The sequence below is a fragment of the Gopherus evgoodei genome, chromosome 4, assembly GCF_007399415.2.
Source record: "Gopherus evgoodei ecotype Sinaloan lineage chromosome 4, rGopEvg1_v1.p, whole genome shotgun sequence".
Classification (NCBI taxonomy): Eukaryota; Metazoa; Chordata; order Testudines; family Testudinidae; genus Gopherus; species Gopherus evgoodei.
Window position 1 is genome coordinate 69,634,575 of NC_044325.1, and position 288,358 is coordinate 69,922,932.

At 42.4% G+C, this 288,358-nt stretch overlaps 2 protein-coding genes across 5 annotated transcripts; one reads left to right on the forward strand and one right to left on the reverse strand.

Annotated features, from left to right (window-relative positions):
- Window positions 1–7,063: 7,063 nt before the first annotated feature.
- PCNX1 (pecanex 1) lies at window positions 7,064–140,456 on the reverse strand. Of its 4 annotated transcripts, XM_030559666.1 has the most exons (37): window positions 140,247–140,456; window positions 129,275–129,483; window positions 125,464–125,569; window positions 120,899–120,944; window positions 119,364–119,453; window positions 112,796–114,487; window positions 91,194–91,373; window positions 87,209–87,341; window positions 80,472–80,656; window positions 69,910–70,000; window positions 66,772–66,829; window positions 64,721–64,938; window positions 62,966–63,119; window positions 61,276–61,308; window positions 60,190–60,361; window positions 58,233–58,343; window positions 55,743–55,834; window positions 53,879–53,988; window positions 52,729–52,834; window positions 50,703–50,795; window positions 48,433–48,583; window positions 44,663–44,804; window positions 43,034–43,211; window positions 42,240–42,348; window positions 41,450–41,579; window positions 40,136–40,194; window positions 38,310–38,525; window positions 37,610–37,863; window positions 35,116–35,346; window positions 33,570–33,670; window positions 31,877–32,027; window positions 28,777–29,007; window positions 23,031–23,305; window positions 21,368–21,573; window positions 19,686–20,125; window positions 17,723–17,863; window positions 7,064–12,120 (listed from the first exon to the last, which is right to left on the reverse strand). In XM_030559666.1, the coding sequence occupies exons 1-37, from the start codon at window positions 140,397–140,399 to the stop codon at window positions 11,980–11,982; spliced, it is 7,188 nt and encodes a 2,395-aa protein (XP_030415526.1). In that variant the 5' UTR covers window positions 140,400–140,456; the 3' UTR covers window positions 7,064–11,979. The 4 variants fall into 4 exon arrangements, with proteins under 4 accessions (XP_030415526.1, XP_030415528.1, XP_030415527.1 ...); XM_030559668.1 differs by lacking the exon at window positions 91,194–91,373 and having other exon boundaries at window positions 87,209–87,338; XM_030559667.1 differs by lacking the exon at window positions 91,194–91,373.
- Window positions 140,457–200,526: 60,070 nt separating this feature from the next.
- Window positions 200,527–262,031, forward strand: MAP3K9 (mitogen-activated protein kinase kinase kinase 9). Its single transcript, XM_030559670.1, has 11 exons — window positions 200,527–200,875; window positions 207,278–207,691; window positions 221,436–221,616; window positions 233,020–233,168; window positions 238,077–238,252; window positions 243,851–244,091; window positions 245,399–245,521; window positions 246,535–246,688; window positions 254,985–255,097; window positions 255,899–256,711; window positions 259,480–262,031. The coding sequence occupies exons 1-11, from the start codon at window positions 200,527–200,529 to the stop codon at window positions 259,959–259,961; spliced, it is 3,195 nt and encodes a 1,064-aa protein (XP_030415530.1). The 3' UTR covers window positions 259,962–262,031.
- Window positions 262,032–288,358: the final 26,327 nt, after the last annotated feature.

Here is a 288,358-nt window from a genome sequence, read left to right on the forward strand (position 1 = left end):
AGAATTTAATTTCAGACTCTTTTTCCTTCATCCCCTTAAAATAGCTTGTAAAATGTGCCAGATTGACAAGGCTGCAAATTGTCCTTTTAAAAAAAGTGTTTCTCTTTTTATTGACGACAGTCTTTTCCCTGTGATTTTAAGGACATGTGTGTTTGCACATGTGAGGGAGAGAATTCTGAATATCAGCTATATGAAGAAATATTTTGTTTGCAAGGAGGGGATTGGAAGTGGCTAATGCGGCTGTGAAACAGTAATGCCTTTTTCTGTGTATTGTACCTTCACATTTCTAAGAACTCTGCTTGTGTGCAAAGACAGCAGCCATTTTATTCTCAGTGTTACTAAGTGTGTCTTACGGAGGAGAGAGATCCAGTGCTCTCATGGAGATTTTACTTAATAGACTTTCTTGTTTTCCTTAATGAGAAGTAAGAAGCCATTTAGAATGAAAATACATCGCAGTATACGGGAAACATTACATGGAAGAAGCTGCTTGGATTTTTTTTTTTAAAACATAACTCTAGTTCCCAGCAAGGTGGATTGATTTAAATCAAAATGATTGAACTCACCAATCTTAATCTTGATTTAAATCAGCAAGCAGGAAAACTTGATTTAAATAATTTATTTTAATCGTTTTGCCTTTGTATTTTTTAGTTAGTTTCCTAAAGAAAGGTTGATTCCTATTGGCTGGTAACCACTAAAACACATTAGTTTGTAACTAAATATAGCTTTTACAGTAACTTTGGTGCGTCTTTTTGCTAACCTGGAGGATACGCTATATCTATATACATTTATTTAAGCAATTTACATATTACATGTAATTACATATCTTACATTTTTACTTGTGATTTGTTGTCAAGCTCTGTTTGGATGGAAATTCCAATTCAAGTAAAAATGCACAAAAACAGCATTTTATTTGTGTTTATTAAATAAAACTATGTTGATTCTGCTGGTTACATATGAAAAAAGTTTTAAATGCAAAACATGTTTTGATAAACTATCTGACTCATTAAACAAAGGAAAAGATTATCTGTAGTTACTGAATTGAACTGATTGTTCTGGTCACCATGCCCTTACAGAGTCTAGAAATAGTAGATCTCATCCCCTCACACCTAGTTTTTTTTCCATAGATCCAAAGAAGAAAACAAGCTTTCCTGCTTTTTCAACTCCCAAATGGCTCCTTACCTTTGAAGGAACTAGTCATTCAACTGAACTCGTTGAATAAACTGAAGAGCAAATATTCTTTCTGCACTGGCAGAAAAAGCTACTGTTGTCAAAAGCTATTTTAGCACTTCAGCAAACTCTGGTCCTGGTCCTTAGCCAGTGACTTCCACTAGGTCAGTGGTTTCAGTTTGGCAGCAAAGTGTAGTGCTTAATATTATTTCTTGTATTTCATTTGAATTATTTTAATAGCTGATAATAAATGTAAGCCTGAATTTAGACTATCAATTTCAAATTTAATTTTAAATAGGTTTATTTAAAAAATAATCCATCAACAAAAAACAAGGGAAATTAATGCAAATAAACTGAGTTAACAGGAAATAGAGGGGAATGATTCCCTACCAAGGTGTGAGAGAACCTGGCACCCCCTTCCATTAGGGAGCACCACTGGGCAACAGCTGCCTGGGAAGCTCCTACTTCAGTCAGCTCTTTCCTCGAGAGCTGAGGGCCAAAAATCCCTAGTCTACCAATAAGTGAGCTGCTCTGCTTCTCTTTTAGAGTCCTCCTCTAGTCTGTGCATGCATTATGTGTGGTGGGGAAGAGCTGCCTGATCCCAGACAGCTCCTTAAACCCTTGTTGTCCAGTGTATCCTTTGTATACCCCACCACAGTCATATTTACAGGATGGGGACTCTATCCTGGGAAGGAGTGGATTTGCAAATGCCTTAGGGGTAGTGGTGGATAATTGGCTGAAGATGAGTTCCCCATGTGGTGGTGTGTCAGAAAGAGCTGACACGACCATTTGATGCATAAATAAAATAATCTTGAGTAGGAGTAGAGAGGTTATTTTATTTCTGTATTTAGCACAGGAAGACCGTATCCAGTTCCAATGCTGACAATTCAAGGAGGATGTTGATGATGTAGAGAGGATTCAGAGAAGAGCCATGAGAATCATTAAAGGATTAGATAACCTGTCTTATAGTGACAAACTCAAAGGGCTCTAGTGCTGTAGCTTAACAAAGAGAAGGTTACGGGGTGACTTGATTATAGTCTATACGTACCTACATGGGGAACAAATACGTGATTATGGGCTCTTCAGTCTAGCAGAGAAAGGTATAACATGATCCAGTGGCTGGAAATTGAAATTAGAAAAATTTAGAGTGGAAATAACATGTACATTTTTAACACTAAAGATAATTAACCATTGGAACTATTTACCAAGGCTCATGGTAGATTCTCCATCACTGGCCATTTTAAAAATCAAGACTGGAAGCCTTTCTAAAAGCTCTGCTCTAGGGATTATTGTGGGGAAGTTCTATGGCCTTTGTTATACAGGAGATCAGACTAGATGATCACAATGCTCTTCTGGCCTTGGAATCTATGAATCTCGAGCTGTGCACTAACTGGGACTTTGCAAGTGTCTGCATACCATGACGCTGCAAGATTGTGGCAGGAGGAGAGTAAGGAAAGTATTGCTCAGAAAACATCAAGGAACATGTAGACATAGTGGGAGATGATAAATACATGGCTACTCAGCTATACTTTGAGGCACTCATGGCACAGAGTAAGTATAGCACAGGCAGCGGAGGTTCCTTCTAAACTAACAGTCACCTTTTCTTGTTTTGGAGAGACCCAAAAAGAGATTAGAGTTGTCCATTCTCAATCCTTGGCTTCTCTGCTGAGACTACCAACACAATGTTTGCTTGTTTGTTGAAGACAAAGCAAATTCCTACACAAACCATTAGATGGAACAACATTTAGTTACTGCCAGCTCATACCTCTTTATCATCACCAAGTCATCCAGTCCTGTCCTTTCTTCCTCCACTCTTAAATGTTCATGGCTTAAACTAGTTCTCTAGAAGTACCTTGCTTTTTGCTGCTCTAACACAAGACTATATATAATTATTTTTTGGCACCTCTTTGACATGGATTGTGTTGCATTATGGATTTTTTTTTTAAATTTAAGAGCATAGCTAGTTTATGCAAAACAAATTGATCTGTCTTGCTATGAGAAGTTTTACAGCCCCTCAACTCATCCCACATAATATCGAGGACACCAGATTGACTATTATTGGCTTTTACAAATAGATAAAAAGGGAAAGGAAGAAGCAGGGGTGGGGAGAGTGTGTGTTAGATGTGTCTACCCAGAACATCACCAATGATCACGAGGGTAACTTCAGTTAAGAAGTGTTTGGATGAGTCTGTATGTGAACATACCAAGTCAGGGATGGCTTGAGCTGGTTTCCAGATGTATGGGGATTTCTTCAGTGGCCCTTTGTGATCCTAATGCAGCACTGAGAAAGAGCAGACAGCCTGAAGCCAAAGCTCTGATGGATGTAAATAGCCAAACTCATCTCAAATAGGTGATTAATCCTGAAGCCTAATGATGGCAAATTAAATGTGAACACTTAACTTTACTGCTTATTTTAGCAGTCTGGATAGTCTGATTGGGGATGGAAATTAAAGTGGCACCTTCTAATTCCTGGATACAACATATAAACAAGCAGAAAAGCAACTTTACAAAATATATGTAAAGATTGCATTTTTAATATTCCCTTCATGCCTGGGCTTTGCAGTCACTGGGCCTGGCACACACCAAAAAAGTTACTTGGACTCTTCTACTTCTTCATACCAAGAGTATTATTTTATGCCAATTAAAAAGAATAGTGTTTATCCTGAAGCCTCCTTTCAGACAAGTTGGATCAAGCAGAGTGCATTAATCGCATGGTTATTGGCCATTATTCCACAGAGCCCTCACATCTCACCTCCTTCTCTGCTCCAGCATAAAGAGTAAGGTTTTCACAACTAGCTCCCCTAGTATATACTGTGCAGTGAAGGTTGGAAAAAAGAAAGCAAAGCAGGTGAATCTGTTGAGGTAAGATAGGTGCATTGGCTATAAAAGTAGACATTGCATATAATTTAAATAGGCATCCTCAGCAGATACCCAGATGCAAGAGAAATCCCTCTCCTATATGGGATGTATAGATGCTGCCATCTGCTGGCAGGTTTCTAATTTTTAAACCTTTACCTGTGCAAGGGAAGGTGAATAGGATTAGACAAGTTCCATGATCAGCAAGGACTAGTCAGGTTTCATTTGCAGTTAAAAGGTTCCTGGAAAATGTGATTTTGGCAAAATGCTAATGCCTCAGCATTGGAGGAAGGGGGTGATTGGACAGACAATGGATTCTTCTTCGAGTAGTGTCCCTAAAGTCTGTTCCTATAAGGCATGTTTTCCAACCTTTCAATCAATCATTCTCATGGCAGATGAAATTCAGTGTTGATAAATGCTAAGTAATGCATATTGGAAAACATAATCCCAACTATACATATAAAATGATGGACTCTAAATTAACTGTTACCACCCAAGAAAGATCTTGGAGTCATTGTGGATAGTTCTCTGAAAACATCCCCTCAATGTGAAGTGGCAGTCAAAAAAGCAAACAGAATGTTTGGAATCATTAAGAAAGGGATAGATAATAAGACAGAAAGTATCAGATTGCCTCTATATAAATCCACAGTGCACCCACATCTTGAATACTGCATGCAGATGTGGTCTCCCCATCTCAAAAAAAGACATATTGGCATTGGAAAAGCTTTAGAAAAGGGCAACAAAAATTATTAAGGGTGTGGAACAGCTTCCATATGAGGAGCAATTAATAAGATTGGAACTTTTCAGCTTGGAAAAGCAACAATGACTGAGGGGGGGATATGATAGAGGTCTATAAAATCATGACTGGTGTGGGGAAAGTAAATAAGTGTTATTTACTTTTATTAACACAAGAACTTGGGGGAGGTGTTCAGCAATGAAATTAATAGGCAGCAGTTTTAAAACAAACAAAAGGAAGTAGTTCTTCGCACAGTCAACTGTGGAGCTCTTTGCCAGAGGATGTTGTGAAGGCCAAGACTATAAAGGGATTAAAAGGTCCATGGATAGCAATTAGCCAGGATGGGCTGGGATGGTGTCATTAGCCTTTGTTTGCCAGAAGCTGGGAATGGGCAACAGGGGATGGATCACTTGATGACAATCTGTTCTGTTCATTCCCTCTGGGGCATTGGCCACTGCCAGAAGATAGGGTATGGGGCTAGATGGACCTTTGATCTGACCTAGTATGGCCGTTCCTATGTTCTGTTCTCATGGCTTTTCTCTGAACTCTCTCCAGCATTTCAGCATCCCTTTTGAAGTTCAGGCAGCAGTTTCCCAGCTTCCCAGAATAGAGGCTCCCATCCTGTAAGTGTAGCCTACATTCTTTGTTCCTACAGGTATGACTTTATATTTAGCTGTTTTAAAACATATTGATTGCCTGCACCCAGTTTACTAGTGATCTAGTATCAGTGACCTGTCCTCTTACTCCTCTCCCTCCCTGCCCCCGGCCTCTTTGTGCCAATTTTAAACTCATGTAATGTGTGCCAGGTTGATTTTTGTATTTTTCTAGTTTCTGTAATAAGGTATCAAGTCAAATGCCTTACAGAAGTGTAAGTATATTACATCAACATTATCATCTTTGTCAACCAATCTTGTAATCTCATCAAAAAAGATAGTTTGATAAAATCTATTGTACATAAACCCATGGTTTTGATTATATTAATCAAGTCCCATGTAAGCCATTCCATCATTTTGTCTGAGATCGATGGCAGGCTAAAGGTCAATTGCTGTAGTCATCACATTTACTCTTTTTAAAAATTGTCCTCTAGAACTTCCCAGTGTTCAAAGACTTTTTGAAAAGTCAAGTCGAGATAGTTCTTTTACAACTCTTGGATCCAGGTTGTAAAATGTCTGACTTTAATAGCTGCTGTCAACATCCTCCTGAGTTACCATCATCTTCACCTACTGAAATCAGCTATAGGTACACAAACTTAATAGTTATTGAAAGGGCCTTCCCTCTTGGTGAGACACATTTTTAGCTTTAGGGGACTGTATAAATCTGTTAGTAAAGAAGCCTAGATATAGCACTAGTGTCTTGTGGCAAAGGAGAGTGGAATTATTCTTAAGGGGTAAAGCCTACATTTGGTTAATATTTGTTAATAGATTTGACGTCCATAATATACAGAGATGCTCAGAAACAATGCTGATGGGCAGGTTTGTAAGTGACATACTGTAAATATAACTATGAAGCAGAAGTGGTTGGGGCAACGGTTGTATTAATGAATAGGTAACATCTAAATGTCACAATGCCTAGTACAGAGTAAGGGAACTCAGTTTAATATACCAGGGGTTCCTTCAGAATGAAGGCTACATTTTAGTCATGGGTATTTTTTGTAAAAAAGTCATGGACAGGTGATGGCCTATGACCTAACCATGACTTTTACTATATACCCTGACTAAAACTTGGGGGAGGGCAGGGGCAGGGCAAGTTCCCTACCCAACTCCTGGGAAGCAGTGACCTCAGCTGCTAGCTCCACATGCAGTATCTGCTCTGCTCCAAACCGCAGTTCTGTAGCTCCCATCGGCTGGGAACCATGGCCAATGGGAGCTATGGGGGCAGTGCCTGCAGGCAGAGGCAGCATGTGGAACTAGGAGCTGAGAAAGGGGAGTTCCTGTCACCCTTTTGGGAGCCCCCACCCCAGGTAAGCACCACCCTGCACCCTAATCCCCAGCCCTCCCCACCCAAACTCCTGCTGCTGGCGGGTAGGGGGCCCCAAACTGCCCCAGCAGCAGCTGGTGCGACTGGCCCAAGGGCTGCTCGAGCTGCTCAGGTGGCTCCCAGGTCAGCCGCACAGGCCACTGCAGAAGTCATGGGAAGTCACAATCTGTGAGCTCCATGACAAACATGGAGCCTTATTTATTATAAATGGGGAACTGAGTGATATACTGAGGTATAATTTTTAAAAAATGGTTCTTTAAAGTCATTTGCAAAGTTGGCATCCCATGGAAGATGAAGTGAAAATGCAATAAATGAGAACAGCACAAATGAAAAAAGAAAATTTTATTTCTCAGTGTTTCTTCACTGTCAATACTGTCCTTTTTGATACAACACATTGCAAAAAAAATCTCTGCTTTTTCCATTTTAAACAACTACAATATTTACAGGCGGTTTTCAATAACACACACGCAGACACATACACGCTTACAGACACACGCAAGTACATGTATCCCTATCCCTGGCAAGATATCCATATGCTGGTAGAGGCAATGTGTATTTTTCATAGCCCATTCAAACTCAACCCATTCTCCCCATCTATGTTTTATTCCCCTCCTCTGTCAATTTTCTAATCAGCAGCTCATTGTCAGGCCTACTTACGGTCTTATGGAACGAGTTAACATTCAGCTCTACGATGTCTGTCTATCAAAGTCACGGGATGATTGAATTTACCAGAGGTTATATATTCAAACTGTACACCAGAAGTTATTCAATGCCTGTATTCAAATGTTTGTGACTGAGTGATGTACATATACTCCTGACGTCTTTTGGAGCAGCCATCTTACATAATTTTTCTTGGAAATATACGTATACAACACTGAGGTGAAACAAGTAATGTACTGTAGTTCCCACCAAGGTGTCATGTAACCATTGTTTTATTAAGGCACATAAATACAACTAATTTCTTACACTGTCTAGCTTCACTGAGTGAACAACATCAGGCTATCCTGTACTGAGTAATGCCAGACAACAAGAAGCGTTGAAGCCTATATAATAGGTATAAAATCCCCTTAATAAAATTAGCTACATAAAACTTATGGTGGTTTAACCAGATGTCCAATATGAGTTACTTATATATTTTGAATGATTATTATAAGAAATCCAGGTTGTTCTACTCCAGTTTGTGGAGGGAGAGTCCATTCTCTATTAATAAAGGCCTTCAAAAAGCATAAGTTATGTATCTACACCACTGGGTCATTTAGTCTCTTGGATGTGGTATCAGTGAAGTAATTCACAGTTGGATATTATTCCCCAAGGCAAAACTTGTAGGGCATCTGCCACAAACTGCCAAGGGCACTAATACCACAGCATATCTATTCTGAATTTTCAGTTCATTATTCACCTAGGGTCTGCCCTAAAAGATCACCATCTCACAGAAAGCAGGCTGGGGTAGAGGAAGGACTGGAGATGAACTGCAAAGAGCTAATATGAAAATTGAGTCAAGTTCAGAAATGTGCCAAGTGCCCCACTAAACAGGATATAGGGCCATTCAACTATTTACCTTTTTTAAAATCCTTCCTTCCCCAACCCCATTGTGAAATCCTCTGGCACTTCCTGGTTGCAAGAGAGATCCCAGAATTAATCCATCATTCCATGACATCACAGATACCATGAGTTGCATAAAAATTCAGGTATCAGTGGTGGTCATATCCATTCTGGGATGTCATTAGCAAAACCAGGAAGTATCAAAATATTTCACAGGTAGCTAGTGTGGGAGAGGAGAAATTCAAGAATTTAAGTTAACTTTAATTGTGTTTTGCTGCTGAAAGCCCCTGCAATCTGCTTAGTACAGACATTCAGTGTATTTCTGTACTTAAATATTCATTTTAGCTCAGCAGTAAGCCCTTAATGTATATATCTATAGATACCACCTTTAGAGAAATCTACTTACAGAAACAAAGTAGATGTGGATCCATATCCCTGGAGGCTACAAAGCTAGTCTTAACTGGAATGTTAATACAGCAAAATACCAGCAACACACAATGCTGCCAGAGAATAGGAGTGAAACCCTGCCACCATCTTTTTACAAGGCTGAAGTTTCCATGTTGGACTGAGAAAGTTTAAGAACTCTATTCTACAGCCATGACACTCCAGTCTGGTAGGACAACAATGTGAGAAAATTCAGTGCTTCCACTGCCTCCCCAAAATAAAAAATTCTTATGCCTCAGTATTAACTCCTAACGATTACACCACCACAAAAATGAAAGCATAGCGATCAATTTAAAATAAATCTTGCTGGAGCACGGGCTGACCTAACATATCTGGAGTTAGAAGAATTTGGGTAGGTTTTGTCCGTCATGAAATCAAGAGCCCGCTAATTTTATACAAATTAATAGACAATCCAATATAAAATAATTGAGATAATTTAAGGTTATAACCAAGTAACTGGAATATTGGAAGGTGAAAAAGCTAATTTTTAAAAGCTGTATGGAAGGGTAAAATTGCAATTAGCTGATTTTTAGTGAGCATCTCTGAAAACAGTTAATAGTAAATTATTAGGATTTACAAGCAGTTTTGGTGTTGGTGAAATACAACTATCTGAATGACTTCACACAGACTTACTAATAAAGCTTTCAGCAGAAGCTATTAACCTGTTAACTAACCACATTACAATTGGTCTTCAAATGTCAACACATTGGAAACCTTAAGATTTAAAAGAGATCCACAAGTCATATTTACTGTTTAAGACATGCCTTGATTTTTCTAAACTTTACCTTTAAATTTAACTTGGAATAATCAAGTATTACTGCAGTGTTTTCATATATCCTCAAAGCATATTATTAGGAATGGACTTGTTGCTGGGAGAAATTCATTATCTTGCCCAAAAGAGAGTAACAGAGATTGCACATAAAAACCATATTTGAAGAGGTGCTTCATCCAAGTTATGATTTTTTTATAATGGGATATATATATAAGCATCTTAGTCTCTCAAGGCATTAGAACAGTAAAGAACTCTTGTATGAATACCAAAATTAGGGTCTATCCCCAGAGAGGATGCTCATTCATTAATCTTTGTGAAACAATATTCCAACTGATAAAGGAAATGGAGCTTGTAATTGTCAGCAGAGAAAGGGCATAAAAGTACCAACCTTCATTCAAAATGGCTTCAACGCTAACAGAAATTTTCTTCACTCGTGACAGCAAAGCTACAAAACTGCCAATGAAGTCAGCTACTTCACTATGTTTTCAGATAACTAGGAGATAAATGTAACCACACTATCATGTGCACATTAGGTAAGGTGTTTGGAACAGAAAAATGATTTCTAAGGTGGTAGATTCAGAACTGTGCATTTATGCAAAGATTAAATACTGCATACGTATAAACTGTACAGTAATATGCAATTGTAAAATGCACAGTACATAAAGTGTACAACCTTTGCATAGTATACAACATAAGCAAAGCCCTACAGCAGTGCACTAGGAATAGGGTTATTAACTGACCAGACACTAGGCATAGAAAAGGCTACTTTTTCATAGCTAAAAGCATATAGTAACTTGAGTCAGAGTATCAACAATGCTTTGCAGTAGGCATTTGCTTCCTACATTTTCCTTGCCCCTTGTATATTTACTCTTACATAAGTATATAAAGGACTAGATTTCAGTGCTGACAGAGAAATAATTGCAACACATCCCCTGCAATCTGCTAAAATTCTCCCCCAGTTATATACTACCTAGGAAGAAGAGGTAATGATGGGGGAGAGAAGATGGCTGCTCTCAAAAGCTAGGACTGTGTGAAGTTCTCTGCAGAACTGAGCATAATTCCAGATCAGAGACAGGAAACAATCACAACATGTACATTTTTCTCATGGATTAAGAGAAGCAAGTCAGAGGAGCTGCAACTTAATTCTAAACTGAAGTTTTCTCCTCACACCCCCATGGTAAATTTGAGTTACTTGTTTCCCTGAATAACATATTTAAAAAAAAACACGATAAAACCTAGGATATGTAACACATAACTGAACTTCACAGTTATAAATACTCAAATTATAGTTACATAGAATATATAATAATTGAAAATAAAATTCAAGTCATAGAAAAGAATGAAGACTAGAGGGAAAGGAAAAGTGAGATGGTAAAATTGATACAACAGTTTAGGGCTGTGCCTCCTCTATAATTCCTTAAAAAACAAAAACAAACCCTCAGTTGTTTAACTGGATTGAATCTGAAAACCTTCAAGGTCTCAGAAAATAGACATGGATCATGGACTAAGATTCACCTTTACCTCCCTCAAAAATCAAGTGCCTTTTCCAGAGAGGACCTGTCAGTATAACTGAGTTAGCTCCACATGTAAAGTAGCAGAGAAGTCAGGACTATCTAAGGGAGACAAAGGATGCAAATTAGTGCATTGGGATCCACTTTAAAGCTGAATATGTTGTACAGATGATTGATGCACCACAACCAAAATAGCCTTTGATATAGTTATGGGGATTTTCAGGTACATTACTAGATATTTGGTATTCTGCCATTTATTCTGAAAAGGATGCAATGCACTGATAGGAAATACAGACTATTGAACCAAACAGAATCCCTGGCACAGCTTTTACCGTCAACATGTATATGGAGAGGGAGGGGGTTAATCCCAAAGGCAATTTAAATAATGATATTTTATTTATATATAAATAAATGTTCTGAGCAATCTCAGATATTTTAGTGCATTGCTGTAAAAAATTAGTGCAGTTCTCTCATTAAAGATTTTAGCTCACAAGGAAGAAGATAATCTATATGTCTGTTCAGTCTCTTGCCATACATCAAACCTCTATACGGCTTTACGCTGAACCAAAGGTTTATATGCTGGTCACTTTCTTTGAATAAGGTGAATGGATGCCACATGCTCTGTGACAAAACATGGCAATTTTTGGCAAAGCAATAGAAAAATATGAGGCGCTCCTATTTTAGAACTGAAGTTTGTTGATTTAAAGCAATACACAATGCATAAAACAAAGTTTCAAAACAAAAACGATGTCTCAAGAAATCTTTACCCTTCATGCAAATGTTTCCTCAGCAGCTAACAACTTAAAAAACCCAGCTCTTACACTTCTTTATTTTGGGGAAGGGCCTTCTGTAAGCCCCGTTTTTAAGTCCTGTCCTATAACTGGACTAAAGTTTCATGCCCCGGGAGCATCCTCTCCTGACCCCTCCTCTCTTCTGAATCCTTGGAAGAGGGGAAGTTTAACTATCAGTGTGGCTCACACTTCAGCCCCAAGTTCTAGGACTCCAGTTTCAAACACAGCAACATATTTGTCTTCAATCTGGACCAGCAGGATGGTTTTATCTATGTGGGACCTACTCCCTGGATCTCTGCTGCAAGGCACCCAGCGGTGAATCACCTGGAGAAGGCAATCATAACAATATGAATGGTTAGTTCCATGCAGATTACTGCCATTTCATGGATGGTATTGATTTATAATTCTGTAACATAACAGGGCAGACGCAAAAGTACTGAAAATATCACACAATCTAACCACACATTTTTCAATGCTAATATATCCATGGATATATTATTCTTGTAATACTTCCTCAAAATCTGTTATTATCTCTTTATGCCGGTAAGGAAAGCTTGGAAATACACTAAATAACTAGAGAAATGCTGTTTGGCACACAAAATCCAATCTGAGGACAACATATTTTGAGGGAAGAGGCCTATAAAGGAGGTAAGACTTTACTTTTCTGTGCTCTGCAGAATTGTAGCTTTTCTTTTTGGTTTTCCTACAACCATAGAGTTTTCTAGTCCTCTAGATACAAAGATGAAGACAGTCTTCCTACTGAGTATTACTACGTCCCTCTGTTTTTGTGTCTATAGCAGTAAAGGATGAAAAAACGTAGAGGTTTACTTTCTGTCATTCATCTCGGGGGTCGTAAAAGAATACTTAAGTCTGTTTAAAAACACACTCATCAAGATTAAACTGTGACATATAAATTGTAAAAGAACAGCTGGGGTTGGATTTCAGCAAGAGGAATCAAGTTAATCCAAACCAGACCCCATGTAACCATTGCAGACTCTGTGAAGAGCTGGGGGCGGGGGAAGACAAGGAGGAACTTGGATATAATGAGGCTCCATTTACAGTGAAAATAAAGAGTCCCAAATTATTTTGGTGCACTACAGTGAATAAACTGCAGTTTACGTTATAGTGATTCTCTAATGCTTTAGACCAATGAGATGTGAAATATTACACTCCTCTCCCAAAGAGACTTTCAGAAACACAGGTTTGTTCTCTACCTCTACAAATTATTCACAAAAGATACCACAGAAAGGAACAGGATTTCAGAAGCATTATTTGCTGTCTGGGCAGGAGCTCTGATAAACTGCATTTCTTCAACCAAGAAAATTTGTGCTATTTTGGTATACATTTAACACACTTTCACAAGGCAGAGTACTGTATTGTATTTAACAGGAAAGCAGAAGCACACTTAGGAAAGAAGCAGGATGCACATAATGTTGAGAAATTTGAGACCAATTCAGTTAAGTCACCTTTAAAAGCATAATTTGAAAGCCAGTGTACAGAACATCTCAAACAAAAACCCAAGTAATTTCTACAATTTTTTGGAAACACAGCTTACAAACCAGGTACAGAAGACACACACAGATCTTAAAGCAGAGGTTCTGAACCCTTCATTGTGGGAGCTCTGGTCCTGCCCATCTCATGTCCCATCATGCAATGTCCAAAAACAGATTCTGTCCATTCATTCTTCACTCTCCCCTCCCAACCTTTTCCCCTTTCTTTTTGTTCGTTTTTGCTCTGGTTCACTGCTTCTCTCCCTAGTTACTCCCTCTAAAAGCTATTCTCTTCCCCCTGGTTACTCAACAGAAAGCTACTTGGTGTGGGGGTGTGCTTATTAGTGGTCCAAGACACACGCTCCTGCAGCTGAGCTAGATATTTTGAGAGCAGATAGTGCCTTTGGCTAGTAAGCTGCTTCTTGTGTCCCAGTGTACACGAGCATCTCCCTTGTTCAGTGGACTGCAAAAGAAGCAGGAAGGGAAGTGAGTTTCAAGTGAACTTTACCAACAGCAGCAAGTTTGTTATAGAGAGTTGGAGTAGATCTAATGTCATGAAGGTTTTACTACACAACTCCTTCTATGCATACTCCTGGAGGGAGTGCCCTCCCTCTTTCCCCAGGTTAAAAGACACCATCCTAGAGAAAAACGGCTAGCACTATGTTCCAGAAAGGAAGTAATGCTCCAGAATTACTAAATAGAACTAGTCACACAAATATTAATAGAAATAAACATTTAGATCAGCAGCTTATTCTAACCTTCAAACCTTCTCTTTTTAACCTTCTTCTTTTTCCTTCTTATCAAGGAGTGTAGATGATGGCATCCTGTGACAAGCAAGGCCAGTTAACAAATTCCTTGAAAGCAATTGCCAAGTGACACTGGCCAGCTGCCAAGGAGTACTCAGAATATGCATTATCACTAGGATATTCCTTATCTGTAATGGCTAACACAGTAAGTTCCAAAACTAGAAGGCACAGTATTAACAACCTAGACCCTTAGTTTGCTTATTGTGTCTTATATACAATACCACTAGCAGTTGCTGTATTAAGTCAAGTTTACAGCTTAGATTTAAATGTACATGAACCGTAACAGTGGACTGCCAATGGCAATACAAATTCAGTCATGCACAAGGGGAATTTATTTCTGTGTTCTTCATTCACACACTTAAAAATCAAGTTAGACTCTAGCTGTTCACAGAAGCCAATACCTCTAAGCATAAGACAATGTAATAGTGGTTAGAACGGAGCTCTGGGTATCAAGTTCATTTCCCTGCTGCCACTATCTGCCCTTGAACAAGCTGGAACTACTCTGCACTTTTCTCTCTTCCCCATAGGTACAATAGGCATAAGTTTTTACCATCTTCATAAAACACTTTGAGAGTCTTTGTTGAAAGGTGCTACAAGGAAAAAGTTTGTTGCATTTTTGGCTGCCAATTCAAAGTGTGCTTTTTTCCTTCAGGACAAAATTTCCCATATGACAAGCCCTACAAGAAAGTTTAGGATGTTTTAAAAAGTCTCCTTAGGCTTCTCAGGGCTGATTGCAAAGAACTGGGGTAGGCTGGGAGGGTGGATCAACGATTTTATAAAGCTGTATATTTCTAAGGGAATCTCAATACCCAGCCTCTCTGAAATAGCTTCCTGGATGCTTGGGGGGGGAGTGGAAGCTGCAACCTCCACCAGTTTATTTTCTAATGTGTACCACTGAATGCCTATGTGGGAAGTCTGAACTGCTAAGCATTAGGAAGTACTTGTTCCCAGTGCAAATCAATACATGCACACATCATTTCATAGTAGTGTGTCTTCCCTGGTAGTTCTTATGCCTTTTATATGTAAGAGCATTCTGACTTATTTGCTGGTATCATTCAGCTCTGAATATTATAGTGATCTTGAAGAACACCCCTGCTGGGACCAAACACTGATCCAGGAATGACTAACTGTGTATAAGTAAAATGATGAGATTTCTGAAAGGTAGAGTTGCAGTTTTCTAGAAAGGAAACTATTTGAGTACATAATAATCCTCTCTACTAGATGCAGTGAAAGCTGAAGTTGCAGCTATAACAGCGGAGGAGAAGGGGAATTACAATTAATACATCACTGGAAAAAACTTAGACTATATCTTTGTTTTCAGTTGAATCTCAGAACTTCCTTTTTATATTCAGAAATGAACTGGAGTCCTAATTATGTTATCAAACAAAATGACATTTAAATATAATTGACTCAACCCTATTTCCATTACAGTGATTTGATTTAAAGCCAAATACCATTAACCAAGCAATTCCTGTAATATTAAGGCTGGCTGGCAAATTCATCTTTAGCATACTCTCAGGAGTGGATAATTTTAGGAAAGGAAAACTGAAGGCTGGGTGAATAGCACAGTAAGTTAAATGCAAAGCACATAAAGGGTTTTGTTTTAGGTTTGTTTGTTGTTGTCTTTTGTATAGGGCTGTCAATCACAGTTAACTCATGCGATTAACTCAAAAATTAATTGCGATTAAAAAATTCATCGTGATTAATTGCAGTTTTAATTGCACTATTAAGCAGTAGAGTACCAATTGAAATTTATTAAATATTTTGGATGTTTTTCTATATTTTCATAAATATTGTATTGTGTTGTAACTGAAATCAAAGTGTATATTATTTTTTATTAGAAATAGATTATAGATTATTAGGGTTGGAAGGGACCTCAGGAGATCATCTAGTCCAACCCCCTGCTCAAAGCAGGACCAATCCCCAAATGGCCCCCTCAAGGACTGAACTCATAACCCTGGGTTTAGGAGGCTAATGCTCAAACCACTGAGCTATCCATTTGCACTGTAAAAATGATAAACAAAAGAAATGGTATTTTTCAGTTCCCCTCATACAAGTATTGAAGAGCAATCTCTTTGTTGTGAGACTGCAATGTACAAATGTAGATTTTTTTTCCCTTACATAATTACACTAAAAAACAAAACAATGTAAAACTTCAGAGCCTACAAAGTCCACTCAGTCCTGCTTCTTGTTCAGCTAATTGCTAAGAAAAACAAGCTTGTTTACATTTACAGGAGATAATGCTGCCCTTTTCTTATTGACGTCACCAGAAAGTGAGAACAGGCATTTGCATGGCACTTTTGTAGCCGGCATTGCAAGGTATTTACATGGCAGATATGCTAAACATTCGTATGCCCCTTCATGCTTCAGCCACCATTCCAGAGAACATGCTTCCATCCTGATGATGCTCGTTTAAAAAAAAAAAAAATTAATTAAATTTGTGACTGAACTCCTTGTGGGGGAACTGTATGTCCCCTACTCTCTTTTACCAGCATTCTGCCATATATTTCATGTTTCAGCAGTCTTGGATGATGACCCAGCATATATTGTTCATTTTAATAACACTTTTGCTGCAGATTTGACAAAATGCAAAGGTACCAATGTGAGATTTCTAAAGATAGCTACAGCATTCAATGTTTAAGACTCTGAAGTGCCTTTCAAAGTCTGAGGGAACGAGGTGTGGAGGGGGATTTCAAAAGTCTTAAAAGAGCAACACACCAGTGCGGAAACCACAGAACCCGAACCACCGAAAAAGAAAATCAACCTTCTTCTGGTGGAATCTGACTCAGATGATGAAAAGAAACATGCGTCAGTCCTCACTGCTTTGGACTGTTATCAAGCTGAACCCATCATTAGCATGTCCCCTGGAATGTTGATGCATGAAGGGACATATGAATCATTAGCACATCTGGCACATAAATTTCTTGCTATGCCAGCTACAACAGTGCCACGAGAATGCCTGTTCTCACTTTCAGGTGACACTGTAAACAAGAAGAGGGCAGCATTGTTTCCTGCAAATGTAAACTAACTTGTTTGTCTGAACAAGTAGTAGGACTGAGTGGACTTTCAGGCTCTAAAAATTTTAGATGGTTTATTTTTTAAAGCTTTTTTTGTATATAATTCTACATTTGTAAGTTCAACTTTCATGACAAAGATTGCATTACAGTATTTGTATGAGGTGAATTTAAAAATATTTATTTTTTACAGTGCAAATATTTGTAATAAAAATAGTTTAAAAATGAGCACTGTACACATAGTATTCTGTGTCGTAATTGAAATCAGTATGTTTGAAAATGTAGAAAACAAAAATATTTAAATAAATGGTATTCTATTATTGGTTAACAGCATAATTAATCGTGTGATTAATTTTTTTAAATTGCATGACAACCCTACTTTTGCAGTAAAAACTATCTTGCACCGTTTGGACTGGTTTCAGAAATTTCACCCAGTTCAAGTGAGGATCTAGGCATCTTCTTGCATACACATGGTAACTCAAAAGAACATCTGTTCCATCAGTGTATGATCAAATATACCTTTTGAATGGAGTCTGCAAAGTGATTCAGACTGACTTAACAAAAGTTGACTTTTTTCCCCCCCAATTCACAAAATCAGCTTCCAAATGAAACTTACATGGCCTTCCATGCCTTCCTGAGGACTCCAGTCTTTCCAGCTATTTCTTCCAGCTTTTAGTCGTATCACCTCATCTGGCCACTGCAGCTCCTTCCTTTTAGACATGTTGATCCCTTCCAGTACTTGGCTGGGATCCATTATCTAAAATGAAAAGTAGAAATTGATTTTAAACTATTATGGAGCCAATTAATGGTTAATAGTGAACCCATAACTGTTCCCTTAGATGCTACTCATAAAAATGTTGCTCTTTAAAGGAATGATCTTGCACCCACTAAAGTCAATGGCAAAGCTTCAGTGGATTTCAGTAGTGCAGATTCAAGCCCTAAGTTAGCTAGGAGCTACACTTCAAAAACCTTGAGTGGAACAGGCCTCCAGATTTGGGAATGTAGAGCACAAGGCTCAGAGAATTTATCACTAGGTAGAAGAACTAAGTTCCATTTAGGATGCTCAGCAGAGACCAGAGGTGAAAGTAAGCCGGTACGGTGTACTGGCAAGAGCCAGTACGCCGTGCCGGACCACACTAGTTTCCGCTTGCAGCTCAGCGGCCTGGCTGGAGCTGGGATTTAAAGGTCTCAGAGCTCCCTCCTGCAGCAGGGAGCCCAGAGCCCTTTAAATCCCACCTGCGGCTCGGTGGCTGGGCTGGGGCCGGGATTTAAAGGGCCCAGAGCTCCACGGCGGCCGAGCCCCGGGCCCTTTAATTTGCCCGAGCCCCAGGGGCTCCCAACCACCTCTGCAGCTGGGAGTCCCCAGTTGATTTAAAGGCCCTGGAGCTCCCAGCCACAGCAATGCCCCAGGGACTTTAAATCTTGAGAGGCCCTGCCTCTTCCGGTTGAGGCCACACCTCCCTCAGGACTCTGGCAGTACCGGTAAGTCCTGTAACTTACTTTCACCCCTGGCAGAGACCAGCCAGTGTTTTGAAATTAACAGGCTTTCTGCACTGGGAAGAGGTCAGCAGGAAAGCATTGTGGAAAACCTCCCTCAACTTGTGAACAAGCAGGAGCTGCTTAGATACCCACCATCACACTAGGAGTTTACAGAAGGGACACAGAAGAAATATTTTTGGGAAAAAACAGTTTTAAAAGAGCATCCCTGAACGTTAGCAGATCTTACCTGTATTTTACTTAGTCCACCCCTGCCTGCATACAAAAGCTACAAAACTGAGGCCTGCCAAATTTATTTGCAATTGTCTGTCATTACTGAATGACTATGACCAAGACAGGCTTCACTATGGCATTAAGTTCTGTCACTATGTGACACAAGCTGGATACAACCTTTGTCCTATTGGTGATTTCTTCTAAATTTATCCCAGCAACACTCTATTGTAAACATATGCAAGGGTTTATTAAAAGCCACATGAGCTAGAGTGTGTGTTTAACTTCCAGATTTCAACAAAACTACCAAAATTTCCCCTGGCAACTTAAATCAATGGTGAACTGGCACATGCTCAAAGACTTTGTATGTGGCAGTAACCAAGAAGTGAACAATGAAAAGGAAACGGACAATATTTTTACAGTGACTTCTACAGAAAATTTTCTTAGTTTGCAAATCAAAAGATACAAACTGCCAGCACTGCAAAGGAAGCTGTTCTGTCTTTCATGTTACAACCAGTAAATAAAGATTCCGCAAGCAAAACTAAGCTTATAATTTTGTTGTTAAGGTATGAAGCAGAACAGAATCTAGCTGACTCTCTCACTGCTGTGTGCTAAAATAAAACATGTTTGTAATGTGAGTAGATATTGGTCAGTATTCCAGTAGGCCACCTGTTCAGCAAAATATAGATGAACCTTTCTAGTCATAACTGCACTTCTGTTCTGCACTGAGAAACTCCAGGACATGTGTGTGGATAGAAGGCAGAGATAGTGTTATTTAGTTACCACAAGGTGGAAGATGATAATACTGTAACGAGGGGAAAAAATAAAGGCTAAAAAGAGTGTAGATTAACGTGTTCTTCTGGCTGATTCACCTGGATTCTGTAAATAACTTCATCCCTTTTGGCTTGCATATGGTTTGCAGGGCTTGCATTACCACCTGACTGTGCATCAGTTACGTTATTCCCTCCTTCTGTTCCTAGAAAGCCCACAAGGGCATGTTGTTTACAGGCTGGGATGCTTTGGCTGGAGCTGCTGGAAGAGGGTAGGCCATGCTGCATGATGACAATGCCAGTCTGGCTAATGGGTTCTATTTGGTTCACCATGGATAGGCGGGACTGGATAGAGGATGGGAGGTTACGAAGGGATATCTGACTGGTGGAAGAGCGTCGGCAAGGCACAAAGCCTGTAGTGGACGTGCGAAGTGATGAATGACGACTGCTGTAGCAATAAGATGAATGGCTGGCTACCGAGGCACGGGCAGGGGAATGTCTGACAAGGCTTGACTGCACAGAGTGGGAGCTGTGACTGGTGCCTAAAAGAAAACAAAAAACAAAAACAGAATCAGGAGAGTTGATAGTTTTAATTCATGGCTGCCACACATTTTAGATTTTAGACACTTACACAAGTGTTTTGTCACCTCAATACAAAATTGATGGGCATATCAGAAATGCCTAGAATACTTCAGGGACAAGATGTACTGGTCCTCTCAACAATGAAATATTTGAATATGTTCAATTAATCTTAACTAGTTTAAGAAACTGATATTACATTGCTAGGAGCATAGATGCAAAAGTGGAAGTGTCCTTTGTAGGTATGAGCCCAACTCTTATTGCATTAATGAAGTATTTCTTTAATACTGAAGAGTTTGGTTTCTCATTCTACGTTGTCTAATTCTGTCATTTGCAGTGTTTCAGAACACCAAAAATTCTTAGTCAAACATGTGGTTTGACTGCACTCCTAAGTGTGCATCAGAAAGTTTAGTTACTATTGCTGCTATTTTAACTAGTTCTGAAATGTTTAATTAGATTTGAAGTTGGCAAAGAAAAACCATGAGAATTTTAGCTCTTATTAGTATTATTTAATGCATATTTATTAATGCTCCTCTCTGGTGCCAGACAGTTGTAGATACCTATCACAATTATGGACCTTATAATGCTATATGGTATGATAAGATTCAGAAGCTGGCAATGTACTAATATGTAAAATAGCTTTATTTTTCTTGACAGGCAAATAAAAGCAACTATACCTCAGGAAACACACATGCTCAATTACCTCCAGTTCCTCACTAGATCACTAATGGCATTTTCTTGGCTACTGTTTAACTGAAACCATGCAGCAACAGACTATTTACTCCGCAGTAGCAGTAAGGTTTTAGTAGCATAAAAGACAGATATTCACATGTATAAAACTCTTGCTATGATTTTGGTATTTGTGAACACAAGGGAACAGTAAGAACTGGTGTAGGTTAGCCATCCTGTAGGGAGGTGCTATGAAAGGTTATCCCACTCAACTCTGGTCAGCATATCAATCCTGATCTGCAATCCTCAAACCATTCCAGTAGCGGTCCAGAGACTCATCATTGTGCTAAACAGCATTGTGATTTTTGGATATGAATACATTTCCATTGGGAATTAAGTTTACAGAACCAAATTAATTTTGTGCTTGTAGCCCAGCCCTGATCCATGGTGGTGAAAAATACCATTCCCTCTGGGACAGATAGCCAATGTACAGTTCCAGCATTTTATATAATATACACACTTTAGGTTAGTTTTACCTAATGTTGAGGGGTGAGATGTGACAGGAGGGTGGAGTCCCACTCCAGGGCCCTGCCCTGTAATTAAATTCCCTCCTGCTTGTGACATGCTGCTTTGCGACTCATTGGCAGCTGCACTGTTACTTGTGCAGGAAGCCCCACCTCCAGCATCTGAATCTTCAATGTTTCCACCACTGTTGCAACCAGCACCACAACCTTTCTTTAATCTGAGAACACAATGAGAATCAACTGTATTAGCGAACAGAAAAAAGTGACCAGACATCAGTTTCAACTATATTGCTTTTTCTTCAGTACTATGCTTTCCCCAACTTGTAGGTTGCTATCTGAGACAGCACTCAAAATATTTTCCCGACAAACATTTAAGTGATATTTACTTATATATATGTAGTACCAACTATTTAAAATGTGACTTTGTTATGAAAAGTATTACCACTGAATTCTCAAATACTAGAACTTATTGCTCTTCTATTTTATGGTCATATTAGCACCAGAGTTTATGCTGGTCTGTCTATAATGGCAGTCATTTATCTGATCTCTAATTTCAGGCTTTTCCTCATACTTTTTCTCTCTTTATGTTTAAAATGAGCAGGACAAAACTGTTAGCTCTTTTCAACTTTCTTTTCTTATTGCTTTAGCAATGGATTTCAGTTATGACACTTTAGTGACTATGATGTGCTAGGGTTCTTTGAGATTTTTATACTACCCATGCCAGCATTTGAACATTTAGGTGGGCCAATCAATTTGTCAGTTAGAGCCTGTAAGCTTTTATTTTTATTATGTTGCTTGGAAAGCTACGCTTCATTTAGACTCACTAAACATAGCACATTTACTCATCCTCCAATCCCGAGTACTACCCTTGTTCTTCAGTGCTCAAATATATTGCTAAATCCTTTCTCAGTCTCTTTGCTTCTTGATCTAGGATTTTGAAGTATAATTAGCTTAGGTCTAATGCTTTTTTATGTACTGTGACAGGTTATTCTAGCAATATGCTGGAGAAGTGATTTGGGGTGGAGAAGAGATACATCACAGTTTGTAGTAAATACACCACACCTACATTTAGTCAAATACTCGTGTAGTACTGACTAATGTTTAGAATGGTATGTTGCTTACATATTCAAAGTGCTGTACAAAGTCATCAATCTTGAAAGCATTAATGCTTTGCATAATTTTACTCATGAGAGAGTCCCAATTAAAAATGTGAGTAGTCCCACTGAAGTAAGCATGTTAAAGTCCCAGACCTGCATGAATCGTCCCCACACCTTTGTGAGGTAGATAATTATATTCCTCTTATGGACAGAATAAACTGAGGCATTGAAAAGTGACACACTCAAACTCCACAGCACCTCACTGGCACAGTTGAGATTACAACTCAAGGTATAATGTTTCCACCTAGAATTTTTTTATGAGTTGTTAAAATTGGATACGATATTCTAATTGACAAAATTCTTGGGATGTTGTTCACGTGGCCTGCTGAATAACAGTCTTACCATAGCAGTGGCCATGTGTTGCAATTGTGATTAAAGGGGAAAATACTGAGAGGCATCCACACTTCTGTGATTGAATGCCATAAATTATGCTCTGCTAAAATGTACTAACATCTTAGCATTGACAGTGATGTTGCTGAATAGCTGAATGCTCTTGAGAACTCATTCCCACAGCTCACCTGTGCCATGTGGACACTATGAAGTTTTTGATATTTCCCAGACTGATAGCTCCCCCAAGAAACTCCTTGAGCTGATCATGGCTATCCGAATAGGAAGTAGTCAAAGGTGAGACGTAGATTGGGTATCCAATGGGCTGGTCACAGGAAGAATTGATCATATTCCTCAAAGCCTGCTTTGCATTTTGGATGCTCCCTCTTTCTGGGTTACGGTTACGCAGGAAGACAAGTTCCTGCTGCTGCCCAGCCCAGAGGCCACGCACACACTCCTTATTTACCTGCAAAACAGCAGCAAAAAAAAATATCAAGGAATAAAAAGGACATATTGGAAAACTAGTCAAGGACAGGAAGAAAAAAAAGCTAACATTCTCTAACTCTTCTTCTTTGAGATGTTACTCATGTCCACTCCAGTGTATGGAGTGTGTGCTTGCCCCGAGCACTGCCGCCGGAAAGTTTTTCCCTCTGTGGTATCCATCAGGTCGGGTGTGGTGCCCTCTGGAGTTGCACTCTCATAGTGCTGGTATAAAGGAACCTGCCGACCTACCGACCCCTCAGTTCCTTCTTGCCAGCTAACTCCGATAGTGATGTAGGAGTGGGAGACTTTGGAATGGACATAAGCAACACATCTTAGAGAACAGCAGCTACAGAAGGTTAATAACCGTTTTTTCTTCTTTGAGTGCTTGCTCATGTCCATTCTAATGTAGGTTACTCCCAAGCAGGTGTAAGGGGTGGGGGTTGCAGTTCATTGACAAACAGATTGTAGCACTGCTCTGCCAAACCTAGCATCATCTTTAGCCTGCTGAATCATGGCATAGTGAGATGCAAAAGTGTGAACTGAACACCACACTGCTGCTCTACAGATGTCCTAGATAGGGACCTGTGCCACAAATGCAACTGAAGAAGTTTGTGCCCTTGTGGAGTGTGCTGTCAGGGACAGAGCAGGGACTTTCATCAGATCACAGCATGTGTGGCTACAGGACATGATCCATGATGAAATTCTCTGGACTGAGATTGAAAGACCCTTCCATCCTGTCTATAACAGCCACAAAAAATTGAGTCTCTTTTTCAAAGTGGATTTGATTCTTTCAGTGTAAAAGGCTAGCGTGCATCTGACATCTAGTTAGTGAAGCCTCTGCTCCTGTTTGTTGGCATGCAGTTTTAGACAGATGACCAGAAGGAGTATGCCCTGATTACTATGAAATTGTGAAACCATCTTTGGGATAAAGACTGGGTGAGGACATAACTCAACCTTGTCCTTGAAGAATACTGTGTATGGAGGTTCTGAAGTAAGGGCCCTAATCTCTGATACCCTTCTGGCCTAAGTAATGGCCACCACGAAAGCCACCTTCCAGGACAAACAGAGCAGAGAATACATTGCCAATGGTTCGAATGGGGAACCCATGATCCTTGAGAACACCAGGTTGAGATTCCATGGGGTACAGCCTGTCAAGTCCCTTGAGAAACCAACTGCAGATTGAGTTTGCAAAGATGGACCAGCCATTCACCCACAGACGAAAAGCTGAAATAGCAGTCAGGTGGACACTAAATCGATTAAACCAGTAGCCCCTGCTGTTTCAGGTGTAGCAAGCAGTCCAGAATGAATGGTACTGATGATTGCACTCACCAGGTCAAGAACCTTTTCCAATTTGCCAGGTACACAGTTCTAGCAGATGGCTTTCTACTCCCTAAAAGAACTTCTTGAAGTAGTCCGGAGCATGAGCTTCCAGACCGTGAGATGAAAAGCCTTGAAGTTTGGGTGACGCAGGTGACTGTGGTCCTGAGATATTAGGTCTGGAATCTGAGGTAGTTGGACTGGTGTTTCTATTGATAGGTTCAAGAGCACCGTGAACCAGTGCTGGCGTGGCTAGGCTGGGGCTATCAGGATGACTCCTGCTCTGTCCCATCTAATCCTCAGTAAGACCTTGTGTATGAGAGGAATGGATGAGAATGCATAGAACAGATACCCCGTCCAGGGCAAGAGGAAGACATTGGTCACAGATCTTGGACTGTGGCCCAGGAAAGAGCAGAATTGGAGACACTTCCTGTTGCACCTCATTGCAAATAGATCTATTTGGGGAGTTCCCCACTTCTGGAAGATCATAGAATCATAGAATATCAGGGTTGGAAGGGATCTCAGGAGGTCATCTAGTCCAACCCCCTGCTCAAAGCAGGACCAATTCCCAACTAAATCATCCCAGCCAGGGCTTTGTCAAGCCTGACCTTAAAAAAAAAAGATGATTTATAAGATCTCTAGGCAGATGGACCACTCGTGGTGGTTGGAGAAAACCCAGCTGAGGTGATCAGCAAGTACGTTCTGAGAACCTGGCAGATGATTCACCTCAAGGAAATCTTGAGTGGGCTATGTATAATTCCCATAAGTGAAGTGCCTCCTGGCACAAGTGAGAAGAGTGTGCTCCACCCTGTCTGTTGATAGAGAACATGGCTGTTGTGTTGCCTGTAAGGACTGACATGCACCTGCCTGCTACATGGATTTGGAATGCTTAGCAGGCCAGGCGAATTGCCCTGAGCTCTCTGACATTGATGTGCAACAAGAGCTCTTCTGGAAAACTGAGGCCCTGAGCCCTGAGGGAGCCCAAGCAAGGTCACCATCCCATTGCCAAAGCATTTGATGAGAGAGACTAACAGTTGGGGTCTTGAGAAAGGGACTCCTGTGCACACTGTTAGCAGGTCTAGCCACCAATTGTGGGAACTGTAGTGACAGTCTACATGATGTAGGCTTGGCAAGTACACTGATGCCAGCCATGCTTGGAGAGCTATGAACCAAACTCTTATGTGATGAACCACATAGGTGCAAGATGCCATGTGGCCCAGGAGCTGTAAGCAATTTCTTGCCATGACGACAGGGTGATTCTTGAGGCTTCTATAAGCTTTCTATGCTTGGAAGCATGCTTCTGCGAGAGAAGCTCTGGCCTTTACCAAGTCCAGAACTGCCCTGATGAATTCATCCTCTGGACCAGGAAGAAGGTGGAAGTCTGTGCATCTATGAGCAGACCTAAGTTCTGGAAGGTCGACTGTATTAGTCTCACATTTGTCTTTACCTGGAGTCTGGATCGACTTTTCATCAGCCAATCAAAGTATGTATAAACCTGAACTCCTTATCACCTCAAGAAAGCTGCAAAAACTGACATACACTTCATGAATACCCAAGGGACTGCCAAGAGACAGAATGGGAGCATCAAATTGGTAGCGCACATGGTTCATGACAAATTTGAGGAACCTTCCGTATCCCTGAAAGATGGCAATGTGGAAATATGCATCCTTTGAGTAAAGGGCAGCGTACTAGTCCCCTGGATCCAAGGAGAGAATGATGGAGGCCAAGGAGACCACATGGAATTTCAGCTTCTTCATGAATTTGTTGAGGTTTCACAGGTCCAGAATCGGTCTGAGACTGCCATTGACTTTTGGGATTACGAAATATCCAAAGTGGAATTCTCAACCCCTTAGTTCTGGGGGAACCTCCTCCACTGATCCCACTTAAGAGTGATTGCACATCTTGAGTTAGAAGTTGTTTGTGAGAAGGGTCTCCAAAGAGTAACGGGGAGGGAAGGAGGCAAGGAGGGGAACAAAAAAATTGAAGGGTATATCCCACTGCGACCATGCATAGCACTCAATCAAAGTGGGATAACTAGTCCACAAGATCTGGGGAATTTCAATCCATAAACCGTCCTGGTACATCATCCTCGAGCATCCCATCCAAAAGCCTGCTTTGACCCCATCAAGTGTTTGGGGTGCAGCTACAGATCAAGACTGTGGGGGAGGTTTCCTCCTGTAGCCCCTGCTCTTCCTGTTGTTATAGTCCTCTCAAGCAGGCAAGAGGAAGAAGCGAGTCGTTTGCTGTGGCCCTTGACTCTTCTAAAAACTGAAGTTTGGAGTCTGTCCGCTCTGAAAAGATTGATGCATCTTCAAATGGCAGGTCCTGCAAAGTTTGCTGGACCTTGTGCGGCAAGCCCGAGGACAGCCTGATGTGGGTTGCACCCTGGCAGCATCTCTCTGTCCCACTGACCTCGATGTAGGTGATTAGCCTCTGTCCATCTTCCTTTGCTTCTTCCTAGGCACCAGTGACAGTGAATGGTGCCTGGGCTCTCTCGCATTCCCATCCTTATTTGGCACTGGGGATGACTGATGGTGCCGAGGTTCCCTAGGCATGGTTGGAGCATCTCACTTTGGTGCTGGAGCTGGGGAATGGCGCCGGACATCCCAAAGTGAAGCCAGGGTGCTTCTTACTGAGGCCAACGTACTCGGTGCCGAATCCAAGTGGCCCTGCTCCAATGGAGGTCAGAGTGCTGACTCCATGAGGATAGAGTGGAGTCTAGCATGACTATCCTTTTTGGTGCGGCCTTAACATCCCTACACAGCTGAGCTTCTCTTAGACACTTGAGGCTGCTGGAATGGGGGGCACTCACAGGCTTAGGCTTGTGACAAGATCCACAAGGCTTGACACTTGGAGACTGAGGCATGTCCTGGTGCTGGGTGTGGGTCGGTTAATCCCACTTAGCAGGGTTCCTAACTAACTTAATAACTGAAACTAGTAAATACAATCAACTATATACAATAAGAGTAGAGAAAAGTTCATTACAAAATACTTGCAACAGCAAGAATGAGCCATAGTTCCAGCGACCATTGCGGGTCATAAGAAGGAACTGGGGGATTGGCGGAGTCCTTTATACCAAAGCTGTGAGAGCGCAACTCCAGGGAGCAGCCCCGACAGATACCACTGAGGTAAAATCTTTCTGGTGGCAACGCTCATGGCAAGCACACACCTACATTGGAATGGACATAAGCAAGCACACAAAGAAGAATTACATTATTATGGACAGAGCGTATAAAAGTGTACACAGCACTGTATAACCATCAAGCATTCATGATCCCTGCTTCAAAGGACTCAACATATCGGCACAAGCTGCAAACAGTACAGAATAAAGTGCACAAATATGGAATAGGAGCTGGATTGTAGTTTTTGAAGAGTGAGTGGCAGTTTGGCATACGTTAATTGAGGATTCTCTCACATATCTTGGCTGGGGTAGGGGGCATACATAGAAGATGACATGAAGCAGATAAAAGGTCCATTTAAGAATTACACTTGAGTAGACAAAGGGGAGCAGCAGAAAATAAAGCTGAAATCCAAAGTTATGGAGAGACCTGGAAGGAAAGCTTAAGCGTTGTTCAGAAGAGGGGGCATCTGTGTAAGTACTGAAGGGGCAGAAGTAAAGCTATGGTCAGACTAAGGCTACATTTATCACGGCTGTCTAACTGTAGATAAATTCAAAATTGTCACCAACAGTATAAGTCACAATATAGACATGCTTTCATGGGGCCATGTTTATACAGTAGGAGTATTATGCTGACTTTACAAGGTATTAAGACACTTTCCAGACCTCATACACATAATGGACAAAAGGGCAATAAGAAGATAAACAATTAGGTCCAATGAAACTAACATAAAAGGACTGCTGAAACTGTGTTTTGCTGATATTGTCACTAGGCATTTTCAGAGATGACATTACACTTTTTTTTCTGTCAATATTTAATATTCACGGACAGCACTATCTTGATAACCAATTAAGTACTCTCTCTCCATGAGGACAGCCCAAGCAGTGACTGCTTACTGAGAAAAGTAATGGATTGGCCTGAAGTAGTAGTTTTCTGTAATGATTACACTAAATTCTAAAACATCATGAAGCAGCACATCATATGTCCATTCCACGTGCATATACAAGAAAACACACACCTTGATTACTCTGAAACTGAGATACCGCTTGTTCAGCATGATGATTTTATATTCATTAGTGCCATCATCCATCACGTGGCGGAGGGCAAGCAGGGAGGGAGAGTTGGAAAGGACAGCGCTCCTCCAGGCAGGGTCCCCTTCATGTGCTATAACCAGGTTTTGCTCATGGGACACAATGGCTTCGTAGAGGACAGTAGGATCATCGTATTCATCTGGGGAAGTGAAGTGGTCCTGAATGAAAGCATTATTTGAGAACAACTTAGTGTTACAGATGCTAATTGCGTAAAAAAAGTAGAGATTTCAGACCTCAAACGATAGATAATGCACTACACAGAATTACAGTAATCAAAAACAGATTCCCACCATTGTTCAGATGAGTTCAATATCCACCACAGCAAATGTTTTTTTAAGTTTGGGGGTGGGGAGGATTTATCTATTATTGGGAACGGTTAGTTATTATAATTTTTATACTGATTTTATTGTGTATCTAGTCACATTGCCAATGGAGAGGTTTTAGTAAACTACTTCAGAGGCTCAGAAGCCTTGAAGTTTAAAGCCAAAGTAGTAAAGTTCTGAGTATTCAGTGAGAGGCTTCTTTTCAACGGTTGGTTTCATATACAGTCAAAAAAATACATGAATGTGTGTTCAACACTAACCCGCACAGTCACACACTAAAAAGAAATCGGGTTTCAGACAAAACATCCTGTGTACTTCAGCATGCATTCACAACATCATACTATTGCTTGCCACATATTTACAGGATCCATTCAGTATTAAGTTACTGATACGAAAGTACAGATTTAAATGCCAAAGGGTGAAGAACATTTCTCACTTATCGCACCATATTCAGGTGCACACTTTGTAGTGGCCTAAGTAATATCTTGACAATGTTTCAGGATTTGTAAATTGTAATCCTGCCACTTTCACCATGACTTTATATTACTCTACTGATGTTTTCTGCATTTACTCCTACTGTTTGTCATTTTATATACACTGCTAAATTAAGAGAATTCCATGATCTAATGGAACAAGCTAACTCAATTATTGCTATGTCATTGCATGATAATTTTTGGAGACTTTCAGACATTGCAGTGAGCAAGCACCGTAGAGCTATTTAATTAGAGCAAGCTTTTTTATTTAATTCGCTCACAATTTGGATCTTTATGATTTTCATATTTCAACAGAACAGATTTTTGGATTGCCAATCCCTTTTCCCTACAAGCTGCATCTCAGTTGATGTTTGCTACATTTGCTGAACTTTGCCAATATATTACAGTGGACACAGGGAAGCTTGCTGCTTCCCCTGTGCTCCCATTGCACTGGAGTGGCGGATACCAAATTTAAGCTGTTTTGAAAGGCAAATTTTTTTATTTTCAAGTAACAGTGAAAGCTCTGTTTCAGGACACAGTGATAATTAGACCTACAAATAATTTCTGGAAACACTTGCACCAGCATTTTGTATTACATTACAATAAATTCTGGCTCACGAGAGAGAGAGAGAGAGAGAGAGAGCGCGAGAGAGAGAGAGAGAGTTCCTTCAGGTGAACCCTGTTTCGAAGGCATAATTCCCCAAGAAAGTAAAAGCAGCCAAGCTCACACAGGAACAGTAAGAGGACATGGAAGGTGTTCACTGTGATTCTGAGATTTGCAGCTGATGCCTTGGTGATGGGGGTAGAGGAGTAACATTAGATGTTGGTGGTTGTTTTCACACTTCTGCAGCTTTCAATATAGGAGACTATTTTTTAGCCAGAGGCTCAGTCAAAAAAGAAAGGCAGGCCCAGGAATTGCACTCTGCAAGGACCAACAGGACCCTCCCCATTCAACCAAGTGTGTATGGAGGAGCGGGTAGACTTCTCACTGGGGAGTTATGCATGGATCTTGCTAGGTTGCCCTTTTTGTTTCATACTGGCCCCCGACTAGTCAGTGTCTGGTGAATTTTTCAAGCCTTGTATCAGGCTCATAGATTTTAAGGCAGAAGAGATCATTGTGATCATGTAATCTGACCTCCTGTACACCACAGGCCACAGAACCTCACCCATCCATAGACCCAGAACCTCTGGCTGAGTTAGTGGAGTCCTCACATCATGATTTAAAGACTTCAAGTTACAGAGAATCCACTTTGTAGTTTAGTTTAGACCAGCACCCCATGCTGCAGAGGAAGACAAAAAAAACCCAAGGTCTCTCCCAATCTGACCCAGGGGGAAATTCCTTCTCAACCCCAAATATGGACATCAGTTGAATCCTGAGCATATTGACAAGACACCTGGGAAAGAATTCTCTGTAGTAACTCAGAACCCTCTCAATCTAATGTCCCATTTCTGGCCCCTTGGGATTTTTGCTACTAGCAGTTGCAGATGGGCCATATGCCATTGCAGTCAATCTCATCATACCATCTCCTCCATTTACTTATGAAGCTCAGTCTTGAATTCAGTTGGGTTTTTTTTGCCCCCCTTGCTTCTCTTAGAAGGCTGATCTTTAAGAGAGATGAGCTGCAGAGAGTACAGCATATGGAGGTGATGTGACCCCAGAGTCTATGCTTAGTTCCCTATGTATGAGTTATCCACCCCCACTACAAGCCCTTCTTTCCCTCCTTTGAGTCCCTTATCTCTTTTTTCCCTCTCCTTACTTTCTGCTTCTTCACCAAACTGGCTAAATTAGATGTCCCAGTGTAACGTCCCAACTCAAGAAATACCTGACGTGAGGCACTTAACAGTGAGGATTTCATGTCCTTAGAGCTACTCAAAATACAGAGAGGGGAAGGAAGAATGATTGAATGAATTCCCAAAAAGGGAACAGGACCAGTCAGGCAAGCCAATGAGTTTGACCAGGCAGAGATTATACTGTATTAACTGAACATGGTTTCACCTCAGTTTGATTCGCCAGAATGAAAGAGGCCCTATAAACATTTAAAACACTGTCTTCAAAGACATATTATAGACTTAGCTAGCTCGAGTCAACACACTGTTACCTTAAACAAGATTTAAAGCTTGCTATGCTGGCCAGGCAAGCTGTGTGGAAAACTGCTCCATATATCAAAATTTAATCAATTAGCATGGACAGAGCCAAACAACCATACACCCTTCCCCGTTAACCTCATTACCTGATGTAGTTTGAGTGACATGCGTATTCCAGGAACCACCACTTTCCTCAGCAATTCCATGTCAGCAAAGATCCATTCATCTCGGACTGAAGAGATACGGAAGTCGCCCTTAAACAGGGCATGCAGCCCATACAGGAAAGATTCCAAATTACTGTTTGGGATGGAAAGTAACCCAAAAAATTAACACATTTAAAAACCTCCATATGCAGCATCCCTTCATTACATCAGTAGAAATACTGATTTACACAATGTAACACTGAACTGTAGAGACAGGTACGGTTGTCATATTCCTCTGTACACATATGAACATAAGAATGGACACAATGGATCAGACCAATGGTCCATCAGGTCCAGCATGTGGTCTTCCGACAGTGGCCAATGCCAGATGCTTCAGAGGGAATGAACGGAACAGGGCAATTCTTGAGTGAGCCATCCTCTGTTATCCAGTCTCAGCATCTGGCAGTCAAAGGCTTAGGGACACCCAGAGCACGGGGTTGCATCCTTGATCATCTTGGCTAATAGTCATTGATGGACCTATCCTCCATGAACTTATCTAGTTATTTTTTGAACCCAGTTATAGTTTTGGCCTTCACAGTATTCCCAGCAATGAGTTCCATAGGTTGACTGTGCACTGCGTGAAGTAACTTCCTTATGTGTTAAACCTGCTGCCTATTAATTTCATTGGACAACCCCTGGTTCTTGTATTATGTGAAGGGTTAAACAACACTTCCTTATTCACTTCTCCACTCCATTCATAATTTTATAGACCTCGATCACATCTCCCATTAGTCATCTCTTTTCCAAGCTGAATAGTGCCAGTCTTATTAATCTCTTTTGATAAGGAAGCTGTTCCATACCCCATATCACTTCTTATACCCTTCACTGCACTTTTTAAATTTCTAATATATCATATCAGTCTGTGGGGGAAGAGGGCAATAGTGAAAGTTATGGACCTTGTGATCTGCCCCAATGAAGTTACTGTATTTCAGGAAGATCATATACAGTGACAATCCTTCAGAAGGCCAACTAGGCAATTTCACTGTAATATGGTGAACTCAGAGGAGGAGTTAGTCAACAGTTGTCCTTTCACATATGATAAAGAGTAAGTGTGCTGTGCTTGGTGTCCAGGAGGAGGACAACGTTTTAGTATGTGTTTTTGAGTCACCAATTTCCGGCTTGCCAACACACAACTAAATTTGACACTAATCTGTAATACAACATCTACCAACCACAGGTGATATGAACTGGGCAGGCCAAAGAACCTGTAACACTGGTCTAACCTGCATCTCAATGAAGATTATTCTGTGTCATGTCTTACAACACTTCTCCCTGAGTCCCTTTTTATATATAGGCCTCATACTTGGAGCAAGGAATGAAGTTCAATTTCAAAACTTGATTAATCCTGCTCATTTTTCAGCAGGTATCATGGACAAGGAAGGTGTGAAAGCCCTCCACTCCACCACTCTCAACTTCAGTTAGTCAGCTTCTACATCCTTCATTTGCTGAACCTTGACATATCTTCACTGGATCATCCACAATATTTATGAAGGAGGGTGGCTTAGAGTATCCGTTCCTTTGGGGGGGGGTCCAAGAAGAACATTGTTTTTGTATAAAGAGTTAGCCATTACCCCAAACCTAGATGCTCGCAGGCTCCCCTCCTCCAAAATCCCTAAGAACAAGAGCATAGTATTACCTAGACATATGATGGGAAGCAGTCCCCAAAGCTCTCCGCCCCAGAACACAGAGTCCATAACAAAGAGTCACCAAGGAGGAGTCTTTATCTGCATCCAGCGGCTGGTAGTAATAAATACATTAAAAAATAAAGAGTCATGTGGAAAAGGTAGGGAGAGATTCATACTATAGCAAAATGTATTCTGATAGGAGGAGTGACAAAAAGGCAAATACAGAAAGCTACCAGAAATCAACTTCAAATGGCACTTATGCTAAATAAAAATGGGTTGGCACTCAGAAGCACCCGAATTCAAATTAGGGGGTTCTTTTCAAACAGTGCTTTGTAAACGCTGCCTTACTAATGAGATTTGTACAAAAAAGCACTAAATTTGCCATTTGAATTGATTGCAAGCTGAATATAGTACATACTATCCTGCATGCATACGCTGTTCTTGAATTCTAGGTTTGATTAATAAAAAGACTAGTCTTGATTAATAGAGATGTAACAGGCATTTTAATGGACCAGACATACACCTCTCACTTGAAAGTTATAAACAATATATATTTGTGAGTTTACTTCAGAAGTATATAGACTGCTTCCACTCATCAAAATATCCAGAGCAAAAAGCCATTTGTGTGGTGCTTTGTAAAGCAGCACTACTGATGTAACACTTCATTATAAAGATAATTCTCTAGGCAGTAAAATGTTATGTATCCAAGTTATTGAACCTGCTTTCTGCCACCCCCACAAAATAATTGCCAAGTGATGGTCATGTAATAGAGGCAGCCAGTTTTCTTTGATTGCCATTCTCCACGTCTAAAAAAAGGTTTTAAATATTATACTTTCTAGAAGGGGCCTCCTTTTAGTCACTTACTTCCAATGAGTTCCCCACTCTAAAGACCTAGGTACTTCAATAAATCTAAAGGATCAGGAGATCCTTTTACCCATTCCCTGAAGACCACGTCTATTCATGGTCAAACCACACATTTGAGAATTTAAATAAGCAGACAGATGCCAGTATAATTCTCTAGACACACTTTTGTACAAACTTCCTTAAAAGGGTGCAGGAGGTTTGGAGAGAGGACAAAGAGGCTAGGAGATGAAGTGCTCATCCAGATGAAGTGGTCCAGAGAAGAACTTCAAATTTGACCATGAGGTACCTACCAATGCTTTTGGCAGTTGATTTTAGATACTATAGAGAAATTATTTTGAAGTTAGGGTTGTTTTGATGAACATGAGTGACACCACAGCTATTCTAAGACCACTCTTCTCTGCCTAAGCAGAGGCCCAATCAAGCCAAATTATGTTGTGTGATTTGATCACCTCCTCCTTTCCCTAGTGCACTTCCAACTACATAATACACTATTTGCAATTTAAGATTAATTTGAATTTTGGTCTCAAGACATCAAGGTCAAAGCATTAACTCATCAACCCAAACCCAGTGTAACACTTTCCTACAAATCAATTTGAAATCTAAATTTCAATAGACAGTTAAATCCAACCCTACCAAAGAAAACATATTTAAGAGACTTTCCTAGACAAGTTTAACAGTTCTGGTCACACCTACCTTTTCTCTTCGGGAGCAGCAGTACTCTATCCAGTTGAGGTAAGTTGCACAGAAACTTTCTCTGGAGACCCCTGCTAGATGATGGTCATAATCCTCATCAATATTTGGATTAAATGTAGGGTCCACATCAACATAGTTGCAGTCTGCACATGGCTGTAATCCTTCCTGCATTGTCTCATTAGCTAACCATTCCTCCAGCTTGGGGGAGGTTGTGACATAATAGATAATGCCCTGAAATGGTACAAGTTGAAAATATTACAACCTATACCACATATTAAGGAAATAGTTTAAATCTAATTTGTTGCATTAAATTGTGTATTTCTCTGTTAACACACGAGGATGAAAATAGCACACCGCACTGTTTGAAAGTGCACCAGGTTTGATTAGTGGGGGATTTGTGACAGGCTTGTTTGTTCGGTATGTTTTTAAAAGAGGACTGAATTTAATGTTTTTAGTTAAGAAAAAACAAACTTCAAGCCCTTGTGGCTGCAAAAAGAGTCTTCTAAATGTGAACCATAAGTCTGACAAGTATTTCAAGGCCAGATTTATTTACCCCTCAGAAGTGTGAAAGGTTATGATCATATTTGAGACATCTATCTTTTGAAGAGATCAAGGCCTGTTGGCTCAGGGTGACCATTGAAGATCTGGCAACTGGCATCTTTTTGCAGAAGTGGTCATTTTCCAGAGAGTCTTTGGCCAATATTTTCCCTCTAACACTGTTATGCAGTGATGTGCATGACAGTGGCCTTCTGCCCCTACTCCCCCATCCCAGAGGTGGCTGCATTTCAGAGATGGTGCCTGTACATACGTAAGAGAGTTTTGGGATTCTTGGGAATGAAGAGATCACAAGTATAATTTCCTAACATTAACACAAAATAGTATTTATGTGCAACCTCTGCAAGCAATGAGAGTATGGCAGGCTCCCTACATTCCCCCAGGTTCAACAAGGCCTATCTTAGTTTTGGATTTGCAATAATTAATTAATTGCAGGAAAACTTTGTTAAAAATATTTTTGTAAATAACCTTAAAGGTGCACTTACCCAAATCTAAAACAAAGACAATGATTGTTCAAAGGTATCAATCGAACAGCAAGGAGGAGTTTTGGGATTTGGATATTTTGTAGTAGTGGTGGGGGAGGGGATGGATTTTTCCTTCTTCAGCTCTGTCCTGGCCAGGTTCATATTTGGGTAATTACCTTCTGTCCCCTAAGCTTCCACTGATGTTTCAGTTGGATACAGTAGTCACTCTCTGTCCTAGATTGTGTTACATGGCTGTCCAAATGTGAAAGTAGCTGTTACACTTCACAACAGGGCACGTCTACACTTGATTCTCAGCTCCAGGAGACATACTCACATTAGCTCCTTGCACTATAAATAGGGCCCTACCAAATTCACAGTCCATTTTGGTCAATTTCATGGCCATAGGATTTTAAAAATCATAAATAACTGAAATCGTAATATTTATCTAAAATGTTACAGTGTTGTCAACTGTAGGCGTCCTGACCCAAAAAGGGGGGGGGGGAAGAGAAGGGTTTTTCACAAAGTTATTGTGAAAGTTTAGTTGATGTTGGTCCTGCTTTGAGCAGGGGGTTGGAGTAGATGACCTCCTGAGGTCTCTTCCAACCCTAATCTTCCATGATTCTATGATTGTAGGGGGCTTGTAGTACTGCTACCCTTATTTCTGTGCTGCTGCTGGCGGCAGCGCTGCCTTTAGAGCTGGGCAGCTGGAGAATGGTGGCTGCTGGCCAGGAGCCCAGCTCTGAAGGCAGAGCCGTCGCCAGCAGCAGCACAGAAGTAAGGATGGCATGGTATGGTATGGTATTGCCACCCTTACTTCTGTGCGGCTGTCTGCAGAGCTGGGCCCTCAGTTATCAGCTTCCACTCTCTGGCTGCCCAGCTCTGAAGGCAGCAGCACAGACGTAAGGGTGGCATAGTATGGTATTGCTACCCGTACTTCTGCACTGCTGCTGGCGGGGCGCTGCCTTCAGAGCTGGGTGCCCCGCCAACAGCTGCCACTCTCCAGCTGCCCAGCTCTGAAGGCAGTGCAGAAGTAAGGGTGGTAATACCAGGACCCCCCTGAAATAACCCTGTAACCCCCAGAGATGACCTTTTGGGTTGGGACCCTCAGTTTGAGAAAAGCTCGTCTTCCCTGTGAAATCTGTATAGTATAGGGTAAAAGCACACAAGACCAGATTTCACAGGGAAGACTGGATTTCATGGTCCATGACACATTTTTCATGGCCGTGAATTTGGTAGGGCCCTAGCTATAAATCACACCTCCAGCTCAATGTGTAGACATACCCTCAAATAAGCTATTCTCCTATGGTGAATGAGAGATTCATGTATTCATAACTCGTATCGCATTGCGTAATCCTCCTGATGAAAGACCACCATACACACACAAAGTACTCATGCTTCCAATTGCCCAAAATAACATTATGTTGAAGGACAGCTGAATTCCCCCACAGCCGCATTTGCTAGGCGCGGAGCCATACCTTGACATAATAAGTGGTGAGAATTTTCCGAAGATCGAAGACTTGAAGCATGGAAGCGGCACTGTTGTCTGTGATGCTGTAGCCTTCCAGAACATACTTTGTCACAAGCACTTCCCATGCCAGCCAGCGTTGGCCAAAGGTAGCATTAAATGAAAGCATATGTGGGATGTGGCCAGGTTCACAGCAACAAAACCCTTCATCTTCCTCTACCCCCTCGGTGATGGCCTCTACTTCTCGTTGCTGACAATAAGTGCCTTAGGGGATGTTAAGGAAAGTAAGAATTTAGATGACTAATTTGAAGATAATTGATATTTTAAAAAGTTTGAGACAGCAGAATACATCATAAATTATGTTTCTGTGAACAGCAGGTAAATTAAACTACTGTCTCTAGCTTAACTATTTAATGAAAAAAATTACAATTGCTTAGTTTTAATTTACCACTCTATATTCAAACATGCAACTCAGGTATAGTTGTCCATCACTGTATGTGTAACACATTAAAATGTAATGAGAAACCTATATTAGCTCTGTTAGAGAGCTCTGGTTTTCTCTCACTTACATAACAGTGGACACAGAGACCCTGAAGCCCAAGTACAAAGCCAATGGTTTAGAGAACCAAACTGTAAATAAGTTAAACTTCTCAAAAGAGAGTCAACTTTGTAAGTCAACCAAATGAGTAATCAAAGCATAGAACTCTTACCTCTGAATTCAAGCCCCCTCAGCTGGAAGGTGACCAGACCATTTCCTATCTCTATAAGGTGTACTAGTGCATTGAGGTAGTCAGAAGCTAGGATGAAGCAGTCCCCAGTACTGTAGTTCCCCCACCGCCCCAGCAACAGGTCTCCACACAGGCTGTGCTGAAGGGAACGGGTTAAATGCTCATAGAAAATTGAATTCAGGTTGTTATCATCTGAACCTGCAGGAAAAACCCAAGCTTCTATCAATTAAAACTTGTACTTTGCCATCAAGAAAATGTAGCAGTGAATGTAATGTTATTTCAAAGATCTCAATCACTTTTTATAGAGCAACTATTCAAACTAACTGGAATTTATTCTGAACGCACTGACAGGTTAATTACTTTTGTTTGTTTAAACCTAACCATTAATTTCTGTGATCTCCAAGCCACTCCTTCAGTTTCACTCATACTACGCCCATGTACCTAACTCCATGCACTGCTATGCTTAAGGACATAGGCCCAAAGGAATCAAGCAACAATCAGCAGTACTCCTTTAGGATCCCATCGCCCTGGCACCTAGATACCCTTTAAGCAGTGCTCAGTTCCCAAATTGCCCTTGTTCATAGCACTCAAACCCTACAGAAAACAAAAAAGCTGTGTCGATACTGCAACAGGAAGGGAAGAAGTAGGTAAGCATTGAAAGAAGAAAAACAAGGTAGAGTAGACCTCTACCCCGATAGAATGCGACCTGATGTAACACAAATTCAGCTATAACGTAGTAAAGCAGTGGGGAGCCCCAGGCCCTTTAAATCACCGCCTGAGCCCCGCTGCCAGAGCTCCTGCGGTGATTTAAAGGGCCTAGGGCTCCCCACAGTGGCTGGAGCACCAGGCCATTTAAATCACTGCTGGGGAAGCCAGTACAGTCCGGCACGGTGTACCGGCACTGTACCAGACCAAACCAGATATAACGCGGTCTCACCTATAAGGCAATGAGATTTTTTGGCTCCCGAGGACCGCATTATATCGGGGTAGAGGTCTATATGGTAGTTTGGGGAAGAGTTGGAGAAAAGGGGATGTGAGGGCAGACAATGGAATGGCAGAAAGGAAAAAAAAGAGGAGGAAGAAAAGGTATCAGAAAATACAGCTGTGACGAGTAAGGAAGAGTTAACCACTGATCTAAAAAATTGCTTCCACCTTTGTAGTTGTGGGGGTTAGCAAGAAGGGTAATGGTGGAGCTTGATCAGTTTATTTCAAACAGAAAGAGGTCCTCATTCCATCATTGGATCAATCGGTTTGTTTCATGCACACAATAAAATGCAAACGTTATGCCTCTTCCTAGGTGACTGAAACTATTCCCTAATTGGTTCAGACATAGCAATTAAAAAACCCCCTAATGGTTAGGGTACAGATATTGTCCGTAGTTAAAGCTATTCACAGTTAAGCTAGTAGGAACTTTAGTGTCAAAGTACATTGAGTTTACTTCTGTAATAATTCCCTTCTCCAGCTAAAGCAAAACTCCCTGAAGATAAACTACATTTATAAAAAAGAGGTAGGTATTTCCCCTCACATAAATTAGATTACAGAGGGTGCTATGTATATAAATATACACAAGTCAAACACTTTAAAAGAAACCCAATTATAAGCTGGGCTATGTGTACCGCAGTCATATAACATTCAGTGTAGGAGGTGAACCTCAACTTGATATGCAAACACAATTTTTAATTCTGTCATAAGGAGTTCCCAGACACAAATGGAAGTTGATGTGTGTCCCTTTCATGTTATTAATATCTGTACATGACAGACTCACATCTCCACTCTGTACCATTTCAACCAAAAAGTAGGAATATTACCTGGATTTCTATCAAGCTGGGAAGCGAGTCTTGTGTTTGAATGGTCCACACGCTTTGTGCTGAAGACAACAAAATAAAAACAAAACATATTTAAGAGTTTTTCGTACTATAGGAGAATATAGGGAAAGGAGTTGTAAATGATGCTGTACCAAAGAAAAGATTTTTTTTTATGATAGCTTTGAAAGCTTTCCCTGCAATTCTTCTTCACATTCAACTTAGAATCCTGCCCGTACATAACAATGCCTTTTAGCTGTATTAGTGTTAAAATCTAAATACACCAAAGCCCTCTCCTTTGCCCACAAAAAGCCAGTTAAGGTAGATGGTTTCTAATTTCTGCACGAAGTTTTAGCTATGTTACTTGCATTGAAGTCAATAGAAGTAGCAAAGCTAACACTCAGCTGTGCTCAAAGTTCACTTTTCAGTGTGGCACTAGTAGTTAAGCATAAGTGCTGCTCCATTTTAGTTCTCCTCACCCCAAAAACTGCCATTATGTTTGCTGAAGGAGAAACCCAAATTTGTACACCAGGTTTTAAAAGCAAGGTCTTTAAATAATTCTACTCTGACAAGTGACTATAAATGACACCTAGGTTTCAGTCACATTTATTGCCCGTGACTCAACATGACACATGCTCATTCTACATGTGAAATGATTTTCCGCTTAAATGCTAGTACCACAAGCTCATCCTGCCATCTGAATGTCAAGCTGGGTTTTTTCCTGGTTCAGGCATCAACAGTAAAAGATTCTGCAGGCCACATCTTATAACAATAATACCTGCATAACCCCACTGTTTCAGTCTAAGGGAAGGTTTAACTGAAGGTACCATCTGACCTGAAGAATCTTTTATTGGTGGTGGTGCATAAGCCAAGAACTGATATTGACTAAGATATTGGGGTGAGTTTTTGGTTCTGGAAGTTAGGAAAAAAATGTTTTACTTTAAAATGAGCAAATGTGAAATGGAGTTACCTGTACAAATAAGGAACCCGCAAATGCCCTTTGTATACAGTCACTTTTCAGACTCAATTTTCCCTTAAAATTTCTGTCATTTTGGAGTTTAAATTATCCAGTTTATATGCTAGTGTAAATAAAAGCTACATCAGGAATGAAATGTAAGCACTGTCACTGTAGAAACAGCTGCTATGATGTTTCAGAAAAATAACATACTTGTATGAAAGTATTAAAAGCCATGAACAAGTTCTCTCTAAAAAAAAATCATAGCATCTAGAAACAAAACAAAACAAAAAGACTACATTCAGTCACAGCCTTCTCTACTAAACACAGCTGACAAGGCTTCTTAATGGCTTAACTTCACCCACTTGTAGTCTCTTTCCCAGAATTTGACAGGTCTGACATATGAAGTGATGAATATTGCACTTCCCAGGAAGGGGTTCAGTGGGGTGGAGAACAAGGCTGACACAGCCGCTTGGACAAACAACATTGCAGAATCTGTGGGGTAACAGGGTTAAGGAAGCCAAGACTACCGCGTGGTTCTTTTGCAATATCACCAAGCTCTTTTACAGCACTTTTAATCATCAGATCTCAAAACATCAGATCTTTACAAAAAGGAAGGTAAGTATCATTATCCTCATTTTTAGAGATGGGGAAAGTGAGGCACTGATGTCACCAAGTAAGAACAAAGCAAGATCTCCCACATCCCTCATGTATTATATAAAGGAAAAAATTATTCAGTAGTACCAGGCACCACATTTTTTGGGGGGCAAACAGGAAAAACAAGACTAGAACTGCGAACTTCTGTATTAAATGAGAATCAACACCTGACCCAGGACAGTAAACAAAGTGCAAGTCTCTATTTGTGGATAAGAAGCTTCAAACCATGAATTAAAGACTGGAAATAATTGTTGAAAAATGGGAAATCTTGGTCAGCCCTACAATTTTTCAAATGGAATAACCTGGTCTAGGTCTTTTTTATGATGGAACTGTTCTAGTTTTACTAGTATATCCAGACAGCAAGTGCATATAGTTGTCATTCACATTGATTAGGCAGGATAAGGTATTCTCTAGATGTAATTAATTAATTAATTATACTACAGTATGAGTCAAATTATAAATACATGCAATTAACAAGTTGGAATCTTCAAAGGATACGTGGCACAGCAAAGGGCTGGGCAAAAGCATGGAAAGCAGAGCCCCACGTGATCTGCCAAGGAGCAATGTAAGTATACACAAATCTCAATTTATAAAAGAGTTCCCAAAGCTAGAGAGAAAAGGGGAGAAGATAAAATATATAAATCATTTTGTGACTTAACTAAAACCAGTGTGTTTTACATATGAACTTCTCAACGGAAAATACATATAATTTTGAGTTGCAATAAGATATACACTTACCATTATAATTTTGTATGATTTGTTAAAAACACCCCTTTATATAGATATTGAACAATCACAACAGTAAAACAGATAAACATTAAATGAGTCTTAAAATACAGTAGAACATAAGTTTGGGGGAAAAATAAAGTTTTAGTCATAAAAAGAGAACCAAATATTGGGCTAAAACAGAGTTTCCCCCTTCAGTCTCATTGGTTCACTATCGGTGGTTTGGAAAACTACTGGTCTTGTAAGCACTTGAACTGGTCTTCCAAAGTGCTTCTAGCCATACTTTGTGTCAGGAAACTGAAAACTAAATCACATAATTCACATCTTCTCTGCTCCAAGGAAGTGCTGGGACTTAAAAGAACAGATATCTTAACACATGCCAAGGCCAAAAAATTGATCCTGGGAACCAGAGATTCCCATCTATCCAGTAGTATATGATAATTTATTCATAGCACAGATGACCTGGGAGATTACATAACACCAGTAGGATTTTCATTCCTTGGATTCTCAAACATGGACATCTGAAATACTCAGTTTCAGGAGTGTGTTATTTTGTGTAAAGTTACCTTGCTGAAGAGTATGGACATGAAGAAGAGGTCTAGCAGCATGGTCTCAGAAAAACTTTTGTAGTCAAATGTAAAGAAGAGCACTGTGAAAATAACAGTGACATACTGGCAAGTTGGGTTGCTGAAAGAGGAACGCAACAACTTCAAACCAGCGATGGTGATCATCAAAGCGCCAATCCTACAAAAGGAGTGCAGAAAGAAAAGTTACTCATCTGCAGTTTACTGCTTACCTGCTGTTAAGCAATTCCAATTTCTTCACATTCAATGCTTAATAGACATGTTAAGGTTTTTTTAGGTTACGACTACAGTCTTTCCTTCATTATTCCCAATTCAAACAACATTCTACAAAAACAATATTAGCACAATCTGTGGGATAGTCTTACTAAGAGATATAGCAAAAAACCCATGTGTGACAAATGTGGAGCTGATATATAATAATGTCATGAATACTGAGAGGCAATAATTTTATTAATACTGTGACAGGGTCAAGGAAGGGACTTTATTGTGCATTGGTTATTAGAATTTGCTGTATGAGGATATTGGACTAACCTATATTAGGGGTGGTGGAATATTACACACATATAATGCTCAAAATCAATGAGGTTTGTGTATGAAGATTACACAATGGCTTCCCAGACAAGAGCTCCCCAGAAAACACTTGAAAGACAATGAGAAAAGCTGTTAGCTTCAGGGATCCAGTCTCCAGTGAGTTGCAAACCATTATCTGCGAGAACTGGGAGTTACTAGATGAAAGAGCTACAAACATTTCAAGTGTTATTTGATTACTACAAAACTAAGGAGGCAACTGGCTGACATGGAGAGATTCTGCAGAGGGAATTTAAAGAAGTCAAGTCTTCCTAGATCCACAGAATGCTAAAGCCTTATGGAAAGACTAGATATGCACACGATCAGTTTTTTTGTTTTAAGATCTGTTTTCTCTAAAATGCTGTTCTAAATAAATATCATCTTGCTTTAAGGAGGCCATTCGGTCACTGTATTAACCTTTGATATTCTTCTCTGAGGGACCAGAGCCATAGTCACATCTGCTGGAATAACCACAATGCCAAGGGAGTACAGTCAAGGCCCAGTCTGACAGCAGAAGAATTGTATGGTTCCAAATGGCATCACATGACAGCTAAAGGAGGACTAAAAGGTACATTTAGCCCAGTAACTGACACATCATGGCTTGGGATTTTTTAAGATTTAAATGGACAAAATACCAGAGAGAGTATTGTAGGGAATAGTCCTGCACTGGCATGGATAGGCTGGATGGTAATAGAACTATTCTATCTCTGATGTCTGCAATTTGATACATTACTAGAAAACTCTGTGGCTTGACATCTGCATAGTATTTGATATGATCTGAAGGGTTCTTAACAAACCTGAAGACTCAATTTTATGATTTCTGCATTTAAAAAGTTCACATATTTCATTCAGTATAAGCCATACGGTGATCCAGACATAAGAGGTTTGCCAGGTACTGACATTAGAAACTAGTTGTTACTACTTTGCTTTAATTGCAACTCGTATTAACTATACTTCCACTGTGGCTGTCAGTTATGACGCCCTTTGCCATTTTGTTCCACCACACCGGGTATACTCAAGTTATTGACAATCTTTTCTACTTACTCTGTGTCCAGTTTCTTTGGACTAGCAATGTTCTTGGCACTGCTGCTGAGCTCATTGAGGACTATTAATGGATAGATAACGTTCTTCTCCACAAAGAGGAGCCATACATGAAGTTTCTCAAACCACATTACATGGGCAGCATCTAAACAGCAAAAGAGGAGATCACGGATTATACTAGGAGCCTAAATAGCCCAGGAGATTTCTAATAAGGTGTAGTTCATCTTGGCTCTAGATCAGTAGTTCTAAACCAGCCTAGATCATCTGAGACCAAAAGTTCTGGCCCTCTGGTAATTGTCAGGTGGCACACAAAAAGATCTGGTAATATTTAGTAGTGAGGCAATATGTGCATAACTGCTCTCTCCCTGCCAGTTTCAGCAGAGAAGCCAAAGATGAATAAGAATTCTCCGACTGAACTACCTTATCATCCATAAAAACAATCCTTCCAAGTCTTGGCTGAATGTCATTGGAGAGAAGCTTGCACTACCGTATCTGTATAAAGTTTCCTATAGTTTTGGATTTTGGTAAATGTTACAGTTTCTGCATATCAGCAAACATGATTACTTTTTTGAAGAGATGCAAGCTATTACCATAGCTACTGATAAAATTACATTTCATTTTGATTGTTTTAAAATAATGTTTTTCCACCCATATTTGAATTAAAAATGCTTCAGATATATGTCCCTACAATCTAGAAGAATTTACCATATATACTCTATCATAAGCCGGTTCATTTATAAGCCGATCCCCCCAAATGGATAAGTAAAAATGGAAAATTTTTCTGACCCGTTCATAAGCTGAAACTATAATTCAGGGATCAGCAAACTTTGGCTCCCAGGCCATTAGAATAAGCAGCTGGTGGTCCGAGATTGTTGTTTACCAGGCACGGAGGTAAACCTAAGTAAACAGTGTCCCAGCGGAACAGCAACTGGTGGGAAAAAATTTTGGCGGGAGAAGCTGGAGGTCAGAGGAGTAACCCCTCTGACCACACCCCACATGACCTCACCTCTAGCCCAGGACCCCCACACTCTTCCCATCCCATCCCTTCCCACCTTATTTGGGGAGAGCCAGGGGAGGATGTCTCTGGCAGGCTGGGCAGTGTGTCCGTAGCCTGTTCCGGTGGGCCAGACTGGGTGGTACGGCCGCAGCATGTTCTAGCGGGCTGGACCAGGTGGCACGGCCGCAGTGTGCTCTGGCGGGCTGGGCAGCGCGGCCATAGCGCACTTTGGTGGGCAGGGTGGCATGGCTGCAGCGTGCCAGCCCCGGAGCTGCAGCTGCTTCAGAGGCTGGGGGGAGAGCAGTGTGGCCAGAAGTGGAGAGACTCTGGCCCTGCCTCTTCCCTTCTGGCTCTGCTGGCTGTGCTGCCTCTGCTTGCTCCCTCTGTTGGGGGGAGGGGCTGTGTCCCACCTCTCCTTTCTATACCCGTTCATAAGCTGATCCCTGTCTCTGATGATTCCCTTTTTTACTTAAAAAATTCAGCTTATGAATGAGTATATACGGTAATTATCCTGCTATTATAAACTGACAACTAATAGCCTCTTTTCATCATTTGTATTAATTGCAAAAAATATATATAATACAACATTGTTATTGTTGAGAGCAACACACACACACAAAGCTAAGGAAAAAAAAATCAAGATTACAGGACAGCACTCACAGAGGCCTGGAATCAGCTCTGGATTATGTCAGTTTTCAATTATGCCCCTCCCTCAGTGATATCAAATCTGCTGGGAAGAGGCTGCCAGGGTACACGGTGGCCACAACCTCCCCATCACCAGGGAAGTCCACAGGGGTCCACAACAGAAAAGTGGGAGGCAATAGCCAGGAAATGAGTTAGGATAGCTGAGACATACTGATTCAGACATCTCCATTGCAGCCTTCGGTAGCAAGGCTTCTTTGGAGCCCCCAGCAGAAATTAAAGTTGCTCCTCTCTCATAGCAGAACCCTCAAGGAGGGCAGACTACTGCCTGCCCTACCTCAGTTGAATTCTCTCTGCTGTGCAAGGGGCCAAGCCATGGTACATTATGGCCTCTAAAATTTCATAATGATGTATATGGCTTTAATTTTGCATATACATATTAGTGTGTGAGACAATATTACAAACATGTGAGCACTGCAGCCTAATTACAACAAAATTTGTGTGCATGTTAATTCTCAGCCATAAAGTTGTATTTAGTTAGATACTTTTCATTTATATTTTTCATCAAAAAAATCTGATATCAAATCAGACTGACTGTATTTATTTGAACATGTAATCACTGAAATAATGGAATTTAAAACTGCAGCTATAGGTATTGATGCTGACACAGCAATTTACCTGACTAAACTGCAGGTTAATTAGAAGAAGGCCACAAATACTTGTATGAGATGAAGTTTTAGATACAAATCTGACAGTCCCTCTAAAACTAAGTAAAGAAATAAGATGCTTGCTTGCTTGCTATAAATTTAATTTTCTCTTCTTTACTACTCAGCTATCTACTAATTTCTATTTACAGGGCTATTAGAATGTTACTGACCTGGCAGTTCTTATTTGCTTCTTGTATGCAATGCTAGATTTGGCTCAGGTTAACACTGGGATGTGTGAACTTTTAAACTTCAGTAAAAATTTTTTTTACCTCTAAACCTGGCTGCCTGTGAACTCAAGATCTGAATGCAGAATTGGATGGTTCTCTGGTATTTTCACTAGCCCAATTCAGCAACTGGATCAGGAACTAGAAGTCAGGAAACCTAGGTTCTATATAGATTTTTTTCACTGGCTTGCCATGTAATCTTGTTGGAAATATTTAGGCACTGATCAGCATGGACAAATGCTTATGCATACGCACTCCACACCATGTGAAGTAAGGCTCCACTAAAGGCAATGGGGCTGCATGCAAGCTATAGATGGTCCAACCACACAGATTGGCTTGCAAGACTGGGGCGTTAGTTTTTGTCTGTTTTCTCACTTATAAATGGGTGTAATAATTTTCACCTTTATAAAGGCTTTTAAGATCCTCACATGAAGGATACTATTGTATGTAAATATAAACTCATTTTAACACTTTTTGTGAGGATTTTTTTTTGGTTAACTGGGTTATATTTGCTACCTTTTTCAAATGAAAGTTCCTTAGAAAACAAGTTTCATAAAGAGTTTCATTAATGAAAGAAATAAAATGGAAGTGCATTTGTTAGATTTATAGTGCAGATAAATGTATGTTTAAGAATGTATATACGTGTAGTTTCACACTTAGTACCCTTTAAAACCAATATAACGCACTGTATTATATTCTATTTTCAGATGTTTGGCTGTTATTTCCAAACTAAATATCTACAAACATGCTAAAAGCATTAGTTTTTAATAAGGACCAATATAGCAAGCTGAAAGTATACAAGTGGGTCTGAAATATCCAAAATAAAAAACAATTTAAACCCTCCAAAATATTGAAAAAAAAGAGTGAAAAAATATATGTTTGCCAAAATGTTGCAAGAGAAGTTTCAGCACAGAGAGTAAGTTTTCAACACTTGTAAGATCCTGAAAACAAGGATTCAATGCAACTGCGGTCATCATTACAATAGCATTGCTAATGTGACGCCATCATTATTACTTACTAAAGATACATAAAATGCCACAGGATCAAGCAAGGCATGCTGAGGTAGGAAAGAATTAACACTGTCCATCAGAGACCCTGAAACATTTAAGCAATGAGAAATTGTAAAGCAAAAAGTTAAAGTAATAGTTAATATAAACTGCTCAGCCATTACTGCAAATTTTAAAAAAAATTACTGATACTTACTTCGGACTTCAAATTGATAATATTCCTTGGTTTTCAGCAATGAGTGAGAGAAACAGTGCCAAGGAAGCTGCTTTCGGAGTTGAGGCAGCACATAATGGGTTAAAAATCCTACGGAGCCCACCAACGCATACAAAATGTAGCTAAGGACGGGCTAAAGAAAAAGCAGAGTTGAACAAAGGATAGGTTCTCAGTCTTATAAACAAGCAGCAAATCAGTTAACAACTTGATGTTTTCTATAACCTTTATATATATCAGCCCGTAAAAGCACGTCTGGACTTCAATTCCCCTTTTAACATGAGAAAGTATGTCAGCCATAAGAATGTAAAATAAGGAGTGTTGCCTCAGAGGATAAGACAGACAGATTTTTCTACTTTTGATCTTCCCTGAAGACTGGCTTGCTACCTTTTCTTCTATGGTATTGCTGATCTTCTTTAATAGACAGTTGGTTCTGATTCTTTTGCGTTTCATCTCTAAAATGGCAAAACTATTATCCTTGAAGGAAGATTTCTGCTAGATAAAAAGGAGGTGCAAGTGCAGAAGAGATTGAGCCTCATTCTGGATTATATTTTTAAGATTTTTCTTGAAGATGAGTTGAATAGCACTCTCTTACTAAAGTATACCCTTTACATACAACAACATCATCTCCATGTATGTGAGCACACTTCTGTTTAAGAATTTTACAGCAACACTAACTATATGTGAACACAGAATCTTTAGAGACATGAAAACAACGAGAAGTCTGGTGGCACCTTAAAGACTAACCGATTTATTTGGGCATAAGCTTTCATAAGCCCACGAAAGCTTATGCCCAAATAAATCTGTTAGACTTTAAGGTGCCACCAGACTCCTTGTTGTTTTTGTGGATATAGACTAACCCGGCTACCCCTCTGACATTTAGAGACATGGGTATGCATTTTATATTACAGCAGTGCCTACTGCCAGAGCTAAATTGGGGTTATGAATCATATTTTCATGGGTAGGAAGGTGGTTGTGAATTCACAAAGTTAAAATTTTTCATATGGGTCCGTCTAGAAGCTCATTTTTAAATTTCTGATGTCTTTGGCCATTTAAAATAAACCTGAGTGTAATAAACTATTTAGTTAACTCAACAGCAGATAACCAGCTGGGGATGAAGGCCACATTCATCAGGAATAGGTGAAGTTTGGGCTTTCCCTGGAAAAGACATCTGCCTTAGCAAAAACTAGTGTGGATGTGGTCATCTCTGCTCAACTAGAAGGACCCTCCATCTGAAAACATTTAGATTTAAAAATAAACCGACACACATGCTTAACAAGAGCTTCTCCATTTTTTGTAATGATAGAGAGCAATAGAGTACTGGAATCCTTCCAGAATTTATGCCATTTCTTTTCTTTGAACTACTTGGAACACTGATGCTGGACAAACAAATTAGACATTCTAGTTCTTCCAGGTAGCCAAAATCTGTGTCATCTGTGCAGCAACCTGGCCCATCATATTTGCCCTAGCAATTTGATCTTTTGCTCAGAGTGAAAGTTACATTTGCTTTCAATACTGTAGTCAAACTAGACAGTTTTGGAAGGTTTCTTGAGCTACTTAGGCAGCTAGCTTGATGTGTAAATAGCAAATTCCGCCACTGAATCTGCTTAGACAGACTCTTTCACCCACACAAATCCTGTTGCACGGTGTGGCCTTAAGACACATGTCAAGTTGAAAACATTTAACGGTATTCTGAAGCATACACTAATGATAGCTAGGCTGATACATGGAAGCTTAGAAAGCAACTGTAAGGAAAGGTCTCCTGCTCCCTTGATATCCTGCAAGGAATCATCCCTCTACCCCCCACTTCCATCCCATGGGAGATGAACACTGTCTAGGAGTGACAATTCGACACAACAGATGAAACCACTTGGAACCTTTTTGTCAGTTTGCTTTCTCCCTCCTCTAAAATGAGCCTGTAGGTATTTCTGTGGGTGGGTAGAGTGAAAGAAAGGCATTTTATCAAAAAAAGTGGAAAACCTAGATAGAGAAGTAAGAGTGGGGAGGACGGGAAGAAAAGGGAGAGGAATATTGGGGACACAAAAAAATTGAGATTTAAAAAGGTCTTCATGGCAGGTATTAGTCACACTGTATGTCTGAATAGCACCTAGCGTAAGTCATGCCCCAAGCCCAAATGGGGCCATTGGGTACAACCATAAAAGAGTATTAAACAGTAGCATTAGCAAAAAGGCATCTACAAGAAAAGATAAAATACAAGTATTTTATAAATTGTGAGGCATAATGCAGTAACTTACCTGCAAAACTGTGAATACTGTACTGACATGAATAGCAAAATAGAGTACACCAATGACAAGGCACACTATCAGGTCAGATTGTAACCGTTCATTCTATGAAATAAAAGAAAATAGCTTGAGAGAACATAAATGTTAATACTCTTCTTCCAGTCCTAGGGTCACCTCCACTTAGCTCTTTGGTTAGTTAAAGGAATATGGGGAACTATTGTCAAAAGAGTTCAGCACTGACCTAAATCTACTTCCACTGAAGTCAACTGAAACTTTCCTCTCTAACTTTGACAGCAGCAACAGTTAGATAAGCGCTTTCAAAAATCCCACCATTTTTATTTTCCAGCTCCCAAGAGAGGACTGCAACAAGCACCAGTGCATGGAAGATAACCCTTACTTACCTGGTTTTGATCAAGAGCATTTGCCCAAATGATTTAATTTAAAACATCTGATCACTGCCATACATGAAAAGTTAATGGACAAAACACTTTCATTCCAGATATTCTTCCTTTCCAAAGTTTGAGCCTATTACCTCAATGTATGTAACTGAATTAAGAGCTTTTAAAGCCAGAAAGAAACACTGTGATCTAGTCTGTCCTGCATAACACAGGCCAAAGATTTTCACCAGTAATTCCTGCATCCAGCCCATAACTTCTTGCTGTGCAAGAGCATCTCTTAGAAAGACAAGATCATGTTTTAAAGACTTTAAATGAAAGAATCCATCACATTCTTAGGTAAATTTTCCCAATGGTTCATTACCTTTGCTATTAAAAAAAAAGCAACCCGCATACATTATTTCTTTTCTGAATTTGTCTAACTTCAGTTTGCAACCACTGGATCTCGTTATGTCTTTGCCTGCTAGATTAAAAGAGCCCCATACTATCTATCAGTAAATCTTCTCCCAATGCAGGTACACCTCTACCCTGACATAATGTGACCCGATATAACACGAATTCGGATATAACGTGGTAAAGCAGAGCTACAGGGAGGTGGGGCTGCGCAATCCGGCAGATCAAAGCAAATTCAATATAACGCGGTTTCACCTATAATGCGATAAGATTTTTTGGCTCCCGAGGACAGCGTTATATTGGGGCAGAAGTGTACTTTTAGAACACAATTAATCTTGGATAAATTAAATAGACTACGTTTCTTAGGTTTCTCACTTACTGCTTGTTTATGTGAAACAGGATAACAACTAGATACTGTTATTTTCACAAGCATTTACAGTGGATTTACTTTAGGTATCCAAAGAATGTGATAATAAAATTAAGTCAACAGAGCAAGTCTCCAGTGTTACTAGAAGCAACTCATTCTTCATTAAAAAAAACGCATCAGCTTTCCTTAGTTTTTAGTGTCTGTTTATGGACTGGATTGCCCAAAGCTCTTGTTTATTCAAAAATATTGAGTTAATATCTTTTGGCAACTATCACTCTTTTCCACTTGAGCCTTCACGCACACACCAAGTATTACGATGTTTATTTGGGTACATATTAAATTACGAACATGAGTTACAGAACATCATCAATTATTCTTCACTGCTCTATCATTTGGGAGTTCTGGTCTTCCTAATTGTATCTCTTTTTTGATAGCTTATATTGTCAAGGCAAAAGGTAATACTTTTTCTCAAGGTTGTGCATTTTTAATTGGGTGTATAGATAAAGATACAGTGTCGTTTCAATACTGGTAGTCAATGAAGCAACAGACAGCATTTTATACTCAAAGTGGAAATGCATTCTAAAGGTAGATGGTCTTCTGAATGTAAAATTTTGACTCAAATACCCATTAGCATTAACTCAGTCCTTAAGGAGTTATTTTTCACCATGTTAAATGTAAGTACCTAAAATTCTTGAAGTCAAATGAAAGTCAATGGGACTCGAATGCCTTACGCCCTGAGGCTCTCTAAAAGTCCCAGCCCTGGACTGCAGAATATATAGTGCTAACAAATTCCAAATAACTCAACACTAAACTAGAACATACTCTATTGGCCAGGATTCAGTATATGTCTGGGCTGAGTTTTACAAAAAGCCAGCCTACTTACCACTGAATTTCTGAGTTTTTCAGGTAAAGGATCTTTGACTTCAGACAGAGGATCCTCTGGGTTTTTGTCTTCGGAATTAGGAAAAAATTTTGATTGTACTAAAGAGCTAAAAAGATGCAAAGCAAGAATTCACTGTGATAAATACATTGATTTGGGTGGGTTTAGAAGAGGTAACAAAATCAGAGGCCTATTATAAATTAATAGAACATAAGCAGTCCCGATCTATCTTTTGTGGCTCAACTTACTTAAAGGAGTTTAGAAATCTCACCAGGTATATAAAGGTAAGCCTGTTTGCTTCATCTCTCTTTTACTGAAAGGAAAAGCTTAATAAAATCTGTTCACATTTTCCACTCCCCACCTCCCAAGTAGTCTCTGTTGGTCCCAGGGCCGGCTTCAGGCACCAGCACTCCAAGAAGGTGCTTGGGGCGGCCAACGGAAAGGGGCGTCACGTCCAGCTCTTCAGCGGCAGGTCCCTCTCGGAGGGGAGGACCCGCCGCCGAATCGCCAAAAAATAAAGTGGCAGCGGTAGAGCTGCTGCCTAAGTACCGATTGAGTCTTTTTCCCCCCCTACTCCTCCCCACTTGGGGTGGCAAAAACGCTGGAGCCGACCCTGGTTGGTCCAAATGCAAAACAGGCAACCAAGGACTCTAGAACTAAAACTCTAAGAAACCAACCCACACTCCTTTAATTTGTAGGGCCATGTTGACCAATTGGCCAAACTCTTAGTAGATGCCACTAGTAAAAAAGCTTGGTAGGGCCACATTTAGAAGCTTTTCAAAGTATTTTTATGGACTCTTTACCAATAGTATCTACGTGGCTCACAACCTTTCGTGTATTTATTCTTGCAACATCTCTATGAGGTAGGTAAATACAATTATCCTTACTGCATAGACAGGGAACTCAGAGAGAGATTAAGTGACTTGCCCAATGTCACAAAGGGAGTTGTGGCAGCATAGGGAACTATACCTGGGTTTTGAGAGTTCTCAGTCAGAATCCTAAGTACCAGACCATCACTTGCCCCCCCCCCCTTTTGTTTTCCACAAGGTTGGACCAACATCAGTTTCAGTGGCACTACTCGGTTTCTACTAATGATCACACTGGGTCTCCCTTGAGAATTGCCTTGAGGACAGATATACAGTCAGACACTTACAAAAGTACAGAAGGGTCACTACTTTGCCTGCTGAGATGATAGGATATCGCTACTAACAAGCCACAGAATATTGAGAAGAGGACTGGAATATGCTGGCCATCCCAAGAATCCTGGGGACAGAAGAATTAAATTTTAACAGAAAGACAAGGATATATAAAATCAATATCACAAATCAGAAAACTTGTAAAGTAATAAGAAAAAGGGAAGATGAAAAAAGTCATATGCTTTTCAAAATAAAGGTATTTTGTTAAAATGTTCACCTATACTTTCTGTAAATTAAAGCCTTTAATCAGTTTTTATTCCCGTTAAATAAAGACTTGAACTGTCTCCTGTTCAAGTCAATGGAAAACTCCTGTTAACCTTAATGATCATGTCTTAAGAGTGCTACAGTCTGATCAAGCATAAGATTAGAATGCCCATGTTCGTACACTTGATTTATATAATTAGTGCTTATTTCATAAATATCAACATATTCGCTTCTAGTTTGCCTATAACCATGTTATATAAGTGGTGAATACTATATGAACACTATAAATAAATTGTTTTCAACTTTCTCTTGTGGTACTTGTTGACACGCTAGGACTGAGTCTTCTTGGAGTTGGATTGCTTGGGAATGCAGCCCAAAGCTGGTGGCAAACTCCATCTAAGGCTATAATAAATTAGTGTGCCTGTTTACTATGCTGCATCACTTGGGTTCAAAAGTAGTTCACAAGGAATCCTCATTTTGGTTTTAGAAGACTGCGATAGTTTTATTATTTGACGTTTATTTTACAAGTACCACACAGTCATGTAATTTACCCATGTAATTAAATGTTCAATAGTTTTAATGTACTGTACATACTATTTACCACATACCACATTATCATAATCCCTTAAAAATTATTTAAATTGAAGTTCCATTCTGAAAATTAACTATGTAAAGAAGTGTCACCTTCTTACTCAATAGAACTAATCCTTTTGTAACGTTTGCTGACTTTAGATGAAAACAAATATTTATTCTTTTACTCCTACTATGCTGGATCTGCAGGGATCAGATAGAACAAACTTTGTTAAATCAATCTTGTACATCAACTGATTTGTTTACTATGATCTAACCAGTTACATCCCTGCAAAGATACTGAAAACGACTGCGGATCTATAGGTTCACCAAGGACACAATTAGGCTAGTAAATCTTTCCATCATCACAAGTAATAAAAGAAGCTAGGTTGACTCTCAAAGCCCAGGCTGAGCATGCAGGACCGACAGTTAGAAAAAGTCAAATTACTTGTAAACTGAGCACATTTGACCTAGAAATCAATGACACGTTACACACAAACATGGAAGTCAGAGTGTCATTTTTATATAGTTGTTTTTCAGAGTAAAACTGTACTTTGAGCAAGTATACATTTTTATTTGTTCCCTTGCGCTTGTCAGCTGCCTCTCAACCCCCTCCCATAAACAGATATTCACCAATTCGGCAGAGCCAACTATACCCTGCTTTTTTTTCAAAACTAGCATGTAAAAATATTTTATTTCTAATTTGCATCATCGGGAGTGAGTTTTTAAATTCAACCTTTTGGATGAATTAGGAAAAACACCAATGCATGAAGACAGTGCAATTAGTTGATCAGCTGTTATGTGCCCCACACAAGAATCAGTGCAGAAAATAAATTGAAGGGAGATGGGGAGAGCTTCACTGAACACAAGTGCGTATTAGATTGTTACATGATCTTATGAAATTAAACATATGGCAAAGTAAGTGTAAAACCTTACCAAATCAAAATGGTAACACTTTACACCCATTTTTCAAAACGTAAATAAGTAGACAAAAGTGAAAGGCAGAATCCTAAATATTTATTTATATACTATCAATGTACTGCTCACCTTCAGGGCGCCATAACACAATCCATACAATAATGCTACTGCCACAATACTACAGATAAAACTGTAAAGGGCTGCAAGCAGGCTGGTAGTGGCTGGAAGTAAAAGGGGGGCAAAAAAAAGGATCAGCTGCACAAACTTGAAGACATAAGCCTTTTTAAAGTTGACTGAACAAAAAACTACAAAAATTGCAACACTTCGTTGTTTCAGTACCTGCTCAGATGTTAGAAAAATGCTACCAATTACTACTTCACAAATACAGTCTCTCTCCCACCCACAAGTTATTTTTTTTAACCGAGCATGATTTACATGTTTTGTTTACCATTTATTCAACAGCATTGCCTTGGGAATAGTCAACTATTGCTGCAGCAAACGCAGCAGCTGAAAGCTAACACTATGTTGGATCTATGTGATTAATCATCTTAATTCTCAGCAACAGACCAGGGAATATATTCTCTTTTATAAAAAAAAATATAAATTTAGAAGCTGGAGGCAATTTGACACTTGATACTATTATGGAAGGTTAAATTTGGAGCCCTGCATAGTTGATAGTACCACTAACTTATCAAATCTGTTTTCATTTTGGTTTTTGTTGATGAATATTTCTTGTATTTCAAAAACATTTTTTTGGCATCACTGAAAAAGTTAAGGTGGGCACCTAGTAATGAACGCATATGTTTTGGGATAAGCAGATTAGCTAACACAATAGGCGAGCTTGGTGATGAAGTGATGAGTGAGATATTTTCAAATCCTAGTCAAAGTGCAAGTCAACATGGGATCAGGAGCACTGCATGACTGAAAGTGTCTGCTCAGAAATCTGAGAACACAAGGATGCTGCAGGAAAGGTATTAATTTAAATGTATATCTAATACAGTAACTCCTCACTTACAGTTGTGCCTGTTAACGTTGTTTCGTTGTTACATTGCTGATCAATTAAAGAACATGCTCATTTAGGGGTGCTAATGTTAGGGTCTCCCCCTCCGCCCTGCTCTTAACCCCCACTTACCCCATCTCCATAGAGCAAGGGGGGGGCACAACAGGGCTCAGGATGGAGGGAGCTTGCTGATCTACTTAAAAAGGCAATGTACTTAAAATGGCAATGTGCATTTCCCCCACCACACAGAGTGTGTGTGTGTCTGTCTGCCATGCTGTCTCCCTGCCCTCCATTTGTGCTGCCCTGTAGAATGTGAGGCTACATTAACAACGTGTTAATCCTTGAGGGCTCAGCCAAGTGCTAGTTCATTTAGCAGCAAGGCATTCCCTGGGAAATAGCCCACCCTCTGACTTCCACCTGAATGAACCAAGCTTCACAATCATCATGGCTGTGTACGGTATTAAATTGTTTAAAACGTGTGTGTGTGCGTGCACGCACTAGAGAGATAAAAAAGTCATTTGTCCGGTGAAGAAAATTTCCCTGGAACCTAACTTCCCCTATTTACATTAATTCTTATGAGGAAATTGGATTTTCTTAACATCGTTTTACTTAAAGTTGCATTTTTCAAGAACATAACTTTAACGTTAAGCAAGGAGTTACTGTATTTAAACTGTGCCCATGAACCCTCATGATACAGGTACACTGAAGATGTTTACATCCTCACCACAACTAAAATGAGTCAAAAAAATGTACTGGGCATAGGGCTGCTCTTTTGCATTCCCTGCCCCTGAGGAGCGTACAGTATGCATAACTTACCTGAGATGAAAAGAAAGTAACTCTTAGCAGTAATCAACACTAACATCACAAGCTAATTAAGTAGCTATGTTGATGGATTTAAAACCATATCAGGCCCTGATCAGATGTGGATAAGAATAGGGAAAATTTAGGATGGATAAGTGAGGGAGAAGCAGTAAGCAAACTTTAAGTCATGTAGAGGACAACAAGGAGATGGGGAGGGAATAATGAGTTCTCAATACAGGTATACTTTCACCTGCCTTGAAATGGGAACTGCAAGCACTCTGATAAATGGGTTATAAAGATGTCACAGTTCTACATATCTTAGGCATTCATGATCTGCTTTTTACCATCATATCTAGATACCAAGTACAACAATTAAAGAAATATTCTTCTGTGAATGGACCATTTTTCTGCCCCCCATCCAAGCACAAGTCTCTTACTGGATGTACATTTGGTAGGTTTTTAAAGAGAAGCGAACAGTTTTCCTTTTCTCCCCTGCCCCAGAATTGAATTTTCTACCAGTATGTTATTTTGCAACTTTTAAAAACAGTAAGCTCTGACAGATGTCTCTTACTGTAAAAGCACAAGTATTTTACTTATACTTACACTGTGAAAGGAATTGCTCTTTGTTACAGAACTGTGCTACATGAATGAGTATGGGTTCTTTTCACTGACTTCAGTAGGTTCTGTATTTTGAGCCCAGACCTAGAAATCATGTTACTAAATAGACTTTTAAATTACATTATTAATTTGATTTGGAAAATGGTAGCAGTTGCCTGATCTAATACTTCCTCTATCTTTGATATAAAAGCTGAACTCACCATTGCCACCAAAGACATGAATATCCAGCTGTTCACAGAGGTACATCACAAATGTATTCACCTGAGGCAGTAGACCAATGAAGAATACTATAGGGAAACACAGCGTAAATACTACGGAAAAGAAAAGTAAAAAAAGTGAGTATGGAAAATTTGATATACTGCAATACTCCTCATAGTTTCTTTAAGCTCTGTGATATAGTCCAAAAAGACACAATCCAACATTGCTATGGCTATACTATATGAACTTTCAAACAGTTTCCAATTATATCAGACTTCACTTTAACTTCCACCTCCAACTTAGATTAGTCACGACATTCCAACATTCAGAGGGATAAGTACAGCTTTGCTGACTCCCAATTTAATCACCAGTGAAATCTGTGAGAGCCAGTCTAATGTGACTGGACTTTTGTATCACAAGCTTTTCATTTTCACATAGTAAAGACCATGGAAGAGGGCCTTCAGGTATAAGGTCTTGTAAATTTTTCACTCACTAAAATGAAGGCTCTCATGCCTCTTATCAGATCAAATGCAGAACTCCAGGGGGGAAATTCTGGCCTCTCTTAACTCAGCAGGGCCAAAACTTCACCCTGGCTTTTACTGTGCCACCACAGGTTTGTTGAAAAGTCAGAAGAACCTCACTGCAACCGATAAATAAGTTTACAAATTGAAGAAGAGAAGATGTTTCTTTAATTCTAGTTTCTGTCCATCCCTGTCTCCTCCCTCCCCATCCAAGGCAACCATTTGATTGGACATTACACATTGGTTATATATGCTTTTCCACCACAACAGAGACATCTTAAGCTCCTTCTCTCCCATCTTAGTTCAGACTACCAGTATTGAACTGTTGTAGCACTGTTCTCTGACAGACATTTGGAGTGGATTTAGACTATGAACCAGGTCCACAAGTCCCACTTGGTGGCCAAATGATAAAAGATGCCCTAGTTGAGCTCTCATTAGTGTGATGCCAGCACGTCAATGAAACCAACCAACTCTGAGGTTTGTCTTACCCTGCGTCTGTGTTCTTTGGCAGAAAAGTCTTAGTTCTTCAGGTGTGAATGAATTCTGGTGGTCTTGTGGTTCAGATCTGTGCTCTTTGCTTCTCCTTAGCAGTTTAAGTTTGCCACCAATGTACAGTTCTTTGTGGAGTGCAAAACAGTTTGTGAAACAGTGCCCTCAGTGTTGTCACTAGCTGCTTTGAAGGCACTTTCTCTATCTGAAATAAATTAGTGTTAATTGTTCAGAAAGAAGAGAAGAATTTAGGGGCAATGAACTGTTCACCGGGTTTTATGAGCACAATTATAAATTGCATGGGTTGAGACAAGCCTACCTGAGCAGAATATTGGAAGGAAAGGATTAAGAAGTGGATTTTTAGACAGTACAGAGAGAGTTAAAATACATTGAAAGCTATCTCAAAGATGGACAGAGCCTGGAGAAGATACCATTGCCAATCATGCTGACCAATACTGTCTCATTGTTTACTTGTACTCCCCAGTCTGTCTGTAGTCATCTGCTGCTTCTTCTCTTATATAGAGTGTAAGCTCCTTCGGGTAGGGACCATATTTTGTTCCACATTTGCATAGTGCCAAGCATAATGGGGTCCTGGTACATGACTAGGACTCCTACACCCTACAGCAATACAAATACAAATAATAAACACACCACCACCAACACTGACACACTTATTTTAAATTCCTAGCGGTTTGAGAGAGGAAAATTTTCACACTCCAAAGCTCTGTTATGGACACCAGAAAGTCTAAAGCTGCTCTCTCAAATGAAAGGAGAGTGAACTGGGGTGAGAATGTAATGCTGCAACAGTCTGACACAGAGATCTGGACCTGAGATTTATTTAATAAAAGCCTAAAATGCCTCCATTGTGGTGGAATAGCCAACTCTAACCCATGGTTAATATAATATCCTGGTTATTGGATGCTCATGTAAAAGAAAGTAAGTAACTCACCTATAACTAAGTCTCTGGCAGACAGCAGCAGCAACGGGTTGGTGAAAACCACTCCATACAACCTGAACCTTGTTGTAGATGTATTTCTGCTGCCATAATCCAACAACCATATAAGACCGCAACACAAACAAAAATAAACAGGCCTACTGTAGGCTATGATACGATTATGACCCTGAAAATGATAGAATATTTGTTTCATTACTGGACAGAAATGTGCTCTTCACATTTATAATGATAAATTCACATAACCACAAATTTTAATTTTTGCCCATCCTTTTCTCCAAAAGTCCTCTCCTGTAGTTTGTCAACATCTCTTAAAGAATATTTTATGACCATACATTGAGGAGTTTTTATAATCTGTCTTATATTGCTGTAATGACGGACACTTATGGTTCCAATGTTCAATGCCTTTCTAGATGAACAGATTTACCTTTACTCTCCCTCAGGTTTTTAAACAACGTTTCTTACGGAGATATTAAAACAGACTATGCGCCAAGTGTTCTTGTAAATAAAACTGAAAAAATGTGTTTTTATTAGATGTATACCTCAAACTAAAACATTTTGTATTTATTGGTCAGATTTTGCTGCTGCTAAAAAGCTAGACTGTTAGATATGTAATAAAAATACAGTCACTACCACCTACAATACTGTACATAGCTTCCTTAAGAGGCCTGATATAGTTTCTCACCTCTGGCTTAGGTCACAAGTAAAATAAACTTCTGTCAGACCGATCTAATACATGCTTAATAAAATTTTCTGCTCTCAGCCTTCAACAGTAACAATCTGAACTCTTTCCATTTTCAGAAGTGCTTTATAACTAGTCCTCATAATACACCTGAGAGTTAAATAGTCACAATTTTAGAGATTGAAAAACTACAACAAAGAGGTTGTGACTTGCCCAACCCACGGAAAGCCATAATTGGATTAAATACTCAGATTTCCCAATTCTGTACAATAATAGAGGTCTCTTATCCCAAAGATGGCACTTCTCCCCAGATGCTAAAGACTCAGGCAAAGAGAGTTAATCCTCAGTGGTGGAAGTGCTGGACCCACTAGGGCACTGAAATGGCATACGCAGTGACTTACATGTCGAGGGGAAGAAGAATCTGGTTGAACACTCTGAAAGTAAAATGGAAAGAGAGGAACATTATTTTGGGGACTGCTATCTTTAGAGCATTATTCCAGTTGGTAACCCTGATTCAAGGATTATTATACAGATAAGATTCCAAGAGTGTCAGTCCATCTGTGTATCACTGTGAAACCTAGAATGTCTGTTGAACCAGAATAAAGCAATGGAAACAGCTTCAAGCATGGTTGAGAGCTCTTTTGGTTCAGAATATCACCAGTTGCAATCATACTGGGTTTCACAGTCTTTTACTACCCAGTTTTTAAGTTGTCGGTCATTTTGACTTTATGAACAACATCTGAGAGACGGTAAAACACATGTCTATGCCATGCCAAGAGTCCTCGACCACTGTGATAGAGGAAACTCAACCAACCGTCACCCTGATTCTACAGCGAATCTGAATGCAACAATTTCATTGGTTGTATGAGGGAGACTACACAGATGGTGGGTTACTTGGCCCAGGTGCGACATCTGAGACACAGCATGGGGCTTTTCAGCCACTAGAAATCTGTAACTTTTGTAAATATTTACTAGATACCTTGTGAAATTTAAAACGCCTGCTGGGGACCTGATAGAACTTCCAACACTAACTAATCTGATACTGAGAAACTTTTTACTTTGGAAATTAAACTTTCACAAGCTTCTTCTCTGCACACGCTTTCACTAAGGACTAGTGGGCAAAAGCAGTTAACTTCTTACAGCAAGCAGTTTTTGAATCATGAGTAGACAGTTAAACAGAGACTGGGATGCTGGAAGATCAATTTTTACAAGTCTCATAACACAACACAGATTATCTAAGTTTTATAGAAGAAATTCTCATGCTAGAGGAGATCCAAATTACTTCTGACTCATTCTTCTTTTCTCAAACTCCCTTTGCTTCTTAGAATGTAAGCCATCTTTTAACCAAACTCTATTTTGGAATGACCTTCCTGGCAATTTGACATCTGGTGAAATGCTATGATATAGAGTAGAAAAAGGAATATCTGTGTATTTTTGGAGTGAAATCCTCATTTATTTAAATAATGAATTACAATAAAAGTGTCCTTCAATGTTCTGACCTTTCTTGCCAATCTTTTAAAAATACACTGACAGATCAAATCAACAAATAAAACAACTGACATCTCCACATAATCCCCACACCACCAATACCTAACTCTACAAAAACTCATATTGCCAACAGGCCAGGGAGAAAGGATGGGCCCATGCCATGTCTCTGAATGGCTAACACACTCAGGCCATACCAGACCAGAAGGAAGCGAGTTCCAAAGGTCCAGGGCCCTAACAGAACACATTACCAATCATTCCCTTTTGTTATACCAATGGGGTTTCAATTCAGTTGTTTCCCCTGGCCACACTTGTGGTGGTATGTCATGGGCAGAGAGGTTTAGATTTTTATGGCTCCTGTTTAACAAATATACCCAAGACTACTCCAGTGAAATGACCTTGTGTGGCCTTATTCCAAACTTTAGCAGAAGCCAAAATTTTTGTTTTGCAAACTTCTATACAGCTCTCTTTCCAAAGTTCTTGGTAGCTTAAGCACTCAGCCTTCCCAGACACCTTTGAAAAAGAAAGTCTGTCACACAAGTCCTCAACAGTTTATTTCTATTGTTTAAAATTGTAAGTAAAAATGAAGATAAAAAACTAAGGTACCTTGAGTAGTGAGTACTGACAACTGGCTATTACCAGACAAAACTGGAAGACCCAGATATCCTTGAAAAAGCCCTCTATAAGGAGTACAGAACCCAGGAAAGCAACTAAAATAGCTAGGATGACAGCTAACACATTTTCAAGGATCTCACGATTCCTGTAGGGGGGGGAAAAAAAAGTAATATAAAAAAGCTGGATAGGTTTAGAAGAGATTGGCAGAGAACAGCTAGCACAGAAGCCTAGCAAATAAGCTATGCTGCTGGTAGCAAAACAGGCCTGAACTCTTGCATAGTACATATTAGCAAACTGTAATACATATCTGTTAGCAAAGCTTAGGCAAAAGCTACCGTGAGTTCAGTGATTGAGATAAATGGGAATGGAAGTGGCAGTAGGGGGAGGGTGGGGTGACAACTGCCATCCCAACAGCCTTTTGATATACACATGGTGTCTTCTGAAGCATATTTACAGTTGACAAAAGGTGGTGTACAACACAAATTTTCATAAGGGGCTGGAGGCAGTGCCTGGTCTCACCCAGCAGCAGCAGCTCCTGTCCCATAGGACTGGACACTTTGCTTTGCCAAGTGCACCATGCTGCAATGCCACTCACTCATATTTGGCCCAGCTAAACCTAAATGGCACTCCGACCCCGTGTAGAAGGTTGCAACGCCCAGGATGGAGAACGAGGCCCAGCCCTCTGGCCCAGGACCGCCACTGCTGGGTAACTGCAGGGCTGGCTTGCTCTCCAGCCCACCACTAAATGACCCATTGCCCCTTCCCTTCCATTTGCCATCCACTGCATGAGTTCAGTGAAGGTTGAAGACATTCAGCATCTTGAAAAATTGGGCCTTTAAGAAGCAGCTTTGATGACCTCAAAGTAGTTAAATGCTCAGCTAGATGGAGAATGGTGGCCTGTAACATGGGCCTGTCTCAGAGTTCCGTAAAGGGTGCTCAGGAGCCTAACATCACATTAGGGAAGGCAAGAAAAAAAAATACTTTAGCCATCTCATTTGTATGCAACATGGTTATTTATTTAATAGGACTGTATAGTGCAAGAATTGAAATTACACTCTCACTCAGTGGAACTAAGCCACTCAAGTCAGACTAAGCAAACTACAGGGTAATGCTGGCTAAAGAAATAATAGGTGTTTACATAGTTATTATTGCAGAGACAATCACACTGAGGAAAATTTAAAATTACTGTTTAAACTTCAATACACTGAACATGTCCAAAAGGGATTCAAGCTCACTTTATTTCAACAGGTGACACCAAGTAACATGATTCAGCTATTTCTGCCTATAAGATGGCACTCTGGGATTGCTGTCACCTCTTGAATCATATTTGCATTATTTCAGTTTGCAACCATCATTTGGAGTGGTTTTGAAGCTAATGTTATCTTGTACCAAGCCAATTATCTGGTTTTACAGCCAAGTGTGCAACAGCAATCCTTCTCATTCTATTTCTAAACAGTTCCTAAAGGAGTCACCATCAGGTTTCCATATAAGGTATCTTATATTTGAATCAATAATTTGGAATTTTCCAAGTTAATACTAATGGGGGTGGGATGAAAAAATAGAAATTAGCTTTCACAATATTAGTACAATTATATTTTGTTCGGTTTCCTTTTTCAGTGTTCAATAAATTTATATGGCTTGGCAAGGATACATCCATTTGTACTATATGGTATATTATTCAAAATTTAGTTACAAATCTTAATCTGCTCCTTTGAGCTGCAATATGGTAGTACATGAGGATCTCACCTATCAAACAAAGCCAAGAGAGTTAGCCTATCAAAATTAATGCCAATCCACAGCTTGGGTAGGATCCAAAAGCGATAGTATTGTTTAACTTTCTGGGCTGCTTCCTCTTGTGATTGCATACGGTCCTGAAGGTCAGGGCTTAGGTCAACGTCTTGGTGCTCCAGTAGATCTGTATCTATAGTTAACAGCCTGTTCAACCTGATCTGAGGAAGAGAAAGCTAAAAGAAAATAAGTATTAAGAGTACAAGTTATAATTATATTTCATATTAACTACATCTTTGAAGATTAAGTAGTTTTGGTTTTGAAATACTATTTGCTAGTTACCACTTATTTTCTCTGCCTGTCGACAGACGTATGAGTGGCACCAGCAGAGGTGCATGCAAAGATAATCTGGCATTCTTACTTTTGCAGCATGCAAGTGTCTGCTAAACTAATTATTTTATTTATGGTAGAAACTCCAAACCTGAAGAAAGGTGAACTAATGAGGCAAGCAAAAGTAATACTTGCCACAGATAGAGACTAATTCTGATTTTAGATAAGTGACTATACATTGACATCTCATGTAGTCAGCTATGCTGCATGCAAACCCATGGTCAACTTGGTTGTTGATTTTGTGAGGCAAAGCAACATACTCATGTTTCAATTATCAGACTTATGCCTAGAGTATTTAATATATACTTAAGTTTTAAACAATAGGGTTTGCTCTCACTAGCAAAGTATTATTCATGATTGGCCATGCTTTCCTATCTCTTCCTTCCCCTGCCATTTAATGTCAGAGTTCTTCCCTGAAATCTCAGTACCACCACAGAACACACAAAACTACGATACCTCAGGATACATGTGACTTAAGAGCGAGAAGCAGTGTTACAAAAGTATGTAGTACAAACCCTACTGCCTAACCAAGTGTGTAAATACTGTGAAAAGGTCAAGTGACATTTTAAAGAGGTCTCATTTATTCTTTACATATAATTCTGTAGAGACTGTAAAAAATATTTTAATATGAAGTTGTAGCTGGCATTTAAGCTCTTTTTTAAAATTAAAAAGCAACATTGTTCAATTTGAACAAAAAAACAAAAACAAAAAACACCTGCCTAAAAATTGTGTACCTATGTCGTTACATCTAAGATTATTGTAAACAAAATAAAAGAATCTATTTTTCAGTTTGGTTACTTTGTACGTTCAACAGCTGTGTGTGTATACTCAGTTTCAGAGTTCTCCTATATTATCCTATTACTTTTTTTAAGAGGAAATTTCAAAATTCAGAACATACAATTTAAAATGGAGTCCTAGCAGAAACTTGATTTTTTTTCACATCAGTTTTTTAAAAGTTGACAGAATCTTTTTAAAGCAATGTCACTACAAAAGTATCAGAGGGGTAGCTGTGTTAGTCTGGATCTGTAAAAGCAGCAAAGAATCCTGTGGCACCTTATAGACTAACAGACGTTTTGGAGCATGAGCTTTCGTGGGTGAATACCCACTTTGTCAGATGCATGTAGTGGAAATTTCCAGGGGCAGGTATATATATGCAGGTAAGCTAGAGATAATGAGGTTAGTTCAATCAGGGAGGATGAGGCCCTGTTCTAGCAGTTGAGGTGTGAAAACCAAGGGAGGAGAAACTGGTTTTGTAGTTGGCAAGTCATTCACAGTCTTTGTTTAATCCTGAGCTGATGGTGTCAAATTTGCAGATGAACTGAGGCTCAGCAGTTTCTCTTTGAAGTCTGGTCCTGAAGTTTTTTTGCTGCAGGATGGCCACCTTAAGGTCTTCTATAGTGTGGCCAGGGAGGCTGAAGTGTTCTCCTAAAGGTTTTTATATATTGCCATTCCTAATACCTGATTTGTGTCCATTTATCCTCTTCCGTAGAGACTGTCCAGTTTGGCCGATGCACATAGCAGAGGGCCATTGCTGGCATATATTACACTGGTGGACGTGCAGGTGAATGAACCGGTGATGGTATGGCTGACACCATATGATACTGCAGATCAGTGCTCTAAAAATGTGCATGCAAATAGGCAAAAGGTTGCTTTATCACAAACAATTAAAAAAAACTTACTAGATCATGTGGATAAAAGCGAACTGAGGTAGAACTTGATATGTGAGAGTCCGTGTCACTATAGGAACAGAAAAATACTTTAAATTAACGTTACATTTGATTTCAACAAGCCACTTCAGTGTATTTAAATGCCTGAAGTTTTATCTTCCCCCAAAGCAAGACCAAACTTTTAGCACAAGTACCTTCATTCATTTTTGTAATTTCTTAGACTTCACACTAATGTATTTCAAACAAATTAGTTGCATTTTAAGATGCTTCTTACATGTAAACCAAGAAGAGTGACAACACCACTTACCCACGTACTGAATGGCAAAGAGCTTATATGTGACAGTATCTGCTACAACCACAATAATAAAGATGCTCTCTTCTTCCTCACCTCTACCATATAAACTATACTTTGCCACAGATCTCCAGATTGGCTACCAGTTGTTGTCACAGAAGGAATTATCTCATTTCCTGTTGCCTGAGTGAACTCTTTTTTAAACTTGTTAGCCCTCAGAAGATGAGCACTAGTCATCCCTTAATAAAAATCTGAGTATTTTTCCTTTGGGCTCACAAGGAGAGAGAATCTGGTGGACTTTTGCTCCTACCTCCATCTCTCTCTCCCATTTCTACTGCACCGCAACATTGTTGCTGATAGTTTTACCCTAACTATATAACAAAGCAATGTAGGAGTCTAACCTTCATTGAAAGTCACTTCTATAAAAACTAAAATACGTTTGAAAATGTAATGTAGGCATTTTAAAAAATATTACCCTCAATCTCTAGTCAGAAATTCAAACAAAGTTATCCCGCCATTTTCACTCATTTTAGGCCAGATTGCTTTTAATGGATTCCAGTATCAAACCCTTGCTTCTCACAGCAACGTTAAATTTATAGCAAGAACTTGGACAATTTCATGTCAATGTAGTATGCAATGAAATGTCAGAATTACACCAAGTTTAAACACATTTCCTTTATTCCCTCTCCCTCAGACTTTTTAGAAGAGCAGGATGTGCCCTCAGGAATGTGTCTAACAGGGTCTCAAAGCTGCAAACTCTGGAACTACCCAGATTTTTTTCTAGTTTGTGCCGGCCCCTATCATATGCTATTTCTGAACATCAGACCATGCTCCTCATTGTAAGAGTAAGCGATGTGAAATAAAATTGTAATCTTTAGTCTAAAATGAAGACTGTCATTCTGCAGGACTTTTTCAGTTAATTTTAAAGCCCACACCCAAAAGCCATAGCCAAGTTATACTTTAGATCAGAAAACATGGCAAAACACTCACGCAAAAAAGCCTGCTGAAAAAGCTGTACTGGCAGTTAGAAGAATTTATCAAAGTCCAATTTAGTTAAGGCACTCTGAATGTGGATTTTTGGGTTTGCAGTTGACTGCAAGTTCAGGCCAATGAGATTCTACTGCTGTGGCAAGCGATGGCCAAGACAGCTAGTTGTGTACTCCCTGCACACGAAGGGTACGAAGGAAAAAACATAACACCTCCTGCACCCTCCCTTTGGATTTAATAGCATTCTGAACAGGACTGAGTCATTTATAATTGGGCCATAGTGGTGGTGTTCCTCCAAGTGCCCAACTTCTCATTACTCAACAAGCCTCACCTATCTGCACTTGTTCATCAGCCTCCACAACTTCATCTCAGTGAGGCTGTTCTACATTTGTAGGATGTAGAAAATTTTCATTTTGCTTTTTATAAAACTTCTAAATTCAGTAACTACCATAAGTACAGAATGAAGCTTCTAGTGTATGTGTTCCTGCACAGAGCAGCTGCCCAAAAAAAGAAGTGAAAGCAACTCTGGACAATTCATCCCAAAACTCCAGTCAAAAGATTTATTCTACACCAGGTGTAGGCAACCTACAGCATGTGTGTCAAAGGTGGCATGTGAGCTGACTTTCAGTGGCACTCACGCTGCCTGGGTCCTGGCCACTGGTCCGGGGGCCTCTGCATTTTGATTTAATTTTAAATGAAACTTCTAAAACATTTTAAAAACCTTATTTACTTTACATACAACAATAGTTTAGTTATATATTATAGACTTATAGAAGGAGACCTTCTAAAAACGTTAAAATGTATTACTGGCATGCAAAACCTTAAATTAGAGTGAATAAATGCAGACTCGGCACACCACTTTTGAAAGGTTGCCGACCCATTCTACACTATGACAATGCATTCAGTGTATGGAGATTTTGGTGCAGGTAGGAGGTAAGTGTTTAAAATCTCCCAAAAGCTAGACTAATTTTACCTCTCAAAATTACAACTACTCACAGAAATGAGAAGGTTGAAAGTTAATATCTCAATTAGATTGGGTCAGTTCATACTGCTCTTGAGTGCGAAACCCAATGCTTTCTCTACAGCTGTGCAGGGCGCTCTTAGCAAGACCACCGCTATTAAAATGTACACTACATAAGGGCAGATCTGGCAGGCCCATGCAAGGAATACACAAGTGTGTCCAAGGTCAGCTCCACAGGAGGTCCCTGTGTACTGCTGCACAGCAGGGATTTGGAGTGGTATCTCTTGATCCATTGCTACATGGATCCAACAGTTGTTTGCCCATGGGCACAAATGATGGAGGTTACTTTAATCCTGAGGATGGAGTAGTAGGCCCAGAGCAATTCTGCTGCACTTAAGTGGCAGACATAGCACTCTTTCTAGCACCAGGAAAACTTCCCAGTGCCCAGCTTGCTTTTCAGGCCATGTTTGCAGGCAGGCATGTTACACTTCTCTACACTGTTTCAAACTATCTGCACACTCAATAACATAGTACTATCAATTTACATTTGCTTCACAAATGGAAGTTCATTTTGTAGCCTAATTGCTAAATTTTATTTATCATATGCTCTGAAGAAACTGATAGTAAGTTCCCCAAGGGGGAAAAAAACAAACAGTCTTCTACAGACTATATGGAAATACATTTGTCAATCCTTGAGTGAACACACTTACTGTTATCAGGAACAGCAATAATTTTCCAAGGTATGTGTCACTTTAATGCTGTTTTCTGCTAAACTTGTTCATTTCACAATAGTAAAGAGAGACACAGGATTACGTTTTTTATACTTCAAGGTCTTCTATAACTGAAATTAAATGCTTGTAACTATACTGCAGATAAGATAAGAAGCCTTCTGACTGGCCTTCACACACACCAGATGTTGGATGATCTTCTTGCAGCTGGCTCAAAGTTCACAAGTGACATGTCACAGCCTCCCATCTCGAAGAGTGTAGAACTAAACTTACCTATTAAAGAAAAGGTCAAGAAAGATCAAATATTCAATAGTGCTTCATCCCAGCAGTGCTGATTTCCAAAGAGTAACATTTAAATGGATTGCTATAAATGGAGGTCTCAAAACAAATAAGTCATCACGTAAAATGTGACTAGCATAATGGATTAACAAAATATCAGGAAGGGGTAGCAAAAGCTTGGATTGCTTAGCATTCTCCTCTAATACCAAAGTGATGTGTCTCATGTCAATTTACATGATATACATTTTAGACACAACTGCAATTCATTATAAATTACGCTTGTCAGGATAATAATATTGGAGATACAGGGAAACAACAGTGAATTAACCCAACAGAAATACAGCGGTAGCCTTTCAATGAATATGCAGACAAGCTACTTGAAATGGCAAATTGCATTAGTGGGGTTTCATAGAAAATACACTACTGTGCGCTTTGAGCCATGTGGCTGTTACAACAGTCTGCTCAATCATCCACCATTAGCAATTGGAACCATGACATTTAACTAAGGCAGAAATCCCACAGGTGGCAAAATTAAGAGGCTTTTAAAGCCAGGTTTCTGCTTGAAAAGAAAAAGAAAATTCTATAGAGAGCATAAGTGTTTTGTCAGTTATACTTCTGTCCATGCTTGTCTTTGGAGAGGAGAAAAGAACTGCAAGCAGAGAGACCTAGGATCAAGCACTTAACAGGGTTTGGAGAATGAAGGCATTATTGGGAGCTAAAGAAACACCATTAATTTGATGTTTTTACATTGGCTAAACCAGCATCTATTTCAACAACGATGAGAGAGCAAGCCTGTTCCTAAATCTAAGAACTATAGAAGAAAACAGTTAGAAATGAAAATTAAGCCCAAACAGTAAACTGCCTGACCCACAAGATACTTGTCCTTACTGTGCCCTTCTCTCCCAAAAACCTTGAAGATTGCCCCAAAGTCCAGATTCAGGATATTTCAGCCTAAAGATTAGAAAATGAAATCTAAAGTCTTTTAATGGAAAATGTTCTGCTATCAACTCCATCTCCTGCAGAATAAATATCTCTGGCAATCTCTCATGTAGATAGTTTTAGAGCTATTAAATCAAAATCAACACTGTAAACTTTAGCTTGTGTGTCCGGCATTTTTTAATTTTATAAGAAAAATATATTTTTCTGCTCCCTGATATTTAAAAGCTTGTGTGCAGTCCCAAGAGCAACATCTAACATGATCAGACCCTCTCCTTCCTCCTTTCTGTACATACACCTGACTGCTCAGAAGCTTCTATACCCCAAATTCTTGTAGAGTCCTGGAGGCAGGTAAATCTGAGCTCCACATAGAGAAGTATATGAAGGCGAGGAATAGGAAACGCAACTGACAGCCAACAAAAACAGTGTAACTGATGCAAAGTGCTTTTAATTGCACAAAATAAGCAGAAAATATCTGCATAAAAATAAAAAACTTCCCACTGAGTTAGACACTTTAAGTGCTACTTGTAACAGTAGTAGTTATAAAAGAATAATCGAAAAGGAACCGTGGAGCAACCTGGTCACTTGTAAATTAGACTTAAGAGGAGAAGGCTGTTTTGACAAGACATTTATACATGTTATAAGTTGCATACACTGTGCACTAAACTTGGCTACAGAAAGTTTGTCCACTATATCTAATTATATTTGCTATGGGTTATAGTAGTTAGCGGACACTATAGATATTTGAATTAATGTTTCAAATGTCAGTGTCTTTTTGTAAGTTTAAGACCTCAGTTAGGCTCTCCAGTTAAGTGTCCATGGTTTACTGAAGTTTAATTTTAACTAATGCCCCATACATCTGCTCTTTCACCACTGATTTATCCCATTTATATAATTAAGTTTCACAATTACATCAGTAGAAAGATTTTAGTAGTTGAAGTGAACTTCAGCATCAGATCAGACGGTTCATATTCTGGCCAGGACATAATTATTTATGACTGATCAAAAAAATCACATTACAACACATGCACACATTATCTTTAAAAGAAACAGGCAAATCAGCAAGGGTTTTCCCAATTCTTGAAGCTCACGAACAATTGAGCTAACAGCCTGTTATGTGAGTCAACACAGGCAATCCAATTATTACAATCAGAACAGAGTATTCACCAAAAATATCCTCTCAATCTGTTGGATTTAGATAATTTAGTTCAATAAAATTTGTGTGCCATTAAGGACTAGTCTCCTTTGGACATCAAAGTAAGTTTGTTGTCTTAAAAGATTATACTATTACATCAACATTGTCTCAGAAGAGTTTGCAGCTGTGGAAGTTCTAACATACACTTTCTTCACCCCAACACCTCTTTGAATCTATCAAAATCCAGATCTGCAAATGGAGAATATTTCAAGCACTTAAAGTCTACCGTGGGATAAAATATTCCCTGGAAGTAGAAATATGACAAATAATTGCAGCAAATGACAAAACACTCAAAATGTAAGATTTCTTATTTCCATTTGAATGGATGCACCTTTACCAAGATATCTTCCATGCCTCACACTTTTGCGAAAAATTGATACCCTTCCTAGTGAAAGTTAGCTTGCTTGTGTGAAAAAATATGGCTCTAAGATTCAAATTTTGGCATCTTCTTGATAAAACATAGTTGTCCTTTTTTAAAAGGAAAGAAAGTGATGTTCTATTAACATATTAAGTCACCCAAAGCAGGAAAGACTAATAAAAAGATTGTTTTGGGTTTTTTGGGGGGGTGCGATGGAGTTAAGTTTTGGGTGTCCTTGGAGATTCTATTATTAAGCTCCAGAGTTTCAGTCTGAGTTAAATGATTTTTTCAACTGCAGTCTTCATGAATTGCTATAATGTCTTTTGGCTAGATATCATATGCTCAGAAAACCAAGGACTAGGGCATCATGGAAGCTTATAAACAGACTTTCAGCATCTGTGAGATCCTTACAATACAGTGTAGAAACGACCAGATGAAGTAGTCACAAAGTTCCTCTCCCAAGTTCTAGTCAAAATATGCCAATGGACACATATCTAACTCTGTACTTTTAACTATGGAAGACTATAAATAGATATTGAATGTTTACCACGTAAGAATCTATCCCCCTCCATCCTCTTACCACAGCAGTCTTTGAAAATAAAAATTAAGATTTTTTAAAATCTCATGCTACTTTTAACTAGTTTGAGTATAAAACGTCTGTACAATTTCAGAACAGTCTTTTATCATGTTGCAATTTTCTGAGGCAAAGCAGAAGTGATATTGCTTACTCCTGGGAATAAAGAGATAGTAAATAATAAAACTGCTTCAGTTTTAAGTATTCAGATTCTCAATATATCTTTTTATTAAGTTATAATTGTTTTAACAATTGTGATTTGAGAAAGGAGACTATTTAAACAAATTTCAGCTGTGCAGCAGATGACCCAAGCTTATCCTGCAGGCACAGAAATACAGGCAGTAATATGGTTGGCCACTAGATGGCATCTGCCCACACTACTCCTTAGTTACTGTTTGATAGACATATTAGTAACTTTTTATACAAAGGAAGAGCTGTGAATTCTAAGAAAACTCTGCTTATGGATGTGTTCAGATTAAAAATACTTCCAGAGTATTAACAGTTATGTCAACCTACTTAGAGAAGCTCTGGGATATTTGCATATAACCAATACAGTGATACTCAAGCACCAAAGTACAGATTACATTCTTGAACTGAGATGGCAAGAAGAAAAGATGAATGTGGGCATTTGTGAAAAGGATCAGAGAATACTATGTGCCCAAGGACAGAGGAGTGGTGGCTCTAGAATGAGAAGTGTAGAGATCCATGGGACCCTGTCTGAGCTGGACTTCAGCAGCTACGAGGTGCAAGAAAGGCAGAATCAGCACCTCAGATGGCTGAAGCCAGAAATACTTACCTTGTATAAAACATGCTTAGAAACTAAATGTTCTGAAATATTCTCCTGACAAATTACTTCCAGAACTCACTTCACGTTTCCTATTGGTTAAAGATCAGTTTGCCTTTGACTAGCCTCTTAGGGTCTAGTTCTGCAAGATGCTGAAAGCCTTGATGAAGCAATTTGGTCAGATTAGCATGAGTTGAAGTCTATATTAACATTAGAATGAATTAGAACATGTTACAAAGTATTAGGTAACACCATATCTTTAAATCCTAGTTAAGACAAACCCACTCAAATCGACAGAAGTTAAGGACATTCCCCACTGTGCAAAATTGCATCTTAAAAGGAGAGGAAATTTAACTGACCTCAGACTTTGGGGTAAAGTCCGTATAATTTTTTTGGAACTCTAAAGTGTTTTTTTTTTTAAATATAAGGTAAAAGTTTATGAAAATAATAGCCCAACAATCGAAAGCAACCTGACAAACTACCAAACTGGAGATTTCCCAAAGGTACAAATGAAAACTAAGCATCTGCTACTTGTGCCTTTAAAAATTCCCCTACCCACACCCATTTGTTTTATTATTTTGCATATATGTTTGAGAACTGATTCAGATTCAAGCATTTATACTGGCAAGTGATTGAAGTAATGCTGAGAGGCAGTACTGTAAATTGTGATCTTCTACTGGGCTTTTCCAAGGATCTGAAAATTCTGTAAAACATCAATAAATTAAAACCTTGCAATACACCTGAGAGGTAATCATCATCCCCACTTCAGAGATAAGGAAAAAGGGGTGAAGCAATTTGCCCAAGGTCATAGAAGTCTGTGACACAGCTTAGAATAAAACCTAGGGTTTCGAATCCCTAGATCTGTGCTATAACCACAAGATCAACCATATTACACCTTTTAAAATGAAGGATACAACTGTCTCTGAAGTACACAAGAATGGTTTACAGCAGAGGTGGGCAAACTTTTTGGCCCAAGGGCCACATTAGGGTTGCAAAACTGTATGAAGGGCCAGGCAGGGAAGGCTGTGCCTCCTCAAACAGCCTGGCCCCTGTGCCCTATCCACCCCCTCCGACTTCCTGCCCCCTGACTGCCCCCCTCAGAACTCCCAGCCCATCCAACCCACCCTGCTCCTTGTTCTGTAACCGCCCCCTCCCAGGGCCCCCAGCCCCTAACTGGGATCCCACTCCCTATCCAACCTCCCCTGCTCCTTGTCCCCTAACCACACCCTCTCGGGACCCCACCCCGATCGAACCCCCCTGCTCCCAGTCCCCTGACTGCCCCAACCCTTATCCACACCCCGGCCCCCTGAGTCCCCCACTCCTGCCCAACCCACCCTGTTCCCCATCTCCTGACCCTTTCCACACCCCCGCCCCGACAAGCCCCCCGGGACTCTCACGTTTATCCAACCCCCCCCCATTCCCCTCCCCTGACTGCCCCACCAAACCTCCACCCCATCCAACCGCTCCCTGTGCCCCGTCCCCTGACTGCCCCCCAGTACCTCCCGCCCCTTATCCAACCCCCTGGTCCCCTTACCATGCCACTCAGAGCAGCATGTCTGGCAGCTGGCCTGCCCAGCCGGAGCAAGGACACGCTCCCACTCTGCTCGACAGGAGCGCACTGCTCTGCTGCCCGCGCAGTGGCATAACTGTGGGGAAGGGGGGACAGCAGGGGAGGGGCCGGGGGCAAGCCTCCCTGTCCAGGAGCTCAAGAGCCAGGCAGGACGGTCCCACGGGCCGTAGCTTGCCCACCTCTGGTTTACAGGCATCTCATCCTAGGTCTAGAAATCAAACACTTGTTCAAGTAAGTTAGCACTCATTTTTAAACTGCCCCCCGAACATTAACATCCACACCCCTTTGTGACAAAGGGCTTCACAAAATTTACCTGACACGTACTTGCCCTCAGACTTAACTTACTAACCACAGTGAAAAGCATCTGTGCTGCCAGGCCATGCTCCCAAAACCAACATGCTGAAGTGTATTTTTTCCCTTTTGTGGGCTCACACCAAATTAAAAGCTGTGTATAGTACATCAGGACAGTCTATTTGTTTTCAGAACATTTTGCTTTTCCTTCCGCACACTGTCTTCTACTGTCTACGCTATATTTTGCTCTCCCTTCCCTTCTCCCTCCCCCTCAAGATCTTTGACACTTTCTTCCTGAAGTAACAGTATAATCTATACAAGCCCCCAAACTCCCATAGCATCAGACACGGAGGTTTTACTAGACATCTGATAACGTGAAGGCTACATCTACAACTAGTACTAAAGCTAACTGGCCACATGGAAGTACTGAAGATACTGCTCACCACAATCCAGCCAGCAAGTGCAATCCCCAGTTGAGGAGTCACACTTGTGCCTCCAGCTACCAGGAAAGGAAAAATGCTGGGATTCTCACCAGGGTGCTATGCCTGGACCTTGCTCAAACATCATCTAGTGTGTTGCACTCAGCTTGGAAATGTCTTGTACATTTGAAGTGCTTCACTCACCATCACCATTGGCAGCTGCATCAGTCAACAGTGTTGCAACACTGTTGCAAAAAAGCAATCATCATTTTGGGATGTATTAGTTGGAGCGTTGTGAGCAAGACATGAGAAGTTAATTCTTCCACTCTATTCTGCACTGATTAAGCCTCAACTGGAGTATTGTGTCCAATTCTGGGTGCCACATTTCAGGAAAGCAGTGGACAAATTAGAGAAAGTCCAGAGAAGAGCAACAAAAAATAATTAAAAATCTAGAAAACATGACCTATGAGGGAAGACTGAAAAAAATGGGTTGTTTAGACTGGAGAAGAGAAGACAGAGGAGGGGACATGATAACAGTTGTCAATACATAAAAGGCAGTTATAAGACGGAGGAAGAAAAAATGTTCCCCTTAACTTCTGAGGATAGGACAAGAAGCAATGGTCTTAAATTGCAGCAAGGGAAGCTTAGGTTGGATATAAGGAAAAAACTTCCTGTCAGCATGGTTAAACACTAAAATAAATTGCCTAGGGAAGTTGTGGAGTCTCCATCATTAGAGATTTTTAAGAGCAGGTTAGACAAACACCTGTCAGGGCTGGTCTAGATAATACTTAGTCCTGCCATGACTGCAGGGAACTGAACTAGATGAACTCTGCAGGTCCCTTCCAGTCCTATGACTAAGGCTAAGATTGTATCACGGAGGTCACAGAATCCAAGACTTCTGTAACGTCTGTGACATTTTCGTGTCAGTCCCAGGACAGCGAGGCTGGAGCTGTCAGCTAGCGGGAGACCCCTGCAGCTCCAAGCCACCGTTCCCGGGCATATCCCTGTGCTCTAGCTACCATGCCGGCGGGCGCTGGACCCTCTTCCCCCCATTTCTTTACCCTCTCACAGCAGGGCTCAGGCTTAGCCACATTTTGTCAGTTATTTTTTAGTAAAAGTCAGGGACAGGTCATGGGCTTCCGTGAATTTTTGTTTATTGCCTGTGACCTGTCCCTGCTACAACAGAGGTGTCCTTTACTACTACTCCTCTCTCTCAACTTTCTGGTTGCTGTCAAGCGGGAAGTATCTGCTACTGTACCTCTTTTCCCCATCCTCTATTTTTGAGTGCTTTTCTTGTGAGAATAGCTTCAGTGACTTCCCAAGCACTAACAGGTGAAATTGATTTTATTACCTGGGAGTTCTGCTTAGCAGCAGTGAAAGCCGTAAGAACCAGATTAGTTTTCACATCAGAGTTGGGAATTTTAATTGAAGAGTTTCTGGTTCTAGTCTCATAACCCTCAATTTCAACATCCCAGGGCTTTAACAAGGTATTTACTTAGATTGCTACAAAGGATGGTGTGATTAAGATTTGATCAAAATTAAGTCTATTACAATGTACTTGGATGTGGCTACCAACATATAACTCAGAGGAGAGAATACAGAACTAAGAACATAGGACTTATTTAACTGAAGAAATTCTACCAAAAGACTGTCCTCAAACTAAGTTGCCAGTTGGAAACACATTAATATTAATTAGCTCCTTATATTTTATATATAAAAGCCTCCCAGGTTGCAAGAACAGATTTTCTGAATAGCAAGGCACTCAGTCTGGGGAGCTCTTTTAGACAGGGGAGTTAAGGAGGAAGTGCGGTTCCTTCCATTTAGGTATGGCTACACCAGGTTGTGGATACAGGCGATGAGGAAACAATTGCTAAGCCCTGCCCTGGATGTGCTATGATTTTATTTCTGCTAAAGGAAATGAGGTGCCTGGTTTCATGACGTGCAAGTTCGTGGATATACCAGAGGAGAAGATACCTGGTCTGGAAGTGCATATGTCAACTCTACACAGCATTCGAGAAAAATGAAGACGTCTAGTCAACCAAATTAAGACATCATTGGCACAGATACTACAAGAAGGACATGTGATAAGGGATCTGGAAAGATTAGTAACTGAAGAAGCAGACCAGAGATTTGTGACCAAAAGAAGAATGAATGAGGAGACATTCAACCCAGCTAGAAGTATCAAATCATTCAGATACTCAATAAGTCAACAACCAAGAAACCTGTCTCTGCAGGAATGGTACAGCTACTAGTGGCAGAACAAAACAGAACAAAAAAAAAAGTCAGTGATCTGAAAGGGTATGATTCACATTTCTGCAGTTAACGTTATAAAGCACAGTATCATGAAAAGCAAAGTTATGCTTTCAAATTTGCAGACAATGGAACCAGAAGATATTTTTGAGTGGTAAGTTCTATGCTAAAATTGCACTTAAAATGCGCACTACACAAAGCAACTCTTCAATTGTTTCATCTGCACTGTGAAGAATAAGATGTTGCAGAACTGCATTCAAACTATGTGACTGGTAGATCCTTAAAAAAAGTAGCAGTCATTGATAAAGGTTATTGTTACAGGTGTCCTATTTTAAATATCTTTGCTGTGTTTTTTGCTCAAGAATCTAGAAGTCCCATGTTGACCCCCATATCATTAGCAGTTGTTTACATGCTGAAGTTAGGAACCATGGTTTGTTGTTTAAAGAAAGGACCCCTTGAGATCACCTTAGGCCAGCGGTTTTCAGACTATAAGGCAGGCCTCCCAAAGGAGGTGCGGGAATGTGTCAAGGAAGGGGTGAGCTGTGCAGAAGGGCTGTGTACACCCGGGAGGCAGGGATAAAGAGGACAGCTAGAGCCTGCCACTGGGCATAGGCTCTTCTTTCCCCCTCCCTCAGTTCCTCACTGGGAAGCAGGCCAGGCTTGGGCTCCCTTCCCCCACCCTCCCAATCTTTCACCTGGTGGTGGTGAGGCTCCAGCTGTCAGCCTAGGGTAGCAGCAGCCACAGCACAGTAGTAAGGATGGCAATGGGGCGCTAAGTCAGCTGTGAAAAGTGATATTGACGAAGTGGGTATTCACCCACGAAAGCTCATGCTCCAATACATCTGTTAGTCTATAAGGTGCCACAGGACACTCTGTTGCTTTTTTTACTTTTAACACTGCCACCCTTACTTCTCTCCTGCTGCTGGTGTGGTGCTGCCTTCAGACTGGGTGCCCAGCCAGCAGCTACTGCTGTTGCTCTCTGCTCTGCCTTCAGATCTGGGTGACACTATATGTACTTGTGGGGGGTTGTAAATGACTACAAACACAAAGAAGGGGGGCCCAATGAAATACGTTTGAGAACCGCTGCCTTAGTCCAATTCCATCTCTAATGAGATTATTGTATCACGTTGGGCAAGTCACTTAACATTACCGTATCTCAGCTTCCCCATCTGGAATGATTTTACTGACCTTACGGAAGTGGCTGAGAGGTTTAATTAGCACTTGCAAAGTGCTTTAAGTCCTCTTGATTTAGAAGTACACTCTATATACTAAGAGGCACTAAAATGGTCTAATGAAATAGAGAAGACTGACTTAACGGGGGAAAGTCTGGAAACTTTTTCAAACTGACCAGTAAAGTTACATACAGAAGATATCTTCCTGATCGTGGTAACTAAATGCTTATAACGGCAGCAGCATAACATTCACGTAACTTAAATTTTTATTAGGAGACAATCTCAGAAATACAAACAATAAGGTGCTTTAATTTGAATTAAGCTGCTGACTTCTTACAAATGTAACTTGCAATAACTGACACTGTATGTATTCAACTTCCTATGAATTCTCACCCTCCTCACCCTAACCCCTCCACACACATTTGAAAGTCCAATATATCATGGCCTACTAGGAGCAGGAATTCTTTGGAGACCATAAAAAGATGCTTTCAGGGCCAGTACATTTTTAAACACTCATCCTGAACTAGAGAAATATAGACTTCAATCCCTGCTAAACTCTGTGACCAAAATTAAACAGAGTCAATAGAGACCAAGAAAACTAATTCAGCAGCTTCTAATGAGTGTAAATACTGGAACTATTGTGCTGTTCAAGTCATGAAAGCACATACAGCAACCCTTAAATCTATGCCCCCTTTAAGGGTATTTATACAGTACATTTACTAAAGGAAATGGGGGGTGGGGAGGAATAATTATGTAGGAGTGGGGAACTGACCAGAAGTAATATTTCCCTCTAAGAAATGCACCCACACATTTCTGAAATGAAGATCTCAGTTTAAATTAATTTCAGTGCATTATTACCCATAAATCTGTGGCATTATAACTTCCATGTCACCAAGGTTACATAAGGCCTGCATACCAAGTTCATCGTGCAAACTGCTACCGCCTACAGCAGATGCATTGTCATGTGATGCTTCTAAGTGGACACTCCCATTTCTCACCAGCAAGGAGGCGCTAGCGCTGAGCACAGCTGCCTGGGAAGGGGGGCGGGACTGGACTTTGACCTGTGTTGTGGATTGCTGGTCTTGCTGACCATCTTGAAGGCTACAAAAAAACATGGATTGGGGAAACATTACAGGGAAGAATAAAAAATAGCTAGAAGTGATGAAACAAAAGTATTAAAAAAAGACAAAGTTAAAATAAAGCATACCATGGGAAAGCCATTAGGCCTACTAAATGGGCCATCACAACTCAGGAGTACTGTAGAGCAGAGTATTTAGAAATTAGCTAAGTAAATATATTCCAAATCCTCTACTACACCATTTTAAAACTGCTTATTCTTACTGCTTTTTAATTTGTCCTTAAGCTCTACATAATGCTATTCTAGGGACATGTGCATTTGCATGTGAAATAACAAAGTTGTGTAAGATACTACTTTAACTTTAAAAAAAACCCTTAACTATCAGAGACACCATCTGTTTAATAGTTACGTGCCTCTGGTGCTTCTCAAAGCAAGAGATGCTGAACTGTTGAATATTTGCTTTTGTCAGGGACCCACAGGAGCATTTGCTTGCCTGCTGGCTGTCCAACTATACTCTCTTCTCTACACGTTCAGGCCAAGTTACTAGTCAAACTCTAAAGTAGATCTTACAAGTAACTAGACTATAGTTACATAAACTCTGGATATATTGCTTTATCTGGCTTACCTGTTCAAGCTGAATAGAGTACAAAACCTTTGTAAAATAAAACTATAAAACTAGATTTCTAATGTTGTTAGTTTGGATTTTTTTTAAAACTGATTATTGTGGCAACATTCCATTAGAACTATTAACACTCAATTTTGGTATAAAGAACAGAGATTCTTTTAAATCCAAAGATATACATGTACCAAGAAATAACTTTTCAAATACTTCCGCCTAGGGTCAAGAGGCATTTACAGCCTATTTCCCTGCCAGTTTTCAAAGTTCTAAAAATATTATTTTCCTCTTACAACCTATTTCCACTTCAAAATCTACCTTTTTGATATAAAGTCTTATTATTGAACAGAAACAGACCTGAAAAGACAAAAAATGGGTAGAGTAACACACTGTAGGAGCTTATACCAAGCCATGACTAAAATCTTCTAAAATGAGGTAGCAAAAAAATATGCTTTTTAAAAATGTGTCTAACAGATCGCATACTAGGCTACTGTTTTTAAATCTTCTTTCATTTGGTAAGGTAAGAAACTGCACAACTGTAATATACACAAATGTGTGTATTTCTTTCTTTGATCAAATAAGAAATTATCTTATTTGAGAACGATGGTATGTTGTATATTTTATGGTTTAGTTGGGCAAAACAAGTTTCCCCTGTGATGCACAGAACATCATTGCCCAGTCCCTTTAGCAGTTCAGAGTGTAGGTGGTTTCTGGCGCCTTTAAGGAATATGCTGTTCTACATCTGACTCAAGGCAACAACTAAGTATATATAAAGTATTGTGTGGACTATACCTGATTACAGCAACAGAATATATTCTAGAACTTCTGCTTTTCGGTTCCCTTCTTAAAAAATGATTGGAAAAACCACAAGATTATGTATTGAGAATGGGTGTTAAAAAAGCACATGCAAAATAAAGCAGACATGCACACAGCACATGGAGAAAAGCAAGCTTGCAAGTCACTATACCATATTTTAACATATTTGGGTTGGAATGCTTTTCAACCTTATTTAATTCAGTGTTTTGCTGCTGTGGACAAGGCTCTCGGTGAACTACATGGTAACAGAAACCCTTAGGGAAATAAGATTCAAAGATGCATCATCCCTCAAGAATGCTTCATTGTCTCAATTGAGCTTTACCCAGAAGTGCAATAAGGCTAATCTAAATAGCCTATAATTACCTGAATAGATTTTCCTTCAAACACAGCTATAAGTTAAAAATTGTACTTATTAACTTTTTAGCTATCAAATCCTATGACAATAAGAAAGCAAAACACTGAGTAACAGTTTTATAGAATATCCAACAAGCAGCATTATTCTGTCTAGTCCACAAGATAATTCTGAACACAAAAAGCTTCTGGAGCCATTCCATTTCAAACACAAGTAAATTTAGACGTCAAATCTAAAGTCGGACACTAGTACAGACTGTCACGTACACTGAAGTACTTGTGGCTGCTACTCTGAAACCGTACACTGAAGTGTTAGCAGACAGCATTATGTCTGAAGTGCCCAGCACACTGCTGGTACTTATCAGCGATATTGGAAGTACACCTCTACCTCGATATAACGCTGTCCTTGGGAGCCCAAAAATCTTACTGCGTTACAGGTGAAACCGCGTTATATTGAACTTGCTTGGATCCACCGGAGTGTGCAGCCCCGCCCTGGAGCACTGCTCTACTGCGTTATATCTGAATTTGTGTTATATCTGGTCGCATTATAGTGGGGTAGAGGTGCAGTTTGTTTTTAAATGGTGCAACGAATGTCCATGTACCTATTTTACCACCATGCCTTTAGAGTTTACTGGAGATTTTAATTTAAAATCTTTTCCTTGTCCAAATATCTAGTTACGCAATGCGATTAGTCTATTTTAATAAAATGTTTCACTACCAAGATACCCTTGTAAAAATGTATGTTGGAAACTTCAAATGGGATTGCACAAGTCTTCTAACGACCATCTCTATGACATCTAATATTATGCCACAGTCAAGAGATTAGGAAAGAAAAGTTTCATTGGCAAGAGTATTAGAGAAAACAGTATCAGGGCAATTAAAGGTTAATATGCCTAACTGTTATTAAAGTTTAAAACTTGCAGCAGTAGAGTTTATTAGCAATATAGGAACTAGATAGAGAATTACTTCCTATTAGCAGAGATAGAAAATGCCTACCTATTTGCAGTGATCAATACTTCTCAAATAAATTACTAAAATCAGTTCATAATGGATTATATTCATATTACTCTGGATTTCTTTTTTACACATTAAGTTTTTATTTCCTACTTCACAGGTCTCTTCAGTGCACATACAACTCCCATTAACACCAAGTTACACAAACAAAAAGATACTCTTTTTATTTCTATTAGTTATATAGAAGTCTGAAGAATATTTAACATTAATAATTTCCAAATAAATTTCAGTTTGTATCTCAAACAAATTTGTGACAAATAACCAGTGACCCTCCTGCTCTAAGAATGAGGTCATTTGTAACACTGGTTGACTGGCAGTTAGATATAAAATAGTCTAAGACATTTTAAACTATAATATATTGGGCTCCCAGCCAGCATCACAAATAATACTTTTAGCAAGGTCTCTGCTACCAGTATTTGGCTCTGCATGTATATTTCAAATACTTAATTTCAGTTTATTTCTGGTGATCTGCTTCTTTGTACAGTAATTCCTCATTTAACGTTGTAGTTACGTTCCTGAAAAATGCAACTTTAAGTGAAACAATGTTAAACGAATCCAATTTTCCCCTAAGATTTAATGTAAATGCGGGGGGTTAGGTTCCAAGGAAATTTTTTTTGGGGGGGGCAGACAAAAGACATTATATACTGTACTGTACTGCAGTTGGGAAGTGCCCCTGGCTTACCCCACACAGGCACAGCCCGCTGCAGGGAAGGACACTAGGAAGCACCTCTGCAGCAGCAGCTTCCCTGGAGAAGAATGCTCCAGGCCTGCCTCTTCCTGTCCCCACTCCACTCTAGGCCCACCTCTTCCCACCCCTACTCCACCTCCTCTCAGGAGCATGCCACATCCCTCCCACCCACCAAAAAAAAAAAGTCCTAAGCCCCGCCAAACAGCTTAGGACTTTCTGGGAGCGAGGGGGAGAAGTAGAGAAGCTCTGAATCTCCACTCCTCCCCCTCTCTGCCAGAAAATCCAAAGTACCGCTAAACAGCTGTTTGTTGGCTTAGGACTTTCTTGGAGGGCGGGGGAAGAGCAGAAACACTGCGCTTCCCCAATCTTGCCCCTCCCTCCCCAAAAGTCCTACACACAAAGTGCTGGGAGGAAGGAAAGGAGCGGAGAAGCCCTGAGTCTCCACTCCTCCCCCTCCCTCCCAGAAAATCCTAAGCACTGCTAAACAGCTGTTTGGTGGCGCTTAGGACTTTCTGGGAGGGAGGGGGAGGAGTGGAGATGTGGCACTTCCCTGTTCCTCCCCCACCCTCCCAGAAAGTCCTAAGTGCTGCCGAACAGCTGTTTGGCGGTGGGGAAAACGCTGGGAGGGAGGGGGAGGAGGCGGAGAAGTGGAACTTGTGCAATGCTCCTTGTAAAATCGCTGCTCTTCCACAGAATCTTACAAGCAGGCAGCCAAACAACATTATAAGGGAGCACTGCACAACTTTAAACGAGCATGTTCCCTAACTGAGCAGGGACGTAGCATTGAAACAACGTTAAGCGGGACGACGTTAAATGAGGAGTTACTGTAGATGTTCAGAGATCTGAGAGAATGGGTTCTGGTTTTCATTTACACAGGAACAAACTGGAGCATGGGCAACACATATAAAGAAAGTAATTTACTTGGCCAGAATTTCTCTCTGTTCTCTCGTTCTTGAATATTTCTTTTTTGAATAAGAAGTTATGTCCTTAAAGTTCAGCTCTTTCATTGTCCTCACAACAAAATCCACCTGTATGTCAGAGGCCATCATATCATGGAAATCTTGGTGCCTACACTAGCGGGGAGAAGGAGGCAGCTGCCAACTCCAGCTTTAAGCAGAAGGGACACCTGAGATAGTTCCTCATTTGCTTCCTATTCTGCTCTCTCTGATCCACGTAAATCACAGACATTATCATTCTTGGGCTGATGTCAATGATCAGTGCTCACATTTATCTGCATGATCTCCTACAGACAAAACAATTGCTCTACTCTCCCTCAGAAGAGCAGAGAACACAATGCAAGTGAATATGATTTAGAGCACACAGAGGTGACTCATGAAAGTAAGGAGAGTTGCTACAGCCCACACTATGTTCAATAAGAATAAAGATCAACATCTACTTTTCCCTTTAGTAAAATTTATTTAAAAAAAATCAACTCAATTAAGCATTGCTATGTACCGTAATAGCCAATAAAAATGCACCTCATTAACTTGTATCTTGAATAATGGAAGTTGGCTAGATGAGTATCAGAAGCCAAGCTATCAATTACTCCTTAACAATACTCTGGTCTAACCTCATTTGAGCTTCTTGAGCTCCTGTCTCTTGGGCAGTTTCTCCCTTTCATTGGCACTGTCTTTCCAGCTGATTATGAGCACCTAGGATCAGACCTATGCATCTTCATTAAAAAGTGGCTTCCAAAATTCAGGAGGCACATGCCTATATGCCTGCAATAAACCAATGCAACTCTGATGTGAAGGGGAGAGAAAAAATAACTGATCTTTGATGTGGGAACAATGGAGAAATGTCCACATTTGGGAGAAAATGGAAGAGACATTTGAGTAAGGTTCAGACACAGAAAGCAGATTTTAAACTTCCTTTCACCCCAACCCCCTTAAACTAGGATTAGCCATTGCATGAAAACAAGTAGGGTGCCAAATTCTGCATCTTATTTTTAGAATCAAATAGGAGATGATCAAACTGGGAAGGAATGTGGGAAAGTGTAAACTGTTTTACACTAGGTTTACATTTTCTTCAAAATAAAATGTCATCTTCAAAGTGGGAAAGATGTGCACATTTTTACTTAAGTGTCTCTCCTTTTGCCCCAAAAGAAGAGAAAAATCGATGCCAAGTGTCTCAAAGCAGGACCTTGGAAGCATCAATCCCGATATCCAAGGATATTTTAGAAACGGTCTAGTAGTTGCTTCAGTAGTGCCATGCTGAAGCCATGATTCCCTGCCTCCTGCTTAAGAACTGTTTGGTTTAGATAGTATTAAAGATTTAAGGCATTAGTTTGCTCAGTTTCTGTACTCCTTCAGTAAAAGAAATTACAGGAGTACTACTGAAATTTAAAGCTGGACAGCTCATAATATTGAGAGCAATTAACTTAATTTAGAAGGTTGAGGACAGGCCTTAAAAATACAGAGATATATACTACTACTTTAACATACATTTGGTATTTGATATAAGTAGAGTTAGCATCAGGCAATAATATGGGATTTATTGCATTTAAAAACAAGAGTAAGCTAGTTTATGAATTATTTCAAAGACTTCTATTTTTGACAGGGTTGATAGCTGGTCTTTATGTAGTGGTTTGCTGCATTCTAAGATCTAGAACTTTTGCAGGACAGTTTAGCTGTTTACATTATCCTGCTAATTTTATGGTGCAGATATCTTCCTCTCTACAGTTCCTGAGAAGTGTGAGTACTCCTATTCTCCTCTTCCCCCTTGGAAGAAAAAAAGAGATACTGATTTAACATTTTCTTATTTATGTTTAAATTTTAAAGTATCTAAAGATTTGACATGAAATTAAAGTGAAAGAACTGAGTATAAGTCAGTTTGTTACCATTAATTCGTTTTGTGGTTGATCTAAACCCACATGTGCCATGTTAAGAGATTGGCTAACCCTGTCATTGTGGGGGGAAAAAAGTGCCACGTACACATGCACAAATTCAGCTAGTCCAAAGACATGCAGAGACAGCCCAAAAAAGGTTAAAGGTGAGGAGAGAAGGGAAGTGCTTTTTGGAAATGCTAGTGGGTGTGGGAAATAGTCTGCTGCATGCATGCTAAAGATGGTGGAACATTTAGATACCATACCTGAGGGGTGATCCGATGAGCAATGTGGGAGGGGTGGGGTTACTCCCTGCATTGTGCCGGCGCCGTACAGCCTGACGCCTAAATGTGCTGCGTTCACGGTGAAACATGACAGTCTCCTCGCTGGCTTGTGCTGCTGCATCAAGACAGACTTTAGGTCAAACGGGAACCCAGCCCCAATTATATACACAGCAACTGAAGTGTGTCCCTTCCCCCACCCACACCTCAGTTAATGAATTTTGCAGCAAGAGAAATTAGTTCTTTTCACTTACTGTACTCAAGTCATTTACTACTGTCATCTTTTACCTTAAATAGGATCACAAAAGCACATTATAGCTAGATTTATATTTTCTTTAAATGTACACCCTACTTGTCCTTCTCCATATCCAAATAGCCAGGATTCCAAAAAGTTTTGTCTACAAGGCTTTAGATTTTGCTGGGAAGGGAACTGGATTAACTTCTCCAGCTCCCTAATGTAAGGAATAAATTATAGGTGGAGCTGGTACCACTGCCTATTAAGGTTGCTTGATACTTCCTTATAGGACCCTACATAAATTTCACCAAACTCGAATCATTTGGTCTGAAGGTTTCTATGCTGGGTGTTTGCCTTAGGCTGAATTTTTGAGAAAATTTCAGCCAGAATTCTTCAACTGTTTCCAAAAACAAGGCTAGGGAAAAATACATTTTCCCACATTAAAAGATTATGTACTTTTCCTTGAAAAGCTCTAATCTCCATCCTTAGAAGCAGAGAGTGGCAGCAAGGTGTCAGAGATGTGCCTTTTTCCATCTCTGTGAAAAATTGGCCCATATTTGGTCAAGGTATAAACCTCAGAAATAAAAGTTAGTTCACACATGCTCAGTGGCATCATCTTACATTTGAGCAGCTAAACTTCCAGAAAATTGCATCTGTACTGGGCCTTTTTCTGCCCAGGTCAGAGGATGACTTTTCCTGTTTTTTCAGCTCTGGACTGCTGCAGGCCATTCTGGGTCCAGGTCTGGACCCCTTAAATGAGAGCAGGGCACTTGTCTCTTCTGTGCTCTCAATGACTCTCCTGCTGGGTCCAGACATTCTAAAGAATAGCACTACAACGAGGAGCCAGGGATAGACTAGAGATAGGACTGGAACAGTCACAGGTTGGAGGAGACAGGACAGAAGGGGTCATGTTTGGGGGTAGATGGGAAGTGAGCCCCCTAAAAAACACTCCTCTCTAAAGTCTGGAATGGAACCCATTATTCTAGAGTCCCACCATTCATCTGTTGTCAACAAATATTTGAAAGCCACTCTCATGCTGGTCCACATAGAGGATGACAACCTACCATTACTATCATTTACTGCCATTAGGTCAGCAGAGGTCTGTGCTGTGTATCTAAAGGCTCCAACGCTGCTGATGACCCTTATGAATATCAATATGGCACATGCCATTTTTGCTTTTTCAGCTTGCTTTTTTAAAAGCTAGGAAGACACACACACACACACACACACACACACACAATCTACATTAAAAGAACATCAATGTTGAAAAGTCAAGAACTCAAAGTTTGGAAACTGCAGAGTTAAGTCTACATAAAACCTTAATTCAGCCCCCTTGTGCATATGCATTCATATAGTCTTTAGTTACATGATCATACACTAGAAACCCCCTTTCCCATTCAATGTATAGGATGGACCTGCCCTGGGGATGATTCAGAGGTGTATACTAAAAGGAGACTGTTGGCTATAGAACCCTTGCTTCCCTTTTTGAAGAAACAGGAAGGCATATAGTGAATGGGGCAGGGGATTGCTGGAAAAGAATTTAATTCTCTGAAGAACTACCCTGGAGAACTGAACTGAATTCTATTCCTGCCTATGTCACACAGTTCCTATGCGATTCTATTCAAGTCACTTATATCAATCTTTTCACAGATGGTCACTAATTGTGTGGTATTCCTCATGTTTTGGTTGTCTGACTTCCGACCCTGGGGTCTGATTTACAAAAAGGGCTGAGCACTCACCACTGCAACAGAAGTCAATGGGAGCTCTGTCTTAAACATATTAAGTGCTATACAATGCTAAAATCACTCTCAAAAATCAGGTTGTAGGCCTGTAAAACAGGGATGACACCGCCCCAGTCAGACCACAATGGAGTTTTGAAAATAAATTAAATTAGTCTTTGAGTGCTCCACAAGTATTATAGTGATGAATGCCACAGAGAAATCTAAAAAAAAAGTTAATAATTTTGTCTGTAGAGTAGGATTTGAATAGGAAGGACAAAACAGGTGCCTGGGACCACACTATGAACAATGTGGAGAAAACAAAACAGTGAAATAGTTGCTCATTAACTGTACACTGAATGAAGCAGGGGTCCTATGGAAAAATATTGATCAGGTAATTAAGGACTATATCAGAGTACATATGCACAGGCGGAACTAATCCAGTTGCCCAAGCAACTGTAATTCTGACATTTACTAGCTTACACATGCTTGACTTTGCAACCTTAATTATGTTCTTTTAATGTAATTTTTGTGTGAACAAAGTTCTAGATAATCTGACAGTGACTCCTATTGGGATTTTTCATGATCTTGAGACTTTCCCTAAGGGTGGCAAGGGCAGCCCTCAGATGCATTTCAGCCTCTGGAACCAAGAGACAACATTTTGGGATTTAGTTGTCATTAGGCCACCCAATTGGCTTGTATGAAAGCCATTATGTATTATTTCTTTTAACTGCAGGACAAAAAAAAGCTTTCGACTGCAAGGACCTCTCCTGCTGTCAAATTCAGACTACTGAATAGTTATGAGTTAGCGAATGTCAATCAAGTCTGTCCTCTCAAGAAGCTACATGTAAAAGCTGCAACCAAGAAACTCAGTCTAATGTAAACAAGTAAACTAGTGGTGCAGAAAGAATGGTATTCCAGTTTAAAACAACTTAAGCAAGACCATTAAGACATCAGGCTGAAGAAGTTTAATTTGTTGTTTTTTAAAAAAGCAAAGCATCATTCTGAAAGTGCACAAGATTTAAAGCACTGCATCATTATGAACATGTAAGACTAAGCACAGTTAAAATAAAGCTAGTAATTCTGTATCTGACCCTATGCTTGAAGAAAGGGGATGGAAGCTGATAAATCTCAAGCAAAATGTCTGCTATAGGAGGACAGTTTATCCAGACTGAATAGTAGTAACTCACATTTGTACAGTGCTACCATCTGGGGATTGTGAACTTGTCCATACAAACACTTGCGCTCTTAAGACCTTTGAGAGAAGTCCAGCATCTGTGTTCACATGTAAATTTCAACAGCCAATATAATTTAGATTTGAGAGGTAGATAACCTTGGTTGTGTCTTGGCCAACACTTGCTCTCAGTAAAACTGATTCTACTCTACAATGCAGGAATTTTTTGTTTACTGAAGAGTGCAGGAATAGTTCCACTGTCTACAGCATCACTCACAAGACTCACCTCATGGAATTATTTTGGGAAGATTTCTAGACTAAGAAAGGAACTACCATAAAAATCAACCTAAACTCATGTATGTTATAAGAAAGGTGGAGTTTACATGTAATCTTAATATTACAGGAACAGTTCTATATTATTAGCAGAGTATAACAACAGGACTATTGTAATTGTCTGAAAACTAGTGCGTTAATTAGTTGCATCTTCACTTCATAAAAAGCCCAGTTTCAGTGGGTCAAAGTCAATCTTTGAAGTAAATCAGTTTACATAAGCAAGGCTGCCCAAGATCATAAATGTCTGTCTGGGAAAATTCTGTTTACAATACAACCTTTGGCTCTCAAGTGTTGAAATTCTACAATATTAAGGTGTGTTTGAAAATATTAAACTGTCTTCTGTTTAGCGATTTATTTTAATGAGCCATCTGAGACTTACTATTTCCAAGATATGAAAATCAGGACGAAGTTTACAAGACACATACAACTAGGTATGTATGCTACTGCTCAGAGATCAATACAAGAGCTATTGTCGAGGCCCAACAGAAACTTCAGCCCACCAACCCATACTTCCAGCTGTTGGGAGGAAGATTGAGTAGAACTTATCCCAGAGCACCCCAGAGCCTGCTGGGGGGAGTGGGAGGGGAAAGAGTTGTCTTTCATGGAAGCCTTTGGATGTTGGATGTACAGCATCCCTCCCTGATTTCTGGATGAGACAATCTCTGCCTGCCTGCCTCCTCTGTCCAGATCCTGCAAAAAACAGATGAGAGCGAGGGGTTGTAGGAGTAGGATTTTATATTTGTATTAGAGGTTATAATGATTGACAGTTAGAATAATGTAATATGTATTAATGTATGATTTGATCATCCTGCCAGCCACCCTTTTTGAATAGCAGAAAGGAATGACTCTCTGGGATATTGGCAGAAACGCATCTGACAGACTGTCAGTGTCTGTACTGATGTTAAGGCAGGGACAAATCAGAGCAATCTTTGTGGCTGATTATGGTCACCCTCTGTTTTAGGATAAGTTACAATGTTGACAATGGGGTCTTGTTTCCTATTTGCATTCCAAATTAGGCCCTTTAGTTAAGTACACATTTTTTTGTTTTAAGGTTTAGTAAGTAAGAGACAGGATTTTGTATTGTGTCTATGTTAATGAGATTAGAGGCATGAAGAAGGTCCGGGCCTCAATGTGAACTGTTTTGGGTCACAAGATTTAGTAAGGTTTAACTTACAATGTCTTTTTTGCTCAATATAAAACACTGCTCTTTTACACCAGGGGTTCTCAAACTTTTGTACTGGTGACCCCTTTCACATACCAAGCCTCTGAGTGTGACCCCCCCCTTATACATTAAGAACACTTTTTTATATATTTAACACCATTATAAATGCTGGAGGCAAAGTAGGGTTTGGGGTGGAGGCTGACAGCTTGCAACCTCCCATGTAATAATCTCCCGACTCCCTGAGGGGTCCCGACCCCCAGTTTGAGAACCCCTGTTGTATACCTTCGAAGGTCTCTGTAAAAGACTGTAAATAAGGAATGAAGGCATCAGGAAAAGATAAGGTGTGAAGGCCATTGTTAAAGTCAGATAGTCAATGAAGGAGTGAAGACACTTAACGACACCAGCGCATCCATGATTAAGGAAGGGCAAATTGACGATTCTGAGGTGGAGGCTGGCACCCCTAAAGCCAAGGTAACTGATTAAATCTGAAACCAGGAAAGGATGACCCTCTCGAAGGTACTTTGGCGTGTTAACATCAAAAGATAACATCAATTTTGGAGTAACTGTCGTAAATTCCACAGCAAAATCCACAGACTTCAGTGGAGAAAAAAGAACTATAAGAACAGGGTGCTTTGCCATGGAACTTTGGGTTCGTCTTGCCACAACTCCAGGAGCATCAGATGGCGACCAACAGAGCCCAGCTCCCTTCTGCGACCAATCTGGTTGGCCACTAGATTGATCCAGACTCTGGACTGGTAACTATAAACATTGACTGGCAGGACTGTGTGAATGGTGTCTGAGAGAGTGAGAGAGACTGAAATGCATATGCTAACTGCTGTATTCTCAATAAATGCAACATATTGCCTTTTTCCCTGAAAAAAATCCCGCATGCTTCTTATAAGCATAACAGGGTGCTCTAATTAGTTTATCCCACCCTTAGCCTCTGTTTTGTTTTAGTCCTCCCTCCACTGCCAAGTGCTGGTTGCCTGACTGTTGCTATTTATGGCTTTTTCCCCCAAGTACCAGCAAAGTGAAGCCAAAAATTCTGATCTACATTAGTGTTTTACCCACTGATGTAACTGCTCAGGGGTTTTATTACTATGGCCTGGCCTGCATACAAACTAGCACCAGATTGGCTAGATTCCAGTGAACAGTGCAAGCCTTGAACGGACATATTTCAGTTTAGTTTAAACCTGATCCTAATATATGAATTTCTTGGTCAAAGTATTGGCAAGGTCCAGATTCCAGAGGAAAAAAAAATTAAAAATAATGGTAAGTACATAAAAAGATTTCAGGGTCCGTTCAAAAGTGTCTGGAGGTCCGGATTTGGCCTGTGGTGCACTTATGACAACCCCTGGTACTAATGGCTTTAAGCTAAATTGTAAAAGCCTAGTTTAACGATCAGTTTAAAAAAATAATCACAATTTAAGTTAAACTAGTGCAACTCTGAGTAAAAAGATTCTTTTAAATTTCACTAGATTGCTGGTTAGGGTGAAAAAAGACACTATGAGCAACAGCACAAGCACTGGATCCTTCTTTTAGAGAGAGTAACGAAGGCATTATTGTACAGGGCCACCCAGAGGATTCCGGGGGCCTGGGGCCATCGGCGGCAGGCGGCTCCAGTGGACCTCCCACAGGCGTGCCTGCGAAGGGTCCGCTGGTCCCGCGGCTCCAGTGGAGCATCCGCAGGCACGCCTGCGGGAGGTCCACCGGAGCTGCGGGACCAGCGGACCCTTCGCAGCCATGCCTGCGGGAGGTCTGCCGGAGCAGTGGGAGCGGCAAGGGGCTCCCCGCGCGGCAAAATGTCTAGAGCTGGCCCTGTTTGGCGGCGGGGGGCCCTTCCATTCTCGGACCTGCCACTGAAGTGCCCCAAAGACCCGCGGCGGGGGCCCCCCGCCGGCGAATTACTGCCGAAGCGGGACCCGCTGCCGAAGTGCAGCCCACTCTTCGGCGGTAATTCGGTGGTGGGGAGCCCCCGCCGCGGGTCTTCGGGGCACTTCGGCGGCGGGTCCCTGAACGGAAGGGCCCCCCGCCGCCGAATTACCGCCGAAGACTGGGTTGCACTTCGGCAGCAGGTCCTGCTTCGGTGGTAATGCGATGGTGGGTGGTCCTTCCGCCCTGGAGCGGAAGGACTCCCCTGCCAGCGAAGACCGGGAGTGGAAGAAGCTCCAGGGCCCGCCCCCGCAAGAGTTTTCCGGGGCCCCCGAGCGAGTGAAGGACCCCGCTCCAGGGGCCCCGAAAAACTCTCGTGGGGGCCCCTGCGGAGCCCGGGGCAAATTGCCCCTCTTGCCGCCCCCCCCCCCCGGGCGGCCCTGTTACTGTATCACCACACACCTGGAAGTAGGGCTGTCGATTACTGCTATTAACACAAACGATTAACTCAAAAAAATTAATCACGATGAATTGCACTGTTAAACAGAATACCAATTGAAATTAAATATTTTTGCATATTTTTCTACATTTTCCAATATAGTGATTTCTGTTACAACACAGAATACTAAGTGTACAGTGCTCACTTTATATTGGAAATGCCTTCCAAAATCTGAGAGGGATGTGGTGTGGAGCATGCTGTCAGAAGTCTTAAAAGAGCAACACTCCAACGTGGAAACTACAGAACCCAAACCACCAAAAAAGAAAATATTTGCACTGTAAAAATGATAAGAAATTGTATTTTTCAATTCACCTCACACAAGTACTGTAGTGCAATCTCTTTATCTTGAAAGTGTAACTTATAAAATGTAATTTTTTTTATTACATAACTGCACTCAAAAATAAAACAATGGAAAACTTTAGAGCCTACAAGTCCACTCAGTCCTATCGCTTGTTCAGCCAATCGCTAAGACAAACAAGTTTGTTTGCATTTATGGGAGATAATGCTGCCTGCTTCTCATTTACACTGTCACCTGAAAGTGAGCAAAAGCTTTTGCATGGCACTTCTGTAACTAGCATTGCAAGGTTATTTATGTGCCAGATAGACTAAACATTTGTATGCTCCTTCATGCTTCAGCTACCATTCTAGAGGATGTTTTCATGCTGATGATGCTTTTTTTTTTTTTTTATTATTAAACAAAAAAAAAAATCAATTAAATTTGTGACTGAACTCCTTGGGGGAGAATTTCATGTCTCCTGTTCTACCCGCATTCTGCCATATATTTTGAGTTATAGCAGTCTTGGATGATGACCCAGCACAGAACACTTTCACAGCAGATTTGACAAAACGCAAAGAAGGTACCAATGTGAGATTACTGAAAATAGCTACAGTACTCGACGTATGGTTTAAGAATCTGAAGTGCCTTCCAAAATCTGAGAGGGATGTGGTGTGGAGCATGCTGTCAGAAGTCTTAAAAGAGCAACACTCCAACGTGGAAACTACAGAACCCAAACCACCAAAAAAAAAAATCATCCTTCTGCTGGTGGCATCTGACTCAGATGATGAAAAGGAACATGCATCGGTCCACTTTGCTTTGCATCATTATTGAGCAGAACCCTCCATCAGCATGGAGGCATGTTCTCTGGAATGGTGGTTGAAGCATGAATGGACATATGAATCTTTAGCACATCTGGCATGTAAATATCTTGTGACACCAGCTAAAACAGTGACATGTGAACACCTATTCTCACTTTCAGGTGACATTGTAAACAAGAAGCACGCAGCATTACCTCCTGCAAATTGTAACCAAATTTGTTTGTCTGAGTGAGTGGCTGAACAAGAAGTGGGACTGAGTGGACTTGTAGGCTCTAAAGTTTTACTTTGTTTTATTTTTGAATGCAGGTTTTTTTGTACATAATTCTACACTTGTAAGTTCAATATTAATGATAAAGCAATTGCATTACAGTACTTGTATTAAGTGAATTGAAAAATACTATTTGTTTTTTACAGGGCAAATATTTGTAATATATACAGTGAGCACTGTATTGGGTTGTAATTGAACTCAATATATTTGAAAATGTAGAAAACATCAAAATGTAGAAAACATTAAAAATATTAAAATAAATGGTATTCTCTTATTGTTTAAAAGCACGATTAATCACAATTAATTTTTTAATTGTTTTGACAACCCTAATTGGAAGTCTACCTTCCCAATGTACCGTCTAGAACTTTATTTTAAAGAAAAATTCTGCAGAAGTCGATAGGTTGCATTCCCACCAATAGTATGGTGGTCAAGTGATTATTTCAAAAACTCAGTATAAAACTACGCGATCCATTAAGCAGCAGACTGTACAGTTGGAATATTTGAACACTAGCTGAACCATGCTGTCTGTTATACATGCATTTCTAAAGTCTACTTGCTTTCCTTTTGTACACATAGGTGAAGGCACATACATAATTCTGCATAAAGCACTTGATGTGTAACAAAGCTTGAAACAGTTGTGAGAGCTCAAGAAGCTAGACTGTATATATTGTTATATAGTATATTACTAATTTTAAAGAGAACATATGTTGCCAAAAAATAAACTAATCTTTGATTCTCTTTCATAGCAGATTATGTGTTTGAATACTTGAGGTAAACATAGGTGTGGAGAAACCCTGACTCCTTGGTACAATGAAGTATGCTGCACCTCTCATGCACAAATCATTGTTCTCAATCCAAACTGAACTTAAAAATTCAAAGAGAAAATGTAAGTGGTGAAAATGCAATGTTTCCTCCTATTACTGAAATTAAGGAGGCTCCATTCAATTTTATACTAACGAAGAGTACCCACCACAGAATCCCAAATTAATCCTCAAATCAGTGTGGTTTGGTGAACTCCTAAGTGAAAAAAAGGCAGCTAAGAAAAGAAGGACAAGCTGCAGAGGCGGAGTAAAATTTTTCAACACACACAACTAAGGAGCCTAAGTGTCATTGAAAATGAGTGGTACCAAAGTTCAAGTGTTTTTGAAAATTTTGCTTTCAGACTAAGCACAATTAAACTCTTAAAACACCCGAGTGATCTTCTGAAATTCCATTTATGTGGCTAGTTGAGTACCTTTGAACTGGATTTTAAAAAACCCATCTGTAACTAACAAGTGCTGCAAACTCACCATGACATCTGAAAGTCAAGACTGATTATTAATGAGTGAGGAAGAGCCTAATGTCTATTCATGTCCACATTTTCAATCTGGGTGCCTGAAATTTGGCACAGATTAGATCTGTAACATTAAGCATCTGCATCCCATCCACGATCTGCAAACAGGGTCCATGGATATCTGTAGGTCTGCAGGGCTCTAGGAAGCAGGAGACACAGACAGAAGTTTGAGCAGGAGGAAGAAAGGGGACAGACTGGACAAGGTCAGAGGAAGCCAGCTGACCAAGGGGGAGAGGCCCTATGTTTTAGAAGAGAAGAGAACTCAGAAAGCTGCTGGAGGAGGATCCTGCATCCCAGAGGACCCTGAATCCAGCCCTTGCAATCCCTTCCCCACAAAAAAACCCACAAAATTCTGGAGTGGAGAAGAGCTGGTTGGGAATTTTCTGATGAAGCTTAGTTTCATTAGCAAATGCCAGCTCAGTAGAGTGAAGCAGTCTGCTGAATCTATTACAAATTCAAAAAAACTTCTGAAGCACAGCAGAGTGCCAACCCCTTCTCCCACCCACAGTGGCACAGAACCACAATGCCCTGCTTCTCTCCCTCCTCCTTCAAACTCCTCCTAGGGACAGAAAGGCATAGCACCTCTCCAGCTCCAGTTGGGGATGTTGGTAAGGAGTGGCTGAGCGCTCTTGCTTCCTGGCAACCAGGCTGGAAGGCTCTAGTCCAGTGGTTCCCAAACTTGTTCAGCCAGGCCCATTAGCTTGAAGCAGTGAACCGCGGCCACTGGGAGACACGATCGGATGAACCTGCAGACACGGCAGGTAAACAAACTGGTCTGGCCCGCCAGGGGCTTTCCCTGCACAAGCGGCAGAACAAGTTTGGGAACCACTGCTCTAGTCCATTTCACAAATATGAGGTTTCCTCCCCTGAAATCCCTTTCTATGGATATTTTGTTTTTGAGGTTTCATCCTGCTTCAGAAGCAAGTTCTGAAAAAATATAAACATTTTTGCAGAAAGGGATTCCTTTTTTCAGCCATGTCTAGCGGAGAGGAAACTGTGGCAGAGAAATGCCTGGAGGGTTTAGTATTTTCTTTTAAAAGGTTTGAGACTGTGTATGTTAGAATTGTGTTATGTGTTACACCTATCCTGAGGCCTCTTGAAGAAGTAAACCTGAAGTCTCATACCTTTGGGTGGAGTTCTGGAAGGTGTGTCTAAGCTACTGGAGTACCTTGGTAAAGGAGCAGGAAGTCAATAGCAATCCTGGCGGCCTAGGCAGTTAGTTGTGGGACTCCACTTCCATGAAGGGAGTAACTCTGCTTGAACTAGGGCACTAAAATTAGCAGCATAGCTGTGGCTATACACGAGGCAACTAAGGCTAGCTGCCGAAGTACGATCCCACTCAGCCTGCTGGACATACTCACGCAGTTAGCTCAAGCTGCTGTCATGGCTACACTATTATTAGACACTAGCTCAGGCAAAGAATCACACCTCCCAGCTGCTATGTAGACATCTCCTGGGCACCTACTCTCAGGCTGTGTGTCAGGTGCACATACCAAAGAAAAGAACAGTGCTGCAGCCTACTGAGACTCAGACAAGCTTAAATCACACAGGGGTTTCAGCCACTCACAGTAACCTGGAGAAATGCCAGCAGGAAGAGCCTGACCAGTTTGTAACAGCGGGTTAACCAGGTTTCAGGAAAAAGAGGAATTGGAAGGGTCAGATGTTTTGTTATAGTTCAGAATCTTACAAACAGAAGAAGAGACCTGGCACCAAATAACTGTTAAACAGAGAGGGCATTTTAGTTTCTAATATGTAAAAAGTGTGTTTCAGAGAATGAAACACAAAACGGCATAGAGATCTCTTGTCCAGCATAGAGGTGCAAAGACAGCTCAAGAAAATGAGATCATAAGACATTCCAGGATAGTGGTACTGAAAGGTAGTGAAGTGGAAAGCTTACACATCTAGGAGATCCAGTACCTGTGGGCAGATCCTCGGCTGGTGTAGATTGTTGCCATACTTTCACAATGGAGCTATGGCAATTTATACCAGAATCTGCACCCTTGATTTCTTTGCAGAGATTACTTTCTGCCAAAGGAAGGGAAGAAATTACACAATTTTTGGTGGATGTAATATATCTATCAAGCATCCACAGAAAATTATGCCCAAGATTGGCCATAACTCAAATGTGAAATTGCAGGACTATTAACTGTCATCTATAACCCATCATTTAAATAAGCTTCTGTACCAAATGACTGGAGGATAGCTAATCTGATGCCAATTTTTAAAAAGGGTTCCAGAAGTGACCCTGGCAACTACAGGCCAGTAAGCCTCACTTCAGCACCCGCCAAATTGGTTGAAACTATCGTAAAGAACAAAATTGTCAGACATATAGATGAACATAATTTGTTAGGAAATAGTCAACATGGGTTTTGTAAAGGGAAATCATGCCTCATCAATCTACTAGAACTCTTTGAGGGGGTCAACAACCATGCGGACAAAGGAGATCCAGTGGATATAGTGTATTTAGATTTTCAGAAAGCCTTTGTCAAGATGCCTCACCAAAGGCTCTTAAGCAAAACAGGCAGTCATGGGATAAGAGGGAAAGTTCTGTCATGGATTGGTAACTGGTTAAAAGATAGGAAACAAAAGGGTAAGAATAAATGGCCAGTTTTCAAAATGGAGAGAAGAAAATAGTGGTGTCCCCCAGGGATCTGTACTGGGCCCAGTCCTATTCAATGTATTCATAAATGATCTGGAAAAAGGGTTATACAGTAAGGTGGCTAAATTTGCAGGTATAAAACTACTCAAGATAGTTAAGTCCCAGGCAGACTGCAAAGAGCTACAAACGGATCTCACAAAACTGGGTGACAGGGCAACAAAATGGCAGGTGAAATTCAATGTTGATAAATGCAAAAGTAGTGCACACTGGAAAACAATCTCAACTATACACACAAAATGAAGGAGTTTGAATTAGCTGTTACCACTCAAAGAGATCTTGGAGTCACAGTGAATAGTTCTCTGAAAACATCCACTCAAGGTGCAGAGGCAGTCAAAAACGTGAACAGAATGTTGGGAATCAAGAAAGGGAGAGATAATAAGACAGAAAATATATTGCCTCTATATAAATCCATGGTATGCCCACACCTTGAATACTGCGTGCAGATGTGGTTGCCCATCCTCAAAAAAAGATATACTGCAATTGGAAAAGGTTCAGAAAAGGACAACAAAAAGGATTAGGGCTATAGAACGGCTTCCATATGAGGAAAGATTAATAGGACTGACTTTTAGGCTTGGAAAAGAAGCGACTAAGGGGAGATATGATAGAGGTCTATAAAATCATGAGTGATATAGAGAATGTAAATAAGGAAGTGTTATTTACTCCTTCTCATAATACAAGAACAAGAAGTCACCAAATGAAATTAATAGGTAGCAGGTGTTTGTAAAACAAACAAGTATTTTTTCAGGCAATACACTGTCAACCTCTGGAACTCCTTTCCAGAGGGTGCTGTGAAGGCCAGTACTATAGCAGGGTTCAAAAGGAAGCTAGACAGATTCATGGAAGACAGCCATTGATGGAGCTATTAGCCAGGATAGGCAGGAATGGAGTCCCTAGCCTCTGTTTGCCAGAAGCTGGGATTGGGTTACAGGGCATGGATCACTTGATGATAACCTGTCTGTTCATTCCCTTTGGGGCACCTGCCATTGGCCACTGTCAGAGGACAGGATACTGGGCTTGACGGACCTTTGGTCTGACCCAGTATGGCCGTTCTTATTGATTTCTGCAAGGAAGTTGCCAAGAGATGGTGGAGAGGGACAGAGAAAGAGAAGGGTCATCCCCATTCCCTTCTCCACAAGGTAGCAAACTCTGGTAGGGAAATGGGGCAGATGATAACACCATAACGTAAGAATCCAGCAATCAACTCTTTTGCTAGCCAAAAAAGAACAGCAGCTATAAAAAAAGTAAGTATTATAGAATACCAGGGTTGGAAGGTAGCTCAGGAGGTCATCTAGTCCCAACCCCCTGCACAAAGCAGGACCAATCCTGAGAGAGATTTTTGCCCCATATCCCTAAATGGCCCCCTCAACGACTGAACTCACAGCTCTGGGTTTAGTAGACCAATGCTCACCACTGAGCTATCCCTCCCCCAAGGTCTAATATTCCAGCGTTTTGGCTGATTGCATCAAGAGCAGCATTGAGAGGCAGACAAATGAATACTTCGCACCATGGCAACTTGTAATTACTGAGTTTGTGAGACAGAATACTATCTACTGATCAACAATTATGGGCATGAAACCATCTGCTTTAAATATTGAACAAACATTTTTCTAGGCCAGGGGTCGACAACCTTTCAGAAGTGGTGTGCCGAGTCTTCATTTATTCACTCTAATTTAAGGTTTCGCGTGCCAGTAATACATTTTAACATTTTTAGAAGGTCTTCCTATGTCTATAATATATAACTAAACTATTGTTGTATATAAAGTAAATAAGGTTTTAAAAATGTTTAAGAAGCTTCATTTAAAATTACATTAAAATGCAGAGCCCCCTGGATTGGTGGCCAGGACCTGGGCAGTGTGAGTGCCACTGAAAATCAGCTTGCGTGCCACCTTTGGCATGAGTGCCATAGGTTGCCTACCCCTGTTCTAGGCCATCTTGAAGTCAGATGGGTATGTTTTTGCATTAATGCCTACAGACTTCACTCTGAACCTTCTCAGTTGTTTTACTGTATTTTATTTCTCAGAGCTATGACATTATCTGGGAGAACATTAAAAAGATGAAGTTTCTCCATTTCTACATGGTCCACTTAATTGTAATATACCTAGTTTTTTTAAGGCTAGATACCATTATCTTAATCTAGTCTGATTTCCTGCATAAACACAGGCCAAAGAACTTCAAGTGGTAATTTGGGCATCAAACCCAGAAGTCTGAAGTATTTATGCTGAAGATCTAACTTTCATACCTTGGATGGCTTTGATGAAGCTTTTTGCACACTTGACTTTCTAGGTGGGATAAATCATATGGAAAGATATTGAAAATTTGCAGAACACACTGCTATTTTCTTGGTGGTATTGAAAGTGTTTTGTATTAAGCTCATATGCACCATTACTCATGCTCGTTCCAAGTCAGATTTAACACAAAACCATGTTTTAGGTATCCAAGTTTTAGTTAAATTCTGGGCAGCCGAGAGTTACGTCCTATAGGTCCCTCTAGCAGTAGTATATGAAGTTTCCACTGTGGTGCACAGAGAATAGTGAATATTACTTTCTTTGAAGGTCAGAAGTTGCTCATGGCTACCCGTGTAACAATAAATTCAAGCATGTCTACGAAGTGAATTCAAGAAAGGAATTGCTACTTTAACTGGAAATCAGATTTGATCACGTAGGATCCAAATGGCATATATCAAATGCTAAATATATGTAAATATTGAAGTCAGCAATTAATCCAGCAAATGGCTCTGAAATGTGAGAAGTGTCCTACTGATTATGATGGTTCTCTTTCAGAGAAGTATACTTGGACCCTATCTACGTTAGGCAAAAAGGTATTCAAACAGTTGCATGAGCGCTGCCAATACAAGACATTCAAATACTTCGCTTCCATTATCCACCATTTTAAAAGATATTTAAAAATAATTGTCTGTCGATTTTTTCATGACACTTGAGACTATCTTTATTTCAGGCCCAGCCAAGATGATTCAGTCCTAGAAAATTTTTTCTCCAGTGCAGGTGGAAAATAAAACATTTGGCTGCATTTTCTTTTAAACCATTCGTATGTATCCCACAATATGTTTGTCTGGTTTTTTGGGGTCAAGCACTCTGCACCTTCCATCAGTCAGCCTTGCGGAAAACTAGGTAAAATACCTAGCAGTCTGTAATTGGCATTCTAAGGGGAAGCTTTCCCTGAGGTAACTGTAAAACTCTTAGCTGTAAATAATACCTAACACCTGTGGAAAGCAACTAAGGTGTACTCCTTACTGTCAACAGCCACTACTTCGAGTCAGACAAGTTTGTCCTAGTTACACATGCCTCAAATCCTTCTATGACTGCTTCTATGACTGCTCCAGCAAAAGCCTATCAAGCTGTCACCTACCCTAAAGCTGATCAGCAGACCTCACTCAGGATCTGTAGCAATAAGGTACGATCACATATGGGGTGGGCAATAATTTTCATGAAGTTCCATGAATTTTGGTAAGTCCTCACGGGCCACATATTTCTACTATATTAATGCAGGGGATGTGGGGTCTGGGAGGAAGTTTGGGTGCAGAAGGCAGGTGCACCAAATCGGGCTGGTGCAGGGGGGTTGGGATGCAGGAGGGAGTGCGAGGTGCGGGCTCTGGCCAGGAGGCACTTACCACACGTGGCTCCCAGCCAGCAGTGCAGCAGGGCTCAGGCAGCTGCCTGCATGCCGTGGCCCGATGCTGCTCCCGGAAGCCGCTGCAGCTAGCGTGTCTCTGCATGCTCCTTGAGCAAGGGGGGCAGCAGGTCTCCATGCGCTGCCCATGCCCACAAGCACTGCCCCTGCAGCTCCCATTGGCCGGTTTCCAGCCAATGGGAGCTGTGAGGACAGTGCTGGGGGTGGGGGGCAGTGCAAGGAGCTGCCTCCCCTCCCCCCAACCGGGGCCTGTAGACATATGCCAGCAGCAGCCGGCCAGCTCTGGGAGCAGTGTAGGGCCACGGCAGACAGGGAGCCTGCCTGCCTGAGCACCCCGCTGCACCGTGGGACTTTTAGCGGCCCGAACTCTGAGATCACGAGGGGGCAGGGGAGGACGGACAGAAATGTTAGATGGGGCAGACCTGGCCCATGGACTGTATTTTGCCCACCCCTGATTCAGATCAAGGTGTCATAGATCCAATGCTCATTGGACATCCAAGATTGAACACAATACTAAGTAGTTTCAGGAGAAGATCAAAAGGCTAAGATTCAGTACAATAGGCCTTATATAACAATAGTTTCTCTAGGGACACACAAAGCACATGAAAGGCACACAAGTCTTCCAGTGAAAATGCCCAGATTGTCCACCTTTGCCGGAAGAGCATAGAGAGGACAAGAAAGCAGCAATTAACTGCTGACTTATTGGTAGAAGAGGGACTTTCCACACAAGATACTGTGCTTTCCAATTATGTTATGCTTTTGCAATGGCACAGTGGTATATGTGGGAAATATTTATTTTAAGCCCAGTGGCTATCATTCACAGACATTGCCATTTTGGTTTTTGGGCCAGAAAGAGCACCAATGAAAGTAAAACTTCTCTCAGAGGGCAGGAGGGAAAAAAAGATAGTTTAGGCTAATGATAAACCCCTCTCAGTATTAAACTTGCTTACTCTGTAGTCATATCCCCACTTTTGCCATGAACCTGCTCCTACCATTGACACCATGAAGTGTTAAATGGCTACTTATGAGGTTGGAAGTTTCTGAACTACTCCACTTCTTTTGGTTGCCTCTTATGGCAGCTAGATCTAAGTGATAAGCGAGCTCTACCATGTTAAAGATGTTTTAAGGCATTGCTGCACACCAGATCTTTACTTTTATTATATACCAAGCCCCCTCCCCCCCAAAACTATGTTAAAAGAACATTAAGGCTGAGAAGTTAGAAAGTGCAAGAACTAAGGTTGCCATTGCAACATTAATTCAGCCACAATGTGCATATGTATAATGATAGTTTTCCTATGTGACATCAGGCAAGAAAGTGTGACAGAACAAAGAATGAAACAGCTCTTCTGGGACCAAGGCAATGGTCAAAGCATTGCTTTCTTATCGATTCTTGTAACTCTGCCGAATTTACAGTCCATCCTGTGCAGTGAATGAGGCAGGAGTCCCATAGAACAAGTAGTTATGTGACTAGGTAATTAGAGACTATCCTACTGAATATACACAAGAAGGCCAAATTAAGGTTGAACAGATAACCTAATTCTAGCATTTCTTAACTTCAGAGGACTTGACTTAGCAAGCAGAACATTCTTTTAAACAGTTTTATGTATGTCATTTCCAATGAAGAACCCAAAAAAATTCATCACGTGGAACTGTATTAACCTCCACACTGAATAAATTTAAAAAAAAATAATTGGTAGCAGTATACTGTTACATCTGTAGACAAGATATTAAAGGTGAGGTATGGGAGAAGTGACAGTACCAGTATGTTACAAAATTATCAGTTACACTGCAGAGGAACATTGGGAATCATGAATTCTGTTATAGGCTTAAGAGGGGAATGTTGCCTAAGGATTACAGACAGCAAAACAGGCATGTACATTTGACTCATTCAGCCTGAAAGACTTGGGTTGCCCATATTAGAGAAAAGATTCTAGTTGCAACTGACAAAAACAGTGTAATGGTGGGGATTTACTATAGACCAATAAATTAGACAAGGGAATAGGATGAGCAGCTCCTTAAAACACCCCGTGTATTGTGTGGGAAAAAAACTCTGCATTATCAAGAGGGATTTCAATCCAGGGAGGATAAAATTAGATTTAAAAAAAGGAGTTCTTAAAATACACACATTATTCTCTTAAAAAATAAACCTGTTGCAAATTTAATTTGCAATTACAATAACTTTAGGCCTTGATGTAGGTTGTTATAAAATTTAAATAGATAAAAACACAACGCAACATGTCCTCAAATTTTGGTAAGCTCATGGATCTGCTTTTTTTAGTTATATAAAAGAATTGGAGGGGTGGGAGGGACATGTTTGTGAGGTCAACTCAAGCATTATAAACACAATTTTATGCACTACATTGTTGATATTGTGTTCAGTCTTTACAATTTAGCAAATGCTGGTACTGTATTTTCTTTTTCCAGGTGCAAGTACTTACAGTTTCTGTTGCGCAGAAAGGCTTTTGCCTTACTATTGGTTTCAGTTTAGTTAGTAGGAGCAGAGAGAATATTTTCTTCAGTTGGACTATTTCATTCAAAATTGAGAAACCAATATGGAATGAAAGCAGGAAAGCTTGTTTTCGCTGTCAAATATATGAATAAAAACCATTTGGAAGGGAATGAGATCTAATTCTAATAAAGTTAAAGAAAAGGAGCCAGACTGTCAAAGGTATTTAGATGGAGAGAGATTTTCAAAAGCACTTTGGATTGTTTCTGGTCACTGTGGGCCAGATTTTCAAAGGTAGACAGGGGCCTAGAGTGATTTTCAAAAGTACTCTGATTATGCGCTCAGCTCCCATTGATTTCAAATTGCTTTTGAAAATCCCTCTAGGCCAGGGGTGGGCAAACTTTGTGGCCCGAGGGCCACATCTGGGTATGGGAATTGTATGGCAGGCCATGAATGCTCACAAAATAGGGGTGGGGGTACGGGGGTGAAGGCTCCAAGCTGGGGCAGGAAGAGTGGGGTGTGGGGGGGGGGGAGTGCAGGATCTGGGGTGGGGTTGGGGCTGAGGGGTTTGGGGTGTAGGAGGGTGCTCTGGGCTGGGACTGAGGGGTTCAGAGGAGAGGAGAGGGATCAGGACTGGGGCAAGGGGGTTGGGCACGGGGAGAGGCTCAGGGATGTAGGCTTACCTTGAGCTGCTCCCAGAAGAAGAAATAGCAGCAGCAGCAGCAGCAGCATGTGCCCCCTCCGGCTCCTACGTAGAGATGTGGGCAGGCAGCCCTACTGCACACTGCCCCATCCACAGGCATTGCCCCTGCGGCTCCCACTGGCTGTGGTTCCCAGCCAATGGGAGCTGAAAGACAGCACTTGGGGTGGGACAACATGTGGAGCGGAGCCCCCTGCCCACCCCTATGCACAGGAGCCCGAGGGGGGACAAGCCACTGCTTCTGGTAGCAGCTTGCAGTAAGCCTGCATGCCTGAGCCTCTCTCTGTGCCCCAGCCATGATCCCCCTCCCATCCTCAGAACCCCTCAGTCCCAGCCTAGAGTACCCTCCTGCACCCCAAACTCCACATCTCCAGCCCCACTCCAGAGCCTGCACCCCAGCGGGAGCCCCAACCCCCTGCCCCAGCCCTGATCCCACTCCTTGGGCTTGATTCAAATGGCTGGTGAGCTGGATGTAGCCCACAGCCCATAGTTTGCCCACCCCTGCTCTAGGCACCTGTCTACCTTTGAAATCTGGCCCATAGTAACCAAAAGCAATCCATCAATTAACTACTCAATATTTCCTTTGTTTAATAAAATCAGTTCTCAATGCAAATGATGTTTTGCTAAATTTTTCTTATGTATACAGCGTATTTGAGGTAGTTTTATTTTACTAATGAAAAACAAGTTTTTAAAATGCTATTGCTGTGTATTTTAAAAAAATTTTTCCAGACAAATACAGCTGGACATAAATCAAAAGTAAAAACTAATTAAGTCAAGAAATGTGTCAGTCACCATTTTCTAACCAAAACGTAAAAATCACGCATCTGAAGTGTATGTTAAGACAACTGCTTAAACAAAAGTATATAGATTCAGTGTACTTTCCATTCTAGCAAAAAGCAGTACAAATTTAGTGTAAAGGCTAAATTTGTTTGCAAATAACCATGTTGTAATGTTTATACCAACCATTTAGAATCAACCTTTTAGGAAGGCAACTAAAAAGCCCAAATGCAAAGCAAGATTACTTTTTAAATTATTCAAATCAAAGTTTCTCTCCTGTTGACTTAAATCAAGATTAACATTGGTGAATTTAAATAGCTGACTAAGATCAATCCACCCGATTTCAATCTAAGGGACATAGGCTAGAGGTCTCGTGTTATCCCACATAAAACACTGGAGTTCCTAAGATTTATACATGAAAGCTTTTTAAAAAACAAAATTACTTCAAGCAGACTGCAATTCTATACTAGACCATATTATGATGGAAAGAGATTAAACAACCAAATTAAACTGAGAGCTATCTAGGTTCAAGAAATCAAACTAATTTCATTTGCTATGTCAAATAGAAATATATATTTAGTCCTTTAAAAAAATGCAGGTTTCCAAAGCTGGAAATACACGAGCAAAACCAAATGGGAGAACATATTTAAACATAAAATTGTAAATAACCTGGAATTGCTTAAACATGCTCTATTACATTAAAAAAAATGAAATAAGACTTCCTTCATTAAATCCAAGGGGAAATGAAGGCATCAGTGTAAAAAAGAAAAAATCAATACACAGCAAGTGAAACGACTGAGAAACTGTAGACAAATGATAAGGAAAGCTAAAGGTTATCACTAAAAAATTAAATGGCCAGTAGGATTAAGCATAGTAAGGAGGAATTCTTTAAAAATGTCAGGAACAAACAAAATCCTTGCAACTGAATAGGTTTGATACGAGACATGGATTTTGAAATTATTAGCGATGAAGCAGAAGAATTAAATATTTCTGTTCTGTAGTCAAAAAAGCAGGATGATTTATTCATATCTCACAGTGCTAATGAAATACTTGAACATCCTCCAGTTGCTGATGGAATAAACAGCACTATTAAACATTTTTAAATCTGCAAGACTGATAACTCATATCCAAGATTATTACAAGAAGTGACTGAGGAGCTGTTTGAACTCTCTCAACTATTAATGTTGATTTTTAGAAATTTTTGGAACACTGGGGAATTACCAGAAAACTGACAAAAGGTTAATATTGGAGAGTTAATAGGATGATCTTGGTAACTACATGCCAAGTACCCTTACAATGAACATGGACACAATCATGTAAAGGCTGATACGGGATCTAAATCAGTAAAGAATTAGAAGATGGTAGCATAATTAATGTTTTTATGGAAAACAGATCTAAAACAAACTGAATTTATTTTTTTTAGGAGATCACAAATCTGATTAAGAAAGCATCTGTTAATATAATTAGATTTCTGTAAGGCATTAGAATTAGTCCTTCATGACTTTCTGATAAAAAATTAGTATTATACAAAGTCATTGTTGCCCACAGTAAATTAATTAAAAGCAAATTAATGAAAGATCACAAAAAATAACTGTAAATGGGAAATCTTCAATGAATGAAGTGTTTCTATTGGGGTTCCACAAGTACCTGTTCTCAGCCCAATACTATTCAGTAGGATTCAGTGATCCAGAAGAAACATAAAATCATGTCTAGTAAAACCTGCAGATAACTTAAAGTGGAGAATTGTCCAATAATGATGGGACATGTCAGTTACACAGACAAAACTGGACCACTTCATAAGGTAGGCGTTTAATACAGACAAATCAAGTTCACACATCTAGGAATAAAAAGAACATAAGTCACACTTACAAAATGGTAGACTGTCCTGAAAAGCAGTAACTCTGAAAAGGACTTTGAGGGTCACAGTAGATAACCAACTGAATATCAACCTCTAGTACAATGCCAGAACTAAGAGGGTAAACAGGAAGTGTATTACCTTTGTATATGGTTACTAGTGAGATCATTACTGAAATGGTATAGCCAATTCTGGAGTTCACACTTCTAAAAGAATCTGGGGAAATCTGCAAGGATTCAGAAAAGAGCTAAAAGAACGATCTGAGGACTAGAATACATACCTTATAATAAGTGACTCAAGAGGAGCAGTCTACTTAGAAAGAAAGTTAAGAGGAGCCTATCAGTCTACAAGTACCTACATGGGGAAGAGATTTCTGCTAAAACAGTTCTTTAATCTAGTATGAAAAAAGAGACTAAGCAGGGCCAAAGGTTGGAAGCTGAAGCTAGACAAATTCAAACTAGAAATAAAGGGTGCAAATTTTAAACAGTTAAAGTAATTAGCCATTGGAGCAAACCATCTACGGATGTGATGGATCCTCCATCACTTGAAGTCTTTGAATAAAGATGTCATTCTAAAATAAATGCAATAGTTTAAACAACTTAAGGGCTTGATGCAGAAGTTATTGGATGAGGATCCTTGGGCTGTGTTATAAAGGGTCAAACTAAATGATGTGGCTGTAAGAATCCATTAAAATATTCCTCGAGATGCAGTTACTGTGAGTGATACGGGGGTGGAGGAAAACACACAAAAAGAGAATAATGGAAGTCAAGGAGAAAGCAGTACATGCTTATTAGGCAACTGGACATGAAGCTTGTCCCAGCTTGTGAAATCAATGGAGAAATAAAAACGTGAGACATACAGCAAGGTACAGAAGCTAGCATTTCCTTCCAACAGCTTGAGACAAGCCCACTGAAATATGCCTTCACACTCCTCTCCAGATGTTCTCTTAACCCACCAGCCCTGACCTGAGTTCAGGTGTACTAGGTAGTTCTCCATAACTAGAGCAAATACTGTACAAATGTGATCACTTTCTCCTAAATATTCTTCTTGTTCATCCAAGCAGTCTATTCAGAGCATTAGGGATCTATGCCAGAAAACAGCCATTTTGGAAGGAACAGCAAATGGAAGGACTTTCCATGTTAAACAATATCTTATACTGTACAGTTCACTACAGGTAAGTACCAAGGGGTTAATCCCTTGGGTTTGGTATGCATTGTCTTCATAAAGGGCCTGCATGTTGGCAGCATATTTCTACTATCAATGTACCAACTCTTCCACAAACTAAAGGTGATTAGTGTTCACACAAAAATTAAGATCAGTCATCTCTAGAGACAGTATATTGTATCCATCTTTGTTTGCATATCAGAAACCATTCAAACAAAAAATTTACACTAAAGTAGTTTGACTGTACTACTAAACTAAGTGAATAAACTAAGAAAAGTGCAGTTATGGTGAGAACAGTGAATTTATAAACAGGCCCTTTCATTAATCAGATCTGTTCCCAATAGGTATTAAAATCAAAACTGCTTACCACTTTGGTGACAAGGATGTTTTTACTATGGGTACGTCCAGACTACCCGCCGAATTGGCAGGTAGTGATCGATCTATCAAAGATCGATATATCGCATTTTGTCTAGACATGATATATCGATCCCCAAACACGCTACCGTAGACTCTGGAACTCCACCAGGGCGAGCAGAAGTAGCGGAGTCGAAGGGGGAGCCGCGGCTGTCCATCCTGTGCTGTGAGGATGGGAGGCAAGTCGAAATAAGATACGTCGACTTCAGCTACGCTATTCCTGTAGCTGAAGTTGCGTATCTTACATCGACACCCCCTCTGTCCCCTCTGAGTGTAGACCAGGGGTATGTTATAACAGTATTAACCTTGAAGAGCTATTTGTGAAAGAACAAGCTGGATTCTTTCCTTACTCAGATTGCTTCATTAGGTGATTGGTTAAGTTCCAGAACTCATTACTGATGATTAGGGCTCTGTGTCTGTCATGGAGGTTGTGGAATACCGTGACTTTCCGCAACCTCTATGACTTCTGAAGTGGCCAATGGTCCCAGGGACAGCGGAAGCAGCCACAGCTCAGCGGCCTCCGGCAGCACTCCGGGGCAGCTGGAGGAACTGCTGCTCAGCGCCCCTCCTCCCTAGTGTTGCAGCCCCTACCCCTCCTAGAGCAGCAGACCCCCAGGAGCGCCCCCAAGTAGCAGACCCTCCCTGGGGGCCCCCCCAGATAAGATTTAGTCAGGGGTATTTATAGTATAAGTCACAGATAAGTCATGGGGCTGTGAATTTTCGTTTATTGCCCGTGATGTGTCCATGACTTCTAAAAAAAAACACTCATGACTAAATCGTAACATTACTAATGAAAGACAAGCTAGAAAGAACCCAATTTGACTTGCAGATTTCACACTAAAGGCAACTAAACAGGATGGATATATAGATAGATCGATAGATAGATAAACACTAAATGAAATTTGATCAAGAATCACTGACAGAACCCTAATGCCAGCTTCACAATTTTTCAGAAATTAAATTTACTTTAAGTTATAATGCTTGCTTCTAAACAAAGGGCAGTAAAGGGATAGCATGAATTGTGTTTAGTCTTCCAGACAGACTTTAAACAAATTTCATCTTACAAGATGAAATATTCGCTATCTTTTATGATTTAAGCAAACTTAATACTTGCTCTAATAAAAGTAACAATTATGTCTTACAACTTAATTACAAATGTTTATACAGGCTGAAACTACCTACACACTTGAAGTTTTATAGTTTTCATGACTTTCATTAACAGGATCCAGATATCACAGATGAAATCCAACTTTAAAGGAAACTAGAAGTCAGAGTTGAAATAATTAGTAATTATACAGAGGTCCTGAAAATTCTTATTTTTGGTCCATTCAGTTTCCACAACCAAGTGACAAGAGTCAACCAGTTTGGCAAAGTGACTCATGAAACGCAGAAGCTGAAACAGAGATGATTGACTGATACTGATGAAATCCTCAGTATGAAAAAAATAGAATAGTACATCCCTATGCTCATTTTGCCGTCAACCAATAAGTCAAGTTTACGTCTCACGTTCCATCAGTAATCCAAGCAATTTTAAACAGCAACAGAAAGTTACAATCCCCTCATTGTCACTGGAAGGATTAGGTTGGCTCAAAATAATGAGAAAAAAAAGCTAATCCTGATGCAAATGACTTTGCTCAACCACCTTGGTAACAATGACAAGGTTAACGCAAAAAATCAAATTCCTTATAAAGATTTACTGAAGTAACCAAACAGTCATGAGAAAAAGCAATTCAAGACACAAGGGCAGATTTTTTTTTTTTTTTTTTTTAAGTGTAGTACCAATGCTAGACAATTCCAATTAACAGGCACAGAAGAAGGGTTATTCTTACAATTTCAAGTAGCACAAAGGCTTAAAAAAAGCTTTATAAATTAATGTAAGATTCTTTTAATTTGTTTTGAGCGCAATAGTGAAGCAAGTTTAACCTCAGTTACAATGATGTAACCCAAAGACACAGTTCTGGTAAAAAAACCCAAAGAATATCAAGAATGGATTCTATAATATTTCACTACATGCCCTTAAACACAGTCCCAAAAGCTTTGTGTCCTCTAAAACACAGACCTTCCAAGGGGACGCTTTTCTTTTGTCTCTAGTAAAACTAAAACCAGAACAGGATGAAGAATTCAAGCATAGTTTGTTGTAAGTCAAAGAGCAAATAATCATGGATACCAAATTTAGTAGCAACATGTGGTAATGTTACTTCTGGTAGCTTTGTTACTTACCTCCACTTGCTGATTCTTGCTCTTCCCCTTCGGGAAACATAGCCTGGCTTGGTAAGCTATTCCTAGAACGAGTGACTGACTCTAAATGTGAAGCCCTTCCCAATAGCGATAGCTCATCTAGCACCTCTCCCTCTTTGGCCTCCAAATCTGATTTTGAAGTGGTTAATTGTTTTATGTTACCTGGTGCCATTAAGCTATTTGGGTTATTTAAACAGGCTACAGTACCACTGTCCAGACTTAATACTCTGGCACGACTCTTCACACTGTGAGTACTAGAAGTTCGACGTGTTGAACGTTTTTTGCTAATTCCTTCAGAGCCTAAATGGGCTTTGTGGGTGTTCGAGTCTGCGCCTCCTCTTTCTTTAATGTATTTGGTCTTTAGAGCATTGTACTTTCCCTCGGGAGACTGACATGAATGGGAAGTGGTGCTGGAAGAGCTATCACTGCTGAACTGGTGAGCTGACTGCATGCTTGAGGTCCTGCTCAAGTCACTCTGATCACTGGAGTCCTCGTCATGACAAAACACAGCACTTTGAGGTTTGGTTCCAGACACGCCTCGAAAGGAAATGTATTCCCTATGCCGGCTTGAGTCAAAACTACTAGCCCGCTTTTTTCCTGTCCGTCTCCTGCTCGATTTATGAACAGAGGCTGTCCGATGGATTAAGCTAGAGGATTTAGGTCGTACATCTCCTTCCTTTTGTTTACCACCTGTTTCTTTACAAGTTCTTGAATCAACTAAGGCAGCCAATTTCTCACTCTGATCATCTCGTGTTTCAGCAGCCTTCCCAGGTGGCCTGTCTACTTGTGTAGTCAGTTCATTGGCATGTGGGTTCTTATTGGCTTCTTCTGAAGCAGAGGCACTAAGACCCCTTTGACTGTGTATCTCATCGGATGTGTTGGAATCCTTTGTTTCTTGAACACCACTATTAGTGCTCATTTCTACAGCAGTTCTTTCACTACTAGATCTTTTATCTGTAGCAGAGCTACTGTCATCCTCTGAGTCAATACAGCAGTCCTTTCTCTTGCTGGTCTCGCTCTCTTCTCTAGGAGACTCCTCATGCTCTGACAACACATTTTCTACATGAGTTGAACTGGTCTGCTCACTTTTGTAGCTACTGATGGTACTGTTAGTGTCACGATCAATTCCACTGCAATAGCTTTCTGTTGAACCACTACTCCTACCACTCAGGCTTCTCAGACTGTCCACGCTTTTCTCTGCTTTCAAAGATTTGCTCTTCCCACTCTTGGCCAGCGGCTGGGGGCTGCTACTTTTCAGGATGTCATCTAACTGAAAGACTCCTGAAATACAAGAGTTCCCAGCTAAGGATTCTTTAGATCCACAATGGGGTTTGGAAGCTTCCAACTCACTGACTGGATCTAGTCCTCGTCTTTGCTGATAGAGAGGAAAGTCATTTAGAGAAGCATCTGGAAAAGCAACAGCAGAGCTAGAGGTCCTTGGCACACCTCGTGGTCTGTGATCTTTTCTATAGGAGTGGGAATGCAAAGGTACAAGAGAAGCCATTTCAGTGTCACATGCACTAGATAGAGACTGATCCACATGGTGGTTGTTTGGGAGGCACACTTTATCACTGTTGTCCCTTGGCAAATCCTGTCCAGAGGATAACCAAGGCTGGATGGAGACAAAGGAGTCATTGGAGACCAGATGAAGAATCTTCTGATCAGCTGCCAAATCTGTGTAAGTGTACATTTGAAAATATTAAAGTCAGCAAGACATACAACTTTGCTTTTCTACTACTAGATTACAAAAGAAACAGTTCAGTGAAAAGTTAGTTACTTCCTATGACAGTAAAAGTTTTACAGGTCCGGTTAGCTAGCCTGCAGCATTTCAGGTTCTGGGAGACTTGTTGAGCAGTAAGTTAGTAGATAACGCCAGCAAAAATACAAATATCGCTGCAGCACTCATGTAAGAGTTAAACATGGGCTACATTACCAAACAGTAAGAGTAAGACAGGACTGTGTCAAGACAGAGCACAGTTGTACATCATTTGTACTGAGAGTTATACATCTTCAATACTTGGACAGAACAGAATTATTAAACATTATGTCCCATCACACCTTATTATTGAAGGTCAAAAAAGTGATTCCTCTACTTTAGTGATCTTTGTCAGACTTGATGTTCTTTGATGCAGTATGTTCATCAAGTCCCTTTTTTTGTAAAAAAGGATCAGATCTGCTCCTTTGCAGGAAAATACAGTAAATGTGACTACATTCACAATCTTACAGAAATTTTAAAAAGTGATCAAAGCAGTCACTGCAGTAAGACTCCATGACTGAAGTGACTAAAGTAGATCCAAAAAGCATAGAGAAAAACCCATCAAGTGCATTAGTTTCCTACCATAGACTATAAAATGCTCATATTAACAAATCTGCATGCACTGTCAGCAAACAGCTTGATCACACTCCACCTGAAGGGGAAGTTATTCGAATTCTTCTAAACTGCAGTGCTAAATCCCAGATTTAGGTATACAAGTAGTTACTACTCATTCAAAACTGAACTGCAGCTCTACTCTGGAAAATGGTGCTGTAAAAAGAGCATCATGTGTCATCATGTGTCTCAACAACTGTAGTATCACGTGCACTAAAGTTACAATTATTTATATTATATTTAGAGAAAGATTTTTTCCTTCTGCCTGCCTTGCAGAAAGCATCAAGAGTGAAGCTCTTTTCCTTCTTGTGCATTACCACCAATATAGAAGACCTGGAGACCAAATCAGACCAACACAATTACCAGCCCTCACTGTTTACAGTGGGTTCATACAAGTGTAATTAACTGATTGGAACTTAATACATAGTAGCTCTGCCTATGCACAAGAAGGAGCAGAATCCAGATAACTCTCAGCTAGCACTGCAGAGCTGGAGTAGAAAGCCTGAAACTTGTCAGTGAGGCAAACAGTCGTGACTCTGAATACACAGGGAACCTACCTACTGGTAGGAGCGAAAGTAACTTAAAGGACTTACCGGTACACCGAGTCCTGAGCAGGTGCGTGGCCTCAAGCAGAAGAGGTAGGGCCTCAACTGGAAGAGGCGGGGTCTTTCAATATTTAAAGGCCCTGGGACTCCGGCTGTGGCTGGGAGCCCCTTGGCCTTTAAATGATCCCAGAGCTACCAGCTGCAGAGGTGGCTGGCAGCCCTGGGGCTCCAGGGTGAATTAAAGGGCCCCAAGCTACTCCGGGGCAGCAGGGCTCCAGCAGGGATTTAAAAGGGCCAGTACTCCTGCCACTGAGGAGAGCCCCGGGCCCTTTAAAGCGCTGCTAGAGCCCTGCCGCCACTGGGGTAGTGGCAGCGGGGCTCGGGTGGTGCTGTAAAGGACCCAGGGCTCCCCACAGTGGCCGGAGCCCCTGACCCTTTAAATCACTTCCAGGGCTCCGGCAGCCGGGCTCGGGCAGGGATTTAAAGGGCCCAGTGCTCATAAGAACGGCCGTACTGGATCAGACCAAAGGTCCATCTAGCCCAGAAGCCTGTCTACCGACAGTGGCCATGCCAGGTGCCCCAGAGGGAGTGAACCTAACAGGTAATGATCAAGTGATCTCTCTCCTGCCATCCATTTCCACCCTCTGACAAACAGAGGCGAGGGACACCATTCCTTACCCATCCTGGCTAATAGCCATTTATGGACTTAACCACTATGAATTTACCTACTTCTCTTCTAAACATTTTTATAGTCCTAGCCTTCACAACCTCCTTAGCAAGGAGTTCCACAAGTTGACTGTGCGGTGTGTGGTGAAGAACTTCCTTTTATTTGTTTTAAACCTGGTGCCCATTAATTTCATTTGGTGGCTTCTAGTTCTTGTATTATGGGAATAAGTAAATAACTTTTCCTTATCTACTTTCTCCACATCACTCATGATTTTATATACCTCTATCATATCCCCCCTTAGTCTCCTCTTTTCCAAGCTGAAGAGTCTTAGCCTCTTTAATCTCTCCTCATATGGGACCCATTCCAAACCCTTAATCATTTTAGTTGCCCTTCTCTGAACCTTTTCTAGTGCTAGTATATCTCTTTTGAGATGAGGAGACCACATCTGTATGCAGTATTCGAGATGTGGGCGTACCATTGATTTATATAAGGGCAATATCATATTCTCCATCTTATTCTCTATCCCCTTTTTAATGATTCCTAACATCTGGTTTGCTTTTTTGACTGCCTCTGCACACTGCGTGGAGGCCTTCAGAGTACTATCCATGATGACTCCAAGATCTCTTTCCTGATTAGCTGTAGCTAAATTAGCCCCCATCATATTGTATGTATAGTTGGGGTTATTTTTTCCAATGTGTATTAGTTTACATTTATCCACATTAAATTTCATTTGTCATTTTGTTGCCCAATCACTTAGTTTTGTGAGATCTTTTGAAGTTCTTCACAGTCTGCTTTGGTCTTAACCATCTTAAGCAGTTTAGTATCGTCTGCAAACTTTGCCACCTCACTGTTTACCCCTTTCTCCAGATCATTTATGAATAAATTGAATAGGATTGGTCCTAGGACTGACCTTTGGGGAACACCACTAGTTACCCCTCTCCAGTCTGAACATTTACCATTTATTCCTACCCTTTGTTCCCTGTCTTTTAACCAGTTCTCAATCCATGAAATGATCTTCCCTTTTAACCCATGACAACTTAATTTACAGAAGAGCCTTTGGTGAGGGACCTTGTCAAAGGCTTTCTGGAAATCTAAGTACACTATGTCCACTGGATCCCCCTTATCCACATGTTTGTTAACCCCTTCAAAGAACTCTAATAGATTAGTAAGACACGACTTCCCTTTACAGAAACCATGTTGACTTTTGCCCAACAATTTATGTTCTTCTGTGTGTCTGACAATTTTATTCTTTACGATTGTTTCAACTAATTTGCCCGGCATTGATGTTAGATTTACCAGTCTGTAATTGCCGGGATCACCTCTAGATCCCTTTTTAAATATTGACGTTACGTTAGCTATCGTCCAGTCACTGGGTACAGAAGCCGGATTTAAAAGGACAGGTTACAAATCATAGTTAATAGTTCTGCAACTTCACATTTGAGTTCCTTCTGAACTCTTGGGTGTATGCCATCTGGTTCTGGTGACTTGTTAATGTTAAGTTTATCAATTAATTCCAAAACCTCCTCCTCTATTGACAATTCAATCTGTGACAGTTTCTCAGATTTGTCACCTACAAAAGATGACTCAGGTTTGGGAACTTCCCTAGCATCCTCAGCCATGAAGACTGAAGCAAAGAATCCATTTAGTTTCTCCACAATGACTTTATCGTCTTTAAGAGCTCCTTTTGTATCTCAATCATGCAGGGGCCTCACTGGTTGTTTAGCAGGCTTCCTGCTTTTTTGACGTATTTAAAAAACATTTTGTTATTACCCTTTTGAGCTTTTGCTCCGGATGCTATGGGGAGCCTCGGGCCCTTTAAAGTGCTGCTCAAGCCCAGCTGCTGGAGCTCCAGAAGCACTTTAAAGGGCCCGGGACTCCCCTCAGTGGCTGGAGCTGTGGGCCCTTTAAATTACCACCGAGGAAGCTGGTCCAGTCTGGCACACCTTACCGGTTCTTGCCGGTATGCCATACCATACCAGCTTACTTTCACCTCTGCCTACTGAGTAAGATGGTGAAATTTATACTTAGGCATTACTTAGGTGCACTACTCCTCTGAAGTATGACTAAGAGAAGTCACCATGAAAAAATTCTCTAGGCTGCAAGTTTATACTAAGCTTCACATCTAACAAGATTTTTTCATGAAGTTATAAACCCATGAAAACAGGTTTAAAAATAAAACTACTGACAATCATAGAATATAAGTTAACATGCAATGAAAGGATGCACGATCACACATTTTCAGGCATCACAGTAATAGTTCTCACACATACTGCTGCAACATACAGTTTCTGATCCTGCAAGCAGTTTGCTGTAAATATGCCTCAAATACAAAAACCCACTCCAAAATCTTACTAACCTTTTGTAAGTTGTACCTAACTATACCAGTGTCATGCCTTTTAGAGAGTTTTCAGTGGCAAAGGGGCAGAACATACAGCATACATCCAATACCCTTTGGACGATGCCAGAAAATTGAGCATGCATGCAGAGGGTGAACTTCAGAGGATGCACACTGTATACCCAAAGGGCTTACTGTAATTAATTAAGAAAAGGAGAAACTCCAAGACACCATCTTTTTGGTTCCATCTAAAAAATAAATGAATTATCCACATTCTGTCCAGCAGTATCAATAGTGACACAGCATGAGCTTCATGCAACTCGGGTGACCAAATGTCCCGGTTTTATAAGGACAGCCCTGATATCTGGGGCTTTGTCTTGTATACCCCCCACCCCCATCCTGATTTTTCACACTTGCTATCTGGTCACCCTACGTGTAACAGACTGACATTTAACTGAAGTGTTAGGTTTTTTGGTATGACCAACTAGGAGGTTTTGAGTTGTTTTAAACTAACATTTATTAAAGTGACATTAGGAGGACTGAATAGCCCCAATGAAGTACATACTGATATAGAAGTTTTATGGCAATCATGGACCATAATGCCAGATTAAAGCATAATAAATCCGAAGTCTTACCTTGTTCTTCACTCCCTTCTTTACAAAGACTACAACTCCGGCCAAGACTTAAACTGATATCATCAGAAGTCTTCGCAGTGTCAGTATCTCCTATATATTGTAAAACGCATATTAGTGCTCAAAATATTAACTTTTAAATCTATTGAGGGTACACGTTTTTTAAATATTTCACTTAAAAGTAAGATGCTAAACATAAGATTCAAAATTTGCACTAAGACCTCAGCTTAGTCACTTTGCTTGAAAATGTTTTAACTACCACAATTAAGTAACATAAGATTACTGTAATAGAAAGGAATTGGAGAAAAGTGTCTACTTTATCAGTTTGTTTTACTTTGTGTATAAGCAGATTCTGCTTTTGATTGTGTGGGTCTTCAATATAGCAAGTGGGAAAGGAAAGGGATATTCTTTTAGAGAGAAATAGGAAAATGAAAGCCTGCTGAAAATTTAGTTTTGCTCAGAGGTAGGTGAAATACCTGAAGCTACTTTTTAAAGAATATTTACTGGATTGTAAATTTACAATATCCCTTAAAATAAGCTTGAAATGCAAATTCACAAAATAGCAATCATGTCAATTCTCTAACAGGAGACGGAGCATATTAGGAGTTTGCCAGGTAATGCAGTAAGCTAGGTATTTTGCAGACAGTAAGTTATTTGCTTTGAACAGTTTAGGTGTTTTGTTGCCTATTTTTGAAAGCAACACTCTGATTAATGAAGACTAGCAGAAACAAAATACTGTGACTTTCCCTGAGCCTTGTTTACATCAGGGTTTTTAGCCACTGGAATAAAGCACAGACACAACACACTGGTATAAACTGTGATTAACACTGCTGCAGCTTCAACAGTTTGAAGCCATGTTAAGCTGCACTGGTACAAGACAGTTTACACTAGTGCATAGCTTCTCTAACAGAATTTTGCACAAATACAGCCACACTAGTGGCTAAACACTGTTGAAGCGTGAACAGAACCATCAAGAGGATAAAAATGTACATAGATTAACTAGCAGGGCAGGGAAGAAAACCAGTTATTTCCTTATTTAAATTAAAAAGTTGCACATTTAAGGAGGCCACCTTCCATTTTGCCTGTTACAAATAATCTTTCCCACTAAATTGCATTTTAAAATAGCTATTCTGGACAATACTACTTCTCTCCTTATTTGTTGGATGCTTAGCATCCAGTAATATTAAGTTAAAGTATTGCAGCAGGTGGAACAACTGCTGCGGGATAAGTAATAAATGAGTATTTGAAAGGATAGAGAGTGAGGGAGGAGAAAAAAAGTCAAGTAAGCATCTTTTAGGAAGTGAGACAAATTTCTATGCTTTCCTTTCCCAGAGAAGTTTAAAAAAGTTTCTCTGCACTTGTAATCACAACACCCAAAGAATTAAGAATGTTTTCAAGTCAGCAGGCAGCATACTCACCCATCCCTATAACAATGGCAGGCTGAAAGGTAAAGATGGTGGACAGGATTTGGATACACCACATCGAAACTGATTTGAAATGCTCCTGCAAGGCAATATCAAGGATAGACAGAATCTTACCTTTGATGGTTGCTGCTGTTCCAAGACGAGCTAATCCTGATCCAATCTGGAAACAGCACATTTTAAAAACAAGAAAAAACAGAGTAAGCCTTTTCTGAGTTACATGGCGACTGTAGTTTCATAGTGCTGCAATGTGTACATTATTTACTTATACACGTAAGGGAGATTTCCAAAGGCACAAATGGGAGTTAGGTGCCAGAAGTTGGGCACCTAAAAGTCCTTCGTGTCTTCACAACTGTCTGTGAATGGTAAGCCGTCTAATTTATTATTCAAGAGTTAACACTAAGGCTCTAATTTGCAATATTATGGATCCCACAATATTAGGCTTCCATCACAATTTTAGCTTACTTTGCACAGTACACAATTTAGCATATATTTTGAATTTTGCAACACACTTTCTCAATTAATACAGTAGAACCCCATTTATATGAGCTGACAGGGGCTGGGGCTCCTGATGTCAACCAGGCATTAATGATAGTAAAATAGTTGAAGCAAAATGTCTGGTTATCAAAAAAAATATGCATAACAATACTTAGTGCTTATACTGCTCCAGCAAATTTTTCTTAAACGAATAGGTCTTCTCTGGCTTTTTCAAATTACTGCAATTAATAAAGATCCATTATTATTTTTTTCATGATTTTCCATTTCTCGTCTGCTACTCAGCTGCAATTACTTGACAGTCATCCCACAATCCAAGTAGGGCCTTAGTTATTACGAAGTTGCATTCTTTTCTTTATACCTATTGGAAGTAGTGACTTCAGTCTTTTAAATATGCAGATTTTAACCTGACAGCTTCCCTATAAATTATCCTATTGAAATAAACCACAACATTGTTGCCAGGCTGACAAGCGTCAGGCTATAGATGCCTATGGTGATAAAGCCTATAACAGTTCAAGAAAAAAATGGACATTGAAATATTTGTCACTATTTCCTTAAACCCATTTAAAATAATAAGCAGAGACATACTGGTTATGAAGATCCACCTATGCAACACTGGGAGTCGATATTGTCCAAGTTACAGAAGACAGCTTTGGACAACTGCTGATCATGACTATATTATTAAAGCATAAATCTATCCAACAAGCTGTATGGCTATAACTGATTGTAGATGAAAGCTTAACAAGTTACGCTAAAATCCCAAAAGCGTATCCAGTATCAACACAACTGATCTACTTGATCAGCTTTGTTCTTGGCAACTACTTCTGCAGCATACAATTAATAACAGATCTGAAAAGTATTACTATAGAGCCTAAGAAATCAAATCATGGACCAGGATCCCATTGTGCTTGGCACTGTACAAAACAGAACAGAGTCCCTGACCTAGAAAGATTACAATATAAGCATAAAAAGAGATGGCGGATACACATTAATTCTAGCTTTGTGTCCTGGACGGCACAGTAACAATAGCATGCATTTATGCAGCTGTAAGAAAAATTAAGAACACACATTCACAAGCTATTCAATTTTTATGCATGAAGGGCGTCAGTACTCCTAGAGTGATGAAACTCTTCCAACACACAGAGCTGACTCTCTTGGTTGGTTTTGCTGCTACACTCCCAAGCCACTTCCCCAGTTCCCCAACCACCACTGCCACAGACTCCTTCAAAAACAGACCAGCAGCAACGAATACCTCCTCCTGTGCTCTGACTAGGGGCAGTTATCTCAGCCTGCAGATTAGCAGGCTCTTTCTGCTGTTGCTCCCACTCCCCCCATATTACACCCCTTCCCTTTAAGAAAAGCATTTAAGAACCAAGTTAAAATGGCTGATTTCCAGCGAAGGGGTGACAAGAGAAAAGACAAAGACCAAGACACTCACTCTAGGAAAAATCTAACAGATTTGAATTAGTTTTATAAATCTTACAGAGAGGTAGCTGTTTTATAGCTAGAGCTTGTGTTTATTAAGAATTTTTAGCTTTCTTCACATATATTTTGTGTCAAATGATCATCATTAAGTATATAACCTAAGAAAACAAATACATTCAAAATACAAGTTTTACTGAGCAAGGCCAAAACATACTTTTGGGTTTGCATGTTTGCAACTACTAGTTAAAAAAAAACAAGATTTGCTTAATGTCTAAAGAAAGCCTGATACACTTCTTTACCTTCAAGCCTTAAAACTAACATTTTATTTCAGAATGCTCTCTTTAATGTAAAGTGAAGACATAGTTCATAAAGTTGCAGGAGGGTATATAATCCACTTTTTTGAACAATTCAGTGGAGTTGAAGTTCACCTCTTTAGTACTACACTTCTACCTTGACATAACGCTGTCCTTGGGAGCCAAAAAATCTTAGCGCATTATAGGTGAAACCACATTATACTGAACTTGCTTTGATCCACCAGAGTGTACAGCCCCGCCCCCCCCCCGGAGCACTGCTTTACCGCATTATAGCCAAATTTGTTTTATATCGGGTCACGTTATATCGAGGTAGAGGCACATTAAAAAGCCACACAAGCATGCACACAAGTTCTGCTTCCTCACTCAACATTAGAGCTGAGTGAATAACTTTTTTTTTCCAGTTTGGTGAGTGACATAAAAATCCAGGAAAATATTCTGTTATTTTGAACTGGAAGTGTTTAGGGTTTTTTGGTTTTTTTTTAAAACAAAAAGCCAAAACAAAGATGGTTCAAATCAAATGAAACAAGATGTTATTTAGAATCAGCATTTCATTTCGAAACAAACTTCCAAAACTGTTCCTTTGAAAGTGCAAAAATGGAACAGATTTCCAAAAAAAATTTCAGCTGAAACTATTCATTAAATTCAGCAACTCAAATCTTCAAATAGTTTCAGTGTCTCAAAAAAAGCATTCTTCTGTGAACTTTCTATCCAACGAAAAATTGTTGTCGAGCTCCACTCAGCACTACAGAAGGAAAGAGGTCAAATACATAGTGATAGTAGTATACTTTCAGCTAAAATAGTCATTGAAAAGAGAGAAGCCACAAGAATTTACTTGCTATAAGCATTTCCACTATTCTGCTCACGATTTACTGGTTTGAAAGGGAAACTATCAAGGTTGACAGGCTCAAACTTGAAAATGGAAGAAGAGATAGAAAGAATATAGAGCAGAAAGCAAAAAGGAGTGGCAGCTGAAAACAGAAAGGGATTATGTAAAGCATCATCCTTAGAAAGGATGTAGGTCATACTGCCACAATCCAGCTATTTTCTCCTGTAAATCTTGCTGCCTTCAAGTTCTTTGCTGAACAAGCAGAACTGGTACATAAGCACTGGAAAAAGTGAATTTTGCCTATGCATTTAAGCCATACACAGGGCTCAGGTATTTACTGTCCCTATGCTCAGTCATTACAGCTTCAGTGATTTTAGAATAGCAGGTCCCAGTTTTGCCAGCACAGATGCAACTTTAGTCAACCCTCCTTCTCCATCATGGAGCCAAAGAACACTGTGCAGTTAGCATTAAAGCACAAAAAAAAAGGGGCTACAAGTAGCAGAAAACAGCTTGTGCCCTCTCCATGTGCTTTAAACACTACCAGTCATACCAGTGCATCAAAATCACAGAGGAGTGTTTATAAAGCCACAAAATGTTTGAGTTCCCTTCAAACTTAGTCTGCGCCCATGGGAGAGATATCTATATATATTTCCAACACTGGTTTAAAGAGCCCTCTTGTTATTATAATATATTCCTCCCACAATCCCAAAATACTTGTTCTATTGAAAAGATTAAATGCTAGCAGCAAGTTCTTGCAGTCCTGTCCTGATGGGGAGGGAGAGGAAAACAGAAAGCCATGACACGTACTTTCTGCAAGATAGGTGGACAAGACAGTATGATCAACCTTATAAAAAGTGAGTATATATATTTAGTGAAGGAAATGTTTCTTTGCTGTAAACACACTTCATTTTCAAGTTCCCACATAATGCTACAGAAACAAGTAGTGCATAACACAATTACATTAAAACTGAAATCCGAAAAATTCACACAACCTTGCCATTTTGGCTACAGTGGCCCATAATTATAACCCCTCCCCACTCTGTTTCCCCTCAATCCTCCAAAAACATATCAGAGGATCAAAGTAACTGGGACACTGGCACAGTTCTTCTGGAAATGAGAGAGATTTAGCATCTCTCCACTCTCATCGTCTTATCTTGCTCTGTTCCCTTTAGCCAACATTTATGACTACTACCCCTGATGTGTCAAGAGTAATGTCTCTCAAAAAAGCCAGTTAGCACGACAAGAAATAGCCACACAAGGTAGTAATGGAAAAAACTTCCTAGGAAGAAACTTCCATTCAATCTTCTTAGCAATTTAAATGAAATTTGCCATTTGGGAAACTGAAAAAGTGAATTTAATATGGAAGTACTAGGTAAGAAGTTCCCAAAGAAATGAAGTTGTAGAGCTAATGGACTAGTAGGAAAGAAAAGACATTTCAACGATTGGTCCTAGGGCACTGACGAAGTGTTTCACAAAGAAATTAAAAAAGAACAGGGCGACAGAGCAGACTGTTTAAGCTTTTCTTTTGATGGAAAAAAGGGGGACCGCAAGCTTACTGGGAACAGTAACAAAGACTGCAGTAATGATTAGATAGCAGTAGTTGGATTAGCTTTAATTCCTACCTGATTGTTTGCGTCTAGAGCAGCATAAGAATTGCGTGAACTGCAGCCAACTGGGGGAGTGGCTTCTCGTATGAACTCAGACATCTCAATCCCTCCACCAGGGTCACTAAAGAAAAAGTACAAAGAAATACGATGTTTTAAACCACTATTCCCATTACCTTTACTCATATTTGCTAGTAATTCAAAAGGCACGTTTCAAGTTTTGATTTAATACGCTGTTTGTGGTTTGTTTGTTTGTTTTTAAACTTCAAGGTATGTGAACAAATGGACACCAAAGTACATTTTCTACTTCATTTACCGTATGCCATGCTAGGAAGGCTTGGTCGCACGGCAATCTGGCTATTTTGGATTTGTGCAATGACTCTTGGAGACAAGGCAAAGCAGTTCCTGAAGACATTCTAATTCACGCTGGGAACTAGAATGGTCCCCAGCCACCACCTGAATCTGAGCCTTCCCTTACCCTCCAAGATGGCAAAACTCAGTAGCTGCTAAGAATTAAGACCAGAGGATTTTGAGCAGGATAAACTGAATCTTGTTTAAACTAAAATTAAAAGATTTTCAGCCAGCCTGCATAGACCCAAAACTAGAGCCTTCTGCAAAAAAGTTTATGAATGGGATAAATATGCCCTATCTCCAACAAAGTAGGAAATACTTGAAAATGGGACTCCATTTTGGCATGGCTCAACAGTGTAAGGTATATAGCAGCAAGTAACTATTCTTTAAGCCGAAGCATTCCCGCTAACATCAACAATGGTTGAAAGTGAACACTGAATTCTGGATCACTAACTTCAGTCTTAGCTAAAATGGTGGATATTCCTTAAATGGTTTTAAAATAAATGAAGAGTAAAAGTAAGTTAAAATGAGCATTTCAGTTTAATTACAGTATACATTACAGCTGCAACTGTGCTAGTATAATAATGCCTTGCAAAAATATTCTCATTTTGCCCCCATTGAGTAGCATACTCAGAAATGTTGCATGCATTTAAAATACACCTCTACATCAATATAATGCGGTCCTCGGGGGCCAAAAAGGCTCACCATCTTGTAGATGAGACTGCGTTATATTGGGTTCAGGCTGGTACGATGTACCAGCAAGAGCCAGCTTCCCTGGCGGTGATTTAAAGGGCCTGGTGCTCCAGCCACTGCTGGGAGCCCCGGGCCCTTTAAATCACCACTGGAGGTCTGGCAGCGGGGCTCGGGTGGTGATTTAAAGGGCCTGGGGCTCCACACAAATTCGGATAAAATGCGGTAAAGCAGCGGGGGTCAGTGGCGCTTTAAAGGGCCCAGGGTTCCCTGCTGCTTTACCACTTTATATCTGAATTCATCTTATATCGGGTCGCGTTCTGTTGGGGTAGAGGTATATTAGCATGCACATTACTTCTCAGTGTGAATTTACAGAAGGCCGGGTTGAGCAAAATTGGCACAGCTTTCTTTTAAACGAGCTACAAAAAGCTAGCATGAGGAATAGTTCACTCCACTAGGGCTCCCCCACACAAGCAAACCTAGAGTTGTACAGCAGTCATCCCTAGCAGAATATAAAAGACTGACACAGCATTACTGAAGCTAGGAATATATAAACCTAATTTTTGCAGGCACAGGAAGAAGTATGGATTTCAAAACTCAAATCATGGCATCTAAAAAGGATTTTGCAACTCCTCAAAACTCAGACCTTCAATTTACAACCAATTATAATCTTGGGTGAATTATATGTTCATTTGTTTTCCCTATGAAATACTGGAATTTTTCCATTCATGATGTCTGTTTACTTCTGCAAGTGAATTCTGAGTGTGAGAGAAGTTGCCAGTTTCAGAACAAGAGTCATAGAAGCAGAAAAAGTTATCACACACAAATGGGAAGAAAACGTAATGCAAAAGATACGTCCACAACAAGTAGTAACAATGAGACTAGAAGTTCAAGATTAAGAAGTGAGACAGTCATGAGATATGAGTTAGTAATTTGAAAATGTTAGGAAAAATTAGCAGTTATTTCAATGCCAACTACCACAAACTTATTTAAATTGGCTAGAAACAGAGTTCAGCTACTGACTGTAACAATGAAATAAAGCATAAATAAGATCTTGAAAGCTTAGTCGCCTGACTGAACATTACAGCAAAGCCACTTCCAAGGAAAAACAAAAATACAATTTTATTGAAGTCAGCAATTTTCTCATATGAAAGTTACCAGTTTAAAGTCCACGAAAGTGAATTGACAATCTGTCATTTTCAAAAATTGGCTTTCTGACTTGGAAACTGAACACACTAGGTGCAAAATGTGTTATTAGATAGTACCCGTCTACTACTGTCTCTGTGACTGCATGCACAGTCTACGCAATGTCGTGTGTGGCCTCCTTGACCAATTATCTCCAAAGAATAAAAGCTTTTTCAAAAAAGCAAGTGTTTCATACTGATTTATGCTGAAGAGTACTATGTCAGAAATTTTTTTAAACAAGTTTCAGATTTACAAGGGGTGTTCAAAAGGATTTCATGATCCATCTGCACCCCATAAAAGACAGACCCTGCAGTTAATTAGCTAGATACAAACACACAAAGAAGTTAAGTCAGAATTTTAAAACCCTTTTTGCTCTAAGTTCTAGTTTCTGAATGGAAACAGGATGTAAACTGCTGTTGTCACCAAATATACGGCCAGATTGACAGGCTTCTTTCTACATGCTCACCTTCAGCAAACAGTATTCAGCAGGCACCTCAAAGGGCCAGTCTGCAAAAACCAGCTACAAACTTCAGAAGGAAGGAGGTCAGAGCATGTTAATTTTTGAAGTATTAAGAGTGTTTTTTGGATTTTATTTTGTCCTTTTAAACAAAGGGCACATGAGTGGAGGAGTCTGGTTTGGCACACTAAATCAAAGAATACCAGATATTTTTAGTCTAGGCCAAGTCACTTACTACTTGACCAAGTAGTTCCCCTCCCCATGTGCCAATCCCAAATATCTGTAGAAGGGAGATAATTCCTACCAACTGTAAAGGAGGTTGTGAAGGTTAGCTAGCCAATGTTTGTAAGTTGTAACATAACACCAAATATTGTCAGTCATGACCTGACCATTACATCATTTCAGTATAATCATCATTAGAAGGTACTTGCAGAATCAGAATCTTAGCCAAAATTTCCATTTGATTAAATACCCTTATAGCCATCTAGAATCTACTGGTAGAGTTGAGTGTTTAACGGATTTCCTACATCTGAAAGGTAGTGATTTTTGGAACTATTATTAAGCTAGAAAGCTACAGTGTGATGCTATCTCTAAAGAGATGCACCACCTCCACTACTTTGAACTTCAGTTAAGAGCAAACCTAAACAGTCTTCCTCCCCCCCCCCCCCCCCGCGAAAAAAAAAAAAGTTTCTCTGCATGGAGTTGGGAACAGGGCCACTATGAGAGGCACAGAACTTGTGGATCTTCCAGATGGGAAGTGGAGAATATGGCGTTACATATTAAACTCCACCCTTAAATTCACAAAATGCCAGGCAACTGCTGTTCCTGATTAGGGTGACCAGAAAGCTAATGTGAAAAATCAGGACAGTGGGTGGGGGGATAAATAGGAGCCTATATAAGAAAGAGACCCAACAATTGGGACTGTCCCTATAAAATCAGGACACCTGGTACCCTATTCCTGATTGACTTTAAAAAGCCATTTGACTCCCTGAAACATCCAAAGTTACAGATATAGCCAATATCCTCAGTTGTTTTTTTTCACATTACCTTGATTTACCGGTTATCAGACTGATGAGGACTACTGTTACAAGTAAGTAGTGCATGCAGAATCAGCCTTGACCACATAAACAGATGAAGCTCTCTTACCTGGGCCCATTGCTGTCTGTTCTCCTGGTTGAAGTATTGCCTTGTTCAGTTTTTGCACCCCTGTCCATATGTTCACTGGCATTCCTCTCCACAATTTCTCCTTCATCCAATGCCCTGTGCAAACGGTAGTTCACCATTTTCAGAACAATGAAGAGAGCTGCTATCACTGGACAGTAGACTGCTACTATCACCATTGAAGAAGGAAGGGCCTTTCAAAAGGAAAATTAAAAAAAATGAAGTGGATTCAAGAGATGTTAAAGACTAGATCACCAAACAAGTATAAAATTGAGTGTAGTAACAGAATTTTATTTATGCCATGTACACTTTCATCATTCCCCAAAACTGATATAAAAAAGACACACATAGGACATCAGCATGTAAGACTTGTTTCAACTAGTTTTTTCAAACCTGAAAAGGGGACTTGGGTGGGAATCAATTATAGGGTGCCAAGAGCAGACATGGAGTGGGGACTCCATATCCCAGAGGCAGGCAAACTACAGCAGACTGTCATGCCCAGCTCTTGAGCTCCTGGCCAGGGAGGCTAGCCCCAGGCCTCTCCCCTGCTGTCCACTTTCCCCTGAAGCCTCAGCTCGCCGCACCGTTAGCGCTCCGGGTGCCAGGGCTGCGAGCTCCTACTGGGCAACATGACAGCGCATTGGCTCTGGCTGGCGCAGCTGCCAGCCCTGGTGCTCTGAGTGGCATGGTAATGGGGTGGAAGGGTTAGATAAAGTGTAGGGGGTTCCAGGGGCAGTCAGGTGACAGGGAGCGGTGGTTCGGGGGGGAATGAGGGGGTTGGATAGGCACGGGAGTCCCGGGGGGCCTGTCAGGGGCTGGGGGGGGGGTGAGGTCCCAGGGGGGCTGTCATGGTATAATTCCCCACTCTGAACCTTAGCGTCCAAAAGATGGGGTACCAGCATGAATTCCTCTAAGCTCAATTACCAGCTTAGAACCTGTAGCGCTGCCACCAACCAGGAATTACAGTGCCTGGTACAATCTGGTCACCCCCTCCCCCAAAACCTTGCCCGGGAACCCCCAAGACCCAGACCCTCTGGATCTTAACACAAGGAAAGTAAACCCTTTCCCTCACCGTTGTCTCTCCCAGGCTTCCCCTCCCTGGGTTACCCTGGAAGATTACTGTGATTCAAACTCCTTGAATCTTTAAACAGAGAGGAAAATTTACCTCCCCTCCTCCTCCTCTCTCTCCCTCCCAGACTCTCCCTGAGAGAGAAAGTAATCCTAACACAGAGAGAAAATTAACCTCTCTCCCCCCCTTCCTTCCCACCAAGTCCCTGGTGAATCCAGACCCAGTCCCCTGGGGTCTCACCAGAATAAAAAAAAAAAAAATCACATTCTTAAACAAGAAAAGCTTTTAATTAAAGAAAGAACAAAGGTAAAAATTATCTTTGTAAATTTAACATGGAATATGTTTCTGAGTCCTTCGGCTATAGACACTGGGAATACCCTCCCAGCCTAAGTATACAAGTACAAATTAAAATCCTTTCAGCAAAATACAAATTTGAACTCCTCCCAGCCAAATACACATTTGAACGCCTCCCAGCCAAATACACATTTGCAAATAAAGAAAACAAACATAAGCCTAACTTGCTCTATCTACCTAGTACTCTCTATTCTGAACTTATAAGAGCCTGTATCGGAGAGATTGGAGAGAAACCTGGTTGTACGTCTGGTCCCTCTGAGTCCCCAGAGTGAACAACAACCAAAAAACTAACAGCACACACACAAACCTCCCTCCCTCAAGATTTGAAAGTATCCTGTCCTCTGATTGGTCCTCTGGTCAGGTGACAGCCTGGCTCACTGATCTTGTTAACCCTTTCCAGGCAAAAGAGATATGAAGTACATCTGTTCCATTAACTCTTAACTATCCGTTTATGACAGGGGCAGTTAGGGGTGGAGAGTCCCGGGAGTGGGGAGGGGTCAGGGGACAAGGAGCAGGGGGGCTTGGATAGGTTGGGGGTTCTGAGGAGGGCAGTCAGGAGGCAGGAAGTGGGAGGGAGCAGATAGGAGGCAGGGCCAGACTGTTTGGGGAGGCACAGACTTACCTACCTGGCCCTCCATACAGTTTTGGAACCCCCATGCGGCCCTCAGGCCAAAAAGTTTGCCCACCGTTGCCATGTCCACTGTCCAGATGACTGGGCAGCAAGGTCTCATGATCAATTTGCTTTAGAGTCAATGAAAATGAGTGACCCCAAGTGAAGTGTGGAAAGAGTTTTGGGAGTGGGGTGAGGGAGGAGGAAAAAGATCCTGTTTAGATAAGTTGACAAATCAAGTCAGAACACAACAGCTACTCCCACATGCCATACACCAGTATCATGGCAGCCTAACATGTTTTCCTGCCAAAGCAGAAAGATTGTTTATATCATACAGACTTGACACCTAAGCCTTACTAGAAATTAACCTGCAAGACTTCATGGTTCAAGGAACATTTGTGCTGGAACAGCTACACATGCCCAGAAGGAAGTGGAAACACAACAAAGGTGACCTGGAAAGGATTTTTCACACCACACCACCACCATACACTTAATTTTGATCTGTAAAAGAGCCTGACTTTTTTCCCCCCTGCCCCAACTTATTCCAACTTAAGGATGAAAAGTGAGAGCGGATCTTGCCAGGTTTTGCTGAAAGACCAATAGAAGGTCTCGGGGAACTCTGACTCTAATTGAAGGAGCAAAGGTGTTCCTCTAGATTTAACCCCATCTCTCAAGGCCGTGTCTAACATAAGAGGCTGGTAGAAGTCCTGGCACAATCTGATAACCACTTTTTAAAGCATGCTCAAAAGAGACGAGAGAGAGGAGAATACCTCTGCAGTGGAAATACATCACAGCTTCGGCAGCACTTCCAACCCTCACCTCTCTGGAGAGTTACTTTTGCTTGTTATTCTGTAACTTGTATTTCCTCACCTCCTAGTTTTTGACTTCTAACTTGTCTTGTTGCTCTGGCTGAAGCTCTTTAAATCTTTAACAGACCCAGTAGAACTTCAGCAGCAATAAGAGGGGCTGAAATCAGAAGAGGAGTTAGGAACTTCCTACCAGTAAGTAATTAGTCAAGGGAATAGATACAAGCTTTTCCTATTTACATACATGTTGGTAGTGATGATGCCACAAGAACTTTAAATAGTAACTGCAAGCATCAACAGGTCCTAATTAGAGCAAGACAGGAGTTAGAGGTGTGGTTGATAATCTTGCTTTGAATGTTTGCAAACAAAACAAACAGGTCAAAAAGAAAATTTTACCGTGAAATTGATTTACTAACTCAAAATATTTTCAACTTGTCTGGAGCAGAGTAACTTAGGTAGAAGTCCAAAAGTGGGGGGGGGGGGTTGTTTGGGGGGGAGAGAGGGGAGGCAAGAGAAAGAACTAACTTAAATTTTAATGTCTTGGCCTAAAACTAAGTGTTTTCAATAAATTTATCCAGAAAATACTTTAAGCTGCTATCATAATCACTAACACGTCACTATCATAATCGATTGATTAGTTAACCCATGCCATGGAATTCAGTGCTTTTGTTCAGTTAGAAAAAGACTGCTTATAAAAATAGATTTGCAAAGCCAGTACACCTGACTTTTGAGCTAGATTCTTGAAGCCCTGGGGGGAAAAAAATAATTGTGCCTGTGCTAGCCTTAAATATACTTCTGGTAAAGAAGGCCTGTAAAGATCAGCCAAACAAATCTTAGAAGCAGGATCCACAGGGAAATACATTTCATTTTCTACTTTGAATTAGAGGACAAGTTATTGGTTCATATTAGCAGCCATTAGGAAAGGGATAGATAATAAGACAGAAAATATTGTAATGCCATTATAAAAATCCATGGTACTCACACACCTTGAAAACTGGGTACAGTTCTGGTTGCCCCATCACAAAAAGATAAATCAGAACAGGAAAAGGTGCACAGAAAGGCAATGAAAATAATTAGGAGAGACTAAAAAGACTGGGACCGATCAGCTTAGAAAAGAGCTAACTATAGGGGGAGGGAGGAAAATATGATAGGTCTATAAAATCATGAATGGTATGCATTAAGTGAATAAGCAAGTATTACATAACCCCTACACATAAAACAAGAACTAGGGGTCACCCGTGAAATTAATAGGTAGCAGGTTTTAAAAAAAACAAAAGGAAGTACTTTTTCCACACAACACAGTCAGCCTGTGAAATCTGTTGCCATTGCCATGTTGCAAAGGCCAATAGTATAACCGGGTTAAAAAAAATATCAGTTTATGTACCTATTTGCCAATAGCCAAGATGATCAGAGGTGCAACCCCATGCTCCAACTGTTCGTAAATGCCAAACTGCCAGAAGGTGGGACTGGATGGCAGAGGATGGATCACTCAAAATTGTCTTCTTCTGTTCATTCCCTCTGAAGCGTCTGGCACTGGCCAATGTCAGAGACAGAATGCTAGACTAGATGGGCCATTTTTCTGCCCCTGTATGGCAACTAACTTAAGGTTTCTCAGGAACAGAGACCACTGGATTAAGCACATTTAGCCAAGGAAGAAAGCTATAGATTTGCAATGAGGTGAAGACAAGACGTCTGTGCTTCATGACCAAATGTGATAACTAACATCATCTATTTCAGACTGACAGAATCCAATCATCACAGATATCCTTTATCTCATAACTATTACATTGCATAGCAATTCTTAAAGTTTTAACAGCAGTGCTCATAAAAATGCATTATACTGGTTAAAGCCATGCTTGATGGAGAAAAGCATTGCATGAGCCTTCCTACACAGATCTCACACTCACAATTTTGCAACTTCATCTTGACCTACAAGCACATGTACTATCCCCGGAACAGACAGCTGTCTGCGACCTGATAGCGTTGTGACTGACATGGAAAAGAAGATCTTCATGGTGGATGTCACGGTATCATTTGAAAATGCGTCACTGGCCTTCCATGAGGTCCGAGCTAGGAAGGTGCTGAAATACACCCCACTGGCCGACACCCTGAGAGCCTAGGGCTATGAGGACCAGATCCACGCCCTAGCCATGGGAGCCCTGGGTGCGTGGGACCCACACAATGAGCCGGTGCTGAGAGCATGCAGAGCTGGTCAACATTACGGCCGGCTCATGAGACAGCTCATGGTGTCCGACACGACCAGGTGATCCAGAGGCATATACACGGAGCACATCATGGGACACCACCAGTACCAGGTTGAGTAATCGAGACCGCCGGTCTGGGAAATAACCCACTTCCTTCCTTCCCTGGCGAACCAAGGGACACACCCCACCCATGTACTTATGTGCTACACCAATACTGACTTGGACTCTAAATACATTCCACGAGAAGCGTACCTGAGCCCACTTATCCACTGGCATTTTAAAAACTCCCGCATCCCAATCTGGGACTATGTTGGTTATGTGCTATGTATGTCTCTCGTGAACCTTGTAATCGATATTTGTAATCCTTCATAACCCAAGCCTGACCCCAGATGTACAGTACCTTCCCTCTTAACTTGTGTAAATTTGATTTTAAACATTAACTTTAATACAAATTTTAATTCTAATCCTGGGCTTTTCTTGAGAAGACTACCAGTTGGGTTTAATTCATTATGGTCCTATAACAAGAACAAATTTTGGTGAAGTCTAACAATGACTTCACAACTAAGTGCTTGTCTACACTGGCAATGCTAAAGCGCTGCTGCGGCAGTGCTTTAACGTGTCTTGCGTGGTTGCGGCGCAGCTCTAGCGCTGAAACTTACTGCGCTTGGGGGAATGGGATTGTTCATACCCAAGCGAGAAACTTGAAGCTCTGAAAATTGCCAGTGTAGACAAGCCCTCTCTCTCACCTGTGACTGAACAAAGGTGTTACTTTAGAGTGGTTAGATTAGTTTTATTAGCTTTTGTCACTCTGCCTCTTTTGTATAAATCTCATTTTAAACCTCAGAGAAATCCTGTTCATTAGTTTGTTACACATCGCTCTTATTCTACAATATTTTTGTAGCTCTAGTATGTGGTACAGATAAAAATCATAAGCCTGTACTAGAAACTGACTTGCCTCTTAAAGGGACTAATTGTTGGTAGGATATACATGAAAAGATAAAGTAGACAAAATGCAAGAACTGCTTGTTCATTAGATTTAGGGTGGAGAAGAGCTTTTTAAATTTATGAATTAATTCAACTCAGCAAAAATTTGTTTTATATTTTAATACTGGCTAGACACAATATGCAAATTTGGGGTGCTTAACTCTCCATAAAGTTTTCTACCTCCGTTTTGGAACAGCCAATACTGGGGCTTCAGGCAATCCAAACTGAAAAAATATTTGTTTAAGAACTTCTTACTTTGAAGCATTTGGGTGTACTAGGAGATTTAAGAGGAAGTTTATGACATTTCCTCTGCAGTAATATGCTGAGTGCTACAGTTTGAGTTAAAGTTTGGCCAAATTGGAGTCAATACTGAATGTTTTTAGAAAGCCTGTAGAACAAGACACTGCAATAATATTAACTGCAAGAAGCAAGGTCCCACACTTTGTATGCTGCATCTAGTTGTCAGTTTTATTCAGAGCTTAAATAATAGATAATGTTTTCACCCCTCTTAGACAGAAGGCTGAGAATGAAGCACTAAAAAAAGCTGGGCCTGAGCCCAAGATAATTCCAGGTTTTTTACTTGCATTTCTCAAAATCTGAGAAGACATCCTCTAAGTATAAGAATGGCCAAACTGGGTCAGACCAAAGGTCCATCTAGCCCAGTATCCTGTCTTCTGACAGTGGCCAATGCCAGGCGCCTCAGAGGGAATGAACAGAACAGGTAATCATCAAGTGATCCATTCCCTGTCACCCATTCCCAGCTTCTGGCACACAGAGGATAAGGAGATCATCCTTGCCACCCTGGCTAATAGCCATTGATGGACCTATCCTCCATGAATTTATCTAGCTCTTTTTGTATAATGCATTTATGACCTCAACTATTAAGTTACAATACAGAGTAGGTATAATGGGATTTTCTGAAAAACTAAATCTAGTTGGGAACAACAACAACAACAACAAAACACGAAGTGCCACTTAGAGAAAGCAAGCACAAAGTCACAGGGAAAACATCTCTTTGAAATGCACTCCAGTGCCTAGGCTTCCTGGCTGTAATCATGGAACCATACCTATTTGTCTAAACAGGTCTTACCATATCACACTTCTACACTGAATTACATTTAAGTGACCAATGTATGACCAGCTATTATATCGATTCTAGATATCTAAAGAGATCTTGCCATTACAGATATGGACATATTCCATAAACATGTTCCACGCTTAGAATAATGGCTCCAATGAAGTAAGTGGCAAGACTCCCATTTACTTCAGGGAAGCCAGGATTTCACCCTATTTCATTTCTGAGTGATTTTTTGTTTTGTTTTGTATGGGGGAGTGGTAAGTTTAAAATAATGTGGGAAGTGATTTGAATACTACACTTACTGGAATAACAGTTGGCATTTATATAAGAGTTATTTCAAGAGACTTGGGTTCTACTCCTGGCTCTGGCATATCCTGCTAGATGATGCTGTGACAAGTCACTTCCTCTTCCTGTGCCTCAGAGCTTGTATACATTTAAAATCCTGCAGTGGCACAGCTCCACTGTTTCCACCTGTCAGGGAGTCTGAGGAGCTCCTGTCTCTGGTGCCCTGGGGGAGAAGGTGAAGGAGGTGGGCTGCTAGGGAGCCCAGCCCAGCCCTCTTTGCCCCTACCAGCCTCCCTACTCCAGTAGGTGAAGGTTCCTGCCTCATGTGGTGTCTCCAGGAGGGAGCATGGGTCAATGGCCCTATATACTTGGATTGAAGAGCAGGAATCTAACAGAGTTGAAATTAACATGGTTGTGTTTTCCTCTGTATGTGTATTGATCATTGAGTGTACATCTCTGGGAACAGAATATATCAACAGCTGCTGCTAAAGCCACCGAAACACTCCCACCGACTTTTGGTACAACAAACTACATCTTTAGACAATGGAGGTATATTTGAACATACTAGTTTGAAGGACAAGGTGCATCAGCTCAAATAAAGTATTTCTTGCCTAAAAACTGAGTTACAATTGAATGTAACTTGATTATAAAAACTTAAGTCACCTTTACCCTCAGAGAGCTTGCTACAAGCAAAGCACTGAAGGGACTTTGTGGCCTTCCTACCACAGGATATTTTAGAAATAAGTCCCAACCGTTGCTACCCTAATGAAGCAAAAACAAGTGGGAATTTGTTCCTAGAATTTCCTGCTGTGGGAAAATACATCATGTTTTACAAAGTTAAATGTAATAAGATCTCCCAGCATTTGACATCTTTGTTTTAAAAATAACAGGCTGTTTGTCAGCAAAAACTACCTTGAAGCTAGTTTAGAAATCCTCTCCTACACACAGTTATAAGCCACACTCCAAACAAACAAAAACAAAAACAAAACAAAAACCTGGCTTCCTCCAGGAATATTTAACAAATGTTGCTTAACTGTGCAATTCCTACAAAGATACAGTTCCAGAATACCAACAGTAAATGATGTTAAAAAAATAAAAAATAAAGGAGACATTCAGGAATAAGATGACCATAGTCATTCTGTCTGTTTAGTTTATGTCTAGACAACACTTAAAAACGGCAAAGGGTGGAAAAGGGAAAACAGCCAAATATGATTCAATCTGCGTTAACTTGTGACTAATCTTCCTACTTATTCTTGGAGCATTTGGCATGTTGTTGTTGCATCTTTTGCTTGTCCAAGGCAATGGAGATTTTTTTTTCTAATTACCTCAAGAAGAAACAGCTTGTTTGTTGCCTTTTTCCTTCTGTATCAAAGCACACAGATAGGCAGAAATAGTGCTTAAAGTTTCACTCAAGACAAAGACCCCTAAAGCACCAACTCCTGCTGCAAAAGCTGCACAAGATTCAAGTTACTCCAATTTCATCAGTTATCAGAAAAGGATAGAGAAGATTCTTTCCAAAGGAGTTTCCTGAATGGACATCTTGCTGTTTGTTAAACTGTTTATGGCAAGCACTAGGGGTGCTACTAATTAAATAAGCTATTTTGTCAAGCATGACTGGATATAGGAAATTACCATAAAAATGAAGGACAGAACAAACTCCAACAAGCTGCATCTCAACAGAAGACTCCGAAAGGATCTTCCTGCCTTTACATGAAAAGAGATTCCCAATATAGCATCCATTTAGTTGTAAACTGGATTAGACTGCTCATCTATTACACACACTGTAGATTTTTGGGTTTTTTTTGTTTGTTTTTTTTTAAAGAGAGGCAGCTGTTAATTAACAGCCTCTTGTTTCCTTGCCAGGAATGTATTATTTTTCAATAATGTGCAAAGCCATTTTCGTTTTCCAAAGAACACCGAAATACAAAAGGGCAGGTAATCTAGCAGCCTGATCTATGACCTCTAGTTCTCCTGCCCTTACAAACTCACACAGGGTTTTTTACCCTGAGGACTCATTCACTAATCTGCATACATTTTTCACAAGTCAGCTTCTGCTTTAAGTTGTCAAAGCATCTTGATTTCCCACACTTGCAGATTAGATCTGACTGTGCCAGAGATCAATCACATCACACCTAAGTGATCACACTGTACAACTGCTGAGAAATCCATGAGCTGAAATATTAATTTGTTTCACAGATGACATGCAAGTCAGAATTTGATGCTAAAAGATAAAGTGGTGAGTAATGTACAATGGGAAGCTACACACTGCCTGCCCTCCTTCCCACAATCCAAACACAACATATTAACATACAGAAAGGTTTTTTTTTTCCCAATGGAAGGCAAGGGGGAACCCACAAAGGATCATCAAAATTAAAAGGAGCTTTTGGGTTTAAAGTCAGTCTTTTTAAAAAACCTAAAATCAAAACAAGATGCTAAATCGAAAGGTACCTTTAACAGCAGATTATACTCCTACAGCACCTATTCCACCCCCCGAAGATCCCAAAGTACCTTACAAGCTGCAAGGCATAAGAATGCCTTCCCTTACTATTACAACACAGTCAAGACAGGAGAGCAGACAGCACACAGTGCACACAATACATGAATGGACCTTTAGACTATGATCTTATCCTCTAATTTTAAGAGATGAGCCACAGAATCTTTGCAATTAGACCACACAAAACTATGGTCAAGGTCTCATCCAAAGGTTCCTGGGGACACAGACTGCAAGCAAATGTTTATGTGAAAATAAAATAATAATACCACCACCACCACCATGGTCTTATACAGCACTTTTACTCAAAGTACTTTAACAAGGTAATAAACCATGTTATTCCCATTTTCCAGATGGGGAACACTATGACACAAGGAGGTGAAGTGACTTGCCCAAGGTCTCCCACAGCAGGCCAGAAGCTGACCCAGAAACAGAAGCCAGGCTTCCTTAGTCCCAGTCTGCCGCTCTATAACTGTGGGAATTTACAATATATGAAACTTTTATTCTAGGCCATTATAACAGCAACCATCACTTTAAACCAATTCAGATGTGCATTACAAGCCTAAGGACTCTGTCTCATCTGACATGCATCTGAGGAAGTGGGTATTCACCCACGAAAGCTCATGCTCCAAAACGTCTGTTAGTCTATAAGGTGCCACAGGATTCTTTGCTGCTGTCTCATCTTTGACATTTCTATGGTAGCTATAGGAAACTCAGGCCCTTATTGCCCAGGCTGGCACAGGAGAGCACCTCGCTGGCTCTGGGTACCAGAGAAAAAGCAGGAAGTTTAAAGTAAATCCACGTGGTCTCTCTCGTCTCTTCTTCTTCTCCCCCGAGCTTTTAACTATAAATGAAATTAAACAACAAGGGCCCCGTAGGAGTTGGCAGGGTGGGGCCGTCCACCCCCAGGCACCCGCTAGGGTATTCACAAGGCTTCGGCTCGGATTCAGCCCAGAGGGAGCAGGAGCAGGCCCCGGCCCCCGGGGTGGGGTGGGAGCCCTGACAGAGGGGAGCGCCCCACGCACACGCAGCCAGGGCCCCGCACGCGAGCACGGAGGGGTGGGGGCCGCACTCACCATGTAGAGAGTGAAGGGGAAGCCCAGCAGGAAGAGCCACAGATACAGGTGCAGCGCGTTGACCCCGGCGCCTTGGTGCGGGTCCTGGTACCAACCACCGCTTAGCGCCGCCCACACGCCCTGGCGCAGGATCTGCAGCGCCTGGGAGCCCATAGCGGCCCCGCTCCGCCGCGCTGGCCCCGCTCTATCCGCCCTGCGAGCCCGGCCAGAGCCGCGTCCCGCCCGCACCCCGCGACAGCCCGCACGTCCGCGGCCGCCAACCCCGCCTCCTCCCCACCAACGCCACCGCCATCTTAGGTCCGGGCCCCCGGCCACCCCCGCGCCGCCTCTGGACCGGCAGCCCTTGCGGCTGCTGCCGCCCGTCCCTCTCGCCGCTGCCAGGGAGTGACAACGAGCGGCGCTGCCTCAGAGAGCGGCGTCCCCGGGAAGCCCACCCCGCCTGGGGCGCCCCCGTGCGGCGTGGAGGGAGGAACAGCACTTCTGAGCCAGGGTGGCCCGGAGACCAGGCAGCAGAGCGGGGGCTCGCCTGGCAGTACCCACGTCTCCCCGCGCCTGAGCCGCTTGGGAGTAGCTGCCGGCGGGGCGTGACAAGAGGGTGTCGTGGGCCCCTTGATCACCGTGAGAAGGTGGGCAGAGGCCCAGGGGTGGAGGAGTCTGGTTAGTGGCAGTTTTCCCCAGGAACTGAAATTAGGTGGGGGTGTTTCAATCTACAGGGGGGGTGGCACTGGCAGCTGATGAAGGGTCAGATCATGAGGGCAAAGGTGCGCTTTATGGCACCCTAGTAAAAACTGAAAAATATAGCAGGGGCATTTTATTAGGTTTAACTCATGTTTTAAAATCAGCACACAAAGCCAAGCCTCCTATGAAGCACTAGAGCTGCATCTTTCTTGGTTTCTTTTACTTTTGCACAGCTCTATTAACGAACTTATCAAATGCAGGACATTCAGCGTTGGGGGCTTCTCATGTGTCTAGTACTTCCAGTCCTTCATAATATGCTCATGATCAGGCAAAAAGTCTCTCCTTTCAGAACACAAAATTATAAGTAATGAGGAAAAAGAATGCTGAATTGTAGCTATTGGGACTGGGAGTAGCAAGAGATAAATTCCTACTTCTTTCATCATAGGAAACATAATACAAAGTTTGGGCTGAACCAGGGCCGGCTTTAGGAAGTGCATGGCCCAATTTGAACAGTTTCGATGGGGCCCGGCAGGGATGACTTAAAAAAAAAAAGTAAAAAAACACGTGGGGCTTGTATTCATCGGGCGGTGCTCCGAGTCTTCGGCGGTGGGTCCTTCACTCGCTCCAGGTCTTCAGCGGCACTGAAGGACCTGTCGCTGAAGTGCCGCCAAAGACCTGAAGTGCCGCCAGGTGAGTAAAAATTAAAAAGATGCCTCTAGCCAGGGAAGGGATTCTCACTGGGTGCAGGGCCCTCTTAGGCGCGGGGCCCAGTTCGGGGGAATTGGTGGAATAAGCCTAAAGCCGGCCCTCAGCTGAACCACTAGGGATGATAAAGAAAAAGCTGAAGTCAAATCTTCATTTGTTTGTTGTATGATATTCAACTCTGTGTTCAAATTCTTTATTCTTCCTTATCATATAGCAGCCCCATTGCTGGTAATCTCCCACCCCATGAAACTGGCAGTGTTTTATAAGACAGGCATCTGCAAAAGCTATGTAAAGAGTCACTAGAATCCAAAGGTTGCTATTGTAGATTTATAAGAATCAAGTCTGTGTACTTTTTCAGCTGGCTCAACAAATGTTTCTTGTCCTCTTCACTTAAGGAATCAATATAAGTGCTTTAATTAGTCAGTTTCTGAACTGAAGTCTTTGCTTCTTCCAGTATGTTTTCAATAGCTGTCTCTCTCTGATTGATCCAAGTGTAACTTCTGTTACTGGACAAAGATCTACTACTGTTGTAGCGGATGCCTGGATGGCATTGTTTAATGACCCCAGTGTTTTCAACAGTAGACTTTCAAGAGAGAGAATGACAATTGTCCTTTCTAAGGGCAGGTTTACAGTACAGGGTTAAGTCAACCTAACTTATGCAGCTCCATATATATGAATAACATAGCTGGAGCCGATGCAGCTTAGGTCGACTTATTACGGTGTCTACATCGCACTGGGTCGACAAGAGAAACTCTCCTGTCAACTTACGTTATGTTTCTCATTCCAATAGAGTACTGGAATCGATGGGAGAGCAATCTGCAGGCATTTTAGCAGGTCTTCACTAGACCCACTAAATCGACTGCCAATGGATCAATCACCACAGTGTCGAGTCCACCAGCCTCACTACTCGATAGATACTTTCCAAAGCCAATAATAATGGTTGCAGTAATTTTAAGACAACAGCCAAGGATCACTTATGAGAAGGCCAGCAGGTTTTCTTAGGTTGGACTCATTTGAACTTTAGCCCCAGTGTATCTTCTATTTTTTCCAAGATGTTCAGTCCTTTTGGACTCTTGCTGAAAAAAAGAGTATATGAAGAAATTAAATATGTTTTTTAATGTCTTTTGAAGATTCTGCAGCTCATACTAGTGTTGGCTGGAGTAGATGGCCTCTGCAGTGTGTATAGGAGAGATTAGGGTTACACTTTTCTGTGAGCAAAGCTTTTACTCCACTGTGTCTTCCAGAGTAGTTTGAAACTCTATCAAATTCCCAAGCAGCCATCTGTCTGGGGTTCAGTTTACAAGCATTTAACTCTTAAGATGTGGGTTGTCACAGATGCAACCAATGTGTCATCTATAACCTGATCATCTAGAAATGCATATACTGGCCTGTCACTGACATCAAGATAATGTACGCAGTGACTTAATACTTGATGCCAGTTTGCATCGGTGCATTCGTCAGCCATGTCTGCACATTTTCTGAATGTGGTGACAGAGTTCTTCACTTTTTTAACTGGTGAGTCTTTCACTGTTGCACTACATGCTTCTAACCAGTCCGTTGAGTTTCTTGCAGAAAGATAGTGAGCATTTGCTGGGCTTGGTCAGAACCAGTGTCCAACTAACAAGTGACAATACACTTAACATTAGCCTCCAGTTTGTAGTGTTTGGTATCTTTCGCTTAAATAGAAAGTATGATGTGACAGCCATGTTTGTTTGAATAAACTGTGTTGTCTCTCCAGCATTCTTAACAAGCTCATAAAGTATTTCTAAAATTGGCTTTGACAGTGACTGGCTTATAAAGTCTATGTAGTCCAGAGGCTTGGTGTTTTGCAGCCTTTTCACATAGGTTGTCAGCACTGGTTTGCTGATCAGTCTGGCAAACCAGGCTCCTCCACCTTTACTATATAAATCCATGATGTGCCCACATCTTGAATACTGCATGCAGTTCTGGTTGCCCCGTCTCAAAAAAGATGTATTAGAGTAGGAAAAGTTACAGAGAAGAGCAACTAACATGATTAGGGGTATGGAACAGCTTCTATATGAGGCAAGATTAAAAAGACCGGGACTTTCATCTTGGAAAAGAGACCACTAAGAGGGGATATGATAGAGATCTATAAAATCTTGATGTTGGGATATGTAAGGGTTAAGTAGAGACCAGGGAGACTGCTGATGTGCTGGTATGGTATTAGGAAGTAGAGGCACAGGCGGGCATTGTTTCTTCGCTTGATAGATAAGTGTCATCCCTCACCCTCCCATTCAGCTTGTTGGGGATAAATAAATGTTGCAGCTGCATAAGGAATGTAGTTGTCTAAAGGATACCTTTGTGTAAAGAAGTGTTATCTCCCCAACCCTTCCTTTCCCAGCTACATAAATGAGAACTGCTCACTGCCCCTTCCTCCCTCCCCAGAGAACTGTTGATTAAGGGAACTTTTGGCAACCAATTACTGCAAAGAAATGTATTTTCAAGGTAAAAAATGTGTATAATAAGCATATGCTGTAATCAGTCAATAGGGGTGGGTATAATCATAGTATGGGTGTTTCTATTACTTAATAAGGGTTTTGGGGGGTTGTAACAGATGTAGGCGTTTACATACTAACTTAAATAAAAAGAGTGTGCTGTAACTAATCCAGTGCTTACTTGACAATTGGATTGAGAGGAACAAGTATCACAATAAAGAAGCCCGAACTCAAATCCGTCTCTGGATCAGCCTGCTCCTTCTTCTAACACTTGACTGATCTGGAGAAAGTGAATAAGAAAGTGTTATTTACTACTTCACATAACACAAGAACTAGGGGTCACCCAATTAAATTCATAGGCAGCAGGTTTAAAATAAATAAAAGGAAATACTTCTTCACACAACACACAGTCAACCTGTGGAACTTATTGCCCGGGGATGTTGTGAAAGCCAAAACTATAACGGGGTTCAAAAAAGAACTAGATAAGTTCATGGAGGATAGGTCCATCAATGGCTATTAGCAGGATGGGCAGGGATGCAACGACATGCTTTGAGTGTCCATAGCCTCTTTTCGCCAGAAGCTGGGAGTGGATGACGGGATTAATCACTCAATATTTGCCCTGTTCTGTTCATTCCCTTTGAAGCACCTGGCATTGGCCACTGTCAGAAGAGAGGATACTGAGCTAGATGGACAATTGTTCTGACCCTAGTATGGCCATTCTTAGGTTCTTATGCAAAAAGTAATTGTAATATATAATAAAATAAAACTATTTAGTACAGAAACTCCCCAAGATAATGACCTCTTGAGACAGCGATGATATGTGATAATGATCTTGTCCAGGGTTTCTCAAACAGGGGTCGCCGCCTGTGTAGGGAAAGCCCCTGGCAGGCCAGGCCAGTGTGTTTACCTGCCTTGTCCGATTGCGTCTCCCACTGGCCGCGGATTGCTCCTCTGGGCCAATGGGAGCTGCTGGAAGTGGTGCAGGCCGAGGGACTTACTGGCCGCTGCTTCAGCAGCCCCCATTGGCCCACAACCCTTGTTTGAGAAACCCTGATCTTGTCAAATAAAGCGTTCTGAAAATCTTGGCCTTCTAGGAAATATATTTATATAAGTTTCCTAGTCACAAATGTAGCATTCTGGAGCAAAGTCACTAAAATATAGTCCAACAAATAAATGTTCTTTTAACATGCCTCTCCCTTCTGCCCCTACTGCCCCCCATATATAGTTGTTGTCCTTGTTCAATGGAGACCCAGAGTTCAGATGTGCTTTTGTGTGCTTTCACCTCCCACTCTGGCAGGTGGGGGGGGTGAAGGCACCTTGCTCGTTCCTCCAGCCACTCACTGCTCGCTCTGGCCGCTGCTCGTCATGCTCATTTAACTCCATTGCTCCATCACCAATGACCCTGCCCCATCACCTTCTCTGGCACCTGCCACTGTGACCTTGATGAGTCAGTCTCCTGAGGTTCCACCCAGCAATCAGCGATTTCAGCTCTCTGGGGGAACCTCACTGCTAGTGCAGGCTGGGCAGGGTCTTCCACAGAAATGCTGTCCTGCAGCAGGTCTAAGCACTTAGACCTAATTATTAGTGATTTCAGCTCTAGTGGTCACTTAAAACAAAAAACTCTCAGTGGAGCCTAATCAGCCCTATCTTTAAACTGGGGATGGGGGCAGGTCAAATAATGCATGTGACTCTTAGGCAGAGCTCACACCACCAAGCAAAACACCTGTCCCTACCCTCTCTCTCTCCCCACTGGGATCTGCCATCCAAACCCCTTGCTTAGTGAATGCAGTTCAGTTGAGGGTGACCAGTGCTTAATTTGTAATGAAAGAGGTGCCAGGGCTCAAGCTATTAGGTGCCAGGGCTTGAGCAAGTTTTTTACTTTCATAACCAATGTCGCAAGCCCAGAGGTCCCAGGGCTATGAACTGCCAAGCCTAGATGTGCCGGCGGCTCAGACTTGGCAAAAATTAAGCACCGAGGCTGACCCCCTTAATCATGACAGGCTAGGTACAGTTCTGCTGCCCTTTACTCATACAATAAAGATAACAACATTTCGTTACCCCCACATTCAATACTAAAGTGATTTGTAACCCAACACCAGCCAAAATTGATTATGTGGGCAACAGAGCTCTGTCTGCTGGATACCTAGACAAAGTAAATGTGTTCATATAAATACAATCGGATCCTGAAGACTTCCCTCCACTCCCTGCCCTTGCCTCCTCACCCCCACCCTCTCCCCGCTCATTCAGATTTTGCTTACAAATCATAATTTGAAATTATAAGGTTGGCCAACATCACCAAAACAAATGCACCGACAGCTGTGTAAGGAAGCTAGTATTTGTTCATACCTTTCAAACATATTACACTTTTTCAGGTACAAGTATTTTATCATATACTGTATATCAGTAGTCTCCAACCTTTTTACACACAAGATCACATTTTGAATTTAAGTGCAACCCAAGATCTACCCTATCCCTTCCCCAAAGCCCCGCCTCTTCCCCAAAGCCTCACCCTGCTCATTCCATCCCCCACTGCCTCCGTCACTCACTTTCCCCCACCCTCACCTACTTTCACTGGGGCAGAGGGTTGGGGTTCAGGAGGTACAAGCTTTGGGCTCTGGCTGAGGGGTGCAGATTGTGGGAGGGGGCTCCAGGGTGAGCCTGGAGCACAGGGTTGAAGTGCAGGAAGGGGTGAGGGATGTAAGCTCTGGGAGGGAGTTTGGGTGCAGGAGGGGGCTCCAGGCCAGGGCAGAGTGTTGGAGTGCAGGAACGGGTGTGGGCTCTGGGGCAGAGTGTTGGGGTGCAGTAGGGGGTATGAGGTGCTGGCTCTGGGAGGAGGATCAGGGCTGGGGCAGGGTATGGGAAGGGATTTGGGGTGCAGGAGGGGGCATGGGGTGCTGGCTCTGGGAGGGGGTGCAGGGCTGGGGTGCAGGCTCCTGCCAAGCAGTGGCGCAGTGGGGTTAAGGCAAGCTCCCTGTTTGCCCCAGCCCCACACTGCTCCCAGAAGTGGCCAGCACACCTCTGCGGCCCCTGAGGGGAGAAGCACATGGCTCCACGCGCTGCACCTGCCTGCAAGCACCAGCCCCGCAGCTCCTGTTGGCTGCAGTTCCCCATTCTCGGCCAATGGAAGCCTACCTTAGCCCTGCTGCACTGCCAGACTTTTAGCGGCTGGAGATTACGATCAACAGGCAGAGGCTCCAGGATTGACCGTGTGATCGTGATCTACGGGTTCGTGACCACTGCTATATATGCTTTAAAAGTATGTATTAGTGTTTTGATTTCAATTCAAATTTCCAATCAATGACTAAATTGGCAACACTGCAGACAATTAGTTGACAACGGGTGCGGGAGGAAGTTGGAGAAATCTGGGCGGGAGTGTACACCCAGGGGGTATAGGGAAATCCTTCCCCTTAGCCTGCCAACCCTTCCATTAGCTAAAGGCAGCACAAACCGTTTCTGCTGTACAGCTGTGGTTTTCAACCTTTTCTCATTTGTGGACCCCTAAACAATTTCAAATGGAGGTCGGACTCCTTCAGAAATCTTAGACATGGTGTCATAACTCTAGTCCCAGATTTGGACCTTAGCGTCCAAAATATGGGGGTTAGCATGAAAACCTCCAAGCTTAGTTACCAGCTTGGACCTGGTACTTGCTGCCACCACCCAAAAAATTAGAGTGTTTTGGGGCACTCTGGTCCCCCCGAAACCCTTCCCTGGGGACCTCAAGACCCAAACCCTTGAGTCTCACAACAAAGGGAAATAAATCTTTTCCCTTCCCCCCTCCAGGTGCTCCTGGAGAGATTCACAGAGCTTGTGTCTGTGTATCTAAACAGAGGGAGTCCACCCTCTGTAATTCCAATCCTGGAAACAAAAGCACTTTCCTCTTCACCCAGAGGGAATGCAAAATCAGACTAGTAAATCTAACACACACAGATCTCCCTCCGACTTCTTCCTCCCACCAATTCCCTGGTGAGTACAGACTCAATTTCCCTGAAGTTTCCCAGTAAAGAAAACTCCAACAGGTCTCAAAAAGAAAGCTTTATATAAAAAAAAAGACAGAAAAATACATACAAATGGTCTCTCTGTATTAAGGTGACAAATACAGGGTCAATTGCTTAAAAGAATATTGAATAAACAGCCTTATTCAAAAAGAATACAATTCAAAGCACTCCAGCAACTATAGACATGTAAATACATGATCTCTGTACTCACAACTTGGAAACAGAAGATTAGAGAGCAGGAAATAGAAATCCCCTCATAGCTGAGAGAGAGCATACAGGCAGAAGAACAAAGAACACAGACACAACCCTCCCTCCACCCAGAGTTGAAAAAATCCTATTTCCTGATTGGTTCTCTGGTCAGGTGATTCAGGTGAAAGAGACATTAACCCTTAGTTATCTGTTTATGACATGCCCCCCAAATTGCAGACAGTGGGGAAGCTCACTGGCGGCGATTTCCTCCTAGAACTTTAAAATAAACAGATTAATACAACACATGCACCTTTACATATACCACTAAGTATATACCTAACAGACCTCTACATTTTAAGAACACTGTTCAACTACTGGATTCTGGGAAACTTTCACGGGAGAGTGCATCCGCTACTTTGTTAGAAGCTCCTGTGATGTGTTGAATTTCAAAATCAAAATCTTGGAGAGCTAAACTCCAACGAAGAAGTTTCTTGTTGTTCCCCTTGGCAGTATGAAGCCACTTTAGTGCAGCATGGTCAGTTTGTAGCTGGAACCGCCGTCCCCAAACATATGGGCGTAGCTTTTCCAGGGCGTACACAATGGCATAGCATTCCTTTTCACTGACTGACCAGTGACTTTCCCTCTCAGACAGCTTCTTGCTGAGAAACACGACAGGATGGAAGTTGTGATCTGTTGCTTCCTGCATGAGCACTGCTCCTATACCACGCTCAGATGCATCCGTGGTTACTAGGAATGGCTTGTCAAAGTCCGGGGCCCTGAGTACAGGGTCAGACATGAGCGTTGCCTTAAGTTGGGTAAAGGCCTTTTGACACTCATCAGTCCACTTAACTGCATGTGGCTGGGTCTTTTTGGTCAGGTCGGTCAGTGGGGCAGCGATTTGGCTGTAGTGTGGTACAAATCGCCTGTAGTATCCGGCCAAGCCTAAGAAGGATTGGACCTGCTTCTTGGACCGTGGGACAGGCCAGTTTTGGATAGCATCCACCTTGGCCTGTAGGGGGTTTATGGTTCCTCGACCCACCTGGTGCCCCAGGTAAGTCACTCTGTTTTGGCCTATTTGACACTTTTTGGCCTTAACAGTTAGTCCGGCCTGCCTGATGCGCTCAAAGACCTTTTCCAGGTGTAGCAGGTGTTCGGGCCAGGAGTCTGAAAAAATGGCCACATCATCGAGGTAGGCAACTGCAAATTCTCCCAGTCCTGCTAGTAGACCATCTACCAGCCTCTGGAAGGTGGCGGGTGCATTTCGAAGGCCGAAAGGAAGGACATTGAATTCATACACCCCCGCATGGGTGACGAATGCTGACCTCTCCTTGGCAGGTTCATCTAGCGGTACTTGCCAGTACCCCTTGGTTAAGTCTATTGTAGAGATGAACTGGGCACGTCCCAACTTCTCCAATAGCTCATCGGTGCGTGGCATTGGATAGTTGTCTGGACGAGTTACCGCATTTAGCTTACGGTAGTCCACGCAAAAGCGTATTTCCCCATCTGGTTTGGGTACCAGAACCACTGGAGATGCCCATGCACTGGTAGATGAGCGGATTATACCCATCTGTAGCATGTTCTGGATCTCCCGTTCTATAGCAGCTTGGGCATGAGGAGACATCCAATAGGGTGAGGTTCTAATGGGGTGAGCATTACCTGTGTCAATGGAGTGGTATGCCCGTTCAGTCCGTCCTGGGGTGGCTGAGAACAATGGGGCGAAGCTAGTGCACAGCTCCTTGATTTGTCGCCGCTGCAGACGTTCCAGGGTGATTGAGAGGTTCACCTCTTCCACGCCGCCGTCTTTTTTCCCGTCGTAGTAGACACCGTCAGGCCACTCAGCATCATCTCCCTGGACTGTAAACTGACAAACCTGTAAGTCTCTGGAATAGAAAGGCTTGAGAGAATTAACATGGTACACTCTAGGCTTTAGTGAGGAATTGGGAAATGCTATGAGGTAGCTTACAGTTCCCAGGCGCTCTTGGACCGTGAATGGCCCTTCCCACGATGCTTCCATCTTATGGGCCTGTTGCGCCTTCAAGACCATCACCTAGTCTCGTACCTTGAAGGAACGTTCTCTGGCATGTCTGTCATACCAGGCCTTTTGCTCTTCCTGAGCATCCTTTAGGTTTTCTCTAGCAAGGGCTAAAGAGTGTCGGAGGGTGCTTTGTAGGTTGCTTACAAAGTCCAGAATGTTAGTTCCTGGAGAAGGCGTAAACCCCTCCCATTGCTGCTTCACCAACTGTAATGGCCCCTTAACCTCGTGACCATACCCAAGTTCAAAAGGTGAAAACCCTAAACTGGGATGTGGTACAGCCCTGTAGGCAAACAGCAACTGCTGGAACACTAGGTCCAAATTATTGGAGTATTCGTTGATGAATTTACGTATCATGGCCCCCAAAGTTCCATTGAACCTTTCCACCAGGCCATTGGTTTGATGGTGGTATGGGGTGGCAACCAAGTGATTCACCCCATGAGTTTCCCACAGTTTTTCCATGGTCCCTGCCAGGAAATTAGATCCTGAATCTGTAAGGATGTCGGAGGGCCAACCTACCCTGGCAAAGATGTCTGTTAGGGCCAGGCACACAGTGTTAGCCCTGGTGTTGCCTAGAGCTACTGCTTCTGGCCATCGGATAGCAAAGTCCACTAAAGTCAGTACGTACTGCTTTCCTCTGGGCGTCTTTTTTGGGAAAGGCCCCAGAATATCCACAGCTACTCGCTGAAATGGGACCTCAATTATGGGGAGTGGCTGGAGAGGGGCCTTGACCTGGTCTTGGGGTTTTCCCACTCGTTGGCACACCTCACAAGACCGAACATACTTGGCAACGTCCTTGCCCATCCCCTCCCAGTAGAAGGACTTCCCCAACCGGTCCTTGGTTCTGTTCACCCCAGCATGGCCACTGGGATGATCATGGGCTAAGCTTAAGAGGTTCCCCCGGTACTTAGTTGGAACCACCAACTGTTTTTGCGGCTGCCATTCTTCCCGGTGTCCACCAGAAAGAATTTCCTTGTATAAAAGTCCTTGGTCTATAACAAACTGGGATCGATTAGAAGAGCTGAGAGGCGGTGGGGTGCTCTGTGCCGCCGCCCAAGCTTTCTGAAGGCTGTCATCTGCTTCCTGCTCAGTCTGGAACTGTTCCCTTGAGGCTGGGGTTACCAGTTCTTCCTCAGACTGTGGACTTGAGCTTGGTCCCTCTGGAAGCAATGTAGGTGATGGGGTGGTTTCCGTTGCTGGTGAACCGCTCTCCGCTGGTGCACCTGAGGGTATTTCAGGCTCTGGCTGAGCCTTTTGGGTATGGCGGTCTTTTGCTTCTGCCAGTTCTGGCTCGCTGGCGCCCTCTGATGTTGAGTTTGAAGCTGTGGTTGCAATTGCTGGTGCTGGTTGCTGTTCCAGTTCCGGGCCTGGGACTGGAGGTGCTGTGGCAGTTTCAGTGGTAGGCATGGAATCCAGGTCCACTGCCTCTGTCTGGGTCTCTGGTAACACAGACGGGGCCTCTGTGGATGGCTCAGGAACAGGAATGGGTCTGGAAGCTTGCCTGGTTTGGCTATGTGTAACCATTCCCACTCTCTTGGCCCGCTTCACCTGGTTGGCCAAGTCTTCCCCCAGTAGCATGGGGATAGGATAATTGTCATAGACTGCAAAAGTCCACATTCCTGACCAGCCTTTGTACTGGACAGGCAGTTCAGCTGTAGGCAAGTCTACAGCTTGCGACATGAAGGGGTAAATTGTCACTTGGGCCTTTGGGTTGATGAATTTGGGGTCTACGAAGGATTGGTGGATAGCTGACACTTGTGCCCCCGTGTCTCTCCACGCAGTAACCTTCTTTCCGCCCACTCTCAAATTTTCCCTTCGCTCCAAGGGTATTTGAGAGGCATCCGGGCCTGGGGATCTTTGGTGTGATGGTGGTGTAATGAATTGCACTCGCATGGTGTTCTTGGGACAGTTGGCCTTGATATGTCCCAGTTCATTACAGTTAAAGCATCTTCCATCTGATGGGTCAGTGGGCCGAGGTGAGTTACTGGAGACTGGTGAGGTGGAAGAATAGGGCGTCTGTGGCTTTACTTGGGTTGTATGTGGGGTCTTTGGCTGTCCTCGGTTGTAGGGTTTATGGTCGGTGTGCCCCCTGGGGTATTCGTTCCCCTTGACCGTAGCTTTCTTGCTTTCTGCCACTTCCATCCATCTGGCTCCAATCTCCCCCGCCTCAGCGAGATTTTTGGGTTTTCCATCTTGTATGTACCGTGTGATGTCCTCAGGAACACCATCCAAGAACTGCTCCATTTTTATGAGGAGGTGCAGTTCTAACATTGTGTCCTGATATCCAGGCCTCATAATTTTTCCCAACGTAGTAGGCGTGTTTGGGAAATGACACATCTGGTTTCCACTTTTGGGTTCTGAAACGCCGACGGGCATGATCCAGGGTGATCCCCATTCTGTATCTGGCCTTGGTTTGAAAAAGTTTATAGTCGTTCATGTTCTCCTTAGGCATTTCAGCCGCCACCTCTGCTAAAGGTCCACTGAACTGTGGCCTCAATTCTACCATGTACTGGTCTTCAGGGATGCTGTACTCAAGACAGGCTCTTTCAAAATTTTCCAAGAAGGCCTCGGTGTCATCACCTGCCTTGTAGGTGGGAAATGTCCTGTGCTGTGGAACGATAATTGGCGCAGGGTTGTTAGGGTTGGCTGTGTTTTGCTTAGCCTTTTCTAATTCCATGGCCTGTCGGTGGGCTTCCCTCTGGAGTTCCATCTCTTTTTGTTGTTTTTCCATGTCTCGGCAGTGGGCTACCTCTTCTTCTGCTTGTTTCATTTTGTGGGCCACTTCTTCTTCTTGTAGTTTTCTGTGGTGGGCTGCATTTTTGGCTTCTTCTTGTTTTTGTAGCCTTTCCATCTCTTGTTTGTGAGTTGCCTCATCTCTGGCCATCTGTGTTCTGAGCAGTTCTATCTGTTTTTCCATTGCCTCGAGCTGTACTGCCTCTGGTTTTCGTGACATCTTGTTTTCTTGTGTTGGGGTGCCCTCCGGTGGTTATTATCTGAACTGCAGGCTCTCTGTTGCCTCCTGAAGTCTGCCTAGCAACAGTGCTTATTTCCCTTTCTTCCTCTAGCGTAAACTAGAAAAACCACTTTATTTGCATGTATATAGTGCTGGTATTTGCCTCCTAATGGGAGTGCTATTGTGTCACAAAAGACTCTTTTGTCACAGCTTAATCGTTCCTTGCTTAATATGCAAGCCAGAAACTTGCCAGAGAGAGCAGAAAAAAAATTTTCTCTGGTTCCCTTTTAAAACCAAACTGTTCCTCTCTGCTAAAAAGCCCCTAGCAGAGAAAAGAAAAATATAATATTCCTACTGGCTTCTGGATTCTATCTCACCACTGCACACCATGTCATAACTCTAGTCCCAGAGTTGGACCTTAGCGTCCAAAATATGGGGGTTAGCATGAAAACCTCCAAGCTTAGTTACCAGCTTGGACCTGGTACTTGCTGCCACCACCCAAAAAATTAGAGTGTTTTGGGGCACTCTGGTCCCCCCGAAACCCTTCCCTGGGGACCTCAAGACCCAAACCCTTGAGTCTCACAACAAAGGGAAATAAATCTTTTCCCTTCCCCCCTCCAGGTGCTCCTGGAGAGATACACAGACACAAGCTCTGTGAATCTAAACAGAGGGAGTCCACCCTCTGTAATTCCAATCCTGGAAACAAAAGCACTTTCCTCTTCACCCAGAGGGAATGCAAAATCAGACTAGTAAATCTAACACACACAGATCTCCCTCCGACTTCTTCCTCCCACCAATTCCCTGGTGAGTACAGACTCAATTTCCCTGAAGTTTCCCAGTAAAGAAAACTCCAACAGGTCTCAAAAAGAAAGCTTTATATAAAAAAAAGACAGAAAAATACATACAAATGGTCTCTCTGTATTAAGGTGACAAATACAGGGTCAATTGCTTAAAAGAATATTGAATAAACAGCCTTATTCAAAAAGAATACAATTCAAAGCACTCCAGCAACTATAGACATGTAAATACATGATCTCTGTACTCACAACTTGGAAACAGAAGATTAGAGAGCAGGAAATAGAAATCCCCTCATAGCTGAGAGAGAGCATACAGGCAGAAGAACAAAGAACACAGACACAACCCTCCCTCAACCCAGAGTTGAAAAAATCCTGTTTCCTGATTGGTCCTCTGGTCAGGTGATTCAGGTGAAAGAGACATTAACCCTTAGTTATCTGTTTATGACACATGGTCTGTGCACCAAAAGTGGAAAACCACTAGCAGGGCTGATGGCCTTAGGGGTGAGCATTGTGAGCAACTGCCCAGAGCTCCGTGGTCAGGGGACCACTGTATGCAGTGCAGAGGTGTATGCTCTGGGCAAGCAGGGGAAGACCCACAGCAGTGACTGACAGCAGGGAGTGAAGCATATGGGCAGAGTTTGGGGGAAGGGGAAGGAGAAATGCATGGGGGTCACTCAGATTTCTTCCTGCTTCCTCCCCATGGAGGAACTTTGGGGGGCAATCAGTGATGCACAGAGTGCCTGGCATTGCTGCTTGCTCCCCCCTCCACACGTTCCCCACACCCCTTTAGGGGACAGTGGGAGCCAGCAGCAATGCCCCATGCTCTGTGAATCCATGTCACATTCCCCACCTGGGCTGTGCAGCATGAGGAGCTGCTCTCCTGCCCTCCCCTTATGTAGCCAAAGTGAGGAAACTGACCTGAACACACGGAGCACCTGGTGTTGCTGCTCATTCTCCCCCTCCCAGCCCCCTGATGGGGCAGGCAGAAACATTCAAGGGGGGGAGTGAGCAGCAGTGCCAGGTGCTGTGTGCATCCAGGTCAGTTTCCCCACATGAGTGCAGAGGTTAGGGGACAAGGAGTTACTCATTGTTATTGTGTATTTTACAAATAATTTCAGACATACACCTCAGATTAGATGCCTGAAATCACAGTCAATTTTATCAGTGACTGCTAACTCTCAGCTTCTCTGCACTAGCACAAGATGGGTCCATCTCCTCCTCTCTCTCTCCCTGGGTTTTCTCTTTCCCTTACTTTATTCTTGGGAGCCTTCAGAAACCTATCAGCAGGAGCCACAGATTTGATCCTGAAATCTTTACTCTGCAAGGAGTCCTTACTCATAAATTAATCCCATTGCATAGGTGCTGGAACAATTTTTACAGTGGAAGTCCTGATAGCTATTACCATGTATTTAGGTATTATTACTACTTCAAGCCAGGAGGAACTGCCGCACCCCCGGCACCCAAGTCCATTGAATTCATGAAGGTTGCGAGATCTGTCCCCAGCTCCTGCTATAGCTCAGCTGTTCAGAGTTTTAGAGCAGCTGTATAGTTGTATTGATTTGTCTACAAACATTTTGATGTTTTGCTTCTGTTATGAGGAATAACAAGTGATTCTATGTTCTACCATATAGTCTTTGTATCCTGAAATAAAATCACATATGTCAGACTCCTGTTGGCTATGTATAGCACGTGTTGTGAGATAAAGTATGTTTTCTTGCCGATTCCCAGACAGCCATTGCAGATGTGCAATATTGTTAAAGCTACAATGTATGGGTTTCCACAGGAGTAATTTCCCTACAGATTAATTCCTAATAAAGAGAATTTCTTCAGAATAAGCACTGGAATCAGCTTTTGCAATACTGATTAGGTTAATCAAATTATTTTTGTAAAGACTATTTAATAGCAGACAATGTATGTCCAAGTTCAAAATTTATATCCCTTATGGCACAGTTTTTGCACTTGTTTATATATTTTTAGCCAACCCAGAAGTTGCTAAATTATATAATTATAACAATGTTCTGTGTTCTGTTTGGTTATTGTGAATATAGTTTAAGCCTTAATTTCTTGCAAGACTTAATTCCATAGCTATGGATATGTAAAATGCAACAAAAAGAGTCCTGTTGATAGCTATGGATAGTAGAAATTCCTGTAGTAGATGAAGCAGCGTCCATCCTATTTTACAGGAATGTGTGAAAGAGTATACTGCTGTTTTAGATGTAAAACAATAGGAAGAAAATTACATATACAAAACCAAAATGGATAAAATAAGTCTTTATCATGTTTGTTTGTTTTAAAATATTAACTCTGCAGTAACAGACCAGCAAGAAGGAAAGGAAATCTATAAATTATACTTTCTCATGCCATTGTAACAGGTGGATAGCTCAGTGGTTGAGCATTGGCCTGCTAAACCCAGGGTTGTGAGCTCAATCCTTGAGGGGGCCATTTGGGGATTGGTTCTGCTTTGAGCAGGGGGTTGGACTAGATGATCTCTTAAGGTCCCTTTCAACCCTAATAATAATTTATTAAACCAGCTGGATAGAGCAGATATAAGAGACAAGTTCTAGGAAGTGGCGCCTTTTACAATGTACAGGAAGATGTGTTGTTCTCTATAGCGTTTTGCAGTTGAATTTTTCCCCCCCTAATCATGTGATGTGACCATATGTGACAAATTTCTTGTAACTTAGTGGTTCTGTTTTTTTGTTTTCAGGGCTGGGTTGCTGGAGAGTGGTGTCTGCTGGCCAGGTGCCCAGCTCTGAAGATAGTGCCGACACCAGCAGCAGTGCAGAAGTAAGGGTGGCAATACACTATGCTACTAGGAGACAGTTGGAGTGGGAACCTTCCAGTCCACATATCCCTCCTCCTCACATTTAGTAACCATGCCAACCCACACAGTCAATATGCAGTAAGGGGTAGCAACCTCAGCTGGTCAACATTAACCAATCAACACATATTTCAGTTATTTTAAACTATAAACATTTCCTCCCATTTCTCTAATCTTTCAGTTTATTGTCATGCCAACATATTTTCATTAATGGCATGTATAATGGAGCAGAGAGTATGCTTATAAAGTTTGCAGATGAAACCAAGCTGGGAGGGGTTGCAAACAAACACTTTAGAGGACAGAATTAAAATTTGAAAACCACTTTAATGAATTGGAGAAATAGTCTGAAATCAGCAAGATAAAATTCAGTAAAGACAAGTGCAAAGTATTGCACTTAGAAAGGAAAAAAAAATATCAAATGCACAGCTACAAAATGGGGAATGGCTAGGTGGAAATACTGCTGAAAAGGACCTGGGGGTTATACTGGTTCCCAAACTGAATGAGTCAACAATATGATTCAGTTGCAAAAAAGGCTAATAATCATTCTTGGGTATATTGACAAGAGTGTCATATGGGAGGTCTTCCTCTACTTAGTTCTGGTGAGGTGTCAGCTGGAGTATTGTGTCTGATGCTGGGCACCACATTTTAGGAAAAATGTGGACTGGAGAGAGTTCAGAGGAGAGCAACAACAACAAAAAAAAATTTAGAAAATCTGACTTACGAGGAAAAGTTAAAAAGAACTGGTCATGTTTAGTCTTCAGGAAAAAAAAGGCTGAGGACAGACCTAATAGTCTTCAAATAGTTAGGAGCTGTTACAAAGAGGACTGTGATCAATTGGTCTCCATGTCCACTGAAGATAAGCCCATTGCTTCTTGGCCTAAGCTGCAGCAAGGGAGATTTAGGTTAGATATTAGGAAAAACTTTGTGACTATAAGGGTAGTGAAGCACTGGAATAGGCTTCCAAGGGAGGCTGTGGAATCCCTGTCATTGGAGATTTTTAAGAACAGGTTGACAGATACCTGTCAGGGAGGGTCTAGGGATACTTGATCTTGCTTTACTGCGGGGGGTGTGCCTTGATGACTTTGAGGTCCCCATCAGCCCTACATTTCTATGATTACTTTGCCAGAGACTTGAAGACCCCTTCTCACTCAGTTATTTAAACCTTAACAACCCAGTTTGTACTAGTCTGTGTGTTTCCAATTTTTGCTGACTTGCATAAACAGTTTTATTTAAAAGCCTGAACTGGACTTGTTACTCTGGACAACTTGCATTAAAGGCCTTTTCACAACATGCCTAAGCACCTGGTGCCATGTCCCACTGTGCCAGGCACTGTACAAACATATTGCTTAGTGCTTACAATCTGAGTATAAGAGGAGATTCATCATAAAATTGTCATAGTTGGCAATGCTGCATCTCACATGCTTCTAGAGTCTTGTAATTACAAGAGAATCTCTACTGTCATATTAAAAAAATCAATAAAATAAATAGCTTTCATGATTACAGAGAAAAAGCTTGAAACAAAACCATGACTCAAATGCACTGTAAAAAGCTCAAAAGCCAGAAGGCAAGTAAAAAAATACAAATGAAACACTCTTTAATTAAAATCAGGAGGTAGTTAGGGACCTGATTCAGGATTTTTGAACATTTAGGCTTGGTAATACTGTAGGTAATACTGTAGGTAACAGGAGGATATCTCCATTACAGCCCTATGAATGAGTAAAGAAGTATTAACATCATTTCTCAGAGAAAACAGCAGCATGTATATAGTTTGATAACAGAACACTGTTGGCAGGAAAACACTTACCTGCTCAGATCTACCCTGATAACTAGAAACTGTCACACGAGCACCCACAAGGTCATTTGCAGGGTAGTTCATGTGTGGTGGGATGCAGCAGCTCTAAGGTTATTGTAGGGTAGCGCATAAACATGCACAGAGAGAGAGAGAGAGAGAGAGAGAGAGAGAGAGAGAGAGAGAGAAAATCTGTTTAGTTTCAGAAATTCTCCATGAAAAGTTTTTTTCTCCTGGAGTATTAACGGAATCAACAGTAGCATTTTGCTATTTGAGAATCAAAAAGTAAAAAACTCACTAAATCAAAATGAGTGTGATTAGTCAATTTTCATTTTCCAAGATCGAGGGACATTCCATAAAGAGCAGTACCAAAAGTAAAACACAAAATCCAAGTATAAATAATGAACAGTGGTTTTAATTCTGTCAATGTGGCAAGTGTTTCAAAGGATGCATTTTTAGTATAATTTTTATATTACTAGTGACCCATTACAGAAACATTGCTTTTCAGTTAGTTTATATAATGATACCATATACGAAAGATATCTGGTCAATACAAAACTTTTGTTGTAACTGGTAGCAGGCATGGCTACAGTCACCTATTGAAGAGATTCAAAACCAAAGATCACTTTTGGAGGTGGAGGAAGAGCAAAGCACTGCACTACACATATGGCAATAGCATGTGGGGAAGGATTCCAGTATGTATATCCTTAACTATTAAATGAATTTGCACCCCTTGCAGTGAAACAAAGTCCTCACCCACCACCATTTCTAGACGATCTTTAATCACCTTTCAACTATGGATCTCAAAATTAATTTAGCCTCACAACACCACAGTGAAGTAGATACTACCCTCACTTTATATCACAGCTGATAGGGGAACAGTGATAAAAGTGCATAAAACTTGCAGCTGAATTTAGGGTAGGGGGACATTAACTTAAGTAACTGAAGACCACCATTCTTCCCGTAATTGCATTTTTGTTTACATAGGGCAAGACTGAGGCCTACAACAGAGAAAATAAGCAATTTGCTGAAGCTCACACAATATATCTGCGGCAGAGCTAGGAATAGAACTCAGATACTGTAGCGTCCGAAGCTTGTGGAAAATCATACAGCTGTTCTTTCTACTACTCTATAGACCTGTTTTTCCAAGAGAGCTGATATAATTTTGGTCGTCTCACATTCCTGCCACATTTACACAAACAACCTCTCTGGGGTTTTCTTTACTTTGTTTTTCTTTTTTTTTTTTTTTTTTTTGTGGCCGACTGAATCTTCTGTAGAACAACTAATTTTATGAGGTCTGTCAGTGTACAACATGATACTGAAAGATAGATGGCCAAAGTAAAACAAACGGATTTTGCAATAAGTTACAACAATGGTTTTCTTCACTCCATGCCCTCTGAACCCATGGGAATGTGGGTTTTGGAAAAATAGGGCAATATCAAATGTGGTTAAATGCGGACTGGTCAGATGAATTTCTAGAACAACTCAGTCAGAGGGATATTACAAAAACACAAAGTAAAATCACAATAATTAAAAATACTACTATGTACTACAGAAATGCCTGAACACACTATCATTTACAAGTGTGATACCGCAGTGTTTTGTACCATTCGTGGAATTTAAAAAGGAGACCTTTATGTGATCGTCAGCCTTCCTCATGGAACCATCTGATGCTATCATTTCTAAGTTACGTGCTGAAAGGTACACCAGGATCGGTGGATATAGAAGTTAGACAAAAACAGATGAGCAGTTTGGGAGAAAGATGTAACAAGACAAATGCATTAACTGTATTATCCCTTGCCAAACAGGACTTTTATTGTTTAGACATCACAAAGTTAGATTACAGTTGAGCGAGTTACAGGAAACTGGAAATAACTGTCACAGCAATTAAAGTTTGTTTGCAAGTATTTTTACATCAAAATATCAATTTTGGCTCATGACTGAAATTAAAAAAAATCCGTATTTCCAATTGTTTACATTGCTACAGTCAACAATACTGAGAACTAGAACAACATTACATAATCAGAGCCATATGTATAAAACAAAAAGCCATATTACTTGTCTTGAAAAGATGCTTCCAACATTAAGCTATGCTCACACCATCCCTGTGAAGTAGGCAAATATCTATCCCTATTTTATAGATGGAAATTGAGGCACAAAGCTGGTAGGTGACTTAGAATTTAAAGTCTGTGACCTTGGCTAAGAGGTTCCTAGCTCCTAGACCACATTATTCTATTGTAATTCTATGAATTATGTGATGAACTCCTGGGTTGGTTATCTGCCAGGATTAAACCTGGAATCGCTGGACCCAAACGTCATGAGTCAACTGTTTCAACTAAAAGGACCAGCTTCACTAACTCAGGCCTGGTCTACACTATGGGGATAAATCATGCGTGCAAATCATACAAAGTCATTAAATGGGCTACCAATGCAATAAAAAAAATAAGGTATTAAAAATTGTAACAAAACTGACGTGCCAAAGATGCTCCTTGCCTGAGGCGCCATTTGATCTAGGACTGGCCCTGATCAGTAAGCAAACGTAGACGAGATACAAACAGCTTCTTAGAAAAAAATTGCATAACAATTAACAGAAACCATTTCTTCCAGCTCTGCTTATTCATTCAATTAAACAGGAAGTCTTACAAGTTCTGCAAAAGCACTTTCTGGTGCTTTCCAGTAATATTACACTATGCTAATGGAAAGTAAAAATTAAGACGAAACATCCCAAGAAATTATTCAACAACATTTCCGAGACAGAACAGCAGAAAGAAGATAAAAGTGCTTGATATCAATTTAAATAATTTAATTTACACAATATATATATATATGGACTAAAGCAAAGTCCATGTGAACTGTTGTGTTCGCACTGGTCAGAAGTGCCTGAGAACAGCCTAAAAAGTTCCATCGTCAACCTTCAAAACTACCAACATGTCATACAAGCAACTGAAATGCGTGACAAATTAATACAATGGGGAAAAACCTATGATCTGCTGCACATCATGCCATAAATAATAGAGAATGGTCTTTGACTATCAAGCCTGTTTTTCCTCACTGTGTGGATTAAATAAACCCTTTTTTAAAAAAAGTCACTCATAGCCACAAGGACTTCACACATAGTTCATCAGCAGGCTTTAAACTTTAGTCCTTCAGATTCCCAGCAGATTCCCGTTGCTTAAGCAAAAGGAAGTAGCTGTTATCTTCTGTACAGACTAGCAACTAGAAGGGGACAGTACATTTTGCCAATGGATTATGCAACTACTGAGAGACAATCATCACCGACAGATGATGTTTTTATACTATAAAACTTGTTCCATTACCAGCTCTGGGGAGAGCATAGTCTAGTGGTTAGAGACCGTGTAGCCAGTCAACTGGTATGTTAGCTCTGAAAAAGAGTGGCTAAGTGGATGAGACTTCAACTGGTGATATTGAGGAGCTAGATTCTGTTCACAGCTCACCCAGAATTGACCTGCGGGCACCCTCAGTAAATTTATTTGTAAAATGTAGGTAATAATACTTGACTGCTTCCTAAGGTAGGGTATGACACTTGGCTCAATAATGAGGGCTGCAGAATGCACAGAAACAGAGGTGGCAGAAGCTCATTGCGAATGAGGAGGTCTGAAGTTTGGGGCATGAGGTGTGCATTGAGGAGCCTAGGGTGCAGAGGACGCTTGGGCAGTGCCCGGTGCTCTGGCAGCTGTGGGGGTGGAGCAGGGTAGCAGGTCAGGCACTCACCTTGCCTTAGAGATGCACAGCAGGCTGAGGAAGCAGTCCCTGCTCCCCTCACCCTAGGCACTTAGAGCAGCCAGCTCCCTGCCCTCACCCATCTGTTACTTTGGCAGCAGTTCCTGCCCTAAAAGGGAAACACCCATCCCCACATCCCTGAAATGACACAGCTGTGCCCTGCTGCCCCTTCCTCAGCCAAGGGAACTGGGGGCCAGGCAAATAGAAGAACTTGGGCTGTCCCATCTCTGACCCTCCTCAGGTACAGAAAAAATATTGTGGGATGGAAACATAGATCAGCCCCCCCCCCTGCAATATTTCCATTGCTGGGGCATTAGCTTCCACCACCTCCTGGTTTCACCACCCCTGCACAGAAATATAAAGAGCAGTCTGCAGAAGTGAAACTTGACTTCAGTCTCTTGACTCCCAACCCAGTGCCCATTACCCTAAGCTAAAGATATTTTGTAAGCTCTCTTTCTCACAGGCTGATCTACACTTAAAAAAAAAATTACCATTATAGTTATGTTGGCTAGAGGTCCGATATTGTGCTAACCTAGTTATACCAGTAAAAAGCCCTAGAGTAGACACAGTCATACTGATACACCATAGGCACCTACTCCATGGGTGCTCTGAGGCTGGAGCACCCACCGGCAGCTCCCCATCAACTCCCCCCATCCCCTAGTGTTTTCCACCCACTGACAGCCCCGCTGATCAGTGCCTTCCCCTCCCACCCGCTGCAATCAGTTGTTTCGCGGCATGCAGCAGGCTTTGGGAGGGAGGGGAAGGAGCGAGGGGGGGTGCAGTGGGGCGAGGGGGTGGAATGGGGTGAGAAGAGGCCTTGGAGGAAGGGGTGGGAGCAGGGCTTGGGACAGAACTGTGGGTCAAGCATCCCCTGGCAGATTGGAAAGTCAGTGCCTATGCCTTATACCAGTATAGTTCATTGTGGTTCCGAACCCAAGTAAGCTCTACTGGCATAAGCACTTCTAGAAGGGGTTGCTGCTTTAACAGTACTCACATAATTAAATCAGCAACATTTGATAGCGTAGACAAGCCCTAAATCCAAGAAGGGGGAGTAATATTACCAAGTAGCTAAAGACCAAAACAGACTATAAACATGGAACTAAATCAAGACCTAGAAAGCGAAGAGAAACTGATGGTCCTGGGTCTCCACCCAACTGCCATTCATCTTATGCAAGTAACAACCTTTGGAAAGACTGAGTATAAATACAAAATACATTTGCATTTTTAGGAAGAGAATTGAGCTGGGAATCCTGGGACAAACATCTAAACTTCTTCGCTGGATCATCTTAAAGATAAACTTCTTTGGTAGCACACAGACCCCAAAACTGTTATTTGAACTCCGCCAGTTTGCTGGAAAGATTAACCTTTCATACTGAAAAAAGGGTTAATTGCCAGAAGAAGCGATAACTCAAATTTTAGCTCGATGTTTGTGTAATACAAACCTTTGCCTAGTTAAGAATATTAACCTGACCATACTGCTGTTTGAGTGAAATGCAACGCTATTCATAACCTAATTCTGGTTGATTTTGCAATACACTACAAAACCTGTCTTTGTGCACTTTGTTATAATGTGATTTATTCTAATTCCCTAGGTAATATTACAAGTAGAATTTAGTTTACTGTAAAGGTGGAGCCCAGAGTGCTCTGGCTTAAGTTAGGTGGTATATTTTGACTTTAGTAAGGCTTTTGATATTGTCTCGTATGACCTTCTCATAAACAAACTAGGGAAATACAACCTAGATGGAGCTACTATGAGGTGGGTGCATAACTAGTAGGAAAACCATTCCCAGAGAGTAGATATCAGTGGTTCACAGTCAAGCTGGAAGGACATAACGAGTTGGGTCCCACAGGAATCAGTCCTGGTTCTGGTTCTGTTCAATATCTTAATCGATTTATATAATGGCATAGACAGCACACTTATAATGTTTGTGGGTAATACCAAACGTGGGGGGGGAGGCGGGGAGGGAGATGAAGAGGGTTGCAAGTGCTTTGGAGGATAGGATTAAAATTCAAAATGATCTGAAGTAAATAGGATGAAATTCAGTAAGGGCAAATGCAAAGTACTCCACTTAGGAAGGAACAATCAATTGCACACATATAAAATGGGAAATGACTATCTAGGAAGGAGTAGTGCAGAAAGGGATCTGGGGGTCATAGTGGATCACAAGCTAAGTATGAGACAACAGTGTTACACTGTTGCAAAAAACAAAAACAAAAAAACATATTTGGGATGTATAAGCAGGAGTGTTGTAAGCAAGACATGAGAGGTAATTCTTCCACTCTACTCTGTTGATAAGGATTCAACTCACTTATTGTGTCCAGTTCTGGGCACCACACTTCGAGAAAGATGTGGACAAATTGGAGAAAGTCCAGAGGAGAGCAATAAAAATGATTAAAAGTCTAGAGGGCATGACCTATGAAGGAAGATTGAAAAAAACTGGGTTTGTTTAGTCTGGAGTAGTGAAGACTGAGAGGGGACACGATAGCAGTTTTCAAGTACATAAAAGGTTGTTACAAGGAGGAGGGTGAAAAACATTTCTTTCTAATCTCTGTGGATAGGACAAGAAGCAATGGGCTTAAACTGCAGCAAGGGAGATTTAGGTTGGACATCAGGAAAAACTTCCTAACTGTCAGGGTAGTTAAGCAGTGGATCAAATTGCCTAGTGAGGTTGTGGAATCTCCATCATTGGAGGTTTTTAAAAACAGGTTAGACAAACACCTGTGAGGATCTAGTTGTTATGTAGTTCTGCCTTGAGTGCAGGGGACTGGACTAAATCAGTGGTTCTCAGTCAGGGGTATGTGTACCCTGGGGGTATGCAGAAGTCTTGCAGGGGTTACATCAAGTCATCTAGATATTTGCCTAGTGTTACAAGACGCTACATAAAAAGCACTAGCGAAGTCAGTACAAACTAAAATTTCATATAGACAAATGATTTGTTTATGCTGCTCTATATGCTATTCACTGAAATTTAAATACAATATTTATATTCCAATTGATTTATTATAATGGTAAAAATGAGAAAAATTAGCAATTTTTCAGTCATAGTGTGCTGTGACACTTTTGTATTCTTATGTCTGATTTTGTAAGCAAGTAGATTAAGTGAGGTGTATCTTACGAGTACGCAAGACAAATCAGACTCTGGAAAGGGGTACAGTAGTCTGGAAAGGTTGAGAGTCACTGGACTAGATGACCTCTCAAGGTCCCTTCCAGTCATACACTTCTGTGATTATACAAAAATACTAATCAATATGGGTTTTACTGTAGAAAAAATCCCCACCGTCTTCTAATAAAACTTGTAAAAAGTTTTCAGCTGTTTAGCTTGAGCTCTAAGTGACCTCTACAGCCTTGTAGTGGTCCCTCGCTCTCAAGTGAGGAGGGAGGCCAACCACCTCACTGTGTCAGGCAGCATCACTCGGGCTCAGGTCATTCTGGCAGGGCCAAGTGGTAAGCAGCCGATAGCTCATAGCCTCCTAGCAGAGGCAAATAATCATTAACAGTCTGGAGCTCTAGCCCAAGAGTCTCACGGCCAGGGCTGCTGCCAATCAAGAGTCTAGGGCTCTGACCCTCTGGGTGTGGCAGAGAAGGGAGCAGTCCTTAGCCTAAGCCTCCAGGCTAAAGCAGAGAGCACCCAACAGTCTATAGGGGAAACTCTGGGCAGTCCAGAGCAGAGCAGAGCAGGCTTTTGCCTAAGCCTCCTGGCTGAGGCATCCAGCAAGCACACAGGCTGGGACTCTGGCCCTCTGGGTAGGGTGGAGAAGAGAGCAAGCAGGCTTTTGCCTAAGCCTTCTGGCTAAGTCAGTAAGCAAATACACAATCTGTGCCCACAGTCTCCTGAATGGGGCAAGTCACAAATAACACGCAGGCCTACTGGCCTAGTGGTGAATAGGCTGCCATGCAAGGGGTGGGGTTGGCAGCAGGAAGTCCTGGGCCCGCTCTCCTCCACTGGGTCCCAGCCCAAGGTCCTAACAATGGCAAATGGTTCTGCCACTGGGTCAGCGGGGATCCTACCGAAACATGCTGACCCCCCACTCCACCAACAAAACTGGACTTAAGTCTGGTTTCCGTGGGCTACTTCCTGCCATAGTCTGGATGGTGGGGTTTTGTAGTCCATGGGTCCTCGGTCTCCTTGAGATATGCTGCAGATGGCAGTCCAGGCAACTCTGCTCCAGGGTCGGTCTCCTCCGAGGCCAGAGTACTTCTCAGCAGAGGCTCAGCTCCAATGGCAAGCTTTTCCTAGGGTCGCTTCCTGTGACGCCATGTCTCCACTGCTATTGTTATCTGGACTAGCTAGTCAATGGTGCATGATTCCACTTCTATTAAAAAGTAGTAATACTAGATTTATCTTCTTTAAGAAACTACAAGAAGTTAAAAAGACTACAATAGGCTAAAAATACTGAAATAAATGTAAGTTGTAGCATTTTGGACAACTATGGAAGTACAACAGCTGCTGCTCAATCATGCCTGCTATATTTAGAACAGTCAGAAATTTCACTGTAACCCTTCAGTTGCTTTGAATTTCTGAAAAGTTTTTATTTTGGGATGAAATTGCCCATGCTTTTTTTCAAATCCAAAAATACGGTATTTAGGAAAGTTTGAGCAAGATCCGTTGATTTAAGTTTGATGGCAGGGGAAAGGAAAATCTAAAATGGTTTCCTACCTTTCATAACTGTTGTTCTTTCACATGTGTTGCTCATGTCCATTCCATTCTAGGTGTGTGTGCACCCACGTGCACGGTTGTCGGAGATTTTTGCCTTAGCAGTATCCATAGGACAGGCTGTGGTGCTCCTGAAATGTTGCGCTCATACCCAATATATCAGGCGTCGCTGGCCCTATGCCCTCAGTTCCTTCTTGCCAACTACTCCGACAGAGGAGCAGGAGGGCAGTAATGGAATGGACATGAGCAACACATCTCGAAGAACAACAGTTATGAAAGGTATATAGGTAACCCATTTTTTCTTCTTCAAATGCTTGCTCATATCAATTCAATTCTAGGTGACTCACAAGGAGTATCTATGGAGGTGGGCTTGAAGATCACCACTTGGCAGTTTGCAGTACTGCTGTACCAAAGCCAGCATCGTCCCAGGCCTGCTGGGTAAGTGCATATTGGGACATGAAGGTATGGACTAACAACCAGGTGGCCACCCTAAAGATGTCCTAGAGAGAAGCACTTGAGCCAAAAAGGCTGCTGAAGAGGCGTGTGCCCTGGCAGAGTGGGTGGTGACGATCGCCAGGGCAGCACCTTTGTTGATCATAGCAAAAGCGAACGCAGGCAGTGATCCAGCAGGAAATTCTCTGAGCACAAGCAGGTTGACCTTTCAGCGACAACAACAAATAATTGCGTCCACTTATGGAATGGCTTGGTCATTTCAATGTAGAAGGCCAGAGCCCTCCTGATATCCAAAGCATGTAGCCTGCACTCCTCCTCCGACTTACCAGTCTTCTTTCTGAAGCCACATAAGTAAATGGCTTGAATGAAACTGAGATAACATCTTAGGAAGGAAGGTTGGGTGCAGTCGTACCTGGATCTTGTCCTTGTAAAAGACCATGTAAGGTGGCTCTGAGGTGAGCGCCCGAATCTTGGATCATCGGCGGGCCGATGTGACCGGGAACGCAACCTTCCAGGAGAGGAGAAGGAAAGAACAGGAAGCCAAAGGCTCGAAGGGGGGACCCGTAAGCTGTGACAGCACTAGATTCAAGTTCCACGGAGGAACAGGGTCCCTGACATGCAGGCAGAAGTGCTCCAGGGCCTTGAGGAATCTAGCTGTGATATCCTAAGAGAAAACAGACCTGCCTTTGAGCAGTGGGTGGAAGGTCACTAGATGGACCTTGATGGATGAGAGAGAAGCCCTGAAACCTGAGGTGCAGGAGGTAGTCTAGAATGATCTGCAGTGGGGCTCACTCAGGACAGACCCCCTTACTTGCCATCCAGCAGTGAATTGCTTCCATTTTGCCAGGTAAGGTGGCTCTGGTGGAGGGCTTTCTACTGACAAACAGGACTTGCTGGACTTCGGATGAGCACTGCTGTTCTTGTGTGTTTAGCCATGCAGCAGCCAAGCTCTCAGATGAACCACTGTCAGGTTTGACTGCAGGAGACTGCCATGGTTTTGGGACAACAGGTCCGCCCAGAGTGGCATCTGGAACGGGGTTGCCACTGAGAGGTTTAGCAGCATGCTGAACCAGTGTTGGTGTGGCCATGCCAGTGCCATGAGGATGACCTTCACCCTGTCCTGCTTGATCTTCATGAGGACCCTGGGCAGCCACAGCACTGGAGGGAAGGCATACATCAGAGCCCCCGATGATGGAAGCAGGAAGACATCTGACAGGGATCCTGTCCGTGCCCTGGAACGAGCAGAAGACTTGTCATTTTCTGTTCTGCCTGGATGGGAACAGGTCTAACTGGCAGGGCCAGCTCTACCATTTTTGCCACCTCAAGGGGGAAAAAAAAGCCATCCGGACTGTGCCGCCCCAAGAATGGACGGAATTCCACCCCTTAGCATGTGTCGACCCAGGCATATGCTTCCTGCGCTGGTGCCTGGAGCCAACCCTGCCACCTGGGGAGTTCACCATCTGCAGAAGATAGAACTGACCACCTGCAGGTGAAGGGACCACTTGTAACGAGACAAGAATGTCCTGCTGAGGCGGTCCACCAAAGCATTTCCAGCCCCTGGGAGGTGGGCAGCCACAAGATGGATGTCGTGCTGCAGGCAGAAATCTGAGCTGGGGCACTGCCTAACATAGGAAAGAAGACCTGGCTGCCTCCTGCTTGTTGATATAAAGACCATGTTGTCCATTAGGACCTGAACCACCTTGCCTTGTATGTGAGGCCAAAAGGCTTGGCAGGCTAGGCGAACCACCCTGAGCTCCTTGATGTTGATGTGCAGGGAATGATTGTGACTGGACCAACAGCATTGAGTACTGAGATTGCCCAGGTGGGCTTCCCCAATCCACGTCCGAAGCGTCACCGACAAGCCTGGGGCTGTGAGGGGGACTCCCTCCAGCATCGACAGAGGATCTTGCCACCAGATAAGAGACGACAGTGTGCAGTCTGAAATCCTGATCACCTAGTCCATACTGTGCTGGTTGGGGACATAGACCAACGCCAGCCACGCCTCTAGGGGCCTGAGGTTGAGTCGCATCTGTCAGACCACATAAGTACATGCTGCCATGTGACTCAACGGTGTCAGGCACATGTGGGCGCTAGTGAGTGGTTGGGCACACAGAGACATAATGAGGTCCATCATGGCTTGGAACCGAGCCTCGGGAAGGAAAGCTTTGGCTCGAGTGGAGTCGAATTCTATATGTTGCACTGGGGTGAGGGTCGACTTTTTGTCATTTATTATTAGGTGCAGGTCATGGCAGCTTAGAACAGACCAGATCGAGATGCTTCCGCACCTGATCCAAGGACTGTCCCCTTATAAACTAGTCATCAAGGTATGGGTAGATTTGGACTCACTGACATTACAGGTAAGCGGCCACTGGCGCTATACACTTTGTGGCCGCAAAGGTGTTCAATGAGAGACCAAATGGCATCGCCGTGAACTAGAAATGACATTGGTCCAAAGTGAAATGGAGGAAACACCGGTGCCCCGCAAATATGGAAATAAGTGTCCTTTAAATTGAGAAAGCATACTAGTCTCAAGGATCCAGGGAGGGGATGATGGAGGCCAGAGAGACCATACGAAACTTTAACTTTTTGAGAGACTTGTTGAGGCGGTGCAGATCTAGGATAGGTCTGAGACCCCCCGCTTTTGCCTTCATAATGAGGAAATATTGGAAGAAAAATCCTCTTCCTTCTATGTCTTGTGGAACCTCTTCCACTGCCCCTAGGCTCAGGAGGTTTTCGATCTCCTGAACAAGGAGTTTCTTGTGATAAGGGTCCCTAAAGATGGATGGGGAAGGGGAATGGAAGGACTGGTTGGCTACAAACTGCAGGGTATAGCCTGACAAGACTGTGTCAAGCACCCAGTGGTCCAAAGTGATATGGGACCAGGGCGACCGGAAAGGTTGGAGGTGGTTGAGAAAGATTGGGAATGGATCCAGTGCAGTGACTGGGGCATCATTCTCCGGTGCATCCTCAGAATGACTGCTTCTGGCTGCCTTGATTCCTGGAAGGACCAGGCTGGGCAGGTGGACAAGATGACAACTGGTGGCATCACTTAAAACTCTTGTCTTGGTCCTCCTTTTTGTAGGAGCTGGAATGAGGGGAATCCCAAGACCTTGATGATAGCGGAGGGCGGAACAGCTTTCTGGCCTCCTGAGGCGTGTGTATGCCTAAGAAGTGGAATGTGGCCCAGGAGTCTTTACAGCCATGGAGCCTAGCATCAGTGAGCTCCAAGAAGAGCCCCATTCCCTCAAACAGGAAGCCCAGGAGGGTTGATTGCATCTCCTGGGACAGCCCAGAGGTCTGTAACCAGGAGCTATGCCTCATGGCTATTGCAGAGGCAACCACCCGGGATGCTGAGTCTGTGGTGTTACAGGCCATCTGAAGGACACCCCTGGTTACCACCCTCCCTCTTCTATGAGAGTGACGAACTCCTGTACCCAATCCTGTGGGAAGTTCTCTTTGAACTTGCCAACAGAGTCCCACCAGTTGAAATTGTATCTGTCATGTAGGGCCTGATAGTTAGAGACCCTAAATTGGAGGCTTGCTGTGGAATAATTTTTTCTGCCAAATAAGTTTAGCCTCTTGGCATCTTTATATTTGGGGGTGCCACTTGCCTGGCCCTTTTGTTGACAGCAGACACAACCAGGGACCCCACAGGAGGGTGCGTGTATAGTATTCAAACCTCTTTGTGGGAACATAGTACTTCTTTTCCGCCTTCTTGGATGTGAGCAAAATGAAAGATGGGGTCTGCCACACCAACTTGGCGATGTTTAGGACCCCTGGATGAACAGGCAATGCAACCTGGGTTGGGGCAGAGGAGGGAATGACATTGAAGAGGTCATCGTGCTCCTCAGCTAGCTCCTCGAACTCCAAGTTCAGGTTGGCCACCACCCTTCTAAGTAGGGTTTGGTGCTCCCTGAGAGGGCTTTGGAGCTGTGCTCCGGCTCCACTCCAGCTCCAGGCAAAAACCTGCAACTCCACTGCTCTGGAGCTGTTCTGCACTCCAGCTCTGGGCTTCGCTCCAAAGCTCTGTTCCCTGAAGTCATCGGGGGGCTACCAGTTTGTGAAGGCCCTGTCACCTCCTCATCCAGGGATGATGAGGATGATTGCACTACCAGAGGTTGGGGGGCATCCCATTGCTGCATCAGGGACCACTCCATGGTCACTGGGACCTCCCTTGGGGTCACTGCTTCGGATTGGGCCCCTTGCTCTGACACTAGTGCCAGCTGTGCTGGGGGAAGCTTGTCTGATGCCACCTGGGAGGAGCGGTGGGAGTATGGTGCTGGCATCACAGGTCTCCCTCACGAGTTCCAGTACCGCCACTCGGCGGGCCATTGCCCTTGATCTCATGCGGTGCTTCAGGTGGGCCCCCGCCTGGGAGACGATTTGCCCCATACAGGGGAAGGGCTAAACTTTCCCTCCGACCTGGACCACTGTCCTTCTGGTGACCAGGGTGGGGCCGTCGACTGACTCTTGTCGGCGACCGATACGGGGAAGGCGAGGGCCAGTGCCTGCCTGAAAAACAGTACCGTGGCCCCAACGACCAGTACCATGACCAGGAATGGTCTCATGTTGGAGGGGACCGATGCCTAGGAGACCTGCAAGGTGATGGCGACTGGCGCCTTGGCGATCTCTGGTGAGAGGACTGTTGGTACCAAGAATACAGGCATCAGTGTCGTGATTCCAGAGTCTGGTGTCTTGTAAGCAGAGATCGTGGTGTCAGAGATCTGGGCCTCCTGGCCGGAGACTGGGGTTGCAGTACTGGGGTCCTTGGCCATGGCAAAGGGGAACGATGGCTGTGGTCTGGGGACATTCCACTGCCTTTAGGGCGGTCCCATCACCAGCTTGGTCATCTGAGCTGGTGTCTTGGCGGGATCTGCCATGCGGCCAGGTGTCTGCAGTGCTGGCTGGCCTAACTGTTCTTTGGCCGCCAGGCCCATCTCAGGCGCAAATGGTCCTGCAATGGGCTGGGACCCCCTACTACTCCCCAGAGTCGGAAGTTGGTCCCTGACTGGGGAGGGGGTCCAACCATAGTGGTATCCCCAAGAGCCTCCATTGCGGGCATGAGGCCATTAGAAAAACCAAGCAAGGGAGATTTCATTAATTAATTGAGAGAGAAAGTGATTTTTATTTAGAGGGTTCCTTTGGGGATTTTTGTTAATAACTATTTAATTCAAACACTTGGAAGAAGAACAGATCTGTGTTACAGAATGAATCATTCCTCTGGCCATTCAGTTAAAAGTCTAGGACCCTGATCCTGCAGTCAAATTCATACAAGCATTAACTTTGTGCCTATACAGAACCTCTTTGAATACACATTGGAATCATCTAGTTAAAACCAGGAATGTCAAGTTTTCTCCTTAAGTGAAGAACAAAGTGGGTTTTTTTTTCCTTTTAAGCCTTTATAAATCATAAGGTGAGGAAGAAAGGGGAGAACACCTTTGCAGATCACCTTCAAATTCCACCGAAAGTTCATTAACTGCACTGGGGCACAAAGACAAAGCAAGTTATTCCATTTCATAATACACAAATAAGTTAACTGGAATTTACACATTTATACCTTTTGATTGTAAGCTCATCCAGGAAAATACCTCATTATTTCATTTGTTTCCTATCACCTATGTTTTTCCTTTTACAGAGCCACATAGTACTTCACAGTGCTACTCCAGTGATTTTTCAATTAAGTTTGCAAAAGATGGTGATTACTCATAAACTCATTATACCTATGACCTGTACAAACAACTTGTCAACGAAACACACTTGTGTTATTTTTACCTTGTCCTCCCTTTCTCCATTAGTTTGTCACAGCCAGCTGTTGCATCTCTTTAAGCTCTTTGGGGCAGGTACTGTCTCTTATTACACATATGATGCAGTCTGAGCCTCTGGGTAATACTGTAATATAAATAAGAAAATAAACAGGCCAAAAAACAGGGAGTACATTTACACATTTTACTGCCAGAAAGCTCTAAATGAAAACATTTCAAATGACAAACATTTTTACACAGAAAAGAGTCTCCAGTAAGCTAAAAAAATAATCTAAAAAATAAATAAATGTTGGCTGGCTCCCCTCTGTTATCTAGTAAGACTTGGTTCCATCAAGCTACTTGAGGTAAACCCTTAGCACCTTCCTGAACCCTCAGTCTCATTACCCAAGCATTTCCCAGCTGTTTGGGTATGGCTGCAGCAGGCAATTTTAGCAGGGAGTTAATTCTCTCACTACCAGTGCTACAGTAGGGCCTCTGCAGCCCATTATAGGAATTTTTACAATGACCTTCCTTCCCTCTTATATCTCATATCATTAATAGAGGATTTTTTCACAGGAAACTTCTCACACTGTATTTTTAACCAGTCATTTTCACATCTTAGGACCTAGTTCTGCAATTGCCTTCATATCGGCAGACTCTTGCACCCACAAAGAGACCCAATAGGCAGTGAGGCTCCAGGCAATCACAAGCAACTGCTTGCATGTAGCAAGTGTCAGGGATTGGGGTTTGGGTATCCACTGATGGCATGAGAATTTCTTAAAAAGATTACAGAGATAAAACTTCATAAACAGGTTGAATATCATAATATATAAACACTGAGCTGAAAGTATTTTAACAGCATTTACATAACATGCTTTAAACTAAGGCACACTAGTGTCTCAAAACATGCACCTTTCTACCAAAAATGATTAATGATCCTATTAGGAAAAATTCTTCATTAAAACCATCATTCAACATCATACTTTCATGTGTACAAAGCAATAGGATGAGCTATTTTAGCAAATCTATAAAACCTCCGCCCACATTTTCAAGGGTTTTATCTCAAATGTCTCTCTTATGCATGGTTTGATTTTGAGTTTTTGTAAGTGTTTTAGTTCCATTTGGCTTCCACCAGCCCCCCTCATTTCAGTTAGTTCTCTTCACCACAGCCTTGTAAGCTGATCTAGGTGAGCATATGCTGGATTCAAGTGAGGGTTTGTGCAAGCACAAGCACCTGCCCAGGCAGATCAGTCTGTAGGATTGGCACCTGGTCTCAGGTCTTGCTCAGATTGCTGAGAGAACAGCAACCTTACATTTCCATAGTGCCTTTCTTCTTATTGAATATCAAAACACTTTATTAATTGTATGCATAGGGCCCATCCAGGGGCATACACAGGAATGTAAATTTGACTGCTTTTGGAGGGGCATGTTAAACACATGATGTTATGAGGAAATACACCTTTGCTATAAAGAACCTGTTTACTTTTTAAAATGTTGTCACACCATTAGCTTCCTTCCAGTTTTCTGAAACATCCCTAGTATTTCATGACTTATTGAAAATCAACATTAATGGTCCAGTGAGCTTCCCAGCCAGGTATTTTAAATTTTAGGATGCCAGCTATCTGGACCCGCTGATTTAAAATGGCTAACTTTAGTAGCTGCTGCTTAACATCCTCCTGAGATACTAGTGGAACGGAAAAAATGTTATCACCTGATATGACTACACCATCTGTTTTTTCCTCAAATACGCAACAGAAATATTTTTTAGGCTGAGGAGTAAAGAAGGATTTCTGCATTTGAAACTATTGAGGGAATATAGGGAGTCAGAATGTAATTTGTTCCCTTGAGATGGAAAGTGGTCATGGCACCAAGGTTAATAAATCTGCACTTGATAAAAGTTCTACAGGATTTTTAATGAACTCAGTTTCATGTGAAAGACAGCACCTCTAGTCACACAATGATCCAGCTGATTTAGTTTTGACTCTGAGGGAAGAGTTCCACCTACTACACCACTAAGGGCCAGATCATGCAATATACTATCTTTTTCAATTCATATGTGCAAGAAGTACCCACCAGCTCACAAGATCTGACCCTATTGTACCTTTCTCCACCACCTTTATCTGTTCCTTGGAGCTACGTGATGACCAAGCCAAAACAGCTTTGCTTGGAAAATCTGATGAAATCACACCCCAAGGTGTCTGGCTACTATTTTTATATTTGCTTGAATTGGCAATGCCTGGAAGTGCAGTTGACAGAATTCATAAAGTAAAAATTAACACATGATTAACCCAGGGGAAGCACCCTGAGAAGACTGCCACTTTATATTATAGTAACTTGGATTCCAGTAGCCATTTTTAAGAAGTTTTTAAAAAAATTCCATAAAAATTACAATATAAAAGCAATATTCGATTGATAATAGCAGCAACCCAAACTGCCTCGCACAACCTCTCCTTTTTCTCTTAGTAACGGAGAAGTGCTTACTTAAGTAAATTATAGTCCTCCATCTGCACCGCTGCCTGGACTAAATGAAATCAGGCATAAATACAATGGAACTAGGACAGCTTGGGAGAGGCATAGAGTCTGTTTTATTAGGTAGGACATATGGATCTTAAAGAAAGGGTCTTTGATGTTCAATTGGAGGTGGCACAGTTAGTCTTTAGCAAAAGAACAGCAGCTGCATAGCTCTTCCGTCACCCTTGCTGGTTGAATATGGGGGAATTTTGCGCCATGGCGCAATGCAGAATTTTGCCAAAATTAATGTGTGTGCAGAATTTCCTTTCCCAAACAGAAATGGGCTGCACTAGGCTGCCACTAGGGGCCACTGGACCCAGCAGAGCCCAGCTCACACAGAGAAGACACTGCTGGGGGAAGAGAATGGAGCTAGAGGGTTCTTGGCAGCTGCAATTCCCCGGATGCCCTGAGTGAAGGAGATAGTGGGATGCAGGAAACTCCACACTAGCTGGAGACCCAGGATCAGGCTGTTTCTCCCTCTGGATCCTTGGGCTCTTAGGGGGTAGGTGTCTGGCCTGAGGGAAGGCCATAGCTGGAATCTGGGGAGGGGAGAAGGGGAGAGTATCTGGGCTCTGGGACCCCATGGGGCTGTGCTCTGGGAGGAGGGGGTGTGGTTATCTGGGCTCTGCGGGAGAGAGGATACAGTTATCTGGGCTAGGGGGACCCTGCGGCTGGGCTTTGGGGGGAGGGAAGGGTTTGGGTGTATTGGCTGGGGGGGCCCATGGCTGGGTTCTGGGGACAGGGGTTGTGGGTGTCTGGATCCCTGGTTGGGATCTGGGTGGGGAAAGGGGCAGAGAAACAGGAACTGGGTTGTCATATGGGTTACTTTAACTCTCTACTCCTGGGGGAATTTGTGTGTGTGTCTGTATTGTTATAGACATACTTGCTGATAGGTATTTTGAAATAAATTACCAAAATAATTGAAACTGTCATGATTATGTAGTGTTGTTTTGACAAATAAAATTTGCAGAATTTTTAATTTTTTGGTGCAGAATGCCCCCAGGAGTAATATGTTTGACATTACCTTTCAAGGGGCATTTTCTTGATAATGATTTTGGTATATCTTACCTTTAGTTATCGTGCTGGTGGGTATACTACAGGTAGACGAATCAAGATACACTCTCAGAGAGTACTATGCTGAGACAACAAAAATAATCTTTCAGGAGTATCCGCATGTGACTAGTTCATCTGTTCACTGAACCAAATTCTGTTTTGCTCTATATTTACACCCATGCACATATGCTACCTGCCATCACAACTCTTTTCCTTCATCTGGGATGGTGAGATGTGATGTTCTTCACTAAACTCTGTGGTATCAGCACCCAGGCCTGAAAGACTCTGGGCATTGAACAAAAATTGAACTAATAACAGATTTGAAAACTCAAAGGCAATGCAGCCTAGTAAGTGGAACTAATTATAAATATTAATACTTACCTCTGATACAGTACTTTTTATCCACAGATCTCAAAGAACTTTATTATCCCCATTTTACCCGATGGGGAAACTGAGGCACCAGAAGGCGAAGTGACTTACCCAAGGTCACCCAGAAAACCAGTGGCAGGGCTGAGACAAGAATGGAGCCCAGGTCTCTTGAGTGCCAGTCCAGTGCTCTAGCCACTAGGACATACTGCCTTCAACACTAGAACATATCTGTATACTGTCACAATTTCTGAGAAGGGTCAGAATATATATGGACTCTAGGAGTGCGGTTTTCTTCATTTGAGATACAAATCAGTGGACCCAGGATCAGATTATTCCTTCCTACTCTATATTTATTTACAATATGGCATTGTTCCTGGCATTGTTTGACCAGGAACAGATATTGAATAAAAGCAGTAGCAAAGCTCATAGAAATGCAGAAAACAGCTGCATTTCAATCTTCAGCGAACCAGCAGGTTCTCCTATAATGACCGTTTAGGCTGTAGGATCATCCCAAAGTATGGAAAAACTCCATGAGCATCTTCTGGCATATTTCCTCCATGATCATTTTGTTTTGAGTTAGGATTTGCTCCTCACAGATTAGCTGCAAACTCTGCCTTCAAACTTAGCAGATCTTCAGAGCTCTGTAGGGATCCTGGGGAATCTGCAGGAGTTCGGGGCCATATATTGAGGCCTTGTGCCTTTGCAGCTGTTCTGCTTTTGCCGTTGATGTGTCCCCCTCCCCAGTCCCACTTCCCATATTAAAAATATGAATGTATTTATTTTATAAGTGCATGCTTTAGTGTTTGTCAGAATGCTGAGACATAGCCAGCTCCTTGGGAAATCCTTGATGGAATGTGCAATACAAATGATCTAGCAAAAGATTGTTCCACAACAATGACATCGGATATATGAATCTGACAGTGATGTGAGCTGCACATATTTGTGACTATATCTGAATGCGAAATGTAAGATCTTTTTCATTGTTATTGTAGGAAGGTCTGTGCAATGACTGCAGACTGGTCTGGAAATACCTTCCTGGAGATAAACAATGGAAATGATCTAACACTTAAAATATAACTCCAAAAGCACAAAACACAAATGGCATCAAAACAAAGGAGGAGTGGAATAGGCAACCACTTTGCAGAAAATTATGTTTCACTTCATTATGTTTATAGACCCCAGACATTCCAATGATGGTCGCATCAGAAATCCACTGACAGATAGACTATAAATATAAAATGCATTGCAAGTCTTTATACAAATCCTAAATCGAGATATCACGAATCAATTTGCCTGTTCTAAAGTTTATAGCAGCTAAAAAGTTAGATTCTGAGTTCTTTTATTTTATTGGTCAATATTTGGGCAAGTGATATGACAAGAATAGTTTTTTGTTGCAAGCAACCTTAAAATACACAAAGCTGTTTTGCAATAGAAAATGTACTTCCAAGATTTAATTTGATACTGTATGCTATACAAATTATGTGAAAAACAACCTTTATGTGGAAACAGCACAGCATGTCCTAAATATTTTGTCACTTGGACTTATTTTTGGACCTCTGGCACATGCTGCCACTTCATCTTTTTGTTAATGTCAACGCAGCTAAATGTTGGCTCTTAAATCTTCCTTAAATGGTCATGTCACGTAATGCCAACCAAGACATTTTAAATAAAAGATCCAAGGTTAGGGGCCAATCTTGTAAGCCTTCTACACAAGGGTATCTTTCTGCATAGCCATATTCCTACCGGCATTAGGGGAACTACTCACATGAATAAAGTTACTCTATTGAAAGGGTTTGTCGGATCTGGATCTTAGCTAGTAACATTTCAGACTTTCCATAATTTAACCTTCCCTACCCTGCCTTCTGAACCCAGTGGTTAAAGTGGTGTCCTGGGGTTTTAGAGATGAAGGTTTAATTACTAGCTCTCCTACAGACTAGTTATGTCTTATGCAACTCAGTCTCTCAGTTCCCAGTCTGTAAAATAGGATAGTATCATTGCTTCACTTAGAGGCATGGTGTGAAGATAAATACATACCCTCCCTTCTGCCTGACTTCCTGCTACAGATTTAAAGAAACAGCATACATGTTCTCAGAGACTGCTCTGTGATCTGCAGATCAACTAGGGGCTTCCATAATGACACTATTCTCACTGGCTAATTGCATCCTGATTTTACAAAGATGCTTTTTAACTCACAGACCCATAAACTCTGAAATAGGGGGTATGTCTATACTACGGGATTATTCTGATTTTACATAAACCGGTTTTGTAAAACAGATTGTATAAAGTCGAGTGCACGCGGCCACAGTAAGCACATTAATTTGGTGGTGTGCGTCTATGTACCGAGGCTAGCGTTGATTTCTGGAGCGTTGCACTGTGGGTAGCGATCCCATAGCTATCCCATAGTTCCCACAGTCTCCCCCGCCCATTGGAATTCTGGGTTGAGATCCCAATGCATGATGGTGCAAAAACAGTGTCGCGGGTGATTCTGGGTAAATGTCGTCACTCAATCCTTCCTCCGTGAAAGCAACAGCAGGCAATCATTTCGCGCCCTTTTTCCCTGGATTGCCCTGGCAGACGCCATAGCATGGCAACCATGGAGCCTGTTTTGCCTTTTGTCACTGTCACCGTATGTGTACTGGATGCTGCTGACAGAGGCGGTACTGCAGCACTACACAGCAGCATTCATTTGCCTTTGCAAGGTAGCAGAGATGGTTACCATCCCTATTGCACCGTCTGCCATTGTAAATTGGCGATGAGATAACAGTTATCAATCATTTTGTACCGTTTGCAATTGGAGAGTGACAAAGACAGTTATCAATCATTTTGTACCATCTGCTGCTGTCGTGGGTGCTCCTGGCTGGCCTTGCTGAGGTCGGCCAGGGGCGCATGGACAAAAATGGGAATGATTCCCCAGATCATTCCCTTCTTTATGTTTTGTCTAAAAATAGAGTCAGTCCTGCCTAGAATATGTGGCAAGTGTACTAGAGAGTCAGAGAGCACAGCCGCTCCGGGTCAGAGCCCCAAAGATCCCGCAGAAATGATGAGCTGCATGCCATTCTAGGGGGTGCCCCTGCAACAACCCCACCCATTGCTTCCCTTCTCCCACACCCCTCCTGGGCTACCGTGGCAGTGTCCCTCCATGTGTGTGATGAAGTTATAAAGAATGCAGGAATAAGAAACACTGAGTTTTTAGTGAGATAAAATGAGGGGGAGGCAGCCTCCAGCTGCTATGATAGTCCAGGTAGGACATTAAAGGGTGAAAGGGAGAGGAGCGCAGCCTCCAGCTGCAATGATAGGGAGTACAGAATCTTTTCTTTATATTATGAAAGTGGGGGGGGGGCACTGATGGAGCTCAGGCTCCAGCTGCTATGATGAGGATGGTTACCCAGCATTTTGCACCATCTGCCAGGAATGACAGGGAGTCATTCCCATTTTTACCCAGGTGCCCCCGGCCGACCTCACTGAGGCCAGTCAATAGCACTCACAGGATGATGACGGTTTTCCACCATTTTGTACCGTCTGCCATCAGGAAAGGAAGGGGAGGGGATGCTGCTGTTCAGCGCCGCAGCACCGCGTCCACCAGCAGCATGCAGTAGACATACGGTGACATTGAAAAATGGCAAGAAACTATTTTTTTCCCTTTTCTTTCACGGGGGGAGAGGGGTGGTAAATTGACGAGATATACTCTGAACCACCTGGGACAATGTTTTTGACCCTACAGGCATTAGGAGCTCAGCCAAGAATGCAAATACTTTTCGGAGACTGCGGGGACTGTGGGAAAGCTGGAGTCCTCAGTCCCCCCTCCCTCCTTCCCTCCATTAGCTTCCATTTGATTCTTTGGCTTTCCGTTACGCTTGTCACGCAGCAGTGTGCTGAGTCCCTGCCGTGGCCTCTGTCTATCATAGCCTGGAGATTTTTTCAAATGCTTTGTCATTTCATCTTCTGTAACAGAGCTCTGATAGAACAGATTTGTCTCCCCACACAGCGATCAGATCCAGTATCTCCCATATGGTCCATGCTGGAGCTCTTTTTGGATTTGGGACTGCATCACCACCCGTGCTGATCAGAGCTCCATGCTGGGCAAACAGGAAATGAAATTCAAAAGTTCGCGGGGCTTTTCCTGTCTACCTGGCCAGTGCATCCGAGTTCAGATTGCTTTCCAGAGCGGTCACAATGGTGCACTGTGGGATACCGCCCGGAGGCCAATACCGTCGATTTGCGGCCACACTAACCCTAATCCGACATGGCAATACCGATTTCAGCGCTACTCCTCTCATCGGGGAGGAGTACAGAAACCAGTTTAAAGAGCCCTTTATATCGATATAAAGGGCCTCGTTGTGTGGACGGGTGCAGGGCTAAATCGGTTTAATGCTGCTAAATTCAGTATAAACCCGTAGCGTAGACCAGACCAGGTAGTCAGCATTGGCAGATTTAGCTCACGGATACAAGAAGTAAATCCCCTGCCACCACGGAACGGTTTTAATAATAAAGTAATAAGTCACGTTTTACTCTTTTGGGGGAAGAGCAAGTCAAGGGTAAAAGGGATTAACTAGTGCCATGGTTCTTAACCTGGGGTGCATGTACACACCCCCTGGAGGTGCGAGATGCCCTTTCTGGGGGTGTGAGACATGCTAGATTTTTTTAGAAGGTAAATCATCGAAAACACAAATTAAGCACAGGCACATAAGTACAACTACTTTGTTTCATCAAACCTATGTATTTATTAACATTATACATTTTTTAATAATTACTGTAATATTCAAACAAAAATATGTCTAGGTTTAAAGAACTGACCTACTTTTGATAAGGGGTGCGAGAACATATTTTGATTTTTGATAAGGGGTGCAAGAACATATTTTGAGAACCAAAGGGGTGCAGGCTACAGCAAAGGTTAAGAACCACTGGACAGAAGCCCCAGGAATCTCCATTAAATTAATTTAGCAGAGCTTCTGACTGATGCTAATTAGAGGGAAATTTTGATGGTGGCAGTGCTAATAAGTTGTGTGGTGTATAAACCCCACAGAAAAATGAGGCAGTGCTGTATTGAAGGGTTATCTTTCCATTATGATGTTTGGCTTCCCCTTCCTCACTGGCAATACAGCATGCTCAGGAGCCACGCTTCTATTTGCTTCTCCTCCTGCACAATAACTTCCTACCTGAGAAAGGAATACAATCATGGAGCAGGAGTTATTGCTACTGGGAATCGTATTAATTCCTATGTGGATATATACCTTGTCATCTGGAATCCGTTGTGAGTCAGTAGCAGAGCTGTGAATAGAACCCACAAGTCCTAATTGTACACCATGTCCAAATAAGATTAATTCAGATTTCAGGCAAAAATACAACCTGAACTAAAAACCTCTCCCATCCCAACATCTTGGCTTTAGAAAATAAAAAAACAAACTAACATTCCAGAAGCATATGTATTGTCATTCACCAGCACTCTTTCTACCCTATTGTTTCAGTATTATGTAATTTATTTTTCTCTGACACTAAGGTTTTCCTACAGATTCTCTCTATTATTTCTTTCCTTTAGTCAGTGCCTGCTTTGGCCATGCTTTCATCAGATACATGCAGGAAATTAAATAATGCAACATGGCAGAGTTTCAAAGGTCCTTTTTCTTAAGGGGAAACGTGAAAGGGTACTAATGGTTTGAGGAACTGGGAAAAAAATAAGTCTTACGTAGACTGCAGCTATTTCATGTAACTGACAAAAAACAATAACTTGGAGCCCTAAGGAAATCATGTGTGACTCCAGCAGGTTCAAAAATAGCCTGTGTGAGAATTTCTTCAGTTACAACACAATGTAAAAACAAACTATATATGTAAAAGGCAATATCTAACTAATGGGAATGAATACCTGATCTGATGCAGACACAACGTAATGTGCAGTCCACTGCATGAATGCATGGTGTTATGAGTCACAGAGTCACTCAAGTATCAGAGGGTAGCCGTGTTAGTCTGGATCTGTAAAAGCAGCAAAGAATCCTGTGGCACCTTATAGACTAACAGACATTTTGGAGCATGAGCTTTCGTGGGTGAATACCCACTTCCTCAGATGCATGTAATGGAAATATCCAGGGGCAGGTATATATATGTGTGCTAGCAAGCAAGCTAGAGATAACGAGGTCAGTTCAATCAGGGAGGATGAGGCCCTGTTCTAGCAGTGGAGGTGTGAAAACCAAGAGAGGAGAAACTGGTTCTGTAATTGGCAAGCCATTCGCAGTCTTTGTTCAATCCTGAGCTGATGGTGTCAAATTTGCAGATGAACTGAAGCTCAGCAGTTTCTCTTTGAAGTCTGGTCCTGAAGTTTTTTTGCTGCAGGATGGCCACCTTAAGGGCTGCTATAGTGTGGCCAGGGAGGTTGAAGTGCTCTCCTACAGGTTTTTGTATATTGCCATTCCTAATGTCTGATTTGTGTCCATTTATCCTTTTCCGTAGAGACTGTCCAGTTTGGCCGATGACATATGCTGGGAATACTACAGACAATAATATTCCACAAATAGGAGACACATTTATTACCAGTTTACTCCAGCTCTCACGTGGCTACACTATAAAGTATGAGAGATCAGGTGCCCCTCATAATGCCGGGAAATAACAACATAAAAAGCCTTGAAGAATAGATGAAATGGTCTAACTATAACATTTTTACACATTTATTCAACACAGCATAGTCCAGCATCAGGATTTTAACAATGTCAATATAGCCTAGGTTTTCCCGAATATTGTTAAAAAGCTATGAATTTAATGCAGTGTTTTAGCCCCATGGGTGACCTGCCTACAGTATCAGTTAGCTGCTCACTTCTGATCAAGAGTTTGTTCTTGCACCATGGAAATCAGTGGAAGTTTTGCCATTGTCCTCAATGGTAGCAGGATCAAGTCTATAGAGAGTATATGCTGGTGTGAAGTTTTTATTGGCATGAGGTTGAGATGAGTGCATTACTTATGGGCAGTGAGGCTATGAGTGAATTACAGAGGTCATCCCAAATGAGTGGCGATAAAACCTTTATACCGCCCACACAAACTGTATTTGCCACACAAGTTACAGAAAAAATATTTACAAATGTTTTAAAGAGTTTCAAAAGTATGTATTGTGGTTATTTTTCGGATCCCTCTTCCTGTAAAGCCACATGCCTTAGTTACCATGACTCCAATTGTGCAGGGCTCAGAGGGAGCAATAAAAACCTCTACAAATTACCTAAAATAGCTTTTCTACACATAAAAGTGTTACAGTTTTAAAGTCTATTATCAGAGAACTTCCACGTAGATGCTGGGAATCTCCTCTTCCCAACTGAATAAAGCTCAAATTTCTAGCACTAATGGACTAGGAGAATCAGACTTTAAATCTCAGACATATTTATATATAGAAAATCTGTCACTGGCACATCACTAAAACTTGCACATCTAGGGCCTCTGGTCAGTGTAATCTGGAGGCAACATTCCTTACGTTGGGGGAAAAAAAGAAACATCTCTTTGATAGGTTGATTTTTAAAAAATGATAGCTTTTTGAAGCTGTTCAGGGGATTGGAATGTAAGAATTCCTGGGGAGATGGATTAATTGGTAGAGGTCAGGTCAAAAGTGTCTGAATAGTTCATGTATATGCTTGTATGACACCCTCCTCCCCCACCACATATATGTGAAGGGTCAAATTCTCCTCACTTACTTCCATGCTACTTTACACCACAGGAATTAATAGGGATGCATAGATGTAAATGGGGTAAGAATTTGGCCTATGGTTCTTAGTCTCTTACCATAAAATGTCATCACACTATCACATTGTACTGAATGTGTGATGCATGAGTTTGTCCCATCAGACAATCACATGCATCAGAACATGCAATGTAACATGGTGGTGGCAGTGACCCTGGTGTAAAAATTAAGAAAGTTATCTTCATTTTAAAACTGATTAATATATGTCCTTTCATAAAACCTGCACAACAGTATACATGAGAATAAAAAATAGTGCAATTTCTCCTGCTGTATATTCACCAAAGAATGCAAATAAAGTAATCTGTCATTTTAAAACCTTCATTCTTATTGTCTGTTGCCTTTATTTTGACATCCAGCCTTGGTCAAAAGTAATGACCACAATGAACATACTTGACAGACATTCCATCAGGACATGATATATGCTCCTCAACGGCCTTTGATTTCCTCTAATTTGCTTGGTCTGTCCCCCACTTTATTCTGTGAGGGCTAAATTCTGATAGGTGTTAAAATGCCTGCTACTCCCATTGGACCTTGTGATGTTGCACTCCATATGTTTATGGAACTATGCTTATGAGCGTAAATATAATGTAACTGGAATATGCTTTATGCAAACGGTCTCTTGTAAGGTATCATTACAAAGCTTATAATCCACTGAGTGTGTTCATTCTATTTGTATGAATGTATCATTCTTGTATCTGAAGCTAGAAATATGAAGTATTACACTGAAGACCTATTGTAACTATGCAAAGTGTGGGCCTTAATGGCTTGGAATCTTGATGACTCTCACTAACTAGGATAATTGGTTGTGAATGGCTCTGTTTACTCGCAAACCTTCCTGGGTACATGCAGACCAGCCCTGAAAGAATGGAGAATAAGGTCTTACAGTGACATGTGATTGTGTCACCTGGTACTGGAATCCATTTTAAACCTGTTGCTTTTCTATTTAGAAGGAGGGGTGGAGACCCAGAGAGACAAAAGATTCTCACCTTGTGCAGAGCTATAAAAGGGGGGTGGAACAGAACAAAGGGGGTTGCCAGTCATGAGAAATCCCCTAGTTACCACCTGAGCTGGAACTAACAGAAACTGTACAAGTGGAAAGGATTGGGCCCAGACTGGGAAGGAGTCTAGTCTGTGAAAGAAGGTTATTGGAACACCTCTGAAGGTGATATTGACCTGTATGCAGTTTCTTAATGTATTAGGCTTAGACTTGTGTACTTTGTTTTATTTTGCTTCGTAACTTACTTTGTTCTGTCTGTTATTATTTGAAACCACTTGAATCCTACTTTTTATACTTAATAAAACCACTTTTGTTTATTAACAAACCCAGAGTAAGAGATTAATACCTGGAGGAGCAAACAGCTGTGCATATCTGTCTATCAGTATTATAGAGGGTGGACAATTCATGAGTTTACCCTGTATAAGCTTTACACAGAGTAAAACAGATTTATTTGGGGTTTTGATCCCATTGGGAACTGGGTGCCTGGGTGATGGAGATAGGTAACCTGCTGAGTGGTTCTCTGTTAAAGCCTGCAGCTTTGGGGTGTGGTTCAGACCTGGGTCTGCACTGCAGCAGACTAGTGTGTCTGACTCAACAAAGCAGGGTTCTGGAGTCTCAAGTTGGCAAAAAAGATGGGCTCAGAGGTCATTTCAGCACATCAGGTGACAGTCCCCAGGGGGTCTCAGTGGCCGAACCCATCACAGACCTAATCCTGAAAGAGGTGCTGAACATCCTCATTTCTGGAGGACAGATCCTCAGCAGGTGAAAATTATTATAGCTCAGAAGATCTGCCCCTGAGAATTTTGCCATTGACTGAAATGGGAACAGGACTGGATTCAGTTAGAGTTGAGGGCGCTCAGCACTTTGCAAGATTGGGCTACATCTAAGCAGGCTAAGCCCAGGTGTCATACTTGTTTCAGAGCTCATAAAAGCTTTAACAATACAGCTCACTGTTTACTCCAGTATATATGAGGGAATTCTGTGCCAAAAATAAAAAATTCTGCCACAAAAAAATAAAAATTCTATGCACAATATTTTAAAATTCTGCAAAATTCTGCATATTTTATTTGTCAAAATAACACAATATAATCACACCAGTTTCAATTATTTTTGGTCATTTATTTCAAAATAAATGAATTAAACTAAAATTTCAGCGAGTATGTCTAACAATACAAACAACAAAAAAGATTCAGGAAATGTTTTTTGACAAACAGATTCCTTACTAGGCATATTAATACAGAACTCTTCATAATAATTCATTTAAACTACAATACAGAACCGTATTTCCCACACCCCTCAGAAGCAGTGCAAAGGCTTGGAGGAGTCAGGGGTAACTGAGTAGCTGAGGGACACGGAGGTAAATTGTTGGGAAGGAGCCTGGGTGTGAACTTGGAGGGTTGTTGGGTATGGGTGGGAAAAGTATGGAACAGGTTTTTTTGGGGGGTGGGGAGGAATTGTTAGGGAGCTTCCCCCTTGCAGACCCTGGCTAGCCCTAGCCTCCCCCATTCGGTCAAGCACATTTGCCCCTGCCCCCATGTATTCCTGCACCCCCATGTGTCTCTGTACCCCCTATCCAAGTCCCTCCAGCTCCACTCAGAAACCCACTCCCTCCATCCCATGTGGCTCAACACCCCTCCCTCCCTGTTGCCATGTGGCTCTGTCCCCCCATCCACCCTCTCCCCTGTCCACATGTAGATCTGCACTCCCTCCCTCATCACCACGTGGCCCTGCACCTCCCTCCGCCCATGGCCCTGTGCCTCCATTACCATTCAGTCGCTGCCCCACTTTGTCCTCCCCCGCTAGCCCTTCTGAGCCCCTGTCTGACCCCCCCTCCCCCACACTGTTTGTCTCCCCATAGCCCCTGTTTCCTGACGTGGCCTGACAAGCACTGAAAAGCAGGCTCTCTCTCTTCCCTCTCTGGCAGGGAGCTGCTTCTGTGTTCTATTGCTACAGCAACGTCTGATGGGCAAAAGGCAGAATCGCAGAAGTTATTCTCTGCTGTGAGCTGCTGCTGTTCTTGCAATGGTCCATCTAGCTCAATATCCTGTATTCCAACAGTGGCCAATGCCAGATGCTTCAAAGGGAATAAACAGAACAGGGGCAATTATCAAGTGAGCCATCTCCTGTCATCCAGCCCCAGCATCTGGCAATCAGAAGCTTAGGGACACGCAGAGCATGAGCTGCAGCCCTGACATCTTGGCTAATAGCCATTGATGGATCTGTCCTCCATGAACTTATCTAATTCTTTTTTGAACCCAATTATAGTTTTGGCCTTCACCACATACCCAGGCAATGAGTTCCACAGGTTCACTGTGCATTATGTGAAGAAGTACTTCCTTATGTTTGTTTTAAACTTCCTGCCTATTAATTTCATTGGGTGACCCTGGTTCTTGGTGTGAAAGGGTAAATACCACTTCCTTATTCACTTTCTCCACACTGTTCATGACTTTATAGACCTCTATCAACCCCCCCGCCCTCTTAGTCATCTCTTTTCCAAGCTGAACTGTTCCAGTATTTTTAATATCTCCTCACATGGAAGCTGTCACTCACTCACTCATGCCCATCACCCCAATCAGGGTATGGGCCGCCAACAACAGATCTCCAGAGTCCTCTATCCTGGGCCATTCGGTCTAACTGGTTCCAGGTATAGCCCATTTTTTTTGCCATCAGCCTGAAGGTCACGTCACCAGGTGTTTCTTGGACGGCCTCTTTTCCGCTTGCCTTGAGAGTTCCATCGCAGTGCCTGTCTGGTGATGTTAGTTGGCTGCTTGCGTAGTGTATATCCTTTCCAACCCCATCTTCTCCTTCTGATTTCTTCACTCTCTTCATGTCCTGAATACAGCAACAACTCTCCTGTCAACAGTCGTCTCTGCCCCACTTGCGTCCATCTTGTCTCACTAATGCCTAATAGGGTCAGGTTGTTGCTCCTCATCTCTGCTGCAACCTGCGCCGTCTTTCCTGATTCGTACATGGTCCTCACGTTCTATGTGCCTATGGTAATCCTCCTGGTTGCAAGAAAGGTAATCGGCTTAGTGGCTTCCTTACGGCTTTTACCACCCAGCGTCATGCATCTTCGAATTGAAGACCCTTCTTTTTCCACGGTAAAAGTCTCTGTTGTCTCTATTGTTGGTGTTTCTGTAGCAGGTTGATTTTTTTACGGGGTGGAGTTGCTAGCCCCACGCCCAACCCTCCTCCTTTATCCTAACTTGGGACAGGCAGATGGCCCCAAAGGACCTCTCTGGTGGAGTTCATGGAAGCTGTTCCATACCCTTAATCATTTCTGTTGCCCTTCTCTGTACCTTTTCCATTTCTAATATATCTTTTTTGAGATGGGATGACCAGAACTGCACACACTATTCAAGGTGTGGGAGTACAGTACCATTGATTTATATAGTGGCATGATATTTACTGTCTTATCTATCTCTTTCTTAATGGTTTCTAACATTGTTAGCTTTTTTTGATTGCTGCTCCATATTGAGCGGATGTTTTCAGTGAACTTATTCACGACACCAAGATCTCTTTCTTGAGTGGTAACAGCTAATTTAGACACCATCATTTTGGTAGGTATAACTGGGATGTTTTCCAATATGCATTACTTTGCATTTATTAGCATTACATTTCATCTGCCATTTTGTTGTCCAGTCACTCAGTTTTGTGAGATCCCTTTGTAAAACTTCACAGTCTGCTTTGGACTTAACTATTTTGAATAATTTTGTATCATCTGCAAACTTTGCCACCTCACTGTGTACTCCTTTCTCCACATCATTTATGAATATGTTGAACAGCACTGCTCCCTGTATTGACCCCTAGGGGACACAACTATTTACCTCTCCCTTCTGAAAACTGACAGTTTATTCCTACCCTTTGTATCCTGTCTTTTAATCAGTTACTGATCCTCAAGAGTACCTTCCCTCTTATCCCATCACTGCTTACTTTGCTTAAAAGTCTTTAGTGAGGGACCTTGTCAAAAGCTTTCTGAAAGTCCAAGTACACTATATGAACTGGATCACCCTTGTCCCCACATGCTTGTTGACATCTTCAAAGAATTCTAGTAGATGGCTTTGACATGATTTTCCTTAACAAAAGCCGTGTTGACACTTCCCCAACAAATCATGTTAATCTATGTATGTGATAATTCTGTTCTTTACTATAGTTTCAACCAAATTGCCTGTTACTGATGTTAAGCTTACTGGCCTGTACTTGCCAGGATAGCCTCTGGAGTTTTTTAAGAATGTTAGCTATCATCCAGTCATCTGGCATAGAAGCTGATTTCAATGATAGGTTACAGACCACACTTAGTTGTTCTGCAATTTCATATTTGAGTTCCTTCAAAGAACTCTTAGGTGAAAACCATCTGGTCCTGGTGACTTATTCCTGATTAATTTATCAATTTGTTCCAAAACCTCCTCTATTGACACCTCAGTCTGGGACAGCTCCTTGGATCAGTGGTTTTCAAACTCTTTTTCTAGGGACCCAGGTGAAGAAAACTGTTGATGCCCGCAACCCATCGGAACTGGGGAAGAAGGGTTTCGGGTGGGGAGGGGGTCAGGCCTCTGGGCTGGGGATGCAGGCTCTGGGGTGGGGCCAGGGATGAGGGGTTTGGGATGCAGAAGGGATTCCAGGTTTGGAGGGGTTTAGGGCTGGGGCAGGGAGGGAGGTCAGGACTCTGGGTGCAGGCTCTGGGGTGGAGCCAGAGATGAGGGGTTTAGCATGCAGGAGGGACTTTGGGTTTGCGGGGGGGCCTCAGAGCTGAAGAAAGGGGTTGGGGCCTCAGGTGCAGAGGCAGGCTTCCTGCCTGTCCTGGCATCACAGACCACACTGCGCCTGAAGCGGCCTGCACCAGGTCTGGCTTCTAGGCAGAGGTGCACAAGTAGCTGCACCCGGCTCTCGCCTGCAGGCACCACCCCGCTCCCATTGGCCAGGAACCCACTGGCTAGTCTGAGTTTTACTGACTGAAATATTAGTTCCAAGAACCTTTTACTTTATTTACCTAATTACCAAGAAAACATCTCTTTTTTAAACCTGCAGTTGAAAGTCTGTTACAGTATCAAGCAATTCCACAAGGTGGCAGACTTGTCTATTGTTTTTCAAACTACTGCAGTTAGATATAGTACATGACTAAGTAAACCTGGGTCATCTGTATCATACCTCTGAATCTTCAGACTTTCCAATGTGCAACATTAGCGGTCAAAATATGAGAATGACAGAAAGGTGGACGATTTGTACTTAGTTTGTCACATAATTTACTGATGATTTAATGATTTTTTTAAATTACAAAACCTGCTTTGAAGGATGTTTTCTTATTGTATGACTTTTTATTGTATGATTTAAGCAAGCCAATTTTTTTTCCAAAAAGAAAACTAGAAAAATGGTATTTTACAGTTGTATACAATACACTTCCCCAAGGAACATCAGCAGGATTGGGTGACTGGCCCTTTAAAGCCCCAGCTAATGTGTGTGTCATTAAAAATCTAGGTTCTATTTCTAACTCTGATTGAAGTAACCTCTCCTTAACTTATTTCTAAAATCTAAGGTCTGAGAGGTCCTGGTCAGTTTCATTACTACAGGGTGAACTGTGTCTTAGATTCTTTTATTCCTCTTGAGTGCTCCCCATCGGTGACATGCCTGGCTTCCTGGATCTTGCTCTGGGTAGAACCACATAGTTCAACCACTCTTAGATTGGATCTCTGGGCAGTAGCCCCTAATTCCCAACTGTCTTAATCACACGGTCATGACTTGGTTTTGACCTGTAATAGTTTCCCTTAGGAGCCTTTGTCTGTATAAAGTTTGCAATGACACAGAAAGTGTCTTCAAAACAAAGCATTATTTATTCATTCCTGAAAGGTACTAAGCACTTAGAGCATTGGTAAAATGTCTGTTTAGGCAAAAGCATTAAAAGGCTTACATGCATGGGCCTTACTTACACAAACTTTCCTTGCCAGCTTTTGTAAATTTTCCTAATTCCATCTCTGGTAGGGAAACGCAGCCTGTTCTGCTGAAGCAGGCTCCCTGTCTCTGTGTGTCTCAGTCCATCTCTCAGCATTCAGTGACACACTCTGGGTAGCCCTTGGTTACTCATTCAACCAACCTCTCCTTCCCCCCTGCCCCAAGATTTAGGATCCTCTTTGATTCTAGGCTCAGCCTTGGGAAGAGCAAGCCATTCTAGCACAGACTGAACCAGACAAAGAGGTATTCCTTAACTGATAGGTCCACCTATGGTTTCCTCAAGGATTCTTATCTTTGCCACTGCTTTTTCCCCCATCAGTTTTCCCCTTTACAGTCTTCTTTGATTCAATTCTTAGCATTCTGCCAGGTTAATATCAAATAGATAAACTGAGGGGCATATGACATTTACAAAAAATGTTATACATCACTCATTTTCCAAGGTCAGTAATAAGAGCTCTGAAGATTGTGGAAAAGCAATGCAAAATTTTTGGTCATTTATGGTTCTTTTTGAAATAGTTATAACGAAGCTCTAACTGGTTGTTTTTCCAAAAGAATACCCTAGAAAATTCAAGCACTTCCCAACCTACAATAAACATGTTGAAATAATTCTCTAATGCAAAACAAGTTAAAATAGAAATCATGGTGCATCTGAACTGTAGTGATACTGCCATGACATTATAATGATAATGTAAAAGAGAAACAAGGCTCTTTGGTTGACTCATCCATTAGCAGGTGGTAGGGTATATAAAGCTGCTGAGTCTGCTGACTCACCATGCCAAAGTGACTCCACCTTGGATGGAAGGGAAGCAGGGAGCAGTCCTTTAGGGAGGAGGTCACTGAAAGAAACCCTGGTTTGAGGGAAGGCAAATCTTACATTACATTAATGTGTAACCCTTCTGCCCCTCTGAGTTGGCAGCAACAAGGGCCGGGTTCAGTATCCAGGGGTTCCGTTTCAGTAACACAATGCATAACCGGCTCGAGCCCCCACCCAGTGACCTGGGACACTCACATACCACACACCCCTGGGCGCCTCTAGGAGGCAATACTTCCCCTCTCGCAAGCACAGAGTCTGAGTGTAGCAAAATATTTTTAATAAAGGAAGTAATCAATGCGGCATCCCATTGGAGAAACACCACAAACAGGGTTATAACACAAACCATAAACAAAAACCCACCTCCAAGTACATTTGGCACTGTTCTTTTTCCCCTTAGGGTTTTAAGTCCAATCACCCCAAAGTCCAACAACCCAAAAGTCTCTGGTCAATGCCACCCCAGAGTTCAAGAGTTTATCTGTAGAGGTCCCTCCCCCCCAGCCTAGGTAGAAAGGGGCACCTTACGTGGTCCGGGGCCAACTGCCCTGCCTCTCCGTGGGTTCTGCTTCCGCCTTCTCCACGAACTGCTCCGCTTTACCAGCTGCTCCACTCTGCTCCTCCAGCCGTCCTCAGGAACTGCTCCGCTCCACTAGCTGCTCTGCTCCATGAGCCGCTCTGCAAAACTGCTCAGCTCCGCTTGCTCTGTGGGCCGCTCCACTCGTCCCACAGCTACTCCGCTCTGCCAGCCGCTCTGCTGCCACCAGCTGTCCCGTGATCCGCGCCAGCCATCCCCACAACTGCTCCACTCCGCCAGCTGCTCTGTTCCACAGTATATCTTCAGGCTCCCCCACTAGTTAGCACAGTACTCAGTGCTCTCAGCTCAGTCATTTCAGCTCTTTTGTGATTTCAACTCTTAGTGATCTCAGGTCTTAGTGGGGGAGCCCCAGTGCTAGTGCACCATTAACCCAAAGTGCATTCAGCTCAGTAACCTGTCTTTAGATTCTTAAGGGAATAAAAAAAATCAACTCTGACATTCCACAGTGGAGAGAGGAGGGGGTGCAACTAGTGCTTCAGGCTCCACAAGGAGCCTGCACCACCCAGCACAGATACCTGTCCCCAGCCTCTCTCAGTTCACTGGGTTTTGGAACCCATGTCCCTTGTCTAGCAAGCACTACCCAACTGAGGGTGAGTCATTTGTCACCAAGCAGTCCCACCGCTCAGCAGTCTGGGATAGGGTAGGCGTGCCTATGCAAATACACTCTCTGACATTCTTTCCACCAGATGTCAGGGTAGAGCTTATCCTGACTCTGCTTACAAATGTTTTTGAGTTAGGTATAAAGTCAAACCCAAAGGAGGTAAATTTGGATCCTAACTCAGGGTCTAGGCACTCTCTTGAGAATGAAGTAAGGGATTAATTTAATCAGCCTTTACCACTGCCTTCAGTATAGCCACTGAGTGGGAGTAAAAAGGGCACAAGGAATTATATGATTTTTCTTTCTGTTTAAGCAAAGGACATTGGCTGGTGTTCCTTTACAGGGCCGTCCTTAGGATTTATGGTGCCCTAGGCGAGATTATTAAACTGGTGCCCCCGTGCTGGTCTTGCTCTTAGCAACACAAACATAAGTTTACAGTATTGGAAAACTTGCCATAAGCATGTTATTAAAACCAGTTTAACTTAATTAAGCACACTGTAATGCTGATGGACTAGCACTAAAGAAGTAGCACTATAGAAAAAATTCTGATTTGTCAGAATGATGCAAATATCATTTTTTTAATTTGTCAACATTTTATTGGAAATTTATATGAAGAGGTATTGAAACAAGGATTAGTTTTTAATTAAAAGCAATCTTTATGGCTTTTTTGGCTGCAAAATCAGTAATAGTGTCATCGTATGACAAAGACAAAGTGATGTCTTGTTCGATTGCAAGAATAGCAAGACCAGTCAAGTGTTCCTGACTCATTATAGAGCGGAGATAGTTTTTAATGAGATTTAGTTTTGAAAAACTCCGTTCTCCTGATTCTATTGGTACAGGAATTATCAGTAGAATACGAGTAGCAATGTACACATTAGGATATCTGTCAACAAGTTTGCTAGTATGAATAAAGTGTACAATGTCCATCATGGATTTTGCATGTGGCAACAACTCAATTCTTTGTACAGTTCAAGTCCATTTAAATCAAAACGATCACCATGCTTCAGGAGGCTCTCTAAGTCAGGGGTCCCCAATGTGGTGCCCGCAGGTGCCCCAGTGCCCGCAGGAGCCTCTCAGGGCACCCACGTACTGGCCGGAGGACGAGCATCTGCCGAAATGCCGCCAAAATTTGGCATCATTTTGGCGGATGCTCGTCCGCCACCATGGTCCTTCATCCGGCGCCCGCCAAACGAAAAAAGTTGGGGCCACTGCTCTAGGCTCTTGCACTTTGTCATTAGTTGCTCTTGTTTTCATATTTTGTTGAATTTAGTCCCGCTCAGATTGCTGCCAGCTGAATGAATGGAACCCCAGGCCGACAGTGGGTCGAGTGGCTCAGCTGGGGTCTCAGCTACCGGCCTGCTCAGCTGCTGATAGCCTGGGGTTCCTTGGGGGTCCCCAAGCCAGCAGTGGATGCTGAGTGGGGCCGGCTTCCAGGACCCTGGGTGCCAACGGGGCAGCAGCCGGAACCCCAGAGCAGTGGTGGGCTGAGCCGCTCAGCTCGCCGCTGCATGCCATCAAACATCAGCTCGCGTGCCACCTTTGGCACGTATGCCGCAGGTTGCCGACCCCTGCCCTATACATTAGTAAGGAGATGAGCATATTACAGTTGTTGGAGGGCTCTATTTAGCAGAAAAGTCAGTCAACATTTTTTGTTTCTCTGATGAAAACTGGCCCACTCCCTTCCCCATACCAAACTTGTCACAAATAATTGTCAACCACTTAATTTTCTGTTTTTGGCTAAGATGTTGATTTTTAAAAAAAAATATTGAAATTGAATTCAGGATTGTTAGCAAGCATTTTTGGCAAACAAAGTTGTTAAATGACACTTTAAATGGCAACACAGTACTGCTTTCATGCTTGGCTCACCCCCCAGCCTGCTGGTCCAACAGCTGCAGTAGAGGAGGAGATAGATGGAAAACTGCAGGACCCCAAAATCCACCTCTTGGGGTGCAGAGTGGCAACAGCAGCAGCAAACCCTCAGGTCCGATCACACGCCAATGGGCACCACCGCTAGCCCAACAGACCATGGTGAAGTTAGCACAACATCTGATCTCAGGGACGGGGCATCCATGGAGCCACAGCAGTTCATCCTGCCCTGTGCAGCTCCCCCCGGATGAGATAGATCACTGCCAGCCCAGGGGAGAGATGCGCTCCCCAGCTAGGGTGAGCGGATCCAGACGTCCTGATTTTATAGGGCCAGTCCTGATATTTGCGGCTGTGTCTTATATAGGCACCAATTACCCCTATCTAGGGTGACCAGACTGCAAGTGTGAAAAATCAGGATTGGGGTGCGGGGGGGTGGAATAGGAGCCTATATAAGAAAAAGATCCAAAAATTGGGACTGGCCCTATAAAAGTGGGACATCTGCTCACCCTACCCCAACCCCCTGTCCTGATTTTTCACACATGCTATCTGGCTATCCCCAGCCCGCGCTGTGCGACCCTTCCAATCCTGGCTGCCTGCTGAGGAAGTGAGTTACTTTCACTTTCATTCCTCAGCAGGCAGCCAGCCAGTCTCCCCTCCCCACCAGCACCTCACCAACCTAGTCCTGATGGAGGGGAGGGGGAAGAGAGAGGTGCTCCGTGAGGGGGAGGGAGAAACGGGGTGGGGGGGGAGTACTCTGGGGCAGAGGGGAAAAGAATGGATGTTATGGAGGACAACAAAGGATACTGCCAGAGCCACTGAGTCTCCCTCACCTCACGCCAGTGGGAAAGAATCACACTCACAGGTGATTTCCTTCTCCCACCCCTTCACAGAGACACCAGCAGCCAATCTCCTCCCTCAGACTGTGCTGCATTCAGCTTTCTCTAAGACCCAGCAACTCTGCTCTTACATGCTCCACTGCTTCCCGTCTGTTCAGGCTCTCACAGAGCCGTGCCCCTAGACCTAGTGGTGCCCTAGGCAGCTGCCTATTCTGCCTATGGCTAAGGACGGCCCTGTTCCTTTATCAGCAACAGACACACAATCAGAAAGTTTCTAAGACAATTGGATTTGGCATGAGAGTTGGGAACTGCATTAGATACTAAAATCATGGTATCTTTAGAAATACCTTGGACAGATGGATATGGGCATTTTGGAGAGCCAGTCAGAAATAGCTGGCTTTGGACAAGTAGAAGGAAGCAAGTTTAGAAAACATTTATTGATAGGAACAAGATCCCCCAGGGAGAGAGACTGGGAAACAGTCAGAGGAGAAACGTTATGAGGCAGCTCGGTAAAGTGAGCAAGAGCACAACAAGATGATATAACATTAAGCTGAAAGAGAAAGGGATGGAACAAGAGAAGAAACAACCAGGGAGAAAACAAGAGCCAAGGGGGAAAACAAAAACAAAACAAAACAAAACACCACAGATGGAGAAGTGCCCTTGAAAAGTCAAGTGAGCTCCTGCTTATCCTATGGTAGCACTGAGTTTGTATGAAGGGTTTAAATTAGGATTGTCGTTTAATTGCAGTTAACTTGTATGATTAAGTCAAAAAACTCAATCGTGATCAGTTTTAATCACTCTGTTAAACAATAGAATATACTGAAATTTATTAAATATTTGGATGTTTTCCTACATTTTCAATATATGACTTCATTGCAAGATAGTACTAAGTGTACACTGCTCACTTTACATTTTTATTACAAATATTTGCACTGTAAAAACAACAGATAGTATTTTTCAATTCACCTATACAAGTACTGTACTGCAATCTCTCTATTGTGAAAGTGCAACTTATACATATAGATTTTTTGTTTGTTACATGACTACACTAAAAAACAAAACAAAATCCACTCAGTCCTACTTCTTGTTCAGCCAATCACTAAGACAAACAAGTTTGTTTACCTTTACAGGAGATAATGTTGCCCACTTCTTATTTACAATGTCACCTGAAAGAGAGAACAAGTGTTCGCATGGCACTCTTGTAGCAGGCACTGCAAGATATTTACATGCCAGATACGCTAAACATTCATATGCCCCTTCATGCTTTGGTCTCCATTCCAGAAGACATGCTTCCACGCTGATGATACTCATTAAAAAAAGTGTTAATAAAATATGTGACTTCTTGGGAAGGAACTCTATGTCCCCAGTTCTGTTTTACCTGCATTCTGCCATATATTTCATGTTAGAGCAGTCTCAGATGACGACTCAGCATGTTCATTTTAATAACATTTCCACTGCAGTTTGACAAAATGCAAAGAAGGTACCAATATGAGACTTCTAAAGATAGCTATAGCACTCAACCCAAGGTTTAAGAATCTGAAGTGCCTTCCAAAATCTGAAAGGGACGAGGTGTGGAGTGTGCTTTCAGAAGTCTTAAAAGAGCAACACTCCAATGCAGAAACTACAGAACCCAAACCCAGGGGCAGCTCTAGGTATTTTCCGCCCCAAGTACGGCAGGCAGGCTGCCTTCGGCGGCTTGCCTGCAGGAGGTCCCCAGTTCCGCGGATTCGGCGGCACGCCTGTGGGAGGTCTGCTGAAGCCGCAGGACCAGCAGACCCTCTGCAGGCATGCCACTGAAGGCAACCTGCCTGCCGCCCTCACAGCAACCGGCAGAGCGCCCCCTGTGGCTTGCCGCCCCAGGCACGCGCTTGGCATGCTGGTGCCTGTTGCCGCCCCTGCCCAAACCACCAAAAACGAAAATCAACCTTCTGCTGGTGGCATCTGACTCAGATAACGAAACTGAACATGCATCGGTCACTACTGCTTTGGATCATTATCAAGCAGAACCCATCATCAACACGGACTGTGTACTCTGGAATGGTGGTTGAAGCACGAAGGGACATATGAATCTTTAGCACATCTGGCATGTAAATATCTTGCAATGCCGGCTACAGCAGTGCCATGCGAATACCTGTTCTCACTTTCTGGCGATTGTGAACAAGAAGTGGGCAGCATTATCACCTGCAAATGTAAACAAGCTTGTTTGTCTGAGCAATTGGCTGAACAAGAAGTAGGACTGAATAAACTTGTAGGCTCTAAAGTCTACACTGAAAAATAAAACAATGCCTTTTTGTGTACATAATTCTACACTGGTAAGTTCAGATATCGCTACAGTACTTGTATTAGGTGAGTTGAAAAATACTATTTCTTTTGTTTTTTACAGTACAAATATTTATAATAAAGTGAGCACTGTACATTTTATATTCTGTTGTAATTAAAATACAAATATATTTTAGAATGTTGACAACATCCAAATAATAATATACTACCATTTATTTTAACAGTGCAATTAATCACACCATTAATAGAAATTATTGTTTATTTGCACAATTTGTATTCACGTCACAGCCCTAGTTTAAATGGCTGCTTGACATTTTTTTTTTAAAGGAACCAATTTGCTCTTTGTGCAATGGAAATGCTTTGCTGCTCTCTCCACTATAACCATCACAGTTCTTAGGCTGTAATAACGAAGTGGTGGTGTGTGTGGGGACGGTGAGAGGGCGCTACCCCGACTGCTACTCGAACGCTGCTCGTCCATTGTCATAAGTCCTACACGGCTCCCAAGTCTTTCTAAAGTCACCTGGTAGGGCCTGCACGCCCAGAACAGAGGCACACGAGCTCCGTCCAGCCGCTGCTATGTGAAAGTTCCAGCGGCTGTGCCCCCGTGACTGCCATGAAGCTCTAGATGGCGGTGGCTGGATGCCCTAAATCTGTAGGACTCACAGGCAGGCCCGAGAGGCTGCCGCCGCTGGGGGCGGTGTCGGGCTCATACAGCACAGCAGCAGCTCACGAGCCGCGAGCCCGTGCCGCACCCCGCAAGCTGCAGGGGCTGGGAGGAGAAGGACTGTGACCGCGCTGAGGAGCCACGGACTCGCACCCCCGAGACGTGCCATGGATTCGCTCGTGACTCACACCCGCCGGAGAGCGGTGAGGGGGCGCAGCACCGCCCTCCGGCTCAGCCTCGCGCTGAACCTGCCAGACACCACTTCCCGCGGTTACTGCTGACTCTGCCTCTCCGACGCCGCAGCAGGTGCGCCCACCGACGTGACGTCGGCTAAAGCCGCAGTTGGACGGCAGTGTCTTACTTGAACCCTCGTCCCAACCAATAGCAAACAAACAAACGTTCTCCGCGGGGACAATTGCCCAATCCAAATGAGGCGTTTCATCTCATGGTACACGCCTCCACACCCAGCGAGCCAATGAAACGAGCAACGCAGAGAATAGAGTCCTACGCCGCAAAGTGGAAGAAGGGGCGGTGCTCTAGCGGTCTAACTGACGTGAGCCGTCAAGCCAATGAAAACCTACCACTGACGGGGCGTAGGGCCAACTGGGAGAAAGCCGGTGAGCGCGAGACAGCAGTACCGGGTGGGTGGGGATTTCCCAGGGAGGGGCGTGGCTGAGTATCTTCAATCAGGTAGGGGAAGTGCTGATGGACAACTCATCAGCCAATAGAGATGACCATCTGGCAGAGCGGGCGGGGATCGCGCTCCCGAGCTGAAGCTGCGGGAGCAGAGTCAGGTGGCTGAGGATGCGCGGCAGCAGAAGGTGGGGGGCGCGGCGGCGGCTCAAGGGTGCCCGGCACTTGCCCGTGCCCGTGCCCGTGCCCGTGCCCGTGCCCAGACTGGGCTAAGGAAGTCCCTGCGACACCCCGCCCGTACCTGCTGCGCTGCCTGGAGGCGCCCCGGGTCCGGCTGCATGAGCAGTGGCCACGGCGGCGGCGCCCGGCTTTTGCGGGCGCCTCCCCCTATGGAGCAGCCGCTCCATGGAGCCCTTCACAGCGCGCAGCACCAGCCCGCAGCCGGAGGCGGGGGCCGACGGCGGCGGCAGCAGCAGCCCGGCAGAGGAGCCCCCTGCGGGCGGGCCGCTCTGGACCGCAGTGTTCGAGTACGAGGCGTGCGGCGACGACGAGTTGAGCCTGCGGCCGGGGGACGTGGTGCAGGTGCTGTCCCGGGACTCGCTCGTGTCCGGGGACGAGGGCTGGTGGACGGGGCGGATCGACCAGCGCGTTGGCATTTTCCCCAGCAACTACGTGAGCAGCAGCGCGCACAGCCGCCGCCAGGGGGGCGCCCAGGAGCTGCGGCCCCACTACTCGCCGCCCCCGGCCATACACCGTAAGGGAGCAGCGGGCCATTGGTGGGGTGGGGTGGGGTGGGGTGGGGATTATTGAGGGGTGCGCCTGGTCGTACGGGGGGGCCTAGCCTGTCACTATTTCTTGTCTTTTAATTTTAGCCTGTAAGTGACAGCAGGGAGTTGCCTTCTCTGTGCTGAGGAGCCTGCAAGGGGGTGGGTTGGGAGGCAGCTCCTCAGCCCCGGGTAGGGCTTCTTGGTCAGGCAGTGCCAGCCTCCTGCAGCTCAAGTGTATGATTTATAATGGCCATGTCCTTAAAGCATCTACACTGACTCTTCACCCACCCCATGGGTTTTGGCATTGGTGTGGAATTGTCTAGGCCAAGCGAGGCACGCTGTCAATCTGGTACAGGGTTGGAAGTCACAGACAAAGCTTTTTCCTCCTATTTATCCTGTCACTCGCAGCCAGGAGCTTGAAAGCTAGAAGCTAAGGTTCTAGGATCCCAATTTAGCAGTAACTTGTGAAAGGATTAGATGCCGATGAAGTTCTGTATGCAATCCATCATGTCCCATCTGAGATGTGCAGAGATCCCTGTAAAAAATTTCAGTCTCTTTACTAGTACATTACATATCCTGTTCCACTAAATGTCACTATTTCTTCCTTTTCCACATCCTTCTCTAATTTCAAGAGGACTACACCTCCTATGTTTTAGATTATAACATTATTTTTAGATCATCACATTATTTCATTAACCTGAATATCTATCACCTTTTGCTGAACTAACCTGTGTTCAAGGGTTTGGTATGTTCATGCATGATAATAAAAATTTCAAGATTAAAGCTCCCAGGATTGTTTATCTAGTTTGGTGTTTCTCCCTAGTACACTTAGGGAAGGGTTGTTTGGAAAGAGACCAGTTAATTCTTAATTATACATATTGGTGTACTGCTGCTACTTATTCCATATATTCCTTTGTTAAAACTGACTTTTTTAAAAAGTAAGTGTACTTTCCTAACCTAACATGTTGTATGTTAAAAGGCTGCTTTCCAGCCCTTTGTCCTTAAGATCAAACTCTGCCCTCAGATATGTGCACATGAGTCCTATTGACATAAGATACTTAGGACCAATCCTGTAATGATCCCTTATGCCCACTCAGAGCCTCACTGACTTTTGTGGGGCTCTGAAGGAGTGCACAGACCTCTCTTAATGGAGTTCATTGCAGGATTGGGGCCATTAGTTGCTCTGTAGCCTGAAGCCATTCCACAGTCTCTCAGTTTATTAACTGTGAGCTATAGTTGTGGAAAGCAAAACATTCTAGAATGTCTGCATCTGGAACATATTTCTGTCTTCTCTATTAATATCTTTTTCAAATAATATGGGGAATTCAAAGCCAAAATTAAGATTTTTCTTTTTTGAATTAGCTTATTTTGTTTAAAGCAGTGGTAGAATGTACAAAAATGCTCATATAGGACAGTAAACTCCTTCAAGGAAAATTTGTGAAATAATGTTATTCAGTCTGGCTCCCTGTATGCTCAAAAGTATGTAACTGGGATTAAATAGTGAATCATGCTGTCTATGGGAGAATCCTGGTTTAGGAGCACCAAGAAACAGACACTATTCCGATCATTAAAGCTGAGTGTTGGATGAGTGATTCTGCCCTTCTCTGCTCAGCAGCTGTATGGTCCAATCTTTCCATGCAGGGAACAGCCCAAATATTACCAGTAAGTGTGGAAAGGAATCCCTCCATCACAGAGCCATTTCTGCTTCCCTGAGACTGCTCAAGATCCTGTGGCCCTAACTTTTTATTGGGAGTGCAGGGGAAATGTACATAGCAATGGATTCTCCAACTCTGTTCCATTCTCTGTGTGTTGGTGCTCAGGGGGTTGCTGTAGAGTACACCCCTTCCAGCAGTCCCAAATCCTGCTGCTCCACTTGTATAGCAGAATGGTGGTGCTTCTGTTGTATAGGGCCTCTTTGCATTTCCGGCTGATAGGATTGCCTTTGTGCGTTAGGAGTTTTGTGTGCCCTAGTGGCTTGTTAAGAAGTGATGGAATTTGATAAGCTGTATACTCATCTGTTGTGTGTGTGGCTGCTGTTGAATTGGATTTTTACTTTAATGCTTGTGAAAGGTGCTGGACTGAAAGTCCTGGCAACTTCGTTCATGCAGATAGCTGGAATAGTGTGGACAATAGCAGGACATTCTCTTCCACTATTCAGCCAATGTGCCTCAGTCCTACTTAGACAGATTACCTCAAGAGGTGGAAGGATAGTTCAGGTTCCATGCTCTGTTAATCTATGGCCTCTTTGTTGAGGCTGCCAGCAGGGATACTGAAAGACTGTGAATGCCAGTATATATTATGGACTCCTGTCCACTAGCAATTGAACTAATCATTGATGAAATGGTAATTATACTCACATTCAACTTAGTTTGGTGTGAACCAATGATCTACGGGCTCTGCAACCAGTCCTTTGATTGAGGAATCTGTATACCTTTCATCTACTTCAGTTTATTTGATTTCTCTGTTAAATCTTAGTAATGGATTTAAGTATTGTTTAAATATTATAATCTTTCCCTTAATTTTTACAGTTCAGGAGAACACTACTTTTTACACATTGCATTTGAATTTAGAAAGTGGGTTAGTACTTCCAGCAAAATGAAGAAAAATGAGGATTTGTAACACAAGTAGTTTTTTGTGCACTTCTGCACCCTTGCACTTCATTAGACAAACTCATACATCTTACCCAGTGGATTTTTGTAACTATCTTTATGAAGAATGAGAATCTAATCAGTCATAATACTTAGTCCTGCCTTGAGTGCAAGGGACAGGACTAGATGACCTCTTGAGGTCCCTTCCTGTTCTGTGATTCTATTATTGTCTTAGATTTTGTTGATTTCTCCAAAGGTAAATTCCCTTAGATGTTCTTGAGTAGACTGTCCATGGATGAAGTAAGATTGTGAGGTTGCTTTCAGGTAAAGTGAGATAGCAACATACAAACTGCAAGTGAAACTGAAAACAAACTTTTAAGTTCACAGGTACTTTATTTTTCTAACTACAAATGAAGTTTTGCTATGAGATGCAAACTTATGTGTGGAGGCACAAAACCTCAAATAATCACTGGGCATAAAATCACATTGTGTTTCCAGCATGAGAGTATAACTTGCAAATCAGGATTGAATTACTAGGTACAAGCATGGCAGTTCCTTGTGGAGAATCTGTCATACTTTGGCTTTCTTTTTTTAATAACCCCTTTCTTCCTTCCATCCCCAGCACTGCCTTCTACATTTTCTGTGTTTCTTTTGTATGTCAGTTATTAGAGTAAGCTTTTGTAATGGAGCAGAGCATCTGGAAGAATTTTATTACTACATCCAGAACCATTCTATTCCTTCCCTAGCTTTCGAGCCATTAACTAAACAAGATGCATTGCTAGAGGAACTGTCCATTCAGCACCCCTAGGGTTAGAATCATACCTTTTCACTGGAGTGTAGATGTTGAGATCAAATCTGGATGTAAAGTTTGCTATATGTCTCAAGGTTCTTTAACCAATTAACATCAGGCCAGCACTAATTCATCACTTTTCTGCACTCCTTTCCTCTACCTTTTTAGCTTATTAGCTAAAGTACTTATGGGAAAATCCTATGATCAACAGCCTCTCTAAAGCATTTTCAGAGGGTAGATTGTTGAGTCCATAAAACTTGTTTTGTAGTTATGTATTTGCACATAAAGTACATTTTAACCACCCATTTTCTCTCTAAAGGCAGGGTATAGGGAAATAGCGCAACTTTTGGAATTCAGTTGAAAGATTCGAAAAGTAGAAGAGAGGCACTGTTTCCTGTTCTGAATCTTCTAACAAGAGGTACCAGGGCTGGTACTTGCACTGGAGGGCCTTAACACAACTGTAATAATGCCTCTTAGATGCTTTCAGTGCCAAAATAATTGGCTCATGTCAGTTATTGCTCTTGTCATAGAAAGGCTTGATTTAAAATATCACTAATAGTTTTGGTCAGAAACTGGTATTGTGACTTCTGCAGTCATGTAGATGACCAGTATTAGAACACCAAAGTGCCATTACTGTAGGAGTGAAAGAAACTGTGTCCATGAATAGGAGAAAGAGGCTGCTTTCCAGCTCTGTTCAACAGGGTGATTACATGAAGACAAAATAGATCTTAGACAAGTAACCTGGGCTCCTCTGTTTTAGGCGTGGTTTTTTGGGTTTTTTTGGTCTCTTGTATTGGAAGAGTCACAGGAGTCAAGAAAGCTGTATCGGGTGAAAACTTCTGATGTTGAAGGAAGGCAGTGTAATGCTGGGTGAAATAGTTGAGGTGTTGAAGGTGAGGATTCTGTTGTGCTGGTACTATTGTGTGAGGAAGCTTTATAGCTAAGCTTGGCAGAATTTGATTTTTATTATCAATTTTAAAGCATACTGATGTTTTAAAGCATTTTTTTCAGTTTAAATTTTCAGTTGTGGGAAATTTGGGAGTGGGTCAGACAATTATTTAATAAAATGTTGAGATTCAAAAATTTGAAGTTTTATGATTGTTAAACACAAATTATCAACAGCACATGAAAATATAGAAAGCAAATACCCTTAAATCAGTCTCTAAGTTCTCAAGCAGCATTTTTCTTGATTTGCCCATCTGTAAAGTTTGAGTATTACTGATGGAATTATTTTCTTGTGGGTCTTTGGTGAAATTGATGTTTACTGACATTTGCTGATTAAAAATCTAATCCTTCCAAGCCTAATTATAGCATCTCTTTATCTTGCTTGTGTCTAATCCATGTTTCCTTGATCTTGGTCAGAAACAAGTCAACCAAAATTACAAACAAATTTACTTTTGTGCAATGACCGATATGAGCCAGTATATGCAACTTAAGGTTCAGTTATGGGTAGTCTTTTAAATAAATCTTTAAAACGATGAACCCCTGGTTTTCCATATTAAATATTTCAATATCAAAGTCACATTATGTGTTGGTCCAAAGATGACTCTTCTTCTTATCAGTTCTGCAAATTCAGTGTGCAGTCTGAAAATCCCGCTTTGCCCTCTGTCAAATAATGTCTGTGACATCAGAACTCTGCTAACAATTCTGTTGACCTGTTGGTGATACAGCTCTGCAGCCTATACAGCCAAACAGGGGCAAACTGGATTTTAACAGGAGTGAAAACATGTTTGTAGCGGTCGACTAAGCATAGACACAGAAGGAGCAAATGCAAAAAAATGCAATTTTAGTTTGCTTTTGACTAGGTCTATAGCAGTGGCTACTATGTGAATAGAGTGTAATCCTGACGCATCATGTGATGGGGTCAAGAGATTTAAAAAAAAATAGTTTAACAGCATTTATTTGTGTCAAACTGTGGATGTTTTAATAAAGGTGTATCACAACCTAAACGCACTGCCTGAAGATAAAGTTCAATGAGCTCGTGCAGATGGAGAACATTTTCTACTCCTGAGGGCATTCTGTGCCAAAAAAATAAAAATTCTGCACACGTCTTAAAATTCTGCAAATTTTATTTGTCAAATAAATGTGGAGGCTCCAGCATGGCATTGAGGAGCACAGGCCCCTGGCTGCACAGAGGTGGGAGATCACTCTGCAAATCCCGCCCCAGGACATGGACTCAGCGATGAGGCTGCACCCAACCCTGATACAGTGCAAGTACTGGATCTGCCCCAGAAACACCTCAGGGCCCTGTCTCTCCATGCCAGGTGCACCGGGTGTTCTATATGGTCCCAGTTCAAATCAATAACGTGACAAGGGCTCTGGATGCATGGGGGTTAGATTGATGGGGGAACAGCTCCCCATACAGTGATCCTTCCCCCTGCATCTGAGGAAGTGGTGGGTGCAGTTTGCATAGCTTCCTGCAGCCTGGGGAGAAATCTGGGGGTGGGTCTGACCCAGACCAGATGCCGTGCCGAGGAAGAGGAAGTCCTGTCTTCCCCAGCCTATCTGGGACTAGCAGCTGAGCCTGGCACAGGGTAGGAGCCACCAGTTGGGTCTTCCGCAGTCCTACCTCTCTGCTGGCTGCCCTGGGCACCCAAAACATACTGCTGGGGAGGGTCGCATAACTGCTCTTGTGGCTTCCCTTTGCTTTCCCATCAGAAGGTAATTTTTTTGTGGGGAAGCAAAGAAATCTGCAGGGGGACATAAATTCTGTGTATGCACAGCAACGCAGAATTCCCCCAGGAGTAATTTTCATGATAGGTTTTACAACGTATTTATAAAAATGTGCTGACTCCTGGAAGATCCCTCAGATCACAGTAGGGAGGCACAGAGCTATCTTTTTCATGCCTACTGTTTAAAGGTGAGTCTAGTAAGTAGTTCACTTATGGATTCTATTAGAGGTTGATTTATTTTGTAAGGATTGCATTGGACATCACAGACTTTTCCACGTATGAACTAGTGGTTGGATAATTCTTAAGAACAGTTTAACATTTATTTTTCTCTCTCTCTAGTACTGGAGATTGACTTCTCAGAGCTGGCTCTGGAGGAAATCATTGGCATAGGAGGCTTTGGAAAAGTCTATCGAGCTGTTTGGGAAGGAGACGAAGTTGCTGTCAAGGCAGCTCGTTATGACCCTGATGAGGACATCAGCCAGACCATTGAGAATGTCCGCCAAGAGGCCAAGCTCTTTGCTATGTTAAAGCATCCCAACATCATTGCCCTCAGGGGAGTGTGTCTGAAGGAACCTACCCTCTGCCTGATCATGGAGTTTGCCCGTGGTGGGTCGCTAAATAGGGTGCTATCAGGTAAAAGGATCCCCCCAGACATACTAGTGAACTGGGCTGTCCAGATTGCCAGGGGAATGAATTACCTGCATGACGAAGCGATTGTTTCTATTATCCACCGTGACCTCAAGTCTAGCAACAGTAAGTACTATGCCTTTTGTAGCCAGGGTTGGGACTGGGTTTTGAAAGGAAGTGTAAGGAAGGAGGCATATTGCTAATTTAAATCCTCTGTGGTGAACCACTGTATCTTCTAGTACAATCCACTGGGGGTAAGAAAACTGAGTGTTGCAAGGAAGCTAAGTTCTCAGCAACATGATGGTAAGGATCTTATAAACAAAGACTTTGAGCAGGTGTTTAATTTCAGAGTGTCAGTCGTGTGTACTTTGCAGAGGTAATCAAGTTGGTTGCTTGCGGTAAAGGACAGTATTTCCCCCAACAGGAAGCATATCTGTATAGTGAGCTAATATACATACTTGCTTACAAACAGCTAATACTCCTGAGATTTCAAAAGAAGTTGAATTGAGTCACTTCAGCATACATCAGTATGTAGGAAAGTACCACTGACCTTAAAATGCAAATTTGCATTATCCTTTGGTAGAATAATGAGACTAGTTAAACCTGAGGTAAATGTAAGTAATACTTAATATTAGGAACTGGATCAGGCCAGTGGTCCAGATGTGGTTGAGTATGCTGTTTCTAACAGTGGCCAGCACCAGATGCTGAAGATGAAAAAAGTACAAGAAATCTCACATTTGGCAGATGTGGAATGATCTACTCTCATCATTAGGTCTCCCCCTAATCCCTTATAATTAGAGATTTAGATTAATATCTGAAGCATAATGTTGCTTTCAAACTTGTTAGTATTAACTGTTAACGTTAGATAGCCTCATCTCTGTAAATGTCCAATCCCTTTTTGAATCTTAAGTTTTTGGCCTCAGGGAAATTCTATGGCTGAGAGTTTCGTAGTTGAATTATGAGTTGTATGGAAAAAGTGTTTAGTCTTTTGTTACATTTTTAATTAATTGAATGTCCCTCTGGTCTTGTGTTTCAAGACAAGGAGCACAGAAGCTCTCAACCAACTTTCTCTATAACATTAATTCTTACATACTGCTGTCATTGTTCTTTTATTCATATATTTTCTAAAGTAAATAATCCCAATTTTTCAATATCTTCATAGGAAAATTTTACCAGAATCCTAAAAATTTTCAGTTCCTTTCTTTGTTGTGGATTTGTTAAAGGCATGTTAGTAAATGCTTTGAAGTGATGAGTTGACCAGAATAGGTCCTAGCTCTGACACTGACCTGTTCTTCAATTTTTGTGCCTATTTTCTCCATCTGTAAGAAAACACTTATTTGTCTATTTCATAAGGAGGCTATGAGACTTCATTCATTAACACTTATAGAACATTTTGAATTATTCAGTGAAAGGTGCCATAAAACATAAAACTTATTTTTAAAACTCCTTTTGTCTGCATATTTTGTTTTGAATTCCTTGAGTCTAAACATTTAGAGCATTGCAAGCTGCACAACATACTAAGTTCTTCAGCTAAGCAGGGCCGGCTTTAGGCCGATTCCCCCGATTCCTGGGAATCAGGCCCCGTGCCTAAGAGGGCCCCGCGCTTTAGGCGCCTTTTAAATTTTTTTACTTACCCTGGCTGCGATCTGCTCCAGGGTCTTCCATGGCCCCACTCCCCTGACCAAAGCGCCGAGGGAGTGCGGCTGCCCCACTGCCCCGCTCTCTCAGCCGGAGCGCGACAAGCCCTGCGGCCCCGGCTGGAACTCCGGGCCCTTTAAATAGCTCCCAGAGCCCTGGGGTAGCAGGGGGCTCTGGGGGCTATTTAAAGGGCCAGGGCTCCAGCTGCCTCTGCCACCCCGGTCCTTTAAATTGCCGCAGGAGCCCCATCACCCCCATGCATTCCCCAGGGCTCCCACAGCTATTTAAAAGGTTCGGGGTGGGGTAGAAGCAGGGGAGCCCTGGGCCCTTTAAATAGCCCCCAGATCCCTGAGATAGCGGGGCTCCAGCTGCCTCTGCTGCACCCCCTGCCCGCACCAGCCCCATCCCCCTGCTGCCTGCAGCCAGCTCTGCACCCCCTGCCCACAGCCAGCCCCTACCAAACCCCCTACCCTGTCTCCAGCCAACTCCTGCCACACACCCCTGCCTGCACCAGCCCTGCACTGCCTGCCCTGCCCTGTCTCCAGCCAACCCCTGCTGCACCCCCCTGCCTGAAGCCATCCAGTCCCATACTCCTGTCTCCAGCCCTGCCAACCCCTGCTGCACTGTGGCCCTGCCTGAATCCAGCCTGCCCCACACTCCCCTGTCTCCAGCCAGCCCTGCACCCCTTGTGCTGCCTGCAGCCAGACCCTACCTCCAGTTAGCCCCTGCCCTGCCTTGAACCAGCCCCATGTCCACTGCTGCCCTGCAGTTCCCAGGCCAGTAACCTGCACACCTGCTTCAATGAGGGGGGCAGGAAGTAGCAGGGACCCACACATGTGCACACCCCCAGGGAGTGGCGGGGACCCACACATGTGAAACGGCAGTCATTAATAACCAATCAACAGCGTATATGATGCAATGTACATAATATACAATTTTATTATTTATAGAGTTATGGAAAGTAAATAATACATGGAAGAAATGGAAGGCTTTTTTTTACACTTTTTTCTTTTTAAGTCATCCCTGCCAGGGCCCTCCGAAAGTGTTTGAATTGGGTCCCGCACTTCCTAAAGCCGGCCCTGCAGCCAAGCACAGAGTTCTGGTTGGGATAGAGAAGCAAAATGTTATATCTTATCTGTACCATCTGTGTTGTGAAAAGTAACAGTAAATGTTGGCAAAGTAAATTAGTGGCGCTTGCTCCACTGGAGATGGAGTGGATTGCAGTTATATAGAGATGCTGTAACTTTTCAAAAATCCCACTCAGCTCGATTTGGGAGGAAACAGTACATTAAGTATTGGGGAAGGGGGAGAAATGAGTGAGTGCCTGGATGAAGTTAAGGCAAAGTGAATAAGAAAATTCTTTTTCAAGTCCAGAGGCCTCTCTTGTTGAGAGAGGGGAAAGGCTGAGAATTTATTGCACCACGTGCTGTGCCACTTAGGCCTGTCCAGCAGCACTCCATCGAAGACCGTGAGTTAAAGATGCTATCAGAAAAAAAGTATAGGAACATTGGAAGGGGGAAAGTTTCTGCTCTAACCCAGCATATCTGCAGAAAACAGCAGGACAGTAAATAAACTAAATGCCAAGGTTGGTAGTTGAGGAAAGGGCATTAGATTATCTATAAACAAATTATATTATTTTATCTCCCACATTTTGCAAATATGGAAACAATCTAATTGGTACTACAACTATGGATTCAGCATAGTACAGATGATGATCATAGATGATTGATTGTTTAGTTTTTTAAAGTTTATCTATCAAACTATATAACTGCAATGAGTGACCTTGTTTTTATTGTCTTATGTACACTTTCTTCTGGCTGTATCTATGCAATACTTAAATTCCCAGATTATTTTGGCATTGAGGACACAAATCAAGATGGAAACTTTATTTTCCTGTGATGCATGGTGTATGACCTTCGGAACCTCAGAGCTTACAAAGAGTTCATGTTTGAATGTATACTCTGTGTAGATATTAACAAACAAGAGTTTGAAAAAAAATTATGGAATATTTTTGAGGGACTGAATGGTTTAATTGGCAGGCACTAGAGAAGCTGTGTTTTTCAGAGTAGAATCCTATTTCTATACCTTCCAAAGGTTTTGAAAATAATGGGCTTAGACTTGTTCTTTGGGAAGATGTCACAAGTTGGTTGACCCTCTAAGGGATATTGGGCCCACCCTTGCCTGTGACAGATCAGCTACCCTTCCAGCTGATTCTGATAGGGCCATCTGATAATTAGCCTATTTAATTATGGGACCTAACAAAGAAGGGGTCATGGGCTCTCTACAAAAGAGCTGTGAGAGCTCAGTTGGGAAGGAAACTGCAGGAGGGCAGTTGGCTCCTATGGTAGCTCTTGTAGAAGGCTAACTCCCAGATAGCTCACCTGGAGGAGAATTGAGCAGGGTTGTGGGAGGGAGGCTTGCTCCTGTGACTGGTCCTGGAAGAAAGCCTCGAGTCAGCACTCTGTAAGAGAGGAGGAAAGAATTGAGAGCTGGAGCTCAGGAGGAATAGAAAATTTTTGTTTGTTGTCTTTGGATTGTTGTCAAATTTGTTTCTGGTGCCTTGCTGGATGATACTGAGAGACACTTCTACCTGGGAGAGTTTCCTGCGGGGGAGACTGAGGCAGGGTGAATAGTGCCACAGTGGGTCACAAGGAGTAACTGTAGAGGGGAAATTCTGCCATAGTTTGATGGAGACTAGGCAGTGATCTATCCCCTGTGGAAGGGAACAAAGTGGAACACCAGCACTGTTACAGGAGATCATTCCATCTTGTGGTGGGGAAGACAGCTGAATTGTCCCTTTTAAAGGTTCCTTGATTTCCATTCTTGAAGATATTGGTAGCTGCACTGCAGCCTCCAAAATAGATTCTATGCTTTCTTTCCTTAAATGAAAAGGGAAGTGAGTAAGGGTGCCTGTAGCTCCTTGTACAGCTTAGCTCAGGCATCTGTCCCAATTTTTTCTCCTCTTTCTATCCTCTTAAACTTCCTGAAATGTGATGCCCATGGAGATGCGTGTGGTGAGGAATAAGAAGAACAGTCTCTTAAAGCTTGTAGGTTTGGGGTAATTATCTAACTTGGAGCAGAAACTCCCCATCCTTAGGAGCCCTGAGGATCTGAGATGAGTAATTTGGTTACTTTGTGGACAATGTCAGAAAACAAATGTAATCCTTAAAGATAGCTGACCCTGCACCCATGACTTTTGAGAAGTCTGTGCTGTACTTTGAGGTGCATAATGATATTTTGCTGCCAAGTGACTTCCAATTGTACTGCAATGGACAGATTTAGAATCTGTTAGGCAAGCTTTCTAATGGTTCCTTCAGTGGGATGTATAATCCCAATTATGTGACTGGATAAGTACAGCAGCTGTTTTGGGATTTATCCCCCACACGTCTTTCTTTCTATCTTTCTTTTTTCCTGCTCTCTTTCTCTTCATCCCCACCCCCCGTATGTGATTAATATGGTTTCCCTTTGTATTGCATAGTGTTTGAGAGGTTCAGAATTTATCCAGCCGAAGGAATTAAACAAATTGGCCAAGACTTTCAGATACTGAGCAGTCACTATCTCTTATTTCTAGTGGAAGAAAGAAATTAACATAGCTGCTCTTGTTTACTTCTCTACTCGTGCATCAGCCTTAGAGATGGCAGCACAGGAATAATGCCAGTTAACTGATGCTGCAGGGAGCCAGCAAGCGATACTTGCACTCTCTTGGTTGGTTCAGTAAAACATGGTTATTTTTTGCAGTATTACTCATCCAAGGTCTTAAAAACACTTTACAAAAGTCAGTCTCTGTTTTACAAAAAGTGAAGCTGAAGCCCAGGGTGACTAAGTGACATGGTCAAGGTGAGGTAGCGTGGTAAGGGCAGAGCTGAGAATAACACCCTGGAGTTCTGACTCCACTCTTGTATCTTTCTAACACATTAAATCTAAAAGATACTGCTGTCTAAGTGAGCAGTTTTTGGTGTATTGTGTAGAGTCTGAAATATCCGTATTGATACTTCAAAGCTGCTGCTTTCTGATGACTTCCCATCACTGCCATGCTTTTGGCTCCCCATTCTATAAAACTGTGAAACATATCTCCTTTCCAAAACCTCCCAAATAAAACTAACTTCAGCATGAATCTGAACAGCTGACCCAGCAATTAATAATATTAATTGATTTAAAAAATAGGTGCAGAGCATTTAACCTTTACTTCCAGGTAAGTATCTTAAATCCAGTTCAAGGGTAATAGTGACTGAAAATTGTTACTATTTTATAGGTCTTTATGAAATGGCAGCCTCAATTAATTTTCTAGGTATAGCATAGCCCAGTTACAACTGTCCCTCTTCCTGACAATCACATTAGAGGGAAAAACTGAATGGACATGAAACCACTGCCTTTCTCTCCCCTCTTTCCGCCCCCAACCGCCACAGTTCCAGAGTTAGATCCATTCAGGGCAAGATTAAGGTGCACTGGCAGGGCAGCATGGAAGTCGTGTGTGTGTGTAAACCGCTGACTAAACTCTCTCGGGCTTTCAATCTGGCATCCCCCATCAGAATTGAACTGAGTAACCAACACTACTTTCTTTAAAAAGGTAATATTTCTGTATAAGGAGAGGGAGGCTGTTTTATGAGGTAATCAGAGTTATTTGCTCTTGGGCATACAGATAGGTGCCCCCCACCAACAGGAAGATGAGAGATGGGAGCATTGTCACTTTCTAGCCAATAAATTGGCATGCTAATTTAAAAAAACACATACATGCAGGTTCAGTGAGGAGTGCAGGGAGCACTAATTAGTTCTGTATTTTTTAAGATCATAAAGTGAGTAAGAATATATACTTCTGGAGAGCTGTGATCAACTTGAGGAATATTGTAGACTGACCTTTCGAGGTTCCATCCTTTGTCAGTTTGCCAGGCTTTGTGGGTACATTGCACAATGCTGCTAGAAATATACAGAATGTGGTGGGCTGTCTAATCCTGCATTATTTTCTGCCAAAAAGAAGTCTTTCGCTTACTGCCCATTCATCAGTCACAACATCGGTTATTGGTCCTCTGGAGTTATTTCCCTGTCTGGATGCAATGATATGCTGGTGTTAACTTTTTATTTTTGCTACTGATGTATTGGAAAATCCATTCATTAAGACATTCAAGAGAGTGGGAAAGTTTTCAATTCAGGCCTTTTCCTTGGTTCTTTGTTTTTCTTAACTTGTCTAAATTAGTGGCACTTTTTTCTTAATGAGATTATACTGATACTTTCTTGTTTTTCAATTATACAACTTTGAAGGCAGTTGTTACTCTAATTCTACAATGTAAGGGGGGTTGTTACTTTAATTTTGAAAAGTTTTTTTTGGTTCAATATTTTAATAAAATATTATCTTATATGAACTCTGAGTCACGTGCTCAAAATGCTGTGACCATATGGGGTATTTGATACCCAGGCGAACAGTCTGAGTAAAACCACCAAATATTAATAAGACAATGCTGAGCAAACAGAAGTTCTTATTTCTTTGAGCAGAAATAGAATTACCTATTGGAAGAGTCAAAGTTCCGTTCATATTAAACAAGGTTTTATTTTTAGACCTAGTTAATAACTGATTGCTGCAGGTTCTGAGATTCTGCTGTATAATAACTGTTGGTTGATTATGACTTAATGATAACTGCTGTGTAGTGAGACCAGGCGAGATATATAGATATAATATTGATTGAGGTGGTGGATCTAAATGATTCACTCTACCACCTCTTCTGTATTACAGGGCTTCCTATTGGTTCTCTTTATTGGGTGTGCTTGTGGTGTGAAAGGGAGAAGACAGAGTAACCTTTTAAGGGGTAACTGACTGTGCATTGTGGCAGGAAGCCTTTTACCTTCCGGAACCTTCATTTGTTTCCTGGTAATGGGTAGGATCAACTCTGTGCACTCCCACCAGGTTGCTGCCTCTCCTGCCTTGGGATTTGAAGGTGTTTTTTTGTTTTTGTTTTTGTTGGGTTTTTTTGTTTTTGTTTTTTAATTGTAGCACATAAAGTCAGGTGGTGATGCTAATAGTACTGTCAACTGTAGTTTGGGGTCCATCATGGATCTGTGAGCCTCTCTGTAGCCACTGTTTAGAAAGATACAGTTAGTTCCATTTTCTGTTTAATATCTAAATCTAACTCTAACTTTAACATCAACTTCTGGGGTAGTGCACTTATACTCATAGCTAGGGCCCTATGAAATTCATGGTCATTTTGGTCAATTTCATGGTAATGGGATTTTAAAAATCATAAATGTCATGATTTCAGCTATTTAAATCTGAAATTTCATGGTGGTGTAACTGTAGGGGTCAGGACCCAAAAGGAGTTGTGGGGAGGTCGCAAGGTTATTGTAGGGGGACTTGCGGTACTACTACCCATCCTTCTGCGCAGTGCTGGTGGCGGCTCTGCCTTCAGAGCTGGGCAGATGGAGAATGGTGGCGGCTGGTCAGGAGCCCAGTGTAGAAGGCAGTGCCTCCACGAGCAGCTGCACAGAAGTAAGGATGGCACGGCATGGTATTGCCACCCTTATTTCTGTGTTGCTGACTGCAGAGCTGGGTCCTCAATCAGCAGCCGCCACTTTCAGCAGCACAGAGGTAAAAGTAGTATTGTATTCTATTGCCACCCTTAATTCTGTGCTGCTGCTGGCGGGGTGCTGGCTTCGGAGCTGGGCACCTGGCCAACAGCCACTGCTCTCCGGCTGCCCAGCTCTGAAGGCAGCACAGAAGTAAAGGCGGCACTACTGTGACCCTCCTAAAATAACCTTGTGACTTCCCTGCAACTCCCTTTTTGGTCAGGATCCCCAATTTGAGAAACGCTGGTCTCCCCCAGTGAAATCTCTATAGTATAGAGTAAAAGCACACAAAAGACCAGATTTCACTGTCCATGACGTGTTTTTCATGGTCGTGAATTTGGTAGGGCCCTACTCATAGCTATGGGGATATACTGCCCTCCGCTTACTGTGGTGCTGTGTTGAGGGAAGGAGGATGAGGAGAGAGATCTCATGCTGCATACAACTAAAAGAAAACTGCACAAAGTGGAAACGTGATTTGCAAATGTAACAACAAAATTATTCCATTTTACCATTATATTTCCAGCTGGAGATAGCTCCCGCTGAAGCTTTGTCATAATATTATAAATATATATAGACACTATTATAATAGCCCTAAACTTTCAAAAAGTCTTAGTGGACCTGATTAACAAAATGCCATTCATGTGATTTCTGCCTGATAGACAGTTTTTACTCCCATGACATGGCTGATGTTCCTTGGTTTTGCTGTCTTGATTCCAGGAAATCCCTTTATCCCCACACTTTCAAGTTGATGTGTTTTGAGGAAGAATTGAGCTGGCTTGTAGACTTAATTATTTCCCATGGAGCACTTAAATGATTATAAAGTGCAGGCTAATTCAAGCCTAAAAAAGAGAGGTGCTTTAAACCAAGCAATTGGCAGGAATTGAATCTCAATCCACAAAGGAGAAACTCCACTTTTTCCAAGGTTCTCTTTTTCACAAACGTACAAGATGTTTTTCCACTAAAAAAGACTTACTTCACCCTAGCTGAGTGAAATGTATCAATTCTAAATATATCATGGCTCTGGAGGCCTACACATCCCCTTCCCCCATTAAGCATTCACTCTTTAGTGTTACCATACAGTTCAGCTTAAACTCCAGGAAGCTGTGCTGTCACATCTATCACATGCTCCAGATTGATAGAATGAGACAGCTGCTGAGCTTTGCTGGACGCTCACACGTGTGATAATTAAACTGCATTTGCTATATTAGGGAGGGAGAGGAATTATTTAAGCTTAGTACCAATGTGGACGCAAGAACAAGTGGATATAAACTGGACACTAAGAAGTTTAGACTTAAAATTAGATGAAGGTTTCTAACCATTGGAGGAGTGAAGTTCTAGAACAGCCTGCCAAGGGGAATAGTAAGGGCAAAAGACATATCTGGCTTTAAGACTAAGCTTGATAAGTTTATGGAGGGGATGGTATGATGGGATAGCCTAATTTTGGCAATTAATTTGGCAACTGATCTTTGATTATCAGCAGGTAAGTATGCCCAGTGGTGTGTGATGGGATGTTAGATGGGGTGGGATCTGAGTTACTACAGAGAATTCTTTCCTGAGTGCTGGCTAGTGAGTCTTGCCCACATGCTCAGGGTTTAACTGATCGCCATATTTGGGGTCGGGAAGGAATTTTCCTCCAGGGCAGATTGGCAGAGGCCGTGGAGGTTTTTCGCCTTCTTCTGCAGCATGGGGCACGGGTCACTTGCTGGTGGATTCTCTGCAGCTTGAGGTCTTCAAACCACAATTTGAGGACTTCTGTAACAAACCCCTAACCTATGTCTGAGTTACTGGAGTGGGTGGGTGAGATTCTGTGGCCTGCATTGTGCAGGAGGTCAGACTAGATGATCATAATGGTCCCTTCTGACCTTAAAGTCTGAGTCTTTGTAGGCAAATATGTTCCCCCTTTTAAGATAGCTGATGTTGGATAGGGTTGAGTGTGGGAGAATATCTGCTTGTTCGCAGAATCAGAATTCACAATTTGGTTTTTCTTTCCAAATTGTGGAATTTCAAGGATGGCCAGTGAAGTCCTTGCTACAGAATCTTTTAAAGTGCTTAACTTGTGGGGCTAAATTCACATCTGGTGTAAGAAGACACAGTCCCACTGAAGCTAGTGTCAAAGTATCCAGCACAGCAGGTGGTGACAGGACCTATAATGATGTAATGAGGGGGAGTATGCATATAGTATGTAGGGAAACCCAAACCTAGTCCACATGCAAGTCTGTTACTCACTTCATGTACAGTAGTTGTAAGAATTTTTTTCCGAAATGCAGGGTCTGACAGGTTGGATCACAGAAACCCCCTGCGGCAGTGGTCCCCAATGCGGTGCCCGTGGGTGCTGTGGTGCCCACCGGGGCATTTATGTGCACCCGCCTAGTGCCCAGCAGGGGAGAGAAGTCATGGCCCCGCGCCTGCTGGGGACAGAGAACTCTGAGGCCCGCAGGCTGTGGGCTGCAGGCGCTTGTGTTCTCTGTCTCCGGCAGGCGCGGGGCCCGCCTACTGCCCAGCAGGGAAGAGAAGCCGAAGCCCCACGCCTGCTGGGGACAGAGTACTTCGGGACTGCAGGCTGTGGGTGCCGGTGTTCTCTGTCCTTGCGGCTTCTCTCTGGCTTCTCTCTGCATTGCCCAGAACTGCCATCAACAAAAACAACAACAACAAAAAGCTCTGACTCTGCAGAATAGACTGAATGCCACCCCATAGCATGTGCTGCCCCAGGCACGTGCTTGCTCCACTGATGCCTGGAATCTGCCTGTATGTGAGTATTCCGCTGCAGTGATACTGCTGTTTTCTTGTGTTTTGCAATTTGTTTTTTTTAACATTTTGCCCCAAAATTAGTGATTCAAATAAAAGACAACGTGCGTATTATTTCAACGCAGAGTGGGAAGAATCCTATTAGTTTATTGAAAATAAAGGGAAATGTGTTTGCTTATTGTGCGGGGGTGCTGTTGCAGTGCTGAAAAAACATAATGTTGAACGCCATTTCCAAACTAATCATGACTCTTTTGACATTAGCCATCCACCTAAATCTGAGTTGAGAAAAGTTTGATTTGAGTTGATTTGATTTGAGTTGATTGATTTTCTTCTATCTGCCCAGCAATCTGAACCCTGAACTAATGTCCCTCTCTCCTACTTCCCCCCAAGAGGCCATTCTTCATGGCTCTTAGTCTGCCAGTCTGAGATTGTGCGCCAAGACTTTTTGTATGGACACCTATCCACTGGAATTAGATTGAGAGCACCAATTTATTTATCCTACATAAATGAAAAGCTGTCAGATTGTACTTTCAATCAAAACCATCCTCATTCTGTATAAACCTGTAGTCTACAGGAGCCATATAAGGCACAATATCCCATTACTAACTTCTTGAGCCAACCAGTCCCACACAGGTGAAGGGATTCTAAAGCCTGCAGAAAAAATTGCAGGACAAAAATGTGCCCTTATTTGGGCTGATACAGCTGTATAAATGAATACTTGTTCTGGGTCAAGAACAAAAAATCTCGTATGCAGTGAATCCTAAATAATAAAAACTCAGCACTCCTGCTATGCACATTCCATTGAATGTAGTTACCGTTAATGATACTGCTGCTCATGTGCTGTAGTTACAGGTGGGTCATTTGGCGGTTGTGTGCCTTGTTTTATAGGGTTTGCATTTGGATGTCAAGTTGTATAAGCCTGCCTATTTCCTTGCATCTTATTCTAGCCTCTCTCCTATCTTTATCTACAACACAGACTTAAGTTTTACATATTTAGCTCCTAAGAAAACTTGGACATTTCACATTAAAGTGTTACTAAAGCTGAATGGTGGTGTTTTAAATCCACTTTGCATTCACTTTGTAGTGGTGTAAATGACAGCACAAGGTGCAAGGCAATGGAGGAACAGGCATCATGCTTCTTATAGACAAGGTTTCTTGTACTCTATGGTAAACTCCCATTAATTCTGTAGTAAAGGCCCCTTTTATTGCTATATCATATTGCAACAGACTAAGAACCATGGCAGCTTTATTTAAAATAAAAAAGGAGCTGGTGTAAAATTTAAATAGGAAAATGAATAATAAAATCAGTACAATAGCCCTTGTGGTGTTCATTTTGATATTAAATCCAATGTAGTTTTTGTTGTCTGCACCATTTTGTTTTAAATATACTACAGATTTTTGTGCAGACAATGCATAATTACATCTTAAAAGTTGCTAGAATAGAAGATGAAGGTTTTGGCACAGGAGAAAGTGTCCACTTGGCACCTAGGAAGCTGTTGAAGGTCTTCTTGAATTGTAGAATAATCACACTAGTTGGATTTTTGTGCTAAAATGATCAGCAAAGTCAACTGTTTCACTTTAATTGTCATCTTTAAATTTCAGTGTTAACTCATTAAGATGAATGAAGTGGTTCAGACTTCTGTTTAAGCTATTTCAGGCTGTCTGCAAACTCAGGAAGACAACATTATGTTGGCTTACTTTAAGGTAGGCTTTAAGTTTTTCGTTGCTACCATAAGAACTAGAATTGTAAATTTCTTAAAAGTTAAGAATCTAGAGTGTCCTTCCATGCCTGGATTCGGCTTTAGATTCTGCATAGTCTGAACCCTGTCCATAGATAATGGCCAAGGTGAATTTAAATTTGAGTTCATACTGGAGTAGAACTGTAATAGCGTTAAACACATTTAATCTGTTTGCTCAGTTTAACTGGAAGCAGTCTTGTTACTACTTATGTTTCTCTCTTTGTTCCTGCCTCAACCCTGTTCCCTCCCTGTACTCCATTGTGACGCATCACATGCAACTTATTCACTTGGCCAAGATTTACAAAAGTGCCTAGTGATTTTTGGGTGCCTCAATTTTGGTATTCCTAACGTGAGACAGTTTAAAGGGGCCTGATTTTCAGGAAGTGCTGAGCATCCATTCTTTGAAAATCAAGCCCTTTTAAGATGTGTCAAATAGGGCACCCAAAATCACTGTGACTTTTGAAAATCCTGACCTGAAGATAAGTTTATCGTATGGCCATTTCCATTTTAATGTAAGTGTACATCCACACTTATGGGGTTGTTCACCTTGATAAGAATCTCTTCTAAGCAGTTCTTGAGAAAGATGCGATAGTTGCTTTGCTCAGAAAGGATTAATTAGGAAATTATATACGAGGCACCTCCCCTTTTTTGGATTTCTGGAAGTTACAGTGGTTCGCTTCCCTTTACCAGAGGATTGTTTATATAGAGTAACAGTACACAGTACGCCAAATAGTTCCTATGTCTTATTTACCTGTACCTTAGGTATCCTGATACTTTAAAAACCAAAGGCAACATATCTCCAGCATCCTAGAAGTGCATATATGATGCTATAACCCTATATCCTCAATTGTGGTCTAGTAAAGACTGAGGAAAAACTGAGCAAGGATTTCAGGATTTGGCCAGTTCTGCTTCTGAAATCCTTGCTTTCAGGTCTTGGCTGCGATTAATGTTTTTATTAATTATGGGAATGGACACATTAATTACAGTTGGTTTTTCGTCAGACTGAGGGCACAGTTTGAACTTCTTTTACAAGTTAAGATACTGTGTAAAGCATTCAGAAGCAGAGATTAGCTAAAAGTCAAGGCAAGACTTACATTTGGGAAATGGCTTCTCTTCGCGGGGGAGGAGATCTTTATGGATAAATCCTAGCCTCACTGTGCATGTGTTTCATTTCCTCCTTCTCCCTTTTCCTCCAGTATTGATACTCGAGAAGGTGGAAAATGGAGACCTGAGCAACAAGGTATTGAAGATCACGGATTTCGGCTTGGCCAGAGAATGGCATAAAACCACCAAAATGAGTGCAGCTGGAACATATGCCTGGATGGCTCCTGAAGTCATCCGCTCCTCCATGTTCTCCAAAGGCAGCGATGTGTGGAGGTATTGATTTGGCACTGAGTACTTGGATGCTAAACATTTAAGTGCTGGGTACTGCCAGACAACCTACTGTATGCTTAATACAGTACCAATCCTGGTTAATTGAATCCCCAAACGCCTGTTTTACTAAAGCTCTGTGTCCTCTACCTTTCCATCCTGCTGTATCATCACCCTCCTTTGGGGATTAGGAATCCAGAACACGGGCTTTTCAAAGTGACCAGCCAACTTCTGCAGCCCTCCAAATCCCTGTTGCTTTATGGGTTCGGACTTGTGCTTTTCCAGTCTCCATTACCCTCACTCCTCTGCAATACATAAAACAAAATTTGTGCACTCACTTAACAATTGTCTTTTGAATAAGACACAAAATCAAGGTCCTATCCACCTGTGATTATTACAGAGTTAATTTTTGCAAGCATAAGGGATTCCTATGCAGTCATAGAATATCAGAATTGAAAGCACCTCTGAGATCATCTAGTCCAACCCCCTACTCAAAGCAGGACATTCCCCAGACTGTTGTTTTTTTTTAACCCCAGTTCCCTAAGAGCCCTCTCAAGAATTATGAACTCGCAATCCTGGGTTTAGTAGTTCAATGCTCAAACCATTGAGCTGTCCCTCCTCCAGCTGATGTTCTAGCAGTATTCCAGCTCTAGTATTACATTCTGTCTATCTAAACTGTAGGGGGAGTTTTACGTGGACATGGTATTTCTTACTTTCATTCCTAAATTGGTGTGATACAGTGTCTTTTCCAGTATTCCAATGGAGGAGGATACATTTCAACGGTAGGTGAAATATTGGTTGTGAAGTATGCAAACTGTAGGTAATGCTGTACACTTACTTGATGCTTTTATAAATCACTGTGATTCTTCTGAATGGAAGCTAGTATGGAAAAGTAAATGATTACGATAATGCCAAGTGGCCAGTATTTTGTGTGTGTTTGTATGTGTGCTTTTCTTGTGATACAGTCAGCAAATCCAGAGTCCAGGAGGTAGTCCCAGGATGATGGGATTTGTATTTGGGAAATTACATAGAGTCAGTGCTTTGGGATAGCAAATGAGATTTTCTCATAACTGTACACAGGTGAATGGCCCCCACTTGGTTCATTAGATTAAGGCAGCTTGCTGTTGTTATGCATGTACAGCTGGCCTTGTGCTGAATTGCAGCTGGAGTGATTTGAATGAGCAGAAGTGTTTCTCTTCATGCATTACTGTATTTGAGGGCAGGTTTTAGACATTGTGTTTGGATTTATTTTTTCTGTGGAAAGAAGGTTCCAGAAATCGTGACACTGCTGTAACTGGACCTTATTATTATAAAGTCCTGTTATTCACAATTAGTTTGCAGCCCCCCATCTTCGTATGTAACATGTAAAAATTAACATGGTTACTTTCGTGATGTAATTCAGGAAAGTGAAGGGTGGAACTCTGCTCTTTATGTGAGAGAAAGAATGGTCTCACTGTTAGAGCAGACGTATTGGGAGGATTCTTGATTTTCTTACGTGTGTGCCAAAGACTTGCTGTGTGGCCATGGGTGATGGATACATATAGTCACTATTGTAGATGGTGTTGAAAACCAGGACCTTTTGTTACCAAACTCCAAAACTACTGCCAGCTGAGCTAAAGGAGTAACTGTTTGCTGTAAATAAACAGCAGGCTCTTATCATTGATGCAGACCAAACAAGGAAGGAACATGATTATATGTACTTTGCCAGTTTTCAGTGTTGCATATTTAATGCAAATCACTTTAACTTTTTGTTCCTCAGTTTCCTATCTATATAATGACGATATGAAGCTTAGAGTTTATCAGTACAAGTATTTTTTGATGTTGGTGCATGCCTTTAGAATACATGTGCTGCACCAATGTAAAAAGTGACTTGCAGCAGTGTGGCTGAACCAGTTCAGCTTATTCATTACCTTGGTATAACAAATCTGTACTAGAGGTTTTGTACCAAACCCCACTAAACCTGTGCAAAAGATACTTCTGAGGGAATTCTGCATCTAAAAATTCTGCATGTTTTATTTCTCTAAATAACACAATAGAATCACACCATTTTCAATTATTTTGATAATTTATTTCAAAATAGACATACTTGCTGACAGGTAACAATACAGAAAACAAAAAAGATTCAGGACATGTTTTTTGACCAGTTGATTCCTTATTATACGTATTAGCCCATCTATATGGCAATACTAATATTTCCTTGTATGTCAAGCACAGAAGACTTTTTATGATGTGTCTACACAGCCAACTTGGGCGTGCAGGGCTCAGGCTGCAGGGCTGTTTTCATTGCTATGCAGACCTCTGGGCTCAGACTAGAGCCGGAGTTCTGGGACCCTCCCACTCTTCAAAGTCCTAGAGCAGGGGTGGCCAACCTGAGCTTGAGAAGGAGCCAGGATTTACCAATGTTTATTGCCGAAGAGCCATGGTAATATGTCAGCAGCCCCCTCCCCCCTGCCACTCCCAGCACCTCCCCCCCACGTGCAGCCCTGCCAATCAGCACCTCCTCCTCCCTCCCAAGCAGCAGTTTCTTCTGGTGTAGGAGGCTCTGGGGGAGAGGGGAAGGAGTGAGGGAATGGGAAGGGGTGGAGTGAGGGCAGGGCCTGTGGCAGAGCCAGGAGTTGAGCTGCGAGCGCTCCCCGGCACGTTGGAAAGTTGACGCCTGTAGCTCCAGCCCCTGAGTCGGTGCCTATACAAGGAGCCACATATTAACTTCTGAAGAGCTGCATGTGGCCCCGGAGCCACAGGTTGGCCACCCCGTCCCAGAGCCTCAGCTCCAACCCCAGTCTGGAAGTCTACACAGCAATGAAACAGCTCCTCACCCCAAGGCCTGCAAGCCCAAACTGGCTGGCACAGGCCAGCCACAGGTTTTTCTTTGCTGTGTAAACATATCCTTAGGAGTGAAGTTAGGCCATGATTTGACACAACACTTTAAATATGTGCATAAAGTATCCCCACTGAAATTAAGGCTTTGCCAGGTCGGGACCTTACTGGATGGCATAGCTAAGTAGTACTCAGCATGTCATCGTACAGTCACTGGTCTAAAACTGAAATTGCTGCAGACAATAGAGTAGAAGGGCAATGGGAGTGGAGGTTCCAGCACAGCGGTGCAGAATGCAGGCCCTGGCTGCATGGAGGTGGGGGATAATTCTGTAGCCCCTGCTCCCTCCCCGGGAGATGGATGTGGCAGTAATGCTGCACCTCACCCTGACACAGCACAAGGGACGGGCCTGCCCTTGAAACACCCGAGGGCCATACCCATCCTCTCTGGGTGCACTGCGATAGTGAGCAAGAGGGACAGAGTCTCTCACGCACGTCCAGCCTTGCTGCCTGTTCCAGGGGTGGGGCAAGCAGGCTCTGTTCAGCAGGATCCAACTGTGGAGGTGCTTAGTGTGGAGGGATCCAGGTGTGGGGTGAGAGGGTTCTGTGTGAGGCAATCTGGGTGCAGGTAGATTGACAGATGGTCTGAATGTGGGGGAATTTGGATGTACAGAGGCTTGTTGGGGGGTTCTGGGTGCAGGGAGAATGGGACTTGGGTGGGTCAGCAGGGGAGTCTGGGTGTGTGAAGATAGGGCTCGGCAGGGCAGTCTGGGTGCAGAGGGCTCATCATAGGCATCCAGGTGCTGGAGGAGTGGGTCTTGGGGTGGAGGTCCGGGTGGAACCGGTTGGCGCTCAGTGGAGTTTGAAGGGGGCTCAGCATGGTGGTCCAGGTGCAGGAGGAGTGGGGTTCAAATGCAGGGGACTCAACAGGGGTAGGGTCTGGATCCAGGGAGGTGGTCTGAGTGCGGGGGTGGTGTCTGGATACAGGGGGTGGGGTGTGGCGAGGGGGCAGGCCTGTGTGTGTGTGTGTGAGGGTGGCGGATGCATGGGGGTCGGGTGGATGGCGTGGCAGCTCCTTATTTAATGATCCCTCCCCAGCAGTTAGGGAGCAATGGGTGCTGGAAGCAGCAGGATTGTTTGCAGAGCTTCTTGCAGCTGAGGAAGGTTCCTAGGGATGGGTCTGACCCAGCCCCAGGAGTGACCCATGCAGAGGAAGAGGAAGTCCTGTCTCCTTACCCAGTCCAGCTGGGGCTAGCAGCTGTAGCCTGGTTCACCATAGGAGCCACTGGCTGGGATATCCCCAGTCCTGCCCCTCCGTGACTCTGGGCACACTGCGATAGCATGCATGAGGGACAGTGTCTTGCATGCCCAGCCACGGCCCCTGAGATGGTGATTTATGTCTCTCCTGGTTGCTCTTGATGTCTGAACTAGACCTTGCTCAGGAGCATTTCCTGGATGGAGTGTATGAATCAATTATTCTGCAGGGAAAGAGTAAAATCTGCAGGAAAGCATTAATTCTGCACTTGCGCAGTGGCATAGAATTCCCCCAGGAGTAAAAAAAAGGTCAGTGTAGACAAGACCTTAATGAATGTGTATATCATGTTGAGAACCTATGATAGCTATGCACAGTATTATAATCCTCCTGTGAGTCTCTCCCCCCATTTTCCTTGTTTTACATCTCTCAACTACAAAGTCCTGTCTTCTGGCTACCAGCCTTCTCACAGAGAACAGAATGAATTTCCCTTTGTAGCCATCTGTGGTATTCTTTAGTTGGAGAGGTTCGCTGGTGAGAGTGCCACAATGTTCTGCCTCTCCACAGGCCTGAAATATTTGTTGCTTTTGTGGTATTCTTAGCCCTGGCAACAAGATACTGGCACTTGTAGGATCACAGTTGAGGTGTGTTGGACAGAGCATGGTCCAGTTGGGCATTGGGCCCTGGCCACGTGGTGTCTGAGATACACGTATAGAGGAGCAAATGCCAACCAGGCAATATTGTCATTTGCAAGCATTAGGCAGTTCACAAACAGACACAATTAAAGACTCTTACTCCCACCTAAGCATGCTGTTCAAATCCCTGACAGGATAGACTTTTTTTTTTATCCTATTAGACATGTCTCTCCCCTACACCACTCTCCTGGCCAATCACTGCCAGATTGGAATTTGGCTGATAAGCATCCATACAATTAATCTCTACAAGAACAACAAAATTAGCTGTCTCCCTTCCTGAGAGATGCAAACTCTTTTATCCCAACACCTTCCCTAAAAGGTCTCTTAATTTATTGGACAAGCTCCTGTCTGAATGGGGGTCCTAGTCTTTTGCCAGAGATCTTATCCAGCTCATCTCCTTGATGCACAAATGCACAGGTAGCTGTTGGAGAAGATGCTTTTTATAGGCCACAGCAATGCTCTGAGGAGTGGTTTCTCCCACTAGTGCCTTAGTTAGGCTTTCTGGTAAACAAGACTTTGCACTTACCTAGCTTGCATGCCTTACTATTATCACGTACTTTTTTATGTTGCAGTAGCACGTAAGGGCCCCAATTATAGACGATGCTGTACAAACACATGACACAGTCCCTCCATCTGAAGCTCTCAATGTACTTTATAGACACGTAATTCTTACAACATCCCTCTCAGGTAAAATAGATATTTATTTCCACATTGCAAAGGGTGAAAAGGAAGCGCAGAGATTGCAACTTGTACATAGTCATACAGTAAAGTAGATATCAGCTGGGTACTGTAACTACTTAACTATGATTCCTATCTGTTGTTTGCCACCCCCAAACATCACTGCTCATGCCTTTTTATTTGTAGGTGTGGTTTCTGCTGGTATCTAATACCTTGCTCTTGTATGGTACCTTTCATCCATGGATATAGCTCACCTGGAAAAGGGCATGTCCAGCAAACTACTTCAGTATTTGAATGTTGTTTTATAGGACATTACCCCTATTTATTCCTTGGTGCATTTTCCTTTCTCCCAGATTCTGGAATGCTCAGCTGTTTTTTAGAAACATCCAAAAATTGGTGTTTGGTGGGGGGAAGGGAGGAATCTCATAGTAAATGCTTCCTCAGAGAGCCATTTTATTAGTGAGGAGAAGTGCAAGACCAGCAGGCCATATAGGGGTATAGCACGGTTTTTTCCATTTTCTCATGGAAATTTCTAACTGCTACGTATACTTCACTTTGATACACTTACACTTTTTACAATAATTTTTTTCTTTATCCGTGTCAGTGATATTACCATAATGCAGGAAGTGATGCCACAATATCACCTAGCCTCTTTAATTAAATATATACAAGATGCATGTGTGGCACCTTCAGACCAGTTATCTGCCCAGAATTTTAAATTTTCACCTGTGGGAATAAAGTACTGGAATCATTTAGATGTGTCTGACTAGCAGATGGAGAGGATTCAGAGGCTGAGTATTGGATATAGAGGCTTATACTTACCTTTTAGAATGCTAATTTGAATCCAGGCGAGTCTGTTGTGACTGAAACAGACTATGTGAAATGAGTCAGTGGTGGCAGTTCCTATCCCAGTGGATAGGTACATATCTCATGAACACTGTCCAGCCACTATCTCAAAATCATTAATTATCCTCTTTGCTTGCAGTCTTAGGGCATGGCTACACTTGCAGGTATAAAGCACTTTCAGTTAAACCAGCCTTCATAGAGTGCAGTCGGGAAAGTGCTGCAATCTGTCCACACTGACAGCTTCAAGCCCACTGGGTGGCCACATTTGTGGCACTTGCAATGGCATTGGAAGCGGTGCATTATGGGCAGCTGTCCCAGCATGCAAGTGACTGCAGTGTGCTTCTAAAATGGGAGAGGTGGGGTGGAATGTCACAGAGAGTGTGGTGTGTGTATATAGGGGGGGAGAGTGGGTTTTTGAGGGGCTGAGAGCATGTTAACATGCTGTCTGATAAGACAGCAGCAGACCTCCCCCCCCCCACGCCTCTCTCTCTCACAGCATTCCACAGTAAAGGCTTGCATGCCAACTGTCAGAAACAGAGCTTAAGGAGATTATGAGACGTTTCCAGAGGCCGATCAGAGCACAGTAACGCAACACCTCATTCACACTGATGCCTGTGCATTGTAGCCAAGGTGCAGCAAACGTTATTCCTCTCGCCGAGGTGGAATACCAGCAGTGCTGTAGCCGTGGAGTCAAAGCGCTGTATGTGCCTTGCCAGTGTGGATGGGGAGTGAGCTAGTACACATGAGGCTCCTTTACTGCGCACTAACTCACAAGTGTAGCCAAGCCCTTAGCAGAAAAACCAAGAAGTCAGTAGTGAAGTTAAACTTCCCTTTCAGCTTCTGTGGTGGTCCCTCCAGGTCAGGGTTGAGTAGGGCGGGATTGGGGAAGCTAGCACTGCATGCTATACCTGTTCTGAGGATAAACAGTCTCCCATGCTCTCAGTCTAGTACTATTTGTCAGCACTAAAGTATAATCAGGATTTTTTTAAAATGAAGTGAGATTTCATTCTTAATAGAAAATGTCAGTTTTCCCAGTGAGTTTTACATTGGGAAGGTGAAGGAACTGGCTGCAGGGGGAGCGGGGGGGTTTCCATCCTTTAGATCCCCTGTCTGACTTTGCTGTCACTTGTTTGTGGGGGGAATTCCTTTTTCATGTTAAGTGCAGACTCTTGGGGGAGGCAGAGAAGGAAAACAGGGCACTACTGACATTTCAAAATAAAAACCAGAGAGGAAATTAAGACCTTTGAATAAGTTCAGAGACATCAGGGAAGGTGGCAATATCACTTAGCCCCTCTGACTCCCTGAAAATCCACTGAGTAGGATTGAACCTGATGGTTAAATGGCTTAAAGGATTACTGGATTACTAGGAGGTGATTGATTATTCATATGAACGTTGGTTCACTTGGGTGTGCAGTCAGTATTCTGTGGTTCCTGTTGTAATTAAAGTCCAAACAACACTTCAGAATGCTGTAAAGAGATCTGGGCCTCATCTCCTTTTCTATCTCCTTAATGGGGATAGAGAGTCTCTCCTGCTGTTTTTCCTTTCAATGTGTTAACCTCTTCCATCCTCTGGTTTCTGTTTTATGACCACCAACCTTCTGCTTGAGAGGGGCTGAAAGACACTGTGTTCAGTATGTATCAATATCGCTTCTTAATTAGTTGGAAAAATGCAGCCTTCCCTTACCATTTGGGACTGAGAACATTGTCTCCAGAGAATTCTGAGCACCCTACAGAAGAGATGGTGACAGGATTGGGAGCAGGAATCAAAATCATGTCTCCTGCAAGCATTTTAATTCAGCACAGGATTGCTGGAATCCCATATTTGCCCATCCCCTCTGCTTTTTGAAATTTCCCTCAGAGGGAGTATCATGTTCATAACACTTGCCCAGCAGCATTGATAGGAGCAGCAGCTGTAGAGAGAGACTGTTGAGGGACCTGGTAAATTTCACTCTGCTGCTACTCCTGGGTGAGGAAGAAAGACCGATGTGTAGAGTAACATGTGTGATCTGTTGCTGGAGCTACTCCTTCAGGGAAACAAGAGAGACAGACTACTTGTTAGTATTGGGCAATGTCCCCTTGAGCCTCTTATCTCCTTAAACCTCTGCATCTGTCTCATAAAACTGAATCACATGACAGAGCAGTGTATGGTATGTTGGGTTGAGTTTCCTTCTACTGTATTATGTCACATCAGTTGCTAAATAAAAAACAGGACATGATTCATATTCCAACTTCACATCACTTAAAAATTTCCCTTATGGCTTAAATCGGATTTGGTGCTTCCTTTTTTTGTGTTCCTGTCAGCGCTAAATGGCTTCCCTCTTTCATTCCAGAGATATTTCAGTAGTAGATGAAGTAATAGCTATAATTTGAAAAGTGCTGTGGGATGCTTCTGAATGAATGCTAAATAAACAGTAAATTGTGAATGGTACATCAGTTCACATACAGTAGGACCTAGTTGTATCACATGCTCTCTAGTGTCAATAGTGGAGCACAAACCAATTCTGAAAGTCACTGTGTCCAGTACAGACGCATCTACCTGGTTCAAGACACTTCAGATTATTCCAGATGTGGGTACCTGCTTGCCTGGGGATATGGTCTGAAATGGTGTTTCACTGCCAAGCCTTTCCTTAACCACAGCATAGGGAAAAACCTCTAACAGCTGAACTTCCATAAATAAAGTTGCTGCATCAAACACCGGTTAGCTGATATGTCACCACTGCTGGCAGAAGTGCCTCTTATGGGAGCACTCTTTCTTGTGATAACATCGTAGTTGATGGTTAATGTTCAAAACCCAGTACAGCTGCTGGTAACTCAGATTTTTCAGAGTGATGAGGTCCACTCACTATAGTGGTGCCTCTTGCTGACCATCATGGGGATTAGTTCTGCCAGACAGTGCACCCTCTCCATGTGATGCCTCTCCCATCATCTTCTCTGCCTGCAGACCTGCATCAGTCCAAGTCCTCTTCATGACTCGGCCCTCTGGCCGAGTCACCATCTGTATTTCCCACTTCCAGGATGGGTACTACTGTTCAGTAGTCAAGCAATTTCCTCAGTGGTGAATGGGGGGACCTGGGCCCACCCAATACTCTGGGTCCTGACCCAGGGACCCTGCAGATAGCAGCCTCCTGCTGTGTCTCTTTAACTTCCTTCAATGGTGCTTCAATTGACAGGGCCACTTCCCAGTGGCCCCAGCACCTTGTTTTCCCTCTTCTCAGGGCATTCAGTCAGCAAATCCCAACAGCCAGCCAGAAGAAGTTCCTTGTTCCCCTGGTCCCTGCCAGCAACGGTTCTGTCCAAGATGCTGCCTTTGCTGCAGCCTGCTGGGAGCACAGTTCTCACTCCTTAGGCTCCCCGCAGCAACTCACTGTCCTCCGCTCTGTATTCTTTCGGTACTAGCTCTCTGGGCCCTGACTGGCGACTCCTTGCAGCCTCCCTCCAATTGGCTGCTTCTTGTGCAGCTTTCCTAGGCTCCTATGAGGACTCACCTCCCTTGCTCCTTTCTGGGAGGGGGTGTGGCAGGCACACAAGGCCTCCATTAACCCCTTCCACTTGCGGGTGTGATGAATACTCCATCGCACCCCTACAGACTTGCCAAGTCTATTTTTTCCCCCTTTTCCACTGCCATATTGCCCTTTCTACTACTAGCCCTGCTTTCCCCTCCTGATACCTGTCTCAAGGTTCATTGCAGAGGGATTTCATAGGAAATCAGAAAATCATTTGTATTTAACGACGACAAAAAAGGCAAGGCACTATAGTGTTTTTGAAGTTGTCATTTCCTGTTTCCCTAACTTCTCTCATAATTTAAATGATCCAGATGTAGACTTTTTCTTATTGACATTTTCAGGGTTAATGAAATCCTTAAACTAGGGTAGTACTAATAGGCATTCCACCTTCCCATTTCTTGGGGCTTATTGTCATGAAAAAGAGAATAGGACTAATTCTGAAAGTATGGCATGTCAATGTACATATTTATTTTTTGATTTATATACCAGACATCTAGCTAGCTCTCTGCTCCCCATAAACACAGTCAGCTCTCCACATTGCACTTTTGTAATAGCATAACTTTAAAATGGAGTGGCATCTGGTTCTGAAGTTTGTACCTGAGTGTATTGAAATTTATGCAAAAATATAATTTGGCAGGCTTATTACCCCCTCCCCCCAGTTAGGCTGTTGCGTGGATTATGTCACTACACATCCTCCTTTAAGGTTCACTAGCGTATTATAGGAAAGAGCTGGCATCCCTCCCACCCATCCCTCAGGTGATCAGTACTCAAGTATTTTGCAGGAGTGGTGTAACAAAATATTTATTTCTGGAGCACCACATTTAATCATAGATCAGTCTGTGTCATTAAATTGCCACAGAAGTTACTTCTACAGGCTTGTGAACCAGAATGATCAGAGAGACCACAAATCGCTCTGCCTTCAGAGCAAAAAGTAAAGCATAGCCACTTCTTTGACCTAGCCATCCCAAATCTGTACAAGCATATACAAGCTATCTTTTGGGATGATGGAGAGGTACAGAAATCCATCAAACTGTGATTTGGAATTTTAGGTACTTGAAAACTACAGTAATGAGCACAGTAAAAATATTTGGAAGACTAAATTCTGTCTAAAGAAAAAATTTCTAGTGTCTGTACAGATCCACATAGACTATTTTGCTACATGCTCTACTTTTAGAGAGTTTAGATGGTAAAATTAAGAAACCTTTACACAGTTTTTTTACAAGAGTATTTACTGCTCAAAATGAAAATGGTAAACTGCTCATTTAAAAAGAGTGAAACCCTAATTGTTGCTATATTGACTGTGCTTCTGTAACTTTGACAAATCAGGAACCCTGTCACATCCTCGGGGAAAGGGAGTTTGCCAAAACAGGACAGCTAAATTCAGGAAGAGGGGGCTGCACAGATTAATACTGGCCAAACATCCCACAAAAGCAGGTGGTCTGTGTACAGATGTACTAGTCCATTTAATTTTTTTCTTTGTTTGTAAATGTTGGATTTATTTAGTATCCTCTAATATGTGAGGCAGTCTTGATAAATAAGAGAGTCTTATGTCCTCTTTTTGCTTGAGGTTTATTAGTGTTCGTTATAGCCGTACACGCACTTTCTGTCTCTCTCCCAATAGTTACGGTGTGCTGCTTTGGGAACTGCTAACTGGGGAGGTACCATTCCGAGGAATTGATGGTCTAGCAGTTGCATACGGAGTTGCCATGAATAAACTTGCCCTTCCGATCCCATCCACGTGCCCAGAACCTTTTGCCAAACTCATGGAAGGTAAGAGCCAATTGCAGTGGGAGAGATAGTGTTTATGTATTTTTCTTGAGTGCTTTCCATGAGTGCCTATTTTTGTAGGTTTCAGTAGCTCAGACCACAGAATTAGATGTTTTTTTTCTCAGTGGACCATGTTATTACAGAAGCCATACTAAGTCTGCTGTGACAGTTACTGTATCATAAGACCTCTAGGCTGCAGAAATAAAAGCCTTTATGAAGAGGGGAAGGGGATGATGTTGTTGTCTTGCAGTCTTGATTGTGGTTGATGAGCTTACACCAAACCCCCAGATCCAAATACCACCACATTTGGAATATTTGAAATCTAAGTCCACTTCTGAATTTTGCAGCTTGAGCCTATTGATAGCTAATAGTATTATCACTATTATATATAATCAGAATGATCTAGTGAAGAGGTCTTCAGTCTTTGGGGTGCAGAGTAACATTTGGGTGGGGCACAGCTGGGGCCCTCACCAACCCGCACAGGGGGTGGGGATGGAGTGCCTCCTTTGCCCCGCACCTGGAGAGCCGCCGCTAGCTGCAGCTGACAGCCCCGTGCTCAAGGTTCTGGGGCTCTGTGCCCAGCCGCAGCTGCGGGCCTCAGCCCCTGGCTGAGGGTCTGCTCCTGACTCCAGCTGTGGCCCCAGCCTCTGTCCCCTTGCCCCTGTCTGCGTCCCCGCTCCTGGAGCCGCAGCCCACTCCCAGCTCTGAGGGGGGGCATAGACAGAGGTGAGGGGGGCGCAAGGTAAAAAGTTTTGGGGACCACTAGTCTAGTGAATTGAACTCTTGGCTGGGGATCAGAAGGTTGGTGTTCTATTCCTGCTGTGCCATTGACTTGATGGGCCACATTAATGTATTTTGTAATCAATGGAATAGTACCTGCTTGCAGTATTGACACAGTAATTGAGATGAATGCTACCTGCAGTACACTGGTGGTAAAATGGGCCTGGTATGTGACTTTTGATGAGTCATTTATCTCATAAAGGAGGGTTGTTAAGCTTAACGTGTATATAGTACTCTCAAAATGTAAAGTTCTATATAGTACTAGTGCTAAACGTCATCTGTATCCCCATCAATCTGGTAATGTCATACTCAAATTTTTGGGGGGATTTAATCATGACTGTGACATGCTGAAAAGCGCAGGTGGTTGAAGGCTTTTTTAAAATAAAAAATTATCAGTTTCCAGAGGTGAGTTATAGTACGAATATAGTACCAAAGGAAGGAATAGTCTTTTGTACGGTGCAATTCAGGTGATGGCCCAGATGGGTTCTCTGGCTATTATAACTCTGCAAATGTCCCCTAAGCCATCCACTCCAATCCAGTTCTTAATTTTTATCAAAATATGTATATAGAATTCTAAAAGAATGCTTAGAACTTCTATTTTGTGCCTTATAGCTGAGGCTCTCATAGCGCTTTACAACCATTAAAGAATTAAACCTCACAATCCTCCCGTGAGTCTGGTAGTATTACCTCCACTTTACAGATGGGGAAAACGGAGGCATAGAGAGGTGAAGTGACTTGTTAAGTGTCACCCAGTGAGTTTGTAGCAGGACTGGAAATAAACCCAGTTTACTGATTTCCCCCTGTTAGTGGGATAGACTTGCCTTTGATTTAAGTAGGTGTCACTGAGAGGTCTGTCTGCTTCTGGAATACTATTGTCTTTCTCTGTCCTTTGATACAGATTACAAACACAGTTCAATTAATAATCTAGAATTCTGCATAATGGTTTGCTAAAACAGTGAGCCGTAGGATTACAAACAATAGAATTGCAGATATAGTACATGCATCTGCATTACTACAACTATGACCGTAAGTGACCGTCTGGTTACGAAATTGGGAGCAACTTGTCAGGTGGATGTGGTTACCAAGAAACTACTGTAAATGAACACTTGAAAGTATAGTAGCCACTAAGGGTGGAAACAATGTAACTTGTTCACTGAGATTCCCCTGGTTAGATACACAGGACATACAATGGGAACAATGGGAATCAGATTGTATGCCAGTGAATTTAAGTACAGCACAAAGAATGCAGTGCAGCAAGCTCCATCTAAAAGAGCTAATGACAACATCAAGCAGTCATAATTCAGTGCATTTTTTACTGACAGTGTTTCTTAGGAGAAGGGAGTCAGTTTCTTAAAATCAAACGTGGGTGTTGGTGAGGTGGAAAATATTGGAAGGTGTGAAATAGTCATATGCCCTATACTTCAGCCCAATACCATAGAGCAACCACCACTTCCACTTTTGAATGTTAGCTTCATGATATCCAGGGAGAACAACTGGAAGAGAATAAGAAAACAATCACTTTCCTCCCCCTTAGTCAGAATTGTTTGTCAAAAACACCATTTCCCTTCCTGGTGAACTCTGGTTCCCCTAATGCTGAATTTCTTTTGAATTACTGCCCTGGTGGTCTTTACTGAGATGACAAACATGAACTTGCCCTCTTCAGAGAAAAGATTTGTAAGTTACAACTGTCCTCATTAGTGCAGATAATGGCAGCTCTAGGCCTGGGAAAATAAAAGCCATGGACCACCTGCAGCATTATCAAGCTCACTCACTCATGCACTTGGCTGGCTGCAGCACTTTGTTTTACACTGGATCATGTTTGCTTTGCCATTCTTAAAAACTGGGATAGAGGGGCAGGGATTATGCCCTTGACAATTTTTCTGTATCGCCCATCGTCACTAGTTGGTCAGCAGCAGGGAGGCTACAAAGCAGTTTTGGATGTCCCTGGTTCTGCACATAGATATAAGAAGCATCTCGTGAGCTATAAAAAATGTTCATTCCTGTGTTGCTTTTGGGACCCAATCAGATGCCTAAAGAACAGCATCCTGATGCACAAAATCTCAGTATCAAAATTCCCAAATGGAGAATTGCAATAATTTCAAAATTAAAAAAAAATAATGCAAAATCAGAATCCCAGCAGAGTCGAAAGGGATAAGAAATAGGAGTTCAGATTAATCCCTGGTTTAATTGTGTTAAATTAATAGAATTATTGCAGGGATGAATTTGGCTCGTGATGTCCTCTAATCTAAATGGCAACTTTAAAATTATAAAGCATCAGTAGAATATTTAATGTTCTTGGAATGTTCTAAACTTCCTTTTTTTTTCCTTCAAAAAAGCAAGCAATTTCCCACTTTTTTGCACAATTTGCACAATTTCCCTTGGCCATGTGGGAAGCCCGTGCTTCAGCCCCTCCAGGTACTGGTTGGAAGGAATGGTTACATTTACACATTGGGAAGACTTTCTGCATTACAGCATGTGTTTCTGCAGCTGTGGGGGGTTGAGGTGGTTGTACTCGGCCACCTCTGGGACTATGGTCATGTGATAGGCCTTTCCTATCTGACTTCTTGTTGGGGATTGGCATGCAGGAGTTCTCTAGCATTAAAGGGAATAAGTGTATTGCTCAGGCAGGAATCTGCAAAGACTGCACTAGAAGACAATATGAAGATTACAGTAGGAGAAAAAATGTAGAATGAAAAACTGACATTTGCTGAGGAAGGGGGCGTACATTTGAGGTGAAGGGGTTGAATGGTTGGGATTTTCCTGGTCGTGAGAGTTTCAGATCATCCACTTAACATGATGGTATTTTTAAAAGCAGGGTCTTGGTAATTTAAGAGTTTGATTTTATTATACACCATTCTTTATTTAATATCTCTGGTCCACATTATCGTAGTACCTGAGCATCTTTTATATACTATTGCCTGTTAGCAGCGGCTAAGAATTGTACATGTGGTAAGATGGTGCCTTAAATTTTGTATTTTGGGAGCTATATAATAGAATAATTCACTGCATTTTGAGTTCACTTTTTGAAACGTGGCAGCTCAGATCTGGTTCAGATTAAGTGGAAAAAGTGACTTGTTCTTTGCTCATCTAAAACAAACACACACCACACAACTGGGTGTCAAGGACTGACTGTGTCTGCCGGGGATGAGAATAGCAAGGTATATTGCAGATCAGAATTGAAGATATATAGAATACATCTTCACTGCAAGGTTAGCTCAGGCTCTTACTCAGTTGTTGCCCCTCACCTCCCTTTCATCCACACAATCAGCCCTCTTACCTGTTAGGTGATTCTTTCTACCTCAACTAGTTGGCGTAGCTGGTATGGGTTAGAGCCCAGCTTTGCTTTCACTCAGACTGGTAACCTGCCCACTTTGCAGTGAGGTTGCAGGCTAAATCACAAGAGTGCTAATAGTCCTTCAAGCCTTCTCACAATTCCTTCTGTGCGCAGGAGGACAGATGAGTTCTCCTACAACTCACTGGAAAATAATCCATAGAGTGGCTCTAGCTGCAGCACAAAGAGCTATGAGACATGCTCACAGAAATCCTAGCAGCAAACATGGGGGAGCACAGCACCAGTGAGGACACAATAACTTGGGTATGGCTTTGTATTGTGGCTGCTCACACCCAGTGTAGGCTAACTTAAGTACCATTCATCCAAATTAACTCTCCAATGAAGTGCAGAAGAAGCTAATACTAACCCTTGATTCTCTATTCCGAGCTATGCTCTCACAGCAAAACTAGTCTCTGCTCCATAACCAATTAGAGTTTAAAGCAAAGTATTTGGGGGAAATATTTATGCTGTGTGGTTTTTAACAAGCTTTGGTAGTATAGTTATCTATAAATTGAGTCAGTCTCTAACAATATTTCAGTTAGTTAACATCTATATTTCAGTAGCATTTAGAAGCCACCGAATCAGGACATATTTAAAATGACAGTCTCTGCCTGAAAGAGCCTAGTCTACAAGAGAAGACACGAAGATGAGGTTGGGGGATGGGAGAGGCAGGGTAACAAAAATGCGATTGTGCACAATTCTTAGCCAGTCAGAAGGAGTAAACACAACTTACTACCTGCTTAGTCTCTAACCTACTTATTCTGATGTTTAACAACTTGCTTGCCTTTGTCCTCTTTTAGACTGTTGGAATTCTGACCCACACTCACGACCATCTTTCACCGATATACTAGACCAACTCACTACCATAGAGGAGTCTGGCTTCTTTGAAATGCCCAAAGATTCCTTCCACTCCTTGCAGGAAGACTGGAAGCATGAGATCCAGGAGATGTTTGATCAGCTCAGAGCCAAAGAAAAGGTAAAAAGAGAACAACATTCCACTCTCATGTTATCTTGGACTGTGATCTTGTCTAGTTTTGCAGCCTAAACAGGTATCATCTTTGTGTGTTAGTTTCTTTTACTGGCATTTTTAATATGTACATAAAGGGGTTGGAATGGGAACAAATTAGGTTGTAGTACTCTTCCATGCTGTGTCCACGCTTAAACTCTGCCTGCTTGTGACATCAAAATGAGAGTCCAGTCATAAATATTGAAGATTTTCCATAATATGATAGTCCCTCTTCATTTTTCCATGTGTCACCTGGCAGTGAAATTGTTAACAATCGTGACAAATACATTATCGTTAGGCTTAGATGTCAACACTCAAATAATATGGAAGAGGCAGTTCACATTCTCAAAGCTGTTGTTTCTGGCTGCCTGCAAATTCAAACAAACATCAGTATTGGTTACACGATGGTCACCTTGTCAAGGTTTTGGTCACAACCACAAGGGCTAGAGACTTACATTTTTGTAATTATATTTCAGATACTGGAGCACAAGGTACATCTGCCAACACAATTTGACTCTTTGTAGGGAATTAGCTCAGCTCATCATGTACTTGGGAAGCTTTTGAAAATGTCAGTATGCCTGTGTTTTTAGGGGTCTCTTGATATAATCATGCTAGTAATGGTATTGATCTCTTTCTTTCACAAATCATACGGGTTTCCCACTTAACTGATTTAGTTGATATGGCACAATTTTGCAGTGCTGTTCTAGGTGTCAAGTACACATGTACACTTAAAATGTACTGGATGTGGCCTGCAGTGTCAGTAACCAGATTGTGACACATGGAGCCTCTAATCTGTGTCTTCCCCAGGCTCTGGACTGTAGGGATTGCCAACAAGCAAGAGCAACAGTAAAAACAAAATGGAAATAACCTCAGAGGATGGATCAGTGAGAAGAGAATTTCAAGTAGACAGAGCTGTTGTACCCTGATTTTCCCCCTCCCCATAGCAGGAGTTCTCCATGTGTCTGGAACTGATGCAAGGCCAGAGGAAGAAGAAACACAGCTGTTGGCTGGCTTGCTAAAAAGCTATCTACCTTTCATATACTTTTCTTTATGGTCTCTGCTGCAAATAGTCACTGGAGCCGCTGAAGCATCTGTCTCCCAGCTACTCCCTACTCTGTTTTCCTGGAAAACTCCAGCAGGTCCCTTTGCCTTCCCTTTTCCTCCTTCCCCATAGTGGTATTGCGCTGTCTAGTAAGTGTAAGAGAAACATTGGGTGATTGAGTGTGGCAGCAGACTAAGTGGAGACAGCATTGGAGGATAGTAAGGACAAGGGGATGGACAATGTCCACCACCAAAAATAAAGGCTGCTTAGTGAATGGGGGTGGAGTTCTCGTCAGAAAAGTGGAGTACTGTCAGAAAAGTGAACATAAACTGCAGCAGCTCTGTTACTGCCCTCGTAGAACATCTGCTTACTATGGTCAGTATAAGAAGAGGGGAGGAAGTCCCCATCAGTGTATTACAATGGAGTGACTTAATACGTCCAGCAGTTGGGCTGGTGGATATATGCCTAACCAAGGTTAAGGGAACAATGAGCTTATCTATAATGAAAGTGTCACTTAAAGGTCAATTTGCTTTAGGCTCAAATGTTAATTTAGGGGTTGAGGGAGAAAGGGCTCTTTAAAAAAAGACAAAACAAACAAGCGAAAAAAACAACAACCCTTAATGTGAATAGGAATGTGTTCAGAACTTTTTTTTTAATTACATGAACTTTTTTTACATATAAACACTTCCTTCTGATGGTGGTGTCCATTGGTACACGTGGTACAACAGCATTATGTTAGTGCAGTAGAGGCAGAAAATGAAACAGCTCTAATTAGTCCAAGTTCAGTGTCCAGTCTTAGTGATGTGCAAACAGTAAACAAAACCACCAATTATGTGAATTAAATTAAAAAATTATTTAAATGTGTAGTTTTTCTTAAATTGATAAATTTTTCAGAGCAAGAACTGTCTGTACAGTGCATAGCACAGTGGGGGCCCCAATCCCGATTGGAGCTTCTGGTGCTACTATTAGAGAAGTAAAAATATGAATCATCTATAGCATTCGAAAAAGGACATTTTGAAGAATACTTACTTTGACAACTAGTATTTGTTTTTAAATAAAGCTTATCATTAAGCTTACAGGATGGTATTACAGATAACAGTGAGGTTACAGAAAAAAGGAGAGAGAGAGAGAGAGAGAGAGAGAGAGAGAGAAAATCAGTTTAAAAATCCATACAATTTAACAGGATGCTTCCAAACCAAAAGGAATTAAACTTGAACTTTTCAACTTTTACCTCTGCAGTTAAATTGACCAACTGGAGATAATTATTCTGTGATTTTTCTGAAACCTTTTGTCCTTGTGGTGAGAAGGAAGGAATGTGATGGGGAGAGCAAAGGATTTGGAGATCTCAGGAACAATTAATTCCAGTAGATCCGTTTCATCAACAAAGGGCAAGGTGAATAGTTAACTTTAAAATCCTCCATGTTCACAGGGATGCTGCACCCTAGCATGAGTTGATAGGAATGACCTCTATGTAATGAACATTTAAAAGGAAACAAATAAACCTCACTTCATCTCTCTTGATAACGTTATTATGTAGATTTGTGTTAGAGCTCACAGACTCCGTCTTTAATGCCAGAAGAGACCATCGTGATCATCTAGTCCAGAGGTCCCCAATGCGGTGCACGTGGGTACCATGGCGCCCGTGGGGGCATCTAAATGGGCCCGCGTCCTGGCTGGCTGTGGAGCATCCGCTGAAATGCCACCAAATTTCTGCAGCATTTCGGCGGCAACACCTCTTGATGACATCACTTGAGCGGCTCTGCCCGCCACATTCTGGGGTTTCGGCCCCTGGCTCCTGCCAGCTGGGGTCTCAACCCGCTGCCAGCCTGGGGGAAGGAACCCCAGGCCAGTAGCGGGCGCTGAGTGGGACCAGCAATGGGCCCGCTGCCAGTCTGGGTTTCCTTCCCCAAGGCCCGCAGCGGGTGCTGAGTGGGACCAGCGGCGGGATCCTGGCTGGCAAGGGGCCAGCAGCGGGAACCCCAGAGTGGCAGCAGGCTGAGCGGCTCAGCCCGCCCCGCATGCCATCAAAAATCGGCTTGCGTGCCACCTTTGGCACACCTGCCATAGGTTGACAACCCCTGCTCTAATGTATCTATAGTGAGCAACCATATCTCCTCTCAGCCTTTGTTTTGTTAGGCTCAGCAAACCAAGCTCCTTGAGTCTCCTGTCATAAGATAGGTTTTCCATTCCTCTGATCATCCTAGTAGCCCTTCTCTGCACCAGTTCCAGTTTGAATTCATCTATCTCAACCATAGGAGACTAGAACTGTGCACACAGTATTCCAGATGATGTCTCACTAGTGTTTTGTATAATGATACTAATACTTCCCTGTCTCTATTGGGAATACCTCACCTGATGCATCCTAGGATTGCATTAGGCTTTTTCACAGCCCCGTCACATTGGTGACTCATAGTCATCTTGTGATCGACCAATAGGCCCAGGTCTTTCTATTCCTCTGTCACTTCCAACTGATACATCCCCTGCTTATAGCAACATTTCTTTCAGTTAGTCCCTAAAGGCATGCCCTTGCACTCTGCACTATTAAATTTCATCCCATTTCTATTCCAGTTTTCAAGGTCATCTTGTAGGATATTCCAGTCCTCCTTCACAGTGGCGGATTAGCCACTCTGCTGACGGACCCCAGGTCCCAGGCCAATTGGGGGACTCTGGGGAAAAATGTGTCCTGACCCCGTGCCCCGACCCTGCTCCTCAGCATGTTTCGGTTCACGAGGAGTGGACAGAGCAGGATGGAGCGGATTTTCCCCTACGCTCTGGGTCCTGCCTCAGCAACTGAACACCGCCTCCTGGGTCCTAGTCTTCTCCACATTCAGATCCTTAAGTTCTTCAGTCCAGTCCACTTTCCTAACTACTTCCCATAATTTTTTTTGAAGTTTACCCTTTTGAAATAAAAAAAATCCTACTTGCAGACCTATTTTTGTTTATCCTTCCATTTAGTGTAAACTGAATTAGCTTATGATCACTTGATCCAAAGTTGCCCTCTACAGCCAGTTCTTTTGTGAGGTTCTTGTTGCTTACCAATACTAAATTTAAAATGGTGTCACCTCTTGTTGGTTCGGTGATTATTTGGTGGAGAAAACTTTCAGCCATCACATCGAGAAATATCTGGGCCTTGCTCTTATTAGTAGCACTTGTCCGTCAATCTATATCTTGGAAATTCAAGTCTCCCATAATCACACAATTCCTACTAATACTTATTTCATTAAAGGTCTCTATCCATATCCAAATAGGATCCTTTGGGTCTGTAGCATATCCCAAGCACTATCTCATTGGAGCTTCTGTTATCTTTCTTCCTCAAAGTGATTTTGGTCACCAACAGATTCTGTTTTCCCATTCCATCACTTCTAATTTCTTTAAGGTGTACCTTGTCATTAATGTGCAATGCTAGTCCACTGCCTTTACCTTTTATTTCTGTCTTTCCTCAACAGCACATACCGTTCAGTACCTGTACTCCAGTCATGACTACTATTCTACCATGTTTCTGTTATCCCTATAATATCTTGTTTCACTTCCTGCACCAGTAATCCTAGTTCCTCCGTTTGGTTGCCTTACGTTGGAGCTAGGTTTTTTGTTTTGTTTTCTGTCTTATGATGCGCTAGATGGGAACATTTTAATTTTTAGATTGTTTTGAAGTCAATTTAAACAAATTAATGTAGATGCTGATTTAGTCAGGAAAACAAGAGGGAGTTAACAGTTGGAAATTCTGAACAAATCCTGCAAAAATGAGCTGCCATAGCCCATGTCTTCCCCCGTTCACCCTCCCAGATACCTGGAAAGCAAGCATCCAGCTTCAACTGCTGTCGTCATCTTGCTGGAAAGGTGGAAAGTCTGAAGTTGCTGTGTTCATTGATGTGGACATATGCTACCTACTCCCTGGCTCCCCTGTGATAATGGCAATACCCAGACCTGAACAAGCCAGCATATGTGAAAGTTCTGGCTGAGTCTCCAGTAGCATAATCAAATCTGTGCTTATCAAGAGATCTGATGCAGAGCCGAATCTTTTGATGCACATTGTAATGTTCAGTCTTTTATCTTGAAACATTTTTCTCCAAGTTAAATATCTAACTGTACGTATTAGGGAAAGCACCTACATCTGAAATATTTTATACTAGTTAAAGGGAACAACATCTAACATGCCAAAGTTGGAAATGCTTACTTTATTTTTGCAGTCAGTATAGTGCTTGAAAAGTGCCTGGCTGACCTCTGTAGAGACTGAAGTTCTTTGTTTAATCGCAGATCAGACACATCATGACCAGCAGCAGAATAAGCTTCTCCCACATTGCCCTGTCAAAGTGCCTCAACCCTGAGCTGGAGGGACAGCTTTGAAAGGGGAGAGTGGAGTTCAGTCTCTGTCACTTCACTCCTTGGCCTCCTTGCTGAGTATGTGAACCAGGCCAGTAATGAACTCCAGCCATCTTTGGATTTGCTCCTCTAGTAGGTAGAGTAGTTTCAGAACTCATATGTCATACTTGTGATCTATGGAATTCTTCTCTCTTTCCTCCCCGCAGGAGCTACGCACGTGGGAGGAGGAGCTGACCCGTGCTGCACTCCAGCAGAAGAACCATGAGGAGCTGCTGCGGCGGCGGGAGCAGGAGTTGGCAGAGCGTGAGATTGACATCCTAGAAAGGGAGCTCAACATCATCATCCACCAGCTGTGCCAGGAGAAGCCTCGGGTAAAGAAGCGCATAGGCAAGTTCAAGAAGAACCGTCTTAAGTTGAAAGATGGCAATCGCATCAGCCTCCCTTCAGGTCAGTGATGCTGTAGTGCCGGGTTATAGAGGGGTCCTCTTGTGCCAAATGAGTTTCTGTTAAATGTAGCTCCTTTGTGCCTGCAGTCGTAGAATGTCCCATTGATGGTCACAAGATGTGCCTTAAAAAATCCCAACCTCTTTGGCATCAAGAAATTAAAGATTAGTGGTTAGAGGGAAAAACATGGGAAATGGTAACAATAGGATGCACTATGAATAACATTGTCCAAAGGGTAAGGATGTGGTTAAAGAGGAATGTTGAATGTTTGAGTGTTTGTAGCACAAATCACTAGTCTGCAGCTGGTATCAGGAAATTCACTGTAAAGCAAAATATTAATTTTAACTACCAATGCAACATTTAGTTCAACAATACCCCAAATGCCCACTTTCATTGAAGGCAATACCTGAAAGTGGTGGAAGTGTCTACTCTGGAGTCTTCTTATTGCTAAATAAAGCTCATGTGGGTATATTTGATATCGGAACAGCAACCATAGTCCATTACACTGCTGGTGTGGGAAATGGCCGTGGGACTCTGAGAGTCATGTTGGGTAGCTAAGGGAAGATTATGAGGACTACAGCACTCAACTTCTCAGCACCATTTAGCTCATAAATACAGAATTAGATTGCTGCTTCGTTCCCTCAAGACTGGATGGAAAATGTCACTTGGTTGGCCAGCAATTGGGAAAGTAGGTGGGAGAATGAGGATGGCTGCCAATTGAGTAGTGAGTCCATTGTGATAAGAGTGGGTACTGAATGTGCAAATTGCTTGGGGAGTTCCAAAATGGCGGGAAACAGAAAGCTGCATGTGTTTGATTACATAATTCACCCAGAGTTGGCAGCCTTGTTATAGATGGTTCTTAACATATACTGCACAGTTAACTCTCTCTCCGAAGGAAGACTGAGAGTTGGGGGGAAGAGATGGTGGTAGATTATATTTTTAATAATAACCATCTTTAATAAGATTGTAAACATTTGTTTCATGAATTTTAGCTTGCCCCATAAGCCTCTTTGGGAAATGAGATGAAAAGGTTTCTACCTGAAAAATTATGCAGGTACATATGGGTAGGAATGTCAGTCCCCAACTGGACACACTTATATGCGGCTCCTTTGCAGTTGTATGTCCAGATGCAAAGCGCTAATGTTCAGGCTGCGTTAGGTGTGTGTGCAAATTGGAGATTTATGTGCCTGCAAAGATGCACTGAAACACTGATGCCATTCTGCAAAGGTACCAGAAAGAATTAATAATCTTCTTTGTTGTGTTTTATGAATGAGTATTTTAATTGTGATTTTGGTTTTTTTTTTAAACAGATTTCCAGCACAAGTTCACTGTGCAAGCATCTCCAACCATGGACAAAAGGAAAAGCTTGATCAGTAGTTGTTCCAGTCCTCCTGCAAGTCCTACCGTCATTCCCAGACTCAGGGCCATACAGTGTAAGGAGCTTACTATAACATTGAACTTGGGAAGAAATATAATATGTCTAGCAGGTGCTGCAGTGGGGTGTTGAGTCTTGTTTAGGAAAGGCCTATAAACGTTCCTGAATGAAGTCTAACTGTGGGGAGTAGGTGGGGAATGTTCCTTCTCCCAGAAATTGAACCTCACTTGTTTGTGTTTCTGGGCACTTGCTGATTGATTGTATTGGAAGTATATTTCTCAGGGATATAGCCTGCTTGCTATAACTAAATGTATGGGATATATTTGGAAGTTCAGAATGTATTTTTGAGGTGGATCAGCTGAATAGGCTGAAAGAGAACTGTGTGGCAAAGGAATGGAAATTGTTTGGTAAAAACATTTCAAGAAAAATGGAAGCAATTGGTGTGGGAATGTGGCCCTGTCATAACAAGCAGTGGAGACCTTAAAGGGGACACAAGTACATTTTGAAGAGCAATATGAAGGTAGTGTTGCCTAGTGATTAGTGTGGGTCTCAGCACCATGGAAGTTGGATTTCTATTCTCTTGTTGGCAGTTTTAGAAGAGAACCCAAGGATTAAATAGGCTATGAAGGCCTCTCAGGGTGCTCTTTCAGGCTCAGGGTTGAGGCATGATAAAGGAGGGTTACACAGCCATTGCCTTTGGCAAACCTCCTTTGGGTTTGTATTCTATTCCCTGCTTTGCCACAGATTTCCTGTGAGACCCCTAGGCAAGCTACTTAACCTCTGTGCCAGTTTCTCCATCTCTAAAATAAGGATTAAAACAAATCTATCTGTGTCATGTGGGTGTTGTGTGGCTAAATTGATGTTGGTGAGCACCTCACACTCTTCAGGTGGTTGGTTAAGTAATGTTAATACATTTCCTTCAGGGTCTGTAGCATTGTGCCTTGCTTCTCTTTTCACCAGTGCTGCAGAGTGCTACATTGCCACTCAGGAGGTGAAGGCAGCATTTTGTGTTTTTCCTGCCCCACATGCCCATCTTTTCTCTCCCCCCCACACATTTATTGGTTTCCTTAGTGACACCTGGCGAAAGCAGCAAAGCATGGGGATGCAACTCAGTCCTACAAAAGGAGGAAGGAGAGGAGGAAGAGAAGAGAAGCCAGAAGAAGAAAGGGCGTACCTGGGGACCAAGTTCTCTTTGCCATAAAGAGTTAACTGTAGGAGAAGATGGGTAAGAACAAACAGGGAGGGTCTTGGGGGGAGGTGTGAGTGGCCAAAGTTTTCTGAACTTTAAAGCTGCTTACGAGCACGTGGTTCTCAGAAGGGCTGCCTGGTAAAACTCCAGCTCTGTCCTGCAGATCTGCCTCAATTTTCAACTGAAATAATTATTTATCCATTGTCTCACAGACATTAGAGATAGAAGAAACAGGTAAAGTCTCATCTAATCCATCCTCAGTGATCCAGTGCAGCATTGTTTTCAGCGTGCTTTCCAGTGCTTCATCCAGGGTAGATTTAAAGTGGTGGGGTTTTTCCATTTTGCTTAGGAGACTATTGCACGGCTAATAACTCTCAGATATTAGGTATCTTTTCCTGATATTCAGTCTAAATTTTCTGTAGCTCAATATCCTCCAGCTTCTAATTATACCCCCTTTGGACTACCCTGAAATATTCTTCTCCATTCTTCATATTTATACCTTCTGTCAAGGTTCCTCCCCCACTCTGACTTTAGGGTACAGATGTGGGGACCTGCATGGACACTTCTAAGCTTAATTACTAGCTTAGATCTGGTAACACTGCCACCATCCAGAAATTCAATGTCTGGAGCACTCTCTGTCCCCCCAAAACTTTCCCCTCCCTGGGTTGCCTTGAGGGACTTCACCAATTCCCTGGTGAACACAGATCCAAATCCCTTGGATCTTAAAACAAGGAGAAATTAACCATCCTCCCCCTTCCCCCCCCCCACCAATCCCTGGTGAGTCCAGATCCAAATCCCCTTGGGTCTTAAAACAAGGAGAAATTAACCATTCCCCCTCTTTCCCCCCCCACCAATCCCTGGTGAGTCCAGATCCAATCCCCTTGGGTCTTAAAACAAGGAGAAATTAACCATCCTCCCCCTTCCCCCCCCCACCAATCCCTGGTGAGTCCAGATCCAAATCCCCTTGGGTCTTAAAACAAGGAGAAATTAACCATTCCCCCTCTTTCCCCCCCCCACCAATCCCTGGTGAGTCCAAATCCAATCCCCTTGGATCTTAAAACAAGGAGAAATTAACCATCCTCCCCCTTCCCCCCCCCCACCAATCCCTGGTGAGTCCAGATCCAAATCCCCTTGGGTCTTAAAACAAGGAGAAATTAACCATTCCCCCTCTTTCCCCCCCCACCAATCCCTGGTGAGTCCAGATCCAATCCCCTTGGATCTTAAAACAAGGAGAAATTAACCATTCCCCCTCTTTCCCCCCCCACCAATCCCTGGTGAGTCCAGATCCAATCCCCTTGGGTCTTAAAACAAGGAGAAATTAACCATCCTCCCCCTTCCCCCCCCCACCAATCCCTGGTGAGTCCAGATCCAAATCCCCTTGGGTCTTAAAACAAGGAGAAATTAACCATTCCCCCTCTTTCCCCCCCCCACCAATCCCTGGTGAGTCCAAATCCAATCCCCTTGGATCTTAAAACAAGGAGAAATTAACCATCCTCCCCCTTCCCCCCCCCCCACCAATCCCTGGTGAGTCCAGATCCAAATCCCCTTGGGTCTTAAAACAAGGAGAAATTAACCATTCCCCCTCTTTCCCCCCCCACCAATCCCTGGTGAGTCCAGATCCAATCCCCTTGGATCTTAAAACAAGGAGAAATCAATCAGGTTCTTAAAAAGAAAGCTTTTAATTAAATAAAGAAAAGTAAAAATCATCTCTGTAAAATCAGGATGGAAAATATTTTACGGGGTGATCAGATTCATATAGCCTAGAGGAACCCCCTCTAGCCTTAGATTCAAAGTTACAGCAAACAGAGGTAAAATCCTCCCAGCAAAAAAGGAACATTTACAAGTTGAGAAAACAAAAATAAGACTAACACGCCTTGCCTGGCTATTACTTACAAGTTTGAAACATGAGAGACTGATTCAGAAAGATTTGGAGAACCTGGATTGATGTCTGGTCCCTTTTAGTCCCAAGAGTGAACAACCCCCAAAACAAAGAGCACAAACAAAAACTTCCCTCCATTTGAAAGTATCTTCTCCCCTTATTGGCCCTCTGGTCAGGTGTCAGCTAGGTTTACTGAGCTTCTTTACCTTTTACAGGTAAAAGAGGCATTAACCCGTAACTGTCTGTTTATGACACCTTCAAATAAATATTTTCCTTCTCTGGTGTAGTATTATTAAGCCGGGACTAGAGGAGCCAGGTAGATATTTTTTTCAGGCTTTTAAAAAAGTATGTGTATACTTGTGTCAAGTCTGCTGCTGTTGATTTCTGTTCTGTGGTTCCAGTCTTACGTGAAGACTGTATACCAAGATTCAAACCTCAACATTTTTGAGATGCTGCTTAAAAGTATTTATTTTTAATGATATTATTAAAAATTCTGAGGTGACTTGATGCCTCATAGGTTTGAAGGTTGGATATAGAGCCTTTCACACCTAGGTTACTAGTCTGGATTCAGCCCAGATTTGTAGAGGAAAAAGTCTGATAGCTGGTCAGTAGCCTATCTGAAATAAGTCTGGTGTCTGTTAGTTTGCCAAATTCCTGGAAGATAAGTGTCCATATAACAAACCTGCCCTCCAAAATTGACATTGATTGCCCCCCGCAGAAAAGCCAAGGATTGAATGGTCCATCGAAATTCAATTACAATTGCCCTTAAATGGTGGTCTTTCTAGCCCAGGCTTTTGAGGCATATTAGTAGGACAATGTGGAGAGAGCTTTCAAGGCCACTACTCAAGCTGTATCTGTTCTGTAGATAACTCTTGAAAATGAATGCTTTTATTTATCACATAGTCCCATGCCTTTCACCAGCATTACATTTAACAGGGGGAGGAAAAAATGTTGATGGTGGAAAATGCTTCTGCCTTGAAGTCCAGAAGCCTTTTGTTGGAACTCTGAGAGAGTTGGAACTCTGATTTAGTTGGTGTTGGTCCTGCTTTGAGCAGGGGATTGGACTAGATGACCTCCCGAGGTCTCTTATAACTCTAATATTCTATGATTCTAAAATCTCTTCATCTCTTCCAATTCTCCTCTCCAAAACAACAGCTGGAAAGAGTGAAGCATCTATTGTGCACAGGGAGCTAGGAGGATGGGATTTGCCAGTTTCCTAAGAGTGATTGAAATTAACTTAATCCTGTTCCCTGCAAAACTGAGGTGTTATCTCTGTAACTGACTGTTCTCCTCTTACAGAGGAACTCAGTAAGGTCACAGCATTGTACAGAGCAGCATCTGGAACATGGTGACTATTTTGCTGAATGGGCAATGCAGTGAATACATGATGAGCCCTTGCTGCTCATTGAAATCGTGCCAGACTGAGAGGCTCTTCAAAGCAGACAGAGCTGCAATAAGCTGCAGTCACTCTAAGGCACGCTGCCCACTTTTATTTTATTTTTGGTTAGTTAAAGGTAAATTTTAAGGCTCATCACGTAAGTGCCAGACATAGGTAAAAAATCCCCTTGCAAGCTTTTCGCACAGAGCTGTGCCAGTGCTCTTTAATCCTGGCTGACAACATTCTTGTCATTTCAGTTGTCTACATAGCTCTCTGCTAAGGCATCTTGAATCCTTATTTCCTTTATCCTTTGCCATGTCTTTTCCAACAGGGATTTAAAAAAAAAAGAGTTACAGTAACAAGTTGATAAATTGGAGAGTGTTCAGGGAAGAGCCATGAGAATGATTAAAGGATTAAAAGACCCGTATTATAGTGATAGACTCAAGGAGCTCAATCTGTTTAGCTTAACAAAGAGAAGGTTATGGGATGACTTGATTACCATATAAGTACTTACATGGTGAACAAATATTTGATAATGAGCTCTTCAATTTATCCGTGAAAGATATAACACAATCCAATGGCTGGAAGCTAAAGCTAGACAAATTTGGGGCGGGGAAGGGAAATAAAGATTTAACAGTGAGAGTGGTAACCATTGAAACAGTTTACTATGGGTCGTGGTGGATTCTCAGTCACTGGCAATTTTTAAATCAAGATTGGATGTTTTTCTAAAAGAGATCCTCTAGGAATTTTTTCAACAAGTTCTGGGTGCTTTGTTTTACCAAAGGTCAGACTAGATCAGTGGTTCTTAAACTTATTTGGGCCCACCTTCTGTGTGTCTGTAGTCCTTTATACTACCCACCCACCCACCCACCAATACATTAACCATCACCCAGCTCTCAAGGCAGAGTGGAGAGCCGCGGCTGCTCACTGGTGCTCAGCTCTGAAGGCAGCGCCATGCCAGCAGCAACAGAGAAGTAAGGGTGGCAATGTGAAAAGTAATATTCATCAATATCACTTTTCACAGCAGACTTAATGCCTCATTGCCACCCTTACTTCTGCGCTGCTGCTGCCACCCCAGGGCTGACAGCTGGAGCCCTGCCACCTCCAGGTGAGGGTTTGGGTGGGAGGAAGGAGGAGAGCCCAGGCTGCCTCCCTGTAAGGGATTGGTGCGGGGAGCGCCCAAGCCTGGGCTGCCTCCCAGTCAGAGATTGAGGGGAGGGAAAGGAGAGCCTGAGCCTGGGTGGTGAGACTCTGGCTGTCCCTTTTATCCCCACCTCCCGGGGGTGCATGTTCCTTTTGCACAAGCCCCAGCTACCTGGGGCTGATAGCCAGAGCTCCTGGGTGAGGGGGGAACCTGCACTCTAAATTCAGGTTTATATAAAGCCAGTCACTGAAAAATGACAGTGATTATTTTTATCCTTTTAAAGCTTGTCTATGAACTGCAGAGATATGCATACCTGATAACAGGCTGATATGCTGAACTGGCAGGGGCTGATTAAGGCTGAACATAACTTGGAACAGTGTCATGACATTTACATTGTGACTTTGTGATATTTACTTTAGGGTGTGTGATGGAAACCCTTAGTCTTCTAATTCTGAGCCCCACTAGCCCTAGTAGACCTCAAGTCAGCTGATAGAGTGACCTGGCCTCAGCCTGCTGTTGTGACATGGTAGATTTTTGTTCTGCCTAGGGATAGACACTTTCAGGTTTTCATACCAGCAGTTGGGTTGTTAGTGTTTGTGTGATTTTAATGTTCTTTTGGACTGAAGCTGACATTTATGGATTTATGGTAGCTATAGGCCCTTGAGCTGTGATCCCTTTCAGATCTCGCAAGCCAAGCAAGACATAACCTGATCAATATGTAGATGAGGGACTTTCAAAGAAAATCCGTTTGCTGCAAAAAGTGGTGTTGGAAATTCAGTAGCAGACATGCTCGCCTGCATCAGTACTGTACCAATGCCCCAGCATGGTGTTTAAAGGACAGTGTACTGTTGGAGACTCTCTCTCTCAGATGAGACATTGTTAAGGATCCCATTACACGTTTGGCAATTTACTGACCAAATGAGATCTAATCAACTCACAGGCTAAAGGAGCTTGTAGGAATTCCCAAGGAGAGGGATAACAGGTTTTCTAGTAGGAAGGGAAGCTGAGGAGGATGAACGTAGTTACTACTTTCTCATAACATAAATATATGAATACTTTATCAACTTTCCCACCCAAACTGAAAAAATCTAGACCTAGCTCCATCCCCTCCCAAAAAAAAAAAAAAAAAAAAAAGGTGCTGGGGTGGGTTTGGGGCTAAAGTAGGTTGTTTGGCTGCTAGTATTGTTCCAGAGGTGACATGCTTTAGCAAGTGGAATATATATGTTGAACTTCTTTCAAGCGCACCCTAGTGGCGTATATGTTGTGCAGCAGTCTCATTGTCAGGCCTGCAGGGACTGTGGGTAGCAATGTTTGTAATTTGGGTGGGAGTGAAATGGTAAAAGAATGTAAGAATGAGGTGAAAATAATAATTAGTCAACTTCAGCAAAGTCTTGGAATTATTCTGATCACTCTTAGTCTTCATATTCAAAGTAAGGCTCACTTTCAGTGCCAATGAATCTTCGACCTCTGCTTTTTTATGAAGGAAGCTGTGTCTAGAAGGAGGCATAGAGAAGCAGATGAAGTTGATGTGTCGTGCTGTGCCACAAAGGTCAGCCCAGAACACCCCTGTAATCTTCAGGGATATCAGGACGAAGGTGAAGGCTAGACTGACAATAGTTGTGCATTATTCACTGTTTTGCTGTTTACCGTCTGTATACATTGAGAACCTAGTACATACCCTTCCAACTCCACGGAGAAAGACTCCATACTAATTGTCTATACACCTTATAAAAGACCTTGGCATTTACCCTTGGGGTGAGCATAGTGCCCCCTCTTCTTTTTGCTTCCATTGACCATCTGTCCATTCCTTAATGTCTCCTCTGTGTTTGTTTATCCAGGTGTGTATATATAGGTGGGATACTTAAATATAACTAAAGCTACCAGGTTGTTTTAGCACATAGTTACAGCACATCTTGAGATGAATAAATCATGATATAGAATTTTGTCCTTGTATAGGTCACCCCATCAATCACACTCTTGTTGCTAAGTCATAGGGACGCCTTCCATTGGGACATAAGATCAACATTGTGCTGACTGGGTTCAAACTCATGGCAAGATATTGCACGCACTCTAGTGGGAATGATTAATGTGGAAGAATGATAATATCTCAAGACCGATAAGAACAGAATGCTTTTAATGTAATTTAAAACTATGCCCCTAAATTGGAAATAATATCTATGGTTCTAAGATATTGCAACAGTCATTACCCAACTGATCATGTGCAAAATCAAGTGTAGTCTTTGCAGTATTGCTACAAAAAGATAGTCCTCTGTCCAGTGAATTACAGGAGCAACCTTAATTAAATAGAGAGTAAAGGAAATGCATACCCACACAATGAAATCTGTAATAATAATAGTTTGAGATCCAGATCCTAGGTGAAAGGCACTAAAAAGTGCAGAGTGCCTCCAGTAATGAATTAAGCTTCATGAGAACCCCGGAAGGAGGTCAGTATCATTCACATTTTATAGATTTGTGAAACAAGCACAGGAGAATTGTATGATTTCCCCAAGATCACACAAGTCACCAACACAGGTAGGAATATAACCCAGATCTCCTGATCTGCACACTCATTCTCTGACCATTAAACATGCTCTTTCCCAGCCCATTGAGATAATGTGTGCACATCCATAGTACAGTGAGATTGCTGACCTTGACTTATCGGCATGGTTAAACCACCTCTCTCTCAGCTTCTGACTCTCTTAGCTGGGTCTTAGCTCTTCACCTAAGCTGTGAAGTGTATAAGTTTAGGAGTTTGAAGAGAGTCACTTCAGATCTGCAAGTCCAGATAGTACAAGACAATTAATGGGTGCTGATATCCTTGCTGATGTGCCAAAAAGTTGTACCACTGAAAGTTCTGACATTTACAGTGGCTTGACAGTGGCCCTAGGAAGTAAACAATGTGATGGTAACACGCTTGTGTGGATGGAAAGTAAAGATCCATCTGGGCTACAAAAAGTTTGGCTGCAGATCCTAACTCCCCTAAAGTTTGAGTTTGGATTAGAGCTTTTAGTTCTGGCCCATATTTAGAAGAAAATGAATGATACAGTCATACACTAGATGGCTGCATTGACTGTTGGGTCTGCAGTATAATCATTCCAAGGTGCACTGGAGTTATACGTGTGACTATTACCACTGTTAACTGGTTGCTCTAAAATTGTTTTTTGGAAAGGGTTAAATATACAAGGCATGACCTTGGCACATCCCATTCCCTGCAGTGATTTTCATCTTTCATTATTGCTTTGTGTTTTATGCTGAAATATTCTTGGAGATTAATTTTCTTTGCTCGCTATATATTGTTGCACCTGCCTTAAAATGCGAGTTTTGTGTAGTTTCTGTATCTTCTATAATTGCCTCCGCATGTTCTGTTTAAAATGGTATTTTGTAAAGTCTTGCACCCCAACACATAATTGACTCTCAGCAAACATCCCTGTGCTTGCCACATTGTAGTACAGTAGGAGAGATGCTTTTTCATTTTTTTTCCTTTCGTGGTGGAAACATGTCTTTGTTGCAAAATGTCTTACTTCAGGAGGCCATTAGCTCTGTCTATGTGGAGATGAATTGGCCCAGGTCTTCAGTCCTAAACGGAATAGTATTTGGAAATGTAGGGGAGAAGAGTCATAAGAAAGGCCATACTGTGTCAGACCAGTGGTCCATCTAGCTTAGTATCCTGTCTTCTGACAGTGATCAGTGCCAGATGCTTCAGAGGGAGTGAACAAAACCAATTTTTCAAGTGATCCATCCCCTGTCTCCCTGTCTCAGGTTCTAGCAGTCAGAGGTTCAGGAATGCCTAGAGCATGGGGTTGCATCCTTGATTATCTTAGATACATCAATGGCTATTAGCCACCCTCCATTAACTTATTTAATTCTTTTTTGAACTCAGTTATATTAGTCTTGTGTAATACATACTTTTCCCTGTCTTTTCCTCCTCCAGCCTGAAGTCTCTGGTAGATGGATACAAACAATGGTCATCTAGTGCTCCAAACCTAGGGAAGGTCCAGAGAACTACACCTGCCTTGCCAGGATTCACCAGCCTAGCAGAGATGGGTAAGGGCAGACCATGTACTTTATTTCACGCACGTGTACACATCCTTCAGTGAGCAATTCTATTCATCCAAGGCATCTTACTCTGATGTCTTCACTTTGGTGGCTCACTATTTCCCCTTAATTTCCACAAGGAATGCCCTTTCTCAACTCGTCTTTTGGATTTTCTGTGTGTTCATTCCCCTCCCATCTCTCCACACTCACTCTCTCTCACTCTGCAGCTCACCAGTTCTTACCCCAAACCTCTCAAAACCACTGTCCAGCTCTCTGTTCTCTTTGGTAGCGCCACATTCCTTAGAAACTTTGTGGTCTTGTTAATAATGCTGTTGGGAAAGGATATTTGGGTGCTGCAATATAGGGATAGATCACTTACAGGAAATACTGTGGGAGTGGTTCTTGTTTCATTTCCTACCTTTCTATTCATGTCCTTATCATGTGTAAATATACTGCAGCTGGGAAGGCTGACAAGCTCTTTTCAGAAAGCTACGCTTGGTCAGCCAGTAGGGGTCACAGCTGAACATGTGATTTATCTATTCTCTACCTTTTCAGTGCTCCCAGCCTGCACCGGCTTTGAGAGCTGGATTCACATCCACAAGGGCCAGCTTTTTGTGCAGTCTTGGATTGCCTAGCTTGGACAGAAGTGCCAATCACATTTGACTATGGTTAAACAGTTAGTGTTTAGATGAAGGCATTTCCTCCTTTGCATGCTTTGTGAAGCTTAATCCATTCATGTTTGTAAGGTACGTTGTGATTCTCTGGTGAAAATGTTATGCCAACACAAAGTATTTTTCATTTGCTTTGCAGAGGATGAAGACAGCGAGTGTCTTAATGGAGACGAAGTGCACCCTTCACCTGGGCGCACCCCATCGTACCTCTGCATTCCTTTTCAGAAGAGCGGAGACTTGGATGGCCCACCCAGTGATGCCAATGAGGAGTCCACCCCTATGAATTCTGCTACAAGCACCCCTCAGCTCACGCCCACCAATAGCCTTAAGCGGAGTGGTTCTCAGCATAAGCAGTGGGAGATTGCCTTGCTTGGTTGCGGAGCAGTGCTGGCTGCTGCAGGCCTGGGCTTTGATCTGTTGGAGGCAGGCAAGTGCCAGTTGCTGACCCAGGATGAGTTGGAACCACCCAAGGAGGAGAAGAAGAAGCGTGACAGTATTTTCCAGCGGTCTGGGCGCCCACGCAGAAGCACCAGCCCACCTTCCCGGAAGCTCTTCAAGAAAGAGGACCCCCTGCTGCTGCTGGGCGAGCCATCCACCTCACTGACCCTCCTCTCCCTGTCTTCAATTTCTGAATGTAACTCCACCCGCTCCCTGCTGCGCTCAGACAGTGATGAGATTGTGGTGTATGAGATGCCCATCAGCCCTATGACTGTCAAGGCTCCCTTGCCAGTAGTTACCAACCCACTGGTCAATGTACGCATTGAGAGGTTCAAGCAGGACCCCAACCAATCCCTGACTCCCACACATGTGACTCTCTCTTCCCATGCCCAGCAAAGGGGGCACAGGCGAACCCCTTCTGATGGGGCCATCAAAGCGGCTGGACTGGTTGCCAATGGGTGCTCTCCCAATGGGTGCACTTCCAGTAACTCTTTAACTGGTGCACTGGGCACAAGTAAGTTTCTCCTTCTCCTCTTTCTCAGTCTTCAGAATGAAGGCCAGGCAGTTGGTGCAGTGGTTCTCCTATCCCTCCCTCTTGTGCCTTTGTTCATTGAGAGAATGAGTACTCTGTGTTTATGTAGTGCCTAGCACAATGGTCTGTGGCAAAGGCTCCTACGCATTACCTTATACAAATAATGAATAAAATAATACTCTAATCCAGCAGTTCTCAACCTGTGGGTTGGGACCCCAAAGTGGGTCACGACGCTGTTTTAATGGGGTCGCCAGGGCTGTCTTAGACTTGCTCGAGCACAGGGCTGAAACCAAAACCCAAGCCCCACTGCCCAGGGCCAAAGCTGAAACCTGAGGGCTTCAGCCCTGGCTGGCGGGGCTCAGGTTACAGGCCCCTTGTCTAGGGCTGAAACCCTGGGGCTTTGGCTTTGCACCCCCTCACCTCCCCAGCCTGGGGCAGCGGAGCTCAAGCAGACTCTGGCTTCGGTTCCCCCTCCTGGGGTTGTGTGTTGTTTTTGTTGTCAGAAGGGGGTTGTGGTGCAATGAAGTTTAAGAACCCCCTGCTCTAATCAGTTCAGGCCTGGTGTCACCACTGATTCACTGTGCAACTTTGGGCAAGTCACATAACCTCCTTGTCTCTGTTTCCTCATCAAAGGATATTGTGAGGCTGTCCTGGTATAATCCCCCACTCTGAACCTTAGCGTCCAAAAGTTGGGGTACCAGCATGAATTCCTCTAGGCTTAATTACCAGCTTAGTACTTGTAGCGCTGCCACCAACCAGGAATTCCAGTGCCTGGTACACTCTGGCCCCCCAAAACCTTGCCTGGAGACCCCCAAGACCCAGTCCCTCTGGATCTTAACACAAGGAAAGTAAACCCTTTCCCTCACCATTGCCTCTCCCAGGCTTCCCCTCCCTGGGTTACCCTGGAAGATCACTGTGATTCAAACTCCTTGAATCTTAAAACAGAGAGGAAAATTTACATCCCCTCCTCCTTCTCTCTCCCCTTCCCAGATGCTCCTTGAGAGAGAAAGTAATCCTAACACAGAGAGAAAATAACCTTTCTCTCCCCCTTCCCTCCTTTCTCCCGACCAATTCCCTGGTGAATCCAGACCCAGTCCCCTGGGGTCTCACCAGAAAAAACAAACCAATCAGGTTCTTAAACAAGAAAAGCTTTTAATTAAAGAAAGAAAATATAGTAAAAATTATCTTTGTACATTTAAGATGGAATATGTTATAGGGTCTTTCAGCTATGGAGGCTGGGAGGGTATTCCCAGTGTCTAAGTATACAAGTACAAATTAAAACCCTCCCAGCCAAATACACATTTGAACTCTTCCCAGCCAAATACACATTTCAATCCTTCCAGCCAAATACACATTTGCAAATAAAGAAAACAAACATAAGCCTAACTCGCCTTATCTACCCAGTACTCACTATTCTGAACTTATAAGAGCCTGTACCGGAGAGATTGGAGAGAAACCTGGTTGCACGTCTGGTCCCTCTGAGCCCCAGAGAGAACAACAACCAAACACTAACAGCATACACACAGACTTCCCTCCCTCAAGATTTGAAAGTATCCTGTCCCCTGATTTGTCCTCTGGTCAGGTGACAGCCAGACTCACTGAACTTGTTAACCCTTTACAGGCAAAAGAGACATGACGTACTCCTGTTCTATTAACCCTTAACTATCTGTTTATGACAGAGGCTTACTACATTAGTTTCTTAGACAGAAGGCATTATCCAAGTATAACATCACTTCTGTTGTTCGTTCCTGAGAATTCCACCTTCACACTTCACCCTTCCTTAAGTTCCCCTTATGCTTTCAAGGCACCTCCTATTCTGAAAGCCAACAAGAAATGGACCTGAGGCCTTCTGGACTGAGCCGGTGCCACTTTTTGTTCATTGGCAAGGGGGTTCATGTTGGGGAGTACAAGGTGTGCTCTGCCGCCAAATCTTTACCAGGGACTGAGCGTCCACAACATCCAAAATTCCTTACCAGTATAGGGGGAGAAACACTGGAATTGTTCTGTGATCTAAGTGGCTGTAGCTACTTAGAACAACTGCAGCCTGCCAGGACAATGGCCTATTGTATCAGGGTCTGTAGTGAGATACAAGTTAACATAGTCATTTATGCTCTTAAAAATAGCTTTAGTGAAAATTTAAAACTTCCTTTTTTGAGCAAAAAATTCTGCTTTGGAACACTTCACCATATACAAATTCATATGATGAGACATTGTGCTTATTGTGTATATTCTATTAAAATACATTAAATGAACATTAAGATGATAGAGTGAAGCATCCCAGAGCCACTGAGTGACAAGATTTAAGGTTTCCTACTCGAGCTTTAAGTGATCCGATTATATATCGGAGCAGCTGTGTCTCACTAGTGCATCCAGAATAGTCCAGAAGCCAGTGGACCAGTCTCTTATCTCAAATCAATACAACAGGGCTATAGACTTCTTTGTTGTTTGGAGAACTATATTTGTCCCCTTTTAATAATTTGTCCACACTGGAACTTCTATTCCCAAATCAGTGTTTCCTATATTTATTAATGCAATACCAAAATTTTCTGGGGGAAAGGTCAAAGCTCCCCCAAGCTCATAGTGGTCTACCTCACATAGTGTTTCAGATGAAAACTGAGGGGTTCTGAATTTTGGATATATTACCTTATTTTTGCACTTGCCTTTAGTGTATCTGGGCATTGAAGTCAGATGCCTTAAATAACTCCAACTTAACTGATGTGTCTTTTTTTCTCTCTCTCTTTTTTGGATAGGTGTATTAAAAACTCCCAGCCCAAGCAGAGATCCAAATGAGGTCCCTCGCCTGCCAGACCCCAACCTTGTCTTTCCTCCAACCCCAAGACGCTGGAATGCACAGCAGGACTCCACACTGGAAAGACCCAAGACCCTGGAGTTCTTGCCAAGGCCACGCCCTTCAGCCAATCGGCAGCGGCTTGATCCCTGGTGGTTTGTGTCACCCAGCCAAGCCAGGGGTGAATCCTCTGCCAACAGTTCAAGTACTGACACCCCAAGCAATCTGGACTCCTGCTTTGCTAGTAGCAGCAGCACCATAGAGGAGAGGCCAGGACTTACTGCTCTGCTTCCTTTCCAGGTGGGTGTTCCTGTAGAGGAGCGGATGCTATTGGATATAGATGTTGAGGGGCAGAGCCAGGACCGCACGGTTCCGCTATGCAGAACTGAACTTAAAACAACCAAACCTGCAGCGTATGAACTGAAACCAGAGTTCTGGTCTTAGCATGAAATCCATTAGGGGGCAGTAAGCCTCTTTAGAGTCAATCATACTACTTGCACTGAGAATGCACTTTGAAGATAGATAAAATGGAGGGATGCTACTGAGATCATATAATGGTGCTGCCTCTATTGAAAAGGTGTTGTCTGACTGCCCGATTTTTATCTGCAGTTGGATGTAACTGGGCAACTCAAAGCTGCTGACTTTTGCTGTGGGGATTTTCTGTAGTCTTCCTTATCTTGTCGTTGCAGTTTGAAACGACAATAAGCAAAAATGGTCATATTAAAGTCTCTATATTTGACCTGACAGAGCTTGACAAATGTTGTATATTGATATATATCCCAGTATTAACCTGGATCCTGAGATCCCAAGTATTACACTATATCAGGCACTGGTGTTTGGTATTTTTCCAAGGCTGTCCAAATGGGAGAAATAGCAAATATTTGGAGATTTGCTTCACTGAATCCCATTCTTACAGCAGGGTTGGTCTGGCATCTACCCGCTACTCCAGCAGAAGCACCTGGCCCACACATGCATGGATTTTATAGTCTCTAATAAATTCTTTGTTAAATGCTCCTCTGATGCAGTTTTCATCTGGAAATCTGACACATTCCATCTAATCAAATCTATCTAATTTATATAATATAATGTAGCCCCTTGGTATGAGTGGACCTATAGCTAGAAAAGTAATTCACTCTTTCTGTTGAGTTCTGTGTGACCTCAAATGCTGGCTCTCCACACTGATGATGTATAACAAAACCATCAGCATTAGGAACCAGACAGTATGTTTGGCTTGCAGAAAGAACTCAGTGTATTCATTAGTGAGGTTCTTCCTCACTCTGTCAATGCTAGGAAAATCATGTGTGTAATCCTAATGTCCTGCTTCCATCAAAATCCGTGGGAGCCAGATCTCGCACTGAGGCCTCATATCATGTAGAAAATATGTATCTGGATTAAGCTGAAGTCCTAACCAGTTCCATTCCTTATCCTATCCTGTTCCTACTCCTAGATCTTTTATCCTGGGTTAATGTCTTTCCTACTTTAATCTCTTTTTTTCTGCCCTTTTGTCAGTAGCTGGGTTGCTCCAAATCTCCAATAGAGATCTTAGATACAATTCACTAGGTGCTAGGAAGCTAAGAGCCAATTGGAAGAGCACAAATCCCCATTGCTACTTTTGACCACATGTTGCCAAATGGAGAAATCTCAGATCAGTCCCGGTATTCAATGTAATAATGGATTAATGTGTCGCTCTAACCAATCATTCTTGAGAAGGGGAAGGTGGGCAGTGTAAATTCATTATGGGAAAACCACTATTCAGGTAAATATATTAGTTCTTTGGCATCTGAATAATTCATGTGCTAATTGCCAAGCAAGGGAAGGGAAAGTGCGTGACTGGAGTTTCACTTGAGTTGTCCAAGAAATAATGGCAAAATACTGGGGTAAAAGGTGTTAAGGTTTAAAAATAGTTAATGGCAAATGTTGGAATCTGCGGTAACAGCAGCAAATAGAGTGGTGCTAAGAGAAAATATATTTACATCTGAGAAACTCCACTCTTTTTAAAAACTGCTGTCTAGGAATTGAATTGAATAAATAACATTTTCAAAGTAACTCCCACATTTGTCTTTGTGGATCTCTTCTACCTTTGTTTCTTTTCTTACCCTGTCCCATCAGTTCATTCTCTTTTCCGTTACTTTAATTCACAAAGTGAGATGCTGAATTAGGAAATCAAAAAACTCTCTTGGGCCCTTATAATATGGTGCCTTGAAGATTTTGATTGTCCTTTGTTCTCCATGTTCATCCTGTACAACCAGAACAACCAAAACCTAAGAACCACAGGTCTCTTTTGATTAATTTCTGGTAAACTGAAAAACTTTATTGGAGAGATGACCTTTATGTAAGAAACCAGATTGGCAGTCGCTGCAGCCTCTTCCCAGACCAGCTAGATGATCCTGCTCTGCCATTAAAGAGATCCCATGCCATCTCCCTGAGTTCCACATCAGTAGTACAATATTATTTTTCTTAGGGTATTTTTTCTCAGTATACTGTTGTTGCCTCAGGTGGTTGCTATGTATGGGACAGGGAGTCTCAGTGTATAGTTTCTTTTGTCCTACTGAATGTGGGATTGGATTGATTTGTGAGCTGCATAGAACAAATGCTGTGTGGCTTAGTTTCAAAGAATCATAGAAATGCAGGGACGTCAAGAGGTCATCTAGTCCATCTCGTGCTCTGCGACAGGACCAAGTATATCTGGACCATCCCTGACTGTCTCACCTGTCCTTAGAAACCTCCAATGATGGGGATTGCACAACCTCCTTTGGAAACCCAGTCCAGAGTTTAGCTATTTTTATAATTAGGAGGTTTTTTGGCATTCTAGGTTCCTTTTATATTTCACATGTCTGCTCTCCTGGGTTTTGTTTCCTTTGAAAGGACCACCACTGCGGCTTTCAGTACTATAGTATGCTTCATAGCATGTGAGATCAAATACCTGACTTGCAGAGTTTATACCAAGGGTAGGCAACCTATGGCACATGTGCCGAAGGCGGCACGCGAACTGATTTTCAGTGGCACTCACACTGCCTGGGTCCTGGTCATCGTTCCGGGGGGCTCTGCATTTTAATTTAATTTTAAATGATGCTTCTTAAACATTTTTAAAACCTTATTTACTTTACATACAACAATAGTTTAGTTTATAATATATAACTTATAGAAAGAGACCTTCTAAAAATGTTAAAGTGTATTACTGGCACGCAGAACCTTAAATTAGTGTGAATAAATGAAGACTCGCCACACCTGTTCTGAAAGGTTGCCGACCCCTGTTTATACCTTCCCATTAATTGAAACATGTACTGAATTGTCTCTGTTACTGGGGTAAAAATAAGCAAGCAGTTACCTTCTCTCAGTTATTGTTCTAAATCTCTGCTTTTAATGGCTTGCTCCATCCTCCTCATCTTCATCAGTTTATTATTTATTATTAATATTATCTATTTATTTGAATTGTGGTAGTGCCGTAGGGTCAAATTATGGTCAGGAAATAGCACACACATAGTAGATAGCGCCAGCTCCTAAAGGAGCTTATAATTTAGGCATAAAAAAGAGTCAACAAATGGAGAAAAACAAATATCGAGGCTAGCGGGGGTGGGTGGGGAGGGATGGACCAGGCAATAGTGAAATGATTTGTGTTTAGTAGTACAGTAAGAAGCAGTCACAAGATTCCACATGCCTAATCACTGTTGAGAGGTTTGTAGGCATCACAGCAAAGGTGAGTATAAAAGGAGGAATTTGAAGGAGAACAGTGTAGCTTTGTGCTTTTACAGGAATCATAGGGATTAGAATGGGGGGAAGGCGCAAAATTTTTTTGAGTGAACACTGGACTAGTGAGCTATGAGCTGGCACAGCAAAGATAGAAATCAGCTTGATAACACTGTGCTGTTGGGTCTCAGATATTCAGATATATGATGTAAAATAAGATAGAATGTATGTGCTTTATTTAAAAGATTCTGCTTATTTTTCCATTGCTGGAGTCTCAAAATAATCAGCATGTTTCTTGGCAGTTTATGACCTGTGTAGTTATTTGCCCTCAGTCCAACCAGTCATTTGCTGCAAGACATATTGGCTTTTACTGCTGTTAATAATACAGATACATAAAAATGCCATATCATGTATTTTAAAGCAGAACTGCACATTACCATGATGCACTTCTCTAGTTACAATACTGGTCCTTTAATCTATCTATATCTGATGCACTCATCACCATAACATCTGAGTGTCAGTATCTAGCAGAGTCTAGGGCAGCAACTATTAGGAAAGCATGATGTATTCTTAGAGCCCAGAGCAGTGGATATTATAAAAAGCTTCGCCTCGCCACCAAAAATAAAAAGAAATGCTGTGTGGTTGAGTAATACATGAGGAGTCAAGGGGATGTTATATTGCCCAGGAATGCATGGAGTAGGGCTGATGAAAAATTTTCTGTTGAAACAATTTTTGGATGGAAAATTGTTTCATCTAAAATTGAAATGAAATGCTAAATCAGTTCAGATAAAGAAATTTTTCACAAAAAGATTTCCTGTGGAAACTGACATTTTTCACCAAAAATTTGAATGCCCAAACCCTCAGGTATTTCCATTTTGAAATGCTGCCACAGTGCCTCATGAGAATTGTAATGTTGGCTAGATGTGGACTCTTGCTTAATTACACAGTTAGCTCCAGAGTTGATGGTTCAGCTGGACAAACAAATAGCAAGTGGGGATCTGATGCAAGTTTGAGGATAACCCAGTGGGGCATGCTTATTTTAATTCTTTGCAAGATATAGTCTCATGTTGGGACAAATACCCCCCTCACCATATAGAAATGCTTTTGTAAAGCCTTGGCCACTTCGGGATTTTAGCCACCGCTGTAGCTGCAATAGGTCAAACTCCTAGTGTATACAATATATACCAGTGCAACATGATTTGCATTGATGCAGCTTTATCCCAGTTTTAAGGGGATATATTTACACTGATGGCCAAAATGCCAGCATAGACCAGGCTAAATGTTTTGTGTATCTCATTGGGGAGTAGTTTAAACCTCTCCCCCTTTGTGCAGCTTGCTTACCTACAGATGTCTTAATCTCCTGGTTGGGACTTTCCCAAGAGCAGATTATGAAGTCTGGGAAGATTTAACTGCTTCCCATTTTAACGCAGTAGGAGAGAGAGCTGGAGTGTGGGTACATGGCTTCCTGGCCATATCCTTCTGCCTTCCAAAGTCTGCGCCTTTGCAATAAAGGAAGAAAATGGGGTTGGGGGTGAAGTGGCAGAAGTATTCCAAACTCAGCTCAAATGAAATGCCACTCATACCAGATGATCAGAATATGATCACTTATGTTCCCTGGGATCCTTGAGCTTGACTGCTCCTCACTAGGGTCCAGAAACACCCATGTCTTTGTTCTCGACTTCTCCTTGATAAGGCTCATATCCCTACTGGATTTCTTGAACTTGATTCTCCATCTAGGAGATCTTAGATGCTCTGGCGAGTATCTTGGGTTTGGCTTTTTGGTAGGGGGTGGGAAAGCATGGCAGTAGCTCTCAAGTGGCAGCAGAATGAACTTTCATACAGTACATTGTGGAGCTCTTCATAATATGGTTCTATTCCTTTCCCACATGCTTTGAGACATGAAATAGCCAGTTTTAAGCACTGTTACCACTGAGTATTTGCGTAGGATAGTTAATACCTCCCAGAACTGTTGTTTCGGGCTCTTAAACACAAGCAGATGTTGCTGCATCAGTAATGCTCTGGTCACATTTTCAAGTCTATCTCAGCAACCATAGCAAGTAGACATTTCCCCTTTTCAAAACTTAGATTCTGGAGAATAAAGCAGCAGCATGGCAGAGGTGCCAGTATTGTATGCTGTGATGTACCAGTTGAATTTGAGCTCTGCTTTGCACAGATTGAAAGGGGTTCCTCTTTAAAATGGATCCATCTGGGGGAAAGGCTAGGATGCTGAGTAGAAAAAGGATTATGAGCACCTGCAGCTCCCATTGAAGTCAACAGATGTCTCTGCATCTCAGGATTGGGCACTTTATTTAGAAGTTGAAAATACACTAAAGGTCTAAATACACTAAAATGTTTTAAATCTTGGGGTTGGATGATGAATTTTCTAATGCAAGACTGATTTTGGCTGAGCATCTGGAACTCCAAAGCAGATTCACCAATGGGTCAGTTTTAGTTTTGAGTGAGAGCAGGCCATTGTTTAATTCAGAGAGGAACTGTCCCAATGTAAATCATTTAAGTGGGGAGCATCTAGGTAGAAAAGATGTTCCTCTGGTTCTGCTACCTATTGGCTATACACACAGTAAGGAAATGAGTGAACCCTTTTAGGCCCTGTTCCTGCAAAACTCTTGAGCATATACATCCATTCCCATTCAGTAAACCCTTTCCAATGAAGTCAATGGAACTGAAGTGCTTTGCTGATGTGGGGCCTTAGAGCTCTTCTGTGCTAAAGTGAAGGGTTGTGTTCCTATCTGTTCTAACCAGGCTGTTCTTCTTAGGATACGTGTTAACTCCAATTAGATACCTGTGGCTGGGCCTGAGCTGACTCAGGCTCACAGGGCTTAGGCTGTGGAGCTGTTTAATTGCGATATAGATGCTCCAGCTGCAGCCTGAGATGAGCTTTCAGACCCTCTCACCTCATAGAGTTCTAGGATCCGCACCCCAGCCTGAGCCTGGATGTCTACTTTGCAGTTAAACAGCCCCTTAGCCTGAGTCAGCTGGCCTGGGCCAGATGTGGGTTTTGAATTGCAGGGTAGACATAACCTTAGAGGAATGGCAGTGTATGACTGTCACTCATGTATCTGACGAAGTGGATATTCACCCACAAAAGCTCATGCTCCAAAACATCTGTTAGTCTATAAGGTGCCACAGGACTCTTTGCTGCTTTTACAGATCCAGACTAACACGGCTACCCCTCTGATACTTGACAGGTGACTCCTTCCTCCAGTTCCTCAACAAGGCTTTAAGAAAATGCCAGCTTGTGTGTGCTTGTATCTGCTGACTGCTGCTGTGATGCTAGCTCTTAGTACTTTGGGAAGTGGTGGTTTCTCTTGCAACAAGTGGAGGCACTGTTTCCATATGGGCTGGTTGTGAGCTGTGAAGAGGCGTGAGTGGGTGAGGGGACAGAAGTGTCAATAACCCTGATGTCTTTTGTCAGATTTATTTCCCCCACCCTCTTGCAGAATCCACACTCAGGATAGAGTTCTGTCTTGGCTACAGTTGCCAAGCCCAGCAACAGTCAATACCCTCTCTTGTTCTGATGCTAATCAATCTCTTGTGCCACCTTCAGCTACTTGCTGCTGGTCCAGCACAGTATTTGCTGATGTGTATAATGTGTTCACTGTAGATGTGGGGATGTTTCTAGTGCATCCGAGATGTTTTGCCTGAGCTGTGTATGGAGTGGTTTATATCTATGGAGTAGGTCAGGGAAATCACTGTCCTTTTAACTATTCTGTATATCTGAAAGGTCATTATCTTCTCAGCCAGGGATATATTTTCTGCTCTTTTTATGCAGTATATTTCTCCTCTGTTTGCCTTATCTACGAGCTGTGAAGCTGATCTTGCTCTCATTAAATTCAAAGGCAAAAATCCCATTGACCTGGTTCTGCTGTATTACAGTGCTGTAAGTATGGATTAATGCCATTAAACTGGAGTAACTGGAACAGAATCAGGCAAACAGATTTCATGGTTGTACGATGATGCCCTTATGCTCAGTCTTTTGAGGTGCAGAACTCTTTCTGCTCCTGTTGAAGTCAGTTAGGAGTAAAGGGTGCTGGACACCTCATAAGCACCATGCACCCTGCAGGATTGGGCCTTTATTATGACCTGCTAATTACCTCAGTTTGCAGTGTGGCTTATCTCTCCTGTCTAGGGTCTTCACAAACTTGTCATTATAGGGAGCATTAGAAGGTGTTCTTTGCCCAAAGTACACAGTATATTTGTCAGCAGCAAAGTGGTCAAAACTGCAAATGCTAATTTCCTCCTGAAAGTTTAAATAAAACAATTGAGGCCACTCTTTCCTTATTTGTGTGTGTGATGACTTATTGTTAAATGAAGTGATTTGTTGGAGCATTCCATTACTTTTCAGCAGCAAGCCTATGGGGAAAATAAGACTGAATTCATTTTTTTAAAAAGCATTATTTGTGACACAGCTGTTGCCTCTGACCCATTGGGGCTTAAAAAAAGTAGTTAAATTATATCAGTCTGGTTTGTTCCACTGTAGCCAACACATCAACTGATTACCCTTGTGTATAATCTACTGTATCTCTTTCCTCAGTTCTGTGTCAATGTATTGTGTGTATCTTGTATTTCATTTACTTTTTGTATTAAGTTCTTTTGTTGTAGAATAATATTTAAATGACTCAAAGAGCTAATTAATGTTGTCAGGTTTTTTGTTCGTTTCTCTGCCTTTTTTTTGGATGTACTGTAAATTGTAAACCAAGGATGCCAAGCAGGCTTGGTTCAATGGCTAAAATTATTATTGTATTACAGTGTAATGCTGTTCTAGGCCTTGTCTGAACACAGAGCACAGAGACTTGAATAAAACTGTTGTCATTGACTTTAGGTTTTGAGTTTTTGTTCCATTTTTCAAGTATTTTTGAGCAGGCTTTGATAATTCTGACCATGACTGCAGAAAACTGATAGTCTTTGCTAAAGCAGGGCATGCCTCTACAGTCTCGCCCTATGTAGCTCTGCCAGTGCACCTCAGTTCAAACCTGCAGCATCCCTGCTGTTCCAGTCTTGGACCTCCACATAGTTCTGCAAATCCACCTCCGTGCTGACATGTAGCACCACTGCTGTTCCATTCCTGGTACTCAGTACAGCTTTGCCTCTCAATTCTGACCTTCAAGACCATCTGCTAACCTAATCCTGGACCGCCTTTGAACAGACTGCTTAATTGTATATTGTTTTTTTATTAAGGCTGATGTTCATATAGGAATTAGCTAAGACTATTCTTCTCCTTATTCTGCATATGACGAAGCAAAAATGTGACTACAGCTGTCCAGAGTCGAAAGGCTAATACAGTAACCCACTTGGCTCATGAATCGTGACATTTTAATTTTAATGACAACTTTCTTTGGTCTTCCTGTCATTTCACTGAACCCGTCAGACTGCTGCGTGGCAGGGGCCTTTTCAGAATCTTTACTCTGCTCTTGTATGGCAGATGGAAATGTGTAGGGATCTGAGTTTCAATCCTGGCAGCATACTCTTCTCCTAATGGAAGGAGGCATCTCATACAGCTGTCAGGCAGCCCTCTGTAGTAAATTAATGGAGCTGCACTGATGGTCCTATGGGCAGGCAAGTTACCCAGCTCCCTTTGAGAGGGAGGATTTTATAACATTAGGGTATGCCAGAAAGGGGATAAAACGGTGGATCTCTCCATCAAAAGTAAAAAGAAATGCTGGGTGGTTGAGTGATGCATGAGGAGTCGAGGGGATGTTATATAGCCCAGGAATGCATGGAGTAGGGTTAGTTGAAAGTTTTCTGTTGAAACAGTTTTTTTGGATGGAAAATTGAATTTCATCTAAAATGGAAACAAAATTCTAAATCAGTTCAGATAAATGAACATTTTCACAGAAAGGTGTCTGATGGAAACTTTTGATGTTTTTCATCAAAAATGTGAATGCCTAAACCCAAAATATTTCCATTTTGAAATGCTGCTACGGGGTGCCTCATGGGAGTTGTAGCTCGGGTACCTTATGCTCCCATTCCCCGCGAAGTGCATCTTGGCAGCCTGCTCCATAATCTCCCATGATGCACAATGGTGATGCAACTGCCAGGAAGCACCACTTCCCCTCACCAAGAGGCCAGGCCATGGCGCAGCATAGCAGAAGCATTCGGATGAGGGAACACAGCCTATAGAGGAGAATGGGAGCATGAGGCGCAGCAGCAGCAAAAACTCAAAAGTCCTTGGTGTTGGCTTCCATTTTCTGACCAGACGTAGTAAACGAAGGGTCCTTGAAGGGATGATCTGTTACTGAGTATGCACCTCACATTAAGAGGCAGTGTGAGTGGGGGCACTAAGGCTGAGTTATACATAGAAAAAGGACCCTGGGGAGTTACTTTGTGACTGAGTAATATAACTATCTTTCTGCTTATAAAAGGAAGGTGGACACATTCTGGAGTACAGCTTCTTATGTGATCTCTGTGCTTTATACAAGATCAGGTGTAGAGGTGAACTCCCTTGGAGGCTTTGATTTACTAAAGCATCAGAGCAGCCAGCAGATGGCACATGCTAGAACAGCTCATTTTAATTATCTTTTCTTTTTTTATCAGAAGAATATATTTCTTTGAGGAAACTCCTAGCAGCTTTCTAAACAGATTAAGGAGAAAGAGCCCAGACTTCTCCATCTGATCCAGCTTCAGCTAATAAAATAACATTAATCTCCTTTTTTAATTAAATGTTTACTTGCTTAGCTCTTCTTAAACATGAGGGAAGTAGAGAAAAGCAATCTCAGTAAAGCACCCCCTGTGCTTAGCAGACACCTAATTGATTGCATAATGATAGGTTTGCTTGGAAGTTCTCACTGCTGGCTAGTAAGTTGACATCATTGTTTTAGGGAGTTTGCAGACTTTAGTGAAAGCGCTGGAGTGAATGTGCAGCTAAACAAATATTACTGTAGTTCAAGCAGGGCTCACTGAGGCAGCTGAAAGTGTGATTGTGATGATTGGCTTAGCTATGGCAGTAGGGAAAATGGGAGACAGAGGTAAGATTGTAGCTAGTGATGGATAAAACTGCAAATGGTTCAGTTAAGCATTCCGAAGTTTGGAAATTTATCTGAACCCCATCTTGATGTCCTGAGAAACTGACCTGGGCTGGAAATTGAGAATGAGCCCTCTTGTGTGTGATATGCTAAAACTTCAGATTTCCATTTGAGAGGGAAATACTGGGTAGAATAGCCTTTGACACGTTTTTGGTCCTGGCTGGGTCCCAGAACTGGTGGTGTCTGAAAATTAGAGCTAATCCTGAGCTGGTAAATTAGAATCCCAATCTGAATTGCCTCTAATTTCTCAGGGTTGTTTGCATCGCAGGTTTTGGTTTGGGGACAAAAAGTTACCTTAATTTTTCCAAACCTGTAAGAAGTTTGGGTTTGTGTTTTGGGCAGGATTGGATTGTTGTTTTATTACAATCAGTTTGTTCCCTCTCTGATGTGGACTCCCTTCATCTGCCAGAGCAGAAAAGTATTGCAGTCTCAAAGGAAACTACAGTTCAGTTGGCTGGTGGGGTGAAGCTGTGACCAGCTTACAAAGAGAAGAATGGGTCGTTGGTTATATTTTTGACTCACAGATTCTACATATTCCATGGAGACTCTATGAGATTCTGGCATACAGGCTACCTCTTAAAGCTGCTTAATCTGGAGCCTTACTATATCACACATGATTAGTGCAGTTAAGTCCTCCTTAATTAACAAAGAACAAATCCTTCAACAAAATATCCAAGTGCAGTGAAAGGTGGTGGGATCAAAGATGGCACTCTAACATAAATACAAGAGAGAAAAAGACTATACTACCACTATTAAGTATACCCAGAGCCCCATGTATTTGCTGTGGAATTCACCCCTTGCCACAAAAATTATGCTCCAGAATCTCAGCCCTCATTTTAAAACCAAGTTTCTATCTCTCATGGTTGCCAAAATAACCTTGAATATGCAAGCAAAGTGTAAAGTGATAGTATTGCATCTGAGACTGCAGCTGACCTGTGCTCAGAGCACTAGCTGCTGTGAATATCACATTCATCTCCATGTGAACAGCTGTAGATCTTGTGAGACAGTGGTTATGAGTCCATGAGTGTGCTAAATTCTGTGGCATTTTTCCAGAATGCCACAGAATTTAGCCTTTCTATCATAATAGAATTCACCATTTTGATGCAGAATTTTTTTTTCTGGCTCATTGACCTGCTGGAACCTGACTGTAGCTGCCTCAGTCATGCTCAGTCTCTAGCTTTTCTCACGGTGTGCAGTTATTTGGATAGGATTAGGGAGCATGCTTCCAGCAGTGTTCAGCAGAGCTGGGCAGCAGGGATCAGGGTCAGGGAACCAGAGCAGCAGTCCAGCTTGCAGCCAAGAGGTGAGGGTTGGGGGAGTCAGAAGTATAAACTAGGCAGCTTAGAGACAACACAGTGGCTGAGGCATATTGATCTGAGGAGTTGAGCCATTAATGCCAGTTACAGGCTCTCTCTTTGCCTGGCACAAATAAGAGGAAGGAAATTCTGAGCTAGACTGCCTGGGCAGCACTATGGATGCAGAGACTAGGGGAGTGGAGCTGAGCTGTCTGAAAACCATAACAAAAAACCCATCTTCAAAAAATAATCACACATTAATTTTGTATCTGTGAGTGTTTCCAAGTATGAGCTCCAGCAAGTCCATGGTTTGGGTGGGGCTTGGGAGGTGGGAACAAAGAGAATCTCATAGTAACAGAATAAATTCATGTTGTTTGGAATTTATGAATTGCTGATGCAGATTTGGGGTATTGTTGCTTTGGAATATGATCCCATTCTGCAATGGTCTGAATATAACAGAGCTGATTGTCAATGTGCTACAGTATAATGAAGATAGCTGGAGAGAAATAAAGTTATGTACCATGTGACAGGCAAGACTTAAATTATGCAACAGGGCCTCCTGATTTAGGCAGCAGAGCAGTACTGAATTATACATCAAACTAGAAATTATACAGAAATATATTGGAGCAGTGTCCTATGATCAAGGGTTTTAGGAGTGGTGATGGGGTATGCAGCCTAACCAGGCTCTGAAGAGTTGTGGGTCTGAGAGGCCAATTATGGTATCTGGCTGCATCTGGAGAGAGAGCTAGATTTAACTGAACATGAAGCCCACCTAGGCAGGAGCAGACTCGTTAGTATAAAGCCAGGAAGTTGAGAGCAGAAGGAGGCTGCAGAGAGTTTGGAGTCTCTGGCTATTGGGAGGAGAGGAGACAACTGAAGAAGGAGAATAAGCCCTGGGATCCTAGCCCTGGAAGAAGGGTCCACCCCAGAGGAACTGTGGGGAAAGAGAGTCTGAGAGGGCTGAATAGGAAGAAGCCCAGGGAACCAGCTGCAAGGAGTAGGACTGACCAGACCTTGGCTGCTCTTTATAGGGTCCTTGGGCTGGTACCCTCTGTAGAAGGTGAGCCTGGGTTCCCCTACTAGCCACAGAAGTGGGACAAGATTGTCGGAGATGCCAACTGGACAGCTTGTCTGAAGGGACTTTGTTACCCTGGAAGGGGAGGACTACATAGTGACCTGGCTGGATGGCTGAGTCCTGAAGAGGGAGCACACCAAGTTGTGAAGAGAGAGTTGTGAAGAGCGAAAAAGAGCAGTGACAGGATGAGTAACCGATGAAAGGGGGTGCCATACTGGGTGAGAGCTGATCCCCAGAGCAGCCACAAGGAGGCACCACCTGCGGTGAGTGTACCCTTCACAGAGGTCCTCCTGGCAATTACCACCTCCTGTAGGCATCTCCCTCTCCTCAAGAGCAGGGACGGCTCTAGGGATTTTGCTGCCCCAAGCACAGCAGGCAGGCTGCCTCCGGCGGTTTGCCTGTGGAGGGTCCGCTGGTCCCATGCCTGCGGAAGGTCCACCGAAGCCACGGGACCAGCGGACCCTCCACAGGCAAGCTGCCGGAGGCAGCCTGCCTGCTGCCCTCACGGTGCCAGCAGAGCACATCCCGTGGCTTGCCGCCCCAAACACGCGCTTGGGCATGCTGAGGTCTGGAGCCACCTCTGCTCAAGAGCTGCAGCCTCTTTTGTCACTGGCAGCCCTGTTCCCCCAGCCAGGCAGTCACAGCTTCTCCTCCTAACATCTTCAGGAGTGGTGCGATTAAGAAGCTGGGCGCTTCTCCTTAGCACAGCCTGCATGATCAAACTAATCAAAGACTTTATCTCTGAGGCCTGAGTGAGTGGATTGTTCCTTGCTGCTGTCTTCAGTCTGGAAGGATCGTCCTCTCTGCCTTCCACTTCATCCTTTTAAAGGCAGTAGAGTGGGAAGCAGAAACAGAGAATCTGCTGAAGTGCCCTTTGTGGGGAAGCCACAGAAGGAAGAGACAGATAAGGAGGAAGTAGGCAGGCAGGTAAAGTGGCAAGGGCAGAAGATGCAGCATTTCTGTGGACTCGCATCACAAACAGGATAAAAAGGTAAACTACATCGTTATTTGCGTAACCACTTAATCTCTCTCTCCACAGGGTCCAAGGTGTAAAATTAATCCAAAGACTTCCTGTGACTTCCCTTTCTTGGAGATATCAGAAAATGGAGATGGAATTGGGTTTGTCATTTGGAAAGTCTGAATGTGTGCAGACATGAGTCACTGGTGATGTGTACCATGAAGGGTTGGTCAAGATCTTTCAGATCAGCTTTAAAATGTTACTTTAAATGTCTCGGAAAGTATTATTCTAATGTATAGTTTTGAAAGTATGGCATATAACGGATCCACCTCTTCTATGCAGTCGCTGTACTATGGTACTTGTAAACCAGAAAAAAAGAATAACTTGGTTTCTTTCATACATATACTGAGCTAACTAGTAGTTTCTTTCCAGTTTTGATACTGCACAGTTTTAAAACAAAATAGGCACAAACTCTGAGTACTCACGGGAGCCACTCAGGTACTCTGATGCTAAATACCCTTATAAGAATGTAGACATATAGAACAAATCAAGGCCCTGATCCAGCAAAATCTTGTTTCGTTTGTCACACTGTATTTCCACTGATTTCAGTGGGATTACTCAGTGTGTGTGTGTGTGTGTGTGTGTGTGTAAAGTTGGGGACACATGCAAGGTCTGGTCTACATTTGAAGATTAGATTGACCCAGTTCTGTTGCTCAGGACTGTGAAAAATTTTGCTCCCCGAGTGCCGTAGTCCCTGGAGTAGACATGACTGAAGATTGAAGGAAGGAAGACTTCTTCCATTGACCTAGTTACTGCCTCTTGGAGAGATGGACTAACTACACGGGTGGAAAAACCCCTTCTGTAGCTGTAGGAAGCATCTACCCTATGGTACCACAGCAGCACAACTGCAGCGCTGTAGCTGTGCCACTGAAGCAGCTGAAGTGTAGACATGCCCTAAGTCTTTGCAGGATTGTCGCTCTCCCCCCACCCCCGCCGCCACTTGCCCTATCGCTGTTTTTCAAAGTGCAGCCAGTAAGGGAAAGTTCTCAGCTGGTGGGGAGGGGAGGAGGAATGTTTCTGAATATGTGCCTGGAGGGGGTAGGAATGAGAGTGGGAAGATTTCTGAACCAGGCTGGGTAAATAGGAAGGAAGGGGGATAGGCTGCAGAGCTGAGGAAAGGGGGATTCTGAGCTGGGGTAGGGTTGCCTGCCTGGGAGGTTGTGGGGAGGTTATGAGCTTTGTGGGGGTTGAGTTGGAAGGAACCAAGAGGTTCTGCATGGTTCTGAACAGGGAGGAGGAAGGTTTGGGTTGGCAAGTCTGAGTGTGGGTTAAACACTGGTGAGTGTGCAAGCAAGTGCAGGTGAGAATAGGATCAAATGGAATGACTGGGAGTTGAAGGGGTGAAATTCTAGTGAGAGAATGAGGATGTGTGGAGAGTAGGGATAGACTGGGAAGTGAGGGGGAGAGTAAAGGCCAGAGTGGAAGAGAAAAGGGGTAAATTCTTTCCTTCTGCCATTTGGTCAGCCTGCTGGGAGAGGGTTGGAGAGGGGGATGGGGAAGGCGGAGGGCAGTGTCAGAAAGAAGGAAAGGAGGCAGTGTGGTAAGCAGACCCATCAGTTATTTTGGGCACCTGCTACTGCTGCTGATAAACAAGATGAATATAATTGTTTAGGGGTCTGGTTATCCTACCATATTGGTTTTTTGTTTTTTGTTTTTTTTTCTCTAGGTGGCAAAAACTGATGATGATATGTTGAGAAAGCCCTTCACAAATACCTTCTGCTGTGCTGGTTTCATGTGATTCTTATTTACTTTGCTCTTGTTCTCATTTATTATTTATGTGAACATTGCTTAATTTCTATAACAGTTCAATACTATCCTTTGAGTCAACATTTAAATGTCATTTGGAGGTTCTCAAGATGAAAGGCTACCTTCTTCTTTAATGCCATAATTATTGGAGCCATACTTGTGACGGTGCTAGCAAATCACATACAGTCATGAGTAAATGTTTTTGTTCGTTTAGTGTCTAATTTTTAGGAAGACTGAACTTGTTGCTATGTTAATTGGTGAAATAAAATTGTGTGTGTACATAAGTGTACACACACAGATTTCTGAAGGGTCTCATCTTGCTACCATTTCAGTAAATGACAAGTTCAGTGATATCAGGATCTGGCCTACAATTTTTAGCTGTTCTCAACAGAGATCTTGATGTAAATCTCTCCTCTTTAGCTATTATTTTGTATGTCATTTTCTGTAATTCATTGACAACAAAATGCAATTTAAAAAATGAAATAGTGGCTGAAAACACATTGGTGGCTGCTGAGCTGTGTTTTTTCAGAGATGCTCAGGGCTCTCTGAACAGGCTTTGCTTGAAAGCTTTCTTGGCATATATGCTGGGAGAATATATGAGAGGCTTATGAGAAATGGGAAACAGAGGAACAGATCTGAGCTGGACCTGGCCCAGGAAACAGAGGCCTAATGAGATGCTGTCCTTTCTTGATGTGAACAGGGTCTAGGCATACTACTCTTTCCGTCTTTGGATCCTGCAGGTACAGATGAGCTTTCAGTCTTAGCATCTGCTGCTGACTATCAGCCTGCGGGGATCTCCTGCAAGATGCTCTGCATTCCCACTGAAGCCGATGTCCTCAAAGGGTACTAAGGATTATGAAGACATTATTAGGTGATGGGTTCCTCTCCCCCCAGGGTGCCACCTGGAACTGAAGTACAGCTGAACCCTCTGTTTCACCAATCTGGGTTCCCTCTTGCACTAGGACGTTGTGACAAGATGCAAAGCCCTTCAAGTTTGCACTCACACCAACATCCACAGCAGGGATCACACCCAGATGTGTTCATGATTGCTCTGGCCAGCCACTCATGAACCCACAATAGAGAGGCTACAGCCAAATACCCCCAGCTCCCCAGCCTAGGACCCCAAAGCTGTACAGTCCTGCCCTGGTCAAAACCCAACCAGCATGAATTTATTACCCAGTCCACCACTTCTACAAAGGAAAGTGGACATGTACCAACTCTTGTTCATGAGGAGAGATTTATCCCCTTTGCATGTCAAACAACATGCAGTGTTTTAGGTAAAATCTAAAATAGATTTATTAACTACAGATATAGTGCTTTTAAGTGATTATAAACAAAACCACAAACTAAGCCTAAGGTATTAGAAAAATTGGATATGAATGAGCAATTTCTCACACTGGCTGATGATACAAGCTGTCCACCAGGTTTCTATACACATGCTAAAATCCCTCTTCCACCCTCTTCCCCCCAAGTTCAGTCTTTTTCCTCTGGTACTTTCAGGTGTGTAGTTGTGGGAAGCGTGAGGTACTATCATGATGTCATTTCCCCCTTTTATATCTTCTTCCCACTTGCTAGAAAACTCTTTTGCTGTGACCTGGGTCAAATAGTTCCCATTCTGTAGTGCTATCTCTGAGAGGTTTCTGTTGTACACAGTTCCTGGGCTAATCCTTGTGCTTGTGTGTATGTCCTCAATAAGCCATTAACATTGTTTGGCCTTTTTACTGTTGTACCTGAAAAGCTGCTTGTGGGTGTTTTCAACCTTACTACATGTTTCAGTAGCACATACATAGCCGAACTTCATAACTTCACGTACTGTGATGGCACATACAACCCAATGAGATATTAATGGCTACCAGATCAAGACTTTTGGAATATTTGTCCAAAACATATCATCATTAGATGACAATGGTGAATAGGGGGGTGCCAGGGTGTCACAATGGGAATACCACCTAATTGAAGCACTCACCATGGGATGGTTAGCTGTTGATATAAATTGTGTCCAGTAATTGTCAGTTCTCACAAAGTAAAATGGATTGGGCTGGGTCAGTACTTGGATGGGAGACTTCTTGAAACCTCTAGGTAGTGATTCAGTTTGTAGGGCTGCTCTCCACCAGTTAAAGAAACAACGTAGAGGAGATATCCTCCCGTGGTTGAGACATTGAGCTGAAATCTCATGGCGCTTTTCACAGCAGTAGAGGGGATTAACCTCAGTCACCCAGCAAAATTCCAGTCCAGGAAATTGCATTCTGATTCCCCCTGCAGTTTTCATTAGATATGGGATTCTTCATTTTCTGTTCTAAACTGTTTTTCAGTGTTTGTGTGCCGTTTGTCACATTCCTCTGCGAGCAGATGTATTTTAGTGATGGGTGAAGTCATTCCTGAATGAATATAGTTTATAAACCACTTTGGCTCCTTAAGCATGAAAGGTGTCCTAGTAATGTAATTTTATTATTAAAACAGCTGTGTGCAGACATACACATTTTGATTTACCAGATGTGTTTAATGGCACATTCATTGTTCTTTGTTCCTATTATTCTACAAACTTATCTCATCAGATCTTTTTATCTTTGATCAGAGCATGTTACCCCCTACCTGGGTATCGCACATCTTTTATGAAAAACAATAAATACTTGTCTTCAAACTCATAATGTGTGTACTTTTGACTTAATTCATCCCAGCTGTAACTTTGAGTTCTGTCATGGATAGATTTAGCTCCTCTTTTCAGAAAATGCCTTCTATTGGTAGGTCTAAGTATTATACTTTTAGTATAGGAAATGACCGCTGAAATACATTAGGATATCTTGGTATCCTTAGCACAAAGTTGCTTGTATGGAGATTGAAAATGGGTTAATGGGCTGTCAGCATCAAACCTCAAGGTCTGTCTTCCCTTACAACTCCCATCTCCAAATTCCAGGTACTAACAGTAGTAATAAATATATGAAATCAGAGGGAGGCCCATCTTTTCAAATGGCTTCATGATACAGTGCTTAGTCCAATAATCTTGTACATCTTGTGCTTACTGAAGATATTTTCATTTTTAAGTAACTAAATAAACTGCTGGGAATAGTTTGAAATGTGAATCGTAACCTGGGTGTATATAGGATGTTTATCCTGATTACATGTCTGCTTCTCAACAGATATGTAAGAAGATGTTCCATCTCCATTCTTTTAAATTTCTTCTATTAATGGGAGAGAATGTCATTCAGATCATATGACATTTTCACTTTTTTGTATCTTGCTTAAACGTCTAAAATATTCATTTAGTAAGTTGACTTGAAGGACAGTCTGGTGCTTCTCTCACTTGGCAGTTAAAGAAGCAGCAATTTGTTTCTGTATTGACTGTATCTTGGGAGATGATAAAATCTGTCAGCACAAACTGAGGGTATCAGACATTCAGTCTGTTATTTGCAATGCACGATGGTGCTACCACATTAACTCTTTCTCCTGTCTTGATGGAGGTGGGACTCTTACCTTTGGTGACTGTGACGGGGGCTGTCCTGCTCTGTCCTAGCAACATAGGGAATTGGCTTCCTGCTTCTGATGTACTTAAACATTTTGTTATTACCTTTTGAGTTTTTGGCTAGCTGTTCTTCAGACTCCCTTTTGGCTTTTCTTATTATATTTTTACACTTGATTTGGCAGTGTTTATGCTCCTTTTTATCTACCTCACTAGGATCTGACTTCCACTTTTTAAAAGATGCCTTTTTATCTCTTACTGCTTCTTCTACATGGTTGTTAAGCCACGGTGGCTCTTTTTTAGTTCTTTTGCTATGTTTTTTGGGGTATACATTTAAGTTGGGCCTCTATTATGGTGTATTTGAAAAGTGTAATGGTAACAATAGCACATCCATATCTCCTTCTAAACCTCAAATCTAAACTAAACTAACTAAACTAAATCTTCAGTTTTCCAAGACAATGGTAAAAAGGAAAGCATCTTGCACCCCAAACCCCCTGTCCTGAGCCCCCCTTGCACCTTGCCCTGAGCCCCCCTTGCACCCTTCCTGTACCCCAACTCCCTGCCCTAAGCCCCTTGCCTGCACCTCACGCCCCAACCTCCTGTCCTGAGCCCCCGCTGCGTGCTGCACCTCCATGCCCCCCAACTCCATGCCCTAAGCCCCCTGCCACACCCTGCACTCCTCCTGTACCCCAACCCCCTGCCCTGAGCTCCCTTATACACCCCACACCCCTCCTCTGCCCCAATCCCTTACCCTGAGCTCCTTCTTACACATCACACCCCCTCCCACACAGCACACTTCCTCGCGCACCTCAACCTTTATGATGTTTGCCTTTTAAAAAAAAAAATTCCCTGGGTGCACACCATAATGAAATGTGCTGTGCATGCCTATGCTTATTGCCCTTATATAAATCCATGGTACACCCGTATCTTGAATACTGCGTGCAGATTAGAAAAAGTTCAGAGAAGGGCAACCAAAATGATTAGGGGTTTGGAATGGGTTCCATATGAGGAGAGATTAAAGAGGCTAGGACTTCTCAGCTTGGAAGAGAGGAAACTAAGGTGGGGTATGATAGAGGTATATAAAATCATGAGTGGTTTGGGGAAAATGAATAAGGAACAGTTATTTACTTGTTCCCATAATATAAGAACTAGGGGCCACCAAATGAAATTAAAGGACAGCAGGTTTAAAACAAAAGGAAGTTCTTCTTCACACAGTGCACAGTCAACCTGTGGAACTCCTTGACTGAGGAGGCTGTGAAGGCTGGGACTATAACAGGGTTTAAAAGAGAACTAGATTAATTCATGGAAGTTAAGTCCATTAGTGGCTATTAGACAGGATGGGTAAGGAATAGTGTCCCTAGTCTGTTTGTCAGAGGGTGGAGATGGATGGCAGGAGAGAGATCACTTGATCATTAGCTGTTAGGTTCACTCCCTCTGGGACACCTGGCATTGGTCACTGTCAGAAAACAGAATACTGGGCTGGATGGACCTTTGGTCTGATCCAGTATGACCATTCTTATTTAGCAATAGTCTGTGAACTCTCCTCTCTTACAATGCAGCTGTCACTTCCTCACACTTCTGAAGTGTTTTTGATACTGACTTCAGAATGAGCAAAGACTGTTTGTTTCATTTAGGAAACCAGTCTCTAAATGTATATGCCTTCTTTTTCCCCTCCTCGAGATTCTACTGTGTCTGCAACACTATTGGACTGTTCCAGCACTCTGTTCCCTACACAGCTCCGCCAGTGCACTTCTGTCCTGAATTGCAGTCATCCCCCAAAACAGACTGTTTCAGTCCTAAGCCCCTGCACACCTATGGCAGTGTTTCTCAGTTTGCAGTATCCTCAACTATTCTAATTTTATCTCTGTACTCTAGCAGAGCACCTGAATCCTGATCCGCACCAACCCCTACTATTCTAATCTGTAGCCAGCTCCCCTGCCCTCTACAGATGCATAGCGTTTGATCCTGACTTATAGCGTCCCTGGTATTCTAGTCCTGGCTCCCTCATGATTCTGTCAGTGCTGTCAATCTTGACACTGTCATGTTGTTTCAGTCCTGGGCTTCTCCTGAGAAAACTACATATCAAAGCTGAACTGTGTGATAGTTCTCTAACCTGCATAAATCTCTAGTATTACTAACCTTGAAGGATCCCCCACTCTAGAATATTTCTATTTTACCTAGGAGTTAAACTCGGATCCACACAGGTGAAAGGCCAGTATACTAACCCCTTGCACCTTTTATTATTGATTGTGTCATATGCGCTCTTGGCCCTTTTACAGTAAAAGTAAGAAGACATTCCTTGCCCCAAAGAGGTTAGTATCTAAATAAACAATGGACAGATGAAGGATGGGATACAGCAAAATAGTGCTTAGAGGGTTTTTCTTCTGTTCTGACCTTTCTCAGGGAAATACTAAGGTTGATAGGCTATTGGAAGATGTTTGCTGTAAGGAAGGACTTGAATCAGTCTGACATGCCTCTAAAAAGAAACTACTATGATGTTCTGTAGAGAAGTATATGCTTTCCATAAGTTTTTTTGCAGCATCCTAAGGAATTCTATAACAGGGATATAATTATCTATTAAATTCTAAAGTCTGCTTCAAAATACTTATAGAAAGGCTATAATTTTCTGTGACTTTTCCATAAGGTAGTCTTACAAATCAAACATCTTGGACCACCATGTGGGTCTAAATTGCAGTGGTTTTTGAGTAAGTCCAACTGCATTCACTCTTTGTCTAATTAGTTTAAGCAGGAAATGCCTCGAGATATTTCTGCGACAGCCAATTTTAAAGTGAAGAATAATAATCTAATCAATAAAAGCAGTAAAATGATTTTTAAACTTCATATGATGACCCTGGGTCTTGCAGCATGTCTGTCTGTCTGGTGTTTAGAGGGTATGCTCTTTCAGGCAAGGATTGTGTCTTGTACAAAACTAAACACACTGTTAATAAATGGGCACCCGGAGCAGTCAATGCAAGCTCTGCCTTGACTACTAGGAGATGGCAATCATGCCATATTCCCTTGGAAAGATTAGTTCATCTAAATACGCAGTGAAGTCTCAGCTTTGCCCTGTGATATCAATGTAATAACTGCATGGGCATCTTCAAAGATTGATTCCTTGGGCAGGTAATTCTGTTATGCAACATATCACTAGGGGGAGCTAGAAGTTAACTAGCTGTTTGCAGATTATGGTGAGGGTTTCAGGCTTTGCTGTGAGCTCCTAGATTCCCACCTTGTCCACATGGAGCTAAGTATTGGAACTTTTTCTTTGTAAGCTTCTAACTAGAATAAAACTATTCTCCTATTGTACCTTTAAACAGCTTGTCACACTCATCCCATTGGGAGTGAGAAGAATCCTTTGTCAGGTCTTCACAGTTGGTAAGTTGGGACAGCCTCACTATGTACAGACCCCACCCTTCAGCAGGGCCTCAAGTTGCCTCACCCTTTGGCCCTTCTAGTGGGATAGTAGCGTCTAGTTCATTTATGGGAATTTGTGTGGCACGCACCGCCATAGTGCCTGAGCCCCCCCAATAAACCGGTGAACGTGAATAGGTCTCGTAACATTGTGATGTGGAGAAGTTTGATCCCTGTTTTACAGATGGGGAAATGGAGCGAGAGGGAGGTTAAGTGACTTGTCTGTGGTCACACCGTGAGTCTGCAGCAGAGCCAGGAGCAGATGCTACATCTCCGCATTTCTAATCCTGTATCTTAACAGGGCTATGCTTCCGGCCCTTCTGAGATGAGCAGATAGGGTGCAGAACTTGCAAGAATTGTTGTGCTCCAAATGAGCAGGGCACAGGAAGCTATTTCCTTTGTGTATGCTTACCGCCAGCCTTGGTGTGTGGGTGGGCTTGTATTGTGTATACTGTAATGGGCACATGATGATCTCCTGGTGGTTATTAGCAACTTACAGTAAAAGCAATTTGCTGCTGTAGCATTAACACTTGCAGTGTGTGCCTGGGGCTCTGGACCCTGACCTGTATTCTGATCTGGAAAACAATGAACTGAAATTACTCTGAGGTCTGAACCTAAGTCCATGCAAGTGTTCAGAAGAGATTACCTATCCCTGTCCAGGTCAGTCAGAGACCTAATAATTCTCCTTTGGTGATTTCTGTCTCTTTGTCTGTCACTCTCCCACGCTTACCTTTAAGGATCCCATTCATCAGCATGTTACAGATGTGCGTCTGCCTTCATTTTTACACAGCTCAGTGAATACGCCACTTGCTTGATGCTCAGCAATATGAGCGTAGAAGGTACTCAGCAGTGTCTTGGTGTCAGGCTGGATTTAGGCCAGGCATCCCCAAACTCTGAGGCACAACTCCCTAGAAGGGTGCAGAAGAATATTCATGGGGCACAGTGCGACCTGGGTCAGCAACAATAGGGTATGGAGGAAGTGCCACCCAGCCCTGCTCTGCTCTGCCCTCAGCTCCAGCCCTGGCCTTGGCCTCTGTGACTGGGGGTGGGGGCTGGGCCACCCCGACCGTGGCCCTACTCCGAGCCCCAGTGCCTAGGGGGTAGGGGGGAGGGAAAATTACATTAAGAGTAAGGCAGGGGCTGACTTCAAAAGTTTGAGAACCACTGAGTTAGGCTGATATGCACTATAATGTGTATTTTAATTGTAAGTGCAGGTGAAATGCCTTGATTTGACCACAGGAGGTAATGGCTTATGTGAAACTTGTATGGGATGCAGCTCTTTTGTCTTCTCAGCAGTGCTGGGATGGGTCAATCTAAAGTCCATGACCTGTGGGCAGGATTTGGCACCAGATCTCCTGGAATGTCAGTGTTGCCAGGATACTTTCCTTTTGGGAATAAAGGTTTGTGGCTAAGGTAATGCCACAGCAGCCAGGAACAGTTTTTACTGAGCATGATATTGAGTATCTGACACCAGCTGGTAGTCTCTCATTGCAGCTTCTTCTGATGACTGAGGAGCTGGCTCCTGGTCTCCAGCTACAGGACCCATACCTATTAATGCAAAAGGATCACTGATCACTAGCAGCTCTGTGCCACAGGAGGTTGCAGAAAGGGATTCCACTGAAATACCTGGCATGGGTGAAGAGCACAAATATGTTGTTTGTCAGTGCCCTGATGTTCTATGTGCTGTTTTAAACAGTCTCGAAGGACAAAATTTGCTGCAAGGGCTTTTTCATTTTCACCTGCTCATCTTGCCTCCACACCATAGCACTGAAGTTTCTCTGTCAGGGAATGGCTCAGCAGGAAGGAGGGGTCACTAAGCAATTTCGATGAATTCAAATAGAAACAGCACATGCTGTAATAAAGACAGGAACCCTTTCATAGATCTCACCTACCTGATTCTGTGTCAGGGCAGTGGTGACCACTAGCATGTGGCAGCTGCTGAGTGGATGAGCATTAGGGGGAGTTGGTTTCAGTATGGTTCCTAGTAGGCTTTTGTGCTCTGGCCTATCTCATTTGACAGTACATGTTAGACCTGTCACACCACTGGAGGGATTGTAACTAGGTGTTAAAGCTGGGGGTTTCCTGGGTTCTGCTCCCCATTCTGCCCCAGATTTTCTGTGACTCTGGGTAAATCAGTTACCCTTTTGTCCCTCAGTCGTCCAGTCTGTAAAACAGGGATGTTACTATTACCCACCCAGGAGTACTGTGAGAGGTAATGCGTTATTTATAAAGCATTTTAAAATCCTGGATGAAAGATGTTTTATAAGAGCAAAGAATTATGATCACTCCGGTTCAAAAGGAATTATTCTGGGGAAAGTCCTGTGTGCATGGCCTTGGAATTGATGAATCTGTGAACTGGCTCCATTTGCTGGGAGTTTAAAAAGAGGGGGTGGGGGGATCAAGACTGAAAAGTGAACTCTCTTCTCACTGCTAATCGCCTCAGTGCAGTTGTATGAGCCACAGGCAGAATTGAGACATATTGGCAGGGCAGCATTGCAGGTGCTTGCTCTGCTGCTGCCTATGTTATACCTGTTCTGGGGATAGAGGGTGTCCTGTCCCCAGGGCTGTTAGCCAGCAATAAATTCACTTCAAAAAATCTGGTAGCACAAGAGACCCCTGTGTAACACTGTCCTTCCCACATGGGCCCCAGCTGATAGGACTGCATGCTCTGCAGTTTATAGACAGAGATACCAGATAGGACTTTGTTTGGTTTTGAATTAGCCTTTTTTTATTTTTGAGAGTTATTTTTTTATTTATTTTAGTTATTTATTTTTGAGAGTGGGAATCTCTTCATGATGTCAGCAGGTGGTGCTGATGCCATGCAGATCAAGGGGAGGTGGGAGTTATACTGTTTGCACATTATAAATCATGAAGTCAAAAAGCATTCTCCACCTCTCACCCCACCCACGTACTCTTTACCCCTTGTCTGAGAGGGTGGGCAAAAAGGTGTCTCCATCTCCGTGCTGACAGACCAGGCAACAACCTGAAAACAAAAGTCCAGCTAGTTTTGTGATTTTTGCCCTTCATTGTAACATACCTTGGAGGGCAGGTTACCCTGAGTGAAGACTGAATTCTGCAAAGGCTCAATGCTTCCACAGCTGTGTGCAGTCTGATAAGGGGGATGACAACATCCCTGACTGATAAAAGGACATGCTGAGCATTTAATTAGGATTCCTTGAAGGTACCCATGTGTGTCTCAGGTAGCTGAAAGATAAGTGTGTGTGTGCATTGAAGGGAGAAAATGCAGGGCTTCCATCTAGGCTATGTATCTTAATTTGGCAAGGTTATGGATCCTACAAAGCAGGGGAGAAAAAAATTACATTATTCAGTATTCCATTGGGGGGCAATGTGGGCTTTATCACTCTACAGCAGTGTTTCCCAAACTTGGGACGCCCTCTTGTATAGGGAAAGCCCCTGGCTGGCTGGGCCGGTTTGTTTACCTGCCGCGTCCGCAGGTTCGGAAGATCACGGCTCCCAGTGGCCGCGGTTTGCTGCTCCAGGCTAATGGGAGCTGCAGGAAACAGCAACCAGTATGTCCCTCGGCCCACGCAGCTTCCTACAGCTCCCATTGGCCTAGAGCAGTGAACTGCGGCCAGTGGGAGCCGCAATCCTCTGAGCCTGTGAACACAGCAGGTAAACAAACCAGCTCGGCCTGCCAGAGGCTTTCCCTGCATAAGCGGCATCCCAAGTTTGGGAAACACTGCTCCACAGGGAGCTGGAGTTACGAGTTGCACAGGAAATGCGTGTGCACTTTGTCTTTCTAATGGGATTCAGGGGCTTGCTGCCTTCACGATTTCATTTTGCTGAGGATGTGGGGCTTGAATTGTAGAATGGGCATTAGGCGGAGTGCCACCACCCAATCACTGCCTGCATCTCTCCTGAAACAAGCCACAACTTGTCAGCTTGCTAATGGGGTTTAGAACATAAGAACAGTCATACTGGGTCAGACCAATGGTCCATCTAGCCCAGTATCCTGTCTTCCAACAGTGGCCAATGCTAGGTGCCCCAGAGGGAATGAACAGAACAGGTAATCATCAAGTGATCCATCTCCTGTCACCTATTCCCAGTTTCTGGCAAACAGAGGTTGGGGACACCGTCCCTGCCCATTCTGGCTAATAGCTATTCTCTGGGGGCTGAACTTCCACATTCTTTCACCCAAATCAACTTCCCTGAGCCATCCCATTCCAAGGAAAATGTCCTATCAGCTTTGTACAGAAAGCCAGGTAGCAGCCACAGATTAATTTGCTAGTGACAAACAGGTTTTGGGAGCTTAAAACTATATCGGCCCCTGCATCAACTGATGGGTGACTACTGACTAGACCTGTTACAGGAATACAGTGAAGATCCCCTGACTGATCTTTCCTCTCACAATAAATGGAGCGCTCACAGAACAGGCATAGCACAAATAAAGGCAGTGAAAACTTTCCCCTCACTGCCTATGTGCCTCAATCCTGACCCGGAAGGGATGAGAAGGGAGTTCAGTGTCCATGGCTCATTCAGCCCTTGGCTTCTGGGCTGAGACTGCTAGTTGCAGTGGTGATTTTGGGAGGTGGACACCTGCACATTAGGAACTGAATGGAGATGACAAAAGTCATTTCACTGAGGCCAACAGTCATCAGATGGTAAAGGCTTCCCACCAGTGCTAATCTGGTGACCAGGAAATGCTCCATGTTGCACTACCCAGTCCATGAGCTAGCCAGTCCCCTCTACCTGCTGCCCCACATGATCTGTATACTCATACTCCATCCATTTCTGCTTTTGTTCTCCCAAGCCACCTGCTCCCACTCTATTTCCTTGTTCGTGCCTGATTGCTTGTGTTCCTGTCAATTTCTTGCTCACTTCCACATATTCCACCTACTGCCACTCAGTTTCTCTTTGCCCTGATCTCTCCTATTCTGTGTCCTTTTCTGCATTTTCTCATAGATAAGTTAATCAGATTTTTGTAGCATCTAATCAAATCTGAGCTATCTGCCAAGTTATGTATTTACAAGAATAGCACTGAAACACACAATTAGACTGAGAGTGCCTGGGGTCACTACAAAAAGTAATTTTCCCTCCGTTGATACTCACACCTTCGTGTTAACTGTTGGGAATGGGCCACATCCACCCTGACTGAACTGGCTTCATTAGCACTGACCCCCCACGTGGTAAGGCAACTCTCAGCTTTTCATGTGCTGCCTACTGTATTTTTCACTCCATGCATTTAATGAAGTGGGTTTTAGCCCACGAAAGCTTATGTGCAAATAAATTTGTTAGTCTCTAAGGTGCCACAAGGACTCCTTATTGTTTTTGCTGATCCAGACTAACATGGCTATCCCTCTGAAACCTGTCACAGTATTAAATGAAGATCAGCAAACAATAGTGGTTGAATTGGACTCAGCTCTTGTCATGTTAGGGTTCAGCTGCTTAAATTTGCCTTTGGGATGCCTTGTCCTCCTAATTCTTTTCTCCTTTCTGTTTCTGCTATTGCTGGTAGGCTTTGATGGAGGGATGCATTTTGCGCCAGGCTCTAACACTGCTCATATTAAGGGTCAGTCTATCTGGCAGCGAATACCATGCTCTAAGACTCAGCACTGAGAATGAACGTAAGAATGTAGCACTGGAACGGACCACCTGGGTCACTGAGTCCATTCCCCTGCTATCACAGGCACATGTCATATAGTCCTGTTCACAAGCTTATCAAGATCTGCTATAAAACCAGTCAGGTTTCTAGTCCTCACTATTCTTCCCAGGAGGCTGTTCTAGCACCTCAACTCTCTGAGGGTTACAAACCTTTTTCTAAAAAGCAACAAAGAGTCCTGTGGCACCTTAGAGACTAACAAATGTATTGGAGCATAAGATTTCGTGGGTGAATATTCACTTCATCAAAATGCATCTGATGAGGTGGGTATTCACCCACGAAAGCTTATGCTCCAATACATTTGTTAGTCTCTAAGGTGTCACAGGACTCTTTGTTGCTTTTTACAGATCCAGACTAACATGGCTACTCCTCTGATACTTGAAACCTTTTTCTAATTCCCCACTAACTTTACTCATGGCTAGTTCATATCCTTTGTTCCTGTGCCAGCATTGCCCATTAGCTTAAATGGCTCTTCACCATCCCTTGTGTTCA

What these genes read in the sequence shown, in the direction of transcription:
- PCNX1 (XM_030559666.1), bottom strand. Translation starts at nt 140,399, where the DNA reads ATGGGCTCCCAGGCGCTGCAGATCCTGCGCCAGGGCGTGTGGGCGGCG. An exon ending in TCCCCTTCACTCTCTACATG is followed by an intron (nt 129,484 to 140,246) that starts GTGAGTGCGGCC and finishes TCCTTTTGAAAG; the next exon opens with GCCCTTCCTTCTTCAATGGT. An exon ending in ATAGTGTCCACATGGCACAG is followed by an intron (nt 21,574 to 23,030) that starts GTGAGCTGTGGG and finishes TTGTGTTCTCAG; the next exon opens with ATTAAAGAAAGGTTGTGGTG.
- MAP3K9 (XM_030559670.1), top strand. Translation starts at nt 200,527, where the DNA reads ATGGAGCCCTTCACAGCGCGCAGCACCAGCCCGCAGCCGGAGGCGGGG. An exon ending in CAGACTCAGGGCCATACAGT is followed by an intron (nt 245,522 to 246,534) that starts GTAAGGAGCTTA and finishes TGGTTTCCTTAG; the next exon opens with TGACACCTGGCGAAAGCAGC. An exon ending in AACTGGTGCACTGGGCACAA is followed by an intron (nt 256,712 to 259,479) that starts GTAAGTTTCTCC and finishes TTTTTTGGATAG; the next exon opens with GTGTATTAAAAACTCCCAGC.